Source organism: Lissotriton helveticus, chromosome 1_1 (genome assembly GCF_964261635.1).
Source record: "Lissotriton helveticus chromosome 1_1, aLisHel1.1, whole genome shotgun sequence".
NCBI classification, from domain to species: Eukaryota; Metazoa; Chordata; class Amphibia; order Caudata; family Salamandridae; genus Lissotriton; species Lissotriton helveticus.
The window spans coordinates 71,744,448-72,032,805 of NC_136057.1; the positions used below are offsets into that span (position 1 = coordinate 71,744,448).

Here is a 288,358-nt window from a genome sequence, read left to right on the forward strand (position 1 = left end):
TACATGAATGACCCAGCCATCAGACTTGCGTGTGCGGCAAGGGTCCCAGCGCCTCAGACTGGAGAATACATGAATGACCCAGCCCTCAGACTTGCGTGTGCGGCAAGGGTCACAGCACCTCAGACTGGAGAATACATGAATGACCCAGCCCTCAGACTTGCGTGTGAGGCAAGGGTCACAGCGCCTCAGACTGGAGAACACATGAATGACCCAAGCCCTCACACTTGCGTGTGCGGCATGGGCCCCAGTGCCTCAGACTGGAGAACCCTTGAATGGCACAAGCACTCAGACTTGGGTGTGCGGCAAGGGCCTCAGCGCCTCAGACTGGAGAACACATAAATGACCCAGCCCTCAGACTTGCGTGTGCGGCAAGGGTCCCAGTGCCTCAGACTGGAGAATACATGAATGACCCAGCCCTCAGACTTGCGTGTGCGGCAAGGGTCCCAGCGCCTCAGACTGGAGAATACATGAATGACCCAGCCCTCAGACTTGCATGTGCGGCAAGGGTCCCAGCGCCTCAGACTGGAGAATACATGAATGACACAGCCCTCAGACTTGCGTGTGCGGCAAGGGTCCCAGCGCCTCAAACTGGAGAATACATGAATGACACATCCCTCAGACTTGCGTGTGCGGCAAGGGTCCCAGCGCCTCAGACTGGAGAATACATGAATGACACAGCCCTCAGACTTGCGTGTGCGGCAAGGGTCACAGCGCCTCAGACTGGAGAATGCATGAATGACCCAGCCCTCAGACTTGCGTGTGCGGCAAGGGTCACAGCGCCTCAGACGGGAGAATACATGAATGACCCTGCCCTCGGACTTGCGTGTGCGGCAAGGTTCACAGCACCTCAGACTGGAGAATACATGAATGACCCAGCCCTCAGACGTGTGTGTGTGGCAAGTGTCACAGCGCCTCAGACTGCAGAATACATGAATGACCCAGCCCTCAGACTTGCGTGTGTGGCAAGGGTCACAGCGCCTCAGACTGGAGAATACATGAATGACCCAGCCCTCAGACTTGCGTGTGCGGCAAGGGTCACAGCGCCTCAGACTGGAGAATACATGATTGACCCAGCCCTCAGACTTGCGTGTGCGGCAAGGGTCACAGCGCCTCAGACTGGAGAATACATGAATGACCCAAGCCCTCAGACTTGCGTGTGCGGGAAAGGGTCACAGCGGCTCAGACTGGAGAACACATGAATGACCCAAGCCCTCAGACCTGCGTGTGTGGCAAGGGTCACAGCGCCTCAGATGGAGAACACATGAATGACCCAAGCCCTCAGACTTGCGTGTGCGGCAAGGGCCCCAGCGCCTCAGAATGGAGAACACATGAAGGACCCAGACCTCAGACTTGCGTGTGTGGCAAGGGTCCCAGCGCCTCAGACTGGAGAATCCATGAATGACCCAGCCCTCAGACTTGCGTGTGCGGCAAGGGACCAGCGCCTCAGACTGGAGAATACATGAATGACCCAGCCCTCAGACTTGCGTGTGCAGCAAGGGTCCCAGCGCCTCAGACTGGAGAATACATGAATGACCCAGCCCTCAGACTTGTGTGTGCGGCAAGGGTCACAGCGCCTCAGACGGGAGAATACATGAATGACCCAGCCCTCAGACTTGCGTTTGCGGCAAGGGTCACAGCACCTCAGACTGGAGAATACATGAATGACCCAGCCCTCAGACTTGCGTGTGCGGCAAGGGTCACAGCGCCTCAGACTGGAGAATACATGAATGACCCAGCCCTCAGACTTGCGTGTGCGGCAAGGGTCACAGCCCCTCAGACTGGAGAATACATGAATGACCCAAGCCCTCAGACTTGCGTATGCGGCAAGGGTCACAGCGCCTCAGACTGGAGAATACGTGAATGACCCAAGCCCTCAGACTTGCTTGTGCGGCAAGGGTCACAGCGCCTCAGACAGGAGAAGACATGAATGACCCAGCCCTCAGACTTGCGAGTGCGGCAAGGGTCCCAGCGCCTCAGACTGGAGAATACATGAATGACCCAAGCCCTCAGACCTGCGTGTGCGGCAATGGTCAAAGCGCCTCAGACTGGAGAACACGTGAATGACCCAGCCCTCAGACTTGCTTGTGCAGCAAGGGTCCCAGCGCCTCAGACTGGAGAATAAATGAATGACCCAAGCCCTCAGACTTGCATGTGCGGCAAGGGCCCCAGCGCCTCAGACTGGAGAACACATGAATGACCCAGCCCTCAGACTTGCGTGTGCGGCAAGGGCCCCAGCGCCTCAGACTGGAGAACACATGAATGACCCAGCCTCAGACTTGCGTGTGCAGCAAGGGTCCCAGCGCCTCAGACTGGAGAATACATGAATGACCCAGCCCTCAGACTTGCGTGTGCGGCAAGGGTCCCAGCGCCTCAGACTGGAGAATACAGGAATGACCCAGCCCTTAGACTTGCATGTGCGACAAGGGTCCCAGCGCCTCACACTGGAGAATACATGAATGACCCAGCCCTCAGACTTGACTGTGCGTCAAGGGTCCCAGTGCCTCAGACTGGAGAATACATGAATGACCCAGCCCTCAGACTTGCGTGTGCAGCAAGGGCCCCAGCGCCTCAGACTGGGAAACACATGAATGACCCAGCCCTCAGACTTGCGTGTGTTGCAAGGGTCCCAGCGCCTCAGACTGCAGAATACATGAATGACCCAGACCTCAGACTTGCGTGTGCGGCAAGGGTGCCAGCGCCTCAGACTGGAGAATACATGAATGACCCAGCCCTCAGACTTGCGTGTGCGGCAAGGTTTCCAGCGCCTCAGACTGGAGAATACATGAATGACCCAGCCCTCAGACTTGCGTGTGCGGTAGGGGTCCCAGCGCCTCAGACTGGAGAATACATGAATGACCCAGCCCTCAGACCTGCGTGTGCGGCAAGGGTCCCAGCGCCTCAGACTGGAGAATACATGAATGACCCAGCCCTCAGACTTGCGTGTGCAGCAAGGGCCCCAGCGCCTCAGACTGGAGAACACATGAATGACCCAGCCCTCAGACTTGCGTGTGTGGCAAGGGTCCCAGCGCCTCAGACTGGAGAATACATGAATGACCCAGACCTCAGACTTGCGTGTGCGGCAAGGGTCCCAGCGCCTCAGACCGGAGAATACATGAATGACCCAGCCCTCAGACTTGCGTGTGCGGCAAGGGTTCCAGCGCCTCAGACTGGAGAATACATGAATGACCCAGCCCTCAGACTTGCGTGTGCGTTAGGGGTCCCAGCGCCTCAGACTGGAGAATACATGAATGACCCAGCCCTCAGACCTGCGTGTGCGGCAAGGGTCACAGCGCATCAGACTGGAGAATACATGAATGACCCTGCCCTCAGACTTGCGTGTGCGGCAAGGATCACAGCGCCTCAGACTGGAGAATACATGAATGACGCAGCCCTCAGACTTGCGTGTGTGGCAAGGGTCACAGCACCTCAGACTGGAGAATACATGAATGACCCAGCCCTCAGACTTGCGTGTGCGGCAAGGGTCACAGCGCCTCAGACTGGAGAATACATGATTGACCCAGCCCTCAGACTTGCGTGTGCGGCAAGGGTCACAGCGCCTCAGACTGGAGAATACATGAATGACCCAAGCCCTCAGACTTGCGTGTGCGGGAAAGGGTCACAGCGGCTCAGACTGGAGAACACATGAATGACCCAAGCCCTCAGACCTGCGTGTGTGGCAAGGGTCACAGCGCCTCAGACTGGAGAACACATGAATGACCCAAGCCCTCAGACTTGCGTGTGCGGCAAGGGCCCCAGCGCCTCAGAATGGAGAACACATGAAGGACCCAGCCCTCAGACTTGCGTGTGTGGCAAGGGTCCCAGCGCCTCAGACTGGAGAATCCATGAATGACCCAGCCCTCAGACTTGCGTGTGCGGCAAGGGTCCAGCGCCTCAGACTGGAGAATACATGAATGACCCAGCCCTCAGACTTGCGTGTGCAGCAAGGGTCCCAGCGCCTCAGACTGGAGAATACATGAATGACCCAGCTCTCAGACTTGTGTGTGCGGCAAGGGTCACAGCGCCTCAGACGGGAGAATACATGAATGACCCAGCCCTCAGACTTGCGTTTGCGGCAAGGGTCACAGCGCCTCAGACTGGAGAATACATGAATGACCCAGCCCTCAGACTTGCGTGTGCGGCAAGGGTCACAGCGCCTCAGACTGGAGAATACATGAATGACCCAGCCCTCAGACTTGCGTGTGCGGCAAGGGTCACAGCGCCTCAGACTGGAGAATACGTGAATGACCCAAGCCCTCAGACTTGCGTGTGCGGCAAGGGTCACAGCGCCTCAGACAGGAGAAGACATGAATGACCCAGCCCTCAGACTTGCGAGTGCGGCAAGGGTCCCAGCGCCTCAGACTGGAGAATACATGAATGACCCAAGCCCTCAGACCTGCGTGTGTGGCAATGGTCACAGCGCCTCAGACTGGAGAACACATGAATGACCCAGCCCTCAGACTTGCTTGTGCAGCAAGGGTCCCAGCGCCTCAGACTGGAGAATAAATGAATGACGCAAGCCCTCAGACTTGCATGTGCGGCAAGGGCCCCAGCGCCTCAGACTGGAGAACACATGAATGACCCAGCCCTCAGACTTGCGTGTGCGGCAAGGGCCCCAGCGCCTCAGACTGGAGAACACATGAATGACCCAGCCCTCAGACTTGCGTGTGCGGCAAGGGCCCCAGCGCCTCAGACTGGAGAACACATGAATGACCCAGCCCTCAGACTTGCGTGTGCAGCAAGGGTCCCAGCGCCTCAGACTGGAGAATACATGAATGACCCAGCCCTCAGACTTGCGTGTGCGGCAAGGGTCCCAGCGCCTCAGACTGGAGAATACAGGAATGACCTAGCCCTCAGACTTGCATGTGCGACAAGGGTCCCAGCGCCTCACACTGGAGAATACATGAATGACCCAGCCCTCAGACTTGACTGTGCGTCAAGGGTCCCAGTGCCTCAGACTGGAGAATACATGAATGACCCAGCCCTCAGACTTGCGTGTGCGGCAAGGGTCACAGCGCCTCAGACTGGAGAATACATGAATGACCCAAGCCCTCAGACTTGCGTGTGCAGCAAGGGCCCCAGCGCCTCAGACTGGGAAACACATGAATGACCCAGCCCTCAGACTTGCGTGTGTGGCAAGGGTCCCAGCGCCTCAGACTGCAGAATACATGAATGACCCAGACCTCAGACTTGCGTGTGCGGCAAGGGTGCCAGCGCCTCAGACTGGAGAATACATGAATGACCCAGCCCTCAGACTTGCGTGTGCGGCAAGGGTTCCAGCGCCTCAGACTGGAGAATACATGAATGACCCAGCCCTCAGACTTGCGTGTGCGGTAGGGGTCCCAGCGCCTCAGACTGGAGAATACATGAATGACCCAGCCCTCAGACCTGCGTGTGCGGCAAGGGTCCCAGCGCCTCAGACTGGAGAATACATGAATGACCCAGCCCTCAGACTTGCGTGTGCAGCAAGGGCCCCAGCGCCTCAGACTGGAGAACACATGAATGACCCAGCCCTCAGACTTGCGTGTGTGGCAAGGGTCCCAGCGCCTCAGACTGGAGAATACATGAATGACCCAGACCTCAGACTTGCGTGTGCGGCAAGGGTCCCAGCGCCTCAGACCGGAGAATACATGAATGACCCAGCCCTCAGACTTGTGTGTGCGGCAAGGGTTCCATCGCCTCAGACTGGAGAATACATGAATGACCCAGCCCTCAGACTTGCGTGTGCGTTAGGGGTCCCAGCGCCTCAGACTGGAGAATACATGAATGACCCAGCCCTCAGACCTGCGTGTGCGGCAAGGGTCACAGCGCCTCAGACTGGAGAATACATGAATGACCCAGCCCTCAGACTTGAGTGTGCGGCAAGGGTCACAGTGCCTCAGACTGGAGAATACATGAATGACCCAGCCCTCAGACTTGCGTGTGCGGCAAGGGTCACAGCCCCTCAGACTGGAGAATACATGAATGACCCAAGCCCTCAGACTTGCGTATGCGGCAAGGGTCACAGCGCCTCAGGCTGGAGAATACGTGAATGACCCAAGCCCTCAGACTTGCGTGTGCGGCAAGGGTCACAGCGCCTCAGACGGGAGAAGACATGAATGACCCAGCCCCCAGACTTGCGAGTGTGGCAAGGGTCCAGCGCCTCAGACTGGAGAATACATGAATGACCCAGCCCTCAGACTTGCGTGTGCGGTAGGGGTCCCAGCGCCTCAGACTGGAGAATACATGAATGACCCAGCCCTCAGACCTGCGTGTGCGGCAAGGGTCCCAGCGCCTCAGACTGGAGAATACATGAATGACCCAGCCCTCAGACTTGCATGTGCAGCAAGGGCCCCAGCGCCTCAGACTGGAGAACACATGAATGACCCAGCCCTCAGACTTGCGTGTGTGGCAAGGGTCCCAGCGCCTCAGACTGGAGAATACATGAATGACCCAGACCTCAGACTTGCGTGTGCGGCAAGGGTCCCAGCGCCTCAGACCGGAGAATACATGAATGACCCAGCCCTCAGACTTGCGTGTGCGGCAAGGGTTCCAGCGCCTCAGACTGGAGAATACATGAATAACCCAGCCCTCAGACTTGCGTGTGCGTTAGGGGTCCCAGCGCCTCAGACTGGAGAATACATGAATGACCCAGCCCTCAGACCTGCGTGTGCGGCAAGGGTCACAGCGCATCAGACTGGAGAATACATGAATGACCCTGCCCTCAGACTTGCGTGTGCGGCAAGGGTCACAGCGCCTCAGACTGGAGAATACATGAATGACGCAGCCCTCAGACTTGCGTGTGTGGCAAGGGTCACAGCGCCTCAGACTGGAGAATACATGAATGACCCAGCCCTCAGACTTGCGTGTGCGGCAAGGGTCACAGCGCCTCAGACTGGAGAATACATGATTGACCCAGCCCTCAGACTTGCGTGTGCGGCAAGGGTCACAGCGCCTCAGACTGGAGAATACATGAATGACCCAAGCCCTCAGACTTGCGTGTGCGGGAAAGGGTCACAGCGGCTCAGACTGGAGAACACATGAATGACCCAAGCCCTCAGACTTGCGTGTGTGGCAAGGGTCACAGCGCCTCAGACTGGAGAACACATGAATGACCCAAGCCCTCAGACTTGCGTGTGCGGCAAGGGCCCCAGCGCCTCAGAATGGAGAACACATGAAGGACCCAGCCCTCAGACTTGCGTGTGTGGCAAGGGTCCCAGCGCCTCAGACTGGAGAACACATGAATGACCCAGCCCTCAGACTTGCGTGTGTGGCAAGGGTCCCAGCGCCTCAGACTGAAGAATACATGAATGACCCAGACCTCAGACTTGCGTGTGCGGCAAGGGTCCCAGCGCCTCAGACCGGAGAATACATGAATGACCCAGCCCTCAGACTTGTGTGTGCGGCAAGGGTTCCATCGCCTCAGACTGGAGAATACATGAATGACCCAGCCCTCAGACTTGCGTGTGCGTTAGGGGTCCCAGCGCCTCAGACTGGAGAATACATGAATGACCCAGCCCTCAGACCTGCGTGTGCGGCAAGGGTCACAGCGCCTCAGACTGGAGAATACATGAATGACCCAGCCCTCAGACTTGAGTGTGCGGCAAGGGTCACAGTGCCTCAGACTGGAGAATACATGAATGACCCAGCCCTCAGACTTGCGTGTGCGGCAAGGGTCACAGCCCCTCAGACTGGAGAATACATGAATGACCCAAGCCCTCAGACTTGCGTATGCGGCAAGGGTCACAGCGCCTCAGGCTGGAGAATACGTGAATGACCCAAGCCCTCAGACTTGCGTGTGCGGCAAGGGTCACAGCGCCTCAGACGGGAGAAGACATGAATGACCCAGCCCCCAGACTTGCGAGTGTGGCAAGGGTCCAGCGCCTCAGACTGGAGAATACATGAATGACCCAGCCCTCAGACTTGCGTGTGCGGTAGGGGTCCCAGCGCCTCAGACTGGAGAATACATGAATGACCCAGCCCTCAGACCTGCGTGTGCGGCAAGGGTCCCAGCGCCTCAGACTGGAGAATACATGAATGACCCAGCCCTCAGACTTGCGTGTGCAGCAAGGGCCCCAGCGCCTCAGACTGGAGAACACATGAATGACCCAGCCCTCAGACTTGCGTGTGTGGCAAGGGTCCCAGCGCCTCAGACTGGAGAATACATGAATGACCCAGACCTCAGACTTGCGTGTGCGGCAAGGGTCCCAGCGCCTCAGACCGGAGAATACATGAATGACCCAGGCCTCAGACTTGCGTGTGCGGCAAGGGTTCCAGCGCCTCAGACTGGAGAATACATGAATGACCCAGCCCTCAGACTTGCGTGTGCGTTAGGGGTCCCAGCGCCTCAGACTGGAGAATACATGAATGACCCAGCCCTCAGACCTGCGTGTGCGGCAAGGGTCACAGCGCATCAGACTGGAGAATACATGAATGACCCTGCCCTCAGACTTGCGTGTGCGGCAAGGGTCACAGCGCCTCAGACTGGAGAATACATGAATGACGCAGCCCTCAGACTTGCGTGTGTGGCAAGGGTCACAGCGCCTCAGACTGGAGAATACATGAATGACCCAGCCCTCAGACTTGCGTGTGCGGCAAGGGTCACAGCGCCTCAGACTGGAGAATACATGATTGACCCAGCCCTCAGACTTGCGTGTGCGGCAAGGGTCACAGCGCCTCAGACTGGAGAATACATGAATGACCCAAGCCCTCAGACTTGCGTGTGCGGGAAAGGGTCACAGCGGCTCAGACTGGAGAACACATGAATGACCCAAGCCCTCAGACCTGCGTGTGTGGCAAGGGTCACAGCGCCCCAGACTGGAGAACACATGAATGACCCAAGCCCTCAGACTTGCGTGTGCGGCAAGGGCCCCAGCGCCTCAGAATGGAGAACACATGAAGGACCCAGCCCTCAGACTTGCGTGTGTGGCAAGGGTCCCAGCGCCTCAGACTGGAGAATCCATGAATGACCCAGCCCTCAGACTTGCGTGTGCGGCAAGGGTCACAGCGCCTCAGACAGGAGAAGACATGAATGACCCAGCCCTCAGACTTGCGAGTGCGGCAAGGGTCCCAGCGCCTCAGACTGGAGAATACATGAATGACCCAAGCCCTCAGACCTGCGTGTGTGGCAATGGTCACAGCGCCTCAGACTGGAGAACACATGAATGACCCAGCCCTCAGACTTGCATGTGCGGCAAGGGCCCCAGCGCCTCAGACTGGAGAACACATGAATGACCCAGCCCTCAGACTTGCGTGTGCGGCAAGGGCCCCAGCGCCTCAGACTGGAGAACACATGAATGACCCAGCCCTCAGACTTGCGTGTGCAGCAAGGGTCCCAGCGCCTCAGACTGGAGAATACATGAATGACCCAGCCCTCAGACTTGCGTGTGCGGCAAGGGTTCCAGCGCCTCAGACTGGAGAATACATGAATGACCCAGCCCTCAGACTTGCGTGTGCGGCAAGGGTCCCAGCGCCTCAGACTGGAGAATACAGGAATGACCTAGCCCTCAGACTTGCATGTGCGACAAGGGTCCCAGCGCCTCACACTGGAGAATACATGAATGACCCAGCCCTCAGACTTGACTGTGCGTCAAGGGTCCCAGTGCCTCAGACTGGAGAATACATGAATGACCCAGCCCTCAGACTTGCGTGTGCGGCAAGGGTCACAGCGCCTCAGACTGGAGAATACATGAATGACCCAAGCCCTCAGACTTGCGTGTGCAGCAAGGGCCCCAGCGCCTCAGACTGGGAAACACATGAATGACCCAGCCCTCAGACTTGCGTGTGTGGCAAGGGTCCCAGCGCCTCAGACTGCAGAATACATGAATGACCCAGACCTCAGACTTGCGTGTGCGGCAAGGGTGCCAGCGCCTCAGACTGGAGAATACATGAATGACCCAGCCCTCAGACTTGCGTGTGCGGCAAGGGTTCCAGCGCCTCAGACTGGAGAATACATGAATGACCCAGCCCTCAGACTTGCGTGTGCGGTAGGGGTCCCAGCGCCTCAGACTGGAGAATACATGAATGACCCAGCCCTCAGACCTGCGTGTGCGGCAAGGGTCCCAGCGCCTCAGACTGGAGAATACATGAATGACCCAGCCCTCAGACTTGCGTGTGCAGCAAGGGCCCCAGCGCCTCAGACTGGAGAACACATGAATGACCCAGCCCTCAGACTTGCGTGTGTGGCAAGGGTCCCAGCGCCTCAGACTGGAGAATACATGAATGACCCAGACCTCAGACTTGCGTGTGCGGCAAGGGTCCCAGCGCCTCAGACCGGAGAATACATGAATGACCCAGCCCTCAGACTTGTGTGTGCGGCAAGGGTTCCATCGCCTCAGACTGGAGAATACATGAATGACCCAGCCCTCAGACTTGCGTGTGCGTTAGGGGTCCCAGCGCCTCAGACTGGAGAATACATAAATGACCCAGCCCTCAGACCTGCGTGTGCGGCAAGGGTCACAGCGCCTCAGACTGGAGAATACATGAATGACCCAGCCCTCAGACTTGAGTGTGCGGCAAGGGTCACAGTGCCTCAGACTGGAGAATACATGAATGACCCAGCCCTCAGACTTGCGTGTGCGGCAAGGGTCACAGCCCCTCAGACTGGAGAATACATGAATGACCCAAGCCCTCAGACTTGCGTATGCGGCAAGGGTCACAGCGCCTCAGGCTGGAGAATACGTGAATGACCCAAGCCCTCAGACTTGCGTGTGCGGCAAGGGTCACAGCGCCTCAGACGGGAGAAGACATGAATGACCCAGCCCCCAGACTTGCGAGTGTGGCAAGGGTCCAGCGCCTCAGACTAGAGAATACATGAATGACCCAGCCCTCAGACTTGCGTGTGCGGTAGGGGTCCCAGCGCCTCAGACTGGAGAATACATGAATGACCCAGCCCTCAGACCTGCGTGTGCGGCAAGGGTCCCAGCGCCTCAGACTGGAGAATACATGAATGACCCAGCCCTCAGACTTGCGTGTGCAGCAATGGCCCCAGCGCCTCAGACTGGAGAACACATGAATGACCCAGCCCTCAGACTTGCGTGTGTGGCAAGGGTCCCAGCGCCTCAGACTGGAGAATACATGAATGACCCAGACCTCAGACTTGCGTGTGCGGCAAGGGTCCCAGCGCCTCAGACCGGAGAATACATGAATGACCCAGCCCTCAGACTTGCGTGTGCGGCAAGGGTTCCAGCGCCTCAGACTGGAGAATACATGAATGACCCAGCCCTCAGACTTGCGTGTGCGTTAGGGGTCCCAGCGCCTCAGACTGGAGAATACATAAATGACCCAGCCCTCAGACCTGCGTGTGCGGCAAGGGTCACAGCGCATCAGACTGGAGAATACATGAATGACCCTGCCCTCAGACTTGCGTGTGCGGCAAGGGTCACAGCGCCTCAGACTGGAGAATACATGAATGACGCAGCCCTCAGACTTGCGTTTGTGGCAAGGGTCACAGCGCCTCAGACTGGAGAATACATGAATGACCCAGCCCTCAGACTTGCGTGTGCGGCAAGGGTCACAGCGCCTCAGACTGGAGAATACATGATTGACCCAGCCCTCAGACTTGCGTGTGCGGCAAGGGTCACAGCGCCTCAGACTGGAGAATACATGAATGACCCAAGCCCTCAGACTTGCGTGTGCGGGAAAGGGTCACAGCGGCTCAGACTGGAGAACACATGAATGACCCAAGCCCTCAGACCTGCGTGTGTGGCAAGGGTCACAGCGCCTCAGACTGGAGAACACATGAATGACCCAAGCCCTCAGACTTGCGTGTGCGGCAAGGGCCCCAGCGCCTCAGAATGGAGATCACATGAAGGACCCAGCCCTCAGACTTGCGTGTGTGGCAAGGGTCCCAGCGCCTCAGACTGGAGAATCCATGAATGACCCAGCCCTCAGACTTGCGTGTGCGGCAAGGGTCCAGCGCCTCAGACTGGAGAATACATGAATGACCCAGCCCTCAGACTTGCGTGTGCAGCAAGGTTCCCAGCGCCTCAGACTGGAGAATACATGAATGACCCAGCTCTCAGACTTGTGTGTGCAGCAAGGGTCACAGCGCCTCAGACGGGAGAATACATGAATGACCCAGCCCTCAGACTTGCGTTTGCGGCAAGGGTCACAGCGCCTCAGACTGGAGAATACATGAATGACCCAGCCCTCAGACTTGCGTGTGCGGCAAGGGTCACAGCGCCTCAGACTGGAGAATACATGAATGACCCAGCCCTCAGACTTGCGTGTGCGGCAAGGGTCACAGCGCCTCAGACTGGAGAATACGTGAATGACCCAAGCCCTCGGACTTGCGTGTGCAGCAAGGGTCACAGCGCCTCAGACAGGAGAAGACATGAATGACCCAGCCCTCAGACTTGCGAGTGCGGCAAGGGTCCCAGCGCCTCAGACTGGAGAATACATGAATGACCCAAGCCCTCAGACCTGCGTGTGTGGCAATGGTCACAGCGCCTCAGACTGGAGAACACATGAATGACCCAGCCCTCAGACTTGCTTGTGCAGCAAGGGTCCCAGCGCCTCAGACTGGAGAATAAATGAATGACGCAAGCCCTCAGACTTGCATGTGCGGCAAGGGCCCCAGCGCCTCAGACTGGAGAACACATGAATGACCCAGCCCTCAGACTTGCGTGTGCGGCAAGGGCCCCAGCGCCTCAGACTGGAGAACACATGAATGACCCAGCCCTCAGACTTGCGTGTGCAGCAAGGGTCCCAGCGCCTCAGACTGGAGAATACATGAATGACCCAGCCCTCAGACTTGCGTGTGCGGCAAGGGTCCCAGCGCCTCAGACTGGAGAATACAGGAATGACCTAGCCCTCAGACTTGCATGTGCGACAAGGGTCCCAGCGCCTCACACTGGAGAATACATGAATGACCCAGCCCTCAGACTTGACTGTGCGTCAAGGGTCCCAGTGCCTCAGACTGGAGAATACATGAATGACCCAGCCCTCAGACTTGCGTGTGCGGCAAGGGTCACAGCGCCTCAGACTGGAGAATACATGAATGACCCAAGCCCTCAGACTTGCGTGTGCAGCAAGGGCCCCAGCGCCTCAGACTGGGAAACACATGAATGACCCAGCCCTCAGACTTGCGTGTGTGGCAAGGGTCCCAGCGCCTCAGACTGCAGAATACATGAATGACCCAGACCTCAGACTTGCGTGTGCGGCAAGGGTGCCAGCGCCTCAGACTGGAGAATACATGAATGACCCAGCCCTCAGACTTGCGTGTGCGGCAAGGGTTCCAGCGCCTCAGACTGGAGAATACATGAATGACCCAGCCCTCAGACTTGCGTGTGCGGTAGGGGTCCCAGCGCCTCAGACTGGAGAATACATGAATGACCCAGCCCTCAGACCTGCGTGTGCGGCAAGGGTCCCAGCGCCTCAGACTGGAGAATACATGAATGACCCAGCCCTCAGACTTGCGTGTGCAGCAAGGGCCCCAGCGCCTCAGACTGGAGAACACATGAATGACCCAGCCCTCAGACTTGCGTGTGTGGCAAGGGTCCCAGCGCCTCAGACTGGAGAATACATGAATGACCCAGACCTCAGACTTGCGTGTGCGGCAAGGGTCCCAGCGCCTCAGACCGGAGAATACATGAATGACCCAGCCCTCAGACTTGTGTGTGCGGCAAGGGTTCCATCGCCTCAGACTGGAGAATACATGAATGACCCAGCCCTCAGACTTGCGTGTGCGTTAGGGGTCCCAGCGCCTCAGACTGGAGAATACATGAATGACCCAGCCCTCAGACCTGCGTGTGCGGCAAGGGTCACAGCGCCTCAGACTGGAGAATACATGAATGACCCAGCCCTCAGACTTGAGTGTGCGGCAAGGGTCACAGTGCCTCAGACTGGAGAATACATGAATGACCCAGCCCTCAGACTTGCGTGTGCGGCAAGGGTCACAGCCCCTCAGACTGGAGAATACATGAATGACCCAAGCCCTCAGACTTGCGTATGCGGCAAGGGTCACAGCGCCTCAGGCTGGAGAATACGTGAATGACCCAAGCCCTCAGACTTGCGTGTGCGGCAAGGGTCACAGCGCCTCAGACGGGAGAAGACATGAATGACCCAGCCCCCAGACTTGCGAGTGTGGCAAGGGTCCAGCGCCTCAGACTGGAGAATACATGAATGACCCAGCCCTCAGACTTGCGTGTGCGGTAGGGGTCCCAGCGCCTCAGACTGGAGAATACATGAATGACCCAGCCCTCAGACCTGCGTGTGCGGCAAGGGTCCCAGCGCCTCAGACTGGAGAATACATGAATGACCCAGCCCTCAGACTTGCGTGTGCAGCAAGGGCCCCAGCGCCTCAGACTGGAGAACACATGAATGACCCAGCCCTCAGACTTGCGTGTGTGGCAAGGGTCCCAGCGCCTCAGACTGGAGAATACATGAATGACCCAGACCTCAGACTTGCGTGTGCGGCAAGGGTCCCAGCGCCTCAGACCGGAGAATACATGAATGACCCAGCCCTCAGACTTGCGTGTGCGGCAAGGGTTCCAGCGCCTCAGACTGGAGAATACATGAATAACCCAGCCCTCAGACTTGCGTGTGCGTTAGGGGTCCCAGCGCCTCAGACTGGAGAATACATGAATGACCCAGCCCTCAGACCTGCGTGTGCGGCAAGGGTCACAGCGCATCAGACTGGAGAATACATGAATGACCCTGCCCTCAGACTTGCGTGTGCGGCAAGGGTCACAGCGCCTCAGACTGGAGAATACATGAATGACGCAGCCCTCAGACTTGCGTGTGTGGCAAGGGTCACAGCGCCTCAGACTGGAGAATACATGAATGACCCAGCCCTCAGACTTGCGTGTGCGGCAAGGGTCACAGCGCCTCAGACTGGAGAATACATGATTGACCCAGCCCTCAGACTTGCGTGTGCGGCAAGGGTCACAGCGCCTCAGACTGGAGAATACATGAATGACCCAAGCCCTCAGACTTGCGTGTGCGGGAAAGGGTCACAGCGGCTCAGACTGGAGAACACATGAATGACCCAAGCCCTCAGACTTGCGTGTGTGGCAAGGGTCACAGCGCCTCAGACTGGAGAACACATGAATGACCCAAGCCCTCAGACTTGCGTGTGCGGCAAGGGCCCCAGCGCCTCAGAATGGAGAACACATGAAGGACCCAGCCCTCAGACTTGCGTGTGTGGCAAGGGTCCCAGCGCCTCAGACTGGAGAACACATGAATGACCCAGCCCTCAGACTTGCGTGTGTGGCAAGGGTCCCAGCGCCTCAGACTGGAGAATACATGAATGACCCAGACCTCAGACTTGCGTGTGCGGCAAGGGTCCCAGCGCCTCAGACCGGAGAATACATGAATGACCCAGCCCTCAGACTTGTGTGTGCGGCAAGGGTTCCATCGCCTCAGACTGGAGAATACATGAATGACCCAGCCCTCAGACTTGCGTGTGCGTTAGGGGTCCCAGCGCCTCAGACTGGAGAATACATGAATGACCCAGCCCTCAGACCTGCGTGTGCGGCAAGGGTCACAGCGCCTCAGACTGGAGAATACATGAATGACCCAGCCCTCAGACTTGAGTGTGCGGCAAGGGTCACAGTGCCTCAGACTGGAGAATACATGAATGACCCAGCCCTCAGACTTGCGTGTGCGGCAAGGGTCACAGCCCCTCAGACTGGAGAATACATGAATGACCCAAGCCCTCAGACTTGCGTATGCGGCAAGGGTCACAGCGCCTCAGGCTGGAGAATACGTGAATGACCCAAGCCCTCAGACTTGCGTGTGCGGCAAGGGTCACAGCGCCTCAGACGGGAGAAGACATGAATGACCCAGCCCCCAGACTTGCGAGTGTGGCAAGGGTCCAGCGCCTCAGACTGGAGAATACATGAATGACCCAGCCCTCAGACTTGCGTGTGCGGTAGGGGTCCCAGCGCCTCAGACTGGAGAATACATGAATGACCCAGCCCTCAGACCTGCGTGTGCGGCAAGGGTCCCAGCGCCTCAGACTGGAGAATACATGAATGACCCAGCCCTCAGACTTGCGTGTGCAGCAAGGGCCCCAGCGCCTCAGACTGGAGAACACATGAATGACCCAGCCCTCAGACTTGCGTGTGTGGCAAGGGTCCCAGCGCCTCAGACTGGAGAATACATGAATGACCCAGACCTCAGACTTGCGTGTGCGGCAAGGGTCCCAGCGCCTCAGACCGGAGAATACATGAATGACCCAGGCCTCAGACTTGCGTGTGCGGCAAGGGTTCCAGCGCCTCAGACTGGAGAATACATGAATGACCCAGCCCTCAGACTTGCGTGTGCGTTAGGGGTCCCAGCGCCTCAGACTGGAGAATACATGAATGACCCAGCCCTCAGACCTGCGTGTGCGGCAAGGGTCACAGCGCATCAGACTGGAGAATACATGAATGACCCTGCCCTCAGACTTGCGTGTGCGGCAAGGGTCACAGCGCCTCAGACTGGAGAATACATGAATGACGCAGCCCTCAGACTTGCGTGTGTGGCAAGGGTCACAGCGCCTCAGACTGGAGAATACATGAATGACCCAGCCCTCAGACTTGCGTGTGCGGCAAGGGTCACAGCGCCTCAGACTGGAGAATACATGATTGACCCAGCCCTCAGACTTGCGTGTGCGGCAAGGGTCACAGCGCCTCAGACTGGAGAATACATGAATGACCCAAGCCCTCAGACTTGCGTGTGCGGGAAAGGGTCACAGCGGCTCAGACTGGAGAACACATGAATGACCCAAGCCCTCAGACCTGCGTGTGTGGCAAGGGTCACAGCGCCCCAGACTGGAGAACACATGAATGACCCAAGCCCTCAGACTTGCGTGTGCGGCAAGGGCCCCAGCGCCTCAGAATGGAGAACACATGAAGGACCCAGCCCTCAGACTTGCGTGTGTGGCAAGGGTCCCAGCGCCTCAGACTGGAGAATCCATGAATGACCCAGCCCTCAGACTTGCGTGTGCGGCAAGGGTCACAGCGCCTCAGACAGGAGAAGACATGAATGACCCAGCCCTCAGACTTGCGAGTGCGGCAAGGGTCCCAGCGCCTCAGACTGGAGAATACATGAATGACCCAAGCCCTCAGACCTGCGTGTGTGGCAATGGTCACAGCGCCTCAGACTGGAGAACACATGAATGACCCAGCCCTCAGACTTGCATGTGCGGCAAGGGCCCCAGCGCCTCAGACTGGAGAACACATGAATGACCCAGCCCTCAGACTTGCGTGTGCGGCAAGGGCCCCAGCGCCTCAGACTGGAGAACACATGAATGACCCAGCCCTCAGACTTGCGTGTGCAGCAAGGGTCCCAGCGCCTCAGACTGGAGAATACATGAATGACCCAGCCCTCAGACTTGCGTGTGCGGCAAGGGTTCCAGCGCCTCAGACTGGAGAATACATGAATGACCCAGCCCTCAGACTTGCGTGTGCGGCAAGGGTCCCAGCGCCTCAGACTGGAGAATACAGGAATGACCTAGCCCTCAGACTTGCATGTGCGACAAGGGTCCCAGCGCCTCACACTGGAGAATACATGAATGACCCAGCCCTCAGACTTGACTGTGCGTCAAGGGTCCCAGTGCCTCAGACTGGAGAATACATGAATGACCCAGCCCTCAGACTTGCGTGTGCGGCAAGGGTCACAGCGCCTCAGACTGGAGAATACATGAATGACCCAAGCCCTCAGACTTGCGTGTGCAGCAAGGGCCCCAGCGCCTCAGACTGGGAAACACATGAATGACCCAGCCCTCAGACTTGCGTGTGTGGCAAGGGTCCCAGCGCCTCAGACTGCAGAATACATGAATGACCCAGACCTCAGACTTGCGTGTGCGGCAAGGGTGCCAGCGCCTCAGACTGGAGAATACATGAATGACCCAGCCCTCAGACTTGCGTGTGCGGCAAGGGTTCCAGCGCCTCAGACTGGAGAATACATGAATGACCCAGCCCTCAGACTTGCGTGTGCGGTAGGGGTCCCAGCGCCTCAGACTGGAGAATACATGAATGACCCAGCCCTCAGACCTGCGTGTGCGGCAAGGGTCCCAGCGCCTCAGACTGGAGAATACATGAATGACCCAGCCCTCAGACTTGCGTGTGCAGCAAGGGCCCCAGCGCCTCAGACTGGAGAACACATGAATGACCCAGCCCTCAGACTTGCGTGTGTGGCAAGGGTCCCAGCGCCTCAGACTGGAGAATACATGAATGACCCAGACCTCAGACTTGCGTGTGCGGCAAGGGTCCCAGCGCCTCAGACCGGAGAATACATGAATGACCCAGCCCTCAGACTTGTGTGTGCGGCAAGGGTTCCATCGCCTCAGACTGGAGAATACATGAATGACCCAGCCCTCAGACTTGCGTGTGCGTTAGGGGTCCCAGCGCCTCAGACTGGAGAATACATAAATGACCCAGCCCTCAGACCTGCGTGTGCGGCAAGGGTCACAGCGCCTCAGACTGGAGAATACATGAATGACCCAGCCCTCAGACTTGAGTGTGCGGCAAGGGTCACAGTGCCTCAGACTGGAGAATACATGAATGACCCAGCCCTCAGACTTGCGTGTGCGGCAAGGGTCACAGCCCCTCAGACTGGAGAATACATGAATGACCCAAGCCCTCAGACTTGCGTATGCGGCAAGGGTCACAGCGCCTCAGGCTGGAGAATACGTGAATGACCCAAGCCCTCAGACTTGCGTGTGCGGCAAGGGTCACAGCGCCTCAGACGGGAGAAGACATGAATGACCCAGCCCCCAGACTTGCGAGTGTGGCAAGGGTCCAGCGCCTCAGACTAGAGAATACATGAATGACCCAGCCCTCAGACTTGCGTGTGCGGTAGGGGTCCCAGCGCCTCAGACTGGAGAATACATGAATGACCCAGCCCTCAGACCTGCGTGTGCGGCAAGGGTCCCAGCGCCTCAGACTGGAGAATACATGAATGACCCAGCCCTCAGACTTGCGTGTGCAGCAATGGCCCCAGCGCCTCAGACTGGAGAACACATGAATGACCCAGCCCTCAGACTTGCGTGTGTGGCAAGGGTCCCAGCGCCTCAGACTGGAGAATACATGAATGACCCAGACCTCAGACTTGCGTGTGCGGCAAGGGTCCCAGCGCCTCAGACCGGAGAATACATGAATGACCCAGCCCTCAGACTTGCGTGTGCGGCAAGGGTTCCAGCGCCTCAGACTGGAGAATACATGAATGACCCAGCCCTCAGACTTGCGTGTGCGTTAGGGGTCCCAGCGCCTCAGACTGGAGAATACATAAATGACCCAGCCCTCAGACCTGCGTGTGCGGCAAGGGTCACAGCGCATCAGACTGGAGAATACATGAATGACCCTGCCCTCAGACTTGCGTGTGCGGCAAGGGTCACAGCGCCTCAGACTGGAGAATACATGAATGACGCAGCCCTCAGACTTGCGTTTGTGGCAAGGGTCACAGCGCCTCAGACTGGAGAATACATGAATGACCCAGCCCTCAGACTTGCGTGTGCGGCAAGGGTCACAGCGCCTCAGACTGGAGAATACATGATTGACCCAGCCCTCAGACTTGCGTGTGCGGCAAGGGTCACAGCGCCTCAGACTGGAGAATACATGAATGACCCAAGCCCTCAGACTTGCGTGTGCGGGAAAGGGTCACAGCGGCTCAGACTGGAGAACACATGAATGACCCAAGCCCTCAGACCTGCGTGTGTGGCAAGGGTCACAGCGCCTCAGACTGGAGAACACATGAATGACCCAAGCCCTCAGACTTGCGTGTGCGGCAAGGGCCCCAGCGCCTCAGAATGGAGATCACATGAAGGACCCAGCCCTCAGACTTGCGTGTGTGGCAAGGGTCCCAGCGCCTCAGACTGGAGAATCCATGAATGACCCAGCCCTCAGACTTGCGTGTGCGGCAAGGGTCCAGCGCCTCAGACTGGAGAATACATGAATGACCCAGCCCTCAGACTTGCGTGTGCAGCAAGGTTCCCAGCGCCTCAGACTGGAGAATACATGAATGACCCAGCTCTCAGACTTGTGTGTGCAGCAAGGGTCACAGCGCCTCAGACGGGAGAATACATGAATGACCCAGCCCTCAGACTTGCGTTTGCGGCAAGGGTCACAGCGCCTCAGACTGGAGAATACATGAATGACCCAGCCCTCAGACTTGCGTGTGCGGCAAGGGTCACAGCGCCTCAGACTGGAGAATACATGAATGACCCAGCCCTCAGACTTGCGTGTGCGGCAAGGGTCACAGCGCCTCAGACTGGAGAATACGTGAATGACCCAAGCCCTCGGACTTGCGTGTGCGGCAAGGGTCACAGCGCCTCAGACAGGAGAAGACATGAATGACCCAGCCCTCAGACTTGCGAGTGCGGCAAGGGTCCCAGCGCCTCAGACTGGAGAATACATGAATGACCCAAGCCCTCAGACCTGCGTGTGTGGCAATGGTCACAGCGCCTCAGACTGGAGAACACATGAATGACCCAGCCCTCAGACTTGCTTGTGCAGCAAGGGTCCCAGCGCCTCAGACTGGAGAATAAATGAATGACGCAAGCCCTCAGACTTGCATGTGCGGCAAGGGCCCCAGCGCCTCAGACTGGAGAACACATGAATGACCCAGCCCTCAGACTTGCGTGTGCGGCAAGGGCCCCAGCGCCTCAGACTGGAGAACACATGAATGACCCAGCCCTCAGACTTGCGTGTGCAGCAAGGGTCCCAGCGCCTCAGACTGGAGAATACATGAATGACCCAGCCCTCAGACTTGCGTGTGCGGCAAGGGTCCCAGCGCCTCAGACTGGAGAATACAGGAATGACCTAGCCCTCAGACTTGCATGTGCGACAAGGGTCCCAGCGCCTCACACTGGAGAATACATGAATGACCCAGCCCTCAGACTTGACTGTGCGTCAAGGGTCCCAGTGCCTCAGACTGGAGAATACATGAATGACCCAGCCCTCAGACTTGCGTGTGCGGCAAGGGTCACAGCGCCTCAGACTGGAGAATACATGAATGACCCAAGCCCTCAGACTTGCGTGTGCAGCAAGGGCCCCAGCGCCTCAGACTGGGAAACACATGAATGACCCAGCCCTCAGACTTGCGTGTGTGGCAAGGGTCCCAGCGCCTCAGACTGCAGAATACATGAATGACCCAGACCTCAGACTTGCGTGTGCGGCAAGGGTGCCAGCGCCTCAGACTGGAGAATAAATGAATGACCCAGCCCTCAGACTTGCGTGTGCGGCAAGGGTTCCAGCGCCTCAGACTGGAGAATACATGAATGACCCAGCCCTCAGACTTGCGTGTGCGGTAGGGGTCCCAGCGCCTCAGACTGGAGAATACATGAATGACCCAGCCCTCAGACCTGCGTGTGCGGCAAGGGTCCCAGCGCCTCAGACTGGAGAATACATGAATGACCCAGCCCTCAGACTTGCGTGTGCAGCAAGGGCCCCAGCGCCTCAGACTGGAGAACACATGAATGACCCAGCCCTCAGACTTGCGTGTGTGGCAAGGGTCCCAGCGCCTCAGACTGGAGAATACATGAATGACCCAGACCTCAGACTTGCGTGTGCGGCAAGGGTCCCAGCGCCTCAGACCGGAGAATACATGAATGACCCAGCCCTCAGACTTGTGTGTGCGGCAAGGGTTCCATCGCCTCAGACTGGAGAATACATGAATGACCCAGCCCTCAGACTTGCGTGTGCGTTAGGGGTCCCAGCGCCTCAGACTGGAGAATACATGAATGACCCAGCCCTCAGACCTGCGTGTGCGGCAAGGGTCACAGCGCCTCAGACTGGAGAATACATGAATGACCCAGCCCTCAGACTTGAGTGTGCGGCAAGGGTCACAGTGCCTCAGACTGGAGAATACATGAATGACCCAGCCCTCAGACTTGCGTGTGCGGCAAGGGTCACAGCCCCTCAGACTGGAGAATACATGAATGACCCAAGCCCTCAGACTTGCGTATGCGGCAAGGGTCACAGCGCCTCAGGCTGGAGAATACGTGAATGACCCAAGCCCTCAGACTTGCGTGTGCGGCAAGGGTCACAGCGCCTCAGACGGGAGAAGACATGAATGACCCAGCCCCCAGACTTGTGAGTGTGGCAAGGGTCCAGCGCCTCAGACTGGAGAATACATGAATGACCCAAGCCCTCAGACCTGCATGTGCGGCAAGGGTCACAGCGTCTCAGACTGGAGAACACATGAATGACCCAGCCCTCAGACTTGCTTGTGCAGCAAGGGTCCCAGCGCCTCAGACTGGAGAATACATGAATGACCCAAGCCCTCAGACTTGCATGTGCGGGAAGGGCCCCAGCGCCTCAGACTGGAGAATACATGAATGACCCAGCCCTCAGACTTGCGTGTGCGTTAGGGGTCCCAGTGCCTCAGACTGGAGAATACATGAATGACCCAGCCCTCAGACCTGCGTGTGCGGCAAGGGTCACAGCGCCTCAGACTGGAGAATACATGAATGACCCAGCCCTCAGACTTGAGTGTGCGGCAAGGGTCACAGTGCCTCAGACTGGAGAATACATGAATGACCCAGCCCTCAGACTTGCGTGTGCGGCAAGGGTCACAGCCCCTCAGACTGGAGAATACATGAATGACCCAAGCCCTCAGACTTGCGTATGCGTCAAGGGTCACAGCGCCTCAGGCTGGAGAATACGTGAATGACCCAAGCCCTCAGACTTGCGTGTGCGGCAAGGGTCACAGCGCCTCAGACGGGAGAAGACATGAATGACCCAGCCCCCAGACTTGCGAGTGTGGCAAGGGTCCAGCGCCTCAGACTGGAGAATACATGAATGACCCAAGCCCTCAGACCTGCATGTGCGGCAAGGGTCACAGCGTCTCAGACTGGAGAACACATGAATGACCCAGCCCTCAGACTTGCTTGTGCAGCAAGGGTCCCAGCGCCTTAGACTGGAGAATACATGAATGACCCAAGCCCTCAGACTTGCATGTGCGGGAAGGGCCCCAGCGCCTCAGACTGGAGAACACATGAATGACCCAGCCCTCAGACTTGCGTGTGCGGCAAGGGCCCCAGCGCCTCAGACTGGAGAACACATGAATGACCCAGGCCTCAGACTTGCGTGTGCAGCAAGGGTCCCAGCGCCTCAGACTGGAGAATACATGAATGACCCAGCCCTCAGACTTGCGTGTGCGGCAAGGGTCCCAGCGCCTCAGACTGGAGAATACATGAATGACCCAAGCCCTCAGACTTGCGTGTGCAGCAAGGGCCCCAGCGCCTCAGACTGGAGAACAAATGAATGACCCAGCCCTCAGACTTGCGTGTGTGGCAAGGGTCCCAGCGCCTCAGACTGGAGAATACATGAATGACCCAGACCTCAGACTTGCGTGTGTGGCAAGGGTGCCAGCGCCTCACACTGGAGAATACATGAATGACCCAGCCCTCAGACTTGCGTGTGCGGCAAGGGTTCCAGCACCTCAGACTGGAGAATACATGAATGACCCAGCCCTCAGACTTGCGTGTGCGGTAGGGGTCTCAGCGCCTCAGACTGGAGAATACATGAATGACCCAGCCCTCAGACTTGCGAGTGTGGCAAGGGTCCAGCGCCTCAGACTGGAGAATACATGAATGACCCAAGCCCTCAGACCTGCGTGTGCGGCAAGGGTCACAGCGTCTCAGACTGGAGAACACATGAATGACCCAGCCCTCAGACTTGCTTGTGCAGCAAGGGTCCCAGCGCCTCAGACTGGAGAATACATGAATGACCCAAGCCCTCAGACTTGCATGTGCGGGAAGGGCCCCAGCGCCTCAGACTGGAGAACACATGAATGACCCAGCCCTCAGACTTGCGTGTGCGGCAAGGGTTCCAGCACCTCAGACTGGAGAATACATGAATGACCCAGCCCTCAGACTTGCGTGTGCGTTAGGGGTCCCAGCACCTCAGACTGGAGAGTACATTAATGACCCAGCCCTCAGACCTGCGTGTGCGGCAAGGGTCCCAGCGCCTCAGACTGGAGAATACATGAATGACCCAGCCCTCAGACTTGCGTGTGCGGCAAGGGTCACAGCGCCTCAGATGGGAGAATACATGAATGACCCAGCCCTCAGACTTGCGTTTGCGGCAAGGGTCACAGCGCCTCAGACTGGGGAATACATGAATGACCCAGCCCTCAGACTTGCGTGTGCGGCAAGGGTCACAGTGCCTCAGACTGGAGAATACATGAATGACCCAGCCCTCAGACTTGCGTGTGCGGCAAGGGTCACAGCCCCTCAGACTGGAGAATACATGAATGACCCAAGCCCTCAGACTTGCGTATGCGGCAAGGGTCACAGCGCCTCAGGCTGGAGAATACGTGAATGACCCAAGCCCTCAGACTTGCGAGTGCGGCAAGGGTCACAGCGCCTCAGACGGGAGAAGACATGAATGACCCAGCCCCCAGACTTGCGAGTGTGGCAAGGGTCCAGCGCCTCAGACTGGAGAATACATGAATGACCCAAGCCCTCAGACCTGCGTGTGCGGCAAGGGTCACAGCGTCTCAGACTGGAGAACACATGAATGACCCAGCCCTCAGACTTGCTTGTGCAGCAAGGGTCCCAGCGCCTCAGACTGGAGAATACATGAATGACCCAAGCCCTCAGACTTGCATGTGCGGGAAGGGCCCCAGCGCCTCAGACTGGAGAACACATGAATGACCCAGCCCTCAGACGTGCGTGTTTGGCAAGGGCCCCAGCGCCTCAGACTGGAGAACACATGAATGACCCAGCCCTCAGACTTGCGTGTGCAGCAAGGGTCCCAGCGCCTCAGACTGGAGAATACATGAATGACCCAGCCCTCAGACTTGCGTGTGCGGCAAGGGTCCCAGCGCCTCAGACTGGAGAATACATGAATGACCCAAGCCCTCAGACTTGCGTGTGCAGCAAGGGCCCCAGCGCCTCAGACTGGAGAACAAATGAATGACCCAGCCCTCAGACTTGCGTGTGTGGCAAGGGTCCTAGCGCCTCAGACTGGAGAATACATGAATGACCCAGACCTCAGACTTGCGTGTGCGGCAAGGGTGCCAGCGCCTCAGACTGGAGAATACATGAATGACCCAGCCCTCAGACTTGCGTGTGCGGCAAGGGTTCCAGCCCCTCAGACTGGAGAATACATGAATGACCCAGCCCTCAGACTTGCGTGTGCGGTAGGGGTCCCAGCGCCTCAGACTGGAGAATACATGAATGACCCAGCCCTCAGACCTGCGTGTGCGGCAAGGGTCCCAGCGCCTCAGACTGGAGAATACATGAATGACCCATCCCTCAGACTTGCGTGTGCAGCAAGGGCCCCAGCGCCTCAGACTGGAGAACACATGAATGACCCAAGCCCTCAGACTTGCATGTGCGGGAAGGGCCCCAGCGCCTCAGACTGGAGAACACATGAATGACCCAGCCCTCAGACGTGCGTGTTTGGCAAGGGCCCCAGCGCCTCAGACTGGAGAACACATGAATGACCCAGCCCTCAGACTTGCGTGTGCAGCAAGGGTCCCAGCGCCTCAGACTGGAGAATACATGAATGACCCAGCCCTCAGACTTGCGTGTGCGGCAAGGGTCCCAGCGCCTCAGACTGGAGAATACATGAATGACCCAAGCCCTCAGACTTGCGTGTGCAGCAAGGGCCCCAGCGCCTCAGACTGGAGAACAAATGAATGACCCAGCCCTCAGACTTGCGTGTGTGGCAAGGGTCCTAGCGCCTCAGACTGGAGAATACATGAATGACCCAGACCTCAGACTTGCGTGTGCGGCAAGGGTGCCAGCGCCTCAGACTGGAGAATACATGAATGACCCAGCCCTCAGACTTGCGTGTGCGGCAAGGGTTCCAGCCCCTCAGACTGGAGAATACATGAATGACCCAGCCCTCAGACTTGCGTGTGCGGTAGGGGTCCCAGCGCCTCAGACTGGAGAATACATGAATGACCCAGCCCTCAGACCTGCGTGTGCGGCAAGGGTCCCAGCGCCTCAGACTGGAGAATACATGAACGACCCAGCCCTCAGACTTGCGTGTGCAGCAAGGGCCCCAGCGCCTCAGACTGGAGAACACATGAATGACCCAGCCCTCAGACTTGCGTGTGTGGCAAGGGTCCCAGCGCCTCAGACTGGAGAATACATGAATGACCCAGAGCTCAGACTTGCGTGTGCGGCAAGGGTCCCAGCGCCTCAGACTGGAGAATGCATGAATGACCCAGCCCTCAGACTTGCGTGTGCTGCAAGGGTCCCAGCGCCTCAGACTGGAGAATACATGAATGACCCAGCCCTCAGACCTGCATGTGCGGGGAAAGGTCCCAGCGCCTCAGACTGGAGAATACATGAATGACCCAGCCCTCAGACTTGCGTGTGCGGCAAGGGTCCCAGCACCTCAGACTGGAGAATACATGAATGACCCAGCCCTCAGACTTGCGTGTGCGGCAAGGGTCACAGCGCCTTAGACGGGAGAATACATGAATGACCCAGCCCTCAGACTTGCGTGTGCGGCAAGGGTCTCAGCGCCTCGGGCAGGAGAACACATGAATGACCCAAGCCCTCAGACTTGCGTGTGCGGCAAGGGTCACAGTGCCTCAGACTGGAGAACACATGAATGAACCAAGCCCTCAGACTTGCGTGTGCGGCAAGGGTCATAGCGCCTCAGAATGGAGAATACATGAATGACCCAAGCCCTCAGACTTGCGTGTGCGGCAAGGGTCACAGTGCCTCAGACTGGAGAACACATGAATGACCCAGCCCTCATACTTGCGTGTGCGGCAAGGGTCTCAGCGCCTCGGGCTGGAGAACACATGAATGACCCAAGCCCTCAGACGTGCGTGTGCGGCAAGGGTCACAGCCCCTCAGACTGGAGAATACATGAATGACCCAAGCCCTCAGACTTGCGTGTGCGGCAAGGGTCACAGCGCCTCAGAATGGAGAATACATGAATGACCCAAGCCCTCAGACTTGCGTGTGCGGCAAGGGTCACAGCGCCTCAGACGGGAGAATACATGAATGACTCAGCCCTCAGACTTGCGTGTGCGGCAAGGTTCACAGCGCCTCAGACTGGAGAATACATGAATGACCCAAGCCCTCAGACCTGCGTGTGCGGCAAGGGTCACAGCGCCTCAGACTGGAGAACACATGAATGACCCGAGCCCTCAGACTTGCGTGTGCAGCAAGGGCCCCAGCGCCTCAGAATGGAGAATACATGAATGACCCGAGCCCTCAGACTTGCGTGTGCAGCAAGGGCCCCAGCGCCTCAGACTGGAGAACACATGAATTACCCAGCCCTCAGACTTGCGTGTGTGGCAAGGGTACCAGCGCCTCAGACTGGAGAATACATGAATGACCCAGACCTCAGACTTGCGTGTGCGGCAAGGGTCCCAGCGCCTCAGACTGGAGAATACATGAATGACCCAGCCCTCAGACTTGCGTGTGCGGCAAGGGTCCCAGCGCCTCAGACTGGAGAATACATGGATGACCCAGCCCTCAGACCTGCATGTGCGGCAAGGGTCCCAGCGCCTCAGACTGGAGAATACATGAATGACCCAGCCCTCAGACTTGCATGTGCGGTAAGGGTCCCAGCGCCTCAGACTGGAGAATACATGAATGACCCAGCCCTCAGACTTGCGTGTGCGGCAAGGGTCACAGCGACTCAGATGGGAGAATACATGAATGACCCAGCCCTCTGACTTGCGTGTGCGGCAAGGGTCACAGCGCCTCACACTGGAGCATCCATGAATGACCCAGCCCTCAGACTTGCGTGTGCGGCAAGGGTCACAGCGCCTCAGACTGGAGAATACATGAACGACCCAGCCCTCAGACTTGCGTGTGCGGCAAGGGTCACAGCGCCTCAGACTGGAGAATACATGAACGACCCAGCCCTCAGACTTGCGTGTGCGTTAGGGGTCACTGCCCCCCAGACTGGAGAATACATGAATGACCCAAGCCCTCAGACTTGCGTGTGCGGCAAGGGTCACAGCGCCGCAGACTGGAGAATACATGAATGACCCAAGCCCTCAGACTTGCGTGTGCGGCAATGGTCACAGCGCCTCAGACTGGAGAACACATGAATGACCCAAGCCCTCAGACTTGCATGTGCGGCAAGGGTCCCAGCGCCTCAGACTGGAGAATACATGAATGACCCAGCCCTCAGACTTGCGTGTGCGGCAAGGGTCCCAGCGCCTCAGACTGGAGAATACAGGAATTACCCAGCCCTCAGACTTGCGTGTGCGACAAGGGTCCCAGCGCCTCAGACTGGAGAATACACGAATGACCCAGCCCTCAGGCTTGCGTGTGCGGCAAGGGTCCCAGCGCCTCAGACTGGAGAATACATGTGTTAGAATTGGGGGTCTCTGGTTGGCGCAGTGCAGCACTGGTGACAAGCAGGGACCCTCTCCTCTAAGTCAGGGCAAAGTATTACTCCCAGAAATAACCCCTGCTCACCCTCTAGGTAGTGTGGCGCAAGCAGTCTAGGCTAAACTCTGGAGTACATAGGGTTAAACATTTGCAGTATCACACACAATAACCATCAACCCACCACACAATGACGCCAGACTGTATTTATGTAAAAATATATCTATTTTATATAGATTCAAAGCAGGCTTGTAAATATGGTCTTTGTACAGTTCAAATTGGTTCCAGTTACTTGTTCAGGTTGTACATATACTCTTCACGTAGTGCCTTGTAAATACAGTCTTTCAGATTGCAAGAAGCGGTTCCAGTTACTCTCTAAATATGTCACAGGTTCCAAAAGCAATGGTAGTTCTTATTCAGCTTTAAAAATAGTTCTTAATTCTTGGACCAATGTTACTGGGTGAAAAATGACCTTTCCCAGCTTACTTTAGGCTTACAATGGTCCAGGCCCCGTGCGCTGCGTGTGGACCCCTTTTGCTCCCTTAGGTACGCTTCACAGAGCTTTAGATCGTCTCGTTCGGTTAATGCAGCACGGCCCCGCTAAACCTTACGCATCTCGCGTGAGAAGCGTACGGCGCTGAAGAAGGGGATGCGAGGCGTACTGGGCACTGGAGCTGTGCGAGGCGTACCGAAGCTGGGAGACGTCTCGCAGGTACGGCCACACAGCGGAGGGGCCTCAGGGGGCTCGAGGGAGTGCGTGCCTCACGGACTTCGGGTCCTGAGCGCCACGCACTTTACACACAGTCACAGTACCTTTTTGGGGGTGATGCGAAGGGCCCAGCAGCGGGGGTCAGGTCTGGTCACGTCGCGGTGCTCCTTGGGGGCAAGGCGGGCTACGGCTCGTCAGGCGTAGGCGCAGGGCTCTCAAAGGACGGTGCGTTGTGGGGCAAACAGACGTACCCGCGGCGTACGCTTCGACCCTGGAGGGGGAGCGTCTGCAGGCGGGGCTGATGGGGGTACGATGCAGAACAAGACGTACCAGCCAGGCGCGGCCCCGCAGCACTTCACTTCACAGCTGCGGGGAGCGGGTCTCAGCGCACGGGTCACGGAGGGCACAACTTGCAGGCAGAGTCCGTCTTTGCTGGGCAGCCTGCAACACGGGGATCAGCAGGCGGCGATGCTGGGACCGGACAGGTCCTCCTTCACGGTGTGAGCTACGGCTCAGAACGGGGGCAGTCACGGTGCTCGGACCAGTGAGGGGCTGGTCTTCACTTTGCAGCTGGCACACGATCAGGCCACAGTCACGGTGCTCATGGGACCCAGATGCTCAAATTGGTAGAGAGCACGGCGTAGAAGCACGACGCTCTCAGCACTCCTTCACTCTGCGCTGCAGGGACAGACAGCCCACGCCAGCAGCAGCTTCCTTCAGGGGGAGGGTAGCGCCCACTGTTCCTGGGGCGCAGTTCAGGGGGCAAGTTCCACGGCAAGCCCTTGGAGATCTTTGTAGGAGTTTGGCACAAGTTGAAAATAAAGTAAAAGTCTCTTTCAGTCTTTCCTTTCTCTCCTTCTGCAGCAAGGCACCCAACACAGGCCAGAGACAGCACTCCTCCTTGTAGTCTTTCCAGGTCCTTCTTTTCGGGCAGAGTTTCTTCTGTAGCGCAAACAGGATCTAATTTACAAGGAGCAGGGCTCCTACTTTTATACACCATTTCCTTTGTCTTTCCAGGCCAGGGGGGCCTCTGCATAATTCCTTTCAGTCTCTGAGCACTGCTTGGGTGTACTCTGGCTGTTGCTTTCAGTGTGAGGGCAGGCACATCAGATGCTCCCCAGGGGGGCGGAGCCAGCATTGTGGGGACAGGGGCTGCCAGGAGTACCTTGTTGACAGTGCTTTGCCCTTCCTGGGCCAGGTGCAGGCTGAGTCATCAGTCGCCCCCCAGGGGGCGGAGCCAGTATTGTGGAGGCAGAGCACAGCCTGATTAAAAGTCCAGGGCCACTCCTACCTCCCACTAAGGTGTAATCCTTGCATTCACCACCTGTCATCCCCCAGCCCTGTCACTCACACATCCCAGACAGCCAAATACACATACTAGCAGAGGCAGACTGAAATGGTTAGGCAAGCAAATGCTAACTTTCTAAAAGTAGCATTTGCAAACACAGGATATTAAAATAAACTTTACTAAAAGAAGTATTTTATTATTCTGAGTTCAGGCATACTAAACATTATTTTCTACCATGTTCCCTGAGCCTGCTGGGATTATAGAGTGTAATAATTCCAGCAGCCCAACTGGCCTAAAGGGAACAGGTAGCCTTACAATAGTGAAAAACGAATTTGGCAGTAATTCACTATTAGGACATGCCACACACACCAGAGCATGTCCTACCTTACACTTACAATGCACCCTGCCCTTGGGGGGCCTACCATAGGGGTGACTAATATGAAGTTAAGGGAAGGTTTAGGGGCTGGCAAGTGTGTGCACCTGCCCAGCCAGCATGACAGTACCAAACTGCACGCAGGCTCTGACATGGCAGACCTTAGACACATTTTAAGGCTGCTTCTGTGGGTGGCGCAACCAGCGCTGCAGGCCCACTAGCAGTATTGGCATTCACAAGCCCTGGCACTCCTGGTGCACTTTACTGGGGACTGACAGTAAATCCAATGAACCAATCAGGTATATCAATCACATATACATTTTGCACAGGGAGAGCATATGCACTTTAGCACTGGTCAGCAGTGGTAAAGTGCCCAGAGTCATTAAACCAACAAAAACAGGTCAGAAAGTGTATTGGAGGAAGGCAAAAAGTTTAGGGATTACCCTGCCAAGAGGGCCAGGTCCAACACAACCCCCTTCCAGCCAAAACGCAGGGTAGACCAATCACCACTGTGATGGGCTTCCCTGCTTAGGGCGATAGAACATGGACCTGGCCCGCAACAGCAGGGGCACATTCCAGTTCTACGCCAATCTGATCCTATTTCAAATCCTCTGCCCATACTCTCAGGGTCCACCCAGCTAATCCATGGGGCACCCTTCTCTTCCTCTGTGGACACCACCTGTGCAGCCTCTAACCTTAACTTGCTCACAGGTGTGTCCCAACAGACAGACATCAAGTCATAGCGGCCACTGAGAGTAGTCAGAGATGAGACCCAGGCCTCATGCCTCTCAGGGCTCTCAAACCTCTGTGGCATTAGAGAGTGGGGGGCAGTAGCCCCAGGTGCTTGGCACCCTTTGTCCACTCCCCCTCCTGTCAGGTCAGGTATGTCATCGTGGCGCTGACCCAGCAGCCCCAGGTCTGTACCTGGTGGCTGTACCAAAGACTGGGGTGGCCTCTCCCACACCCGGTCCTCCTCCTTGGGGCTCTGTACCCTCCCACCTGGAGTGGTACCCCCTTCCAGAATTGTCAGGGCACCTGGGGCAGGTGACCTGCACAATTCGCCCACCAGTTCAGGGGTGCTATCCTGCAACTGGGGCACCAGGTCAGGGGGGACACCCTGCACCTGGCCCTTAAACCTAGGGTCTAAACCCTCAAGCCACACCGGGGTCAGAGGCGAGGACTCCCTCCCTCTGCACCCCCTTCCAGAGTACTGCCCACTCCCAACTTGAGTGGTACCCCTAGAAGTGTCATGGGTCAGGACACTGATTACAGTGGTCCCACCCTCCAGGTCAGATAACACCTGAACATGGCTCTCCAATAAGCATGGGCGTAAAATCCGTTACGCTCGCGGATTTTTCGTATTTTCGGAGAATCCGCAATCCGCTAACTCTCGCGGATGCGGCGAGAATACGCAAATCCGCGCGAAGCGGATTTTTGGTTTGTGTTCGCGCTGCTCGCGGTCCGCGGCGCGGGCAGGAACAATCTCGCACTAGCGAAAGTACAAAAATTAGTAAAGGAAGTGGCCCAGTCTCCAACTTCCTGTTCCTGTCCAGCAAGCTCCTCCCATAGGGGTGGGGTGAAGGAAGTGCCCCAGTCTCCAACTTCCTGTTCCTGTCCAGCAAGCTCCTCCATTTCCTGGCCACTTTGATTTCGATCTTGACTGGGAAGGATTACTTTTTGTGGTTGCTGCTGGATATTTGGATTTGAGGCCTTTTGGATTACTTTTGGATTCGAAATTTGATTTCACAAAGAACACAAAGAAGTAAGTTGATGTTGTTTGTTTGTGGTGATTTTTGTGTGTGTTGCTTTTTTTTCGACTTTTTTGGGGGGAAAATCTGCAAGTTCGCGAGCTGAGGATGTTTTTGCTTGTGTTCGCACTGCTCGTGTCCCGCGCAGCAACAATCTCGCACTCGCGAAATTGTAAAAATTGCAATTCTGCTGCACATGAATTGAAAACCACCAGGCTTATTTATGGGTGCATGCATGATACAACTGTTTTGTTGATTTTTTTTTAACATGATTCTAGCCAGGGCATGGATGGCATTGGATTGTGCTGATTTTTGTGTGTTTTAGGACTTTTTGGGGTGGTGTTGGGGGCTTGCTATGTGGGTGGGGGCCATTTTATTGTCTGGTCCCGTGTGGGTGGGGGTCTAGGGGCCATTTGTAAGCCAGTTTGTGTGCTTTGTGCCATAGGCCTGCACCCACTGTGCTCTGATGTCATCCATTATGCCCAGGGGGGTCCAGAATCGGTCTGTTTGCGGATTTTGCGTTTTTTTGCCACGTTCGCGCCGTGAAGCAACAATCTCACACTCGCGAAATTGTAAAATTTTTAATTTTGCACCGGAAAACCACCAGCAGGCAGCATAAGCCTTCTGAAAATTGATGGATGGCATTGGATTGTGGTGATTTGATTTGTGTTGTGTGTTTTCACTTTTTGGAGTAGGGGTTGGGTGCTGGCTATGTTGGTGGTGGCCATTTTGAGGCATGGTCCTGGCCATGTGGATGGGGGGGTCAAGCGGCCATTTTGAAGGCAGGCAGTGAGCTTTGAGACATAGGCCTGCACCCATTGTGCCTTGCTTTCACCCATTGTGCCCAGGCGGAGTCAGGGGTACATGAAAGTACAACCCTCTGTGTGTGTGCTCTCTTGGATCAATGTTAAATTCCTGTTTCCCAAAAATTTAGCAAATCCTAATTTTGAAATTTCCATATTGTGTGGTGTGCACGTGTGTATTCATAAATGCCTACTTGCAAACTGTTTATTCAAGCGCTACATATGCAACATTTATATTTACTGATGTTCCTCTGTCTTCGTTTGCTTTTAGGTGCACAAAACTCTGCATCATCGTTGAGCATCAGTGCCAGGAAGAAGTGCTGCTGCGGCCTGTTGTTCCGACATCTGAAGAAGATGGCTCCAAAAAGAGGTGCCCGTAGGTCCTCTTGCAAGAAAGATGTCTCTACTAAGGAGAAGAAGAAGCAAGTGGCACCACTTACCAAGGAGACTGGTGGCTCGACCACTAAATTTTTTGGGGAAAAACAACAAAAAAAACAAAGGCCCACCATGAGTGCTGCACAGGTAGCCTGTTTAGTTGTTGAATCACCAACGACCAGTGATGTTGGATCATCGCAAGAAAGTAGCAGCACGCCATCAACACAGGTTTTAACTCATCTCACAAGTACTATTCAACAACCAAAGCCGCAACAACAACTGCATGGGCTACTAGTACAAGCAGAAGTACATGCGCAAGGAGCTGTCCAAGAAGGAGCTGTCCGAGAAGGAGCTGTCCGAGAAGGAGCTGTCCGAGAAGGAACTGTCCGAGAAGGAGCTGTCCGAGAAGGAGCTGTCCGAGAAGGAGCTGTCCGAGAAGGAGCTGTCCGAGAAGGAGAAGGCCGAGAAGGAGAAGGCCGAGAAGGAGAGGTCCATGGAGACTTGCAAGTAGAGGTCAGTGAAGATGCCCATGTAGCGGCGCATGGAGCGGTGCAAGTGCCCACAATGGTTGTTCTTCCAGAAGTAGGGGCACAGGAGGAAATTGACTTTGGAGCCGGGATATCATGTCAGGAAGACGAAGCCACTCCTCCTGATGATTCATTTTCTCCCAGCTCCCCAGCAAGGAAAAGATCAAGGAGGGTGTGTAGAAGTTCCTCTTCAAGTCCCGCTCCATCAGATGATGATCTGGATCTAGATTGGCAACCATCTCTGACGTCTGAGAGGGAGGCACACCATGAGCTGCGAAAGGTATCACATGTTAAAAGGAAGGGCCCCGGAAAGCTCATACTTATGGATCCGAACGTCGGACTTGATGAAGTGGTGCATTCTGATGTTGTTGAACAGGATGACAGCAATGACCTAGTCATCACACATGTCAGTCCAGCCACACCGGCCATGCAGCAGACAGACATTTATACCCTATCCCGACGTCATGCAGAGCGTGACCCTGGCGACGTGGCACTGGTAGCACCACCAACGCAGTCAAGTAGTACCACAAGTTCAACAAAACCTACAGCTCCCATATTTTCTACCCAGAGGGGGACTCCATCCAGCTCGACTCCCTCAAGTAAGGTTGCTGCAATAATTGCACAACCCAGTAGATGTCTGCAAGGCTCATCCACCACTGCTTCATCTGGCATTGGCAGCAGTATCACCTCGTGCGGCAAAACCAGAAGTTTCCAGTCCCCAGTTTGGAACTTTTTTAGTGTCCATGAAAAGTATGATAACATAGCCGTTTGTTGCATTTGTAAGACTAGCGTTAGCCGTGGTAAGACTGGTACCAACTATGGAACCGGAGGCCAGATAGGTCATCTTGAAAGAAAGCACGCTGTCGAATGGTTTCCGCACCTAGCAAACGTCAAGGGAAAGCGATCCCAAAGGGAAAGTGGCCAAAATATACCCATAGTAGGTGTTTCATCTGAAGATGATGGGGAGGTAGAAGAAGCGTCAGACATGTGTCCGGTTGCACCCAGTACCCCTGGCAGCACCACACCCTCCGTAACACATAGCAGGCACACTGAGAGTCTGGGAGACACACCAATGCGGAAAATGTCAACACTGATCAGAAGTGGGTCGAAGAAGGCATCAGCATCATCCCGTAAATTTGTCCAGCGCACCATTTCAGCCATGTTCTCCTCAGATGCGCAATTTCAACGCAACCACCCAACTGTACGCCTGTATAACACTAAGCTGGCAAAAATGCTAGCGGTGGACCTTCTCCCTTTTTCGTTTGTCGAAGGTGTGGGTTTCCTTGAACTCGTGGCAACATTGGCCCCTAAATGGAAGGTTCCTAGCCGGTACTATTTTGCCAGGGTTGCTGTTCCAGCACTACACAAAGAGGTGCTTGAGTTGGTGGGGGCAGCTTTGCAGAAGAGTGCTGTTCACACTGTACACTTGACAACAGACATGTGGACCAGTTGCCAAGCCCTTGATTACATGTGCATCACTGCACACTGGGTCTCTTTTTCGGGGGTTATAAAACAGATAAATGCAGGTGGTGACTTGGTCGAGATTTTTAAGGGTGCTCGTAAACATGCAACATTAGCCATGTTTGGCATGGAGAAAAGTCATACTGCAGTCAACATTTTGGCTGACTTTAACAAAAAGGTCTTGCAATGGCTGCGCCCAAGACATTGCAAGGTTGGTTATGTTTCTACAGATAATGGCAGTAATGTAGTTAAGGCCATGGCGGACGGTTTCTATTTCAGAGTGCCGTGTTTGGCGCACTGTATCAACCTTGTTGTGCAAAATTTTTTGAAAAAAGAACTTGCAGTCGACAAAACACTGACCATCTGCAGAAGAATATGCACACATTTCAACCATTCTTTTAAGGCCCGGAAGGAGCTGAGGCGCAAGCAAAATGAACGTAGAATGCCAGTGAAAGCACTTATCCAGGAGGTGGCAACACGTTGGAACTCAACCTTCTACATGCTTGAGCGTCTGCATGAGCTGTTTCCAGTAGTCAATGAGTATTTCTACAACATGGGTGGTGATACGACAGAAATGATGCTAGCGGTGGAGCAATGGCAGCTAGTTAAAAGCCTGACAGACATGCTTCGGCCTTTTGAGGTCTTCACGCGTGACGTCAGCAGGGAGGACTGTTCTTTGAGCAAAGCTATCCCACTGTTGCTGAAGCTCGAGCACCAAGTCAAGGTGGTGTCTTCACAATTAAAGGACGTTGGAAAGAACGAAGCACATGAGTTGGCGCAGAGATTATTACAACGCCTAGTTAGCAATGAACGGCTTGTAAATATCAAGAAACAACAGCACTACATTTGTGCTACTATTCTGGATCCACGTTACAAAAAGCCATTGTTTGGCAAAGTAATAATTCCTTTTGAAACATCGGATGTTACAGAGTACAAAGGTTGGCTAGCTCAGTCAGCCATTCGTTTTGAAATAGAGCGGAAGGAAACTGTAGGAGAAGACAGTACTACTAGTGAATCAGCAGGCCATCAGGCGTCCCAAAAAAGCACTTCTGCATCTGTGCCTGTGGCAGAAGTGAGTGACTTTCCCTCTGAGCCGTTAACCACACCAGCAACCGTATCATCTGCACCAGGCGCAGGCGATATGTCTGAAGCGAGTTGGCTAACTCAGCGAGGGTTTCCTGGTCCTAGAAAGGACACAGAAGTGCAAAGTACAGGAATCCGGGAGGACATTCTTTCAATGGTGCAGGCCTATCTGGATGACTCAAGAGAGGTCAATATTACTGAGGACCCATTGGCGTATTGGCATGGGAAAAGAAAAATATGGCGAGAGCTCACCAACCTGGCTATCAATTACTTGTCTTGCCCACTCGCAAGCGTGTCCTCAGAACGTGTTTTTAGTTCTGCTGGTGGCATTGTGACTTCCAAAAGGTCCCGCCTCTTGCCCGCTAATGTGGAGCGGCTCACCTTGATAAAGATGAACCAGCACTTCATACCACGAGATTACAGAGTACGAGAATGCACGCAGGAAGAAGAGGACACCGCCCTACCTGAGGAAAGTTCTCCTCAGTTACCAGAAGTAACCCCGACTGATGATTTAGCAGAGTATGAGGACGAGTTCTGCTTCCCTGACAGCGAGTTCTGAAAATGACTCAATCATTCATTAATTGTAATTAGTCCTCCTTATTCACTTTTATTCCTGTGTGTCTGTCTTTCTTTAGCAAGTGCTTCATCACATTCCCAACAAAACTGTAATCAACCAATAAAACAACAAGCCCATCAACAGAACTGTCTTGATTTTGATGCCGCAGCATTCCTCAGGTTCACAACAGTTAGTTGACAAGAACTCAATCCTGGTCGTCTATCCTGAGTCCTCCTCCTCCAGACTCACCCTATCCATTACCCATAATGCTGATGCCTGGATTCTGCACAATGAAGAAACTTACTTAACGTTGACGAGTCCCCCACTGTGAATTCCAGGTGGAGCCAGCCCTCAAACACAAATTACAGGTAAGATAAGCGTTTGGATGGGAGGTAGTATAATGGAGTATTCGGAGAGGCGAGAGAGTGACAGTGGTACTAGCAGTAAAGTCCTAGGGCTCTTGTCTTGAATTAACAAACTCTGTGACAGGCATTTACTTTGGAAAACATTTGGCCTATTGCACGTGAACGTGTAGGCGTTATTATTGCTCGCTTGCCTGTCTCAGGGGTGCTGTCTCTGGGGCTTCTAGGTTTTTGGGTTGTGTGAGCACCGCTGCCACATTTCTAATGTTGATTGCTTTTGCTTTGCAGAAAATCCACGCCGGGAAACTCCAGTTGTGGCCCTGCTGCAGAACGCTTTAGGACTCTGTGAATTCCAGGTGGAGCCAGCCCTCAAACACAAATTACAGGTAAGATAAGCGTTTGGATGGGAGGTAGTATAATGGAGTATTCGGAGAGGCGAGAGAGTGACAGTGGTACTAGCAGTAAAGTCCTAGGGCTCTTGTTTTGAATTAACAAACTCTGTGACAGGCATTTACTTTGGAAAACATTTGGCCTATTGCACGTGAACGTGTAGGCGTTATTATTGCTCGCTTGCCTGTCTCAGGGGTGCTGTCTCTGGGGCTTCTAGGTTTTTGGGTTGTGTGAGCAACGCTGCCACATTTCTAATGTTGATTGCTTTTGCTTTGCAGAAAATCCACGCCGGGAAACTCCAGTTGTGGCCCTGCTGCAGAACGCTTTAGGACTCTGTGAATTCCAGGTGGAGCCAGCCCTCAAACACAAATTACAGGTAAGATAAGCGTTTGGATGGGAGGTAGTATAATGGAGTATTCGGAGAGGCGAGAGAGTGACAGTGGTACTAGCAGTAAAGTCCTAGGGCTCTTGTCTTGAATTAACAAACTCTGTGACAGGCATTTACTTTGGAAAACATTTGGCCTATTGCACGTGAACGTGTAGGCGTTATTATTGCTCGCTTGCCTGTCTCAGGGGTGCTGTCTCAGGGGCTTCTAGGTTTTTGGGTTGTGTGAGCACCGCTGCCACATTTCTAATGTTGATTGCTTTTGCTTTGCAGAAAATCCACGCCGGGAAACTCCAGTTGTGGCCCTGCTGCAGAACGCTTTAGGACTCTGTGAATTCCAGGTGGAGCCAGCCCTCAAACACAAATTACAGGTAAGATAAGCGTTTGGATGGGAGGTAGTATAATGGAGTATTCGGAGAGGCGAGAGAGTGACAGTGGTACTAGCAGTAAAGTCCTAGGGCTCTTGAATTAACCAACTCTGTGACAGGCATTTACTTTGGAAAACATTTGGCCTATTGCACGTGAACCAACACGATGACAGTGTTCAGTTAAATGAAATTACTGCAAAACCACCACCCACCAAGCTCAAAAGTAGTAAAAAAACAGGTATGCTCAGATAAAGTTTGAAAAAGTATATTTATATCCCTAACAAAATAATCTCCCGCAAGACCCTCCCTAACCCCAACAAATAAATAGTCCTTCAAAAGTCCCCCAAAAACCCAACTCCCAATTCCCACCCCCCAAAAGTTTCTAAAAAAGGGGCAAGGGACACTCTAGGGATGCAAGCTGTTAAGTTTGGCCTCCAGGGCATCATGCCTTAGGGCCAGGGCATCATACTTCTCCTGGAGGATGGCTTGATCTAGGCGGAGGCCCTCCACCACATTCTGATATTTGTTCCATTTCTGGACCTCCGCCTCTAGGTCGGACACTCTGCGGAGTGCACGGCGCAAGCGACCCTTAACAGTACTGCGAGGTGCAGCTTTTGCTGCTCGGCGGTGGCGTCTTCCAGCACGGCTCCGGTTCGCTGGAGCACTGCGCTTACCGGCAGAACGTGGGGTAACGGAGGAGGATGTAGATGATGTTAGATTTGATGCACTGGAGTGCGTGTCGTCCCCCTCCAGTTCCACCAGCCGCCGATATTCGGCAACAGTTGCTTCCAGCCTCCGTTGCCGGGCCAGTACAGCCAGCATACCCCTCGTTGGTTTGGAGGTTTTAGTATTGCCAACTATATGAAGAAAGAAAGACATAATATGTAACCAATGCTCTTTAAGAATATGATTAACACAAAATAATTCAGCAGGAAGTTGTGTCACAGTACAACTAGCAACTAGCCAGCGCAGTACAAAACTATTCAAGCCAGTATCATGGGCGTCCGCAGGGAGGGGCAAGGGGGGGGCGCTTGAATCACCATTTCCCTTCCCACAACTCACTTGTATCCCTGGTTTGATGCTCTTTCATATGAAAGAGATCTGGCAGAAGCCCAGGCGATATGTCTGTTTCCCTCTCTCTCTCTCTCTCTCTCTCTGTCTCCCTCTTTATGTCTCCCTGTGTCTCCCTCTACCTCGCTGTCTCTCTCTCTCTCTGTCTCCCTCCCTCACCCTCCCTCTGGCTCCCTCCCTCTCTCTATCTCCTTCTGTCTTCCTCTCTCTCTGTCTCTGCCTCTATCTGTCTGTCGGTCCCAGCCTGCTGTAATTACCATATTGTAATTTGTCACTGGGCCACCACTGGATACACATCATATCCTATCTAAGAGTCAGATAGTACCATGATCCAGCTTACCTGTACTCGCCACCGCCACTGTCTCCTTCCTCACAGTCTGTACTTCTTGCTCTTGGTCCGACTCCTCTAGCGCCGCCTCCTCCCCAGATTGATCCTCGGACTCCGAGTCAATGATGACCACCACATCCGAGCTGGCCCCGCCACCAGATGTTCCACCTACAAAGTAGATTTAAGAATGTTAGATTACACCACTCCACTAGTATTTGGTCTATGAATGAAAAAATGTGACAACAACAGAAAAATTAATTGACTGTCTACTCTAGTCTAAAGTAAAAATGTCCCTCCTTCCAGGGAAAGCTGTTGTCTTGCTTCATTTTTTTGTCACAATTGTTGAATGCTTGCTTAATTTTAACACACACTATTTTTCTCTGAACAGACAGAAACTGGACTTCTAAGGACAAGATCAACATCAACTTCTAACCAGGTGAAAGCTCGGCTCGACCACAAGAAATGTGTTCCAATCCATTACTCATCAACTCAGCACCAAGCACTTTTCCATTTCCAACTAACTTTATTTTAATATATGTGTTTACTTAAACTTTTAATAAAGCTTTTAAACTTGAATAGACTCTGTGGTTTTTAGTCCTCCAGACTAGAGTGACTGAGCGAAAAGTTTTGCAATTTTTGCAAGGAGGAGTCCGTGCCGCTGACACTACCAGGTTTATTTATACAGTGTGCCAAACACGCCACTCTGAAATATTATTACTCTGGTCTTTGGTGTCCATAGTTCGGTTTGTGGAGAATTGTCCCTGCAACAGTAGGATTATTGATTTTGCTCCTATCTAAACACTATTTCGAAACAATTAAATTAGGAATGCTTGGACAAAAATAGGTCCTCTATATTTAAATGAAAACTTACTGGGGCCAGCAAAGGAGCACTCGCCGCCCTGGCCTGCATCCTCCTCCTTTGGAGCCACTGCATCCGATTTTTCGGTCCGCTTGCCCCTGGGCGGACCTGACGTATAACATGAAAGAATTAACAGAAAACATTGATGATTGCTGCTTGCCGATGTCCTTGTCAACCAAATCAAACATTTAGAAAGAACAAGAACCTACTATTTCATCCAAAAAGAGGGCTACAAAGGAAGGACTGCACCTGAGCCTCTACTCTAGGGGCAGATTTACAAGCCCCTTGCAGCTCTTTTGCTCCATTCTTGCGTCAATTTTGTGACGCAGCGCCATAACAAGAGAGGCGCCATGGTGTGGCGTATATTAACAACGTGACGCATATGGGAGATGCATCCCATTCTAAAGCCCTGCGCCATTAGGGAGCATTCCAGCGCAAGGGAGGGCGTTCCTGCGCAGGAACGCATGCTAAAAGTGGCTATGGGGAATATATAAAATTTCAATCAGTCATTTAGGACAATGATGCGTCACTGAAACCCTGCGCCTGCATGAAGCAGACTTACGGCTTGACGCAGTATTGCTGGAGCTGCGCCATCGTTGCAACGCAACTCCATCAATGAGCCGCCTTTACGGCACCGATGCGTAACGCTTCGATGACGTTTTGGGACCATGGTGTGCCGCATTGTAAATACGGCGCACCATGGGTGGTGCTGGCGTGCCGCACACTTTGCAGGGATGCGCAGGTAATTGCTAATCTGACACTTAGGGGCATACTTACGAGTTCTGAGCTGGACACCTCCAGATGTGCACCAGAACAAATGTGTAACGCAAAACTAACCTTGCGTCACGGCAGATGCGCCGCTATTACAATGCGGCAAACCCTGGCGCAAGGGTAGGCAGATGCGTGACGCATCTCGTGACGAAAGAGGGGCGCATCTCTAGAGTCGCGTCGCGGGCGCGATGCAACTATAGCAGTGCTCAGGGCTGCCCAATACTCAACATACCGCATCAGTCCTTACGCCTGCTTCAAGCAAGCAGGCATAAAGAATTGACATAGCAGCGTCGCGGAAGTGCCTGCGTTAAATCTTGTAGATTTCACGCAGGCACTTTTGTGAGGCACACATCTGCCTGACCGCCACCCCCCCGCCCTCCCTTGCGCGGGAACGCACCCATTGTGGCGCAGGCCCAGGCCTTCACGTGGCGCATCTCCTTAGATGGATCACGTTGTACATGACTCGCAGGGATGCGCCACGTTTACGTCGCTGTGTGTCAGGTAAGGCAGTGTAAACGTGGAACAAGGGGCTTGTAAATCTGCCCCTTTGTGTCTAGCATTACGCAGTTCTGTAAAATACACTCATACATTACTCAGCCCAATTAAATGAACACAAAATAGAAAACAAATAAGCAGTGGCACCGGCACAGAGAAGGAGAACAGTGCACCTGAAATGCACAGAAGATTTTGAAATATTAATTTACCTCTCTTATCAATGTAATCACCAGCAGCATTATTGCTCTTTGTAAAAAAATTAAAGCAAACATTTGCAATATAACACAGTCACACAGAGCAGGAGAAAAAACAGAGTAGTGAGTGATGAAAAAATTGCTACTACTACTCACCAAGCCCGGGGACCTCCACTCCCAGCACGTCTAGCAGGTCACGCTCTCGGTCCAGGATATCGGTCCAGCGGTGGGTGACTTGATTGTAGGGCCGCTGGACCCCCGTGATCTTAAAAAGGGCCCGGCACACCTGCTCCCACCGCTTCCGTCGCTCCTGGCTGTTGGTGTAACCAGCAGCGATCCTGCCGCCTGCCGCGATGGTCCTGGGGAGACGGCGCTGCACATAAAAAACAAGTGCGCCCACCTCCTCAGGGCTGAAGATCTCCCGGGGCACCACCATTTCCGCCCTCAAGCGACCACACGGGAGCCGGGCACGGGCTGCGGTGCCTGTCTTGGGCAGCTTGACAGCTGTCTTGACCATGTTCTGGGCAGGTGTTAGCAGTAAAGAAGAGACAAAATGAAAAAGAATAAGAGTAGGGAAGAAGGAAATAAAAGTTTTAAAAAGTAGTTGAAAAGTAAACAAAAGTAGCCTAAAACACAAAAATATAGATCTAGAAAAATAGAGGGATAGAAAATAAGTTAAATAGATCAAAAAAATATTAAAACAAGCAAAGGATGGCAGAGATATACAGAGGATAGAAACACCATACCCAGACACATAGGAATGAATGAAAAACAAGATGGCGGCCCGATCACGTGCGCGTAAGTAAGTTCGCACGCGATTTCTCTCGCGAACTCGTGCGAACTTGCATTCGCAAGGCGCGCATTGCGCGAGATTACACATAGCGGGCGGAAACGGAAATACGTCACGCAAACAAAATGGCGGCGCCCATACTCAACCTTGGGGTAACTCGCACGAGTTCGCGGCTTCCACGGGCGAGTTCGCACTACGCCGCGCCTCGCGAATAGGGCGAAATTACCGAAAAACGAGTTTTGCAAAAGGAAAACCAACGAGCAGGTGCAAAAGTTCGAGCTCATCATTTGTAACCATTTACCTGTAGTGCTTCCTGAAGGGGCCCTCCAGAATCCGGTTGCCTACTTGCAACTATTGTGTGACCCTGCTCTGACAGTCACAGAATAGTTACAAGTATGCCATTGCATCCTGTTAAAAAAAATTTACATTGCATTTGCAACAAAAAGGAAAGGGAGCAGACAAGCAGGTGCCAGCCTTCATTAATGTCAGTTGGGGCAGGGCAGGTGTTGTTGTTTGCAAAACTTAAAGCACTTAGCAGGTGTGCACTCACTGGTCAATCAGAGGGTGTTGTGATGACACCGAGGGTGGCATGGGTGTGCCAGCCAGAGGGTGGCATGGGTGAACCAGAGTGCCAGTGTTGACAGAGGATGGCAGTGCTTTGCTTTGCCCCAATAATGTACACTGGTGAACCAGAGGGTGCTGTGATGACACAGAGGGTGACATGGGTGAGCCAGAGGGTGGCATGGGTGACCAAAGAGAGTGCCAGTGGTGACAGAGGGTGGCAGTGATGAAGAAAGCCTTGCAAACAGGCTGGGCACGTAGAAACAACAAGTTCGCAAAACTGGCGACCCGACAAGTAAGTTCGCAATTTGAGAAATTGTACAAAACCCTCGCGAACTTGCAGAAACCCGTGCAAACACACACACCCCCAAAAAATCCGCGAATCCGCGTGAATTAGCGGATTTCGCGGATTTTCGCAATCCGCAAATACGCAAATCCGCAAATTCGCAGATTGCGAATCCGCAAAATCCGCCCATGCTTAGTGGAAGCCACACATTGAGGTCATAGCGTTAAAGCATTGGCAGATAGTAGGTATTGTTAGGAAAGAGTTTAAAACTTCCCTGACAAAGCCCTTATGTCCAGTATCTATAGCACCAAAGTACTGAGCTCAGTCCTATACGGGGCTGAGCTGTGGGGCCTAGATAACTTGCCCCAGCTATCAACAGCCGAGAATGCATTCCTGCTTGCAATCATTAATCTGCCTCAGAGTACACTCACCTCCGTCTAAGGAAGTACCTAGGCAGGAATTCCCTGGCGGATTTCGCCAGATTACGGTCAAAATTATTCTGGCGCAGAATATGGTGCACGCAGGAATTGGCAGTGTACGCAGAGGACCTAAGGGACATAGTCAACTTGGATCGCTTTCACAAAATTGGCTGGTTATGTGATTTAAGAAGCCTGCTCAACATAATGGGCCTATCACACCTGTGGGACTCACCTTCCACAAAATGTTTCTGACAAAAAGTAGCCTCAAAGAAATGTATTAGGACAAGGTTGCACAAGATGAGTTTAGGTGCTATGGCCCTACTTCTCTCTCTGGGTCTTTCCTCCAGATTAACCATTCCCAATACTTGAGCCATACTGGGATACTATTCAAAAACCTTTGGATCGAAAACTTTACTTCCAATTTAGATCAGGCAGTCTGCCCCTGAAGTTTTTTACATCCAAATGGTCTCCCAATGGAGACAACACATGTCTTGCTTGCGCCAAACATGCAGAGTCATACGCGTATGTGCTTTTTGCCTGTCCTGCCTATGCCGGACAGCATAAAGCTTGGCTGGCCCAGCTTTGTAAGAACATGGGTATAAGGTAGCCCTGTGAATCTTCTGCACTAATCCATCTCCCAGGTATGCAATTTTGGTGCCCAAATACCTCAAGTGGATGTGGCACAGACGTTCCAATTAAATCAAGGCTGGATAAGGTTTAGGATTTTATTTTATTTATTTATTTATTTATTACGTTTTGTATAGCGCTAGCCTGACCCGAGGGTATCGGAGCGCTTCTCAGCAATTGCATAGCAAAACATGCGCGAGAATAACATATTACAATAAAGCGAGCAAAAGGGAGCAGAACAAATAGCAAAACATTGAGACAGTCCGGGGGGGAGTCGTAGTAAAGAAGATGTTGAGTGGGTCCATTACAAGGACTTGTTATCCCACAGCCGGGAGAGGTAAAGTGTCATTTTCAGCCGTCCGATAGGTCCTATCTGATCGCTTGAGATCGATCGAGGAAAAGGATTTTGAGCTGACTTTTGAATTTAGCGAAGGAGGGAATAGTTCTGATGTGGGGGGGATAGAGTTCCATATTTTGGGCGCATTGGCGGCGAAGGATCTGGCCGCTTTTTTTTGTTTGAGGTTTTAGCGGGATAAGCAGTAAGGTATTGGAGCTTCTGAGGTTCCTGTTCTGACCTGCTTTTTTGAGTTTAGACGCCAGGTATTGGGGTTTGCCTGTGTAGAGGGCTTTGTGGGTGAGGTAGGCCGTTCTGAAGTTCGCCCGCATTTCTATGGGTAGCCACTTGAGTTCTTTGAGGGCAGGAGAGATGTGGTCAAATTTCTTTAATCCCGTTACCATTCTGGCAGCCGTATTGAGGGTTGTTTGTAGCAGAGCAAGGTGTGTTTTCGCAATTCCTGAGAGGACTGCATTTCCATAGTCCAGTCTTGACAGCACCAATGCTTGAGTGGCTTGTTTAAGGTCGTTGGGTGGAATGAAAGGTTTTATTTTGTTTAGTAGCTTCAGATTAAGTAAGGCGCTCATAGCCGAAATCTTAATGTGTTTGGTCATGTCCAGTTTTGAGTCAAGCGTGATGCCTAATGATTTGACAGAATCGGCCAGGGAGAGGTTCCCATTGAGCGCATGGATCTCCTTTAGCCACTCAACCACTTGAGGGTTCTCTTCTTTGTTCGAGATGAAGAGTAGTTTGGTTTTGTCTGGGTTCAGTTTTAAATGGTTGCTTGTTAGCCGTTACGCATCTCTTAGTGTTTCATTGAGTCTTTGTATGTCTTTGGCAGAGGAGATTGCCAGGTAGATTTGGGTGTAGTCAGCATATAGGTAAAAAGGGATGTTAGCTTTCCTGAATAAGGTGGCGAGGGGTTCCATGTAAATGTTAAAGAGTAGAGGGGAGAGCACTGATCCTTGCAGCACTCCCCTCAAGACTGGTTTCAGGTCGGATTCGAAGCATCTGATTTTGATTTTCTGGGAGCAGTTGAGAAGGAATGAGGAGAACCATTTAAGGAATACCTTGTTTAAACCAGCCCTTTCTTCGAGAGCTTTGAGGAGAAGTTTGTGGTAAACTGTATCGAATGCTGCCGATAGGTCTAGGAGAATAAGGAGGCAGCATTGGTCTGAGCCCAGTGATTTGTGAATATCATCAATTATGTTGAGGATTGCGGTTTCAGTGCTACATCCTTTCCTGAAACCCGACTGACGGGAGTCGAGGAGGTTGGTATTGTCCAGGTGTTGAGTTAATTGTTGGAGTACGCATCTTTCCAGGATTTTGGAAAGATGAGGAAGGGTGGAGATAGGTCTGAAGTTGTTTAGGTCATTTATGTCCAGGCCTGGGTTTTTTAGCAGTGGGGTGACTTGACCCACTTTCAGACAACCTGGAACGATTTCGGTTTTAGGGAGCTGTTTATAATCCTGCACCAGAGTGGAGCAAGGGAGAGTTTCAATTTTTTGGAGAGTAGAGCCGGGAGAGGGTCTAGGGTGTGACATGAAGGTTTGAAGGTGGAAATAAGTTTGACTATCTCTTCTTCTGGAATGGGTTGGAAGAGTGACCAGGATTTGGTGTTTGGAGTGGGAGCGCAACTGAGCACCCCAGCTGGGCTGCTAAGGTGAGGGGAGGAGCAGTTGATGTCTAGTGAGCGCTCGATCTTGGAGATCTTGCCATTGAAGAAGGTGGCGAAGTTGTCGCACCGTTCTTTGGAAGCTTGACCCAGGGACTTATCAGGTTTGGAGGTTTGTTGTCTGATGATCTTAAAGAGCTCCTTGGGTCTGTTTTTGCGCAATCCAGTGCAGAGGGGAAATATACAGATTTTTTGTTCTTGATATGACTGTTATATTTCTTCATGATATATCTGAGTTGATCGTGGTTGGAGGTAGTGGGCATGCTCCTCCAACGTCTTTCTGAGGCTCTTAGTTGTCTCCTTTCGTCGTTGATGTCAGTCGAACCAGGTTCGGGACGGGATGGCTCTTTTTTTATAAGTTTCAGGGGTGCTAGTTGGTCCAGCAGGGATACCTTATTTATGTTGTATAACGAGGTGAGGTCATTTGTGGAGAGATCCTTGCCGCTGGGTAGGATCAACTTTAGCCTTTCTTCCATGATGTTCAGGGGGGTCTGGGAGAGGTTTCTGGACCATTTGGGGGGATCTTGAACAGGAGGCAGGGATAGAGCTTTTTTGTTGATGTGGAATAAGATCAGGTGGTAACCTCCCACCACTGTGAAGGTATGTGACTGCTCAAAGCAGCTATTGGAGGGTATACCATGATCGTCAAGGTGTTTTAGATTGCCTTTTGATTGTTGTTTTTGAATATTGTCTCTTAACTCGGTTTACACTATGTGTAACATAACGATGGTTTTGATTGCACTTTTGTATTAATGTCTTAACCAAATTTAACTTTTGTAATATAGTTTTTAGAATTCTTTTTATCTGTAATGCTTTTATCACTAGCGCAGTCTAATCAAACTTTTTTTAATTGATATTGACCCATCCTTACAATTTGCTGGTTGGATATGCCAATTTCAATCTTATTTGTGCAGGTGATGCATTGGTGGAGAGCTGAAACAAACATGTAAAAACTTTGGTAATAGCAATATTTAAAGGTCTAGGGTCCTTGCCGCAGAGTGCTTCACTGCAGTAGGGGAGACTGGGCAGCATTTTTGCATTTATGACTTTTAACAGTGGGCGATAACAAGACCCCACCAAGGAACTCTGCAATGTACGAAATGCCATTAGTAGGGAGTTAATTCTCTTTATCAACTCTGCTTTATGTAGACAAAATGAGCCCTTATCGTCGAACAAGAACCCAGGTATTTATAGGTTTTCACTTGTTCTAATTGTCAGTTTTGTAAAAAACTATTTATATTTATTGCATTTTAATGCCTTGTTATTACTTCCATTACTTTGTTTTAACTTAATTTACTACCATCCTGTTCCCCATAGAGTATTTTGATATTTTATTAGACGTTGTGATCTTATTTTTGATTGACTTAATAAAATAAAGTAATCTGCATATAACAGATTTGAAATTTGTTTATCTGGCAATTTAGCTGAATGAGTGATCTTGTTATCTAACACTTCTGTTAAATCAGATACAAATACATTAGATAGGGTGCAAGTACGCACCCTTGTTTTAAACCCTGATATGTTTCAATTTTTCTAAATAATTCTGTGCCTTTAACTAATCAAACCACAGTCCTGGTCTAATTATATAGTAATTGAATTGCGGGCCGATACCTTGTTTCTCTAATTTTCGACAGTCAAAAGCGGATTTAAAATCAACGAAACATAAGTATAGCGGTTCTTTCCGGAGTTTGTATTTTTCAATTAGGTTTGCAAGTATTAAAATTTTGGTTGTTGTACCTTGTCCTTGCATGAACCCCGGTTGATTTGGTGGAATTCTCTGCATTTTGGTTGACCATTCTGTTAATTCTGACAGGAGGATTCCTGCAAAGAGTTTGGCATCCGTATCTTGCAACATTATTAATCAATAGTTTGTTGGTTGTTCCCAATCTTCGCTTTTATAGATAGGTGATTCCGGAATGATCGACGTTTGCAAAGCTTGGTTAAAAACACTTGTTGGGTAATCAGCCCCAGATAGGCACATTTTCTTTATAGAGTGCAGCTGAGATCCCATTGGGACCAGGGGCTCCATCAAATTTCTGTTAACACATAAGCTTACATACTTGGTCTTCAGTTGTATACAATTCATTTTCCTTATTATCTGTCACTCGTATTGTATTATCTGGACCTGGGTTGAACTCCTTATCTGGATTGCAATTCAAATGAAGTTGTAAAAACTTAATCCAACCAGATTCAGTTAATATATAGGATTTTGTTGTCCTACTAATTCTATTCAAGTTGTTAATCAATTTCCAAAATGCTCTTCTATTGTTCTTTTTGCTATTATATAGGACTTTTGCTCAAAGGGCCTCATTTACTTATGATTTATTTTCCCAAATTAGTTTTCTCACATCTGTACTACATTGTATTTAATTATCCACCATAATCTTGATTGTCTGGCCACTTCTTTACCATTCTTGATATTCTATTATGCTCACTTTTTAGTAGACAGACTTCAAAGGAAAGTTTCACGAGTACCTGCGACTTGTTATCTTGTTGCTTTCTTTTTGAGTGTAGTTTGTCATTAACTTTTTGTAAAAAGGGTCCACTTTTCAATTGCACTGAGAGTGACATCTTCAAAACAATGTTCAACCATCTCTTCTAGTTTATTGTAGTTATGTCACCTTGAAGCATCACATAATTTTCATGTCGTACACAGTTTAGTTTTAGCTCAATTATATGTTGACTACGGTCACTCCCATTTGCTTCTGCAATCCGGAAAGATGACATCTTCTAAAATAGATTGAGGGATACTACTGAATAATCGATCCCTGATTTATTACCAAATGAATGGTAAGGCCACGCAGGGTATGAATCTTGTGGAAATCGTCCATTTGGAATCCTTAGACCCAATAATTACAGATATTTTAATAAGTTCTTTCCAATTACCCCTTTTGGTCCCTTAGAGTCTTGAATTGGTGGACGGTTAGGGATCGCCCATGGATAATCCTGTTGTTGTATTAATTCATCTCGAACATATGACCACAGCAAATTCATTTTGTAGTCACCTGAAATAATAATCTCAGGTTGCCTAACTTTATTCAATTGCTGTAATATAGCCATTAAATTACTAGCCAATGTTTTCCTTAAATTAGGATCAGGGTGAATATATATGTTTATTAATAAAAGCAATGTTGTCCTGTTTTTAACTTGACTATTAGACAGTTACAAATATTGAGAACTACTAATTCACTTTCAACTTTTAATTCTATGAAATAAAGGTTGCCATACCCCACAGGCCGTACCATATTTATTTACTTTCTTAGCAGGTTTGTAATAGACCATAAAGCCTTCTAATTTAAAAGGATAGGAGGCGCAGGTCTCCTGGAGAAGAATAATTTTAAAATTGCACGATGGTGTAGTCAGATGCTAATTTTGAGACTTTGATTATGTACCTTTTATATTCCAATAGCATATATCTATCCTTGCTCTTCAATTAGATACCTCTTCCTGGACACCGTTAGATTGATTTTGTCAATCTTTGTTTGCTCCATGTAGGTCTGCTGTCAGACACTCAATTGTAGTTCCTCCACTACTTCTATTTTATTTTCCGTAGTGAATAAAGAACCTTGGCCAATAGTTCTACCAATAGGATTTTTCAGTATTGAATGTATCTGCTTGTTGTCTGACTCTTTACATTGACCCTCTAAGTTTTTGGGGGAAATAAATAGGCTTGGATAGGAGGGTTGAAGTGACCTTGTGATTTTTATTCCCCAGCTCAAAAAGACTTCATATTCATGTAGGATTAGGTCTACTAAGCCGGTAGAATTCCAGGATACCAATGTCAGTTATTGGTTATCGACTTAATTGGGTAAAAATTCAATTGCTTCTATATCTTCACTTCTAATTCCTTCAAATGAGGGAATTACCTCACAATGTTTAAGGATATTACCCCAGTTCAAGTTATCATGCTTGCCCCGGACTGGTATTTTGATTTTAAATTTAATTGTATCTCTCCTTTATGTGTCTCGTTTTTACTTTCGAGTGCTTGATTTGTACCAATTTTATTTTGCAGATTAGAAAAATTAGTCAATACCAGGTCTTGGGATTTTCCGGTTTGGTTTTCTAACTTTTGGTCCCAAGCCCTTAGTATGGTTGGTTGTTGACTCTTAATTAAACTTTCCAACGTCTAATGATTCTTGCTTCCATCAATAACCTGCTTCTGCGGTACCTCGATTTTCCACTTATTTTCCGGTGCACACAAATTATCTTGATCAGTCATAGTACCCTTAATATTAGCTTTATTCTTTCCTTTTTGCAATAATACCAGTTTTGCCATCATTTTACTTCCATCAACTTCTAGCTTGACAATTTGGTATTGGTCTTCAAGTTTTTATATTTTAGGTCGGTCTGTTAGATCATTAATGGCGTTACTTACGTCTACGATGTTATCTTCAGGCATTTTTTTATTGAACAAAGGGAAAAGTGGTTTCTTACTTCTGTAACTTTATCAGGCTGGTTCTGAGTTGCTTTAATATCTTCGTTTAAATTCTGTAATCAATTTTCTATTACTGCTTTTAGAGGAGATAAAGAAATTAACCTTATTCCTCGCTCTCCGTTGTTTTTTCCTCTGTCTTTTTGACATTTGGGGTCCTGGGGATGTTACGAGAGAAGCTGATTTCTCTTCTTCTACCTCCTCCTTCTTTTTGTCCATTAAAACCATGTTATTTTGAAGGATTAAATTGTTGCTTGTAGTTATTTTTTTTGTGCTACATCCTCAATCGAATAATTTTTATTTCCATTAATTTGTAAATGTCCTCTTAAATCCTTGATTATTGTATTTAATATTTCTGGAATTTCAGCCAATGTATTAATCAACTGTGCACAATTACAATCTGGATATGGTACTACTGGTGGTGCCTGAGCCCATATTACTAGATTCTTTAATGTGGCTAGCTTCTGGTGAATTCCCGCTACTAAAGATGCCATGACATCGAGAAGTTGTATTTTCACGTCCATTTTTTTCGATTGGTACTTTAGTGCCTCTAATGTCAGTTGTACATTTTTTAAAAGAAGGTCCCAGATTGCCCTGGGGTCCCAATTTCTAGAGGCTACTTGTCTGCTTTCCATAGGGTGCTGTTTATTATTCTTACAAAAGGGGCTTGGTTGTTCTTCCTCTTTTCTGTTTAACTGTGCATGTTGCGACCTGCTGTTATGATTATTATTTTGGTAGGGTGTTCTTCAACACTGCAGATTGTCTGATTTCAAAATATAATCGGGCCAATTATCTTGATTTCCATTACCCAGCTTATGACTCTCCAGTCTCCTTTTTTGTTTCATATCGTTCAAAATTATATTAGTATTTATTTGAAGAGATTGTGATAAGTTATTGGTTCCAATAGTTTCATGCGGACCAACTCCTATAATGGGGCTACATTGATATACCTGGTTTGTTTGAGTTAAGGGCATAGGTTCCACGCAAGAGTTTACATTTTTAATTTTTACTGATGCTTCAATTGGAAGTGGTGCTCCCGATGACAATAACTGTTGAGCAACTCCAGACAATAATTCAGATGAACTTAAGTCCCAGGCTGCAAATGTGAGGTTAAGGGGACAGTTAACCGTTCCAAATCAGTTGAATGGCCGATTCTTCCTTTATTTTAGGTATTTGATCCCCTCATATGGGTCAGGCACACCTAATCCTTGATTTGATCTTGTTATTCTTGCCTCACTCAGCAGTTTCATTGGAGTTTGTAGTTTACATGAATCTGGTTGTATAGTTAACATGGCTCCCATTGGGTCCTTCGTGAATTCAAACTTATTTGGAGTATTCTTTGGTTTCCCAAATATACTTATCATTGGGGATATTAACAACTGATTTTTCCCGGATAGTTTTACTTCCATTTTATTTAGAGATGTTGAGGGTTGGTGTTTTTTTTCCCCTCTTAAAGGGGGAAAAGGTGGCCTCTCCTTGCCTGATCACATAGTTCCTCTAACCTCTTACAGGATACAAAACTCCTTTAAAATACCTTAGGTCTGGGCACATTTTGGAAGGGGGCCTGCACCTCAAAGGGCTCAATGGGCTCTTAATTTCCCTTCAGTAATCCAGATCAATCCACAAGAGCCCCTCAGGAAGTCTACAGCAAATCCACACTGTTGTGTTATACTGACCGAACGAGACGGGTTCACCAGATGAGATCACAGGCTGCACCCGAACCTAGTCGGGCCACCTCCGCGGTCCACGCGTGCTCTCGCTCAGAAGCCATCAGCTAGTGGTGGCCGCTCTCTTCCTTCATCCTCACAAATCAGCTCCAAGTGCCAGACCCAGGCTCTAGACCAAAATCCAACCAAGCACAGGTGAGGGCAGTCAAAGAAATGGGAAGCTGCGTGCGTCGGCGGTAGATAGAAGCAGATTTACTCAAGAAAATTAAACAACTAAAATGAATTCCTCACCATATTCGCTCGCTCGAGTTGCTCACTTGAGTGGCTCCTGCAAGCAAGTCCGCCTCTTTCTCCTCATCATGTGGCCCCAGATCCCGAAGCCAGCAGGCTCTAGCTAGCAAGGGTGCAACGCAGAGCGCGGAACCCGCATCGTCAATCAATGAACGGCAGCAGCGGCTGCAGAGAGCACAAATGATGGGATTGGCTATTCTGAGAACTCCTAGAAATATCTCCTGCGGAGCCTCAACACACTGCCGAACTACACTCTACGCTGCTTGCCGCTGCCTGCTGCTCCTCCTACCGCTATCCTCACCGCTTCGCTGCCTCTCTATCTTTCTGGGTCGTAGCCATGCTCCCGATGCTCTTTGCCGAGGCAGAGAACCACTGACTCGTTAAATGGAACTGGAACGAAGTGCAAGCAGTACAAGCTTTCCTCCCTCGTCCAATGTTATATAATCAAATATTGAAAAGGGTTCACAATATTCAGTTTTGCTTCTTCATTCGAACATACTTTATTCATTTTTATATATTAATTTTAATAATATTTAATTTTGTAAAAACTATTGCAGACCTCCTGAGTAGGCCTCGCAGACCCCTTGGGGTCCTCGGACCTCAGTCTAAGAACCACTGCATCAGAGAACTAATTAGGGAGGGACAATACATATAAAAGAGAGTCAAACCACTATCCAAAAAATTAAAGATAGATGACTAAGTGTATTTAATGAAATTAGGTCTTTCCATCATTTACAATGAGAACACCGGGATTATCTTGCAAGACTGGAGACTACCATTGTGCTATTTTAAAGCCGCTTATTCACAGAAAAAGAAAGAACAAGTGGTATGCAAAGGAAAGTTTTTGAAAGTGGAAGCTGAAACCAATTAGCAGCTCTCGGAATGTTTCGTTGTTGCAAACGTTTAGGAAGCCACTGAACCCCTAGAGGAATGATCCCATGAAACAGGTTCTATCAATTCTAGATTGTTTCATGTGTCGTGTAGTACCTAGGAATCCCAAGGACCTGCGCGTTTTGGATGACCTAAACTGAGGGCTTGGTGTCCCAACCGCTTTTGAACACCTCCACAGGATATGTCAGCCAATAGACGAGCTAGCTCTACAGTGCCACTACCACCCCCCAACAGTGGTGCATAGTAGTCTCTGGCAACAACTGAACATGACAACCCTGATTTCTCGGGGATCGTGGTAAGCAGTGCAATGTTTCGCAAAGACACTCTTGCTTGCTTTCTCTCAGAAAATACACAGGATGGCGATTACAACTTTTCAATAAGAATCTATTGGTCCAGTGTCAGCCTTGTTTCAAACATATGTGCTGCAACAATCAGGAGACAGAAGCATACGAAAGAGATTGCTAGTACCAATATAGTAAATCGTAGCTACATTTCTACCACAGTGCTAATGAGGTGAACATAAGCACTTCAGATAAAAATATTAGCACTTGCATATTCCTAAAATGTGCACCTTAAGTTGTTTGCCTAAGTGTACCTAGCCTAGTCTGGATGTATAGGTGTTTATGTATATGAGATTCTATAAATCTATCTATAGCCAAGAAACCTCTAGGGATGAATCCGCCCCATCACCTGATGCGAATGAAGGACCCTGTCTCTGCCTCGAGGATGACACCTCGCAAGGGCAGATAATAGATATGATCCCAGGTGGCTCTGCAGTCGGCAATAAACAGATAGGATCTCGGGTATGTCACCTAGTTGGTTCCCCTCCAGACCGCCGGGGACCCAACTAGGTGAACTACCGTGAGGAGAACTCCCACCAAAATTAGGAATACGAGAACCCTCATCCCCCCAAGACCATGGGGCACAATTTTGCTACCTTATAAATACTACGTGACAATGCTTGATCGTATGTATTAACGCATGCCTATTAGTTGTAGCGCACTTTCATTTTTCATTTCCTTTGATTACCTGAATATAGGTCCTTTAGGAGTGGCATACACAGGGCTGGTCCCTGTGTAGTCCTGACGAAGAGCTCTGGGGAATGCTCGAAACATGTTGACGTATACTAGGGATTCCTAACCCATAATAGCTAGGTTTTTCAAATATCTTACCCCGTTTTTAGACATACCAACTAGGAGCAAGAATAAAATATTTCGCCCACTAGCTAGGTATTTTTAACTTACCTCTGTCCACTTCACTGCACTTTTGCACCACACATAGTCTTCACTAAAGTGCTCCTACGTAATTCTGCAAGTCGCAGCACGCCTCAGTTCGTAGAGGACTGAGATGGCCCCTATGATGAGGCATGTCACCAAGGGGGAAACCCTGGTGAGTGATGGGAGTCAAGAAAGAAAGTTTTCTTTCCTGCTGATTTTCTGACTCACATTGAGTGAGAATCTCTTCCACCTATGGCTAGGTTCTTCACCCGGTATCTCGGGTTTTCAGGTTTACCATTGCATTAGGAGGGTGGACCTAGCCTATACCTCTACCTCCCCCTTATTTTTCTGATTCAAAGAGAAGAAAAGCCGCCATGGGTGTACAACTGTCAGTAGACTGCAGTGTTAGGAGAGTTGAAGATGAGAGAGCCTTAATTGAGAGAGACTGCAACAAAAGAAAAAGTGCCAGGAAAGTAGCAGTGAAACAGAGGAAACAGGAGCCGAGATAGCTGTAACTATGGGACACAGTTGTGCAAAAAAGAAAACACTGCTCAGAGTTGGTGACCAGGAAAGACAGCAGTTGACAGAAAAATAACTGGATTGAAACAGTATTTATTGAGACAGACTGCTGTACAGACGAATAAAAGTATCTTCCCAGTTTAGCAGTTTAAAAATTTCCCCACAACAGTTGTAATGCCTTTGTGAATACAATTCATGCACTGCTTCAAAGATTGCTTAAATTAATTCGAAGAGAGCAGGCTAGGCAGAGAGCCTCTGTTCCTCTTTGTGGTCATAGCACCTTACTACACTTTGCACTTAAATATTTACAACAGTAAAACGTAAGTCAATCAACTGGACTGCCCGCTCGTTTTATCAACACTGGTGTTCCTTATCTTTTTTTTAATCTAAATTGTACTGTAAAGAAATAGGTGCTTTGAATTACTAATGTGGCTCCTCGGAGTAGTGTTGCAGATTTGGCTATGATTTGTTTTGGTGTAAAGCAATTTAGGACTCCTCCTTCTAGGACCTCCTTTCTGGCAGCCCTCTGAATTTTCCAAGCTGAAGCTAGCCCATCCTCTTCTCATTTTTTGACTTTTGATATAATTGGAATTCTCTCCCCTTACATCATGACTTATGCACATCGTCACTTTAGTACAGTGCAGAATCCCATTCCTAGACCAACTTAGCTCTGCAACCCAGACGGCCTAAAATATAATGTGGTGCTGTCTGCATCAAGCATGGTATCCTCCGTTAAGTGGGAGAAGCAAAGAAATGAGCAGGAAGAAGGAATGGGCAGAATGCAGATTCAAAGCATATCAGTTTGTATGTCAATGTTGGGAGAAAATGTGTACCAGATAGGGAATCATACATGCATTTGTGAAATAAACATTCATCCAATGGTTTTTTGGCGCTGTATTACAAATGCTTACTAGCCAACTCAGTGGTACACATACTCTGGTGCTTTATTTTCCTTAGGGGTCTTATTTTTAATAACAGCTTAGATTTACTTCTGCTCCCATTCAGCAATCCTGGTATTGCTAACTGTCTTTTGAGTATTCGGTTTATGTGCTTGGTGTTTACGAAGTGCTGGTAGTAACTACTGCTGCATGCCTGCCGGATAGGAAATGTAAAAATTAAGAGCAATTTGGAGAAATCACATATGTGTGTGAAAGAACAGGAGAGCATATTTCAAAGGTGCACACAAAGAAGAATGTAATATCTTAAATTTTTTGACAAAGTTGGTTCATTCAATTTACTTAACAATGTAATTAGGGAAATGTCCCTCCTAAAGGTGGAGAACAGCATGTCTGAGATGAAGATTATTTTATGGCAGTCATTTTGAACCGCGTTTATTTTTTTCCAGCTTGGTATTTCTCTACCTCCCTGATTAAATTACGTTGAACATCTCACTATTATAAGCCGGGGCTTTTGCAGTAGCAACATCTTTTAAATACAAGCATGTAAACACAACAGCTTGTGGTTTTAATCTAAAAATGGTGGTACCCGCACAAACATGTTCCTTATTTTCACACAGGCAGAGTGTGTAAATCTGGTGTCTGCTATCGAAGTTTCAAAAACAGTTTGTTACTATTTTTTCTTCTGAGAATGGTGATAATGGGGCTGGCGAGTTGCACCTGTTCAAGGCTTGTTCAAATCGAGAGTCAGGAAGAAAAATATCACCCTTAGTCTACATTCATTAGCAAGCCATCAAGAGCGCTTCTCCTGTCAGCCAACACCACCTCCCTAGAGTAAGCCTTAGACTGCTCTGCAACGCTACCCTCTGAGAGTCAAAAGCTACATTGGGGTGTTTGGTTCTCAGTGAAGGACAAATGTAGACCCATTATTTGTGCAGGCCTCACAACTAATACCTTGTTTTACAAGAAGGAGTTAAACAAAAAAGTCTGTTGGGCACCCATGGGAAACAGGGCAGCCACGCAGCAAACTTTAGGTGCTTTTAGAGGAGCTCCTATTGCTCCTCTGAGGACACAGGGATAGCCATGTTTGTGGAAATCGCTAAATATGGTGAACGGTAGACCAACGTGGTACTGGAAGTTGTTACGCCTGCTCCTCTGACAGACCGTGGACCACCTCTCAAACTATACAGGTAAAGGACAGTCTTCAAATGTAACTCAAAATAGAAAAATCACAAAAGACGGGCTGGATTCAGGGTGTGGTGGATAGGGCACGCTATAACTCTATAAAAAATGCAACAAAGCATTATAACAACCAAACCAGCAGTCCATCCACCAGCCCTGTATAGAGGTGGATGGATTTTCAGCCTTTTATCGGAAATCTCATTGAGTATTTTGATGGAAAACCTCTTCCGAAGGAGAAAGGGATTTCGAGTAAAACCCATCAGACATTAGATAAAGCAGCGCTATATAAGAACCTTAAAAAAAAAGTACATTTTGTATTTGACAAATTCATGTTTAAATCCCTTGTATGGCAGACTGCTTTCAAGTACTCAACATTCTGTGGTATTTTTATGGATTATTAACAAGAGAAGTGCCAGGATACAGACATATTTTCAGCACCTCTCACTCTGAGAGAAGGCACACTGGCGAGAATAGTCCCCTCTAATGCCACCTGCGGCAGACTCCTGCTGAAACCAGTCATGCTATTGAGATCATTTGACCCCTCTATTGCCAAATAAACTAGGCTCCTTGCTGACATCACAAATTTGCTTTATAGTTTAGGAAATAACTCACATTTAAGATCTCCTATACAATCAGCAGTCAAATACCATGAATTCAAATAAATGTGTTGTTTTATTACATATCAAAAAACATACATTTCTTATCAATAAGTAAAATCTAGTCATCATTGTGTACATTTCATAACAGCATGATTGTTCTTGCTGTATCATAATTTAGTTCAGGTTAATGTTAAAGTAAATCCTGGTACACACCTCTGTAGTGTGGTTTTTAAAGGCTCTTGGATGTCCATCCGAGGGTGGTGTTTGGATGTTTGGTTATGTATCATTAACACAGATGTATAAAGTATTGGGTTTCATATTTATTATGCCACTAATGGCCGTACAAACCACTTGTTCCTAAATTTAATTTGTTCAGTTTAGAACTTGTTGCTGTTAACGTGAAAGTAAAGTGAGTTTGACCCTGGAGCAAACCCCTGTAGTGTGTTATGTATAGGATGGGTGTGCTGAAGAGCAGTCCCTTTGCTTTTCCTCACTGGCTGGGTGGTGGTGGTGATGATGGTCGGCAGTAGGAAGAACTTCCCGAACTCAGCACTTTGTTAAAATGAACTCAGTGGAAAGCATTAGTTTCTACTATCTTTGGCTACTGAAGATGTCAGATGATTCAGAATCCTACGATCTATCTTATTTGTGGTCCGAGGACGTCCCAACTGCATTACAAAGTTTCACTGTTTGCTCACGAGGCAGCACACACTTTTTATGTCCATTCATTCACTGTCAGTTTATAAAACGAGGGTATATTTTTGCTTGTTATGTTATGTTAAGGGGTTTTATAAAGCGCTCATTGCCCCAACAACAGGCATAACAGCGCTAAAATGTCACTGCCATAAGCAAGCCAAGAACACCCAGGAAGCAATTATGCAGGGAAGAGGTGAGTTTTGATATTTTACGGAAAAGAGAATGTTTTTGAATGTTTCTAATATGTGCAGGGAGGGAGTTCCAAAGCTTACGGAACACAACACATTAAGGAGGGTCTCAGGGACAATTTAAAGACCTGCAAGGTGTGTTTCCCCTAATTGACAATCATATACCACACAACACCTTGGTTCTAGGAACAAAGGTGGAAAATGAACAGAAAAGAGACCAGCTAGGAAGAAAATATGTCAACAGGTTGAGATGACAACCACCTCATCGGGAGAGGAGAGAACTTCGTTGCCAAAACCCATCATTCACAAGTAGTGAATTATCATCATTTGGGTGTGGCCTCCTCTCATTCGGGTACTCAGTCTAGGAAATTGACTGAGAAGCCCTCAGTTGTTTTCCAAACCAGAGGAGGGCCCCAAGAGGACAGTTACCAGAGGTCACTCCACAGATGGATATCTCTGCCCACCACCAAGATCTTCGATTTGTTGCCATTGAGCTGAAGACAATTGGCCGTCATCCAATCTGCAATAGCTGCCCAGAGTTGTCAGATAATGCCACCACCAGCTGTGTGTCATCCGCGTAAAATACCACAGCTAATCCTCTGCTCCTGGCCACTGCTGCCAGAGTTTGTATATAGATGTTAAAAAGGGTCAGTATCTTTTGTGTTCCTTTACTTATGCATCCAGATTTCTGTTCCAGTGCCAAGGATCAAGAAATGTAAAGCAGCGAGTCGATATTTCTGGATTCCAAGACCTGAATTATTTACTGCTAAAGGATCAATCTTTACCTTTATCTTTACCGCCAAACTACAGAAGAAACTACAACGAATCCAAAACGCCTCAGCCAGGCTCATATTAGACATCCCACGCAACGAACACATCTCTGGTCACCTTAAAGACCTCCACTGGCTACCCGTCAATAAGAGGATCAATTTCCGACTGCTTACCCACGCACACAAATCACTCTACGACATCGGACCAGATTGCCTCAACTCTCGACTGTCCTTCTACACCCCCTCCCGCCAACTTCGATCTTCCAGCCAAGCATTCGCCACTGTCCCTCGCATCAACAAAACCACCATGGGAGGCAGATCCTTCTCATACCTGGCTGCCAAAACATGGAACTCACTCCCCGCTTACCTTCGCCTCACCCAGAATCACCTAGCGTTCAGAAAACAACTTAAAACGTGGATATTTGACAAATAACCCCCCTCCCCTCCCCAAGCGCCTTGAAACCCTCTGGGTATGTAGTGCGCTATATAAATTTTATGACTTGACTTGACTTGACTACCTAATCGTCAAGCTTTCAGAAACCTATTAAGAACTACACTTTTCAACTGCTTTCTCTCTGATCAATAATTTTGCCATCATGCACAGATTTTTTACAATTCCGCGAAGGGTTTTCAGTGTTCAGACTGGGATGCCGCACAACATGTAGTGGTAAAGTAGTCACGATGGGGTAAAGTTGTTTGGTGCTGCTTGTTCAGAGAAAACCCTATAACTCTGAAACCAAAGGGTGAGAAGGCTAACCCTTATGATAAATAAAATGTCCAATCAAGCGCACACAACAGTTTCAATGATATGGGTAATCAAGTTAAAGTTTTCCAAGGATAAGATCACACACGAGTGTTCATTTTCATTCCTGTTTTAATTAGTGTGTGGATGTTTCTCCTGTTCAGAGGAGATCCATATAGAAAGAAACCAGTCAGCGCGTCAGGGCTTCGGATGTAAATGTTGTGCATTGCAAGCATTATCTCTCACAGTTACAGGTCACAATTTCCTACTTTTACTTCTTCTGCCTTAGAACGTTGTTCTTTAGCAGCTGTCATTGAACCGGTTCTTGCACAAAAGGACCAACCACCAAAATCAGCTAGAAATATTCTCCAGTCTGCGCTTGTTAAACTTATTCAAGTGTGTTGAGTTTATAGGTTTTATCACTAATCCCTGTAGTTTGCTGAAAATCCTTCCCTCAACTACTTCCAAATCCACTGCAATGGTATGGTTTCTCCCATGTATGTGTTTGCTGATGTCTTCGTAGAATTGATAATCGACTAAAGCTCTTCGTGCTTTCAGTGCACTTGAATGGCTTTTCCCCTAAGTGTGTTCGCTGATGATTTCTTAATGTTGAAGGGTCACCAAAACTACTTCCACATTCACTGCAGTGGTAGGGTCTTTCAAGTGTGTGTATGCTGAAGTATTTGAAGAGCGATAATCGTCTAAAGCTATTCACACATTTAGTGCACTTGAATGGCTTTTCCCCAAATTGTGTTTGCTGATGATTTTTTATTGTTGAAGAGTCACTAAAACTACTTCCACGTTCAATGCAATTATATGGGTTTTCCCCAATATGTGTTTGCTGATGTCTTTGTAGATTTTCTAATCGACTAAATCCCTTCATGCATTCACTGCACTTAAATGGCTTTTAAACTGTGTGTGTTCGCTGATGACATTGTAGCTGTGATAACCGACTAAAGCACTTTGCACATTCACTGCACTTGAATGGCTTTTCCCCAGTGTGTGTTCGCTGATGTGCTTGGAGATGTGATAACTGACTGAAGCTCTTCAGACATTCACTGCACTTGAATGGCTTTTCCCCAGTGTGTGTTCGCTGATGTGCTTGGAGATGTGATAACTGACTGAAGCTCTTCAGACATTCACTGCACTTGAACGGTTTTTCCCCTGTGTGTGTTCGCTGATGAATCCTGAGATGTGAGGAATCAGTAAAGCTACTTCCACATTCACTGCACTTGTATGGTTTTTCCCCTGTGTGTGTTCGCTGGTGGCACCGGAGGATTGATAACTGACTGAATCTCTTCAGACATTCATTGCAATTATATGGTTTTTCCCCAGTGTGTGTCCGATTATGTTTTTGTAGGTCTGATGACCGTCTGAAGCTCTTCACACATTCACTGCACTTGAACGGTTTTTCCCCTGTGTGTGTTCGCTGATGAATCCTGAGAGCTGAGGGATGACTAAAACTACTTCCACATTCATTGCAATGGTACGGTTTTTCCCCAGTGTGTGTTTGCATATGTCTTTGGAGTTGTGATAACCAACAGAAGCTCTTCACACATTCACTGCACTGGTATGGTTTTTCCACTTTGTGTGTCCGCTGATGAGTCCTGAGAGTTGAGGGATGACTAAAACTACTTCCACATTCATTGCAATGGTATGGTTTTTCCCCTGTGTGTGTTCGCTGATGTGTTTGTAGGTTTGATAACTGACTGAAGCTCTTCATACATTCAATGCACTGGAATGGCTTTTCTCCTGTGTGTGTTCGCTGATGAATCCTGAGATATGAGGAATCATGAAAACTACTTCCACATTCATTGCAATGGTATGGTTTTTCTCCTGTGTGTGTTCGCTGATGTCTTTGGAATTGTGATAACCCACTGAAGCTCTTCACACATTCATTGCACTGGAATGGTTTTTCCCCAGTGTGTGTTCGCTGATGTGTTTGGAGTTGTGATAACAGACTGAAGCTCTTCACACATTCATTGCAATGGTATGGTTTTTCCCCTGTGTGTGTTCGCTGATGTGTTTGTAGGTTTGATAACTGACTGAAGCTCGTCATACATTCACTGCACTGGAATGGCTTTTCTCCTGTGTGTGTTCGCTGATGAATCCTGAGATTTGAGGAATCACTAAAACTACTTCCACATTCACTGCAATGGTATGGTTTTTCTCCTGTGTGTGTTCGCTGATGTCTTTGGAGTTGTGATAAATGACTGAAGCTCTTCACACATTCACTGCAATGGTATGGTTTTTCCCCAGTGTGTGTTCGCTGATGTCTTTGGAGTTGTGATAAATGACTGAAGCTCTTCACACATTCATTGCAATGGTATGGTTTTTCCCCCATGTGTGTCCGCTGATGATCTTTTAGGAGCGCTAACTGACTAAAGTTCTTCACACATTCATTGCAATTGCACGTTGCTTCTCCTGTGTGTGTTTGCTGATGGCTCTTTAGTAGTGATGACAAACTAAAGCTCTTGCTGCTTGTGTATGATTTTTCTTTCTTGGTTAGTGTCTCTGAGTCGGGTTTATATTTGTCTGCATCCCATGACTGGGTTTCCTGAGGAGCTAACATGGTTGATAAAGCACTTGTTTTATTCTCACATTCCCTGCAAGTGTGTGGTATTTTGGATGCTTGATTTCAGATTTCACAATGAAATACAAGACTCACCAACTACATATATTATAATTGTGGCTTTACATTACATAATGGTTTTGCATGTTTACGAGTGAAGGTTATTCTTCCTTCTGGTCGATACAAATTGGAACAGTCTGTTGTAGATCAGAGACCCTCTCTTTCCTTTACCCTTCAGTTGTCTGGCTCCACTCCATTGTACTTTTCTCTTGTTCCTGTGGTTTGGCCCGAAAGAGTTTACAATACACCTAGCGTGCTGAATGGTGGTCTGCCATCATTAAAGGAAACAGAGCAATGCTGTATCTACCTCACACCGATTGAATGATCAAAGCTGGTGGTGGAGGCCTGTTTATACAGGAGGTGGTTTGTCAGTGTTGTTGCCTTAATTTTCTAGAGGTCATTTCTAAGTCCTGTTGCGTGGAGGTTTACAGCTCAGACTCTTAGATCCACCGAATTGCTCTTGACTGATTCTTCCAGGATCTATCAGTTTATGTTCAGGTTCTTCAGTCTCTGACTGTGAAGATCGTTTCCTGAATATTGGAGCTCATTTTTTCTAACTGCTTTTGTTTAGATTACTGTCGTTATTCACGATCATTTGGGCATTCAAGGCTGGTTTCCTATTGGATGTAAAGAGATTTAAAATCACTAAATGGAAATGGAAGAGAATGTGAATAAACAATATTTAACTAGTTGTAAAAGACATCTCTTCTTTACCATTTTTCAAAGTTACCAAGAGATATTTCACCATACACAGATATTTAACTAAATCTTCTATTGAACATGCCACTCTTACCTAATTCAGAAAAGGAGGTGATTTTCCGGTGTTCACATAGTAACTTAGTACAGAAAGAGCACTCACGGAGTGCCCTCTTGCTGGAGGTACCGCTTTAGGAAGACGCACGTGGCCAAGATTTCATTTAAACAAGAAGGGATTGTGGAAAAAGAGATGGATCAGGATGTGCTGCTGTCACTTCAGTTTCAGAAAGTGTATAAGAACAGTAACCCTTTCAAGACTAAATGACAAAGAAAAAGTATATAATAAAGGTAACGCTTCAGGAAGTATATAACAAATGTAGCTCCATTTACACTCTTCTTGACAATACTTTCCAGGTCAAACTGGAGCAGCTGAAGTTCCAACTCCTGTCTTTACTTTTATCTTTGCCGCATTCCTAGGGATTGTTCAACCATGTGTTGGAAGATTGCAGCATTTATTATAGAGATTCCATCACAGGCAGCAATATACCTGCGATATCTCTGCTGCCAATACATGTCTGCTTTTTGTCTTTTTCTACCTTACCATGGTTTCTGACAATGTTTTGCGTTTGGTGCCATCATGCTTCTCTGTCGGTGGATGGAGCATTGGCAGAGTGGGACAAGATGTCCGTTGCTTGAGGGTGAGTGCAGCATTTGCACCCCTGCACATTTCGTACATTCAGCTTTACCTTATCCCTGTTTATCATCTTCCATACTCCCTTATGTCTGTGTACTCGCTCATCAGGGCTCATTGACAGGAGAGTGACTCAATGCACACAGCAGACATCAGGTAATGGTCTGATAGACAAACGCCATGGTTGGCAGCACAAGGATCACAAGCGTAATTAGAGAAGCTCGCCCGGGGCATACAAACGGAGGACGTGCACAGGTAGATGCTTATGTGGTACAAACAGAGGAGGCAAACATGTAGGTACACGCTCCTTTATTTGGGTCTGTTTCAGGCCTTGACTGGGCTGGGTATTGGTCTGCACTGTCTCTTATTTCCGCTGCTGATAAAGGCACTTACTGCAAGGGTGTTACCACTTTGACCCTTTAAAAGAGGGGAGCAGAGCCTTAGAATGCACAACACCTGGAGACCTCCTGCCTTGAGGGGAAGGTGTGGGTGTAGGTGTCAGACAATATCAGCAAGGGACATAAACGAATCCTAAGAAACACAGCAGCAGAAAGGCGAAATCATCAGCCCAGATGGAGAAGAGCCGGGTCTTTCACTGTTTCCGGATCAGTAAGTGGTATTGAATCTTTCTAAGGTTAGGAGGCATAGAATTCCATTGGGTCAGAGCTAAGACATGGAAGGAGCAACCTCTCATTCTGGCTCTGCTATGATGAGGGATGTGGGCCAGGTTTAGATTAGCGAAGCGTAGTGTAGTGTTCTGGAGGGCATGTAAAATTGCAACTAGGCAGCTAGGCTGGGTACCCCTTGGATCTCTGTTTTTTTGGAGTTAAGTTTTAAACAGTTGTCATGCATCCATGTGGCCACCACTGTGTTAGACTTGGCGTATTTTGGCATGTTTCCCCTGAGTTTTTGATTTCTGCCCTCCCGGTTTTGATTTTGTTTTTGCTGGTATAACTTTTCTGCACGCTTTTCACACTGCTGATCAGTGCTAAAGCGCTGGTGGTCCTGTGGTAAATTGTGTTATGATTGGATGTGTGACTTACTTGTGAGACCCCAGTAACGAGCACTGCGGGTGCCGGGGCTTGTGAGTCCACCGCTACTCGTAGGCCTGCAGCACGGATTGTGCCACCCTCGTACGTAGCCCAAGAAAGGTATAAGTGAAGGAAGTTTGGTAGGCCTAAACTCAGCTTCTAAAGACGCAGCCTTTAGCGAGGGTGCCCTTTTCATTCTGAGTTCATAAAGGCCACTTTCAGAAAGTGGGTATTATTTTACTCAGTCATCCGGCTTGCCTCTGCTGGAATGTGGATTGCCTGCCTGATTTTTGGACGACAGATGGCTAGGGAGCAGGCTGGCTCCCGATAGTCTAGGTAGGTCAGGAAAGGGCTGAATAGACTTTAAGGGAGGAGATTTCCTTGCACCTCAAAGGGCCTGGTCTGCCTCTGACAAAGCCGCCTTCATCTCCTGCCAGTAATTCACGCCAGAGAAGGCCCAACTGGTTTTGGCCGGACACAAACACCTTCTGCCTGGAAGATCAAAGAATTCTTTTGTACAAATGCTGGGTCCCAGAGCCCTGAACTTTAGAACTCAACCGGATCAAGAAGACTGCACAGAAGGAGAGCCAGAGAAACTGCTGAAAGGACCGACTGTTTTGCTGCGGGCTTTGCTGGGCTGACCTGCAGTGGCTTCTGACTTGGGCAATGCAGAGCGATGGCGACATCGGCATTAGACAAATAAATCGCACTTACAGAAAAAAGACTTTTGTTGCGGTCAGGGGCAGGGCAGTCATCTAATCTAGTTGTTTCTCCAACTAAAGGGTTTGTAACGAAACTATATGGGGTTTCTCTTCCAGAATTGCTGGCAGTCTCTGCACCAACCCCTGAACATTCACAGCCAGCCTCTACATTTAGCTGGAAACCAACTGACGCTACCTCCGTAAATGGTAAATGAAAATGAGGCCATGCGACCCTGCCCTCCAAATGTCCTGCCAAGAAGATCAGAAAGGTCGCTACACCAGGAAAAATGGACCTACTCTTAAATGGGAGAAAATTAACCCTATTTCCTTCCTCCCAAAGGTTGCAAAGGAGGTGTTACCTGACATTGAATCCTGCTTAGACACCAACACAGATAGTCATCAAGTAGTAATAGCATTTAGTAAAATGTTAACATCTATAAATTCTAATCTTTAACATCCAGCTACAAGAAACACTCCATCGACGATAAGGGGGTTTGAGATAAATTGCTCAAAGGCCTCCAAAGAACTTCACACTGCTCTTAAAACAAGTCCCAGATTTGATAAGGAAGCTATGAGCTGACTATAAGACAGGTAGAGCGGTGAGAAAAAAGGATTTACAGGATTAAGCATGGGTAAATTTGTGTGAGGCTTCGAGGAGTAAAGATATCAAGGCATTTTGGAGGGTGCTAAATGCCCTTTTCGGCAGGATCAGCGCAGACCTTCTCTTGATATTCATATAGATCAATCGACCTGGGTGTCTCAGTTCCAGAGCATTTTTAATTTAGAGATGGATAGCGCTACTTAAAAACCTTAGGACTTGATGACTGCCCATCTGGGGATGAAATTCTCATTAGAGGAAATTGAGCTTGCACTCTCTCAATCGCCTGCCCTAAAGGCAGCAGGGTCAGATGGGGTTCCTCTGGATATTTTCATGTACATAAAAATTTATGGGCTCCACTCTTGACCCAAGTTCTAAATACTGTTTCCGAAGTGGGACCCCTGGTATCTTGGAAACAATCCATGATCATCCCCATATATAAGAAGGGGAATCCCTTGAATCCGGCAAATTACCGCCCTGCTGGATAGCGCTGCCAAACTAATGGGGAGATTGCTCCTAAATAGACTGGAGGAATGAGCATTTGTTATTTAATGTTTTAGCTGAGACACAATACAGGTTTAGAAAGAGGAGGGGTTCGATCAACTACGGACAAAATTCACCCTTACTTGCAGCAAAATATGTTTGTGCAAAAAAGGGCCAGTTTTATATGGCTTTTGTGGATTTGTCCGTGGCCTTGGAGTCGATGGGCGTGGACAACTCCATCATTCTTTTTACTAGGGAGACGTATAGAGAGGCAGGGGCAGTAGTCAGGTTTGGTAAAGAGGGGGAATGTTCGGAAATATTTAAAATTGAAAAGGGGGTGCGCCAGGGGTGTGTCCTTGCCCTCTTTCTGTTTTCCTTGTACACCAATAACTGTAATGAAGTTTCGACCGTGCAGTGCAGAGATGTTCCATCAGCAGGTGGCTTATCGCGGCCTGCTCTCTTCTGTGCAGATGAAGCAGTTTTGATGGCCACGACACCACTGACCCTACAGGGCTTGATTGGCTTTTGTTCAATTTTCAAGGCTGAACTTTTAAACCTTTTTTATGATAGCGGGACTGGGAAGGAAAAAGTATTTCTTTGGAACGGGTAGAGTCCTTTATTAGGTCGAGCCTGAGCCAGCGTGTAGGCGCTGCTCTGCGGAGATCTGTGGTAGTTCTGTACGGTTCGGAGAGAAGCTTCGCTCACTGCCCGCCCTTATTTTTGATTGACTTGTGTCTTTGTCCTTCGTAAAGACTGGCGTCTGATTCATTATGAGGCTTATTAGTCCATACTCAGTATGGGTATGTAGCCATTTGTATCCTCCCATGGCTACTAGCACCTTTACTTGTTTTTAAAAAAAACATTTACAGACCTTTTATTGATGTCAAAAGTTGTTGGTCCAGCATGATGCCTACATCCCTTGGCGGGCCGGCAGTGCGATGTAGTATTCTGCAAAGCATTATAGGCGGGGAGGATGTACACAGCAAGCCACCTACAACCACTTTGGGCTGGCCACGTTAGGTGGGACGGGTTCAATTAAGAGCGTTAAACATCATAAACATTTTCTTTTTCTCTAGAACATGAAAAAAACCAACATTGCCACTTTATGCACATTTGAGAGGAGAAGGTGCCCATTTAGGCTGATTCCTGCTGAACATACAAAAAACCAACATTGCCACTTTATGCACATTTGAGAGGAGAAGGTGCCCATTTAGGCTGATTCCTGCTGAACATACAATCTAGTACGTGATGTTATCCTGCGCCCTGGAGCCAAATTGGCCGCTATACTCTGGCCTAAGCGAGATACCACATGTATTGATTCACATCTCTACCTTTCATCGCCGGTACAAGGCTCAGTAGCCGTGTCTATGGTGGTGCTGTGCTCCAGGAGGTAGGTCGGAAGGGGAGCCCATATATCGCGTGTGCAGGAGGAAGATGGTAGGAGTTCGGAGTAGACGTGTAATTGCTCTTGACAATAGATACGATCGTGGAGCCAATCTTTGAACTTGGAGGCTCTATCCCTTCCCTACCTGCAGGCAATCCGTCGGTTGGCCAGGCAGAGCACCAGGGAAGTATAGCGCCACATCTTAGCGGCGCGCGGCTCAGTGCACCCTAGTAGTGTGGTTAGGGGGTCATCATGAGTATGTAAACCAGTCATTTGGTCCAGTGCCAGCAAGACCTCCGTCCAATAACTTTGTATGGGCGGGCAATCCCAGGCAAGGTGTCTCAAGTCCACTCCTGCGCAGCCGCATCACATTGATCGTTATCTCGAAGGTGCAGACGGTGCAAGCGCGCCGGTGTGTAATAAAGGCAGTGAATTTATTTGTAGTGAATGATGCGCAATCTGCTGCTGGCGGAGATAGTTCCAGTTTGGTGGCAGCAGAAGGACCATTGTTCTTCAGTGAGGGGTGACCCCAATTCCTCCTCCCAGTGACCCGTGGCTGGGGGTAGGCCGAAGTCACGGTTGCTTTGGATGGTGCGGTATGGGAGTGACACCACGTGTGTGGGGTAGTTTGTTGCAAAAGGGCATGAAGGGAAGATATAATGGGAGGTTCCTGTGGAAAACATGGGGTTAGGGATCTCACATCCTGTCGCAGTCTGACATAGAATAATCGCTCAAGTGGGGTGGGGGGGGTGAAGTGCTCAAAAATTATTTGCTGGTGCGAAACCTGCCATTGACGTAGTTTCCTCCAGGTCTTGATGGATAGTTTACTGAGGAGTCGGCAGCAACCTCCTTCCTTTGTGACCGGGAGGTTGTGTCTGTCATGGAGGGGGAGCAGGGGGTAGAGTAAAGTGCAATGTAGCCGTCTAGCTAGGTTTTGCCAAGCGCTGGTGGTGCATTGTACAGTGATGGAGGCTGAGCGTCACGGGATGGTGGGAGTGCTCAGTTAGGTGGAGCACGGTGTTGGGGCCATGTAACCGTCTTCTATCACCAGGAGGGGCATGTAGAGGGAGGCTTAATCCAGTAGGACGCGAAATGCGCCTGCGCGCAGCTAAAGTATAACTCCAGATCTGGTACCTCAAAGCCTCCGGTGCTGAAGGGTCGCTTGACGGTGTCCCAGCGGAGTCTGGCTTGCTTCCCACCCCAAAAAAGGCAACAGACTCTCCCAGCCATAGTCGGGGGTAACGCTATCCAACTGGTGATTTTCTCAGTTAGTATATCAAGCGCCTGTCCGTAGTTGGGCTTCATCAGGTCACTCCGGATTTAGGAGATAACAATGCAGAGATAGGTGAGGGTGTTGTCAAACCATGTGAGGGGAAAATCAGGCATGAAGCGCATGGTGGTGTCAGTGAAAAGGTAAATCTGGGATTTCCCCCAAATTAATGTTAACCCCAAAAATGTGCCCAAAGAGAATCAGTAGGCGGAGAATGGGATTGATACTTTCGCCTGGATTGCGGAGGTATAGGGTGAGGTCATCGGCGTATAAGATTAGTATTTGTCTCTCTGGATAGATGAGAGCATGGTCACAATAGTGCTGTTGGATTTTGGCAGCCAGGGCGAAAAGTAGGGTCGAGAGGGATTTTGAAGGGAGAGGATCGAACGCCGTTGACCATGACGCTAGCCCGTAGGCCAGTATATAGCAGGCTAATCCAGGCTACAAAAGGAGCTGGGAACCCCATACATTGTAGGACAAAGGCTAGATAATCCCATTCTAGGGAATCAAATGCCTTAGTGGCGTCAAGGAAGATGGCTGCGGCATTCATGCCAGAGTCGATATCTTGGAGAATTGAGGTTCCGTGACGATTTTACTCGTGTTTGTAACATTGTCGTAAATACATAATTTTGGTATCAATGAACCGCAAATGATCCATTTACTATATCCTGGTGTTTTCGCTATGCTACGAGCAAGAGCACTCCTGTTACCAACACATTTGTGTTCTACCCGTGGCATCCATCTTAGAACACGGAAGCCATTTTGTATTCCTTGCCCTCACATAGTCAATGGACACGCAATGACCTCTTTTTCATTAAGGGACACGTAGGCTTTAACCGGCGATTCACCTTGCTAGTGACACGTGCACCTTAGGCCAGCAACGCTGTAGCAGCATGACTCGGCAAGAACTTCATCCTGGACTCCTCCCTCTCCATGACCAGACAAGTCAACGCCGTCTCCTCGTCATGCTTCAACATCCTGCGCATGCTACGTAAGATCTTCCGGTGGATCCCCACCGAGACGAGGAAGACGGTCACCCAAGCCCTCGTCACCAGCCGACTGGACTACGGCAACGCCCTCTACGCCGGAACCACTGCCAAACTCCAGAAGAGACTCCAGCGGATCCAGAACGCCTCGGCGAGACTCATCCTCGACATCCCCCGACGCAGCCACATCTCCGGACACCTGAGAGATCTGCACTGGCTCCCGGTCAACAAGAGAATCACCTTCCGGCTCCTCACCCACGCGCACAAAGCCCTACACGACCAAGGCCCGAGCTACCTCAACAACCGGATCAACTTCTACACTCCCAAGCGCCTCCTCAGATCAACCAACCACGCCCTCGCCGCCGTCCCCCGCATCCGAAGAGCGACAACAGGAGGAAGATCCTTCTCCTACCTGGCCGCCAAGACCTGGAACTCACTTCCGACCAATCTGCGCCTGACCCAAGACCACCTCTCCTTCAGGAAGAAGCTCAAGACCTGGCTGTTCGAGCAGTAGCGGCACCCCCCCCCTCCCAGCGCCTTGAGACCCTACGGGTGAGTAGCGCGCTCTACAAATGACCTGATTGATTGATTGATTGATTGAACTGCCTCCCCAGCCTGAGGCCAGTCCTGCTATACTGGTTCTTGTGTTCGTTGGCCTGATCATGATTAGGCGGCCGAAGCTGGTAACCGTGCCCATTTACGACCCACAAACATTTCTTATCCTGTCTTTCTATCTTCTACACCTGGCTCTGCTCCTTTCCTTCTGGGCCTTTATTAGGGGGAGGTAACGAAATTTACGATGAGGCGGTCCGGGTCTTGAATGAAGAATTGACATGGGATTATGATGGACTAGTGGGAACCCCTCATTTGTAATGTTTTGACATCAGATACTGTTGACGATCCCTGTGCAACGCCAAATATTTATTGTTTAAGACACGAATGTTTAGAACTGTGGTAACATGTAAAGAATTTGCCTGAAGCCCAATATTTAGTATATAAGGAGCAACCCTCTTTGTACAAATCGAACAGGCTCCTAGACACTGCCCATGTGTAGTTTCTGTGACTTCTGTGTCCCTGCAGTAATAAACCTTTGGTCTTTGACGCCACCATCGAGAAGCCCGTGTTTCTGTTTGTTTGTGCACCGAGACAGGTGGAACTCCGGGGTCTTCGGGTGTTATCCCTGACACCTCTGGACGGAACCAAAAAGTCCAGAACTCCAATTGGCGCCCAACGTGGGGCGACGTCATTCGGTACCGGTCCAAAAGCCTGAAGAGTTCGAGGAGCTTCGTGTGAAGATTTCAGAGGGAGGCGCCCCACTTCATCGATCCCGGCATATCGCAAAAGTGGCCCCGACGTTCTCTTCCACGAGGGTTCCCGTTCAGACGGCTGCAGTGGTCCGTTGCCTTGACCGTCGCCCTGTCTTGGACCCGAGGTGCAGTCCTCAGTACGGCGAAACGTGACGGGTTTCTCCTTGGTGACGTCTTCAGTGCCTCAGTTAAGTATTCAGTGGTTGCTAGATTTTGTAAGGGTTGCTCCTATTTGGATAAACCTTTTAGTTCTCAGTTCAGTTCAGTTCTGTAAGGTTATCACTGGTTATTCTGGTTACGATAATCATTCTGTTCAGTTCAGGTATCGATACATTTGTCAGTTCTGGTAGGCCTAAGTTCTTGGTTCGAGTGTGCATCTTTTCTGTTTGTGTCTTGTTTGTTTTGTGTTCCGGATTATAAAATGGTAAGTCGGAAAAATTGTATGTTGTCTTGTTTTAGTTGCAACAGTGATTCCCGGTTGGAGGACTCGTGTTTGGTTCCTCCGATTGGAACTCCCCTTTATGATCTTTATTGCAAATTTGGTGTGGGCCCTATCTCTTATAACGAGATATGGATCCGCTACACAGAGAAAGATGGTGTCCTTAGTTGGCCACTACATGGTAGTTTTGAACCTGAAATTCTCGATAATCTAGAAAGAAGGTTGTTTAAGAAGAAAGCCCGGCCGGCAATGTTTGATTCTTTCCGTTATTGGCGAAAAGAATCTAAACAGAGAGAAATTAAAAAGTTGAAGAAAGAACAGAAGGAGCAAGAGTTGACTTTAGAACAGTCTGCTAGACAGCTGCAACTCAACGAGTCTGAGAAAGCGATGGAGGTGGCCGATAGAGAGCGTAATTTAGCGATAGACAAGTGCTATCCTGCTTTGCCATCGAGTACGGCTAAGATAGTAGAGGACCCTGAAAAGAATCCCCTGTTGTCTTACTTGTTACGATCACCCCCACCGTATGCACAGGGTGCTACGGCTCCACCTATACCGAATGTTCAATTACCGGTTGCTGGACAACCTGGTGTCCCTGTTCCCGCTCCCCTAAATCAAGTTCCTGTACCTCCTGTGGTCAATATTAATGTTCCTTCGACAACCCCTCTTCTAGGGTTGCCGGCTTCTTTACCTATGCCTGTGTCGCTCACACCTGCTACTTCACAAGCTATTTTTCCTGCTACTCCTACTGTTCCTGATCTATCTGTTCCAACTGCTACTCTATTCACTGCCTCTGTTAATATTATGACTCCGCTTTCCGTTCGTCGAAGAATCACTGATTCTGTCTCCAATATTCTATCTCCCTTCTATAAAACTCTGATTAAGACTCCTACCTCTGACTCTGTGCAGAGACGTAGTCAGCTTCCCAGTACTGAAGAAAAAGGAATATTAGATTCCACTGCTCTTAGATGGGTTTCGAAAGTTGGAAGATATAATGTACAAAATGTATTAGATACATTTATGCAATGGAACGAACCGACACAACGATATGTGTTCGATGAAATGTGTTTCCTTCTACGTGAGGAATTGGAAGAGGATGACCCTGAATCAAATCTAGGAGAATTAATTAATGTTCAGAAAGAGTTTGCTGCAGGTATGATAGTTGGACAAAATATAAAAGAAGCGATGGAACTGATTTTAAGTTATAGGAATGACTCATCCCTTCGTTCACCGAGGGAATTAGAGAAACGTAGTACGAAACGAAATCGTCAATATCCAATGAGAGAGGTTCCACCAATTTGGCGTGAAGCTGTGCAAGCTAATGCAAACCTTGGTATTGCAGCCGCTCCGGCCCAATTCCAGAGAGTCTGGATACATATTCCATGGAAGCGAGCTGAAGTATTAGCAGTGAAACAGGCCTTGCCAGATCCGCGTAAAAATCCTGCAGGGTACTACAAAGAGTTGGCTCAAACAGTTGACGCTTGTGTATTGAATCTTGCTGATATAGATCTGCTATTTGGTAATGTAGTACCGCAACCAATTTGGGCTAAAATTCGTAAAGAGAATCATCCAGTTGCCCTAGGTGGTGACTGGGCAGCTATAATTGCAGCGGATGGTCAACAAATAGGTGGTTCCAAACCCGAACCTTTAATTGCTAATTTGCCTGGTAGAATAATCGATTTAATGAAAACCTTGATGCCAGCATTACGCGTTAACTGGGACAAATTGTCCGCGTGCAAACAAAAGAAAGACGAAAGCGTCTCCGACTTTTTCACAAGATTCGAAGAGACTTTCGTGGATCATAGTGGTCAGGATATGAGCACAGAAGGAGGCCAGAGATTATTTGTTGATAAATTTGTGCACAATCTGTTGCCAGAACTTAGTGGTAAATTAAAGAATTCTGAAAGTGCGTGGGCTGTCTCTACGACTGCGCAAATACTTGCGACTGCTCAGTACTATGAAAATAGGGATAAAGAAGAGAAGGAAAAATCAGATAAAAAGACGAAAGATTTAAAAACTAAAGTACTTTTACAGCAAGCTTATCCGCCTCGCATGAATCAAACTAATATGCAGCAAGGGTCATATTAAAGAACGGATTATAATTTTCAAAGGCCACAATACCAATGGAATCAATGTGCTTATTGCAAAAAGGAAGGTCATTACAAAAGTGAATGTCCAGTTCGAACGCAAAATAATGCTGCGGCAGCTCAGAGAGGTCGTGGTAGTTCTATGCAAAACTCTAGAGGTCGAGGACGAGGTGCTATGCTTCCGCAGACGAGTGATCGCCCCTCTAATTATTTCGATCAGCGAAATGGACAATCTGCTCAACAGAATAGGTCTCCACAGTATCATGTCGAAGACTATTATGAAGCTAGTGAGGAAGTTCAGCAAAGTGAGTACTAGGACAGCCATGGACAAAGAGAGGGAGTAGTATCAGTTCCAGTAGATCAGAGTGGGCCTTATGTCGCAGTAGCAACATCAGGTATAGTCGAACCGTTTCTGTTGGATACTGGTGCAGCAAAAAGTTCTATCATACATGCGAAACTCCCTGGCGCACCTTTGTCTGGCTCAACAAACGTTTCAGTAGGTTTTTCGGGCGCCCCTGTTCACAACCCTGTTTCTGGTCCTTTGTCTATTTCTGTTGGACCCCGTCAATTGAAAGCACCCCTGATTTTGACGACAGGTTGTAACGAAAATCTGCTTGGTTTAGACTTGTTAAAACGCCTGTACGCGACATTGTACTGTTCTCCAGCAGGAGTACAGCTTACGTTGGGTAAAAGAATAATCTCTCCGATGTACTTGTCGATGGATGCGCTCCCACCAGAGCTGCGTTCACTCCCTGATACTCTTTGGGCGACTGGTCCTAATGATGTAGGTCTATTGGAAATTCCACCCTATGTAGTAACTTTGAAAGCAAATGTCAAACTTCCACGAATTCCACAATACAGAATCTCTAATGAAGGCGAGCGTGCGCTCCTACTGATAGTACAAGACCTGATCAAGAAAAATGTTGTAGAAGAGACTAGAGGAAATGTCTGTAATAGTCCTGTACTGCCTATTTTGAAACGAACTGACCCTACAAAGCCTCCAGTATATAGGTTCGTAATTGATCTCAGAGAGGTTAATAAAATTGTGATCCCACAGTTTCCTGTGGTTCCAGACATTACTGCATTGTTAACGCTGATTCCTGCTACAGCAGCTTGGTTTTCGGTTGTCGACTTGAAAAATGCCTTTTTCAGCATTCCGATAGCCGAGGAAAGCAGAGATATCTTCGGTTTCTCTCTAGGAGGACGAAGTTTTAGATTTAAACGCGCTCCACAAGGTTATTGTGAAAGCCCATCAATTTACAGTCAAGCATTAAAAAGCCAGTTAGATTCATTCGTACTTCCTAGTGGTTCTGCTTTAGTACAATATGTCGATGATCTTCTAGTGGCTGCCGATGACAAGGAAACTTGCAAAACAGCTACGATTTCTTTATTGCATCACTTGTCAGATTTGAATCACAAGGTGTCACCTTCGAAAATGCAATACTGCTGCCAAGAAGTGACCTACCTAGGTCATCTCTTGTCAAAGGAGGGAAGGAAGTTGACCCCAGAGAGAATAAAAGCAATTACACAGATGAACGTTCCTAGCACGCAGAGAGAAGTACGTGCCTTTTTGGGTATTACCTCATATTGTAGGCAATGGATCCCAAATTTTTCTCTTCTAGCAAAACCATTGGTAGCCTTGACTGGGAAAGGTGTTCCGAGTCCGGTACCATGGTCTGCTGAATGTCAGCAGAGTTTTTCTGAGTTACGAAATGCACTGTGTTCAGCACCTGTATTGGGTACACCCGACTACAGTAAGCCATTCACGCTCTACGTCCACGAGAGAGAAGGTTGTGCATTGAGTGTTTTGACGCAGAAATTTGGTGATAAACAACGTCCTTGTGCGTATTTTTCATCAACATTAGATCCAGTAGCTAGAGCATTGCCTAGTTGCTTGAGAGCTACAGCCGCAGCTGCAGCTTCCATTCGACAATCTGCTGGTTTAGTAATGAACAACATGCTAGTAGTCATGGTTCCTCATGCTGTGGATACACTCATGAACCGAACCAAGACGCAACACCTTACCAGTGCTAGATTATCAGGTTATGAACTGACACTGTTAGCTAGTCATATTCAGATCAAAAGATGCAATGTATTGAATCCAGCAACATTGTTGCCGACTAGCGAAGAGTCGAGTGATTCCGAACCACACGACTGTTGTTTCAGAACTGAGGAAGAAACAAAAGGACGAATCGACCTAAAAGACACTCCGTTGTCAGAACCAGATGGCACGTTGTATGTTGACGGGTCTTGCTTCAAATTGGAGAATGGTGATGTGACTGCTGCTTATGCAGTAACAACTTTGAGTACGATTGTGGAGACTGCAAGAGTGAGTCAGAATTCTGCCCAGGCTGCAGAATTGATCGCGCTAACAAGAGCGTGCGTTTTAGCTAAGGGAAAGAGAGTGAATGTGTTCACAGATAGTCAGTACGCGTTCGGCGTGGCCCATAGTTTTGGCCGTTTGTGGAAAGAAAGAGGTTTCATTACGTCCCATGGGACTAAGATTCAACATGGTCAGCTAGTTAATGACTTGTTGGAATCTCTAACCTTGCCGACTGAAGTTGCGATTGTGAAATGCAGTGCTCATAAAGCAATCACGGATGATGTGGGTCGTGGGAATGCTTTTGCTGATGAGATCGCAAAACAGACAGCTAGAAATATGATGAGTAGAATGTATGTTGCAACGTCTGCAAGATGGATTTCTGAGTCTGGAATGTGTGAGAACACAGTGGAAAGCGTGAAGGAAATTCAGAAAGAGGCGACTGAGGAGGAAAAACTTGCATGGAGAGAGGGCACGGGTAAATTGGACTCGAGTGGGTGTTGGATTGACTTGTCGGAACAACAGCGTTGGATGTTGCCTGATGCGTATGTGCTTGCAGTAGTAACGATGGCACATGGAACAGCGCACATTGGCTCCGGTCTGGAAGAATAACGGGATTAGTAAGTGTGCAGAGAGAGTGGTGAGAAATTGTATGGTATGCTTGATGCATAATCCTGGCAAGGGAATCCCCACACCTGCAGGTCACTTCGCTCCTCCTTCCTGCCCCTTTGAGGTGATCCAGCTAGACTTCATTCACATGGATCGTTGCAATAATCTGAAATATGTCCTAGTGGTAGTTTGTGCTTTCTCCAGATGGATCGAAGCATACCCACTGAAGGACAATACTGCCTTATCCACTGCCAAAATTCTTCTTAAAGAATACTTCCCCAGATACGGAATGCCACGGATTGTATGGTCAGACAACGGAAGTGAGTTCGTAGGGAAAGTTATGCAGAGTGTGTGTGCCGGCCTAGGGATTAGACAGAAATTTCATAGTGCGAATCATCCCCAGTCCGCGGGTTTAGTCGAGGGTTACAATGGCACCCTTAAACTGAAACTCGCTAAGATACAAGCATCCACGGGTTTGTCCTGGCCAGACGCATTGCCTCTGGCTTTGCTATCAACAAGAGCAACTGTACATTCTAGAGTAGGGCTTAGTCCTTACGAAATAGTTTTTGGCCGTCCTGCAAATGTTTGGGGGGTACCTAGACCGAAAGAATTTAAGCAGCTGGAATACCCAATGTTAATTGATTACCTTTTCGACTTGACTGCTAAATTGAGTCTTATTCACCAACAGGTTTTCGATGCATTGCCAAAGCCACCGGAGAGTCCAGGCCATCAGCTGAAACCGGGTGATCAGGTGGTCATCAGAAACTTTGCAAGAACAAAAAACCTTCAGCCCAGATTTATTGGCCCATTCCAAGTCCTGCTAGCAACGAGAACTGCTATTCGTGTGGCCGGAAGGAGAAATTGGATCCATACGACTCATGCTAAACGTGTGCCTCTGCCACTTCCTTACGACAACTGGGTAAAGAAAGGAACCGGTGCCTCTGAAACGGAACAAATCCCCAGGTTCATACCTTTCAGCGATGCAGAACTGATCACGGATTCACCAAATTCTGACTCTCCTCCTGAAACTGCTCTTTTGAACCCTGAACATTTGTCATCTGTACCAAAAGAACATTTGTCATCTGCAAACGTGAACATTGCAACGTCAGCTGAAAATACATTGTTTCCAGATCAGACAGCTCCTGCAAAACTGAGATACAACTTACGTTCTCGCAATATGGACAAATAAAGCAGGAAACTGCCTATTTTCAGATTTGAATTTGCTATACATTGCCTCCAGCCAGGAAGTTTGCTAATACTTTGTATTGTTTCTTTTTGTTTTAAAATTGCCTTGCCGTCTGGGTAGCCGTAGGGTCGTGGCTGTGTGCCTAGTTGAATCTGCGGGGGTCCGACACAAGGTCGATCTTTCTGTTAGTTCTGGGAACTCCCAGGGCTGATAGAGGCATTTTCATCTACGTACACATCATCAGTGGTCGCGAACGGTCGTAGAAGATGGAGCTTCCTGAGCTACAACGAGAAAATGTAATTTATGTTCGCAGAAATAGACTGTACAGAATACTACACAGCAAATGCTTTCTAATGCAATGTGCAGTTACATTTTTTGTTTTGATAACGTTGGTGGGTGGAATCGTCTTTGGTGTACATTTGATTTATATGCCAGTAACTACAGTACCTTCCCTTGATCCTACTACTTCTACGGTTTCTTCTATGCATTCTTTTCACTCATTTCCTGAACACGAACAAGCTCGACGCTCAGAATTTATTAACAATACATTTGTACAGCTCTTGCATCAACACCAACTGATAGTTAATACTACAGACTGCTGGGTGTGTGGCTTGATACCTCACACTATGGATAAAGGCATTCCCTATCTAGTCTTGCCTTTCAGCTATAATGGATCATTTCAGGCTTTTCAGACCATTTTTTCATATGCCCTTGAGACCTATCCTCCGCGTCCACCACGGTCCACTAAATACAACTCAGCCAACAAAGCTTTAGTCCAGGGAATTATTGATATGATTAAAGACGTCAATAATACTCCATCTTATCCTAGAGATGAATTACTGGTGTATTTGAGTTGGAACTCTACAGAGTATCGCCTTAGTTTGGGAGAAAGCAAGCGTAAAAGCTCCACTTCAGTTTGGGTCGTGCCTCACCGAGGTCAGGTCTGTTTGCAAGGAAATGGGAGAAATCCGAGAGCTCAGCTAGGGAGGAGTGAGTGCGTTGAGACTTACGTATTTCCGTCTAACTCCTCCCCTGCCTTTCTGACTGCTAGGGGTACCTACTTCATTTGTCAGGACAGAGCATATACATGGCTGCCTGCTGACTTTTCAGGTTCATGTTATATTGCTCGATTGTTACCCCCGACATACACTGCTTCTTCAGATTATCACAAAACCAGAGTAGCAAGAGGTGTCTTCAGCAAGGAAGATACCGCTGGTCAAGAAGCTGGAGACTTCTTCAAGGGTTTTCTTCCGTTTTGGGGGCCTATGGCCAATAGTAGAAACCTTCGTCAACTAACACGGGTAGTTGAATCTACTATTACAGAAACTGCTGGTGCCCTGAGTAACTTAACAGCTGAGCTTCAGGCGGATCGTCTCATGACGTTGCAGAACCGTATGGTTCTAGACGTAATACTTGCAGATCGAGGTGGGGTATGCAGAATGATCCAATCGAGCTGCTGTGTCTTTATTCCAAATAATGCTCCAACAGTCTATGAAGCAATCTCTAAGCTTCATAAGATCTCCGACTCTATACACGTAGATAAGGGAAACTGGTCCTTCATGGAGTGGTTTTGGACTCTGGTATCAGCGTGGGGATGGAAGGTTCTGATGGTTATTGGTGTCATCCTAGTATTTCTGTTCTCGTGCTGTCTTATTATCCAATGTGGTCCCGCTCTGTGTAGCCTCTGTGCTGCAACCTGTTTCAGAAAACCACCTGCATTAGGAGAAAAGGCACGAGACAGGATGATGATACAACAACATGTCACTAACCTAATGAGCATAGAATTAGACTCTGACTCTGATATAGACTGAGTAATTGCCTATGTAAGGGCAAAAGGAGGGTCTGAGGTTCCGTGACGATTTTACTCGTGTTTGTAACATTGTCGTAAATACATAATTTTGGTATCAATGAACCGCAAATGATCCATTTACTATATCCTGGTGTTTTCGCTATGCTACGAGCAAGAGCACTCCTGTTACCAACACATTTGTGTTCTACCCGTGGCATCCATCTTAGAACACGGAAGCCATTTTGTATTCCTTGCCCTCACATAGTCAATGGACACGCAATGACCTCTTTTTCATTAAGGGACACGTAGGCTTTAACCGGCGATTCACCTTGCTAGTGACACGTGCACCTTAGGCCAGCAACGCTGTAGCAGCATGACTCGGCAAGAACTGCCTCCCCAGCCTGAGGCCAGTCCTGCTATACTGGTTCTTGTGTTCGTTGGCCTGATCATGATTAGGCGGCCGAAGCTGGTAACCGTGCCCATTTACGACCCACAAACATTTCTTATCCTGTCTTTCTATCTTCTACACCTGGCTCTGCTCCTTTCCTTCTGGGCCTTTATTAGGGGGAGGTAACGAAATTTACGATGAGGCGGTCCGGGTCTTGAATGAAGAATTGACATGGGATTATGATGGACTAGTGGGAACCCCTCATTTGTAATGTTTTGACATCAGATACTGTTGACGATCCCTGTGCAACGCCAAATATTTATTGTTTAAGACACGAATGTTTAGAACTGTGGTAACATGTAAAGAATTTGCCTGAAGCCCAATATTTAGTATATAAGGAGCAACCCTCTTTGTACAAATCGAACAGGCTCCTAGACACTGCCCATGTGTAGTTTCTGTGACTTCTGTGTCCCTGCAGTAATAAACCTTTGGTCTTTGACGCCACCATCGAGAAGCCCGTGTTTCTGTTTGTTTGTGCACCGAGACAGGTGGAACTCCGGGGTCTTCGGGTGTTATCCCTGACACCTCTGGACGGAACCAAAAAGTCCAGAACTCCAGAATAGCAAACAGGGTGCGCAGGTTATGAGACGTGTCTCTGCTTGGTACAAACCCAGATTGGTCAGGGAGGACCAGGACCGTCTTGAGGGGGTTGATGCGATTGGAGATCAATTCGCTAAGATCTTAGAGTCAACGTTGATGAGGGAGAGGGATCTGTAGGAGTCGCACTGCGAGGTCGGCTTGCGCGGTTTTGGCAGGGAGACTATGAGCGCTTCTCGCATTGTATGAGGCAGTATGCCCGTTTCTCGTGCTTTTTCGAACACATGTCGCAGCACAGGGATGAGTAAATGGCGACACGTTTTATAGAACTCGGCCGGGAGGCCATCCGGACCCTGGGCTTTGCCAGATTGTAGATGCATTATAGCAGATATGATCTCCTTGTCCTCGTGGTGCGTAAGGAGGAATTCTCTTTGGTTATCTCCCAGCCAGGCTATTGTGGTGTCCTCGAAAAAAGGGGTGAAGTCTATGGGCTGTGATCTGTATGTCGCGTATAGAGCTTTATAAAACCGTCTGAAAGTGTCTACTATCCCTTTACTTGGTTGTTACATGGAGCGTGCTCTATTTTCTGTAATGAGTTTGTCCTACTGCAGACATAACAACGTGCCCTCCTGGGACAATGGCGATGCCGATTTTCCAAGCGCCGCACTATAATTTTATTTGAAGCTTCAAAGCAGCATCTGCTCCCCCTCCAGCCCCTCCCATGTCTTCATCAACGGAAAAAGTCTCTTCCAGCTGTAGTGATCAGCCGCTGAGCTTGGCTTCGACCCGCCCGCCTCCCCTACAACAGCTGACCAGCAGCCCATGTGGCTGCCAGGAACACGATGCATGCGAGTACTGAGTTTGTTAAATTTAAAATATCAACCTACTTACTTGCATAGACTCGCAAATGGTACACTTATGCCGTCTACACTGCGTGTACACGTTAGTTCTCCGAAATGCATCCTACTGCTGAAAGTGTTACTATGGAACAGAGGATTAGGACATAAGATTTTTTCTTTACTAAAACGCTTCTAAGTTGGACAAAAAAGCCTAATTAGAAAGCTACCGTTTTCAATAAAGGACAAGAGCTCTCCTGCGACCAACCTTGTTAATCTCTCCCCACCTCTGAAGCTATTTTGGCCAATCAGCATGGATATTGTTGTCCTGCAACAAGCAATCGTGATGCTCGTTCCACATGTGCAGGTCATGCTGGGAACGCGAAGGTAATGGCTGCCTCCTACTGCTACAACACATAACTGCAACATCTCTGGACCACGGGGCTCGCGAAATCTGGAGAAACGGTCGCTCTGCAATCTGGCATCCCTCTCTCCCGTGCTGGTCCAAAAAGCAGTCACCATGATCGATAGCTGCAAAACAGCAACAGAAGCACCAGCAGCAGGACTTCCAGGACATCTTACCTACTGAGGATTTTGAAGCAGTCATTAAAGACAAGTAATGCCTTGATCTGAACAGCCAGAAAAGTCTGATGGAGGGTCAGTGAGTCCGTGGATGGACGGGGGCGCGAGAGCAAGCCATGCAGACATGACTTTAGCCTGGGCTGAAAATCCTCTGGATTAGACGGTGTCTGTCTGGCCCTACTGCACATTCCTGCCCGCAGTGCACATACCCCATACCAGCCCAGACCTATGCAGATCAACCAGCCACACCCGGGTCGATGTCAGAAGCCGGGGGGTAGAGGTGCATAAATGTTTTCTGTAGAACCACACAAAAAACATGCCATTCTCAAAACATTTAAAAATATAGTTGCTTTTCTGAACACAAACACACACACACACACACGATCAATACACAAACCCCATGGCTGTCCAAAACAACTTTTGCTTTGCGAGGTAAAATCGATCCAGACTATCAATCAATCAGCAAATTTGTAGAGCGCGCTACTCACCCGCTAGGATCTCAAGGCGCTTGGAGGGGGGGGGATATCGCTACTGCTCGAACAGCCAGGTCTTGAGTTGCTTTCTGAAGGAGAGATGGTCCTGGGTCGTCCGAAGGTGGGTGGGGAGGGAGTTCCATGTCTTGGCCACCAGGTAGGAGAAGGATCTTCCTCCGGTGGTGGATTTGCGGATTCGTGGGACGGAGTGGGTGTGTAGAATGTGAGGCGGCTGTTGAGGTATTTCGGGCCCATGTCGTGAGGAGCCTTGTGTGCGTGGGTGAGGAGTCTGAACGTAATCCTCTTGGTGACGGGGAGCCAGTGCAGGTCTTTCAGATGGACAGAGATGTGGCTGTGGCGAGGGATGTCCAGGATGAGTCGTGCAGAAGCGTTCTGTATGCGCTGGAGGCTTTTCTGGAGTTTGGCTGTGGTTCCGGCGTAGAGGGTGTTCCCGTAGTCCAGACGGCTGGTGACAAGGGTCTTCCTAGTTTCGGTGGGGATCCATCAGAAGATCTTTCGGAGCATGCGCAGGGTGTTTAAGTAGGAAGACGAGACAGCGTTGACTTGCTTGGTCATCGTGAGGGAGGAGTCCAGGATGAAGCCCAGGTTACGTGCATGGTCCGTTGGTTTGGGTGCGGAGCCCAGTGCAGGGGGCCCCCAGGAGTCGTCCCAGGTGGAAGGGGATGGTCCGAGGATGAGGCCTTCCGTCTTGTCTGAGTTCAGTTTCAGACGGCTGATCTTCATCCATTCCGCGTCGTCTTTCATTCCTTCCTGGAGGCTGGCTTTGGCGGTGGCAGGGTCGTTGGTGAGGGAGAGGATCAGCTGGGTGTCGTCGGCGTAGGAGATGATGTTAAGGTTGTGTTGGCGTGCGATGGCAGCGAGAGAGCTCATGTAGACGTTAAAGAGGGAGGGGCTGAGTGAGGATCCTTGCGGGACGCCGCAGGTGACTTCGGTGGCCGCGGATAGGAACGGGGGGGAGGCGGACTCTCTGGGTTCTTCCAGCGAGGAACGAGATGATCCACTCCAGGGCCGCTCCTTGGATTCCGGTGTTGCTGAGGCGCTGGATCAGGGTGCGGTGGCATACGGTGTCGAAGGCTGCTGAGAGGTCTAGGAGGATGAGGGCAGCAGTTTCCCCGTTGTCGAGCAGGGATCTGATGTTGTCGGTAGCTGCGATCAGAGCGGTCTCGGTGCTGTGGTTTGCTCGGAAACCGGATTGTGATGGGTCGAGGGATCCGTTGGTCTCGAGGAAGGTGGAGAGTTGCCTGTTGACTGTCTTCTCGATGACTTTGGCTGGGAAGTGGAGGAGCGAGATGGGGAGAAAGTTCTTGAGGTCCGTGGGGTCCGCGGTGGGTTTCTTCAGGAGGGCGCTCAGCTTGGCATGTTTCCAACTCTCCGGGAAGGTGGCGGATGCGAAGGAGCTGTTGATGATGTTCCGGAGCTGGGGGGCGATGATGGAGTCGGCTTTGTTGAAGATGTGGTGTGGGTAGGGGTCGGATTGAAATGAATGAAATGACTCTAGTCACCATCTGTTGTTAATGAAGTAGGCACCATATGACCACCCATGCAATATAAATTAGGTGGTCGCTTTATTTTTTTAGAAACTTGTTGTGTTTTACTTTTAATGCTAAGGTGCCATCATTTGTCTTTCAGTTTCCACCACGTCTTATTAAATGGCTCCTTCATCTGAAGTGATTATTGTTTTGTGATTCTATACTAGCAGCTGTGCTTAAAAGTCTGTCCTAACCAAGCTCAGTCTAATGTACATGAGTCAATAAATCAGTATTATATTCTGCTTTCTCCCGGTGAATATTTTTTTGATAATTTGTAATACCGGTTACTTGGTTTGTGCAGGAAGTGTTATGCTGTATCCCGGTGCCGCCTTGCAGCACTCTAGTTTCTGTCGGCTCTCTGCTGATGAAGAGCTTGTAAACCCACAAAAAACTGTGAGGCCTGGTTAAGCATTAAATGGGCTATTCGGTGAATTATGTTACACTGAATATCCACACCCCAACTGATTACATCGAACAAAGGAACATTCTGGAAGGTCTATTGATAAAGATGCAGAATTGGGCAAAGTGAACCTTTTTTTTATCTCTACAATGGATGGCCTCTTTAAATACATTTAGAGTGAAGGCTCAAAGCTGAGTTCGAGACTCAGGGATGTACAACATCTTGTGATTCCGGGCAAATCACTTAATCTCCCCATGCATAACAAAAAAAAAATGTGTCCGTCTGTAAGCAACTGTTGCTCCTGTAAAGGGCTCTGATACCTTCAGTTCTAGTTTAAGCTATATTAAGCTCCCCAAAAAAAGTCATCAGGCATATTTTTGAGAACCTGCAACTACCTGTTCTAGAAATTGGATATTTTAGGTGGGCTACAGACTTGCAAAAACAAATTTCTTCTTGAAATATTAGCATTTAAAAAGCAAACACTCTTAATCGTTTTCAATCTTGGCGGTGTGTTATATAAAACTGCAAATAGTATAATTACAAGTTTGTACACCCCACTCTGGGCTCTATGTCTGTTTTGAATGTGGCTTCTCACCAATAAGCCACACCCAACCCCTGTACTCCCACCTGGGAGGCAAATATACCACTGCACCTTTGAATAATATACACTTTTGAGTGTTTCTTACCACCCCTGGCACAGCAAGACCTCAACACAAAACAGACAGCACCTTTTGAAATGGGGTTTTATTTAACAAAATGCAAAGACTATCACTTTTAGAATAAGGTTTGGGGTTTATTACATAATACTCTCTAAACAAAGGCTATCTCAGATACCAAATGCATTAGATTCAAATATATGTAGCAAACTTGTAATCTAAAGGCATGAATCAATAACTGAGCAAACTATAATACTGAGTAATAAACAAGCAATAACTGATATAAGATAAGATACACTGGACGTCCTGCAAGAGATCAGAAAGATATATACACAGAGGAGAGGATCACTCTGGAAGTGCACCTCCCACACCACAAAGAAACAACTCAAACGATCACAGCCACTGGCTCACATCACAATGGCAATACCCACAAAACTCAATACATCACCTGATGCATACACTGCCCACTTCTGGCCGGGGGGATTCTTCACACAGCTGGGGATCAGAGCTCAGCAATCAGAGTTCAATCCGAGATAGACATGTCTGTCCTCACTCGGAATCCACCAAACTTCCAACCACGGAAGCCGCGGGAGAGAGAGGGAACGAGGACTACACAACTTCATGTAAGTACGGCATAGCCGTTTGAGGAGGGACCTGACCACAATTATGATTGCCTTTCACCTGAAAATGACTATATTAAAAGACTCTCTCTCCCCCCAAATAAGAGCTAAGACTCTGCGTTTTTCTCCTTTTCCTTTTTTCCAAACCAACAGATGAGAGTTTCATTTACCTCTCGACCCAAAGGCTCATGGGGCATTGACTCCTTACGTTTCTAGTATGTACTTGATTTCCAAATAAACTCACATCAATATTTTTTTCAGCTAGCAACAGCCTACTCTAAATTCACTATATAGAGTGTGTGTTTTCTGTTTTATGTGTTTGTTCTTTTATGTATTGTCTCTCCCTTTACCCTAACAGGTCACAGCACCTATGTTTAACTGTAGGATATTCTATCAACCAAAGTCACTATATGTCACCTTTTCCTTCCTTAGGTGACCGGTCCCTGCGCATTGGGAGGCGCACGTAAAGTAACTGTGCTCTTTTTTACAGGCTTATTTTCAGAAATACTGACAGAGCTAAAACAAAACATATATTTGTACCACATAGGTATTGTATTTCTAACCACTTGTATAGATTTTTCACATATTGATAGCAACATAGTGAGTGACAGAGGGATCTTACTCCGTCCTAACGAAGAAGCTTCCACAGCTTCGAGACATGTTGACATCCCCAGGAGAACCAGCACATTAATAGCATTGGCTCTCCGATACACTGCTTTTAACGGTAAATGTAAATGTAAATGTCAAGGTATTTGTAGAGCGCACTGTCACCAAGCGATTTCCTGGCGCTATTACTCATACCGCTGAGGAACCCATCCTGGCTTTCCCTGTGAAGTGTCCACTCCTGGGCACCCCCAGGGTGAAGCCAGGCATCCTAGCGCTGTTGGGGGCGGTGTGGAGGTTAAGCAAGCTATTGCCCAGAGTTGCAGCGTGGTGCCCATGATTAGAATAGGCACCGAGGCGAGAATTGTCAGGTCCGAGGAAATTGAGCCCAAGACCCGCCGAGGCGGGAATTGAACCCTGGTCCCATGTCAGAGCTCTGCATCAGGGTCTGCCGCTCTAACCATTGAGCCACACTCCTCCACAGTACCAGTCTATGGCCAATAAAGTTATATTGAATCCATAAGGCCAGGTATTTTTTAACATCACTTTGCCATTCACCTCTGACCCTACTTCACTCACTAAAAATGGATGTATGACGTTACAACGCATACTTTTACAACGACTACCATTACAACGCATTTTTTACAACGCAAAAACTTTTACAACGCATACAATTACAACGCAGGAATTTACAACGCAAGTACCTTTACAACGCATACCATTACAACGTAAATATTGGTAAATATATAATTTTTTTTAAAATATAAATTAATTTAAATTATTAAAATATAATTAAATGTAATGTAATTTTATTTAATTAATTTAATTTAAAAATAATTTTAATTTATTTTTACAAATTAACCCTGTACCCCAAAAACTGAAAACTGACCCTGAACCCTAAAAATACCCCTTTACCCAAAAACTGAAAACTGACCCTGAACCCTAAAAATACCCCTTTACCCAAAAACTGAAAACTGACCCTGAACCCTAAAAATACCACTTTACCCCAAAAACTGAAAACTGACCCTGAACCCTAAAAATACCCCTTTACCCAAAAACTGAAAACTGACCCTGAACCCTAAAAATACCCCTTTACCCAAAAACTGAAAACTGACCCTGAACCCTAAAAATACCCCTTTACCCAAAAACTGAAAACTGACCCTGAACCCTAAAAATACCCCTTTACCCAAAAACTGAAAACTGACCCTGAACCCTAAAAATACCCCTTTACCCCAAAACCCAAAACTGACCCTGAACCCTAAAAATACCCCATACCCAAAAACACAAACATATAATATTTTAAAAATAATTATATACTTACCAATACTTACGTTGTAATGGTATGCGTTGTAAAAGTACTAGCGTTGTAAAATCCTGCGTTGTAATGGTATGCGTTGTAAAAGTTTTTGCGTTGTAAAAATTTCGTTGTAATGGTAGTTCGTTGTAAAAGTTGCGTTGTAAAGGTTGTTTCCCACTAAAAATACACCTCACATAGCACTTACAAACTTAAAGTGCTCCAGCTTAGTCGCCAGTCCCAGCACGCCCCGTCCCGCAGCGGGGCGGGAAGACCCCGATAATGAAGCAGGACACCAAGGGCCCTTTTGGTTTGTGAGGGGTATTTTAACAAATACTGTGTACGCCTTACATCTCTAGACATACAGTAAACCTCTTAGAGATTACTCCAGTTTAGCAAGGGTTTTGAATCAACAAGGCACAATATTTACATCCGACAATATTACGACCCCAGTTTTGTGGCACCATACCCACTCTGGAAGGATAAAGGAATTCACAAATAGGGTTCTATGTTAATTTAATTTTTTGAGAGGTTGTTAGACTTCATGCACCTTGCATTGCTGCTGGATTTTGTTTTCTGTTTCCTCAAAATGTCCATTCTATTTTAAGAATAACAGTCTGTATCAAAATGCTTAGCAAACACCCATGGCTTGCCTTGTGGGTGGAATATGCTGATTTAATTTCCTGTTGATGTGTAAGTGGATGCTACCCAATGACCCTGCATTGAATGACTGTATACGTTTGGAGTTTGAATCTGCTTTTTGCTTTATAAAATTGTTGAAAACAAGTAAGCAATTCAAAAACAACAGTTATGTGTGGATGAAGACAATGAAAAATGAGTAAAGTGCTTAGCAAGTGTCAGTGTATCTACTTTTGCTCTTTGCCGGCGATATGCCGACATATAACTTTCAAAGTGATTGGTTTGGATGTAAACTGAGTACTGGGCCTGGACATGCACTGAGCCCATATATAAGTATAGACTACTAATCTCCTGCATTTGGTTCAACTTTAGGATACAAATGTGCTATTGACCTCAAATAATGTGGAGTCGGCAGTGCCTTTCCCGGTAAATCCAAGAGCTGTTCCATTAATGTAACAATATACTTTTTCTGTTTCTTAACCTTGAAAAAATGCCTCACCCACCATACTGAGTATTGGAAGCTGACAAAAGCACATCTGTGTTACATATCATCTGTATTAAAGCCACCTGGCCGATTGTTTTCAAAAGCCTGTTTTATTAACAACACCACCACCAATAATACCACCACAACCACCAGTACCAATACCACCACCTCAGCTTCTCTCGCTATCTAGTAATAGCAGGGGCACTGTACGAGGCCGGAGCTGCAGCCGAGACCATCCCTCCCTCCCTCCATGCCTGCCATAAAACACAGCCCCCCCTTCACCAGGAGGTGAAGCCAGGGCCCTACAACAGCAGGAGTGTTTTATATTAGGACAAAGATAGCAATGACATTACGCAATATCACACTGCACACTCAAAATCCCGGAGAGTGCAGGAAATAGCCCCCGCTCTTCCTCCTGAGCCATGGAAATGTAATCACAGAGCAAAAGGTGTTGGAGTGCCTTGTTATTGTTTATAGCTTGGATTATATGCAACTCTCACTTCACACTTCGTGTCTGTGTAATTTACAATACTTACACATCTTTTTCCCTGCACTATTTATCACTACTTTGAAGACGTCGCAGGCCGGTCTCATCCTCCAATTTTTAAAATCTAACAAGCGGTCGAAAAGGCCCTTTATTGCAATGCAATAGGTCTTGCATTTGCTAGAGCTTTAGCTATTTGCATTGTAAATGACAATGCCTTTTATTTAAGGTTTTAAAACCCAAAACATAAATAAAAGGCATTGTCATTTTACAGTGCCAATAGCTCAGACTCGTGTGAATGCAAAACCTTTTGCATTGCAAATGCTTGTGTTTCTAGCCCTCTTCTTCAATTCTCAACTTAACTGGTCTGCTATGGTGGAAAACAGAATTAATTTGTGCGCCAAGAAGCATAGCTGCTCTGTGGAAATGTGCCTCTAAACTGGGTACAAAATTAAATTAGAGAAATGATAGAAGTTTAATTGGCAAAATCCATAGCCCCTTACGGAGCAGAAATATGGGGCACAGCTGAATTGGGTGCTCTGCAGAAAGTGGAGGATAAGTTCATTAAAAAGCTGCTTTCAGTTACTCTTGCTTGCTCGAATCTGATTGCCCACAAAGAACTCAAACTCCCTTTTATTACTGACTCGATTAAACTGGCCCCGCTCCTCTTATGGTTGCGTATTTGGAAAAGGGACACGGTTATGTTGAATCACAAGCGGTAATAAAAGATATAATCAACCTTGACCGAGCCATTAATTCCTTGGCTAGCATATGTCAAGAAGTTTTTCACAAATTTGGGCCTCGCTTTTCTGTACACATCACCCTCTAAATGCTTATATTTCTCCAAAACTCATTTAAGAGAAGCTTTTGTTAATAATTGTGAGTTAGAAAGATGGCAATATAATAAAAGTAAAGTCACGGTTATATTCTACCAGACACTGCGTAGGGTGCCCACACGACATGATTTATATCTCTCCTTTGTCTCTAACAACATTCATCGATATCTTTTAACAAGGATGAGATTTGAATTTTAAGAACATTAACTAAATCATCTATTGCTATGTCCTTGTGATGGCTTGTCTACTCAAACAATGTCTCATATTGTATTCTTCTGTTGTTTTTATAAAAATGTAAAGAAAAAAATTCATTCTCCCTAAGTTAACAAAACTGAGTCTATTTTCTTACTCTTCAGCCCTTACAAACCCCTTTCATCTGTTTTATGACTGCAAATGTGTTATACTCAGCAATTCGGACTAGGAAAAGTTCATTAGAGAGGGGGGTTGTTTTATTTGATCATTTTCATTAGCCTATTGTCAATGCCCAATTACTGATAATGAATTGTTGTATGGTTTTAAACATGTTAACTAGAATTTGACACAGGATTAGGAAGTGTTTACATACGCGTGGCATCATTTTAAATTGCTTCTCATAATAAAGTGTTCTTATTACTTTTATACATCCATAATGAATTGTTGTTCGATTTAGTGGCAAGGATTCTCGTAATAATTTGTTCTTATTACTTTTATACATCCATAATGAATTGTTGTTAGATTTAGTGGCAAGGATTCTTGTAAATATTTGTATTTTAAAAATAATTAATTAACTATTGATTCTAAATGCTTTTTGATCAATTTGTATTGTGATATTTCTTTGTACTTTGATGCGCTCAACAAATGCAAATAAAGTTATTTGATTGATTGATTAATTGAGTACAATATAGGGCACTCTATTAGAGATTCCCAGTATTATTTAGAGGTGCCTGGTTTTCTATCAAGCAGATAGCTTGAAAATGTAAAAGTTTCGCTAAAATGCAGTTTAAATGGCATTCTTTCACAGTCCTAAATATGGCCAGGGGACAGAATGCACTTAATATAGGTACTGTGAATTATTGTGATACCAACCCCTCTGCCACAGGGTCTATTGCGTCTTTGAATGAGATATCCTAGAGGGAGAGGCCAAACAGGTTCAACATATGTAGATTGAGTGAGACATGTTTCGATGAGGAATAAGAAGCTGAGCTTGTGATCCAGGACACGGTCGTGGATATCAGAATAGTGGCGGGTCGGTGACTGCAGATCATCAGGTGGGAACACCACTTAATCTGGCTTAATCGCAAAGGAAAACTGTTTTATCTGCCTCATTGTGATGTAGCACAGGTATGTCTTGGACTTAATACCTCAATGGAAGGGGGAGTATGCGCCAAGATAGCTGCAGATCATCAGGTGGGAACTGCTGAACATGATGAACACCACTGAAACTGGCCTAAACGCAAAGAAGAAATGTGTACCATCTGCCTCATTGTGATGTAGCACCGGTATGTATTGGACTTAATACCACTATGGAAGGGGGCGTATGCGCTAAGGTAGGTACAGTGTGCTGTAACTTCATCCCCATGAAAGACCTGGACAATGACACACTGTCAATCACCTTCCAAATACTGTACAACCTACAGCAGATCATGATTAACGAAGGAGGTGAGCCAAACATAGAATGCTTTACAGGTTTGTTTACCTGGGTACCAAAGTGGATCGCAGGCCTATGAAAGGCCTCGTTACCAGTGGTTGCAATCTTGCTCTTGCTGTGCAGCACCCTGCAACCAATACGGGCCTGCGTGAAGAAGGCTAACCTGGAAATAGGGGGAAAAAAACGGATTAGGACACACAATGTCAAGGGAAACACTCACACCACAAGCCAGAAACAGGTACCGTCCATGCTCAAGACACGGACACAAACAGCTAGGGTAGTAAATAACTGAATTTGTGGGAGGGAATGTCCGATTCGGATTAATTTATAGAAAGGGCCCGCTCTTAGGAGTCCAGCCCACCAGAGAACAACTGTTGCCTGCACTACCTAAATCACCATAAAACACTTGTTACGGTCCCATAGTGACCCTTTATTAGAACAACATAACACGGTTGTCCTCTGTTCATCTCTAGCACTTACCGTGATGGAAACACCAGACATGGAACAAGCTTCAAACACACCAGGAAGATTGCAACAGAAAAATCACAGGTGGTCCCAGGATCTAATACCTAAAGAAACAAGTCAGATACACACACTCAACACAAATAAATGCATATCTGAGAGCATGCACTCCGGCCAAGGACGATGCCAGAGCAGCCAGTCAGTTACACTCATCAGATAAAGCCCAAACAATGCATAGCAGTAAGCGTTACCCTAGATAACAAACACAACACACCTGGACCACCTCAAAATGTGACATCCTGTTGGTATTTATGGTCCCTTCTTTAAGAGTGGAATAAAGTATCTACAAACAATATTTATGACCCACTGTACCAGAATTTCCTGCCCAAAGGGGGACAAGCTTCACTTTATTGCACCGGGTGTGCAGAATAAAGCATGACATGTACCTAATGCAAAGTGAATTCCAGCACAAAGCTGTAGGAGATGTGGCTGCAATTCCAGGCCATTATTGTTTAATTAATTTAAACTGTTCCTGACTGCCAAGCCTCGCTGTTCTACTTTTTGATAACCCGAACCTGCTTCAACACAGCAATGGTTACAACATTCCATATTATCTGCAGTTAAGGAACATCTAATATTTCCTTTCTGATGACAAGGATTTACAAGATTTCTTCTTGGGTCCTAGGTCATGTAGATTCATATACGCCACTTACAATGAACTGCAGAAAACTTCTCAGCAGGACCCTGCTGAACACTTAAGACAAATTAACAGGATTAATTTGAAAATGCATTGGCTGTTGTGGACAATGGCATGACTGCATTGTCAAATCACATATATTCTTTGAAAAATATTGTATCATATGCATTCTATGTTACACTCAATGACAAATGTCTCAAAAAGATGGATGCTAACCATTCTACACAGGCTGGCGCTGTGATACATGACTGTCATGTATGGGAGTTTAGGCTATTCCAAGGTATCTGGCCAATAATGCTTTCAATAGGATAGGTAGTGTTAGGTAGGAGTAGAATAATATAATCAGATAACCACACCGTAATGTCATAATGGTTGAACCTGTTGCACAGATTGCGCTGGTAAAGCAGAACTGTGTGTTAGGATGACAGGACGTCAGAGTGTAGGGTCTGAGGGCCATATGTAGGTAGCCCAATTGCGCTCGCAAGTGCTGAAATTCGCAGAATTTCAGCATTTGCTATCGTAATTAGGGCAGTGTGCTATGTAGCACACAAAAACCCACATGCAAAATAAGTAATCGCAAAATTAGCTATTCCTTATTTTGCTATTGTATTTAAGGAATCGCAAATTGCGATTCCTTAAATGCAATATAGGAAGCACACAATTTGTGTGAATATTGGCTTAAGGAAACGCAAAATACCACCAACTTCAGGTTGGTGGTATTTTGCAATTTTTTTAAAAAATGCCCTTTTCGGCATTTTCAAAAGTGACATGTGGGTCACATACATGCCCTTAGGGCATGTATGTGGGCCACATGGGCACATATGTTAATTTCAGGGGTGCAAAAGGGTGTCCTATTGACACACTTAGAACCCTGAAATTGCATTCTCAATTTGCGATTCTCTAATTGAGAATCGCAAATTGAGAATGTCTTCCAATTTATTCCTATGGGCCTTCTAGCCCATAGGAATGAATGAGTAGTCAAGTCAATATTCTTTATTTCGTTGCAATTGCATCATAAAAGATATACAAAATACATAATAAACATGACCACATTATTATCGACAGATGTACAAAAAATATACACAGTCAAGAAAAGTGCTGGTGCATAACCAAATAATTACCGTAACCCTACACAGATAAATACTCCATCGGCTCAGTCCCTGGCCCAAGACATTCTACGATTTACAGTGAATTGGATGTCGTCCAATTTGCTGAAAATCAATCCAGATAAGACGGAAGTGCTTGTAGTTTCCACCTCTACTTCCCCTGGAATGATTTGTTTTGGCCACAAGAGTTAGGGCCTACCCCAAAGCCTTGCCCCAGTGTTAAGAGCCTCGGCATGAAAATCGACCAGGAACTCTCGATGGTCAACCAAGTATCCACCGTAGTTGGCTCCTGTACCAACCTGATCAGACAACTACGTAAACTCGCCCCCTTGCTCTCGAGAAATATGCTGCAAACCATCGTATCAGCCACCATAGTGTCTAGAATAGACTATGGCAACGCGCTGTACCTCGGCCTCCCAAAGAGTTCCATCAATCGTCTTCAGGTTATCCTGAATGATGCAGCACGCTTGATCTTTGGATTGCCGAGGAGGTCTCATGCCTCCCCTCTGCTCTATAGGCTACACTGGCTGCCTATAGCGCAGAGAGTCGAATTCAAGAGTATGTGTATCTGTCACAAAGCAGTCCACGGACAGGCGCCAGCCTATGTAAAAGAAAGGCTCAAGCTATACGAACCAAAGCGCGCCCTGCGATCGTCCGGATCTTTTCTGTTATCCTGCCCACGCTTCAAGTTAACAACTAAAGGAGGCAGATCTTTTTCAGTTCAGGCCCCTACCACCTGGAATAAGTTACCAGAGGCGCTTCGCAGAGAACCTAACCTCCTCCACTTCAGGAAGTCCCTGAAAACCTTACTCTTCAGGGACGCTTTTCCATCTCAATAATCGGCTATTTAGATCAGACACCCACGTACTTTCATTCCATCTTTGTTGCTGTACTTGGTCAGTAGCGCTTTGAGACCTGTCGGTGATTTGGCGCGATACAAAACACAGTTACAATTACAATTACAATAAATCGTAAGTTGGGGCTTGAAACACACTTCAATAAATATGGTTAAAAAGATTGTTAAAATATTTACAATATTTAAAAAAAGCATTAAATTGAATTATAACAGCCAGTTAACAATTCTCGCTAGATACGCTTAAAATGGCAGAGACAATTTTTGTCTAATGAATTTTACAGCCAAGAGAAATCTACTGATGCCAAACACAATTACTTGACTAGTGTCCGTAATTAATATTCTACCAGCTTCCTTATACGAAGTTGATCCGATATTACGGCACAATGGCACTATCCATTTCCTTCTTGTTTCTATATAGCATGAACAAAAAAATAGAATGTGAAAAATGTCTTCTCTTACATTATTTGTGCATAAAGTGCATTTATCGTTGCTAATTTTCCCCCATTTTGTCTCGGTTTCCCGAGTTCTTAGTATGCCATACCTATATTTTAGATACAAGGTTTTCGCCAATGGTGGCCGAATCTCATCAAGAAACATTTCAAACTGGGCCACATTTTTTACCATTAAAAATTTTCCGTTATGGGGCCATGCGCTCCAACGTATACTGCGGCATGGCTCACAAGGGCCCAAAAAGAAAGTTTGACTATTTTCTTTGAGGACACGGTCAAAGATTCTGGCTGGCTCCAAAAATGGGATAGACCCAATTTTGTTAACCATGTTTTGACATGTTTAAACCAAGAAATCTTATTACCAGTATCTAATTTCAGAAATTCAACCAGTCCATTTTTATATTCAATTAACTCAGGGGTAATCCACAACCTGATCCATAACAATAACGGTCTTAATATTGCATGTAGATCAGTGCGTCGTATGTTCATATCGAGGAGTAGGGGTAGTAATGGAGTGTTGTTAGGAACCTTTAGTAATCCCCTTATGAACTTGTTCTCCAAGATTTCAAAAGTCTTTCTACACACTGGTCCCCAGAGTTCTGCCCCGTACAAAACTGCTGACTGGACCTTGCATCTAAAGAGCTCTAATGCTGGGGTAACTGCCTTATTTGCACATTTATTATGTCTTTTCAGTATCGGAAGACAATTTTGTTTGAACACAATTTTAGATTTTTCTAATTGGGGTCTCCAATTTAATGATGAATCTAATAGTACCCCCAAATAAGTAAAACTTTGTTCATAATCAAGCTTTTCTCCATTCAGCGTTAGTTTTAAAAAAAAACTTTTGTGAGGATTAAGAGCCATATATTTAGTATTTTTTATATTAATTTCTAACCCTTTTGTGATACAATACTGCTGGAAACTATCTAATAGGATCTGTAGGCCCCGTGGTGTTTGTGAAATGAGAATCGTGTCATCCGCAAAGAGGAGGGACGGAACTCGTTCCCCCCCAGGCGAGGTGAGTCATTGTCACAATTCTCCATATAAACTGCAATATCGTTAACAAAAAGGGAAAAGAGTGTAGGCGCCAGCACGCACCCTTGGCGCACTCCTCTCTTGATAGGGATTGGATCTGTGAGTTCACCATTTGGGCCCCATCTTACCCTAGCATAGTTATTCTGGTGTAACCCAATCACTAGTTTCAATAGGTCACCTGGGAACCCCTGCTTTTTCAGTGATTTCCACAGTAAATCACGAGGAATAAGGTCAAATGCTGCTCGTAAATCTACAAAGGTAACATATAAATTACCTCTGCGGATGATGACATATTTCCGATACAGGCAGCATAGCCTTAATATCTGATCGATGGTCCCTGTCTTTTCCCTGAACCCTGCCTGATACTTAGATAAAACCATGTTTTCCTCCAGCCACGTATTTACGCGGTTTAAAATGTGCCTGGCATACATTTTCTGTGTTATATCTAAAAGACTAATGGGGCGATAGTTCGCTGGCTCATCTCTATCCCCCTTTTTAAAAATAGTGATAATTTCTGCCCCATCCCATGTATCAGGGATATGGTCACCAGCTGCGACGACATTAAACAAATGATTTAAGTAAGGTGCCCAGATATCAGTATTATGCTTATAAAGATCACCAGGGATCTTATCCAGACCAGGGGCCTTCCCTTGCTTAACAGAAGCAATTGCTGTTTCAGTCTCTTGTATATCAAAGATAACCAATGGGTATTCCTCATTCTCTACCAGGGTTTGTATTTGATTTGGGTTTTCTGGGAGCTTTTCCTCTATAATTTGGGCTGCATATAATGATGTAAAGTGATCAACCCATATGGCTTCGTTTAAGAAAACCTCCCTCGAACCTTTATCTGGTTTGTTCCCATTGGCTACTAACTCCCAGAACTGCCTGTGATCTTTTGTTTTTGCAGCTAATAACATACTGGACCATAAATCCTCATCCCAGGATGCTTTGGCTGCAGCTATTATCTTATTGTAGCTTTTCCTTTTTGCTTTGAGTTCTACAGAGCCTTTACTTTTTACTGCATTAATCAGGTCGGTTTTGGCAGCTCGGCATTCCCTGTTAAACCAGGGTTTGCCTACAGGTTTTGCATTCACCAACCCGCTCCCTTTCCTAGGTTTTTTAGTGATAAGGTCTAACAGTTTTTTACAAAAGGATTTATGCAGTCCAATGAATTCACCAGGAGTACATTCATCCACATTATAAGATTCGAATATATTCACAAATGTGGAATAAATGTTAGCCAACAGATCTTCTCTTTCAAGAATGTATGCCCATTTGACGGCCCTTCGATTATTGCTTAATACGACATTGTCGCAAATTAACGGGGCTACTGGGCTAAGTATACCCTCAGTAACACCTTGTTCATTCAGCATACTAGACAAAAAACTCATTTCCAACGGAAAGTGATCGCTCTCAAAGCGTTCTCTAACCTTTAAGTCATTTGTACATGGCCACAAATTAAAAGAAACAGAAACATAATCTATCTTGCTCCTACAATTCCCCCTACTAAAGGTAAATGCTTTCGGGGAGTCTGATGGCATGCGCCCATTGCAAGCCCTTAGACCATGGCCTGTGACCAGCCTTGTGATCTGGAGGGCTAATGTGGTCCCAGGAACAGTTCCATTATTCAGTACTGGTATCCCATTAGCAACATCCTCATCCTCGTACAATTTAGCCATCCCCACAATTGGCTCAAAATTGCAATTCAGATCACCACATAAAATGATACTTCCATCTTGATCTAGAGTGTCCATAAACATTTCCAATTTCTCAATACATGGTGATTCCCTATTGGCGGGACATGGTCTATTGTACACATCTATCAGGCTTATCACCCTCTTATCTCTTGTTGTTAGTTTCAGACCAAGTATATCTAAGGAATCGGTATTTAACATTTTTACCCCCACATCAATGGTTGTACTGGTCCATATTACCAACCCTCCTGAGGCTCGCCCTCTTACTGAAGGGACGGCCGCCACTTGGTAGGTTCTATATCCTATTCTATGGACCTGGTCCGTGGCCCAGGTTTCCTGTAGCACACAGATATCAAATGTGTTCATATAGATGTTCCAATCAGGGTCACACATTTTTATACCAACCCCAGCGATATTCCATGAAACTAATGTTATCAATGGGGGTCCCTCTTTTAAACAATGGGTACTAGATTTAATAATGGGGAGTAGATTTTCATCAACGATAGTACAGATATTCACGTACCTATCCACTAATAACTCGCTATTTTCACTATCTCCTTTCTTCAAATCACATGGCCCCATGGTTTCTTCGTGCCCATTCCCTACCAAGTTATTGCTATTGCAAACTTTTCCGCAGCCAATATCCTGGTGATTAAGTGGTATATTGACCCCCCCAATGAATGAGTAGATATTCCTTATTTGCGAATCTCAATTTGAGATTAGCAAATAAGGAATAAGTGGGATTTGCAAAAAGATTTGCTAATCCTACCTACATTTTGTTTTTCAATTCTCTAATTGCGATTCCCTAAATATCGCAATTTGAGAATCGCAAAACGAAAATTACCTACATATGCCCCTGAGTTTCTCTACAATGTCAGTCCCTGTTGGCCAAATCCTGCTAGCTCACAGTACCTCACATGAACTCCTAATCTTTCCAGAGTAACATGTGATTTTGGCAACTTCAAACATGACCCTCTATCCCCAAGGGCACTGTGGAAATGGATCCTCCTCTTTTGTTATTCACTTACTCACTCATGCATGCCCATAGTAAACATAAGAAAGACACAAAGAAAGTTTACAATACATTTATTAAAACTATCGAAGTCTATTATGAAACAAATGTACTGCAATAATTAGGTAGATGCAACTAAACAAAGTATTTTGAATTTCTAACAGACTGCATAGGACAAACATCCCAACCATTGCAAATTATATATCTGTCTAGTTCTACCCTTATTTTGTGAGCATAGGGATATATTTGCGGTCTCTGGGATTGGTCTAAGCCCCCATACATGGTGTATGTAGTAAGGTGGGATCACTGAAATAATATCGAGGGACAGAATATCGACCATCAAAAATATCGTTGACAAAATATCGACAGTCAAAATATCGAGTTTCTATCTACAAACAGGTAAGTACAAAAATATCGAGTTAAAAATATCGTTTACAAAAATATAGTTGTAAAAAATATTGTATTTACTAAAAACAGTGTTAAATTAAATTAATATTAATAATTAATTACTAAAATATACTTAAAATTACTTAAATTAACTTATAATAATTAAATAATTAATGAAAGTTAATTAAAAAAAAATTATTTTATATTTATTAAAACATATATATATAGTAACAAAATATAATAAAATAATACCCAAAAACTGAAAACTGACCCTGAACCCTAAAAATACCCCTTTACCCAAAAACCCAAAACTGACCCTGAACCCTAAAAATACCCATTTACCCAAAAACTGAAAACTGACCCTAAACCCTAAAAATACCCCTTTACCCAAAAACTGAAAACTGACCCTGAACCCTAAAAATACCCCTTTACCCAAAAACTGAAAACTGACCCTGAACCCTAAAAATACCCCTTTACCCAAAAACTGAAAACTAACCCTGAACCCTAAAAATACCCCTTTACCCAAAAACTTAAAACTGACCCTGAACCCTAAAAATACCCCTTTACCCAAAAACTGAAAACTGACCCTGAACCCTAAAAATACCCCTTTACCCAAAAACTGAAAACTGAACCTGAACCCTAAAAATACCCCTTTACCCAAAAACTGAAAACTGACCCTGAACCCTAAAAATATCCCTTTACCCAAAAACCCAAAACTGACCCTGAACCCTAAAAATAAAAACGAATTTTTTTACTATCTATATTATATACTTACATATTTTCACTTTCTATATTATTTACAGTCGATATTACTTCACTTACCTTAAAAACGATATTTTGGCTGTCGATATTCTGTCCTGTCGATATTTTGTCCAAACGATATTTTTGACTCGATATTCTGTCCAAACGATATTTTGGAGTCGATATTATGTCTGTGCACCAGTAAGGTGGTCTGCATGTGGAGTGTAAACTTAGTTTTACGCAGAGTTGCATGTCAGGCACTGCTGTCATTCCGGAACAGTCCTCTCTGTCGGAATTCTCCTCTCTTCATCCAAGGGGATGGAACATTATTTATAGGATAAAACTATTGTACTGGAGATGCCAACATGTTATGGATAAATATTAAGCGCTGTTGATAAACTAGCAAAGAATACAGTTTACCAAGGTATGTATTCTAGACGGCCTTGTACAAAATGTGTAGATAAAATCCCACGAAGAGTTCCTGAATAACAAACATAGGAACTCGTTGACTGGAGGCCAGTCAACCAGCCCATGGAGAGTGCTTGGGGACCTGGGCCATGACAGTTGGCAATTAGCTGCAGGCCAGCAAGCTCCAAGCAAAATCCACCAAGTGATAGTCCCCTTCCTAGAGCACAACAAGCCCCAGGCCACGACAAGTCTGCAGATAAATCAGTTGCAGCCCCCGCTCCAATAGTATTCTTGTTAATGTCCCCGCTTCGAACCAGCGTATTATGTTTCCTAACCCCTAAGCGTCTTTAACTCCTAAAAGGCAGAGCCCCAGTGGTTATACCCACAATGACCTATGAAGATGAGATCAGCTCAAAAGGCCACCTTTGAAATGCACGGGTCCTCTCTAAATGTTGTCATGTCTGACATCCTACCCTGGGAGGCTTGATCAGTATCTTCAGTGAGGCCACAACCCTGCCACTTGGAATGCAGGTACCAATCCCACCCCCTCTTAACCAACACAGGAAGGCCCCTCAGACTGAGAGGTCTACAGTATACCTTGAGCCCCTAGTTTAGACCTGTCTTATCAGAAAATGCACAGATGTAGCCATCCCCCAGCAGCCAGCTGTGAATTGGAGATAGGTGGATAGGAATACAGAGCCATGAGTACAGACATTCACACTTTCCCAAAGTGGTATTTCCACCGTCATAATGTCAAATTCACTCTCACCACCGGAGCAGGTTCGCCATTACGAACTCATCGATATAAAACACTATACTGACTCTCTTCTGCATGCAGGAAATCCAGCTCACTAGCCTTCCACAGATCCCTCAGGCCAATCCAATACGAGGAGCAGGCCCTACCGTACCAAACACACTACTCAGTGCCATTCACTACCAGTGTATGTAGAGCACACACACACATATGCCCTACCTCTTCCCGACACCGCATCCTGTCCCCAGGGAGTACTCAGATATAGCAAAAGACTTGCAGAACCTTGGTAAGTGTCTTCTTAATTGCCGAGCCTAGTAACAGTAACCTGCACACACAGGCCCCATCATGGCAAATCTGTGGCACATTTAAACAACTACCTCTGTGGGTGGCACAACAAATTCTGCTGCCCCAAGCAGGAGGAGCCCTAATGTAAATGTAAATGTGGGTGTACTTGTAAAGCGCACTGCGACTCCATGGAGTATCCTGGCGCTGAAGACCGCTGGGGAACCCGTCCTGGTTTTCCCTGTGAGATGGTCCCTTTCTGGGTATCTCCAAGGCGAAACCAGGCATCCCCGGCGTCTGTGGGGGGCCGTTGTAGAGATGAGGCAAGCTTAATGCCCAGAGATGCCGAGTGTGTTCCCTGGTTAGAGTAGGCACTGAGGCGAGAATTATCAAGTCCGTTTTGACCCGGGTCCACGACCCTGCCGCGTCGGGAATTGAACCCTGGTCTTGGGATGTTCTCTGCTTACAGGTCTGCCGCCTCTAACCAGTTAGCCACATCACTCCACCAGGTATATGTCTTACCTCTAGACAAGGTACTTACAGCTAACTCAATTTAGCCAATCATGTATACACTAATCACCAGTATGTATATGACAAGCACATCACTTTGGCACTGAATGGCAGTGTAAAAAGCAATCAAAGTCCTTAGGCCAGTACATAGATCAGCGGAAAACCAGGAGGGACAAAAGCAAAAAAAAGATAAAGCACCCTAGAAAGAGCCATCTCCAAAAGAATTTATTAGGATTTGTATGTTTGATACAAAGGTAACACAGATCCACATTTGTAAAGCGCACAATCACCCGTAAGGGTCTCTAGGCGCTGGGGGCCGTCGGGAAGATTAAGCAAGCTATTGCCCAGAGTCACATGGTGCTGGGCTAATCTGCTGCCGGCACCGGGGATCAAACCGTGATCCTCAGATTCCGGAGTCAGTCACCCTAGCCACGGTGCCACACCTCTTCCTCTGGGCAGTATATGCATAAACACATTTATAAAGGAGGACGGTTGAAACCTGGGACCTCTTAACTATAACTCTTGAAGACTCACATTCACGTAGCACTTAAATCACATTTTTAGCTCCCAACATATAATTCAACTTTTGGCAATCTATAAATAATGTTCATTACATCTCTTTTCCTGGCCATCTTTTAGTTCCCTTCCGTACAAATTTCTTTCTTTCACATTTTGGCTGATATCTATTAATGACTTATCTCCACCCTTCGTGTGTTTTCTCTCTGTATCACTCTTATTTCTCTTCTCTGGCCTCTTCACGCTTTTTCTGCTCGCTCATCTTGTTCTCCCCTTCCTAGTGAAGTGACAATTAGAGCAGAATGACTTCAAGAGTCTTGGAATACTTCATGTAGGCTTCATATCATAGCACAATCCTCATCAACACACCGTTGATGAGAGAGTGCAGCAATCCCTTGTAGCATTGTCATACAAGTAGCCCTGGTTGCTTGTGCAGTCACACATTTGAAAGTCATGCTGAAGTCACACTCAAAGCTGCCCAATTCTTCCAAAATATTGGGAAGAACTAGAACTTCACACATGACTTTGCTCAGACGTCTGCCGTGTGCCGAGTAGCACCTGACTATTCTGCACAGAGCTGACCCTCTTACAGCAAGTGATCCTAAAGATTTCTGTACAGAGAGGAGAGGCCAAGAAGAATGACTGACAGTCCCGCCACCATCTGCTAAGACAGACACCCTGCAAAAAGACTCACTGTAGACGCGCCTCATAGACACACACAGCCTGCAAAGACAACTCCACCCTGTTCAGATGCACACACATCCAACCTGCAGAGGTACATTAAAAACACAGACGTGTATCTTCCACTGCTTGAAATGACTCCTACCTGGCAGACCCAAGGTCAATGCACACACACACACAATCCCTGCAGCAGACACAACCTCTGCAGCAGATAATGCTATAAGCCAACCTATGCCACTGGAAACTATTGCAATGGCTGAGGTTTTACCTAGACTGAGATATGAAAACAGGGGCAAAGGGGCACAGGGCAGCAGGGGAGCCTTGACGTTCAGCTGCCGGGGGGACATGCTTTTGACACAGGGGTACAAGTGGGCAAGTCAACAAACTAACAGCGAGAGCCGAGCAAAGAGTGTTCACAGATTTCTCAAGGAGCGCTAAGATGCAGTGCAATGTGAACATATTTTTCACAGTGCAGTAAGATGCAGTGCAGCGTGCACAGATTCCTCATAGTGCAGTAAAGTGCAGTGTGCAGAGATCTGTCACAGTGCATTAAGATGCAGTGCAGCGTGCACAGATTCCTCAATACAGTAAGATGCATTGTAGTGAAAGAAACCTTATAGTGCTGTAAAGTGGAGGGTGCACAGATCTGTCACGGTGCATTAAGATGCAGTGTAGCGTGCACAGATTCCTCACAGTGCTGTAAGATACAGTACTGCTTCCACAGATTTGTCATAGTGCAGTGAAATGATGTGCAGTGTACACAGATTTCTCACAATGCATTAAGATGCAGTGTAGCGTGCACAGATTCCTCATAGTGCAGTAAGATGCTGTGCACCGATTCCTCACAGTGCTGTAAGATGCAGTGCAGTGCACAGATCCTCTCTTTAAAACAAATGATGACCACAAACACCCCCAGGGCCGGACGGAAAGGCCTCTAGAGGTCCCTGGATAGAAGAGCCCGGCTACTGAAGGAGATTTCCTCCAGGATTATTCAGTCTATTTCTACAAACACAGCACAAGTTGCTGACAATCTCCTACCTGAGCAGAAACCTGTGCAGACATTTCCAGGCTCTCTCCTCCTCCTATGGCTGGGGTGGGGCTGGGGCAGCTTTGGGGTCTGGGAGAGGTGGTGGAGGGGGCTGTGTGGGTCTGAAGATGAAGATAACTGCCAGTCCTGCCAAGTGTCACACATCTCGCAGTAAACTAATGCATTTTAAGTTAGGTTACCGCATTGCCGCATGTAAAACAATTGTCACGCAAGTCAGCTTACTTAAAAGCGGAGTGTATCATCAGTTTTCATGGTTCGTAGAGTCCGATATTTCGAATGGTTAAACTTTAAGGAAACACAAAGTAGGCAGCGCACAGCTGCCAATGCGAGTTCTGCTGTGCTTTGTTGTTACCAGGCTGGTTTACCCTGATTGGATGGTGTTTTGTTTGTGTTACGTAACTTACGTAGGTAGACTGACCTGACTAAATCGCCCGGTACATGCGTGCAGCGGTATGGCCTGCCCTCACAGGGAAGCTATGTTTACTACTCAGCAGTCTGTCACCGTGCAACATTAGTGCTGCTAAAAGAATAAAGTTAATCTAAATCAGTCAATGTCTGCCTCGTTTTGAAAGACAGGGACCGAAAGGATTCAGTCGGATCAAACAGGAAGTTTTCAGTTTAAAATCTCAGCTGCAGCCAGTGCGGGCCACCAGGAATTGCAGCCCCCGGAATCAAATTAGAGGACAGGGGAGTCCTCCTCAACACATGCTATCTTCCCATAATGGGGGTGCGGCAGAAGCAGGAGTTTTCTCTGGAGGCTGTGTCTGGTCACAGTAAGAGGAGGTGTAGACAGCGTGCTACACCATGCACTCACTCTTCAAATGTGGCAAGTATTTGCTACAATTGCGCCGCTGGGGACGTCACATCCTGCTGCCAAGAACCGCGAAGTTTTGAGGAAGGCACGCCTCCGCTCTGGCTGGTTTGCGGGAGGCTCTGCAGTAACATTAGGCAAGAAAGAAACCTGTTGGCAAGAGATTCTCTCGAATTAACCAGGGAAACGTCATAAGCTAGCCTCTGACAGTATCAACTGGAAAAGTTGATATCTGTTCAGACAGTGGACTTTCACTTTCCGGAGAGATCAGAGAGCATGTACCCGGTGGACTGTCTTGACTGCGTGGATGAGAAGATGTACTCTGCAGCAGGAAGAGAGGCCCCGCTGCAGGGTGATGCGTGAGAAGCTTGTCAGTTCTAAAACTGACGGCAAAGCATAAATACAGTAAGTCTGTTTAAAATGACAGAAACTGTTTCTATCTGCTAAAGAGTACATGCAGTTCTCTTAAGTTATTAACTCGTCCAAGTAAGTTAACTGTGTAGGTGGCGTTGTGCCGGACCCGGGGCCTCTCACTATACTGGTGTGGCATTTCAAAATACTACAGCCAGCTGTGTGTGTCTCACAGCCTCTCCGGATGCCTGCCCAGCAATCATTGCTGTAACACATGTGCGGACTGCGGCGGCTGGAGTCCGTGAGCCAGCTTACTCTGATTCATTTATGGTATATGCCCGAGGCAGCTCAGCTTTGTGTTAGGGCCATCACATGCGGTTTAGGGTCATATGGTTCTGCAGTCTAAACGCTAATCCTTTCTCGTTTTGGTAATAATTCTTAGAAGAGCCATGTGACCTATTTTTTAGATGTCTGCTTTTTATTGTTTTGTAGTGTTGGCATCTGAGGCTGATGTTAGAAGTTACTTGAAAAGTCTTACTTTCCAGATTACAGCATTTGCTTATGAATAAGGTGGCCCTTGCAGTGACAGCTTTACAGACTCCGTTCACGCCAGTCCAACAGATAAACCTTTTCCCATCACATTCATTTTTTGCATGATCCTGTCTTGGACAACAGACACCACATGGAAAAAGTGATTTGTTTTATTCTCCTTGTTTTTACATGCTCCTTATCTTTTATTTTTGCCTAATTATCTTAATTTTCGCCTTTTTCCTTATTAGTCAATACATTATTCTATCCAAAATTCACAAGTTTATTATACAACCAGCATTGTACAAGGGCAGCAATTAAATAGCAATAGAATAAAACACATACTTATGAAATATGTAAGTATGGGAATGGTCTTCAAAGCTTTGTCATATGAAGTGATGCCCACCCTCTTCATAGCTGCCAAGGTTTCAGATTGCTATGTGTGACATTTTTTAGTTGTAATTGTGAGTCAGTCATCTCAGGCATTTGCAGCAGTTTTAAGATCTTCTTAAAGTTTCTCGATGCTCAAGTGAGTCTAATTTCAAATATTTATACGTTTCCCTCGTCTTCATTGCTTGATTTTCTGCTTGCAAGACAGTGTTACTCCTAGTAGTAGAAATGTCACTCATAATTACACTGAAATTATGAAAATGTCACACATAGCAATTTGAAACCTTGGTGTAGGAAGGTGGCTACCTGACTATGGTTACCCCAGATTTTTTTACCTGTGTTTAGCTGGTTTTTTGACTTAGTTGACCTGGTTCCCTGCTAATCAGGGCCCCAGGCCATCTGCTCTCTCTGTAAAATGGATTCCATGTACCCTAGGTACATACCACAATTGGAAATGGACTCCTTGTCAGCCCCTGTATAATGCACTATAGGTGCCCAGGGCATAGGGGCCACCAAGGCCTACCAGGGGCTGCAGCATATCTTTTGCCACCCCTGGCTGGTTCTTAAATTGACACAACTGGCTGATCACTCAGCTGGGGTAAGGTGGTGTAATCACCCCTTACTTAGATATAGTATACCTATATCTAAACCTATATCTGGACACATATTAACCTGTGAGCCACTCCTAGGGAAGGCCTCATCAATCCTGGAGGCAGAGTGCGTGGTTTAATGTGAGATGGAGCTCTAGCATGAGCTGAGCCTGTCTGCAGCTGTCGGGAACAACTCCCTAAGCTGTTTCGGGATAATGCCATACCATATACTCTTAAGTGCCTTATAATCCTCGCGGTTATATAGCAACTCTGGTTTGGCTTTATCAAAACATGTTGTGTAAGGTGTCATACGATTTGGAATACTATCCCCTCGCCAGTTCTGGCGACGGGGATAGCATTCCACCCCTCTAGAGGGGTAAGACATGTTACTTTACTTAAATGCGGTTAATTTCTAAAAGGACCTTAGATCCACAAAATGGATGCCTCTGCCACAAACAAGAGTCTGACCCCCTGCAGCTGACCGAAACTCAGCCAAATGGGGCCTGGACAAAGGGTTTCCTGTCGCAGGGGGGTGTTACCACCCTCCAGACAGGAGATAGTGGATTGTAGGAGGGAGGTTTGAAAGAAACCAGACACTGCTTGGGGCGCACAAGGCTGCCCCTTGCATAATCCGGCCAAACCGGTTCTGGGGCACTCCAGCCCTCGTGCCAGGGCGGCCTGGATCAAAGGAAAGGGGTGTATCCACCCCCTTCCTGGGTCCCACCCATAGGAGGGGACCTAGCAGGTAATCCAGCCCCCCAGATTCGAATAAGAGTGGGAGCAGTGCCAAGACACTTCAGATTATCCTGACGAAACATAAGAAACGAAACTCCGGACCCTTCGACATCCTACTCGACGTAGAAGCCCGAAGAATCTCCCTTGTGGTCAAGGAGTGACCACCCTGTGCAAACAGGCACCATCCAGCCATCGACGTCTGCTTTGTCGCAGTTCCCGCCGGAACTCGAGCGACAGAGATCAACGAGATCAAGCTTGCCTGCCTTCCAACAGCCCGATCCACAGTCCCTGCAGAGCTGAGACCCGTGGAGGCGACCGGAAGCGTGGGGCACGCCATCTTGGAAAGACCACGAGACGCTGACCGTGCAGCCCATGAGTAACCCTCGAAGCTGTACACCGGGGTTTGAGAAGCCCCAACCCTGAGCCACACTTGCACCGAAGTTCCGCCCTCCACACTCGACGAGTGCTGCGTTGTGCCCTTCTGCTTCTTTTGGCTCAACGCGTTGGCCCGGTCACTTGCCAGCCGGCCAGTGGCCCCTGAACCGATGAACTTTGAAATTCGACCTGCAAATCTCGTTGCTCCAGATCTGCACCAGCTCCCCTGAAAAGGAGCCCCCACTCTGACCCTCCTGGTTTGAGTGAGAAGCAATCTCCCGGTTCCGCGTGGATTGCTCTTGCCAAGTGTTGTGTGCTCCAAACTCGAAGCCGACTGCGCCGACAGTGAGAGCCCTCGTGGGACAGATCGTGACCCGCTCCTGGACATCGCAGATGCCCCAGAGCCCACGTGACAGCGGAGAGAAGCTCCTCGACGACCACCTGATTGCGCCCGACATTGCCTGGTTCCGTCCTGGTTCCACCCTGGTCACTGCTGAGTGACCCAGACTCTGTCCCCTCTGCTTTCAGGTACTTTTCGACTTGAGTCCACCCTTGGACTCCACCGGACACTTCTCTTTCACCCCGCCTGCAGCCCTTTCAGCTTCAAGCACCAAGAGCCTGCGTGACGAAACCCGACTCAACTTCGACCCTGTGCACCCGCTTCCTGTGGGTGAGGTAACTTTGCTCCGCCGGTGTTCCCACACTGGTACACATCTCTAGGGTCTGTGTCTTAAGTTTTGTTCCTCTAGGTTCAGCGGAAGTGTCCTTAAACTTTAACTTTACAACTTTTACGCACCATTGGTTAACATTGGTGCATGCGTGCGCTTTCCGCACTGCACCCGAATCCCGTGGGCCTCTCCCGACTTCAGCACTGCTTGTCCCGACTGCTCCCAGCGATTCCCTAGGCCCTAGGCCTAACCACTGTTCGATTGGTATCTCTTATACCACTTGTTTAGTATATGGTTTGAGTGGCCCCCCGCCCTCATCCATAATTGTGCAACTTTGTATGTTTAAACTGTGCTTTTGATTTAACGCTTGTGCCCCTTTATTCATAAAGAATACTGGGGATTGTTTTTAGTAATAAATACATATATTTTTATAATATATACTTGTGTGGTGTCCTTTCATTTGATATTACAGGATTGTATGTGGTAAAACAGCTCGCTTAACACAACCTCTTAAGTTAAGCCTTTAGGCTGCTTAGTCCATGCTACCCCTAGGATAGCTTGTCTAATAAGGTTGACTTACAACCAGGCACCATAAGGGATTGTTTGGTCTGATAACAGGTGGTTCCAGAATTGGAAACATCACCTATCAGGCCAACTTCTCACATTGGTGAGCAGCGGTGCGGATTTGAGCTTGCTTTTGTTTTACTATTACAATCTTTTATCAAATTGAAAGATCACATCAAGTACCTCTAGGTACATATAAATCAAAAGCTTAGCATATTTAAGTTCTACTGAACTTAGTAGTTGTAGATTAAAGGGATTAGCACACCCTGACTACAACTCACTAGCAAGGTACAGTAGGGAAACACTTAGTGTAGGTAGGTGCATCACTTACACCACACTAGAGTCATGTCTGACACAGGAAAAGCCTCAGGGTCTGCTCCTGTGACAGTTGACCTTACCAAGGCAACTTCCAGCTATGACAAATTAACCCGAAAAGACTTGATTGCCTTGTGCATCTCAAGAGGGTTAAAAAGGGGCAGAAGTCCCACCTGTCCTATCCTGATAGCCATTCTAGAACAGGATGACTTAGAGAAGGCGAATGAAGTTCCCTTAGAGTCAGGAGATGGAGTGAACCCCCCTGTAACTGATACCACTCCAGAGGAGGAAGAAGAAGAGGAGGAAGAGGAGGAGGACTCAGATGTAGAGGACCCAGAAAAACAGGATCGGAGGGGTAGCCAGGTTATAGTTGCCAGGCTTAGCCAGGCCAACTTAAACCTACTTGGGAATGGAGAGGGCCAGCACCTCCCCAGACCCTATAACATTCTCCCAGGCAACAGAAGGGTGAGATCTCCAGCAGGGGACTCTCATATTTCTAGTGCCTCAAGAGAATCTCAGAGAGGGATGACCCCTTCTCAGAAAAAAGAGCATGAGGCAAGAATGAGGGCTGTCAAACTCCAAATAGAGAGGGAGGAGGTAGCCTTGGCTCAAGCTAGACTTGCCTTGGCAAGAGAGCAGAAATTGTGTGGCTTAGATGCCACTGGTGGCAGCAATATTCCTAAAGAGAAACCCAGGTCCTATGATAGTAGAAACCTGACAAAGATTGTGCCCCCCTACAAGGAAGGGGATGACATCCACAAATGGATAACTGCTCTTGAGAGAGCCTGCATGGTACAGCAGGTTCCTGAGGAACAGTGGGCCGCAATCTTATGGTACTCCTTTTCAGAGAAAGGGAGAGATAAGCTCCTCACTGTTAGACATGAGGATGCAAACAATTACAAAGTCCTGAAGAGTGTTCTGATAGATGGGTTTGGCTTAACCACTGAACAGTACAGGTTGAAGTTCAGAGACACCCAGAAGACACAGACACAGGACTGGACTGATTTTGTAGATTGTGCTACTAAGGCTCTGGAGTGTTGGCTACATGGCAGCAAAGTACATGACTTTACAGGATTGTATAATTTGATTATGAGGGAGCAGATCCTAAGTAATTGTCAGAACCAGCTCTTACACCAGCACCTGGTGGACTCAGATTTGACCTCTCCCCAAGAATTGGGAAAGAGGGCAGATAAATGGGTCAGAACCAGGATTGGGCCTAAGAATCAGGACAGTAACCAGAAGAAGGAGTCTACCAAGCCTCAAGATAAGGGTGGGGATAAAAGTAAAGAAAAGACTTCCCCAGGGCCCCAAAACTCCAAGAATGGGGGTGGGTCCCAAGACACTTCTTCAACAGAGAAAAAGCCCTATTGCCATGTCTGTAAGCAGGTTGGGCATTACAAAACAGACAACTGTTGTCCCAAGAATGGCAATAAAGAGAATATACCTCCAAAGCCAGCTCCAACACCTCCTGTTACTGTCAGCAGTAATCCCCCAGGAAGTGGGAGCACACCCAGGAATCTGGGTGGGTTTACTTTTGGAGCCCAGGAGGACCCTGGCCTATCCAGGTCCCCATCCCCAAATAATCTTGTTTATGAGACTGGCATGGGGTTTGCCAACTTCTCTGATTGCCCAAATACTTTGAGCAAATATAGACAAGAACCCATCATCAATGGTTTGAAAGTTGAAGCTTTTAGAGACACAGGGGCTAGCATCACCATGGTGGCTGATGGTATAGTCCCCTCTAAGCAACTTTTACCTGGTGCCACATACCAGGTAACAAACATTGATGGCATCCAAACAAATCATCCCATGGCAGTAGTAAGTCTCAGCTGGGGAGGTGTCACTGGCCCAAAGAGAGTGGCAGTGTCATCAAACTTGCCTGTGGACTGTCTACTGGGTAATGATTTAGAAATCTCAGCCTGGGCTGAGGTTGAACAGGAAACCCATTCTAGAATGGTGAATTCCAATGGAAAGGTTAGTGGGGCTGTACTAGCTACAGCCCCAATTCAAGATGTCCTTCCTGAAAAGGTTGGTAGGGCTGAGCAACTCTCTGCCCCATCTGTAGAAAAAGCTCTTCCTGAACAGAATAGCAAAGCTGTTATGATAACAGCAGAAACCCAAACTGAGTTCCCTCCTGAAAAGGATGGTGGGGCTGTGATGGCCACAGCCCAAACTCAAACTGATATGTGTGTTGTGAAACCTGAAATGATGGATAACTCCACACAAACTGAGAGCATGGAGAAGGAAGAGAAATCTCCCCCTCGCCAGACTTTAGGACAGGATCAGCCTCCTCAGGGAACTGATCTTACCCCTGATGAAGGAACTGCCCCAGAGGTGGTTGGGCCTAGCCTGACAGAGCCTCTGATGTCAGTGGACCCTTCTCAGGTGGGACCCAGTCTGGAGCAGGTAACCTGCCCCTCTCCACCTTGCCTTAGTCAGCCCAGGGCTGCAGAGGACAAGAAGGACAGTGAGACCCAGAGGGCCCCCTGTCAAATAAAGCACCCCCATCAACAGATTAGGGGCACCAAAACTAGTAGCCCTAGTGAGGTGAAAACTTTAAAAACTCCTGAGGGAGCCCCCTTAAAAACAGTTAGGGACCTCCCACAGATGGATTCTGTTGGGCACAGCCAAACCTGGGACCCAAAGGGCCCAAACCTGAACTGTCCCTCCAGCAAGCCAAACAGAAGGACCCAGCCTCCAGCTTTAGGTAGCCAGAGGTTGACCCTGGGAGCACTGTGCAACCCAGTTAAAGAAAGAAAGGCACCCATGGTGGAAGATAATTTGAGGAAGCTGAGCCCTAAATTAGTGGAGCCTCACTAATATACTCCATATCCAAACCAGCCTTTAACTTTGCATAAACACACCCAAGGTAGTGATTCCCTATGGTGGAGACCCTCTAATAACCCAAGGGTGAGGGACTGCTTAGTGGACCATGAGACAGGGGGTACCCATGCTAGTGCAGGTACTTCCTTATATGGCCACTCAGGCAATATAGGCTTACCTGGCCAAGGATAGCCTTATCTCCTTTCGTTTGGGGGGGGGGGGTTGTGTAGGAAGGTGGCTACCTGACTATGGTTACCCCAGATTTTTCTGCCTGTGTTTAGCTGGTTTTTTGACTTAGTTGACCTGGTTCCCTGCTAATCAGGGCCCCAGGCCATCTGCTCTCTCTGTAAAATGGATTCCATGTACCCTAGGTACATACCACAATTGGAAATGGACTCCTTGTCAGCCCCTGTATAATGCACTATAGGTGCCCAGGGCATAGGGGCCACCAAGGCCTACCAGGGGCTGCAGCATATCTTTTGCCACCCCTGGCTGGTTCTTAAATTGACACAACTGGCTGATCACTCAGCTGGGGTAAGGTGGTGTAATCACCCCTTACTTAGATATAGTATACCTATATCTAAACCTATATCTGGACACATATTAACCTGTGAGCCACTCCTAGGGAAGGCCTCATCAATCCTGGAGGCAGAGTGCGTGGTTTAATGTGAGATGGAGCTCTAGCATGAGCTGAGCCTGTCTGCAGCTGTCGGGAACAACTCCCTAAGCTGTTTCGGGATAATGCCATACCATATACTCTTAAGTGCCTTATAATCCTCGCGGTTATATAGCAACTCTGGTTTGGCTTTATCAAAACATGTTGTGTAAGGTGTCATACGATTTGGAATACTATCCCCTCGCCAGTTCTGGCGACGGGGATAGCATTCCACCCCTCTAGAGGGGTAAGACATGTTACTTTACTTAAATGCGGTTAATTTCTAAAAGGACCTTAAATCCACAAAATGGATGCCTCTGCCACAGACAAGAGTCTGACCCCCTGCAGCTGACCGAAACTCAGCCAAATGGGGCCTGGACAAAGGGTTTCCTGTCGCAGGGGGATGTTACCACCCTCCAGACAGGAGATAGTGGATTGTAGCAGGGAGGTTTGAAAGAAACCAGACACTGCTTGGGGCGCACAAGGCTGCCCCTTGCATAATCCGGCCAAACCGGTTCTGGGGCACTCCAGCCCTCGTGCCAGGGCGGCCTGGATCAAAGGAAAGGGGTGTATCCACCCCCTTCCTGGGTCCCACCCATAGGAGGGGACCTAGCAGGTAATCCAGCCCCTCAGATTCGAATAAGAGTGGGAGCAGTGCCAAGACACTTCAGATTATCCTGACGAAACATTAGAAACGAAACTCTGGACCCTTCGACATCCTACTCGACGTAGAAGCCCGAAGAATCTCCCTTGTGGTCAAGGAGTGACCACCCTGTGCAAACAGGCACCATCCAGCCATCGACATCTGCTTTGTCGCAGTTCCCGCCGGAACTCGAGCGACAGAGATCGACGAGATCAAGCTTGCCTGCCTTCCAACAGCCCGATCCACAGTCCCTGCAGAGCTGAGACCCGTGGAGGCGACCGGAAGCGTGGGGCACGCCATCTTGGAAAGACCACGAGACGCTGACCGTGCAGCCCACGAGTGACCCTCGAAGCTGTACACCGGGGTTTGAGAAGCCTTAACCCTGAGCCACACTTGCACCGAAGTTCAGCCCTCCACACTCGACGAGTGCTGCGTGGGGCCCTTCTGCTTCTTTTGGCTCAACGCGTTGGCCCGGTCACTTGCCAGCCGGTTAGTGGCCCCTGAACCGACGAACTTTGAAATTCGACCTGCAAATCTGGTTGCTCCAGATCTGCACCAGCTCCCCTGAAAAGGAGCCCCACTCTGACCCTCCTTGTTCGAGTGAGAAGCAATCTCCCGGTTCCGCGTGGATTGCTCTTGCCAAGTGTTGTTTGCTCCAAACTTGAAGCCGACTGCGCCGACGGTGAGAGCCCTCGTGGGACAGATCGTGACCCGCTCCTGGACGTCGCAGATGCCCCAGAGCCCACGTGACAGCGGAGAGAAGCTCCTCGACGACCACCTGGTTGCGCCCGACATTGCCTGGTTCCGTCCTGGTTCCACCCTGGTCACTGCTGAGTGACCCAGACTCTGTCCCCTCTGCTTTCAGGTACTTTTCAACTTGAGTCCACCCTTGGACTCCACCGGACACTTCTCTTTCACCCCGCCTGCAGCCTTTTCAGCTTCAAGCACCAAGAGCCTGCGTGACGAAACCCGACTCAACTTCGACCCTGTGCACCCGCTTCCTGTGGGTGAGGTAACTTTGCTCTGCCGGTGTTCCCACACTGGTACACATTTCTAGGGTCCGCACTGCACCCGAATCCCGTGGGCCTCTCCCGACTTCAGCACTGCTTGTCCCGACTGCTCCCAGCGATTCCCTAGGCCCTAGGCCTAACCACTGTTCGATTGGTATCTCTTATACCACTTGTTTAGTATATGGTTTGAGTGGCCCCCCGCCCTCATCCATAAATGTGCAACTTTGTATGTTTAAACTGTGCTTTTGATTTAACGCTTGTGCCCCTTTATTCATAAAGAATACTGGGGGATTGTTTTTAGTAATAAATACATATATTATTATAATATATACTTGTGTGGTGTCCTTTCATTTGATATTACAGGATTGTATGTGGTAAAACAGCTCGCTTAACACGACCTCTTAAGTTAAGCCTTTAGGCTGCTTAGTCCATGCTACCCCTAGGATAGCTTGTCTAATAAGGTTGACTTACAACCAGACACCATAAGGGATTGCTTGGTCTGATAACAGGTGGTTCCATTATTGGAAACATCACCTATCAGGCCAACTTCTCACACTTGGCAGCTGTGAACTGCACAGACAGGCTGGGGGGTCCTTGCTCCTCTTCTGCAGGCTGGACACAGAGTGAGAGGCCGGAAGTTATATCAGCATCCGCTGCTGTCTCTGCCACGCTGACCCGGAAAAAGAACCCCTTCTCCCTTTCATACAATGTGCTTAATGCTGTGGCTCCCAAACTGTGCGCCGCGTCGCCCCGGTGCGCCGTAATATGGGGCCAGGGGCGCCGCGCACACTAGGGTGACCAACTGTCCGTAAATTCCACGGGCCTTTTATATGTAATTTTGGTCATCACAGGGAGCAGCGCTGCTCCCCTGTGTGAGGCCTCACCCCTGCTCCTGGAGGCGCCTCGCACTCCTCCAGGAGCACGAGAGCAGCCCCTCCCGCCAATTGTCATTCAGTATGCTGCTGATTGCCACTTACTGAATGTCAATGGGGCAGTCTGGGGGTGTGACACCATGTGGCGGCCTCCTCCTGCCTCAGAGTACAGAAGGGCATTCTGTACGATAAAAAGTAAAACGCCCATGCTGCAACGACTTCATTCAAAGAAGCCTGTAAAATAAGTTTAAAAGAACAGGTTATCGTTCTCTCACTGTCCTGTCATTTTAGAACTGAAGTATTTTCAATATTGTATTCAGCAAAGCCATGGTTGCTCCTTTTCTTTTTAAGGAACTAGCAACCATTGACAAAGCCAATAGTCCTGGCTTGTTGAGGTGTAATGATACTTGCTGTATTATATATCTGGATGCAATGACAGAGACAACATAATACCAGTGAGGCGGAACACTATGCTAAGCACAGATTTTTAGTCTAGGTGTTTTAAGCTGCGCTCTTAATTACGTCAAACACCCCATTTGAAGAGACCCCCCAGTTCTTTTACACCGCTTAAAGCCCTGGAAACAACACCATGTTACAGTAACCTCACATCCTGGCACTGTGCATCATGCATTACTTCTACGTTTTCAGTCTGCCTATGTGCAGGGGCATAGTGAACTCTCCACCAGCCCACCCCTTGCTGTAGTTCATTCTTGATGGGACTCTTCTGCCTGCAACTCTGCAAACAAAGGCTCAGCTCATAATGTGAAAAGGTGGGTGAGTAAATAAGTGAAGGAATCTCTGAATGGCTGGATGGATTACTGAAAGGATGAATGCATGAATGAAAGGGGGAATGGATAGATAATGAAAGAAAGGATGGATGGATGAGTGAATGAATGGAAGTATGGATGAGAGAAAAGGTAAATAGATGGATGCATGGGTGGAAGGGTAGATGTATGGGTGGAAGGGTAGATGGATGGGTAAAAGTGTGGATGGGTGTGTGAAAGGATGGATGGATGAGTGAAAGGGCAGCTGATGGGCGAGTGAATTGGTGGATGGATGTGTGAAAGGATGGAAGGGTGGATGAATGAAAGGGTAGATGATGGGCCAGTGAATGGGTGGATGGATGAATTGATAAGTGAAATGGTGAATGGATGGATGAGTGAAAGGGTGGATGTAAGGATTGATGAGTTAGTGAAAGGGGGTAGATGGACAAAAGGATGGAAAGATGAGTGAAGTGAAAGGGTGGATGGATGAGTGAACGGATGGCTGGATGAGTGAACGGATGGTTGGATGAGTGAAAGAATGAATGAGTAATAGGATCAATGGATGGATTCATGAATGGATGAGTAAATGGGTGGGTAGATGGATGGATAAGTGAAAGGGGGATGGAGAGAGAAAGGGAGGATGAATGACTGAAAGGGTGAATGGGTGGAAGGATAAATGACTGGGTGAATGGATGAGTAAGTGAATGGGTGGATGGATGAGTAAGTGAATGGATGGCTGGGTGGAAGAGTGGATTCATGGATGATTGTACAGATGGATGGGGTGAAAGGGTGGGTAGATGAATAATGGATGGATGAGTGAAAGGGTGGATGGAGGGATGGATGAGTGAAATGATGGACTGAAGGATATATGGTGGATAGGTGTGCAAATGGTTGAATATAGATGGGCACACAGATGGAAGGACAGAACTTTTTAGTGTAAAAAATAAGCTGGGGATACTGATTACGACAGACCAAACTCAATGTTCCATTTTCTCAGAGCGGGTGTCAGTACCAAAAGGTACTGAAAGCAGCAGCAGGCATAAATAAGGGTTTGGGACCAGGCACTCTGTTGGGGAAAAAACGATGGATTGGGATGCAGCCAAAGTGATTGCCAGTGGATGAGATTAATAATTCAAGCATTCCAACCAATATAATACCTTCATTGCGTCCCAAATACTTTAAGGAAGATAACAGGAGGTACACACCACCCACCCACCCACCGGTAAAAAAATGGTGGGGAGCCACAGCCAACTGACGATTAGGTCAGGGGAGCCACAGGTCCAAAAAGTTTGGGAACCACTGGCTTAATGGATTTCAACAGCAGGCGCGGAGCGCCCTCTGGTGGCCAATGACAGAACCGCCGGCGCCGGATGTTGTGTCAAGGACGAGGGTTATTTAAAGGTCACAGACATGTATGCCCTGCACTCAGTTTGTCTCAACCTTGGTTCAAAAAGAACCGTGCATATTTCAGACTCCACAAAATGTGCCTGTATCAATCAATCAGTGCTGCCACAGGCCCCAGAGAGCATTGATTTCTGATCAGAACTAGAACGAGTCCAGATCAGAATGTCTGCAGGAAGAAAGGGGAAACATGCTGAATTATTAGTGTCTCAGATGCCTTAATTATGCTGCAAATACAACAAGCATTTGCAATGCAATAGGTCTCGCATTATGAAAGTTTGAGCTATTGGTCTTGTAAATGAATTTTTTTTTATTTATGTGTTGATTTTGAAAATAGCTAAATTAATAGCTTTGTCATTTTCAGTGCCAATAGTTATAACTTTCGCACATGTGACGACTATAGCATTTGTAATGCAACATGTTTTGTATTTACGTGACTTAGATGTATTGATATTACAAATAGCAACGGCTTTTAATTTTTTAAAATAATTAATACTTAAATAAAAAAGTGTGGAACTGACTTTTTTAAATACAGATTTTCTCAAACAAAAAAAAAAAGCCTTTAATACTGTGGTACTGCCTCTTGGGAATTCCAGTTTTTTTTCAAACTTATTTTTATTGCAACGCTTCACAAGTAGCCCTGGACTTGGTCATCATAAACATTTTTCATTCGCCCCATAAGAGCTATATAATAATTTACATCTCAGCGGTCTATGTAAGCAATCACGCTCTTCGCTTTGTGGTGCATAGTTACAATGTGGTGATCTGATAAAGTTCACGCCTAGGAGAAATACATGCAGGGAATTCCAGTTTTTAAGATGTATTTATTCATCTGTTAACACAATGTGTTTCCAATTTTAGGCTGCTTTTATGGTCACTGACCGAAATCAAGTATTGAAAGAAAAAAAAGAAAGAGTGGGCACAACAGGAGCTAACGGACAAATGTTACACCCGTAGTTTCTTGGGTTCAACTAGGGGAGTAAGGTAAAATGGTGCCCATCATATCTCAAAGATATTACTTTGCCTGGTGCTAGCAATAGTGTGAAATTTGAAAATCACACCGCATAGCAAGAGTGAAGGTATTGTATAGTTGCATATATATGGAGATTCATACACGTGACGTGGAGCCACGGCCGGCCTTAAGCATAGACGAGCCGGTCCCCTGGGGAGAGGGGGGGGGGCGCGCATTCTGAGGGGCGCATGGAGCTGTGTGCATTAAGCCCGTGTCGCCTTGCTCCAGCGTGGCTAAGTCCTTGTGTGCTCGTTTCTGTCCAATTTCCCCGGGCGTGTTTTTATTTTTTCATAACTACCGTGGGCAGTGTTTATCACTTCCCCATTACCCCCTCCCTTCACCGCCTCACCCCTGCTGACACCAATAAAACAATCATCGCGGTGAGGCAGCTAGGCAATCGGTGATTTAGGGGTGCTGGGGGAGGCCTGGAGACGTTTGTGTTCAACTGCTCAGCCAGGGACAGACCAGCGAACCTATCGCCTTTGTTTATACAGTACTCCCGATGCCCCTCGGGATATGTTCGCACTAAAACAAGACTGCAAAACATGTCTGTAGAGCTCATTTCTTCTCTTATGGCAAAATCGTACTTTAAAGCCAAGGTTATGAATCATACCTTGCAGGTGCAGCATAAAGGCAACTGACAGCAGAGTATGTGTGTCACTTTATGAAATACAGAAATAAACATGCATCGCTGGGGTGGGGTCTTCACCTCTGATGCCAGCTTGCTCTATTCGGTCACGACACCGCTTTTGTACTTGTGGGATTCCAACTGATATCGACTACATTTTAGGAGTTGTAGTCACCGCTTTCACTAAACCAACATAATTAATACCTCAGGGGCTGCCGGATCTCGCGAGAGCGGGTGCCGCGGGACGGGAGCAGCAGGCTCGGAGCGTCCTGCACAGGCCTCTGCAGCAGGGGACATGGAGCAGCAGCAGGAACCGGAGACCGAGGCCGCGCCCGCGGGGAGCCCGGTGGCAGTGATCTCGGAGGTGGCAGAGAGCCCACGCTCTCCCAGGGCCGGGCTGACGCGAATCTGTGACTTGCTGAAGAAAAAAAAACAGAAGTCAGGCACTTTTGCCTGAGACGGGGGCGGGGCCTGCAATCCGGCAGGAAGTCCCGCCCGCCGCCACAGCCGCCGCCGCCGAGGAAGAAGTGGAGCCGGCCGACTGATGGCCTCTCCGCATCCCGGGGCTCTCAGGTGCTGGAGGGAGCCCCGGAAGTGAAGTCCTGCCCCCTGGTACCAGCGCTGCCGTAGATGACACACTGAACACGCCGAAAGAGCCCGGTAAGTGGTGGGGTGGGGGTCGCGCGTGTGTTCGAGTGTGTCTGTGCGTGTGTCTGTGTGTGTGTGCGTGTGTCTGTGTGTGTGCGCGTGGGCTTGAGTGTGTGTTTGCGTGTGTGTATGCAGTGTGTGTGTGCCTGTGTATGCCTGTGTATGTGCGCATGCGTGAGTGTAGATTGTTTGCGCAAGGGAATGTGGACAGGAGAGGGGCACGGCGCCGTGTGCGCTCACGAGGTGAAAACTGAGCTACTCTGCGCTCGTGCACCCTTTCCTGTCCACATTCCCAGGAACGGGTAGCAATAGATGTCGAAGCAGACTCTGCTATCAATGCTTACGCATTGAAGCAGGTCGTGCTTCGACCTAAAAAGAACTCATTCAGAGAGTGACAAAACAGGTTAAATATGATCTTGTATAGATCAAATGGGAAGAGAAGTACAGAGACAAGAAGCAATTCATAAAATATTTAGAGACCTCGATGCAACTTTATATTTCAAGTGCTGGTAACCTGAATGCGAAAAGCATAAAACCTTTCTTAGATGATTTATTCTTTCCCAAGTGCTGTAGTGTATATCACGGAAGGCCTCACAGCCCCCATCTCACAGCAGAAACTACTCCAGGCTGATTGTTCCCATCTTACCTGGGAGGGGGAGTCCTCCTTGACTCTGCCAAAAATAGACCTAAAAAACTATTCGAGCTCGTCAAGTCTCCGAGCTGCTCTCCCCCTTCTTCCGAGGTGGAGGATCCTACTAAGAGAGCAGCGGATTTCGCTATTTTCTTCGATGAAAAAGTGAAATCACTTGTGGATCAGGTCGCGCATCCTACACCTCCAGAGGAGCGCAAATCCTTAGCCATCTGGCAGAGCTTTGATCCCCTATCTGAAGATGCCCTTCTCAAGTGCATACGAGAAACAAAGCCCTCCAACCATTCTCTTGACCCTATCCCCAGTGCCATTGCCTTGGACTTCTATACCCATTCCCTTTCCTATTGGGCCACTCTGATCAACCTCTCCCTCTGACAAGGCTCCCTGCCTGTCCCCTTCAAAACTGGGCAGGTCACCCCTCTGCTTAAAAAGCCTACTGCTGATGCGAAGGACCTCAACAACTTCCGCCCCATCACTAACATTCCCTTCCTTGCGAAGGTCACAGAAAGATGTGTAGCAAAACAACTCTCTCGTCATATCAAGGACAATGATCTTCTTGACAAGTGTCAGTCTGGCTTCATGCAAAACTGCAGCACTGAAACAGCCCTACTGCAAGTGGTTGATGACGCGCTGAGGATACTCGATGCGGGGGGGTCCTGTCTTCTAATTCTCCTGGACCTTTCTGCAGCCTTTGACACTGTCAATCACAACACCCTCCTCAATATCCTTCAACAGAGAATGGGCATGGAGGGCACTGTGCTTAAATGGTTTGCATCCTTCCTCTCTGACAGATCCCAAATGATCAAAATTGCGAACAGTCTTTCTTCTCCTGTGGCGGTAGGTCAGGGTGTTCCTCAAGGCTCTATACTTGCACCCACATTGTTCAATCTCTACTTAGAACCACTGGGAAACCTCCTAAGCAAATCCGGGATTCACTACCATCTCTATGCAGACGACACTCAACTCTACCTCAAGGTTGCCTCCACCCATGATCTCTCCTTCCTAAGCTCTACTCTGGACTCCATCCAAAACTGGATGTCAACTCATCAACTGATTCTGAATCCTTCCAAAACTGAATTCCTCCTCTTCTCCTCCTCACTCTCCCCCCCCCCCCCGGTTCAATCATGGATGGATCAGCTGAATCTACTCAACACTAAACCCATCATTGTCGACGGCGCAAAATCCCTTGGAGTTATTCTAGACCAAAAACTCAATCTAACCCCCCACATCAAATCTATTGCAAAATCTGCTCGTTACCAACTGCGCCTTCTTTGGGGAATCAGACGCTTCTTCCCGGAACAGGACCTTATAACCCTGGTGCAATCGCTGGTCCTCTCCAGATTAGACTACTGCAATTCTCTTCTTACTGGCCTCCCCAAACCTCACCTGTCCCCACTAAAGTCTGTTTTCCATTCAGCAGCTCGCTTCATTTATGGGGCCAAAAGAAGCGATCATATCACACCGATGTTATCCACCCTTCGCTGGCTCCCCTTCGAGGCTAGAGCTATCTACAAGACCGCTTGTATCACCCACAAAGCCTTGCACTCCTCCTCTCCTCGCTACCTGGCGAATAAACTGAAACTCTCTGGAGGCTTGAGACCATCACGCAATGCGGAGAATCTTCTACTTGAACCTCCCACGTTCAAGAAGGAGAGAACAATGGCCCAATCCTTTTCAGGCAACGCAGTGAGAATCTGGAACTCCTTTCCGCCTCAGCTCCGGACCACCACCTCCTCCCAGGCCTTCAAAAGGGACCTCAAAGTTCTCCTCCTCCAGAGACACCTCCAAAAGTGATTCACGTCCTCTTGGTATTTGGAGGACGACTCCCCACTACTGATATTTTCCATGCCCATGGAAGTGCCTTCCCAGGGTATTCCTGGGGTTGGAGTGTCTGCCTCTTTGGAGTATTTTCCATGTACCTGTGTTCGGTGCTCTTGTGTAACTTGCACACACCACTTTGCCCTTGTAACACACGGTTTGCTACCTCGCACATGTTTTTATCTTTGATACTTGCTCAAGTGCCACCTTGCCTACATAACGCTTGTTCGTGTGCCTGAGTGTCTAGCACCTTTTGCAGTATTACACCTCAAATGATACTTTGTTCTCTCTTGTAACTGCACACTTGTCACTTTTTTCTTCCTGTGCACTTTTTACTACCTCATGTATTTACAATTCTCACTACCTCATGTATTCTGTGTGCTCACAATTGTTACTATTACCTTTACTACCTCATGTATTTTTGGTTGCTCACAATTTTTACTACCTCATGTACTCAGTTTGCTCACAATTGTCATTATTACCTTTACTACCTCATGTATTTTTGGTTGCTCACAATTTTTAATACCTCATGTATATTGTTTGATCACAAATGTCACTTTTACTTTATGTAACGTAACGTACGCTTTTGTAATGTTTCTCATTATGTTCCATTTCTGTTCCTTTTGTGAAGCGCTCTGACACCTTCGGGTAAAGTCCGCGCTATATAAAAATGCATAAATAAATAAATAAATAAATATGAGGGTCTGAAGATAACCGCACAGACAGACAGGGCGTCCTTCCTCCTCTGCAGCAGGCTGGACACAGAGGGAGAGCCCAGAAATGATGTCACCGTCTGCTGCTTGTACTGTCTCTGCCACCTCTGACCTGGAACAGGAAACCCTCCTCCCTCTCATACAATGTGCTCAGTGGATTCATCTCAGCAGGCGAGGAGCGCCCTCTGCTGGACACTTAACCACTTGGCTGCTAAGGCACCTGATGAGCTTCCATTGACTTTCCATTGAAATCAATGGAAAGTCCATGACGAGTTACCCTTGTCATTAGCGCTGAAGTGGTTAAAGAACCATCCCATCCAGTCTCGAGTGAGAAATACACAAACAAACATTTTGTGGCAGGAAATGCCTGGGTTTAGATGTCACAGGAATTAATGTATTTAACATACACACACAGTCCTGGTACAGGGTCTCGCCCTTGGTTGTTTCATATGACCATCTTCAAAACACTGAAGCAGAGAACTAAAGAGTATTTACAGAACTTGTCAAGTGGAAGTGACAGTTTTATATTTCATTCAATATATGAGAATACTGCTAGTGGTGCAATTAAACTGGGCAGCTTATTAATTTTTTCATTTTCTTTTTAAAACACTTTATTTATCCGATTTTTCAAATACACATCATGGTACATAGCAAAGTAAATAGAGAAAAATACCATGCAATTTCATACACCAGACGAAATACAGTTTGGCATAAGTCATATGTCAAAGCGAAAATTAAAAGAACAGATTTATTCTAATCTTTCTGTGTTTTTGGGTTATTCCTTATCATAGCTGCCAAGGTTTCAGATTCCTATGAGTGACATTTCAATGACTATGAGTGACACTTTCTGGCCAGCATAATTAGGCGAAGAAGAAGAGAAAAAGATATAAATATCTGAAATTACACCCATCTGAGCAAAAAACGTTAAGTGCTGCATAGCACCAGAAATGGAAGGGCACTAACCTAGTCAGAGGCACAACACTACTGTTAAATGCTGCAACTCGTTAAAATATCTAAAACACTCCTAAAACCATTTATAAGCATTTTTTTACGGAGTTTTATATAGCGCGAACTTGACCCGGTATCGGGTATCAGAGCGCTTTACATAGCACCAGTTGCGTTACATGAGGACACATTCATCATTTTGTTAGGCACAGGGAGATTAAGTGATTTGCCCAGAATCACAGGATTTTCATTGTCATTTCCGAGACTCGAACCCGGTTCCCCATATTCGAGGTTGACCGCCCTAGCTGTTAGGTCTACTATGGTTTCACCATTAAATTTCGCCATGCATGCAATGGTGTCAAGCTATTTCTGTGATATCGACTGATGGAGCTAAATCTGTTTGTATATTTCTGTATTAAACATGCAGCGCAAGTGGTGTAATTCATAAGGATATATGCGGACTGCTGTGATTTCTGTCTCGAATCAGAAGGAACGCTGGACGTGAGAGGAGCTCTCTGAACTGGTGGATGTCAACAGCTTCAAAGTACTAGTGTTGCAAGGAGACAGCAACAATTCCAAGGGCCGGGCAGGTGGGAAATTGAACTAGGGACATGTTGCCACAGCCTCAGATACCTGTTGGAGGACGGGCTGGTGTTCAACGGGAAAACAAAGACGGGAGTTCCAAACAACGTGACACCCGCAGAAAAGCAATTCGTCATTCCAGCTTTAACCAGCCTTAGTACAACCACTGGGCCCTAGGCTTTTTGCTGGTAATCAATCTAGGCAAAGGAGGAACATCACTGGCCAGGCGGCTCTCTCTGTCCCACGCGGGACCTTGGTCCAGTCTTTTACGATGTGAGTAGCCCGACACAGATTTCCTATGACTCACCCGTCATCATTATAGTCAGGTAACAGAGTCTAGGTCACAGCCTGGCAGGCTGCTGTATTTCAAAACACACTCACTAGCAAAATATAAATCATTAATTATAGCTGAGATTCTGACTGCCACATGAGCCGGCGAGCCACGTGCCCATGACCTCAGTTTAGTGCCATGAGTATGGCCATCCCTGACATGTACCAAGCATCAGGCGTTAGACTAATGCATTTCAGTGTGGTGGTCCTCATCACTGCACTGAAATACGAAGTAACGCATTTTAGCCCCTCCTCAGCTGCTGTAATGGATGTATGTCAGAACAACGCGATCTTTTAGATCGCGCTACATGACAAAGCTGTCATTACAACGCAAGTCGTTACAACGACTTGCGTTGTAGGGCGTGGATTGTGGAATATTATAATTTTATATTCCAACACCAGTCCACGTAACAGTAGGGAAGGTGTTGGAATATAAAATTGCAGTATTCCTTATACAACAGCGCCATCCAGCGCAAGTCGTAGTAATGACTTGCGTTGTAATGGCATCGTTGTAAAGGTATCGCGGTGTTTTCACCGCGTTGTAAACGATGTTCCCCACTATAATGCACCATGACTGAGGGGCAATATGTGTTGCGCGCTGTTCCCGTTAGGTTTCAGGGGCGTGCTCATGATCTGCTCCTCGCATCTCTCTACTTTTTTACAATGTATTGGGACTGGACACACCCTGGGCCGATACCACACGGCATCACTGAGGAGTCACTACCCAATAGGTGGGGGGTGAGTCACAGGGTCAGTCCTGAAGTGTGGCCGGCCCGCGCTAACCGCAGCGGTGCAAGTGAGTGGCATTTCAGGAAGTGTTCACTGACACTTGTCAGTGTGTTGGGCAAAATAATGTTAGGAAAGGTCCTCTTCGCTGCTCGCACCACGTCATTGTAGATGAGGATCGATTCCCGGACCCAGAGTTGGCCAAGCCTGACTTGCCATTTTGGTGAAGCTGGTCAGAACCTCCAAATGCTCCCCAGCCCGACAATATGGATTCCGTGAGTTACCATGTCACACACAGGCTGAGCTCACCAGCACGGTCAAAAGAGCTGATGCCAGTCCGAGTCAGCAGCCTGCCCCCCTGCCAGAGTGAGTACTGTCACCGCAACACACACAAAGGAGTAGGAAAGTGGATAATAAAAGTTGGCACGAGCTCAGTGAGAAAAACCTGCACTCGCACACAAAATCGTGACATGCTTCATCATTGGGCTTGCTTACTAAAAACCTTGTGTTCCATGATACCCCCTTACCCCATGAGCATCTATATGTGAATAAAACTAAATAAAATATGAGAAATACAAACAACTGAACATGCTGTGTGGCTCTGGAAAAAACTTGATGAACAAAAACATAGGAGAGACACAAGTTAATGCGAACCTTAGGAGTAAGAACACAGAAGTACGATTAGATGTCAGAAATCCAATACAAAGTTTACTGCACACTACCTAGAGGAACACCACACAGTAAATGATCTATCCTGTATGGTGCTGGACTAAACCAGAATCAGACCACCTACAGGAGATAAAAAGAGATTACTCCTGATGAGTGAACAGAAGTGGGTGTACAGACTAAAAAGCCACGTGTTGGGATTGAATGATGATATTTTATGGAACGCCCTGAATATATGAAGTTGACCACTATATAGACTCCAGTTTTGATTAGTGGTCCCCCTTGCCCCATGAGCATCTATCGGTGAAAAAAAAAAAAAAAAATATGAGAAGTCGGCAATAGAAAAAACTTGATGAAGGAAAACGTAAAAGAGATAAGAGTTAATGCGAACCTTATGTATAAGAAGGTTCCCTACATTTTAGATTCTCTATATATTGTATCGGTTTAAACATGTATAGGAATTATCCCCTTGTCAGTACGACTAGTAAGCATAATTACACATCAGGTACTGTTTTTATAATTTATAACACTACGATGGGTGACCCCCAGCAAGAAACAACATTCCACCAGAAGGGAATCTGTATATTACATTTACGCTTCCAGCCAATCATAATTCATCGGCCACAAGCTGGGGGCATATATGTTTATACCGCCATGCAACCTTGAGGAATGGACAAGCATTCAATAAAGTTATTTTTCTAATAACCTGTAAAAAAATCACACCATAGATCTGAAGTTCGGAATAATGACGCTGTAAATGTCGAGATCATGTGACTCCTACCTTCCCCAAGTTGCCGGAACTTCTCCCGTCTTAGGGTAGGAGGAGGAAAACAACTTGCCACCTACACGGCAAGCGTTGGAGAATGCCCCGGAAGTGCACCCACCATGACGAAGTAAGGAGCTAGGGGTGGGGTTCCATGGGACGGGACCACTCTACAAGATGTGGACAAAGATTACGGTACTGGGTGTGCAGTTACACCGACAAAGTAAATACATGATTGCTTACTTTAATTATGACTATGTGTGGTGATATATACATGTATATAATGAACTGGAGCATTTTCACTGTTATCTAGGCATTCTTTTAGCGGTCATAACCCTTAAGACACTATGAGTTGCTTCAGAATTGATTGATTTTCCACATTTATACTGGGTGGGCAGTTACACCGACAAAGTGATTGCTTACTTTAATTTTGACTCTGTGTGGTGGTATACGCATTTATATTGTGAACTGGAGCAGTTCTACTATAATCTAGGTATTTGGTTAGCGTCATCACACTTGCGACTGTGTGAAATGGCAACATGAGTTGCTTCCAGATTTATTGATTTTCCCAAGTTATGTATAATACCATTATGTATATGTTTTATCTCCTTATAGAGTTTGACTACAGAGGGTTCCTCTAAACCCCTCGCTAATTCTAGCGATTCACTTGATGAAACTCAGTGAGTGAGATTTTCTTGCGCAGCATTAGTGGGCGCATTTGATTGAAACTGATTTAGGTGATGGTAAAAGCGTTTTCCTGAGTGTTATGTGGTGTGGACACTGTTCCACGATAAATGTTTAGTCCAATTTGGACGCAATGCTTGAAATATTATACCAATAGGGTACTGTGAGCTTTGAGGTGGTGCGTGGATGTGGTGCAAAGAGGGAAGAAGCCTCCAGGGGTTTGGATTTTCTACTCCCTGATACTTTGTGGAGGATCAAAAGGCAATCTAGTAATAATTCTCTCCCCTCCGTGTGCATTTCCCACAGATTATGAAGTGTGCGTGAAATAGGAACCCCATGTTGGAAGGAATGCATTCAATAGATACCTAAGCCAGGATCAGAGGGGACTACATTTTGGGATTCGGAGGGTCCTGATGAATGCTGGAGTGACCCGACACTGTGGTCACAATTTAAACTGCAGAAACATGTTGACACCTTGGCAGTAAGGAGGGGTGAAAATCTTCTCCTGTCACCATCATCCTTCACGTTTTAAAAACTAGTCAGATGACCCAGGAATAAAGTTTTGAATGGGTACACATCCAAGCTAGTTTTAACTTTCATTAGCTGCACTTTTCTTCGATGATCACACATTTTCAATGTTTTATTTTTTATCTCCTTTAGAGTTTTACATAGCGCGAACTCGACCCAACGAATCGGGTATCAGAGCACTTTACATAAGCACCAGTTTTGTTACAGATGAAAACATTCATTTTTTATGTTTGTTAGGCATGGGGAGATTAAGTGATTTGCCCAGAATCACATGATGTTGAGTGTCAGTTGTCGAGACTCTAAGCCGGTTCCCCAGGTCCAAGATCGACCGCTCTACCCTTAAGTTTACATCCGCCCCTCCCCTTTGCTACACCCCAGGTGTTGGTCTGCGCATGGGTGTTAGTAAGCAAGCCCAATGATGAAGTACGTCACAATTTTGTGAGTGAGGGTAGTCTTTTCTCACTGAGCATGTGCCACCTTTTATTATCCACTTTTCCACTCCTTTGTGTGTGTTGCAGTCATAAATTGGGGAGGTCAGAGTAGAGATGTCACCTCTCACCCCTTCAGGTTGTGTTAAAGTGAGTGCTGTCACCATCAGTGTGTGTACAGTGGCACATGACCATGAATCATGCAGGGGTGGTGTTGGGTGCACCACAGGCCCGGGAGTCCACAACGAGTTGTTGCAGGCTGGCCATGCAGGGGGTCTGTCTGTTGCAGCAGCGCCAGTGTTCCGTTGTAGAAGTTAGTAGCTGAGAGCGAGCCAGCATTCTTCTGTCTTCATGTAAACCTGTGCCATATCTGTTATTTGCTTTAAAAAGACTATCCATACATAGCTACCAAGGTTTCAGGTTGCTATGTGTGACATTTTCATATTTTCAGTGTAATTATGAGTGACATGTCAATGACTATGAGTGACACTGTCTCCGTCACAACTGACCAGAGTCACCCGACGCCACCGGCGCGGCCAAAGACACTTCTGATGCAGATAGATAAAAAACTAGCATTTGCACGTGGCATTTCTTGAGATCAGTTGTGGGTAGCCCTGTAGCTTTTCCCATCTCTCCTCAGTGAATTGTTTGCTCTAGGTTTCCTCCCATGTTCTACATTTGAATCACCTGGTATAATTCGGTCACAGCCTTACATCCAGTGACAAACCTACAGGTGGGCTTTAAGTAGGGTATTTGTGACACATAAAATAAAGGCATTTTTTGCTGAAAATATCATGAGTATCCCACCAGAATCAGGTCTGACGATATGTATGTTTCTGTTCATTGGTCAGCGCATTCTGCTATGTTGTCTGTTAATTTCGACCTTCTCTGAAGCATGCTACAGTACTTGTGCGTCCTTCCTTTTTTTTTTTTTTTATAAATTTTTTTATTGCATCTCATGGGACAAGTACATAATTATTTAATCAGAGAAAACATAATAAATTCACTAATTCCATCCAAGGAGAAAGCAAAGCAATCATAATCAATTTCTCCGCAAAGTAAAACGTATCTCCAAGAAAAGGGTATAACAATGGCAAAAGGCATAGAGAGAGGGGAAAAAAAAAAAGAAAGAAAAAGGGAAGTATCATAACATTATCAATCCCCAAATCCTTTCCACTTTCAGCTTAGCCTGAATACCCCGTGTTGTAGCTAAAGCAGATTCCATATGATAAATTTCCTTAGCTAGGCTCCACCATTCCATAACTGTCGGCGGGTTGTGTTGTATCCAAGCCCTTGCTATTACTAATCTCGCGCATGCAAGTACGATATTAAGTAAGTAAATGTTAGTTTTATCACCCCCGGAATAGCCGACAAGCACGTCTACAGGTGTCAAATCAATAGAGCAAGCTAATTTCGTAGATATAACTTCCGTCACATCATTCCAATATTCACCTAATTGTGGGCAGGAAAAAAACATGTGAGTTATGTCAGCAGCACTCGTATTGCACTTTGGACATTTTGTGCGCTCGTTAAAATTATTATTGTTTGCCCATCTAAGAATCCTATCTGGTGTGTAATATAATTGACATATAGTTTTGAATAATTGTAGTTTTAAATTGGAAGAGTGTATAGATCGATGGAGGCTGTTTAGTGAAGAGGTAATTAGGTTAGGAGCCACAGGAATTCCCAGTTTCCTAGTATATTTTTCAGCAAGTTTTACAGAGTCATCATTTCTATGGCTAATAAAGATTTTATAGCCTAAACTAATCCATGCTTTATCATTTTCTTTATATATACAGTCCCATAAATCTGAATCCTGAATTTTCAAAAGTCCTAGTTTCCGTACCAGATAGTCTCTTATTTGAAAGTATTTAAAACGGGCTTCCTCCGATATGTTATAACAAGCTTTCAGCTGTTCAAAAGAACAAAATCCATTGTGATCAAACAGATCTCCCAAGCTTTTAATACCCACTTCTAACCACCTAAGGGCCCATTGATCATGGAATATTTCAGGTAGGCCCGGGTTAAACCACAATGGGGTTTTATGATGAAAGTTAGAGGTCTTGCATTTAACCAAAATGGAGCGCCAAATGTTAACCAGATCTCGTGTCTTAAATTTAACGCGTTTAAAGTAATCGGGGTCATTGATTTTGTAGAGGAACATATTTACATCCTCCCCTAACACAAATTTGTGGAAATACATACTTTTATCTGGAATTATTAGGCTTTGAAAATGGGTCAAGAAAGCGGCAAAATAATAAGCTTTTATATCCGGTAGGCCTAGTCCTCCTTGGATAAATGGAAGTTTAAGGAGTGAAACAACGCGGCGGGCTTTCTTGTATCCCCAGATGAAACTGCTAATAATTCCGTCCAATCTATTGAAGTAAGAATTATTTATACGTAAAGGAATTGAGCGAAAAAGATATAGATACTTAGGTAGTATTTTCATTTTAACTAAATTAATTCGGCCTATAATACTTAATGGTAGTTTATGCCATTTCTTGAATAATATACCTGTTTCCTTCAATAGAGGCTCGTAGTTTAACGCCAATATTAGATTAACATCTGATGAAATCTTTACCCCCAGGTATGTAGCCAGATCACATACCCCTTGTAATGGATTTGATGGTCTATAATTCATAACAATTTGAGTCTTAGTACTATTTAATCTATATCCAGATACTGAGCCAAAATCCCCCGCTTCTATTATAATACCTTTTAACGCTTCTTCGACATCATTGGAGTATACCGCTATATCGTCCGCGTATACAGTTAATTTGAGTGAATCTGCTCCATTAAAAAAAGGGGAAATCTGATCCCTACCTTGTAGTGCGATCAGAAATAGTTCCATTATAAGGGCAAATAGTAAAGGGGATAAAGGACACCCTTGTCTTGTCCCCCGTCCAATCGGAAAAGTAGAAGAGCATTTGCCCATATAAGAAACTTTACCAGCTGGTTTATCGTACAGTGCCTGAATCCAGTTCAAGAATTGACCCTTTATACCAAAAGCAAGTAATGTGGCCCATAGAAAGTCCCACCCCACTCGGTCAAATGCCTTTTCTGCATCTAATAATATCATACCGAGTGGGGTTGACTTAATCTGCGCCACATTGAAAGCCATGATAGCCATATTAATATGAGCCGTTGTGTCCCTTTTAGGGATAAAACCATTTTGTTGAGATGATACCATTTGTGTCATTAATGGTGCTAACCTAGTAGACAGTATTTTGGCGAATATTTTAGCGTCGCTATTTATGAGGGATATAGGTCTATAGGACCCTCTTTCAACAGCTGGTTTGCCTTTTTTCAGGAAAATAATAATTTGTGTTAAGTTCCATGACCTAGGTGCTTGCTCCCCTTTCCCAATAGCCTGAATCACTATAGACAGAAGTGGTATTAATTCCTCCGCACATGTTTTAAATACCTCTATAGGAATCGAGTCTTCCCCTGTGGCTTTCCCTGATGCCAGGGAGTAAATAGCTGTTCTAATTTCTGTTGATGTAATGTCCCCAGCTAATTGAACACACTGCTCCGGGTCAATAGGTAAGACTTTATTTAAGTTTAGATAGTTCTTAATTTTGTCATTATCCACCTCATTCTCCGGGGTATATAGCTCCTGATAGTATTGTGCAAATTGGTTTAAAATAGCCTTTGTGTCTTGAAAAATTTGATTATTGGCCCCCTTAATTTCTTTAACGGCCGTCTGCGCTCGATTCTCGGCCACTCTATATGCTAATATTTTCCCTATCTGTTCCCCACCTTCATATTGGCTTAGTTGGTATTTCTTGATTTTAATTATGCTTTTTTCCCTAAAAATCTTTTTTAAAGCTGCTTTTTAGATCAACTAGTTTAAGACGTAATGCCTTCTCGTCATCTCCTTTTATAAGCGCTTCAGACAATAAATTTTCCATATTAAGTATATCCGTTGTCATTTTCTCATCTTGATTCCTACGTTCCTTATTTTGTTACCATATATACTGCTGGGAAAACCCACGGATGCTAGCTTTACATGTATCCCAAACTATCCTTGGTGCTGCAGAGTGGATATTGAATTCTACAAACTCCTTTATATGTTCTTTTAATTGGCCTAAAAAGGTAGTATCTGTGAACAAATATCTAGGGAAAGAGAACACAGCTTGTCTTTCCGTTGTTATCTCAAATGTCAGCATAATAGGGTTATGATCGGAAGTGACTCTAGGGCAGATTGCCATAGTGCCATTTTCAAGGATAGAATCGGAGACCCAAACCATATCTATGCGTGAGCATAGCTTGTGTGCGGCAGAGTAGTAAGTGTAGCCTGCTACATTAGGGTATAGATATCTCCAAGCATCCTTAATTAGATGAGTTGCTGCTAGATCTAAAATTGCGGCCCTAGTCTTCCGCATCCTTTGAAAAGATCCCCTTCTGGTTGTATCTATGTTATAGTCCATAATGCAGTTAAAGTCTCCCAGCATAATGAGTTCCCCTTCCCACCCAAATAGTTCCAAATTAATTTGATCAATAATCCGGGGTTCGTCCACATTAGAAGCATAAACGCCACAGATAGTGTATTTAAAGCCTTCAATAACTACTTGTGCCAATGCCCATCTCCCAGCTTTATCAGTCAGTGACTTATTTACCTCTACTCTAAGTTGTTTATGTCTTAGAATTGCTACGCCCCGGATAGAAGCGTTAAAGTTCGTAGATACTAGGACTACATAGCCAAGCTGTTCAAGTAGTTTCCTATCTTTATATGCTATGTGAGTCTCAGTTAGTACTATAATTTGAGGGTTATACATTTTGAGCTCTTCAAACACAAGGTTCCGTTTAATTTAACTATTTAAACCAGATACGTTCCACGTTAAACATTTTAATTGAAGCATTTAAAATAAAAGATTTTACTATCCTTGATTACGAAGTATTCTAGTGTTTTCCCTTTACTACCCCCTTCACTTATCTCCCCTGAATTTATAATATACCAAGTGTACCCAAAAATATCATCATCTTTGCTTATCTTCCAAACCAATACTTTTATCAGTTTACTTGCCCTCCAGATGCTTTTTTCCCCCTGAGCGATAACCCCCCACCACCCCTTACTAACCCCACCCCCTCCCCTTCTGTTTCTTCCAGCAGGCCCCCCCTTCCTCCTTGCTGCCGTTGAAATGGCAGCATGCGCAGAGTCGTAGCGCAGAGGATCTGGTACTATGACCGAGCTAAGTAACCTATGCTATCCCGCAGTCATTAAGGAGAAAAAGAGAAAAAAAAGAGAGAAGAAAAAAAAGGCATAGGCAATATTGAATCAATAAGCAATCAGTAAGGAATATTAAATCAACGTAAGCTGCAAATTAAGTAAGAAGACAAATAGATGAATAGATGAATTCAAAAAGTTCAGTGATTTAATAATTCATCGCGATATAACCAAAACTTCAATGGCAGTGGACTATACAGTTTCTGCTGCAGTATCAATATCAATGTTTAGGTCCATGTCCACTTTTCTCCACTTTCCAATTGTCTACAATGTGCTCCACCTCTTTTGCTTCAGAAAAAATAATATGTTCGACCATTCTTTAGAACCTTTAGTTTAGCCGGTTCTTGCAGAAATACCTGACAGCCCAATTCTTTTATCGGCTCGATAAATTGTCGTAACTGCCAGCGCCGATCCATAGTCAGCTTACTTAGATCAGATCTAACAAAAAAAGTAATTGAGTCCATGGTCACTGGAGTATTTGGTCTTGCCTTTAGTGAAATCGTTGTCGTAGTAAAAAGTTACCGATATAGATCAAAATAGGACGTGGGTATTGATTATTTTTGTTCCTTTGAACCAATGGGAGTCGGTGGGCCCGTTGTATTTGCGAGTCCCAGTCCCAGTCTGAGAGTTCAGGAAACGCCTTCGGAAATAAATGCACTATGTAAGCTCTAGCGTCAGCTCCTTCCGCTCCCTCTCCTATGCCAAAAACGCGGAGGTTCTGCCTCCTCTGTCTGTTTTCTAAGTCTTCAAGTTTGATCTGCATACGAGAGAGTTGAGTCTCATGTCTATTCAAGACTGTTTCAGAATGAGCTCCTTTTTCCTCCGTTGATACAACCCTCTGTTGTAGTTCTTCCATATCCTGAGACATAGTCCCAAGTTTGCCAGACATCTCGAGAAGTGAGGACTGAGTCTTGCTGCTATCTTCTCGCATCTGTTGATAGTGATGTTGTGCTTCTTGTTTTTGCTCATTAAGCAACTGCAAAATCATCTGAAAAGATGAAGAGACTTCCCCCGGCAAAGCCCAATCCGCTAGTTGTAACACTTTGAGTGAGAGTGTTATCGGTATGATCAGGCCTTAAATGGTTTGACATATTGCCCTTTAGTGGTTCAACCACTAGGGATGAGCATGAAGAAGAGGATGAAAAAGCAGGTAGTGCATCTTGCACAGGGGTAGTCAGAGATGGTGTTAATGTTGTTGTTAATAGGGGGGTCGCCCCTGTTACCTCTGAGCCCCCCATATGTGTGTCAGAGGTCAAAGAAGGACCTCCTATCATTCCTGTCGTTTCTTTAGGTGCATCCGATCCAGTAACAGCATCCTCCAATGTATCCACTGCCGCTGTCCCTACCGAGATTATCCCCCTTGGTGTAGTGCCTGTTTCATTCGGGCTGTTCCCAGACAGTCTCAAGGCCATTGTTTTAACACCACCTTTTGCCTGTACCCTTATAGGATTGTTTTCGGCAATCATTTTCACTGTTGTTAGATTAGGTTTGCTTGTCATTTTCTTAAGTTTATTTTTCACTTTTCCTTTTCTTTTCCCTTTCCTTATACCGCTGGCGTTTCCTTTGGCTGAGTGCGATGGCGTGGAGTTACCTTGATCTGGACAATCACTATAATTCTCATCCGTGTCTGACCCATCTAATTGCTCAGCCGGTTTAATCTGAATATCTTGCTTTGCTATGTTGCCTCCAATCCATTTCCTTGTAGTTGGTCAGCCGCTACTATCGATTTTTCCCCTTCAGTTGTGCGTCCTTCCACTGTTTGGGTTGTAGGATCTACTTTTCCCTGCTCCCTTGATGTCTGCTTACAAACACTTTTAGCCTCACAGGCATACTCTATGTGAATGTATGTCGTTACCGGAGGCTTTTTTTTCTCTTTTTAATACTTCACTCAATATTTTTTTAATTATATTTACGTATTTATTTTAAACTTGCCTTGTAACTATGCACTTAGCAGAGGCACATCCAAACCGCATACTTAAAATACTTTGCTCAACATTCTTTGCTTATTTCTTCATTTCAATTGCACGTACCCTTTAAACTCTCCCTGTGAATGTCATTGACAGATGCACATCCTGAACACATACTTTTCTTTCAACCATTTAAAACCAATTTCCATATTATATATTTTTGCCGCCTGGAATTGCAACAGATTTGTACTTTTAAATATCTCTATTTGCACAGCTAACTAGACTTATATTGCTACATCTTACCCCAACACCTGTACTACTAACCTGCCGTAATTTTGATATTGGATACTATAATATTCACTGCCCACTGCTAATCTCGTCCCATAATGCTTTGCAGGACCTTTGGTTGGGATTGTTTTTTTGCCAATAACTGTGCTTGGGGTGGTCCTAAAATGATGGGACCACCACTGAAGTTCAACAAAATGTGCTTTTTGTTTATGCTCTTTGTGTTCAAGGCATCGGCTTGGTCCTCCACCTAGGTTAGGGGGGACCCCAAAATCATCAGCTCTCTCATTGCCTAATGTTTTCATTGTAAAAGTTCATTTTTGTGAATTGGTTCAATGCTGTTAAGCATGTAAAATTGCTTTTTCAAAGCATCTGAGTATATTGCTGATTTAGATACTACGCTACGTGATTAAGCACAGTTTTTGTACTGTACTACGTGCAATTTGCAAAGTGCAAATTAGTACAAACTTTGCATGCTCTGTTAGCGTAGCGTAGTTTTAAGCCCAGGGTTAATATATATTCTTACTTTTACTAGTTCTTCACCAAGTGCTAATTCTAACAGTGGCCCACGTGGCCCTGTCCTGTGTAAATAATCCCTTGTAAATATTGCCCGGTACCAGATGGCACATTGTACATGATGTGTTTACTACTCTACGGTGTTTTGAGAATACAAAGGCTATTTGTGATATAACCTTGTTTGGTGTTCCTTTTGTGGGAAGCCTGGGATGTTGTTGCTGGTGGGTGCGTGCGCAAATGCTTAACTTACAACCCCTCCGGGATCAACCTTATTGCTCGTGTCACGTTACCAAGGGGGTGAGCAGGGGTTATCTTTGGAGAGTAAACTCCCTTGCCCTAACTAGAGTGGTGGTTTTTGTCTGGCTTTAGCGCAAGCCTCAGCCAGCCAGAAATTCCATTTCTAAGACTGATACATAACCACACATACGACCACACCTACATTCAACCAAACACACACACAACCACCCACACCCACAACCACACACACCCACACACAAACACACACACACACCCACAACCACACACAACCACAAACACACCCACACACACAACCACAACCAGACATACCGTATCCCCCGGCTCGAGGATTGAGAGCTATGCGCAGGGTACGCTTTGTACTGGTCCCAGTACCGTGAGTGTCCCGCATCCCTATTCCTCACAACCGAGACTCTTTACGATCCCTAGATCGCCTTGTAAATACGTACTCGTTACCTCATATCTACTGTTTGATAAAGAACCTTGTATACTGAACTCTACGGTGTGGTGTCCGTTTAGAAGTGTGGTGGAAGCTCAGTGTGTACGATCCTAGATACGAAGTCCTCCCCTGCGAGGGCCTCCCGCCATTGCTCTGCAGCGTTCCTAGGAGAGGTGGGTCACAAGGTGGTCGGGAGAGCATATCCTGTCCCCCTGGGATCGCCCCTTCTAACATAACCACACATACAAACACACACACAAAACCATACACAAAACCATACACAGAACCACACAATCACGCACATACAAGCACACCCACACACACAACTATATACACAACCACACCCACACACATAACCACACACACAATCACACACACAACCACACACACAACCACACACACAACCACATTCACACACAACCACACACACACACAACCATACACAAAATCACACACACAACCACACACAAACACACAACCACACACAAACACACAACCACAATCACACACAGCCACACACCACACACACAACCACACACACAACACACACAACCACACACAACCACACACACAACCACAACCACACATACAACCACACACACAACGACACACAATCACACACACATACAAAACAACAATGACAGACACAACCACAACCACATGCACAACCACACATACAACTACACACACAACCACACACACAAGCACACACAACCACATACACAATCACCCACACACAACCACACACAACCACACACAACCAAACACACAACCACACCCATAACCACTCATACAACTGCACCCACACACAACCAAACACACACACAACCACCCACAACCACACCCACCCACACACAAACACACACCCACACACAACCACACACACATAACCACACACCACGCACACAACCACGCACACACAACCACACACCACACACACAACCACACACACAACACACACACAACCACACACACAACCACACACACAACCACAACCACACATACAACCACACACAATCACACACAAAAACACAATGACAGACACAACCACAACCACATGCACATCCACACATACAACCACACACACAACCACACACACACAACAACACACACAAACACACACACAACCTCACACACACACACAACCACATTCAACCACCCAACCACACACCCAACCACAACCACACACACAAACACACAACCATAACCACACACAACCATACCCAACCATACCCACAAACACACACAACCACCCACACAACCACACACACGCACACAACCACACACAACCTCACAACCACAACCACAAACAAAACCACACACAACCACAAAACAATCACACACACACACACATAAAACACAACAACCACACACACAACCACACACAACAATAACCACACACATACAACCACAAACAACCACACACACACACCAACACACCCAAGCACACACACAGAACCACAAGCACACACACAAGCACACACACACAACCACACGCACAAAACCGCACACACAACCACAAACACAACACACACAACCACACCCACACACACAACTACACACACAACCAAACACACAACCACAACTACAACTACACACACAACCACGCATACAACCACACACACAGAACGACACACACACACACACAACAACCCACAACCACACACACCTACAAACACCCACCATACACACACACACAACCACAACCACAACCAAACACACAACCACAACCATACACACAACCACAACCACAATACAATCACACATACAACCACACACACAACTACACATACAACCACAAACACAAAACCACACACAGAACCATACACAGAACCGCTCAACCACACACACACAACCAAACACACACACAATTATACACACAACCTCACCCACACACATACCCACACCCACAACCACACCCACACTCACACACACAACCACACACACAACCACAAACAACCACAACCACACACACAACCACACACACAACCACACACACACCCACCCACACAATCACACACACAACCACACACAAATACACAACCACACACAACCACACACACAAGCACACACACAACCACAATCACACACCCACACACAACCACACACACACACAACCACAAACAACCACACACACAACCACACATGCAACCACACACCCTACAACACACACACAACCACACAAACAACCACAACCACATACACAACCACACACACATACACAACCACACACACAGAACCACACACACAACCACACATACAACCACACACATACAACCACACACACACACAACCACACACAACTAAACACACAACCACACTGTTGGACTTGGCCCTGTGGCGGGTGCCACCCCGCTGCACATTTTTGAGGGATGGAGGGAGCCTACCCCTCGTTGTGCCCCGAGATGCCGCCGCAGCGGGAAAACAGGAAGTAAGGCCCGCGCCGCCTGACTGTGGGCAGGCCCTGTGGTGCTGCACTTCCGGGGGGCCGGGAGGGAAGCCGTGGAGGCGAGGAAAATGGCCGATGGCAGCGCGGGGTTTGCAAATCTGCAGGGAAGGCCCGCGCCACCAATCAAATGCAGCCGCCGCCAGCGAGGAGTACACACAACCACACAAACAACCACAACCACATACACAACCACACACACATACACAACCACACACACAGAACCACACACACAACCACACACACAAACACACACACAACCTCACACACACACACAACCACATTCAACCACCCAACCACACACACAACCACAACCACACACACAAACACACAACCATAACCACACACAACCATACCCAACCATACCCACAAACACACACAACCACCCACACAACCACACACACGCACACAACCACACCCAACCTCACAACCACAACCACAAACAAAACCACACACAACCACAAAACAATCACACACACACACACATAAAACACAACAACCACACACACAACCACACACAACAATAACCACACACATACAACCACAAACAACCACACACACACACCAACACACCCAACCACACACACAGAACCACAAGCACACACACAAGCACACAACCACACGCACAAAACCGCACACACAACCACAAACACAACACACACAACCACACCCACACACACAACTACACACACAACCAAACACACAACCACAACTACAACTACACACACAACCACGCATACAACCACACACACAGAACGACACACACACACACAACAACCCACAACCACACACACCTACAAACACCCACCATACACACACACACAACCACAACCACAACCAAACACACAACCACAACCATACACACAACCACAACCACAATACAATCACACATACAACCACACACACAACTACACATACAACCACAAACACAAAACCACACACAGAACCATACACAGAACCGCTCAACCACACACACACAACCAAACACACACACAATTATACACACAACCTCACCCACACACATACCCACACCCACAACCACACCCACACTCACACACACAACCACACACACAACCACAAACAACCACAACCACACACACAACCACACACACAACCACACACACACCCACCCACACAATCACACACACAACCACACACAAATACACAACCACACACAACCACACACACAAGCACACACACAACCACAATCACACACCCACACACAACCACACACACACACAACCACAAACAACCACACACACAACCACACATGCAACCACACACCCTACAACACACACACAACCACACAAACAACCACAACCACATACACAACCACACACACATACACAACCACACACACAGAACCACACACACAACCACACATACAACCACACACATACAACCACACACACACACAACCACACACAACTAAACACACAACCACACTGTTGGACTTGGCCCTGTGGCGGGTGCCACCCCGCTGCACATTTTTGAGGGATGGAGGGAGCCTACCCCTCGTTGTGCCCCGAGATGCCGCCGCAGCGGGAAAACAGGAAGTAAGGCCCGCGCCGCCTGACTGTGGGCAGGCCCTGTGGTGCTGCACTTCCGGGGGGCCGGGAGGGAAGCCGTGGAGGCGAGGAAAATGGCCGATGGCAGCGCGGGGTTTGCAAATCTGCAGGGAAGGCCCGCGCCACCAATCAAATGCAGCCGCCGCCAGCGAGGAGTCCAGGAGGGGAAGAGAGCCCCGCCCGCTGCCTCCATGAAGCCTGCCGAGGCTCCCGTGATCCAGGGAGAGCACCAGAAGACCGCGAAGAAGAGACCGCGTCCCCCACCACCTCCAAAGAGCAGCTGGTGAGTAGAGCTGCCTGGAGGGGTGAGGGAGGATGCCAGAGGGAGGCACCTGGTCAGAGCCGCATAGTTCTGGTGGAGGTAGGAGCGGACCCGCCATTGCGGGCCGCTCCAATGATGGTCAGCCTTGTTGCCAGGGCCCCCTGGCTGTGTCCTAAGTTCATATATATGAAGCCTGGGCGTAGTTTGCGTAGCATCACTGCACTTAGCTTCACAAAGTATACTTTGAACTTCGCGTAGTACACATAGTCTGAGTAGCATAGCTGATGACACTGTGTACTTGTCTGCACTGTGAAAAAATTGCAAAATACGATATAATAAAATAAGTATCTCCATCTTTATATGCTAAAGTGCATATAGTACTTTCACAATGGTGAAACTAAAAAATTTGTAAGCAGTGGGAGATGTGATGATTTTGGGATCCTCCCTAACCTAGGGAGAGTACCAAACAGATGCCTTGAAAACAAAAAAGCACATCTTATTGAACGATTTAGTGGTGGTCCCATCCCCTTAGGACCAACCCAAACACAGTTATTGGCAAAAAAACATTCCCAACCAAAGGCCCTGCAAAGCATTATGGGATGAGACTAGAAGTGGGCAGTGAATATTATATAGTATACAATATCAAAAGAATTCTACAAAGAGCTGCAGTTCAACTGGTGGTTACTAGATGTCCCTCACGAGTCAAATGCAAATGCTTGATGAAAGGGTTTCAATGGTTTTGCATTTGACTCGTGAGGGATATCTAGTAACAACTTGTGGAACTGCAGCTTGATGTAAGAACATTTCAATGCTTTGCATTTGACTCGTGAGGGACATCTAGTAACAACTAGGTGAACTGTAGCTCTTTGTAGAATTATTTTGATATTGGATACTATAATATTCACTGCCCACTGCTAATCTCGTCCCATAATGCTTTGCAGGGCATTTGGTTGGGATTGTTTTTTTGCCAATAACTGTGCTTGGGGTGGTCCTAAAATGATGGGACCGCCACTGAAGTTCAACAAAAAGTGCTTTTTGTTTATGCTCTTTGTGTTCAAGACATCTGCTTGGTCCTCCCCCTAGGTTAGGGGGGACCCCAAAATCATCAGCTCTCTCATTGCCTAATGTTTTCATTGTAAAAGTTCATGTTTGTGAATTGGTTATATGCAGTTAAGCATGTAAAATTGCTTTTTCAAAGCATCTGAGTATATTGCTGATTTAGATACTACGCTACGTGATTAAGCACAGTTTTGGTACTGTACTACGTGCAATTTGCAAAGTGTGAATTAGTACAAACTTTGCATGCTCCATTAGCGTAGCCTAGTTTTAAGCCCAGGGTTAATATATATTCTTACTTTTACTAGTTCTTCACCAAGTGCTAATTCTGACAGTGGCCCACGTGGCCCTGTCCTGTGTAAATAATCCTTTGTAAATATTGCCCGGTACCAGATGGCACAGTGTACATGATGTGTTTACTACTCTACGGTGTTTTGAGAATACAAAGGCTATTTGTGATATAACCTTGTGTGGTGTTCCTTTTGTGGGACGCCTGGGATGTTGTTGCTGGTGGGTGCGTGCGCAAATGCTTAACTTACAACCCCTCCGGGATCAGCCTTATTGCTCGTGTCACGTTACCAAGGGGGTGAGCAGGGGTTATCTTTGGAGTGTAACTCCCTTGCCCTAACTAGAGTGGTGGTTTTTGTCTGGCTTTAGCACAAGCCTCAGCCAACCAGAAATCCCATTTCTAAGACTGACACATAACCACACATACAACCACACCCACACACAACCAGACACACACACAACCACCCACACCCACAACCACAGACACCCACCCACACACACGCACACACACACCCACAACCACAACCACACACAACCACAAACACAACCACACAACCACACACACAACCACAACCACACATACAACCACACATACAACCACACTCACAGCCACACACAACCACACACACAACCATACAATCACACACACACAACCACACACACAACCACACACAACCACACACACACAACCACAAAAACACAACCAAACACACAGCCACACAATCAACCACACCCACTTAAAACCACACACACAACCACCCACACACATAACCACACACACAACCACAAGCACACACAACCACACACACAACCACTCACACACACAACCACACACAATCACACACAACCACACCCACACACACAATCACACACACACAACCACTCACAAACACAACCACACACACAACCACACACACAACCACAAATACAATCACGCATATAACCAAACACACAACCACAACCACACACACAACCGCACACACAACTACACAAGCAATCACCCACACACAACACACACAAACACACACACAAGCACACACACAAAAACACAGACAGCCACACACAACCATACACACAACCACACAACCGCACACGACCACACATAACCACACACACAAACACACACACAACCACACATACCCACACAACCACAACCACACACACAACCACACACACAACCACACATACAACCACACACACAACCACACACACACACCATACAAACACACACACAACCACACACACAACCACACACACAACCACAACCACACACACAACCATGCATACAACCACACACACAACCACATACACACACAACCACACACACAACCACACACACAATCACACACACAATCACACACACAACCACACACAATCACACACAACCACACACACAACCTCACAAACAACCACAATCACACAAACAGCCACACACACAACCACCCACACACACAACCACACACACACTATCATACACACACACACACACAACCACACACAAAACTGCAACCACACATACAATGACACATACAACCACACACAGAACCATACACACACACAACCACTGTTAGAAATGGGATCTCTTGCTGGCCAGGGCTTGCGCCAAAGTCAGTCAGAGACCACCACTCTAAGTCAGGGCAAGGGAGTCACACACCAAGATAACCCCTGCTCACCCCATTGGTAACGTGACACGAGCAGTAAGGCTAATCTCGGAGGCTTTGGAAGTTAAGCGTTTGCGCGCGCACCCAGCAACAACACTCAAGGCTCACCACAAAGGAAACTCCATACAAGTTATATATAAAAATAGCTTTTGTATTGTAGCAAACACATTAGATAAAAACACGCACTTTACAATGTACTGTTGGACACGGCCTCGTGGCGTGGTCCGACCCCGTCCGCATGGAGGGCCCAGGACAACATCGGCCCACCATTTACCTACTATCGACCCCCCTGACACGCACATTCACGAACCATCGGCGCGAGCAGCCTCCCCGGCCACCTACAGCTCTCCCCCTCCCTGGTACCCCGGCAGGACCTGCTCGCCAACGCTGCCAGCCTGGCACCCTGACCCAGCCACCCTTTCTGGCCCGACTCCATCTTGGGACCCTCACGCCCCGAACACGTGGCCGCAGCCATCCCGGGCCCGGCCCCAGCGAAGCCCAGACATTGAGGCACCAGGATCCTCCCGGGTGGTAAAGTGGCCACTCGACCAGACCCCGGAGGAGGAGAGTCTCGAGGGGCCTTCCATCGCCCCCGGACGCCTGGTATCGATCGCTCTCCCGGCTCCCTGGGCGCTGGCTCCGCCCCCCTGCTGGGTGTCTGGACACCTTCATCCCGGCCCCTCTGACCCCCAGGCGCGAGGGTCCGGACATCAAAGCCCTCCAGTCCTATATCTGGGCCAGCCCCGGATCAAGACAGCAGTTGTATCTGGAGTGGAAGCCCTGCTGACCTCGTCGCGGCCGATCCTGATCCGAACTCTTGCACCTGGAATCCTCGAGGCCCTGCTGACGCTGTCGCGGCCTGACCAAGCTGACTACCTTCGAGGCCCTGCTGACGCTGTCGCGGCCTGACCACGCTGAACCACCTTCGAGGCCCTGCTGACGCTGTCGCGGCCTGACCGAGCTGAACTACCTTCGAGGCCCTGCTGACGCTGTCGCGGCCTGACCGAGATGAACTACCTTCGAGGCCCTGCTGACGCTGTCGCAGCCGGAACCCCTGAACTATTCACGCACCAGTGGGTGCCAAGACTGTCCCGCTACCCCCTTTCCCCGAGACCACGACTTTACGGATCCCTCTATCCTTGCCGCTACCCTGCCAAGAACTTGCTTTGATTACTTATATAAAGATTCTTGTGAATATCCTTCCTGTGTGGTGTCTATCTGTAAGTAGTGTGATTGCTCTGCTGTTACGATTGTAGGAGAGGAGCCTCGCCAAGGAGGCCTCCCTACGGCGCTCGGCCTATTCCAAAGAGAGAGGTGGACTCGGGGCGGACAGTTAGACACCTTCTGTCTCCCCTGGGGTCGCCTTTCCAACATTGGTGGCAAGCGACGGGATCCGAGCCCACGCAAATCGTACAGCGAGTAACACGTCACTACTGACAGAGACCCACAGCCACGATGACTACTAAGGAAGCCGGAACGACCGCAGAATTCCAGAAAGACCTGTTAGAGGAGTATACCCATAAAGAACTTAAACAATTTTGCAAAGACTTGGGTATCGCTACCACTGGACTAAGTACAAAGGACGATTTCAAAGAAGCGCTGCAAACCTGGGTGGAGACCAGAGAGACCCCACCCCAAACGAACGATGACATTGTCCGAGAAGTACCCGTGAGTACCGTCATAGCCCCCATAGAGGAAAGAACCGCCAACAGGGACCCGGGCCTCTCCCACGAAGATGCCCGGGAGCGAGAGAGGAGTCGGCTCCATGAACTAGAGCTCGCCCGACTCCGGCTGGACGGAGAACTCCAATTAGTAGGAAAAAAAATGGCCCTTGAACAACTGCGATTAGAGGGAGATCTGGAAGAGAGGCGGCGGCAAAGAGAATTGGAAGAAAAAAAACTCGCATACGAACACGAGCGTGGCCTCAAAGAACTCGAAATCAAGGCCAACCTCGAAGGAACTGGCGCCACGGTAGCCCGGAACCCCTCACCTCCTGCCGACCCAAAGGTCCACATCCCGAAGGATATCGTCAAGGAGTACTACAAAAATGACGATATCCAGCAATGGTTCAAGGCGTACGAAGTTGCCATGACCGCGCACCGCATTCCGCGATCAGACTGGGGTGCCGGCTTATGGGGGAGATTCGTCAGCGAAGGAAGAGACACCCTGCTGGAGCTGGCCGACGACGTAATGTCCTCCTATGACCACATGAAGGACGCCCTGCTTGTCCGGTATGGCCTCACCCCCGAGATGTACCGGCAGAGATTCAGAGACTGCAAGAAAATCCCCGGTACCACGTGGGTCGAGTACGTGAACTTTTATAGCAGGGCGCTGGAAGGATGGATAAAGGGCAGCAAAGTGTCCACCTACGAGCAGCTGTTCGACCTCATCGTTTGGGAGCACCTCTCCAACAACTGCTTTGTCGAGCTCCGACAGCATCTACTCGACAGCAAGCTAACCGAGCCCCGGAAACTCGCCGTCGAGGCAGATCGATGGGTGAGCACCCGGGTCCCCCGAACACCGATAGGAGAAACCGGTCAGGGCGGCCGGGGGCACCCCCGCCAGCGGGGAGGCGGAGGAGGGCAGAACCAGAGCCGAAGCTTCCCGCCGACCTCGGGCCGGGGCCCCCCTCAGGGGTCCCCCCCGAATAACACTTCGCCGTCCCTGAAGAGGGACCCCCCAGCACGGCCGGGGCCCCACCCGAACATTACTTGTCACAGATGCCAGCGGACCGGTCACTATGCCAGTGACCCCCTCTGCCCCATGAACCAGCGGCCCGGCACCATGGGGCCTCCGACCCGCCAGTTCGCTGCTGCAGCTCTGGGAGAAGAGAGAGAAGAAGGCGAAGAGGTCTACGAGGAAGATCAAATCGAGTATGAACCGGCCGCCATGGCCCTAGCCTGCCTGGGCAATAGAGACCTGGTACCCCAGGCCCCGCTACCGAGCAACACTCGAAAATACCGTCAGTGGGTCCGCATCAATGGACGACGGACCGAAGCCCTCCGGGACACGGGAGCCAGTGTGACGGCCGTCCGCTGCCACTTGGTGACCCCCGAACAGATCATCCCGAACGTACGCTGCCCCGTGAGGGCCGCCGACAACTCAGAAACTCTATGCCAGATGGCCCGAATTCCCTTTGAATGGGGGGGAGTGTCGGGCACCCTCAAGGTGACCGTCCGGGACGACGCCCCCGTGGACTGCCTCCTTGGGAACGACCTCGAGAGCTCTCCCTGGGCCCAAGTCGAGCGGAGAGAGCACCTAGGAATGATGGGATTACCAGAGTGGGTCTGTGCGACGACCCGATCTATGGCGGCCCGAGCCCCGGCAGCGACCGAGGCCGCCCCGACCGAGGAGCCGGAGTGGCCCGAGCCACCACCCTCTGCCATCCCCGAAGAATGCGACTCCGAGACCAGGCCCTCGGAGCCCGGAAACCACCACGAGCTCAGCGACATCCCCGAACTAGCCCAATGGCGCCAAGAGGGTGGTCCCACCCGAGAACAGTTTCGGCAGGAACAGAAGACCTGCCCTTCCCTCGAGGGGACCCGCCAACAAGCCGCTGCCCAAGCTACCGGGGACACCTCAGGGTCCCACTGGGTCTACTGGGACCACGACCTCCTATATAGTGAACAGAAAATTGCCGAGCTGGGGGCCAGCCGAGTGCTAGTGGTTCCCCTGCGATTCAGAGACTTCCTTTTGAACCTGGCGCACGATGTGCCCCTCGCAGGGCACCTGGGGCAGGACAAAACTTACAGCCGCCTGGTGACCCATTTCTACTGGCCCAAAATGCGCACGGATGTACATAACCACTGCCGCACCTGCCCGACATGCCAAGCCAGCGGAAAGAGCGGAGGGAAGGTGAAGGCCCCGCTCCAACCCTTTCCAGTCGTAACCACCCCCTTCGAGCGAGTGGGGATAGACATTGTGGGGCCCCTGGACCCTCAAACCTCGCAAGGGCATCGCTTCATACTTGTCCTGGTGGACCACGCCACCCGCTATCCTGAGGCCATCCCCCTCAGAACCATCACCGCTCCCGTGGTGGGGCGAGCCTTGATGGGGATCTTCTCCCGAGTAGGATTCCCCCGGGAGGTCGTGAGCGATCGGGGCACGAACTTTATATCTAAATATATGCGGTCCCTGTGGCAACAGTGCGGGGTCACATACAAGTTCACCACCCCGTATCATCCCCAAGGGAATGGACTTGTGGAGCGGTTCAACCGGACACTCAAGGGAATGATACAGGGCCTAGAGGAGCCACTACGACGCAGATGGGATGTCCTGCTGCCCTGCCTCCTGTTTGCCTATCGGGAGGTACCACAGAAATCCCTGGGGTTCAGCCCCTTTGAACTCTTGTACGGACACCCTGTCCGAGGTCCGCTCAGCCTGGTCAAAGAGGGCTGGGAAACTACCGTCCAAGGCGCACCCCCGGATGTCTACCGATACCTCCTGACCCTCCGAAACCAGACTCGGAAGTTCCGGGCCCTTGCAGAAGCCAAACTGGAGGCCAGTCAGGAGGACATGAAACGCTGGTACGACCAGCACTCCTCCTCCATCGAGTTCGAGCCGGGCCAGCGGGTCTGGGTCATGTCCCCGGTCGAACCCTGTGCCCTCCAGGACAAATGGTCGGGGCCCTTCAAGGTGATCGAGCGCAAGAGCCCCGTCACTTACCTCGTGGATATGGAATCTCCCCGGAACCCCCTCCGGGTTCTGCACGCCAACCGGCTCAAACCTAATTTTGCCCGCACAGAACTGAGCCTGCTACTCGCTACCGACGAGGGGACCGAAGACGACTCCGAGCCCTTGCCCGACCTCCTAAAGTGCACTGAGAAGGACGGCTCCGTCGAAGGGATCTCTCTCTCCCCCGACCTGACCCCCGCACAGCGCCGAGACTGTCAAGAACTGTTGGGACAATTCACAGATCTGTTCTCCCTCACCCCCGGGGTTACCCAATGGTGTGTCCACGATGTCGACACCGGGGACAGTCAGCCAGTACGACACCGGGCCTACCGGGTCCCCGACCGAGTTCGGGCCTGCATCCAGACGGAAGTCACCAAGATGCTGGCCCTGGGGGTAGTCGAACCCTCCGACAGTCCCTGGGCCAGCCCAGTGGTCCTGGTCCCCAAGGCCGCCGCACCTGGCACCCCGCCAGAACTCCGGTTTTCCGTCGACTACCGGGGGCTGAATGCTGTGACGAGAACCGACGCGCATCCCATCCCCCGGGCCGATGAACTGATCGACCGCCTGGGGGCCGCCAAGTACCTCAGTACCTTCGACCTCACCGCCGGGTATTGGCAGATCGGCCTCACCCCTGGCGCCCAGGAGCGCTCCGCCTTCTCCACCCCCGACGGCCACTTCCAGTTCAAGGTGATGCCCTTCGGCATGAAGAACGCCCCGGCCACCTTCCAGAGACTAGTAAACAAAGTACTGGCGGGGCTGGAAGAGTTCAGTGCCACCTACCTAGACGACATTGCGGTCTACAGCCTCCACTGGGCTGAGCACCTGAAACACCTCTGGGAAGTCCTGACAGCCCTCCGCCGGGCCGGGCTAACTGTGAAGGCCAGCAAGTGCCAGATAGGCCAAGGGTCCGTGACCTATCTGGGACACCAAGTGGGGAGCGGCCAAGTGGCTCCCCTCCAACCCAAGATCGACGCCATCCTAGCCTGGGAACCCCCGGTCAACCAAACCGCCGTCCGAGCCTTCCTGGGGCTCACGGGGTACTATCGGCGTTTTATCAAGAACTATGGGAGCATTGTGGGCCCCCTCACGGAACTGACCTCGAAGAACCGGCCCCAAAAGGTGCAGTGGACACCCGCGTGTCAGGTGGCCTTCGAGACCTTGAAAGCAGCCATGTGTACCGCCCCTGTGCTCCAGGCCCCCGGCTACAGCCGAGAGTTTGTGGTCCAGACCGATGCCTCGGAACACGTCGTCGGGGCGGTCCTATCGCAAATGGACTCCGCGGGAACTGACCATCCTGTGGCCGTCATCAGCCGGCGGCTGCTGGCCCGAGAGCAGCGATGGAGCACCATCGAGAGAGAAGCCTTCGCTGTCGTGTGGGCCCTCAAGAAACTCAGGCCCTACCTCTTCGGCACCCACTTCCGGGTGCAGACTGACCACCGGCCCCTAAGGTGGCTGATGCACATGCGTGGCGAAAATCCCAAACTGCTGCGATGGTCCATCTCCCTCCAAGGCATGGATTTCACTGTGGAGCATCGCCCTGGCAGTGACCACGCCAACGCTGACGGCCTGTCCCGGTTTTTCCGCCTCGACGAAGAGAGCCCCCAGGATGATGGGTGACTCTCCCCGCCTTCAGCTGGAGGGGACGTGTGTTGGACACGGCCTCGTGGCGTGGTCCGACCCCGTCCGCATGGAGGGCCCGGGACGACATCGGCCCACCATTTACCTACTATCGACCCCCCTGACACGCACATTCACGAACCATCGGCGCGAGCAGCCTCCCCGGCCACCTACAGCTCTCCCCCTCCCTGGTACCCCGGCAGGACCTGCTCGCCAACGCTGCCAGCATGGCACCCTGACCCGGCCACCCTTTCCGGCCCGACTCCATCTTGGGACCCTCACGCCCCGAACACGTGGCCGCAGCCATCCCGGGCCCGGCCCCAGCGAAGCCCAGACAATGAGGCACCAGGATCCTCCCGGGTGGTAAAGTGGCCACTCGACCAGACCCCGGAGGAGGAGAGTCTCGAGGGGCCTTCCACCGCCCCCGGACGCCTGGTATCGATCGCTCTCCCGGCTCCCTGGGCGCTGGCTCCGCCCCCCTGCTGGGTGTCTGGACACCTTCATCCCGGCCCCTCTGACCCCCAGGCGCGAGGGTCCGGACATCAAAGCCCTCCAGTCCTATATCTGGGCCAGCCCCGGATCAAGACAGCAGTTGTATCTGGAGTGGAAGCCCTGCTGACCTCGTCGCGGCCGATCCTGATCCGAACTCTTGCACCTGGAATCCTCGAGGCCCTGCTGACGCTGTCGCGGCCTGACCAAGCTGAACTATCTTCGAGGCCCTGCTGACGCTGTCGCGGCCTGACCAAGCTGACTACCTTCGAGGCCCTGCTGACGCTGTCGCGGCCTGACCACGCTGAACCACCTTCGAGGCCCTGCTGACGCTGTCGCGGCCTGACCGAGCTGAACTACCTTCGAGGCCCTGCTGACGCTGTCGCGGCCTGACCGAGCTGAACTACCTTCGAGGCCCTGCTGACGCTGTCGCAGCCGGAACCCCTGAACTATTCACGCACCAGTGGGTGCCAAGACTGTCCCGCTACCCCCTTTCCCCGAGACCACGACTTTACGGATCCCTCTATCCTTGCCGCTACCCTGCCAAGAACTTGCTTTGATTACTTATATAAAGATTCTTGTGAATATCCTTCCTGTGTGGTGTCTATCTGTAAGTAATGTGATTGCTCTGCTGTTACGATTGTAGGAGAGGAGCCTCGCCAAGGAGGCCTCCCTACGGCGCTCGGCCTATTCCAAAGAGAGAGGTGGACTCGGGGCGGACAGTCAGACACCTTCTGTCTCCCCTGGGGTTACCAAAAGGCACGGGTAGAATTTACAGGGGGATTATGTACAGCACAGGGCCACATGGACCACTGTCAGGAATAGGCACTTTTAGAACTAGGAAACTTGTTAGAATTAGCACTTAGAACATAGCACCAAAATAGAAAATGTAGCACACACCAGTAATCACTGGTAACAGGTAAGTACCACCTACGCAACCCTAACCACCTTAGGAAAATATCACGCAGGGAACCAGGACCTCACTAGCAACACCTGTACTAGAAAGGACATCCACCTAAGTATCACCAGACATTTAGGGGTATAGGCATGAAAACATTACACATGATGCATCACAACACATTCATAGGTGTAGGGGAAATCATTAAGGGTGGGCGTAAAATCCGTTTCGCGGGCGAATTGGCGGATTTTCCACAATTTCGCGATCTGCGAATCTCGCGAAATCGCAGTAAAATCCGCGAATCAGCGGGGACGAATTTCCTGCCAAGCAAGGGTTACAGCAGCAGGTGCAAAAGTTGAACCTAATTTTTTTGTAACCTTTTACAAAAGGGTTACAAAGAAATTAACTTTAACTTGGGCACCTGCTGCTAAGTGCTTCCTGGCGCCTCTTTGACTACTTGCAACTATTCTCTGACCCTGCTCTGACCCTTGAAGCAAGGTCAGAGAATAGTTACAAGTAGGCAACAAGGCACCTGTCCCAGGAATTAAACCTCATCAGGAAGCATTTACAGATATAAAAAAAACAGGAAGAAGGGAGAGGATGGCAAATACACCCATTTTGAGTTGTCAGGAGGGGTTAAACTAAAAGAGACCTTTACAGCACAATTTTCATATGCATTTTGCTAAAAATAAAAAGCTGTATGTTCTGTAGGGGCAACTCAGGAATCTGGCCCTTCAGAGATCCGGCCTCTCTTTCTTTCTCTCGTTCTCTCTCTCCCTCTCTTTCTCTTTCTCTCTATCTATCTCTCTCTTCCTTTCCTTTCTTGCTCTATTTATCTCTTTCTCTCTCTCTCTTTCAAGTTCTTCCTCTTTCTCTGCTTATCTCTTTCTTTCTCCGTTGTTCTCTCTCTCTTTCTCTCTATCTCCCTCTCTTTCTTTCTCTCTCTCACATCCTCTCTTTCTCGCTCTCTCTTTCTCTCTCTTTCTTTCTCTCTCACTCTCCCTCTTTCTCTCTCTCTTTCCCTTTCTCTCTCTCATCCTCTCTCTCTCTCTCTCTCTCTCTCTCCCTCCCTCTCTCTCTCTGTGTCTTTCTCTCTTTCTCTCTCTCTTTCCATGTCTCTCTCTCTCTTTCTCTCTCTCTTTTACTTTCTTGCTCTTTCTCTGTCTCTTTCTCTCTTTCTCTCTCCCTCTCCTCTTCTCTCTCCCTCTCTTTCTCTCCCTTTCTCTCTCTCACATCCTCTCTTTCTCACTCTCTCTGTCTCTCTCTTTCTTTCTCTCTCACTCTTCTTCTTTCTCTCTCTCTTTCTCTTTCTCTCTCTCATCCTCTCTCTCTCTCCCTCTCTGTGTGTCTTTCTCTTTCCCTCTCTCTTTCCATGTCTCTCTCTCTCTTTCACTTTCTTGCTCTTTCGCTGTCTCTCTCTTTCTTTCTCTCTCATTCTCTCTCTCCCTGTTTCTTTCTTTCTTTCTTTCTTTCTTTCTTTCTTTCTTTCTTTCTTTCTTTCTTTCTTTCTTTCTTTCTTTCTTTCTTTCTTTCTCTTTCTTTCTTTCTTTCTCTCCCCTCTCTCTCTTTCTCTCTCTCTTTCTCTCCCTCTCTTTCCCACTCTCCATTTCACTTTCACTTTCTTGCTCTTTCTCTGTCTGTCTGTCTCTCTTTCTTTCTTTCTCTCTCTCTTTTCTTTCTTTTTCCTTTCTTTCTTTTGTTCTTTCTTTCTTTCTTTCACTCTCTCTCTCGCTCCCTCTCTCTCGCTATCTCTCTTTCTTTCTCTTTTTTGAAACATTGCAAAGATCTCGTAGATGACAAAGTACAAACAAGCATTTGCAATGCAATAGGTCTCGCATATTTTGTATTTACGTGACTTAGCTGTATTGATATTACAAATTACAATGGCTTTTAATTTTTAAATAATTAATACTTAAATAAAAGTGATTTTAATTTATAATGGCAATAGCTTAAACTTTTGTAAATAACTTTTGTGAAGATTATGTTCAGTGTATTTTATTGTGACAAAAATCCAAGAACAGAAGTGAAATATTAACATCTTTTTGTGACATTTGTAATAAAGTTTGAAACATTGAGAGAACATATTTGAACCAGTTGTTGTTGAATGGTTGCGCAGATTGATGCTGGGTGGTGCTGAGTGGTGCTGTGGTGGTGCTGAGTGGTGCTGTGGTGATGCTGAGTGGTGCTGTGGTGGTGCTGAGTGATACTGGGATGGTGCTGAGTCGTGCTGTGGTGGCGTTGAGTGATGCTGTGGTGGCGCTGAGTAATGCTGTGGTGGTGCTGAGCGGTGCTGTGGTGGTGCAGAGTGATGCTGTGGTGACACTGAGTGGTGCTGTGGTGGTTCTGATTGGTGCTGTGGTGGTGCTGAGTGATGCTGTGGTAGTGCTGAGAGATGCTGTGGTGGTGCTGAGTGGTGCTGTAGTGGTGCTGAGTGATAATGTGGTGGCGCTGAGTGATGCTGTGATGGCGCTGAGTGGTGCTGTGGTGGTGCTGAGTGGTACTGTGGCGGTGCTGAGTGATGCTGTGGTGGTGCTGAGTGATGCTGTGGTGGTGCTGAGTGATGCTGTGGTGGTGCTGAGTGGTGCTGTGGTGGTGCTGAGTGATGCTGTGGTAGTTCTGAGTGATGCTGTGGTGGTGCTGAGTGGTGCTGTGGTGGTGCTGAGTGTTAATGTGGTGGTGCTGAGTGATAATGTGGTGGAGCTGAGTGATGCTGGGATAGCGCTGAGTGATGATGTGGTGATGCAGAGGGCAGAAAGGCACACAAAGCAGTCTAACAAAGGGCAGAAGGGCAGAAAAACAAGGGAAAAACGAGTCTAACAGAGGGCAGAAGGGCACAAAAAAACAGTCTAACAGAGGACAGAAGGGCAGAAAAACAAGGGAAAAACGAGTCTAACAGAGGGCAGAAGGGCACAAAGAACTAGTCTAACGGGGCAGAAAGGCACAAAAACGAGTCTAACAGAGGGCAGAAGGGCACAAAAAACTAGTCTAACAGAGGGCAGAAGGGTACAAAAACAAGGGTATAACAGAGGGCAGAAGGGCACAAACAAACAAGTCTAACAGGGGGCAGAATGAATCCCGCCCTGCATGTTTGTGCACGAAGATGCCACCTTTTTGTGCAATACCTCTACTCAACTGGAGTACTTTCTACTGTCTAATCAGTAAGTGCTCCCTCATTGGCTAAATGTATAGGGGCAGATTTACGATAACTGGCGCATCCCCAGGGATGCGCCAGTTATTGTGCGCCGCAGCTCCGCCACCCATGGTGCGCCACATTTACAATGTGGCGCACCATGTGGCAAAAACGGCACAGATGCGTCACGCATCTGTGCCGTAAAAGCAGCGCATTGCTGGAGCTGCGTCGCGCTTGCGACGCAGCTCCAGCAATGCTCTGGGGGTGCCCTAGCTCCCCAATGCTGCATCAAGCCTTGCACCTGCTTCAAGCAGGCGAAGGGTTTTGACGCAGCATTGGCCTAAAAGTGACTGAGTGAAATCCTGTAGATTTCACTCAGCCACTTTTAGGAGGCTGAGTCGGAATGCCTCCTGATGGCGCAGGGCTTTACAACGTGACGCATCTCACAGAGAGATCCGTCACCTTGTTAATACCCAGCACCATGGCGCATCTTTTGTGCTGCCGCTGCGTCACAAAAGGTCTCGGTAGAGGGTGGCAGTGGTGAACCAGAGGGTGGCAGTGATGAACCAGAGGGTGACAGTGATGAACCAGAGGGTGGCAGGGGTAAACCAGAGGGTGACAATGCTGAACCAGAGGGTGGCAGTGCTGAACCAGAGGGTGGCAGGGGTGAACCAGAGGGTGGTAGGGGTGAATCAGAGGGTGACAGTGCTGAACCAGAGGGTGGCAGTGCTGAACCAGAGGGTAGCAGGGGTGAACCAGAGGGTGGCAGTGGGGAACCAGAGGGTGGCATGGGTGAACCAGAGGGTGGCAGTGGTGAACCAGAGAATGGCAGTGGTGAACCAGAGGGTGGCAGTGCTGAACCAGAGGGTGACAGTGGTGAGCCAGAGGGTGGCAGTGCTGAACCAGAGGGTGACAGTGGTTAACCAGAGGGTGGCAGTGGTGAACCAGAGGTGCTGTGATGAACCAGAGGGTGGCAGTCGTGAACCAGAGGGTGGCAGTGCTGAACCAGAGGGTGACAGTGCTGAACCAGAGGGTGGCAGTGGTGAACCAGAGGGTTCTGTGATGAACCAGAGGGTGGCTGTGGTGAACCAGAGAATCGCAGGGGTGAATCAGAGGGTGGCAGTAGTGAACCAGAGGGTGGCAGTGCTGAACCAGAGGGTGACAGTGGTTAACCAGAGGGTGGCAGTGGTGAACCAGAGGTGCTGTGATGAACCAGAGGGTGGCAGCGGTGAACCAGAGGGTGACAGTGCTGATCCAGAGGGTGGCAGGGGTGAACCAGAGAGTGGCAGTGCTGAACCAGAGGGTGGCAGTGGTGAACCAGAGGGTGGCAGGGGTGAACCAGAGGGTGGCAGGGGTGAATCAGAGGGTGGCAGTGGTGAACCAGAGGGTGGCAGTGCTGAACCAGAGGGTGGCAGTGGTGAACCAGAGGGTGGCAGGGGTGAACTAGAGGGTGGCAGGGGTGAACCAGAGGGTGGCAGTGGTAAATCAGAGGGTGGCAGTGCTGAACCAGAGGGCGACAGTGGTTAACCAGAGGGTGGCAGTGGTGAACCAGAGGTGCTGTGATGAACCAGAGGGTGGCAGTCGTGAACCAGAGGGTGGCAGTGGTGAACCAGAGGGTGACAGTGCTGAACCAGAGGGTGCTGTGATGAACCAGAGGGTGGCAGTGGTGAACCAGAGGGTGGCAGTGGTGAACCTTAGGGTGACAGTGGTAAACCAGAGGGTGGCAGTGGTGAACCAGAGGTGCTGTGATGAACCAGAGGGTGGCAGTCGTGAACCAGAGGGTGGCAGTGGTGAACCAGAGGGTGACAGTGTTGAACCAGAGGGTGGCAGGGCTGAACCAGAGAGTGGCAGTGCTGAACCAGAGGGTGGCAGTGGTGAACCAGAGGGTGGCAGTGGTGAACCAGAGGGTGGCAGGGGTGAACCAGAGGGTGGCAGTGGTGAACCAGAGGGTGCTGTGCCCATACACGACTGCATGGGTAACTTCGCCATGCAAGCGGCCCGCGAATATGCAAAAAGTCCCGCGAACACGACAAAAACCCCGCGAACACGCAAAAAAACCCGCGAACACGCAAAAATCAGCAAATTCGCACAAATTCGCGGATTGCGAATTCATTTTCGCGCAAATTTGCGCAAACAGAATTCGCAAATTTCGCCCATATCTAGAAATCATATGATGCATAAATATACATTCAGAGGTGCAGGAAGAACAATTGCTCAGAAATCACATAAGCCACAACCTGTGACTGTCTCCAGGCCAACTGACCTCTCTGGGGCTAGGACGCCCTGTGTCCCAAATGTCAGGGGGCCTAAACGGAGCAGCTGCCCACTAAGTGCTGGGCAGCTGTAGCAGGGAGCCTGGCACCAGCGTGTCTCCTGGCTCTTCTCTTGTGGCTCCAAAAACAAAGGTGTGCCTGCTGTGGGGGGAGCGGCCCTCTGCCAGCCAGGGCTGCTCTACCACCCTGAATGCCCCCAAGCCAACGTTGGAGCCTCGCAGGCTCTGGAACCAAAATGCCAACAGGAATGTAGGAGCTGCTCGTGGGCTCTAAAGAAATAATGCGGGCTGGGAACCTCGTGGGCTCTGCAGAACTGTGTGCCCAGTGTGGGGGGAGCGACCCGCTGCCATCCGGGGCCGCTCTACCACCCTCAATGCCCCTTGAGCCTCTCGGGCTCTTATAAACAAATGTGGTGCCCTGGAGCCTCTCAGGGCTCATAAAACAAATATGCCCAGGGTGGAGGGAGCAGCCAGCTGCGAGCCGGGGTCGCTTTACCCTCCTCAATGCCCCTGTATCGGTGGAGTCCCTCTCGGGGGACTCGGAAGAAAGAATGCCCCCAGAGCCCTTCAGGCTCTAAGACAAATGCGGAGCGCCCCAAAAACAAAGATAACACTGCGGGGGCGGGCACCGGCAATGTTCCCCGACGCCTCCCCCTCTTCCCAAAGAAGCACAACGGGCCCCCACTCACCGAGGACCTGTGGCGGGGGGTCCCTGTCTAGAGGCTGTTGCCAGGTGGATGCAATCTTCCTGTCTTAAACTCAATGGGGAGAAAACAGACATTATGCTGTTGGGCAACCCTCCGCCTTCTGCCCTAGCATCCATCTGGCCCTCATGTCTTGGCCCGCCCCCCCTCCCAAACCCCAGATAAAGAGCCTTGGAAACTGGCTGGACAAAGCGCTTGATTTTTCGGTCCAGGACACCAAAACGGCCTCTCCATGTATTGGGCTGTTGAAAATGTCTCGCAAAGTGCTCCCTTTGCTCCCATTCCAGGCCAGGAGGATCATGGTCCAGGCCCTGATACTCTCTCGCCTGGATCATGGGAATGCCCTATACATGGGAGCCCCGGTGGCAGTGACCCGTAGGCTGCAAGGCATCCAAAACTGTGCTGCCCGAATACTATATAACAAACCACGCTGGCAGTCAGCCAAGAAAGCGCTGAAAGAACTTCACTGGCTCCCAGTAGCGGCCAGAGTACAGTTTAAGGCCATCTGCATTGTGCACAAATCTTTCCATCGCACTGGCCCGGCAATCCTGCACCCCATAGCTACGCCTTATGTACCCTCCAGAGCCTTGCGCTCTAGTTCCTTACAGCTTGTAACAACCACTAAAATCAACAAAGCTCGTTGGGGCGGTCGCTCCTTCTCCCATACTGCGACTAGGCTCTGGAATTCTCTTCCCCTCTCCCTTCGAGAGATTAATAACCATACTTCCTTTAGAAAGGCTTTAAAAACGCACCCGGAGTTCGCTACAAGTAATCAGTCATAAGCGATGCGAGGCCTCCGGGTAGTCACGCGCTATATAAGTGCAATTTTTCATTTCATTTCATTTCATGTAGAGCGCCGCAGGCAGTGACCCATTCACACCTGCTCCTCAACCTCAGACAAGACAAAAGACGCATTCACCTGCAGGACTACAGGAGGGGGAGGCGTGCCAAGGAGGATGGAGCACAGATGAAGTTCATTCTTTTGCAGGGATGGACAGCTAGAGAGTGCCTTAATTCTAGGCCTGGATGGTAAATTTCATTCCGCTCGCAGATACTGCGATAATTTGACATTTTCGCATTCCGCGGAGAGCACGAAAATTTCAAAACTTTCGCAATCTGCGGTGAAACGGAAGTTTTTTCTTGCTCGCGCTTTAAAAATGCGTTCTTGCGCGCACGTACAGGTCCCTGCGTTCGCCGACAAGTTTTCCTATGTTGGATTGTTGGTAGCCAGTCGCTATCCTGCGTGAGTTTGCGAAACACATCAATCGAGACCCCGAACAGGAAATAAGCATCGAGAGCGGGTGGGAGAAGTAAAAACAAGATCGCGGCCGCATGGGCAAGTTGGAGAGACATTGTTCAACGCAATCACGCAGAAAATATCGCGAACAAGCGGGGAAAAAAATGTCCGCGTCTACGTGATATTTCCGCGTGTTTGCGGAGATTTTTGACATTTTCGCGATAGTTTGCGAAAGTGAATTTCGCAAATTCCGCCCACCCCTACTTAATTCTCAGAACTGGGAGAAGTGGCATTTGAGCACGCTAAAAAGCTCACTTCGAAATCCATTGCAAAAATTGAAAGTAACCCATTTTTAGGAAAATGAACACAAGTCTACACCTAGAAAAATCCACACTGACGCATTTAACATCTGTAACTATTTTTGAAAAATAATACAATCTATACTCCTTTATTAAAGAGAGTATGTTCCTGAAAAATATATACTGCTTTTGCTTTAGTCGTGATTTTTCCATGACTTGAATTGTATCTGTAAAATGATAAACGTTTTCCATGACCTACTGTAGGACTGGTTTATGGATGCAGGTTTATAGCAAGTCTTGGCTTTTTAATTTGGAAGATTAGCCCTTAGAAGCTGGAATCTCAAACATTTTGGTTTTACTCTATATATTTTGTAGCTTGTAGTTTAGCTTTTCTGATTTTCGACAACAAGCCTCAGAATGCAAAATATATAATATAATACAAGGCCGGCGCCTGCTAATAGATAACTTGATTGCTCAAAATCCATATGCTTCTCAGTCCAGAATACCAAAAAGTTGCTATATTTGGTTAAATTAACCCCATTTTAGCTAGGAATGAGCATGGATTGCCATATCACACCACTAAACAATCAATCAATCAATAAATGCTGAGTCGGATTTTACAAATAAATCCATAAAGTAATAAAATCACAAAAAATATAGGTGTGGATTTACAAGAAAGTGGGCATCACACCATGGCGCAAGGATTGATAGAAGCATCAAAAATTGTGATGCATTTGTTGGGGCAAAAGTCATGATTGCTGGAGTTGTGTCACAAGCACGATGCAACTCCAGCAATGCATTTTGAGGCCTATTCCCACTAGCAGGCATATGGTTTTGACGCAGTGGCGTCCTAGAAGTGACACAGTGAAATCTTGTAGATTTCACTGTGTCACTTTTACAAGGCTTTCCTGCGTGGGAACGCCCACCCTGCATACATTATACCTGACGCAGGTATGATGTGACACAGGGCTTTACAATGTGACACATCTCCCTAGATCCATCACGTTTTAAATTGGCCGCATTTTTTAAGCCGCTGCTGCGTCACAAAAGTGAGGTAACGGCAGTGCAAAAGTGTCGCAAGGGGCTTGTAAATCTGTCACAATGTATTTTTGTTATATTAAACTCCCAAATTATCCCATTCAACGAAAGAGTAGGATGGGGGCACTGTTCCCTATGTCTGAAACTAATGTCCATTAGAGGCAAAAGCCAGTATCTATGACAAAAAACACATTTCACTCGCAGGCCATTGGAGAAACGAAACAAAACAAATCAGTTACAAAAAATTATATTTTACTGTTTGACTTGTGGCTCCTACATATTTTCTTTTATTGAAAGTGTCATTAGGCTTTGATGGCATTTAACCACTCATACATTAAAGGAGATTACATTACTTTCTTAATCCAGCAGTCCCTTGCTGATTTGAGATCGTTGTCCTATCCAAATTGTTGTACTTCCCTCTTACATCTCATATTGTGTACTTGTGGAAATTACTCTAGCCACATGAATTTCTAACAAAAACTCCTCCCTAATTGCAAGCTTACCTCTCCATGTAACTGTTGTAGCAAGCACAAAATTAACTTTCCCAACTTTGCCCTGTTCGGCAAAACCCAGGACTTACGTGTTAACCCCAGTCCAATCCTGATAAGTGAGGCCCCAGGTCCCAGAAAATCCGGATCTGGGTGCAAATGCTGCTGGAGACGGCACATCCTCAGGATTGCATTTGGAAAGAAAGAGAACAGAGCTAAGCGGGATGGGCTCATGAGTTTGGTGGCAAACTCTTAAGTCGAAAAAGTTAAATCACCATATTTCATAAAAAAAGACCCCCGTTTCCAATGAGAACAAGAACAGAAGATACTTGGGTTTCTTGCAGCAAACACTTGCTGAGGGGGAATTACTGGATTTCTTTAGATACAGGTCATTCAAACGAGAAATGCAATTTGAGCTGAAGAATCGTGCCTCTGGAAGCAAATGCGAGGTTGAGTTACCTAAGCTAAGAATGTGCCCATCAATCCTACGCTCACTACAATACCAAGCAAAAAGGGCTGTGTCCCACCTTACGAATATACATTCAAATAATGGGAAAACACCTAATAACCCCCACAACACAAAAAGAAAGAGGGTGGGGGAGAAGATGGGAGCCGGCCCGAGCCACGTGCCGGGACAGGCTCCAGATCATTCAGAATTTGAACACCTGGGGCCTCACTTATGAAAAGTGACGCATCGCTGCGTGAAAACAGAGATGCGTCACTTTTCATTGCGCCCTCCTTGCGACACCAATGATGCGTCATATTTACATTATGACGAATCATTGCGCAAGGAGTTACAGATACGTCAGTATTTCTGACGTATCTGTATGGCGCAAAAGTGACGAATTGCTGGAGTGTGTCACAAAAGTGACGCAACTCCAGCAATGCGTTCTTTCGCATGGGGCAAGCCCCATGTTAAAGGGCCTGCGTCAGTCTTACACCTTCTGTGAAGCAGGCGCAAGATTTTAACGCATTGGCGTCCTAGAAGTGACGCAGTGAAATCACATAGATTTCACTGCGTCACTTCTACGACACTTTCTTGCGTCAATACGCCCCCCTTGCATACATTCTACCTGGCGCAGGTATAATGTGGCGCAGGGGTTTACAAAGTGACGCATCTACCTAGATGCGTCACTTTGTAAATATGGCGCAACAAGGCACATTTTTTACGCTACTGGTGCGTAACCAAAAAATACGCCCTGGCGGCGGAAAAGTGACGCACAGCCTCATAAATGAGCCCCCTAGTAACCAACACTACACGCCACGACATACACAACACACAAACCTTGTCTTAGCCCTTGCTTTCAGATGTGGCCCCTCCCGCTAGGACACCAGGGAGACAAAAGGGTAAAGCAGGTGCACATATTGGTATTTTGAGGCACCACGCACCCCTATATTTTCTGATGAGACACTGAACGTATTGGGAACAGAATCTACGTGTCCCAAAAACAATATGGTAAATTAATAAAAAAGGGAACCTGGTAGGGAGAATGGGGTAGATATTGAGCCTGCCAAAACGTAAACCAGCATCCCAGAGATTGTGGAAACACAGCCCTTGCCCCTTTATAATACACAATGCATCCTGGTGCTGGTGGTCCTTGGATGGTGACATCAGTGTGTTTGGATGCTGGGAAGAGACAGGCTTCCCCTAATTGCTTGCCCACCCTCCAAATATATAGGCCCCCTATGGCTCAATAAACAGTGCCAAAAAGCACCCTGGAGTTGTTTTGCTCTTTTTGCTGAGTTTCTTTTCTGGAAGAGCTCACAAGTTTGGGTTGACTGTAACTACCTTGGCTCAGGAAAACATTCAGTATTTTACGTAAATTGTGCACTCTGTGGACTTTCCACAATGCATATTGCTGTGTGGACTGGATAGTGTTGTCTCTATCAGCACCGTTCAGGGTAACATGGGTGTATAAAACGTGCATTTGGGTGCGGTGGGTGTAAAAATGTTATGTTTGCGTTTATGCATGGCCTGCGCACATACACACCACACCCTTGTGGTCTTCTTCAGAAATTGGTTTAATTCTGGCATAAGTTGGTAGCCAGTAATGGAGCAGTCTTGTCGAAGTTACAATGCCCAAATGAGTAGCCACTGGGCTGACAGGGGCTACGTGCATTACAGGCTGTTTGAGAGAACCGGCTCCGATCATCAAATCCCTGTGTCTGCTTTGAGGGACTGGAACCCCTATGCAAGCAAGAGCTCTCTAGACAGGAGACTGCTGATCCAACAGGACACCAGAGCCAATCCCTTCAGCAGAAATCCACAAGTCTCCAAGACCAGAGCTACTCTTGACAGAGCGAAGGTGCACACCAGGAGTACAGCTGGGGAAAGGGGAATGATGTGCCCTAGCAGTCAGTGTTGATCTGAAGAGAAACAGGAGTCATCAAAGGTGAAAGGTGGAACATTTAAAGTTGAGCCGCGTAGCACAGATTCAACATCTTATTGTACTCCATTTAGGGCGGAACAAACAGCCAGGAATTAAAACAAGCACAAGCAATGAGGGGGCACGGGCAGGAGAGCAAGCACAAGCAACGAGGGGGCACGGGCAGGAGAGCAAGCACAAGCAACGAGGGGGCACGGACAGGAGAACAAGCACAAGCAATGAGGGGGCAGGGGCAGGAGAGGAAGCACAACGAACGAGGGGGCAGGGGCAGGAGGGCAAGCACAACGGATGAGGGGGCAGGAGAGCAAGCACAACGAACGAGGGGGCAGGAGAGCAAGCACAGCGAGGGGGGAAGGGGAGCAAGCAAAGCGAGGGGAGGCCGGAAAGCAAGCACAACGAGGGGGCAGATGCACAACGAGGAGACAGAGGCAAGAACACGGGCACAATCAGGGAAGAGAGGCAAGAAAAGCAAGCACTCACCGGAGGACTCGGCAGTTTCTCGACTTCTTCCGGCAGCGGTCGGGCAGAAATGGTGTCAGAAAAGCGCCGCCATTTTTGCATTCGAGGGCGTGGTTTTTGCTGTTGAGTGACGGATGATGTCACTGAGTTAAAAACTGCAAAAAACACGCCCCGAATCCGAAAAAGACGGGACTTGAACGGAGTGACACCCCTCTCCTCCAATGGCTGGCCTTCGATTAGGAAGCCAGCCAATGGAGAAGAGGGGCCGGTTCAAGCCCCCATACTTGTAAACATAAAATCTCGGCTGCGCGACACTGCTGCGCAGTGTACGCTAGGCCGAGACCTAAAAATGTCCAATTATCTCCCAAGTGGTGCAGCTGCAACTGATCTGATCAGAAGACACAGCTTCTAAAAATCATCATTGAATTAACAGTCTATGAAGTTTCGATAGAAGCTGCATGGGTGCAATCCAGTCAAAGATGTAGTTTCCATAAACAACCATGGAACTGATTATTCAGTTGTCTATTGGCCATCAAGAAGGGGTGTCAGGAATACCGCTGGAAGACTTGACTTCCAAACCATCAGAGAGTTTTGATTTTATGGAGTCCACCTCGGTCGCAGAGATACACTCACAGAAATACACACCTTCCAAAACTACCAGAATCATGTGCAATGAACCCCCAAGTGTTGCAGGTGCCACTGACGTAGCTTCCAAAAATCATGACAGAATTAGGAGTCTGTGAAGTCCCCATAGAAGCATCATGGGTGCAATTCACTGGAATATGTAGGTTCCATAAATAACCAGTGAATAAAGAGTCTATAAAGCCACCTAGTAGCCGCATAGGGGAAACCTACCAGAAAAGGCAGCTTTCAATACCACCAATTTACGAAGAGGGGGCAGGCCCTACGCTGGTTTCAACGCAATCTTTATTGTAGAAAAGAATATAGTGTTCTTCCCAGATACTGAAAAGAATGTACTTCCTTCAGTTTAGCAACCACAAGGTAAAATTTCTGTTGGACTTTGGCCCTTAGGGCAGGTTCACCCCTAGACTTTTTGCTTGAAATGGTGACCTGGAGATGGTGATTTTTGGATTCTGCGCACTTTCACTGTGTCCCAGTGGAAAGTGCGTGCGCACTCTGAGTGCATGTGCTGAGCTAGGCCTGCCCGCCCATAGGAATGCATGGGGAATGTATGTGTCCCTGGTAGTTCCTGATGCGTGGGGTGTACAGGCTTGAGTCTGGTATGTGTGAACTCGTGTGAGTGAATGCTGCGCAACGGTGTATGCAGCATGTATGTGTCTAGTAGCAAAGCGCCATTTCTAGACATGGCTGTACGTGTGCTGTGAGGGTGCTGGCGTGTGATTGGCTGGAGCTGGCTGGCATGCCAGGCTCCAGGAAGTCTGGATGGGTCTGCCCGGTGGTGAGTGGGAGATTAGCATGAGTGATGTGTGGGAGGAGTGTACCTGTGTCCTGGATGGGCTGGGTTTTCCCCACACAATGCTGGCTCCGCCCCCCTGTGGTGTGTCTAATGACCCAAGCCCTGCCAGTGAATAGAGAGGGTGGTTGAGGTAAACAGAGTACTCAAGAACCAGCTGCGACTGGTTCCGCCCCCACTCTGCACCCGACCCCTTCAAAAAGACAAAGGTACTGTTTCCCGTCCCGCGGTGCGAGCCGCTGTCCCACCTCGCTCGCACCGCCATCTGCTTCAGCCGACTCCCCGGAGCCGCGCAGTGAGCACTCCCCGGGCCCCCGCTCTCTCCCCTGACAGCCGTGCAGCGCGCTCGTCAGGCTGACAGTGACTCCCCGGCCGCCGATCCCGCTAGAGGCGTGAGATTGGGCAGACCGGGTCCGATCGTTGGCACGGAGAGGCCCTGGCTGATTGAAATTCTTGCTGGAGGAACGTACCAGGACTAGGGAAGAGTCCGCAACCCTTTTTAAGCACCAGAACAATTCTTTTAACGCTGATACAAAGACCTGTGGCATAATCAGAGAGTAACTGGAACCATTTTCTTAAACTACGCAAAGACTGTGTTTACAAGCCTGATCTAAAGATATATATAAAGAAGATATTTTTACAGAAATACAGTCTAGTGTCATTGTGTGGTGGGTTGATGGTCATTGTGTGTGATGTTGCAAATGTTTAACCCTATGTACTCCAGAGTTTAGCCTAGACTGCTTGCGCCACACTACCTAAAGGGCGAGTAGGGGTTATTTCTGGGAGTAATCCTTTGCCCTGACTTAGAGGAGAGGGTCCCTGCTTGTCGCAAGTACAAACCTGCGCCAACCAGAGACCCCCAATTCTAACATTGGTGGCAGCGGTGGGATCCCATTCCCAACATTGGCGGCAAGCGGCGGGATAAGGATTTGTGTTTGCCTTGTACCTTAGTAGCGGCTGGCTGCACCACAAAGCTCTGCATTTTTAGATGACCACATTTTAAGGGGATTGTTTTTTTGGAAGTTTCATATTTTCTTCTCCTGAAGGTATCATTGTGCAATTGTGTCCAGTGCATTTGTTCCCCTGCCCCGCGCCCAGAGTCTGGTACCTGTGTCACTTGTGGTCAGGTTGAGAAGTCAGGGGTGGTAGAAACTGCCTTACTAGTCCGAGGGGGGGGTTGTGTGTGGATGAATGGTGTGTGGCACTAGGCAAATGAGTGTGAGTTCTCTGGGGTAGAGAGCTTGCTGATACCTTGTGAATTGTGTACTCCTGTGTTAGCTCAGACCCCTAGGTTCCCTGTGTGATCTCTTCTTTTAGAACGTCCGCCAGAATGGAGCCTGCTTTTGATTTCTGTGTTCTGTTTAGATACAGTATGGGAGAGTTGGTAAGGTTCTGTGAAGAGAGAGACATAGGGGTGGATGAGTTAGACACTCAGTCCGAACTTAGGAGCAGCCTGATCCTATGGCAAAAGTGTCAGTGGGACCTTGAGCGCAGTGAGGAAAGGGCCCGGGCTTCACACCAGGAGGGTGGTGGGTCTGTGGGGAGCCCTGAAGATTCAGAAGAGGAGGAAGAAAATGATAGCACAGGGACGCCAGCAGATAGTGAGGACCCCATAGATAGGGAGTCCCTTGCTGGGTCCAGCATAGGAGGCAGCGCCTCATCCCTTTCCCTGTCCCCAGAGGAGCTGGAAGATAGGAGGAGAGAAAGGGAGCACCAGCTGGCTTTAGAGAGGCTCAGGTTGGAGCATGCCCAGGCTATGGCACAGCTGGGCATTAGAAAGCAACAGCTAGAGACCGAGAGGGTCTTAGCGCAGGAAAGGATAGAGGAGGCTGAGAGGGCCTCCACCAGAGGCGAAGTAGCTCTGGAGGGTAGACTATCCCCTGCGCGCAGTGTTGAGTTTCTGGATCCCCCAGGGAGGGTTGGGTCCAGTGGTGGCAGCTATTTAGATTCCAGTGTAGGAAATCCCAGTCCCAGTTCCCCCAGTCTGGTACCTGTTTCCCAAGAGGAGGAGTATAGGTTGAAATTCAGGGGCAGTAGGAAGCTGCCTCACCAGTCGTGGGAGAAGTTTGAGGATGAATGTTGTGGAGCACTGTGGGCTTGGGTAGAGGTTCACACTGACTCTGATTTTGAAGTCTTGTTTGATCTTATTGTCAAAGAGCAGGTGCTCAGTGGTTGTTCGCCAGAGTTGCGCCAACACCTGTTGCAAGTTGGATTTACTGATACAGAGTTACTGGCAAGGGAAGCCGACCGCTGGGAAAGGGCCAGAGGTTCTCTAGAGTCATTGGTGAGTGACTCCAAAAGTAGTGGTTCAGGGATCTTCCAGCCCAGCGTGGTGGAGGAGGCTCAGTGTAGCCCAGCTAGGTCCCAGGATAGCGAGGAGGGTGTAGGGGCTCACTGCCTGGCTCAGTGGAGCAGGAGTGAGGGGGAGACCAAGGTTCCCCAGACGCCCGAAGCCCTGCCTCAGGACTTGGATGGTTTCTTGAGGGAACACCAGGTTGGGGACCTAGGCTGTCCTGTTAGTCCACTTGAGGAGGATCTCCTAGTGAGTAGAGGACCTGGAGTGTCTGTAACCAGAGCTCCTGTGGTTCTAGAGTCTGGCAGTACCGCTCCGGTAGGGAGGGTACAGGAGTCCAGAGTGAGGAGTGATTGGGGGAGTTCCCCAGTGGAAGGACCAGTGGGTCAGGGACTACCCAGTTGGGCTAGGTTCCCGTGTAGTGACCATGGTGACACCACTTCTGGTCTGGGGGATCGTCACGCACTGTCAGGTGGACAGAGGGCGGGAGATCTGCGCCAGACAGACAGTCACGCAACAGATGTGACATTTGTTAGCCTCAGGGGGATTGCGAGTGAATCCCCAGAAGTCCTGGAGTGCCAGGCAATTGTTCCACCGAAGGTTCTAGACCAGAGGTTGGGAGGCCAGGTTCAGGATCAGCCTGACCTGAAGGGTAGGACGACTGTAACCAGTGTCCTGACCGGTTCTTCTTCCAGAGGAACTTCTCCAGGTGGGAGAGGGCAGACCTCTGGAAGGGGGTGCAGAGGGTGGGAGAGCCCACCTCTGACCCCGGTGCAACCTGAATGGATAAGTCCTGGGTTGGAATGGCGTTCTAGGGGTACCCCTCGCAGAGGGAGGAGGAACCCTAGGAGAAGAGGTAGGGGGAGGAGAGCCTTCCCCGAGACTCCTGGTCCGCCTGAGGTTGTAGGCCCTCGGCTGGAGTACCAGTGGCAGTCTAGTCCTGTCTTGCAGACAGGAAGAGTGGAAAATGGCTCCTATGTGCCAGGGGTTACTACCCCCCGCTCTGCGAATTGGCATGGACCCGTGGCACCTGGGTGGCCCAGGGCCTGGTCCTGGCCGCGGACAACTTGGGAGTACCAGTGGGGTAGCCCAGTTGGTCCAGACAGTGTGTTGAGAAGGAATCCCATGGGTTCACTGTGGCATAGAACAGGAGGGTGTCCCTGCAGTTGCGGGCCCGCGTCCGTGTTCTATCGCCCCAAGCAGGGAAGTCCATCACGGTGGTGATTGGTCTCCCCTGCGTTTTGGCTGGAAGGGGGTTATGTTGGACTTTGGCCCTTAGGGCAGGTTCACCCCTAGACTTTTTGCTTGAAATGGTGACCTGGAGATGGTGATTTTTGGATTCTGCGCACTTTCACTGTGTCCCAGTGGAAAGTGCGTGCGCACTCTGAGTGCATGTGCTGAGCTAGGCCTGCCCGCCCATAGGAATGCATGGGGAATGTATGTGTCCCTGGTAGTTCCTGATGCGTGGGGTGTACAGGCTTGAGTCTGGTATGTGTGAACTCGTGTGAGTGAATGCTGCGCAACGGTGTATGCAGCATGTATGTGTCTAGTAGCGAAGCGCCATTTCTAGACATGGCTGTACGTGTGCTGTGAGGGTGCTGGCGTGTGATTGGCTGGAGCTGGCTGGCATGCCAGGCTCCAGGAAGTCTGGATGGGTCTGCCCGGTGGTGAGTGGGAGATTAGCATGAGTGATGTGTGGGAGGAGTGTACCTGTGTCCTGGATGGGCTGGGTTTTCCCCACACAATGCTGGCTCCGCCCCCCTGTGGTGTGTCTAATGACCCAAGCCCTGCCAGTGAATAGAGAGGGTGGTTGAGGTAAACAGAGTACTCAAGAACCAGCTGCGACTGGTTCCGCCCCCACTCTGCACCCGACCCCTTCAAAAAGACAAAGGTACTGTTTCCCGTCCCGCGGTGCGAGCCGCTGTCCCACCTCGCTCGCACCGCCATCTGCTTCAGCCGACTCCCCGGAGCCGCGCAGTGAGCACTCCCCGGGCCCCCGCTCTCTCCCCTGACAGCCGTGCAGCGCGCTCGTCAGGCTGACAGTGACTCCCCGGCCGCCGATCCCGCTAGAGGCGTGAGATTGGGCAGACCGGGTCCGATCGTTGGCACGGAGAGGCCCTGGCTGATTGAAATTCTTGCTGGAGGAACGTACCAGGACTAGGGAAGAGTCCGCAACCCTTTTTAAGCACCAGAACAATTCTTTTAACGCTGATACAAAGACCTGTGGCATAATCAGAGAGTAACTGGAACCATTTTCTTAAACTACGCAAAGACTGTGTTTACAAGCCTGATCTAAAGATATATATAAAGAAGATATTTTTACAGAAATACAGTCTAGTGTCATTGTGTGGTGGGTTGATGGTCATTGTGTGTGATGTTGCAAATGTTTAACCCTATGTACTCCAGAGTTTAGCCTAGACTGCTTGCGCCACACTACCTAAAGGGCGAGTAGGGGTTATTTCTGGGAGTAATCCTTTGCCCTGACTTAGAGGAGAGGGTCCCTGCTTGTCGCAAGTACAAACCTGCGCCAACCAGAGACCCCCAATTCTAACAATTTCTAATACCCCTTTGTCTTCTAGAGATCATGATTCCTTGATGTTCATTTTTAAGACATTTATTGCGCAGTACTTCTTCACAGCATATAGCAGGACTTGAAGCCCTTTGGGTTTCTAAGAATCAGAATGCTTGAGTCTGCGTTATAAAGAGATGGTTTCTGTAGCCCATATCGCTCCGGCTTAATTCGGCAGCTAGACTGTGCATTGGCAGAAAGAGGGAGTCAAAGTCTACCTTAGAGAACTTCAAACTTTTTTTTATATTTCGTAGATTCTCAAATGTTCTTAGTTCTTTCAGACACTCTTTGATGAAAACCTATGAAGCTCAGAAATCTCATAATCAGTTCTGTCTATACCATTTATGAAAGAGAGGTTCTCTCCAGGAACTCTGGGTGTTGATACAATGGCCAGCCATGATTTTGAAGTTGTGGCGTTACTTTAGTGTTAACCATTGTGATTACTCTAGCTGTAACTACACCAAATAATGGAAGTGTTACAATTTTTACGTCAAGTCTGCCAGACAGCTTAGCTGTCTGTTTGCAAACGACCTATTGTGGACTTACCAAGAGCTTACCTGGGCTTATAATCAGCCTATGGCTTACCATTGGATGGTTCGACTGTCACTCTTATTTACTTGCTTCTTATTCAATGGCTTTCCATGTTACAGCTTTTCAATACTGTGCGTGCCTCTCCCCTGGAGCATAACCTCTTTACTGTCTCTCCAACTTATACCACTGGTTGACTGTTGTTGTTGCTGTTAATATTATTTATTGTTCTTAGCATTTGGCAAATCAAATATATTAAAATACATACAACATTGATGATTACACTTTACTCCAGTCTACTCCACTCTCTGACACTTTACTACAGTCTCTGACACTTTACACTACACTACTCCATTCAACAGCACTTTTCTCCACTCTGCAATACTTTACTCCACTCTGACACTTTACTCCACTCTACTCTACTCTGCTCCACTATCCAACACGTTCCTCCACTCTGGTTTGCTCTACAAAACTTTATTCTGCTCTGCTCCACTCTACAACACTTTGCTCCACTCTACTCCACTCTATCACACTTTGCTCCACTCTACTCCACTCTATCACACTTTGCTCCACTCTACTGCACTTTACTCCACTCTGGCACTTTACTTCACTCTACAACACTTTACTCTACTCTACTCTACAACACTTCACTCAACTCTATGTCCCTTTACTCCACTCTACTCCACACTATAACACTTTATTTCACTCTACAACACTTTAACCCACTCTACTCCACTCTGCTCCACTCTAGGACACTTTGCTCCACTCTAAGACACCTGTCTACACTCTATGGCATTTTACTCTACGCTGTTCTACTCTCCAAAACTTACTCTACTCCACTCCACTCTACAACAATTCACTACACTCTATGGAACTTTACGCCACTCAACTCTACTGTGCTCCACTCTACAACATACAACACTTCACTCCACTCTACAACACATTACTCAACTCTATGACACTTTACTCCACTCTATGTCACTTTACTCCCCTCTACAGCACTTAACTCTACTCTGCTCCATTCTATGATGTTACTCCACTCTGCTTCACTCTATGACACTTCACTCCACTGTACTCCACTCTATGAAACTTTACTCCACTCTCTGGCACTTTAGTCCACTCTATTCCACTCTACAACACTTTACTCCACTTTACTTTACTCTGTTCTACTCTACAACACTTTAGTCTACTCTACATTGTGCTACTCTACGCTACGACACTTTACCTTTTTATTAATTTTTCAATGTGCAGACAGAGTATACATTTCATAATGTCTTTGATAGCCATGGCACATTCGTCTAGTCATATTACCATTGAAACAGAAGTACATCAGAGTCCATTGTTGCTCTGGTAGGTATCTCGTGTTTGATCATGTATGGGTGCCTAGTGAGACTGGGTCTCCTCCCAGCTTGTTAGTTACTGAGGTTTATTCAGTGTAACTGACTACTTTAAAGATTGGCTGTAAAGCATTCACCTTTTTGGACCCAACTGGGGTAAGTATCTCTGGACTGGAAAGTAGGAGGGCTGTCAATGAGGACAATGGTTGCTGCTGGTCTATTGGCACTGGGAATCACTTTCACACCAGGACGTATAAGACAGTGGGGTGGGGTGGGACCCTTTTGGGGAGTTCCTGTGCTGCTCGGGGTGTTAAGGTGTCAGACTCCATTTGTGCGACTACTGAGGAATTCGCGGGGGTATTGTGTCTGTTTGAAGCTGTGGAAGAGCATCGACCACTTCATAGATAAGGGATGTCTCCCCACACCTCGTGCCTCCTCGAGCCTGATTGCGTCCTCTTCAGCTGTTCTCCATTTTTTGACTGCTCCCCTCCAGGCCGTTATTGGGGGCTGCGGGAAGAGCACCAGTGAAGTCTAATGTGCTTAGCAAGGAGTAGGGTCAATATCGCAAAAAGATTCTCCGTCTTCCTCTGTTTTTTCAGTTTAAAAATCACCAGGGCACTGGCTTCCCACAAGGCGAGGCCTCTCAGACCCGTGACCATCAATATTGCGGCATGCACCTCTGCCCAATATGGTGGCAGGGTGGGGCAGGACCAAAGCATGTGAACGAAGGGAGCCTCTGGTGTGTGGCAGTGCAGGAATTCAAAGTGTGTCGCAGGGAATGAGCGTTTGAGCCGTTCTGGGGTGAGGTACGTGCGGTGTAGTATGTTGAATTGGATGTTTTTAAAGCGTTGACTACATTACACTTTTTTAGGATGTTCTAGGGCTGTTAACCATTCCTTATCATGTAATGCCTGGCCAAATTCCTCCTCCCACTTGAGCCGTAATCTCATTAATGGTGCACATGTGAGAGCTATGATTGATTTATAGATCCAAGTGATAAGGTGTCTCCCTGTTCCCATATTAAAAATACCGAGTGTAGTGTCGGGTGTGTTTTGGGTTCTCCCCCACATCAGATCCCATGTCCTTCTACAGTCCGCTTTAAGTTGTCTATGGAGCAGGAATTGTCCTGCCGGAAGCCAGCTTCCCTCTGCTAGACCTTCAAATGACGTCAATTGGCTGTTGTATTTTGTATTTGTATTTGAGCTTGTAAAGCGCACTGCTACCCGTCCGTAGGTTTCCTGGCGCTGTATAACTCTGGGGAACCCGTCCTGGCTTTCCCTGTGGGATGGTCCCTGCTGGGAGTCCCCCAAGGTGGAGCCAGGCATCCCCGGAATTGATGGGGCCATTGTGGTGATTAGGCAAGCTAATGCCCAGAGTTGCCGAGTGGAACCCCTGATTAGAGTGAGCACCGAAGCGAGAATTATCGAGTACGCTGACCCAAGTCCACGACCCTGCCGCGTCGGGAATTGAACCCTGGTCCCGGGCCGACTTCTGCTACCGTGTCTGCCGCCTCTAACCAGTGAGCCACACTACTCCTGTTGGTGACCAGGGTATCCACCTCTGTGAGTTAATGTTCTGTCCAAGTTTGTAAATCCCTAGATGTGTAGTAGCTATGACCCCTAGGTAGACCCGCTAATGGCAGTAAGTACATTGGCGTTGTTCGAGAAAGACGGTTGATCTGCACTATACAGGATCTGGCTTCCTTCACCAAGACAGAGTGGGGGGGATTTGGTCTAGTCCCCAGGAGGAGCATTTGTGTGATTTCTGGGACTGATAGTGTCTCCGCTGATGTTTCAGTTTCCTCCATATGACGCCCTGCTGTCCAACGCGAGGTCCACTGCAGTTGTGCTGCAAGGAAGTAGGCCTCACAGGATGGGGCTCCCAGCCCACCCTGGTCTCGTGGGAGCTGTAATGTCGTCAGAGCAACTCTGCGACGACCACCGCCCCAAACCAGGGTCAGCAATAAGGAATTTAGCTCCTGAAAAAAGACCCATGGAGGGATCAATGGGACATTCACAAAAAAGTAGAGAAGACGGGGGCTACGATAATTTTTGATAAAGCCACCATCCCTATTGGGGCCAATGGAAGCATTTGCCAGAAGGCGACCAGAGTCTTGATCCCCCGCAGAGCCTAAAAGTGTTTGCCCTCAATGAGATCCCGCTGAGTATGGTACAGCCTGATTCCCAGATATCTAGGAGCAGTCCCATTCCAGGCTAACCTAATTTCACCGGCCGTTATCTTCCATTGGGGGTGTCCCGATGAAGGGGATAAATGGTAGATTTGGCCGAATTCACACTCAAGCCCACGGCTCTCTCAAAGTCTTCAAGTGTGGCCCACAAAGGTGTGAGGTCCACTGTGATGTCTCTCACATATTTTGGAGGTCATCCACGTAAAGAGACACACTGTGAATTCGTCCCTCGAGTGGTATACCCCAAAGCTCACCCCCTTCCCTAAGTTTGATCGCCAGCGGTTCGATTGCAAGGGCAAACAGCAACGTAGAGAGTGGGCATCCTTGACTCGTCCCACGGTCAGTGGAATAGGTGGAGAGATATGTTCTATTTCAAGTAGCCTCATAGCTGCTACCAACTGTGCCTGCCACGGAGAGCGCCTCTCTTCAAAAATTGTTTTGATTTGAGCTTTAAGTGAGGATGCTGGGGCACACAGAGTACTAATATAGTATTTTAATATGTCCCCTGAGCAAGTGATATCTGGGCAGATGAGTCCCAGCTCCAGCCTTACTCTGGCTCTCCTGACCTGTCGTGGGAGAGCTAGAACCTTCGTGTAGGCAGAGATTTGGAGGTTCATGAGGAGCTTATTGAAGGCGCGGGGAATGACTAAATGACCATAGATAAGAGAGGGAACAAGTTTTGCTCTTAGAACTTTCCTTACCACCCAAAAAACAATACCCACCCTAAACCTTACAAAATCCCTTGCCAATCAGAAACCATACCCACCCAAGAAATAAAAATTCCCTTGCCTCCCTAAACCTTAACAAATCCCTTGCCACCCAAAACCCCATACCCACCCTAAGCCCTAAACATTCCCTTAACACCCAAAAAAACTATACTCACGATAAACCCTAAATATTCCTTGCGACCCGAACCACCAATAATAGCTTACCACCCAAATACCAAGACCTACTCTAATCTTAAAAAATCCATTGCCTCCCAAAAACTAATACCCATCCTAACCCCATAAAAATTCACAGGCCACCCTAAAAACCATACCCACCCTAAACCTGAAAAAGTACCTTACCACCCAACAACACACATACACTCCAATCCCTGAAAATTCCATAATCATCCAAAAACCCATAACCCCCCAAAACCATAAATTTACATTGCCCCGCAAAAATCCACACCCACTCTATCCAAATAACACGTTTTTCAGGTGTGCAAATGAAGCAGTGCCTGAATCATGAGGAAGGTCCAGGTTATCTACCTTACTTGCATCATCTTCATCCATTTCCAACAAGAAAGTGCACTTGAATTGAGTTTGAATCAGATCAAAAAGAGTCATGCTTTTTCTGCATAGATTGCTTAGTCATAATCGTTGCTTTTACCAGGAAACACATCTCTTTTAGAAAAGACTGAGGACCAGATTCACGAAAGTGTCACCCAACACAGTGCAGCAGCCAAAAATGCTGCGCTGCGCTGCGTGACAGGGAGAAAGCAGGAGAGTGCCATTTCTACAGATATATGGCACTCTCCTTCCCTCTTTATAATGCAGGAGAAAAATATTGCTGCTGAGCGCCACTCACACACCTTGCTCCATAGTGCAATGGTTTGTGCGTGAGTCTAGCATACATTTTATACTGGAAGGTTCCCTTTCATTACAAAATACTATGCTTAGACTAACTTTGAAACTTTTCCTACTCCTTATTTGTTTGCTGTACTCTGCAACACACATGCAAAGTAAATGAAAACATTCCTCCTTTTAACGCCTGCTTTAAAGTGGTGTTCATTTTTGATGCAAAACCCTGTCTGCTACTGATAGTAGATAGGGTTTCGTGGGTTCATGCGTGTGAATGCCTCTGTGGCAACTATGTAATGCTCTGTTGATGCAGTGCTTCATGCTGCTTGGAGTTACATTTAGGCAGCTATCAAGTGCAAAACAAGTTTTACGCTAGAAAATAAATAACAAAGTATAATCCTTTGTTGGGAAAGCCTCAGATTTATTTTGCTGCTGAACATGGCTTCACAACCAGCATCACTGGTGCCAAAATTGGTGCTGACGGACAGTACTGGTACCAACTTCAAAGTCAAAGGAACCACTGACACCAAATAAATAAATGCCCAAGTAGACTTCAATGGTCCATTGCTCTTGGACTCCACTACTAGATACAAAGCTACTAGGTGTTACGGAAAATATCCGGTGTCTGTTGGATAAAGGAGAGACAGTGGCTCTTGTATTACTAGACCTAAGCGCCGCTTTTGACTCTGTATCCCACACAGTTTTAATTTCCACACTGCGATCGTTAGGTATCTGTGGTCCAGCATTGGAGTGGCTCACGTCCTTCCTGGGGGGAAGGATGTTTCAGGTCTTCTCCCAAACAGCTTGCTCGGACATCCATGGTTTTGAACATGGCGTACCCCAAGGATCGATCCTAAGTCCCCTATTATTTAGCTTGTATATGAGCCCATTGGCCAGGATTGTAGAAGAAACAGGATTAGTAATGTATTCATATGCAGATGACTATCAACTTGTTTTCTCTCGGACATCTGAGACTAGGAATGATGAGTCTATCCTTAAAAGCGGCCTAAAGATAATAGCAGGCTGGATGCAGGACAATTTTCTCCAACTTAATGGGGACAAAACGGAAGTTATCATCTTAGGGAACAAAAACCTGTGGGGCCCCCACCACTGGCCAACAGAGATGGGTAGGCTTCCGGTCCCAGTTCCGCAAGCACGTAATCTAGAGGTCATCATTGATGATACACTTAAGATGCATAAACAGGTGGAAAAAACTGCAGGAACATGCGTCACCATCTTCAAATGGTTAAAAAAGATATGCTGGATGCTACCGGAGCAAACCAGGAAAACGGTGGTGAATGCCCTGATCACCTCACGTATATACTATGTGAATGTTTTGTATTTAGGCTCAAACAAAGCAACAATTCGCAAGCTCCAGATAGTTCAAAATTCAGCGGCCAGGTTAATATGTAGCATCCCAAGATATACCTCAACCACTCAATATCTCTGTGATCTTCATTGGTTGAAGGTGGAAAACCGGATTAAATTTAAGGCCCTCTGCTTTATGCATAAAATTAACTCTGCCAAAACCCCGAAATATCTGCTGTCACTGGTCTTTCCTCACCATCCAACTCGCTCATTGCGTTCCTCGACACAAAGGAAATTTACCATTCCTAAATTCAAGCTATCCCGTATGGGAGGCAAATCTTTTCGCTATCTAGGACCCATGTTGTGGAATTCAATGCCCATTGCAGTTCGTAGGGAAGACAACTATGGCAGATTTTGCAAAAGCCTAAAAACCTGGCTATTTAACATCTAGACCTCTTTACCATCAGACTCTTGATAATCTTTACAAATTTCGCGCCGGGAAACCCTTTGTGGGTAGCTGTCGCGCGTGAGAAATGCAACAATAATAATAATAATAATAAAGCTCCATCAACTGGGGAACAATAAGGACCTTTACCAAAGATCTCCAGCAAGGCCTGCTCAGAAGACATGCTGACAGCTGGGAAAGATAACTTGACATGGGCTCTAACACTGGCACCAGCTCAGAAGAGGAAGAATGCTCCTTGTGAGGCCTCTTCCAGTTCACACCATAATGCTGAAAAGATCTACAGTGCTCCAGCATGCTTCTTATGTCTCTGACAAGCTGTTTTAGTCGCGGTGTGAGAGCATGTTTTAGGTCTTCCTCTAGAGTGAGATCTATATTTCCTCTTCATGGAGTCCACTACCACAAGCACCCCTTGGGTATCCCAGGCCGGCATTGGTCATCAACATTTAAAATGCTTCAGAGGTGAGAAACCTGAAAAGACTCAAAAGTCTTTTGTAATCAACTAAGGAAAATCCAGATTTTCATTTTCCTCCTGAATCCCAGGTGCTCTTATCCTTGCCAGCAGAGAGTCGGAATTTGCATCTTGCACGGCGAAAGCGATGGCAGACAATTTTTTTTTTAAGTGGTACAACATTTTTTGGAGCAAATTTACATTTTTGTGCTCTGAGACTATCGCTTGAGCGTTACGTGTAGATATGCTTCAACATTTCCATTTGTGGCCTTATGAGCAAAGCATGCGCGCTAGCGGGTTTTCCCGCTGCGCGCTGCGATTTTGAAAATCGCGTGTTACGTGACAAAGCCAGCTCGTCATGCGCATAGCGTAGGTAACGCCCATGACGAGCTGGCTTTGTCATGCGCGTCGAAGGGGTTAAAATAGATTGTCATGATTGGAAGCAAGGAAAGGGCTTTTAAAGAAGGGGAGATGTGGTCTCCTAGATTTATGTGTGGGAGTTTCCTTTCTATTTCCCTTTGAATTCTCGTTGGGAGTCCTGTAACTTAAAGTGTGTTTGCTGAATCCATTTGTGACATAGTGAGGGAGCTGGTGAAATGAATACCCATCATTCAAAAAAGTCCCCACTGAAGTGGAAGTACTGATATCCGTGCCTGCATTTCAAGCACAGATTCCCATTTGTGAAACAAACCAATTGAGGGCACTTCAGGGAATAGCGGATTTTACAAATTGCAATAAGAAGCAATTAACCCTACTCATTATTAAGGTTTATAAGTTGGACAGAGTTCTGCATCCCCTGACCAAGACAAGGAGCAGACTGCACTTTTAAGAGTGACATATCAAGACCAGGAATGAAAGAATGGATACTGGGATGAGGAGCCTCTATGCTCAAGGTACATGGCTGCACTATAAATTCACATATCAAAAAACCAGTATCCTAGCTACTTACATTTAAAAAGGAATGAAAAGCAATGCTTGCAATTTGACAAAACTGAATTGTAAAAATATGTTTCTTAAATTATGGTGAACATTTTTAAAAAAGTAGAAATATTTTACAGAGTGACCATATTGCCACGATAGAAGTTACAGAACTGCTCTGGACTTCAAGGTAGATCTACTAAATTTAAATTTCTTCATAAATCATGTGAAAAGGAGCAGTCCAGGGTCCTCCATATTCCAAAGACCTTGGCGTACAGCTTTTGGGGGACATGACCCCAAGAAACACCAGAAAGCAAGGTTTAGGGGAAAATAGGGAGTTAATCCTCCTTGAATTTTTACACAGTATTTTCTTAGATGACGCACAACATTACTGCAAGAAATACATTAGTCATTGGTGGGACTTGAAACTGGACTTCAGAAACTGGTGCCATTTCTATCATTAGCCACAGAAGCAGAAACTCACAAAGGTAATGCACTTGATTTACTTTCCTACAAGGCTTTGTAAGGGAGTGTTGGTGCCAAAAATGGATCCATGGCTCATGTTCCCTGCTGCATTCTCTACGCCTTTGCCTGTGCCTTATTCCCTTTTGGCTGGGCATGTGCAGCATTATGCAACGAAAATGGGGAATGCTGTCCAAGCCCCTGTAAAGGACTAGAGGCTTTGAAAGTCTTTCAAGTTTCCTTTGTGAAGGACTTAGGAAAGGTCTCCTGCCAGAAGCCATGGTGCTGTCCTGCACATTTAACATACATGTGAAAGGTGTCAAGGGCCTCCTTAACACTGTCCCAAAAGGAGGCCAAATCCACAATGGCAGAAAATACCTCCTTGGCAGGTGTAGCTAAGCAGGCAGCAAACCTGCCCTGAAACCGGGCACAGAAACAGTCCAACAAGATCTTCCAAAAACAAGGACTCCAATGGTATCCAGCACGCAGGAAAAGTGGAACAAAAAACAGGGGCAAAAATAAAAACAAAGGAAAAATAAATGTGACAAAAAATATGGTATCAAATGTATTGGGACATATCAATGTCTTGTCAATCCTTCCTTATATGGACGATCTATATAGGATTTGACATCAGAGAAAAATAATGAACCCCATATTGGCTTGGGATCGTCGGGCAATAATCTGTGAAAAAGACACTATCTTGTAAAGAGCCATACATAAGGCTAGCCTCTCTCTTCAGGAGCATGGCATTGTTTCGGCATGAAAAGAAGTAATCCACATCTGACAGCCCCTTTTCCTTGCAGTCTTCCATGCTCCAGCTCCTGCCTTCATTGTTGGTATTCTTCCTAGGCCACGGAGCACCACTCCAGGTGACCATGACTGCGGACATGGCAATGCCGTGTGGGTGGCGACGATGCACACCTGTGTCCTGGGCACAGAGGCCAGAGAAATACAGCCTGACCAAACAGCTAGCATAGAAACCAGGGACGCGCTGCTTTCCTCCAAAGGGAAATCACCTTCAGTAAGTTTGTTGCACAATGTAACACCCCCTAGGAAAAGAAGAACTCCTTCTTTCCACCACATGTAGCAGTCCTAGTGCACTGAAGCCCAGCAGTAGCAGTGTTTGGACAGGTGACTAGCCAGATTGGACAGACGTTCACGTGCTGAGTCAGGTGTATGCACTGTTACTGTAGGAGGCATTGAAGCCTGCGTGTGCAGGACACTGAAAACATGGCCTCTTGGGGCTTCACAGGGCTGGGGAGGGCTCCTGGATAACCAGGCACACCTCTGAGTCTTATTGAGTCAGGTGTATGCACTGTACCTGTAGGAGGCATTGGACACTGAAACATGGCCTCTTGGAGCTTCACAGGGCTGGGGAGGGCTCCTGAATAACCAGGCACACCTCTGAGTCTTATTGAGTCAGGCTCCTGATAGGCTGCTGATATGGAATATATTTCAGGTGCCCATCATGGCTTCACCATCACTGCACTCTCCTCAGCTGGGATGCATTACATTTGATGACGCAACATCAACACTTCGCATTGCTGCTGCTATACTTCTGCCAGTATTGACAGTTCTTAGCTACCTGGCGGCCAAGACATGGAACTCCCTCCCCATCCACCTTCGACTGACCCAAGACCATCTCTCTTTCAGGATACAACTCAAGACCTGGCTGTTCGAGCAGTAGCGGACCCCTTCCCCCAAGCGCCTTGAGACCCACCCGGGTGAGTAGCGCGCTATACAAATGCTATGATTGATTGACTGATTGATTAGCAGCAAACAAGTAATGATGCAGGACAAACTTTTGTCACCAGGTGTGAACAGATATTCCTGCTTATAAAGGAGTATACAAAATATGATAAACTAGCAGATTTTCATTCATAAAAAACCTCACAATACTTATGTTAGAGCATAATTGTAAAGGTAATTTGATTAATTTAAGGTTCAACAAACACTTGTGCATATATATGAGTTGTTAAGCTGTAATGACAATGTGCTTGGGTCAACCTTTGTAGATACTCTGTGCATTTCATTAAACTCTCGTAATTGATTCTGCTTTAATGTAAAACCATTGATATAGAAATATTGAAACTGATTTCATTGAAGATTTAGGAATACCGAAGGGAATATTGCAATATATATTCTAGGCGCAGTGTTGGTATTTTAGCATTATTGGTTCAGGAGGATGAAACAGCCAACTCTGCACTGGAATTCAATCATTTGGCAGCAAGTCAGTTACAATGTCATATGTTGTACAAACACTTTCCACTAAGGCTGAGCCTCCCGTAAGTTTATTGGATAATACTGACATGTCTTAGCAGTGGCGCTGCTGTTCTTTTCGTGAACCCCACCAGTAGTTCTAGCCAGAGCTGCAGGACCTTCAATGGCACATCTCAAACATGTCTACTGATTTTGCAATTCACATTACCAAGTCGTTATTGCTGAAATGAAATGTATTTAATGGGAAAACCTCCAAAACCCCTTCCCTGCAGTGTTTTTAAACTTTTCGTGGCCTGTACCAACACTTCTTTGCTTTTGATCAAGTAGATACTTATTCGCCATGAATAGGAATCATTTTAAGTTATGTTACATGGTATTTGAAAAGTAAATGAATCTCTTATTCATGTCTTTCTGATTTCGTGGCTCCCATCGGTCCTTTTCATCTTCATTTCAAAGCGTGATCTCCCCTGGTTTTCGTGTGTCTGTGTCTTGCTTTTCATGTCTCTCTAAAGTAGTGTATGCCTTTGTCTGTGACTTCCCCTACCTATCTGATCTGGATGTATGACATTACAACGCATGCTTTTACATCGCATGGTTTTACAACGCGGTTTTTACAACGCATACCATTACAACGCATAGTGCTTTTAGGCGCTGGATAGTGAATTGTTTAATTTACTATTCCAACTCCAATCCCCGTGGATAGTAGGGAAGGTGTTGGATAGTACATTATACCTATTCCCTATCCTAGAGCGCCCCCCAGCGCAATGCGTTGTAATGGTTTGCGTTGTAAAAGTTGCATTGTAAAGGCACTGCGTGGTAAAAGTCGTGTTGTAAAGGATGTTTACCATCTGATCTAGGTTTTCTCTTGCAATGTATCCCTCTCTTCCTGTCTCCCTGTGTTGGTGTATGTCTGTGTCTTCCCCACATTTACCCATTTTTAGTCTTTCTAAGTCAACCTTCTCCTGTCTCGTGTCTGTGATTTCCTCTGCCTATGGTGCTTATGCTCCTATTTTCTGTGTATGAATGCTACCCATTGGCAAAATCAAGTTTTATTACCAGATATTTCTTACTGTTCAATGAAGTGCACACATCTAATGTCCGGGAACTGTGGAACGATGTGCAGAGAACACTGGTATTGTGTTAGAAGCTTCTCAAACTAAAATAGGTGCAAGACCAGTAGTGACTGGATCAGAAAAACCAACATGTGTCAGGACATTGGAGAACAGCAGCACAGTTAAGAGGGGAGATAAAGAGGTCTGCTCTGACTGCAAAATGTTGTATCTTTGTGCAGAAGTGACACTTCAAATCCAGGGGTCCAGGTGCAGACGTCAGCAGCACTTTACTGACATGTAGCATAGCAGTTGAATACATCGTTTTGTTGTGTAAAATACGAATGATTCTATGCGTCTGGATGCACAGACTTCTTGAAACACCCGGTCTAGGTTTATCACATTCATAATTGATTTTTTAGACCCTTAAACATTTTCCATTTTCATCTGGGTTCAGTATTATGACTCGAGGTTGGCAGCATCACAAATTGTGGAGAAAGACGGTCTCGATTGAGAAATGTAGGGGCATATTATCAAGCCTGTGCAATAAAATTATCGCCGCTTTATCGGCCAAAAACGGCCGATAAAGCGGCGATAATGGGCTTGATAATATGCTCTATGGAATTCCAATCGAAGCCCATGTTAGATGTGAAGACATCTAACATGGGCTTCGATTGGAATTCCTTAAAGCATATTATCAAGCCCATTATCGACGCTTTATCGGCCGATAAAGCGGCGATAATTTTATCGCACAGGCTTGATAATATGCCCCGTAATTTGTTATCAAGCAAAGAAATAGTCTTCACGAGGTGCTTTAAATAGAGCACCTGTCTCTGAATTACACTGACTGTTTTCGCATAGTAGAAGAAAGTTAAAGAAATACTTTGCTACTGCAGTTGATGGAAAGCCTGCTTTGCGCACTAACTGCTCCTACTGACAACTTCATTTGGAGGATGCCATCTTCAGCCTGAGGCATCAGCTCTCTTCGATCTCCTCTCCACACAGCTACATTCTCGTAAATTGGTTAGTAAAATTCTTTAAAAACAGCTGGAAAAAACATTCTTGTAGCTGGCTCTTCTGCCTCCCATTAACCCCAGCATGGATTATAAAGCCCCTTTGCCAAATACATCAAACCTTGGTGAGCATCGCCAATGTACAAACTTGCACCACACTAGAAGCCTGAGAGCGAGCCGCCTCCTGCACCGCCAAGGAATGGGACTCGCTCTTCAGGCCACAACCACAACTTACATGCGTGTGGTCCCACATAACAGGCATTGCTACATGCAGAAATGAGCAAGACATTGCTACAGGTTTACCTACTTTGAGTACTGTCAAACTACACTGTACTTACGAAATCTGAAAGATTGACATACAATTGTGGCAGTACTCTTAAGACCATACTAGGAATTTAGGGGCATATTACCAACGATTAGCGATATTTATCGCTAACTAGGCTTAGCAACACATTTTTTATCGCTAAGCATCGCCGGAAATTATCGCTGAGATAACGTGCTATTAGCAACGTTTATCTCCAAAGCGATACATTTTCCGGCGATAGCCATGTTATCCACCTCCCATTGGATAACATGGCTAAGAACTGGTCAGAGCAGGCGTTAGTTTTTGGCGATAGCGGGAATATTTCCCTCGCTTCGCCTGTGTTGGTAATAGGGGATAGCGACATTAGCGACTGCTTTCAGTCGCTAACAGGTTGGGTACGCCCACTTTGCATGTCATTAGCGATAAATATCGCTGACATGCAAAGCGGGACCCAAACCGCTCGCTATCGCCTACAAGCTGTAGCTAACTGCCACTAAAGTGGCGATAATTGCCTATCACCCTGCTTGGTAATATGCCCCTAAGTGATTCAAGAGTTTGCTAAATAGGTGTTAGTAAAATCTGTCTTTTGTCTATTTCAAATGGCTGACGCAGCATACTTTGGACTGTTAAGGAGATAACTTTAATTAGTACCTTTTCTAACCCTCTCAAAGATCAATGGAAAAAAGTGCTTGGACGGGTCGATCTCAAGTCCCAAACTTCTAAAATCCTTTCTATCGCGGCATTATCCTTTCAAGTGTTTTCTTGTCAAGATGGCTCAGAGTGCAACACTCGCCGCTGACATCGACGTGTGTGGCCAGCAGGGCAGGTGATTCCATATCAATAGGGCAAACTCAGCCTTCCATCCGTCCAAAGGTAAATAACAGAGGACACTTTTCACAGCAGAATAGAAAATGCAGCACACAGAAGCTGAGACACCATAGGATTTAGGATTAAAGACACCATAGGACTGAGGATTAAAGAGACCATAGGACTGAGGATTAAAGACACCATAGGACTGAGTATTACCGACACCATAGGACTGAGTATTAACGACACCATAGGACTGAGGATTAAAGAGAAGTGCTTATTATTCTATTTCCAGCAAACACCCCAGTATCCGTGAATGGGCGGTCTTGGGAAATCACCAACATATCAAAGGCATTCTTGCACAATAGTCACTCTCAGCACATCCTGTGTCATTCTACACTGTTATGTGTCAAGGAGACATTTCAGTACATGAATATGAATGGGGGCAGTTAGTAAGATCCTGGACTATAAACGGGGGCAGTTAAGATCCGGGAAAATAAACGGGGGCAGCTAGTAAGATCCTGGACTATAAACGGGGGCAGTTAGTAAGATCCTGGACTATAAACGGGGGCAGTTAACATCCTGGACTATAAACGGGGGCAGTTAGTAAGATACTGGACTATAAACGGGGGCAGTTAGTAAGATCCTGGACGATAAACGGGGTCAGTTAAGATCCTGGACTATAACCGGGGGCAGTTAGTAAGATCCTGGACTATAAACGGGGTCAGTTAAGATCCTGGACTATAAACGGGGGCAGTTAGTAAGATTCTGGACTATAAACGGGGTCAGTTAAGATCCTGGACTATAAACCAGGGCAATTAGTAAGATCCTGGACTATAAACGGGGGCAGTTAGTAAGATCCTGGACTATGAATGGGGGTAGTTAGTAAGAACTAGGTCCATAAACGGGGGCAGTTAGTAAGATCCTGGACTATAAACGGGGGCAGTTAGTAAGATCCTGGACTATAAACGGGGGCAGTTAATAAGATCTTGAACTATAAACGGGTGCAGTTAGTTAGATCCTGGACTATGAAAGGGGGTAGTTAGTAAGAACCAGGTCTATAAACGGGGGCTGTTAAGATCCTGGACTATAACCGGGGGCAGTTAGTAAGATCCTGGACTATAAACGGGGTCAGTTAAGATCCTGGACTATAAAGCAGGGCAATTAGTAAGATCCTGGACTATAAACGGGGGCAGTTAGTAAGATCCTGGACTATGAATGGGGGTAGTTAGTAAGAACCAGGTCCATAAACGGGGGCAGTTAGTAAGATCCTGGACTATAAACGGGGGCAGTTAGTAAGATCCTGGACTATAAACGGGGGCAGTTAATAAGATCTTGAACTATAAACTGGTGCAGTTAGTTAGATCCTGGACTATGAAAAGGGGTAGTTAGTAAGAACCAGGTCTATAAACGGGGGCTGTTAGTAAGATCCTGGACTATAAACAGGGGCAGTTAATAAGGTCCTGGTCTATAAAGGGGGGCAGTTAGTAAGATCCTGGTCTATAAGCAGGGGCAGTTAATAAGATCCTGGTCTATAAGCGGGGCAGTTAATAAGATCCTGGTCTATAACGGGGGCAGTTAATAAGATCGTGGTCTATAAGCGGGGGCAGTTAATAAGATCCTGGTGTATAAGCGGGGGCAGGTAATAAGATCCTGGCTTATAAGGGGGGCAGTTAGTAAGATCCTGGACTATAAACAGGGGCAGTTAAGATCCTGATCTATAAAGGGGGGCAGTTAGTAAGATCCTGGTCTATAAGCAGGGGCAGTTAATAAGATCCTGGTCTATAAGCGGGGCAGTTAATAAGATCCTGGTCTATAACGGGGGCAGTTAATAAGATCGTGGTCTATAAGCGGGGGCAGTTAATAAGATCCTGGTGTATAAGCGGGGGCAGGTAATAAGATCCTGGCTTATAAGCGGGGGCAGTTAGTAAGATCCTGGTCTATAAAGGGGGGCAGTTAGTAAGATCCTGGACTATAAACGGGGGCAGTTAAGATCCTGGTCTATAAATGGGGGCAGTTAGGAAGATTCTGGACTATAAACGGGGGCACTTAGTAGGATCCTGGTCTATAAAGGGGGGCAGTTAGTAAGATCCTGGACTATAAACGGGGGCAGTTAAGATCCTGGACTATAAACGGGGGCAGTTAGTAAGATCCTGGATGTTGGACCTGGCCCTTTTGGCAGGTTCACATCGAAACTTTTTGCTTTTTCCTAGCCTGTTTCTGGAACCTGGTGTTGGTGATTTTAGGCCTTTGCGCACTTGTTAACTGTGGTACAGTGTAAAGTGCGTGTGCTCTCTGTGTATGTGTGGTGAGTGACCTGCCCTCCCATAGGAATGAATGGGGAATATGTATGCCCATGGTAGTTCCTGATGTGTGGGGAGTGCAGGGTCAAGTTTGGTATGTACGAACTTGTGAGATTGAATGCTGCGTAATGATGTATGCGGCATGAATGTGTCTAGTGTGGAAGTGCCACTTCTAGACATGTTGGTGCATGTGTAGTGAGTCTGCTGGCACGTGATTGGCTGGAGCCTGGCTCCAGGAGTGCCTGGGCCTGCTTGTCGATTGACTGTCTGGTTTGAGGGTGGCAGGGGTTGGGGAGCCCCAGGAGGTTGTCTGAGTCAGCCCGTGGATGAAAGGCTGCATCTGCTGCCAGGGAAGTGGGAGGAGATAGCACCTAGGAGTGAATAGGGCTGTGCCTGCCTGCCACAATGCTGGCTCCACCTCCTGCTGGGCGACTGTCGCCTCTGCCCCTCACGCTGAAAGAAGTTCCCTATAACCAGTTCTAGCTGGTTCTCACACTGCCTGCACCCTGCTAGACAAAGGATTTCTCTGTATAAAAAGGGGCTGTGTCCCCTTCCAAAATGTTCTTGATTCTGACTTGAATCTATCAGGGACGGGCGCTGCCTAGCCCCTGGATGCCTGGAGGACTTCTGGGGGACCCCTCTGCCTTGCCTGGGCTGATAGGGGGACTTTGCTTTGCCCTGAATACCTGATGGACCTATCTTGGACTCTGGAGACCTTTTGCTGGGTCCCCTTTGCTTCCCTTTGCTGCTGGACCTTGCTGGTAGCACTGGGGGAGCGCTTTATTTATTACAGGAGACCTTCTTTTGCCTGCTGGCGCTTGGGAGCACTTGGTTTGGCTTTCATAGCGCTTGGGAGCGCTTTTTGCTTTATTGGAGCATTTCCCCGCCCCGCATTTTGCGTGAGGAATTGCAGGTGCAACCCTGCTCTATGCCCCATATCGCTATTTTTTTATGCACGGGTGCCCACCCCGTTTACGGGTGCCTTTGCGAGTGTCCACCTCGCTGCTACGGTTATTTTTATAACCGAGGGTGCCCACCCCTCGTTATGCCCCCCTGTATCACCGCCGCAGCCCGGGTTCCTGTGTAAAACATTGCCGCGGCCCGCCTGACTGTGGGCGGCGCCAGCGGGACGGAAGCAGGAGGCAGGAAGATGGTGGCGGTAGCAGGGCTTCCATGTGAGGAGAGAGCCCTGCCGGTGCAGTGAAGCCCCGGGGCCCAGGAGTGGGCGCAGGGGAAGAGGCAGCGTAACGTCATCCCAGCGAGGCTCCTGTGAGGGAAGAGGAGCCCCGCCTGCTGCCCCGGTGAAGCTCCGCGTGTGCTGGTGTCTAGGACGAGGAGAAGATCTGCAGTCCGGTGAGTGGGGAAGGCAGTGCCCCTACCCTTTGCCAGAGCAGCCCCGAATTGCAGGGGACTGCTCCGACGCTGTACAAGGCCCGGTGCGGTATAGGAGAGGGGCGCGTCGGGGCACATTGCCGGTGCCCGCCCCCCTTCCCCTCCCCAGTAGTGCACGCCCCCCCAGTCGCGGGGGCATTTCTTTCCTTAGAGCCACGGGAGGCTCCAGGAGGGGCCATTTGTAAACAGAGCCCACGAGGCTCTGGAGGACCGCATTTGTGTCTCGAGTCCACGAGGGACTCCAACGACGGGGCCATAATTGTTTAAGGAGCCAGGGTGCTCCAAGGCCCACAGTGATTTTAGAGTCCCCATGAGGGACTTGGGGGCATTATGTTGTTGAGGAGCCAGAGTGCTCCAGAGGGCCCTGGGGATATATAGTTTCAGAGCCTGTGTGGCTCCAACGTTTGGTGCATGTGATATGCCCAGAGCCTGTGTGGCTCCAGCATTTGGCCACAGTGTTTGGTGTCAGAGCCTGTGTGGCTCCAGCAGTGGGTGCAGTTTGCGCCTATGGGTCAGTCAGGACCCTGTCGCAGTTTTGATTCACAGCTGCCCAGCAATTAGTGGGCAGCTGCACCGTTTAGATCTTATTGGTGTTTCCAAGTGCCCAGCAAGTAGTGGGCACCTGCAACGTTTAGGTTTTGCGCCGGTGGCGCACCCCTGACTGACGCTGCATGGCAGCGTGCCCTGACATTCTGGACACAGGGCTCTTTAGTCCCTTTATGAGATGGGGCTGCTATGTGACTTTATTTAGGCGCAATGTGATTATCTATGTGATGGTATTTGCCTAATGTGAGTTTTGCGCAATGTGATGTCGTGCTAGGAAATGTAATGCATTTAATATGATTACGCACCTTGATCTTACACCTCTGAATGTTTTGAGGCATCATGTGTTTTTGCGCTATTGAGTTATGTCCTGGCACCTCTGAATGTTTTTATGCATCATGTGTCTTCCTTGATTTTACACCTCTGAATGTGTTGGTTTATGCATCATGTGTTTTTCATTCCCTGCACCTCTGAATGTGTTTTTGATGCATCATGTGCCATGTTCTACACCGCTGAATGTAGGTTTTATGCATCATGTGTTTTTCCTTCCCTACACCTCTGAATGTTTTTATGCATTATGTGTAATGTGTTCTTGCTGATACCCCTAAAAATGTATTTTATTCTTAGGTGGTTGTTCTTTCCAGTACAGGTGGTCCTAGTGAGGTCCTGGTCCCTTGCGTGACATTCTCCTAAGGTGGTTAGGGTTGCGTAGGTGGTACTTACCTGTTACCAGTAGTTACTGATTGTGATTTATATTTGCTAATTTGTGCTACTGTGATTTTATATCCTTTTATTCTAATTTCTAACAGTATTTCTATTTCTAAAAGTGTTGATTCTGACAGTGGCCCATGTGGCCCTGTCCTGTAAATAATCCCTTATGAATATTGCCCGTGCCCGTTGGCACAATGTACATGTGTGATTTCTATCTGATGTGTTTTGACAATACAGAAGTTATTTTCATATAACCTTGTGTGGAGTTCCTTTTGTGGTGTGCCTAGGATGTTGTTGCTGTTGTGTGCTGGCGCAAATGCTTTACACATTGCCTCCGAGTTTAGCCTCACTGCTCGTGCCAAGCTACCAAGGGGGTGAGCAGGGGTTATCATGGCGTGTGACTCCTTTGCCCTGACTAGAATGGTGGTTTCTGCCTGGCTTTGGCGTCAGCCTTAGCCTACCAGAAATAGCCAGTTCTAACACTGGACTATGAACGGGGGCAGTTAAGATCCTGGACTATAAACGGGGGCAGTTAGTAAGATTCTGGACTATAAACGGTGGCAGTTAAGATCCTGGACTATAAACGGGGGCAGTTAGTAAGATCCTGGACTATGAACGGGGGTAGTTAGTAAGAACCACCCCCAACACTCAACCGACGCTCGCCACGACTGAACCACCGCCCCCCACCACCACCCTCCGCGCCTGGACCCCGATCAGCACCGAAGACACCATCCGCATGATGAACTCCATCCACTCCGGATCTCCGACCGACCCCTGCCCTCACCACGTCTTCAACAAGGCCGACGCTGTCATCGCACCCCACCTGCGGGACATCATCAACACCTCCTTCGACACCGATACCTTCCCGGAGAGCTTGAAGCACGCCGAACTCAGCGCTCTACTAAAGAAGCCATCAGCCGACCCCACCGACCTCAAGAACTACCGCCCCATCTCGCTGCTCCCGTTTCCTACAAAAGTCATCGAGAAGACCGTCAACAAGTAGCTGGCCGCCTTCCTCGAGACGAACGGATCCCTCGACCTTTCGCAGTCTGGCTTCCGGGCCAACCACAGCACCGAGACCGCCCTGATCGCAGCCACCGATGACATCCGAGCCCTGCTCGACCACGGAGAAACAGCGGCCCTCATCCTCCTAGACCTCTCCGCGGCCTTCGACACTGTCTGCCACCGTACCCTAGTGCGGCGTCTCAGCAACGTCGGAATCCAGGAGAAGGCACTGGAATGGATCATCTCGTTCCTCGCCGGAAGGACACAGAGAGTCCGCCTCCCCCCGTTCAGATCAGAAGCCACCGAAGTCATCTGCGGCGTTCCTCAAGGCTCCTCGCTCAGCCCAACCCTCTTCAAGGTCTACATGAGCCCCCTCGCAGCCATTGCACGCCAACACAACCTCAACATCATCTCCTACGCCGACGACACCCAGCTGATCCTCTCCCTCACCAACGACCCCGCCACCGCCAGAGCCAACCTACACGAAGGGATGACAGACGTAGCCAAGTGGATGATGAACAACCGCCTGAAACTGAATTCGGACAAGACGGAAGTCCTCATCCTGGGATCTTCACCCTCCGCCTGGGACGACTCCTGGTGGCCCCCCGCCCTGGGCAGCGCACCCAAACCAACAGACCACGCACGCAACTTGGGCTTCATCCTGGACTCCTCCCTCTCCATGACCAGACAAGTCAACGCCGTCTCCTCGTCGTGCTTCAACATCCTGCGCATGCTACGTAAGATCTTCCGGTGGATCCCCACCGAGACCAGGAAGACGGTCACCCAGGCCCTCGTCACCAGTCGTCTGGACTATGGCAACTCCCTCTACGCCGGAACCACCGCCAAACTCCAGAAGAGACTCCAGCGGATTCAGAACGCCTCAGCACGACTCATCCTGGACATCCCCCGACGCAGCCACATCTCCGGACCCCTGAGAGATCTGCACTGGCTCCCGGTCAACAAGAGAATCACCTTCCGTCTCCTCACCCACGCACACAAAGCCCTACACAACCAAGGCCCAGGATACCTCAACAGCCGCCTCAACTTCTACGCTCCCACACGCCAGCTACGATCGACCGGCCACGCCCTCGCCTCCGTCCCCCGCATCCGAAGAGCCACCACAGGAGGAAGGTCCTTCTCCTACCTGGCCGCCAAGAATTGAAACTCCCTCCCGACCCACCTCTGCCTGACCCAGGACCACCTTGCCTTCAGGAAGCAGCTCAAGACCTGGCTGTTCGAGCAGTAGCGGACCCCGCCTCCCCTAGCGCCTTGAGACCCTCCGGGTGAGTAGTGCGCTATATAAATGCTTTGATTGATTGATTGATTGAACCAGGTCTATAAACGGGGGCAGTTAGTAAGATCGTGGACTATAAACGGGGCAGTTAGTAAGATCCTGGACTATAAACGGGGCAGTTAGTAAGATCCTGGACTATAAACGGGGGCAGTTAGTAAGATCCTGGACTATGAATGGGGGCAGTTAGTAAGAACCAGGTCCATAAACAGGGGCAGTTAATAAGGTCCTGGTCTATAAAGGGGGGCAGTTAGTAAGATCCTGGACTATAAAGGAGGCAGTTAGTAAGATCCTGGACTATAAAGGGGGGTAGTTAGTAAGAACCAGGTCTATAAACGGGGGCAGTTAGTAAGATCCTGGACTATAAACAGGGGCAGTTAATAAGTTCCTGGTCTATAAAGGGGGGCAGTTAATAAGATCCTGGTCAATAAGCGGGGCAGTTAATAAGATCCTGGTCTATAACGGGGCAGTTAATAAGATCGTGGTCTATAAGCGGGGGCAGTTAATAAGATCCTTGTCTATAAAGGTGGGCAGTTAGTAAGATCCTGGACTATAAACGGTGGCAGTTAAGATCCGGGACTATGAACGGGGGCAGTTAATAAGATCCTGGACTATGAGCAGGGGCAGTCTTTAAACATTCTGGGGGTGTCTTGCAGTATAATTTGTGGCATTTAGTTAAAAAAGACCAGACTGAAGCGAGTTTCAAAGTGCCCCGGAGAGTGATCCGAAGGGCCAGAGAGGCTGAAGCCGCTTCACAAGTCCCTCAAAGGGGCCCCATTAGAAACCCAGGAGCCTCACCTGGTCCGCAGGGGGGGCATTCCTAGGGGGTCGCCCTCACTGCTGCATCCGAGGGAAGCAGCCGACACACACCCTCCTCCGGCCGCGCTCCTGGCATCAATCACTGACCTCACTGAGAGCAAGAATGAGGCAGACCCCTCAGTCACTCATTAACCCAAGCAAACAAGGGGCCAAAGTACTAGAAAGAGTCGAGGCTGGGGGGGGAGGGGGGGTGGCGGAGGACACTGCGTCAGAGCCAAAGCTTTGAAATAAAGAGACAGAGAGTTCACCTTGCTGCGCCCCTGAGGTGTGCACGTATGTAACGCACGATTCACAATCAAAGGACACACGTCACAGAGACATATGTGCGTAAAAGGCTCTGTCTGTATGAGAAGGACCTTCACTCTTTAAATATATTAAACGTGCAGCCTGTGCGCGTGCACCCGTCGGTCACATTATTCGACTTTGCAGTGATGCGTGGGTAAAACCAGGGCTTTAAGTGGGCCGGGTCTCACCGGTGCTGAGCCCCTGCAGTGTTTTTTGAGGAGGCCTCGAAACGGGTCTGTATCGGGCTCTGTTTTGTGACAGCAGTGACCGCAGGGGCATGACGGGCGCTGCTCACACTGCTCACTGGTGGAGCAGTGACCTCATGACGTCACTGCTCACTAGTGGAAAAGTTACCGTATGACGTCATCGTTCTGGATTTCCCCTGTTTTTTAATACTCGGGAGCATTAACATCGTCGTGGTGTCACCAGGGCTTTAAGCGGAGTTTTTTCAATATTATATATATCAAGCCATAGTTGATGCTTATTTATCTTCTGCAACTAACAATCACTGACAAAGCAAATAGTCCTGCCTTGTTGTAGTTATGATGTTCCGTGTTGTGTCATATCTTCATGCAACGACAGAAATAGCAAAATACAGGTCCGGTGGCACACGTGCTGATTACAGAGTTTTGGGGCACGTTTTTAAGCCACGCCCCTTTGAGAGACCCCCCAGTTCTTTCACCCCCCTTAAAGGCCCACTTCATTTGCCTCCTAATATAACATGCAATTCCAGGACAAAGATGAAAATGTACGAGTCCGCCCTTTTTATGAGGATGGATCACTCCAAGGGTCAGGGGTCACAGGCTGTGCACTCAAAGGGTCAGGTGTCAGTGGCTGTGCACTCCAAGGGTCAGGGGTCACAGGCTGTGCACTCCATGGGTCAGGGGTCACAGGCTGTGCACTCCGAGGGTCAGGGGTCACAGGCTGTGCACTCAAAGGGTCAGGGGTCACAGGCTGTGCACTCCAAGGGTCAGGGGTCACAGGCTGTGCACTCCATAGGTCAGGGGTCACATGCTGTGCACTCCAAGGGTCAGGGGTCACAGGTTGTGCACTCAAAGGTTCAGGGGTCACAGGCTGTGCACTCCAAGGGTCAGGGGTCACAGGCTGCGCCCCTCACCTCGGATCGCCTTCATTTCATGCTGCTGGACAAGGCCTTACCGATGCAGTGTGGTCTTTGGGGCCGATGGAGGCTCGATGCCAGATCTGATGGGGCCAGGACACTGCAAGCACACGAGCGCCCTGTGCAGGACATGACGTATACACAACTTTTGCAATTAGCCAAAATGACGCAAACGTGGCCTCAGGGACCAGCAGCAACAGAAGCTTAAAGCTGTGATCCTGTCATTCTGCACAGCCGCACCGGCCCGCCGCTCCAGCCGCCACCGATGGCGTTTGACACAGAGCTGTCTATCCCAGCTCCAGCAGTAAAGCACGGCTCCTGCCACCATCAAAGCAGGAACTCTTGTTAGGAGACCTTTGATCCTGGGCCTGGCATCAGACCCCCCCTGCCCCTGGGCATCACATCCTCCAGACGGGTCTCATTTGGTTTATTCTCACTTCCTTCCCCGCTGCTCCCTCCCTGTCCGGACTTCTCACAGGTGTTGCAATGTTCTGACTGTGAGTCAGAGGCGCCCACGAGGCGCATGCGCCCTTCTGAGCCATCGCGGGGGGCAGTCAGGTCTGCCAGGAAAGGCTCTGGGTTTCACTCCAGATACGAGGCGCTACACACTGACAGGTGTCACTCAAAGTGTTGGAATGACAGAACTGTCCTGATTCAGCCCAGGGCCCTGATCCGCTTCAATTAATGATCCATCTCCAAAAGAGTGACCTCTGACCCCGGGAGTGCCCTCTCCTGGAGGGGGCAGATCTCTGCTGTGTCCTGTGCGGGTGACACTGCACCCCACTGCACCCCACTAATGTCTGCCCCTCTGGGGGTGTCACACTGTGTGTATCTCTTCTTGTGAATAACTGATAATAAATGTTTAATCCGAGGCGCCTCGACTCCCCTCCCCCCTCCCCCCGGCCTCGTTCACGCTTTATAAACCCCCTAAAATGAATACAGAATAAAACACCCCCTGAGGGGACTGCTGCTGCCTCTACCTGGGGACCCTGTAGAAGGTTAGGAGGGGCCCCTCAGCTTTCCACACAGGGGGGGCCCCTCTGCTTCTGTATGAGGGAGGGGCCCCTCTGCTTCCCTCACGGGAGGGGCCCATCTGATTCTGTATGAGGGAGGGACCCCTCTGCTTCTGTATGAGGGAGGGGCCCCTCTGCTTCTGTATGAGGGAGGGGCCCCTCTGCTTCTGTATGAGGGAGGGGCCTCTCTGCTTCCCTCGCCAGAGGGGCCCCTCTGATTCTGTATGAGGGAGGGACCCCTCTGCTTCTGTATGAGGGAGGGGCCCCTCTGCTTCTGTATGAGGGAGGGGCCCCTCTGCTTCCCTCGCGGGAGGGGCCCCTCTGATTCTGTATGAGGGAGGGGCCCTCTGCTACTCTATGTGGGAGGGGCCCCTCTGCTTCTGTATGAGGGAGGGACCCCTCTGCTTCTGTATGAGGGAGGGACCCCTCTGCTTCTGTATGAGGGAGGGGCCCCTCTGCTTCCCTCGCGGGAGGGGCCCCTCTGATTCTGTATGAGGGAGGGGCCCTCTGCTACTCTATGTGGGAGGGGCCCCTCTGCTTCTGTATGAGGGATGGGCCCCTCTGCTTCCTTTTGTAGGAGGGGTCCCTCTGGAGGAAGAGAGAAAGAGATCAGAAAGGCAGGAGATGGATGGATGAGGGATGGAAAGAGAGAGGGGTGAGGGGGAGGTAGAGAGAAAGCGATCAGAGTGGGGAAGAGATGGGGAGTGAGAGAGGTGGATGGATCAATGGATGGTGGATGGATGGATCAATGGGTGGATGGTGGATAGATGGATCAATGGATGGATGGGTGGACAGATGGATGGTGGATGGATGGATCAATGGATGGTGGATGGATGGATGGTGGATGGATGGATCAATGGATGGATGGGTGGATAGATGAATGGTGGATGGATGGATGGTGGACGGATGGATGGGGGATGGATGGTGGATGGATGGTGGATGGATGGATGGATGGTGGATGGACGGTGGATGGATGGATGGGGGATGGATGGATCAATGGCTGGATGGTGGATGGATGGTTGATCGATGGTGGATGGATGGGGGATGGATGGATGGGGGATGGATGGTGGGTGAATGGATCAATGGATGGATGGTGGATGGATGGATGGGGTTGGATGGTGGATGCATTGATGGGGGATGGATGGTGGATGGATGGATCAATGGATGGATGGTGGATGGATGGTTGATGGATGGTGGATGGATGGATGGGGGATGGATGGTGGGTGGATAGATGGATGGTGGATGGATGGATCAATGAATGGATGGGTAGATGGATGGTGGATGGATGGTGGATGGATGGATGGGGGATGGATGGGGGATGCATGGTGGATGGATGGATGATGGATGGGGGATGGATGGTGGATGGATGGAATGATCAATGGATGGTGGATGGATGGATGGATGGATGGGGGATGGATGGTGGATGGATGGATGGGGGATGGATGGTGGGTGGATGGATGGGTGGATGAATGGTGAATGGATGGATGGTGGATGGATGGTTGATGGATGGTGGATGGATGGATGGTGGATGGATGGATCAATGGATGGTGGATGGATGGATGGATGGATGGGGGATGGATGGGGGATGGATGGATGGTGGGTGGATGGATGGTGGGTGGATGGATGGGTGGATGAATGGTGAATGGATGGATGGTGGATGGATGGTTGATGGATGGTGGATGGATGAATGGGGGATGGATGGTGGATAGATGGATGGGGGATGGATGGTGGATGGATGGATACATGAATGGATGGTGGATGGATGGATGGTGGATGGATGGATGGATGGATGGAAAGGGAGAAGGAGAGAGAATGGAATTATACATGAAGCTTAGCAGGCGAGACAACAGCGTGGTTTAGGACCTCGCAGTCTGGGAGGGGCCTCTGTAATACACTCCTTGACCCCGAGGCCGCTGTTGCCTCTTCTTGATTGGGCTCTCAGAAACCGTGGACTGGATGATTGGCTCTTGATGAGTGTCCCCCACAATATTCCCGCTATGTTACATGTTTAATAGACTAACAACTGCTGTAGGTTTGTATGATATAAAACTGAAAAATAAAGGTTTCAAAACGTTTACCGCATCTGAGAGGTAGAACGTTGGGTGCTGCACACGCGGAGAAGTGTCTTCCCAGTAAGTGTACAGAACCGGCATGCAGAGGCGTTTTTGTCTACGGCATCTGACCCCAGAAACCAGCCCTCTTGAGGCAATATCATGGTGGCCGCAATCCTGCAGAGGCTTTCGCGTGCGAGGCCTACGACTTTCTGCCGGAGCGACCCGGAAGCAACTATTCTGATTCCTGTCAAGAGCATGCCTTGCTTGGTGTCGCATTTCTCTTCCTGCGTGTTTTTGAAAGCCAGCGCGTCTCCTCTGTGGACTCCTTCGGGGTGTTCACTCTTGGGGTCCAATCTCCAAAGGTAAAGTTAGACCAAAAGTCCAACTTAGACCAAAACTCCAACTTTACAATTTCCGTCATTAACAAAGGGACTTACGAGTAGTATCTTTATGTCCATAGGGGTTCCACACTCGGGGTTGCACCTCTGCACTCAGGATGGAAGGTCGGCACTTGGGGCGGGAAGTTGCTCTCCTCCCCCCTGGACCCAATGGCCCATCCAGCTGCTCATCTGCATTCCCAACCCACACCTCATTCTCAGGGGCATTCCTTGCTTTGACCCAGGTCCTCAGCGCCTTTTGGAACTCATCCTTCTTGGTGAGACCGGTCATATCAACTTTAAATGTTCTGCAGAAGTGCTTTAGCTGTCTCACATTTTAGCATTCTAGTTTCTCCTCTTCCCAATCAAAATCAACATATGCTATGGATGCTGCTTTATCCAAAAATCCACAATACTGTACTTCAAAAATGGTAGAAATAGCTTAGTTCTCTTTAGATGTAAAATGCAACACTTTGAGTTCAATGTACCTTTGGATGAGTAACGCTATACAACGAAAGTGTTGCAAGGATGGTGATGCATTGGTTCCTTACACGCAAGAACAGCGATGCGTCAGGTCCCTACTGCTGAGTAGGGGATGCGTTGGTTCTTCTCCGTGTGGGGAGGTGATGCGTCGGTTTCTTACTGCGCTTCCGTGGCAATGCGACCAGCAGCGCCGTGAAGTGATGAAGATCCGGTGCAATGAAACAAAAATGGTGTCTTCTCCATGATGCGACACAATGTGTGCATGCCCAACAGCTGTGCGACGACCCAATGATTCTTCTGAGCCACGACAGGCCCTGCGACACGCTTCTCTGGTGATGTGACGGCGTCTGATGCGACAGTGACCCTATTCTCCGGTGATGCAAGACGCTTCGGCGATGAGATACGAAAGTGGTAGCGGCGACACCCTTCTTCAGTGATGCAACAACAGCGGCTGTGGCGGCGACACGAATCTCCAATGATGCGATGGCGTCTGCTGCGACGGCAACTCTCTTCTCCGGCGACGTGAGGCGCTTCTGCGAAGCAACAGATACATCGGCGACACCCTTCTTCAGTGATGCGACAACAGTGGCTGCGGCGGCGACATGCTTCCTGTAGGGACAGGGACCACCTCAACAGCTTTGGATTCTCACCCCTCATCTGCATTAACCATCTGAGGGGCCTGTGGTCTGTCTGAACCCGGAAGTGAGTCCCAAACAGGTGTTGTCTCCACTTCTTCAGTGGCCAGACAACAGCAAATGCCTCATGCTCAATCGCATGCCACCTCTGTTCCCGTGGAAGTAACCTTCTACTGATGAAGGCTACGGATTGATCTAGGCCCTCCTGATTGATCTGTGACAAAACAGCCCCCACACCATGCTCTGAAGCGTCTGTCTGAACAATAAACTACTTTGAGAAGTTGGGTGCCAGGAGCATGGGCACCGTGCACATGGCAGTTTTCAGGGCCTCAAAAGCTTTCTGACACGTGTCAGTCCAAATCACTTTGTTGGGTTGCTTCCTGGAAGTCCAACAGGTCCAACGATGCTGCCATAACCCCTGACAAACCTCCTGTAATACCCGGTGAGTCCTAAAAAGGGTCTCACCTCCGTCTGAGTCTTGGGGGACTCTCTAGCTAGGATGGTCTCAATCTTGGGCTGTAGGGGTGCCACCTGGCCGCTCCCAACTTGGTGTCCGAAGTACACCACGGAACCCGGCCCGATCTGGCACTTACTCGCCTTGATCGTGAGGCCTGCCCTCCGCAGCGCCATCAACACTTCCCAGAGGTGGCTCAGATGTTCTGCCCAACTGGTGCTGAACATTGGTATGTCATCCAGGTAGGCGGCACTGAATTCTACCAGTCCAGCCAAAACTTGTTTGACCAACCTCTGAAAGGTGGCAGGGGCATTCTTCATCCCAAAGGGCATAACCCGGAACTGGTAGTGCCCGTCTGCTGTGGAGCATGCTGAACTCTCTCTTGCCCCATCAGTCAAGGCGATCTGCCAGTACCCAGACGTTAGATCAAACATGCTGAGGTACCGGGCAGCCCCATACCAATCGATGAGCTCATCAGCTCTGGGGATGGGGTGTGCGTCAGTCCTCGTGACTGAATTGAGCCCTCTGTAGTCCACACAGAACCGGAGTTCGGGTGTGGCACCCGGCGCTGCAGCCTTCGGGACCAAGATCACTGGGCTGGCCCAAGGACTGTTAGAGGACTCAATCCCCCCCTAACACAAGCATCTTGGAGACCTCCTCCTTGATGCAAGCTCTCACCCTGTCAGTCACTCTGTAAGTTTTGTGCGTGACAGGAGGACTGTCCCCAGTGTCCACATCATGGAGGCACCAATCAGTGACACTGGTAATCAGGGAGAACAGATCAGAAACCTGTCCCAGCAACTGGTGACAGTCATTCTGTTGCTCAGGGGTCAGGGTGGAAGAGAGGTTCAGACCAGCCACTGACCCATCTGGCTCTGTCGCCGACAGGAGGTCAGATAGAGGCTCAGTCTCCATCTCCATTCCAGCATATGTATCTAAGAGCATGCCCACTTCGGACCTCTCCAAGTGGGGCTTCAGGCAGTTGACATGCAGGACCCGCAAGGGGTTCCTGGGAGACGGCAAGTCCAACAAGTAGGTAACAGGACTTTTGCGCTCCACCACCTCAAATGGTCAGGTCCACTTATCCTGGAGCGCACAAGGCTCCACTGGGGTAATGACCCACACTTTCTAACCAGGCTGAAGCACTACCAGACTGGCGTTCTGGTCACACCACCGCTTCATCTCCTCCTGGCTGGCTTCCAGATTCGCCTCAGCGAGTTGCCTGAAATGCCTAGTCTGTTTCCAGAAGGCCATCATGTAGCTATATAAATCCTTGGGAGGTTTCCTGGGAGATTGCTCCCAGACTTTCTTGACCAGACTCAGAGGTCATCTCACTGGCTGAACCCTAGAGATTTCTGTGGCACTTCACGGTATGCAAAGAGCAGGCATGGTAAGTGGACGTCCCACTTACACCTCATAGGTTCCTCAAGACCCATAAAGATGCCTTTTAGCAAAGGATCAGGTTGAATCTCTCAACTAACCCATTGCCTTGGGGGTGCTAAGGAGTGGTGAACTTATAAGTTACCCCACAATCCTGCCACAGGGACTTCATATACTTGGAAATGAAGTTTGTCTCGCGGTCAGACACCACCTCTCTAGGGAACGCCCCACAGGAGAAAATTCCCATCAGTGCCCATCCCATCATGGGGGCCGTCACTGTCCTGAGAGGGACAGCTTCCGGGTACCGGTTGGCATGGTCCACCAAGACCAGGATGAACCTGTTGCCCGTGGCTGTCTTGGGGTCCAGTGGCCCCACAATGTCAATACTAAGTATGGGCGAATTTTGCATATTTGCGGTCCGCAAATTCGCGCTAAATTGCAAAAAAATCCGCGAGTTCGCAAAAAAAATCGCGAACTCGCGGATTTGCACAAATAGACTTTTTCTCACTGTCTACTGGCTAATCAGTAAATGCTACCTCGTTGGGTAAATGTATAGTGCTTTTCCTACACTACAGCTGCTTAAAATGCCAGAAGAGTTTTTCTCCAGTGACCATATGTGTGTTAATATGCCATTGCGCCGAAGGGCGCAGGGGTCCCTTGAGTGAGCTGTCCATCATAGTGGCTAAATGGTGGGAAGATGGTGCACACCACTAGTGTGTGGGCGGGGCCAAATGGGCAGGGCTTCTATGCGAGTTCACATGCCTCTTGTGTGTATAAAAGGTCAGAGACCGATCAGAGCAGCAGATGAGGAGAAAGAAGCTCCTGGTCACAGGAACTGCAAGGGGATTGCGCTCGTGAAAGTGAAGGATGCAAAGGCCTCTATCCAGCATCACTGCTAAATTTTGATGGTAGATATGGGGAGAAAGCACACCTGCCCAGCCTCGACAAAGCTCACGATTGTTTTTGGGCTGATGAATGCGTTACTGAACTTGAGCTTCAACTCGGGCACCTGCTTTATTTATATCTGTAAGTGCTTCCTGTTGAGGTTTAATTTTTGTGACAGGAGCATCGTGCCAGAACCCTGCCCTTCATATTTATCCAAGAAGACACCACCGTTTTGTGCAATACCTCTACTAAACTGAAGTACTTTCTACTGGCTAATCAGTAAGTGCTTCCTCGTTGGGTAAATGAATAGTGCTTTTCCACACTACAGCTGCGTAAAGTTCCAGAAGAGTTGTCTCCAGTGACCATGTGTATGTTACTATGCCATCGCGCCGAAGGGTTCAGGGGTCCCTTGAGTGAGCTGTCCATCATAGTGGGTAAATGGCAGGAAGACGGTGCACACCGCTAGTGTGTGGGCGGGGCCAAACGGGCAGGGCTTCTATGCGAGTTCACATGCCTCTTGTGTGTATAAAAGTTCAGAGACCGATCAGAGCAGCAGATGAGGAGAAAGAAGCTCCTGGTCACAGGAACTGCAAGGGGATTGCGCTCGTGAAAGTGAAGGATGCAAAGGACTCTATCCAGCATCACTGCTAATTTTTGACAGTTGATATGGGGAGAAAGCACACCTGCCCAGCCTCGAAAAAGCTCACAATTGTTTTTGGGCTGATGAATGCGTTACTGAACTTGAGCTTCAACTCGGGCACCTGCTTTATTTATATCTGTAAGTGCTTCCTGTTGAGGTTTAATTTTTGTGACAGGAGCCTCGTGCCAGAATGAACCCTGCCCTTCATATTTATCCAAGAAGACACCACCGGTTTGTGCGATACCTCTACTCAACTGCCCAAAATCCGCCCGCGAGTGGATTTGCGAATTTTACGGCAATTTCGCAAGATTCGCAAAATTGCAGAAAATCTGTAAAGTCCGTGAGCCGAATGGATTTTGCACCCACGCTTAGTCAATACCCACCCGTTGAAAGGGGGTGCTGACCACAGGGAATGGCTGGAGAGGAGCCTTGTGCTTCCTCCCACTCTTTCCACTTGCCTGGCAAGTCTGACAGGTCCTGAAATGAGCGTCTGAACTCTTGCACATTTGGGGCCAATAAAAGTGGGTGACAAGCCTCTCAAAGGTCTTGTCCTGCCCCAAATGTCCTGCTAAAGGCACATCATGAGCTAGCCCCAGTAGGAAGGCTCTGATGCGCTGGGGTACCACCTGCACATGGGCTGACCCAGGCTCAGCAACCTTAGGCATAGTATATAGAAGATCATTCTCCCAGTAGATCCAATGTGATCCAGATTGATCACCTGCTGTCTGGTCTGCAGCCGGCTGCTGCAAGCCCTCAAGAGAAGGGCACTTCTTCTGTTCCACGCAGAACTCTTCCCTGGAGGGACTTCCTTCTTGCTACCAATGGGTCAGCTCAGGCAGGTCCCCCAGGAGGGACCTCCTTCTTGCCACCAATGGGTCAGCTCAGGCAGGTCCCCAAGTTCAGCTACCTGTTCCTCTGTGGGCTCCAGGGCATCCCCCTCAGGGTCTGCCTCCTCCTGGACGGCAGGGAATTGGGGGGGCCGGTTTACCGGCCCCCTTGCCTCTTCTCTTTAAGGCAAGCACCTGGGACCCCCTCTCAGACTCCAGGTTCTCTTGAACACCCTTACTGGCTGCCATGGACCGTGTGGTCACACACGCCCAGTCAGGCAAACCCAACATCTCCATATGAGCACTTCGCTCCACCTTTGCCCAAAGGGAGCTCTCCAAATCATTCCCTAACAAACAGGCATGTCTGGCATCACAGCTACTTGAAGAGCACCAGAGACTCAAAGGGAACCTGAGCCACCTTGCAATGGATCTCTGTGTTGTCAGCAGCTACAACTGGGTACAATGCATTGGGGATTCGGGACTACCTGCTCTTGAGACACCAGGTGACACTTGACAGCTGTCACACTGGCTCCTGTGTCTCGAAGAGCCTCCACACTATGGCCATTGATGGTCATCCACTGCCAGTACTTTTTAGTGTTATCAGTCAGCTGGGTCCTGGGGACCATCATACAGTGTCCTAAAGAGACAAGTGACATCTCTGCGGGACCCCACCCACTTTGGGCACCAATCTCCTCCCCCAGGGCTACACTCACTGTAGGAAGGTGGATATCTGACTATATGACTACCCCAACTTTTTGCCTAGTGTTTTGCTAGTTTTCGACTTAGTTGGCCTGGGATGCTGCTATTCAGGACCCCAGGCTATCTGCTCTCCCTATAAAATGGACTCTATGTACTTTAGGTACATACCTGATTGGGTATTGGGTCACCTCTGTGAGCCCCTGTATAGTGTACCATAGGTACCCAGGGCATAGGTGCATCCAAGGCCTACCAGGGGCTATAGCATGTATTATGCCACCGCTGGCTGGCCATCCAAACTGACACCACAGGCTGATCACTCAGCTTGGCTAAGGTGGTGTAATCACCCTTACTTAGATATAGTATACCTATATTTACCCATTTATATAGACACATAAGCACCCATAAGTCACTCCTATGGTAGGCCTCGACAATCCTGGAGGCAGAGTGCTTGGTTTTATGTGAGAGGGTGCTCTGGCATGAGCTGAGCCCCTCTACAGCTGCCTCAGTAAGACAAGGGCTGTAGAGGTCAGGGAGGCCAGTGGACCCCAAAGGGCCCCCTGTCCAGATGAACCCACCATCAGCAGATTAGGGGCACTCAGTTTAGCAGCCCTAGCCAGGTGACAATTCCTCAAACCTCTGAGGGAACTCCCTCACCCTTGTGTAGGAACCTCCCCCAGATGGACTCTGTTGGACACAGGCAAACCTGGAACCCAGTGGTCCCAAACCTGACCTGTCCCTCCAGTAGTCCAACCAAAGGGGCTCAACCTTCCAGCTGTAGGTAGCCAGAGGTTGACCCTGAGAGCACAGTGCAACTCAGTCATGGAAAGAAATGGTGGATAGTGATTAGAGGAAGCTGAGCCCTACATTAGTGGAGCCTCACTTCAGTACTCCATCCCAGCACCAGTCTTTTACTTTGCCAAAACACACCACAGGTAGAGATTCCCTATGGTGGAGACCCTCTGATACCCTTAGGGTGAGGGATTGCTTAGTGGACCATGAGACGGGGGTAACCATGCTAGTGCAGGTACTTCCTTATATGGCCACTTAGGCAATATGGGCTTACCTGGACAACGATAGCCTTATCTCCTATCGTTTGGGGGGGTGCTGTATAGGAAGGTGGATATCTGACTATATGGTTACCCCAACTTTTTGCCTAGTTTTTTGCTGGTTTTCGACTTAGTTGGCCTGGGATCCTTCTATTCAGTGCCCCAGGCTATCTGCTCTCCGTATATAATGGACTCCATGTACTTTAGGTACATAACTGATTGGGTATTGGGTCACCTCTGTGAGCCCATGTATAGTGTACCATAGGTACCCAGGGCATAGGTGCATCCAAGGCCTACCAGGGGCTGCAGCATGCATTATGCCACCCCTGGCTGGCCATCCAAACTGACACCACAGGCTGATCACTCAGCTTGGGTAAGGTGGTCTAATCACCCCTTACTTATATATAGTATACCTATATCTACCCATATATATAGACACATAAGCACCTATAAGTCACTCCTATGGTAGGCCTCGACAATCCTGGAGGCAGAGTGCTTGGTTTTATGTGAGAGGGTGCTCTGGCATGAGCTGAGCCCCTCTGCAGCTTTCGGAACCATGTCCTTATAGCTGTTCTATGATATAGCCATACCATATACTCTAAAGTGCATTATAACCCTCGCGGTTAATGCTAACTTTGGTTTGGCTTTATCAAAACGTGTCGTGTAAGGTGTCAAACACTTTGGAATACTACCCCCCACCAGTCCTGGTGGCGGGGGGAGCATTCCACCCTTCTAGAGGGAGAAGACATGTTGGTTACTGCTTTACCCGGTTAGAGTTAAACAGAGCCTCAGCATCACAAAATGGATGCTGCTGCCAGAGACACAAGTCTGACCTGCTGCTGCTGGACGAAACTCCGGCAGGGGAGGCCTGGACAATAGGTTTCCTGCCTTGGGAGGTGCTAGCACCTCCCAAGATAGGCTTTTAGTGTATTGGGGCAGGGAGGTCTGCAAAACGAGATACTGCCAGGGGCACACAAGGTGCTCCATGCATAGCCCAGTCCAAACCAGTTGCCTGGGCACTTCAGCCCCGCTCTGGCACAAAACTGGACAAAGGGAAAGGGGTGTAACCACCCCCTTCTCAGATCCACCCATAGGAGGGACCTAGCAGGTAATCCAGCCCCTAAGTTTGGTAGAAAGATAGGAGCTGTGTCTAGAGACATTAGATTATCCTGGAATGAAACTCTGAAATGAAACTCTTGGACCTTCGACATTCTATACCGACTAGAAGACTGGTGACATCTCCCTTGTGGTCATGGAGTGACCACCCTGTTCAAAAAGGCATCACTAGTAACTTGCCGGTTTGCTTTGTCGATGCTCCAGACGGAACCCGAAGACTCAGCTACTCAGGACTGGACTTCCAGACTTCATGGAATACCAACCCACATCCACAGGAAAGCTGAGACCTGTGGCAGACACGAGAGACTTGGGACTAGTCTCCCTGGACATCCTGCATTTTGCTAACTGCATTGACTCCTGAGGTAACTCGCAGTTGTGCTTTGGGGTATGAGAAGCCCCAGACCCGAGCCCAATTTACACTCAAGCTCAGCCCCCCTCACTCCACGAGTGTTGCATGGGGCCCGCTCTTGCATTTCAGCTTGACACGTCTTCCTGGTTGCTAGCCTTTTGGCTAGTAAACCCCCTGAAGGCGAACCTTTGAAACTATCTTACTTTCCTGGTTACTCCAGGCTTGCTCCAGCTTCCCTGCAAAGAAGAAGCTCCCCAGACCTTGCTGGTCTGACTTGAAGCCAATGTTCACTTCCTGCGTGGGTTGCAGTTACCAAGGCTTGTTGGGTCCAATCCGGACACCAACACCGCAGTCAACTAGATCCTTTGTGGGACAGCTCGAATCCAGATCCTGGTCATCATCAACGTCTCCTGGTCCTCATGGCTGTAGAGACAAGCTTCTCCTCTTCACCTGTTTGCATCGCGACATCGGCTGGTTCCTTCCTGGTTCTTTACTGGTCACTTGCTAGTGACCCAGACTCTGTCCCCTCTGCTTTCAGGTTCTTCAGTTCTTCAATCCCCCCTTGGATCCACCCAGACACTCATTCTTTGGCCGCCTGCAGCACTTCTTTTGCAGGTCTCCATTGAAAGCATCGATGAAACCCGACATGAAAAGACACCTATGCACCCGGCTTCCCTGGGTGAGGTAACTCGAGTACTCCGGTGCTCCTGTGGGCATTGACTCTTCAAGTGTCCTAGTTAAAAGGGGTTTTACCATAGTCCACCTGGAAGTGTCCTTAATCAGTTACTTTGTGACTTCTTCGTTCTCCATTATAAGTCAACGGGAACTCGCGCCTGTGTTTAGACACTGCAGGCGCCGTCCGTGGGTCTCCTCCTTCCTAACCTTTGGTTGTGTAGTGTAGCCCCAGTGATTCCCTAGGCCCTAGGCCTTTTCACTATTCCTGAAGTTGTTCTTATACCACTTACTTAGTATATGGTTTGTGAGGCCCTAGGGCAAAACTGTATTTGTGCAACTTATCGTATGCTAATTGAGTAACTTGTGATGTACTTCGATCTCTGACCTTATAGAGAGTTCAGAGGGGTTGTGTTAGTAATAAATACATATATATTTTATATATACCTTGTGTAAAGTAAAGTCCACATTTGTAAAGCGCACAATCACCTGTAAGGTCTCTAGGCGCTGGGGGCCGTCGGGAAGATTAAGCGAGCTATTGCCCAGAGTCACATGGTGCTGGGCTAACCTGCCGCCGGAGCCGGGGATCGAACCCTGGTCCCCAGATTCCAGCGTCAGTCGCCCTGGCCGCGGCACCACACCTCTTCCTCTGGTGGTGTCCTTTCATTAGGTATTCAAGGGATTATAATTGGTAAAACAGCTGGCTTCACATGCTCTCTGAAGTTTTAGCCTAAGACTGCTGGTCCACGCTACCACTAGGATAGCTTGTCTATAAGTTTGATTTTACAACCACCATCAATAAGGGTCGTTTAGACTGGTGCAAGGTGCCCACTAGAAGGCTAACTTCTCACATTGGTGTGCAGCGGATGGGATTAGAGCTTGCTGTTGTTTTACCATATAATCTTGAAATATCATTTGAAACATCACATTAAGGTACATGTAGGTACATATAAATCAAGTTCTTATAATACTTCGAGTTCTACTGAACTTAGCAGTTGTAGAGGAAAGGGCTTAGCACACCCTGACTACAACTCTAGAGAGGTTCTAGTAGATAACATTTAGTGTAGGTAGGTGCACACACCACATCTCACTAGAAAATGCCCTTGGGTGCAGGTCTCAGTGGGCCCCTGCCAGAAGACACCCAGAGGGTGCCCTCTAAGTATGACTCACTTGTGTTGGGGTGACTTTCTGACCACTTGGACTCCCTATTGATGCTGTTCCTGCCGTGAGGGAGAGGAAACTTACCTGCTGCTTCTGATCCCGGATCCCAGCTCCCGCCCCACGCCTAACGCGGACCACCACCTGCCAAACCACCATGCCCAGAAGGCAGTGTGGCGTGGTCTCGCGAGAACTCCAGCGGGCCAGGCTTACATTGTTTCGTGGGCTACCGTGGCGCGGGACGCTCTCACTTGTGTTGGGGCGACTTTCTGACCACTTGGACTCCCTATTGATGCTGTTCCTGCCGTGAGGGAGAGGAAACTTACCTGCTGCTTCTGATCCTGGATCCCGGCTCCCGCCCCACGCCTGACGCGGACCACCGCCTGCCAAACCACCAACCCTTAGAAGGCAGGGTGGCGTGGTCTCGCGAGTAATCCAGCGGGCCGGTCTTAAATTGTTTCGTGGGCTACCGCGGCGCGGGAGCATTCTGATGACTCAGTAGGGTCTGATGCCTCTGCTCTAAGGAGGATGACTCCCCTTGAGAGGAGAGAGCATAAAGCTAGGAAGAAGGAAGTACATCTTAGGATCAAGAGGCAAGAGATTACCCTTGTAAAAGAGACTTTGGCTCTTGCTGGAGAGCAAAAGTTGAGTGGATTAGACTTCACTGGTGGCAGCAACATACCTAGAGATAGGGAAAGGTCACATGACCATCGAAACCTGAGCAAGATTGTCCCTCCCTACAAGAGTGGGGATGACATACACAAGTGGATAAGTGCTTTGGAGAGGGCTTGCAAAGTGCAGCAGGTACCCAGAGTCAGTGGGCAGCAATCTTATGGCTCTCCTTTTCAGATAATGGGAGAGACAAACTCCTCATAGTTAGTGATGGGGATGCTAACAACTACACTGTCCTGAAGAATGCTCTGATAGATGGGTTTGGCTTAACCACTGCAGTATAGGTTGCTGTTCAGAGACACCCAGAAGGCACAGACTCAGGACTGGACTGATTTTGTAGATTGTACTACTAAAGCTCTGGAGGGCTGGTTACTGGGCAGTAAAGTACAAGACTTTACAGGATTGTATTGTCATATAGATATGCTTTGCCTTCACACTATGTTAAGTTAGCATGAGCTTATTAGGAGTTTAAACGCCATTTTACCTTTCTGCTGCTTCTGCACACGGCACATATTGTTATTATAGCTTTGAGCCTAGTAGAATGTTTTGCTTCACACGAGAATAATATGTTTTGCTATTGTATCAGCTTTGCTTGGTAAACTATGTCTGTACAGTGAGTGGCGAGGCCTTCAAGGTTATTTCAACACAGTGGTTGTTGTGAGGTCTGATCTTTGCACATTCTAGACATAACATATATGCAGCTGTGGCCAACTCTGGCTTTAGGCGCCTTTAATATTGCACTGCACTGAGCATGCACACACACTTGATGATGCTTCGTATGCAGAGAGCTGGTGGAAGATGATGTGATCCCTTTCCACTAGGATCAGAGGTATGGGGCCGCCCTGATAAAACCCAAAGAGACCTTCTTTAGATATAAAATAATATACTAGCAAGGGAAGGTAAGACTTAGGTGTCATTTAGCCTTCTTCACTCTAGCATTTTAACATGCTTTCTCCCTTTGTATTTTATGGACTAGTAACTATGTAGATTACGTTGTTTCTTATAATATGTTTGCTTATATTAGCTAAGATACTGCGCTTCGGAACGCTGCATTAGAAATAAACATTTCAAACGTGAACGTGTCTTCATTTACTCCTCGTTCTGGATTGATATGTTGGTATAATGAAAGAGTGTTCATGTGTTCCACATTACCTGAGGAGTTCTAAGTCCATGTTCTGGGTTGTCTAAACAGTGGGAGTTTGTAAGAACCAATGAGACACTGATTGCTAGTCTGGTAGAGGATTTTGGGTACTAAGGTGAGTTTTGGTACACCCTAATTCACTGAGGTTCCAAGTATCTATGCACAGTTCTGTGTGAGAGCAGGATCCCTGCGACAGTATAATTTGATTATGAGCGAGCAGATCCTTAATAATTGTCAAAACCAGCTTCTACATCAATTCCTGGTGGACTCTGATCTGACCTCTCCACAAGAATTGGGAAAGAAGGCAGACAAATGGGTCAGAACCAGGGTGAGGACTAAAAATCAGGGTGGTGACCAGAAGAAAAAGTCTACCAAACCTCAAGAGAAAGGTGGGGATAAATCTGAGGACAAATCCACTAGAGGGCCCCAAAAATCCTCTGAGGGGGGTGGATCCCAAACTCCTTCCTCTAATGTCAAGAAACCTTATTGTCATATATGTAGACAACTTGGTCATTGGAAAATTGACAGCAGTTGCCCAAAAGCCAGCAATAAGGAAAATATTCCTCCAATTAATACTCCAACACCTCCTGTTACTACTAGTAGTAATCCCCCAGGTGGTGGGAGTGCCCCCAAACATTTGGCAGGATTTACTTGGGGAACTCAGATGGACTCTGGCCTAACCAGGTCCCCTAATACAGCAACTCTTGTCTGTGATGGTAGTGTGGGGTTTGCCAACTTCACTGCTTGTCCCAATGCCTTGTGCAAGTACAGACAGGAGCCCCACATCAATAGTCAGAAAGCTGACGCCTATAGGGACACAGGGGCTAGCATCACTATGGTGACTGAGAGAATAGTCCCCTCAGAACAGCTTTTACCTGGGTTCACATATCAGGTGACTAATATTGATGGAGTGCAGAAAGATCATGCCAGGGCAGTAGTAAACCTCAGCTGGGGAGGTGTCACTGGCCCAAACAGAGTGGCAGTGTCTACAAACTTGCCTGTAGATTGTTTACTGGGCAATGATCTTGAGATCTCAGCCTGGGCTGAGATAGAAAGAGAAACCCATTCCAAAATGGTAGGCCTTCCTGAAAAGGTTGGTAGGGCTGTGATGGTCACAGCCCAAACTCAAACAGATTTTTGTGTTGTGAAGCCTGAAACTATGGATAAGTCCACACAGACATAGAGCAGTGTGGAAGAAGGAAAATCTCCCTCCCACTAGACATTAGGTGAGGGTAAGTCTCCTCAGGGAACTGACCATACCCCTTGTGAAGAAACTGCCCCATAGGTAGCCAGGCCTGGCCTGACAGAGCCCCTGATGTCAGTGGACCCTTCCAAGGTGGGACCCAGTCTGGAGCAGGTAACCTGCCCCTCTCTACCCTGCCTCGGTCAGACAAGGGCTGTAGAGGTCAGGGAGGCCAGTGGACCCCAAAGGGCCCCCTGTCCAGATGAACCCCCCATCAGCAGATTAGGGGCACTCAGTTTAGCAGCCCTAGCCAGGTGACAATTCCTCAAACCTCTGAGGGAACTCCCTCACCCTTGTGTAGGAACCTCCCCCAGATGGACTCTGTTGGACACAGGCAAACCTGGAACCCAGTGGTCCCAAACCTGACCTGTCCCTCCAGTAGTCCAACCAAAGGGGCTCAACCTCCAGCTGTAGGTAGCCAGAGGTTGACCCTGAGAGCACAGTGCAACTCAGTCATGGAAAGAAATGGTGGATAGTGATTAGAGGAAGCTGAGCCCTACATTAGTGGAGCCTCACTTCAGTACTCCATCCCAGCACCAGTCTTTTACTTTGCCAAAACACACCACAGGTAGAGATTCCCTATGGTGGAGACCCTCTGATACCCTTAGGGTGAGGGATTGCTTAGTGGACCATGAGACGGGGGTAACCATGCTAGTGCAGGTACTTCCTTATATGGCCACTTAGGCAATATGGGCTTACCTGGACAACGATAGCCTTATCTCCTATCGTTTGGGGGGGTGCTGTATAGGAAGGTGGATATCTGACTATATGGTTACCCCAAATTTTTCCTAGTGTTTTGCTGGTTTTCAACTTAGTTGGCCTGGGATCCTGCGATTCAGGGTCCCAGGCTATCTGCTCTCCCTATAAAATGGACTCCATGTACTTTAGGTACATACCTGATTGGGTATTGGGTCACCTCTGTGAGCCCCTGTATAGTGTACCATAGGTACCCAGGGCATAGGTGCATCCAAGGCCTACCAGGGGCTGCAGCATGCATTATGCCACCCCTGGCTGGCCATCCAAACTGACACCACAGGCTGATCACTCAGCTTGGGTAAGGTGGTGTAATCACATCTTACTTAGATATAGTATACCTATATCTACCCATATATATAGACACATAAGCACCTATAAGTCACTCCTATGGTAGGCCTCGACAATCCTGGAGGCAGAGTGCTTGGTTTTATGTGAGAGGGTGCTCTGGCATGAGCAGAGCCCCTCTGCAGCTTTCGGAACCATGTCCTTATAGCTGTTCTATGATATAACCATACCATATACTCTTAAGTGCATTATAAGCCTTGCGGTTATTGTTAATTTTGGTTTGGCCTTATCAAAACATGTTGTGTAAGGTGTCAAACACTTTGGAATACTACCACCCTCCCCCCCGACAATTCTGGTGGCGGGGGTAGCATTCCACCCTTCTCGAGGGAGAAGAGATGTTGGTTACTGCTTTACCCGGTTAGAGTTAAACAGAGCCTCAGCATCACAAAATGGATGCTGCTGCCACAGACACGAGTCTGACCTCCTGCTGCTGGACGAAACTCCGGCAGGGGAGGCCTGGACAATAGGTTTCCTGCCTTGGGCGGTGCTAGCACCTCCCAAGACAGGCTTTTAGTGTATTGGGGCAGAGAGGGCTGCAAAACGAGATACTGCCAGGGGCACACAAGGTGCTCCATGCATAGCCCAGTCCAAACCAGTTGCCTGGGCACTCCAGCCCCGCTCTGGCACAAAAGTGGACAAAGGGAAAGGGGTGTAACCACCCCCTTCCCAGGTCCACCCATAGGAGGGACCTAGAAGGTAATCCAGTCCCTAAGTTTGATAGAAAGATAGGAGCTGTGTCTAGAGACATTAGATTATCCTGGAACGAAACTCTGAAATGAAACTCTTGGACCTTCGACATTCTATACCGACTAGAAGACTGAAGACATCTCCCTTGTGGTCATGGAGTGACCACCCTGTTCAAACAGGCATCACCAGTAATTTGCCGGTTTGCTTTGTCGATGCTCCAGACGGAACCCAAAGACTCAGCTACTCAGGACTGGACTTCCCGACTTCTTGGACTCCGATCCACATCCACTGCAAAGCTGAGACCCGTGGCGGACATGAGAGACGTGGGACCAGACTCACCGGACAGCCTGCATTTTGCTAACTGCATCGATTCCTGAGGTAACTCGCAGTTGTGTATTGGCGTATGAGAAGCCCCAGACGCGAGCACCATTTGCATTACTCCACGAGTGCCGCGTGGGGCCCGCTCTTGCATTTCAGCTTGGCACGTCTTCCCATTTGCTAGCCCATTGGCTAGTGAGCCCCCTGAAGGCGAACCTTTGAAATCATCTTGCTTTTCTGGTTGCTCCAGGCTTGCTCTAGCTTCCCTGCAAAGGAGAAGCTCCCCAGACCTTGCTGGTCTGACTAGAAGCCAATCTTCACTTCCTGCATGGGTTGCGGTTACCAAGGCTTGTTTGGTCCAATCTGGACACCAACACTGCAGTCAACTAGATTTTTTATGGGACAGCTCAAACCCAGCTCCTGGTTGTCGTCGACGCCTCCTGGTCCTCGTGGCTGTAGAGACAAGCATCACCTCTTCACCTGTTTGCATCGCGAAATCGCCTGATTCCTTCCTGGTTCCTTCCTGGTCACTGGCTAGTGACCCAGACTTGAACCCTCTGCTTTCAGGTTCTTCAGTTCTTCGATCCACCCTTGGATCCACCCGTACACTCTTCCTTCGGCCTGCCTGCAGCACTTCTTTTGCAGGGCTCCATTGAAAGCATTGACGAACCCCGACACAAAAAGACACCTATGCACCCGGCTTCCCTGGGTGAGGTAACTCGAGTACTCCAGTGCTCCCGTGGGTATTGACTCTTCAAGTGTCCTAGTTAAAAGGGGTTTTCCCGTAGTCCACCCGGAAGTGTCCTTAATCAGTAACTTTGTGACTTCTTCGTTCTCCATTATAAGTCAATGGGAACCCGCGCCTGTGTTTAGACACTGCAGGTGCCGTCCGTGGGTCTCCTCCTTCCTAACCTTTGGTTGTGTAGTGTAGCCCCAGCGATTCCCCAGGCCTATTCACCATTCCTGAAGTGGTTCTTATACCACTTACTTAGAATATGGTTTGTGAGGCCCCTAGGGCAAAACTGTATTTGTGCAACTTATCGTATGCTAATTGAGTAACTTGTGATGTACTTCGATCTCTGACCTCATAAAGAGTGCCGAGGGGTTGTGTTAGTAATAAATACATATATATTTGATATATACCTTGTGTGGTGTCCTTTCATTTGGTATTCAAGGAATTATAATTGGTAAAACAGCTGGCTTCACATGCTCTCTGAAGTTTTAGCCTATAACTGTTGGTCCACGCTACCACTAGGATAGCTTGTCTATAAGGTTGACTTTACAACCACCATCAATAAGGGTCGTTTAGACTGGTGCAAGGGGTCCACTAGAATAGTGGACATCATATGCCAGGCTAACGTCTCACACTGTTGTGCAGCAGATGGGATAAGAGTTTGCTGTTGTTTTACCATATAATTAGGCTTTCCTGTTTTCAGTTTCTATTTTTGGTAAATTCTGGTGGGATTTATTCAGTGTTTTCAATAACTTAAAAACCAGTTGTTATCAGAAACAGTGTTTTTCCGGTGTTTATGGAACGTTTTGCTTTTATTATTGCTTGCCTATTGCACTGAAAGAACATGGCATATAGACAGTGTACTTATAGTGTATATGAGGTCCAAATAGATTTTTGCAAATTAATCTTATTGTAGTACATCAGCAGATTAGGGGCACTCAGTTTAGCAGCCCTAGCCAGGTGACAATTCCTCAAACCTCTGAGGGAACTCCCTCACCCTTGTGTAGGAACCTCCCCCAGATGGACTCTGTTGGACACAGGCAAACCTGGAACCCAGTGGTCCCAAACCTGACCTGTCCCTCCAGTAGTCCAACCAAAGGGGCTCAACCTTCCAGCTGTAGGTAGCCAGAGGTTGACCCTGAGAGCACAGTGCAACTCAGTCATGGAAAGAAATGGTGGATAGTGATTAGAGGAAGCTGAGCCCTACATTAGTGGAGCCTCACTTCAGTACTCCATCCCAGCACCAGTCTTTTACTTTGCCAAAACACACCACAGGTAGAGATTCCCTATGGTGGAGACCCTCTGATACCCTTAGGGTGAGGGATTGCTTAGTGGACCATGAGACGGGGGTAACCATGCTAGTGCAGGTACTTCCTTATATGGCCACTTAGGCAATATGGGCTTACCTGGACAACGATAGCCTTATCTCCTATCGTTTGGGGGGGTGCTGTATAGGAAGGTGGATATCTGACTATATGGTTACCCCAACTTTTTGCCTAGTGTTTTGCTGGTTTTCGACTTAGTTGGCCTGGGATCCTGCTATTCAGGGTCCCAGGCTATCTGCTCTCCCTATAAAATGGACTCCATGTACTTTAGGTACATACCTGATTGGGTATTGGGAGCTCAAACCCAGCTCCTGGTTGTCGTCGACGCCTCCTGGTCCTCGTGGCTGTAGAGACAAGCTTCACCTCTTCACCTGTTTGCATCGCGACATCGCCTGATTCCTTCCTGGTTCCTTCCTGGTCACTGGCTAGTGACCCAGACTCTGAACCCTCTGCTTTCAGGTTCTTCAGTTCTTCGATCCACCCTTGGATCCACCCGTACACTCTTCCTTCGGCCTGCCTGCAGCACTTCTTTTGCAGGGCTCCATTGAAAGCATTGACGAACCCCGACACAAAAAGACACCTATGCACCCGGCTTCCCTGGGTGAGGTAACTCGAGTACTCCAGTGCTCCCGTGGGTATTGACTCTTCAAGTGTCCTAGTTAAAAGGGGTTTTCCCGTAGTCCACCCGGAAGTGTCCTTAATCAGTAACTTTGTGACTTCTTCGTTCTCCATTATAAGTCAATGGGAACCCGCGCCTGTGTTTAGACAGTGCAGGTGCCGTCCGTGGGTCTCCTCCTTCCTAACCTTTGGTTGTGTAGTGTAGCCCCAGCGATTCCCCAGGCCTATTCACCATTCCTGAAGTGGTTCTTATACCACTTACTTAGAATATGGTTTGTGAGGCCCCTAGGACCATACAATACTTCTTCAGTGAGTCTTTGGGTCATGTGCGCTCGCTCTTTCCTTCCCATGTAAACTTCTGTGAAAAGGCCCTCTCAGCATTCATAGCCCCTTGTGCTGAGAACCATCAGCTAAGGGACACAGTTGGGATGACTCTTTCTTTGATGCCACATAAAGCACAACATGATAAATATTTGCATTTTAGTTCCTGTGCATAAGAAAACAGTGCACCGATTCCCCAGGCCTATTCACCATTCCTGAAGTGGTTCTTATACCACTTACTTAGAATATGGTTTGTGAGGCCCCTAGGGCAAAACTGTATTTGTGCAACTTATCGTATGCTAATTGAGTAACTTGTGATGTACTTCGATCTCTGACCTCATAAAGAGTGCCGAGGGGTTGTGTTAGTAATAAATACATATATATTTGATATATACCTTGTGTGGTGTCCTTTCATTTGGTATTCAAGGGATTATAATTGGTAAAACAGCTGGCTTCACATGCTCTCTGAAGTTTTAGCCTAAGACTGTTGGTCCAAGCTACCACTAGGATAGCTTGTCTATAAGGTTGACTTTACAACCACCATCAATAAGGGTCGTTTAGACTGGTGCAAGGTGCCCAGTAGAATAGTGGACATCATATGCCAGGCTAACTTCTCACACTCACCATCTGCCGGGGGAAAGCAGCAGTGTGTGCTGTCTTTCCATACTGTGTGCACTGGGGATCAACAGATTTATGGCCTACTTCACCACACTTGAAGCACCTCAGGGGTCCCCAGTGAACAGGCCTACCTGTCGGGCCCCTAGTTTCTTCTCAGGGGGGACTGGGAACCCTTCCCTTGGTTCCCTTGGGGATTAGTTTGGGGGCCTTTCTGGAACTCCCTCTGTTTACCCTTGTCCTCCCCACTCTTCTGCTGGGGACCCTGCCCACTCTTGGTGGAGTCTCCAACGTGACCTAGCGGTCTTCCTCCTTAGCAAGCTTCCTAGGGTTAGTCTGCCTGCTATCAATAAGGTGCTGGAGTAGCACTGGAAAAAATTTACTTGATAAGTGCTCCCATGTAATTAAATCAAAGAGCCCTTCAAAATCATTTACTTTGCTACCCTTCACCCAACCATCCAATGCTCTGCAAAAGAAAGTTACATATTCTACCCATGTGCTTGACTACATCTTCTTGCAATTTCTAAACATCTGTCTATACAATTCAGGAGTCAACCCATGCCTGGATATCAAAGCTTCTTACATTTGGCTATAAGAATTATGGACTTCAGAGGGCAAGTCTAACAATGTATCCCGCCCCTCACTAAGGAACCGTCCCCACAACCCTACTCCCCAATCCTTCCCAGGTACCCAGTGGGAGGACATGGCTACCTCATAGGCCTTGATCCACTGCCCAATATCATCATTCTTATAAAACCCTCTAACCACATCCTTAGTTATGTACACCCTTGCTTCAACGGGCATTGATGGTGTGCTTCCACCAGAGGGAGTAATCTCTACGCTCCTAGCTTTTAACTCCAACTCCCTCAAATTCCTTTCATGATCCAACTGCATCCTTTGTTCCTCTAGGGCCAATTTCCTACTCTCCAAATCAAACTGCCCACCCAATTTGAGCTTGGCCAGCTCCAATTTGTGCATCCTACTTTCCTCCCTGTCCTCCAGCTCCTCTGGGGACAGGCCCGTGACAGAAACACTGCTACCTACTGGGGAAGTTGCTCTCCTCCCCCTAGACTCAATGGCACATCCAGCTGCTCATCTGCATTCTCAGCCCCCTCCTCATTCTCAGGGGTATTCCTTGCTTCGACCCAGGCCCTCAGCGCCTTTTGAAACTCATCATTCTTGGTGAGACCAGTCATGGCAACTTAAAATTTCCTGCAGAAGTGCTTTAGCTGTTTCATATTGTAGCATTCCAGTTTCTCCTCTTCTCAATCAAAATCAATAAATGCTATGGATGCTGCTTTATCGATGGTGGTTAAACTTAGTAAAAATAGAACATCCCAGGAAAACAATCTACCAAAAGTATGTGGTTGCGTTTGGTCTGCACTCACTAGTAGTGTTCACCAATCACTGCATATGAGTCACTAAGGCAAGTCCAAATCCTCACAGCTGACCACCAATGTTAGATTTGGGGGTCTCTAGTTGGCAGAGGTAGGTATCTTTGACCAAATAGGGACCATTGCGTCTAGTCATGGAAAGGGGGTAAACTCCTAAAAGAACCCCTGCTCACCCCCTTGGTAGCTTGGCACGAGCAGGCAGGCTTATCTCAGAGGGAGTGTGTAAAGCAGTTGTGAACACATACAGTAACCCAGTGACAATACTACAGCTGGACACCACACAAGTTGTGGTATAAAAAAAAGTATTTTTATATAGACTTAACACAAGACCACAAATGACAAAAATCCACAATATTGTATTTCAAAAATGGTAGAAATAGCTTAGTTCTCTTTAGATGTAAAATGCGACACTTTGAGTTTAATGTACCTTTGGATGCGTAACGCTAGACAATGATAATGTTGCAGGAAAGGTGATGCATTGGTATTACACACAAGAATTGTGATGCATCGGCCCCTACTAGGGCATGCTTCGGTTCTTCTCTGCAAGGGGAGGTGATGCATCGGTTTCTTACTGTGCTTCCGTGGCGATGCGACCAGCAGGGCCATGATGCGATGAAGATGTGGTGCAATGAAAAAAAAATGGCGTCTTCTTCTTGATGCGACACGATGCGTGCATGCCTGATGACCGACTCAGTGATTATTCTGAGCCGCGACAGGACCTGCGACACGCTTCTCCGGTGATGCAATGGCATCTGATGCGACGGCGACCCTCTTCTCTGGTGATGCAAGACACTTCGATGATGCGACAGCAGCAGCGGCGACACCCTTCTTAAGTGATGAGACGACAGCAGCTGCTTCTTCTTCATGAGCCGTGCTTCCAGCTCCTTAGGACACACAGTCCCTTGGAAGGCCCAACACAATAGAAGGCACTTAAAAATAACTCTTGGGGAGCTGGTTGGTGAAGTCTGTTGTCCCTGAGACTTCAGCAGGAGGCAAGCTCTATCTTAAGCTCTTTAAGATCCTTTACAAGTTGATTTGAAAATAGCACCAAGTCCTTTCTCCTTTCTTTGGCAGTCAGGCAACCACTGCAGGCCAATATCCCAAACAGCACCCAGCATAGGGATAGTCTCCTCCTCAGTTTCTCTGGTTCCTCTCCTCAGCAAAGGTTCATCTTGTTTTCCAAAAGTGATCTAAAGTTCTGAGGTTTGGGTCCCCTCTTTTATACTTATTTTCCCTTTGTTCTCTGAAGGCAGAGAGGCCTTTGCCTAGTCCAAACCAGTTCTGGTCAGTCCTAGAGCACTTTGTTGAGAAGACTCCTTCTTTCCTTTCACAGTGTAGGCCAGGGACATCAGACGTACCACAGGAGGTGGAGACAGCATTATGGAGGGAAGGCACAGCCCTATCCAGGTCCCAGGTGCAACCCCACCCACCCATCGGCATGCAGATCTCTCTATTCAGCCCTGTGCTGACTCACCCTGACTCCTGGAATCCCCCAGCACCTGTCACTCAAACTCCAGACAAGGAATGCACAACCTAACAGAGGCAGGCTTGGATAGTTAGGCAAGAAAATACCTACTTTCTAAAAGTGGTATTTTTAAACACAGAATGTTACAACCAACTTCACTAAAAGATGTATTTTATCATTTGGAGTTTCAGGCATACTAAACTCGAGTGTCTCCTAGTTCCCTGAGTCAGTTAGGATTATTAGATGTAATAATCAAACTGCCCATCCTGGCCTATAGGGAACAAATAGCCTTGCAATAGTGAAAAATGAAAACGGCTGTAATTCACTATTAGGACATGCCACACACATCAGGGCATGTCCTCCCTTTTACCTACAATGCACCCTGCCCTTGGGCATACCACAGGGGTGACTAATATGCAGAAAAGGGAAGGTTTAGGGACTGGCAGGTGGGTGCACTTGCCCAGTCAGCATGGTAGTACCAGACTGCACACAGACTCTGCAATGGCAGACCTGAGACACACTTTACAAGCTGCTCTAGTGGGTGGCACAATCAGGGCTGCAAGCCCCCCAGCAGCAATTGATTTACAAGCCCTGGGCCCACTCAGTGCACAGTAGTAGGGTCTGACAAGCAAACCAAACCAACCAATCATGGAATCACTAATCCATACATCAATTTACCAGAGGGAACACTTGCACTGCGGCACTGAATAGCACAGAGCCTAAAGCATCTATACCCAGTAGTAATACATGAGGCAACAGCAAAAAATGGAAGGGAGACCCAAGCCATCCGTGCCAGATCTAACAATCCACAATCACAGGATGTTGAGCGTCGTTGCAGAGACTCGAACCCAGTTCCCAGCTTCAAGGTCGACCTCTCTAGTCGTAAGGCTACATCATCTCCCAGTTTTCCCTTTTGGAAGTTACCATTAGAAAATGTAATGAGGTAATCTCAATGTTATCCTATGGGAGATATAGGCCTTGCAGTAGTGAAAAAAGAATGTAAGAGTTCTTCACTGCAACTCATGTAAAACTTAAAACTGCATGTCCTGCTTTTTAAAAACATTGTTGCCTGACATCTGGGCCTGGCAAGAGGTTTTTCTTATCAACACCAAGTTCCAGGTTGATTGGAGTTACATTGCAAATAAATGCAGCTAAAAGGCTTAGCGAAGAATTACTCAAGGAGATTTTAGAACTTGAAGAAACCATCAAAATAGACACAACCATCACTGATACTAAGGAGCAATTGCTGGGGACTTGCAGACTTTAAAAACTATAAGGTCAACCAAAAGTTAAAAGGCCTAAAACATAACCTGGAAAGGTATACCCACAAGTAGGCATTTCCCTCAGTGGAGGATAAATATTACCAATCAGGTAACGAACAAGTCAAGTACCTCAAATAAACTACCAGAGTTGGGCGTCAACAGGCAAAGAGAACTCCTCAGAATTGGACATTTGATAATACCTCGAGCGAGGAAGAAGTCACAGGTGCAAAGTCCTCTAATTACAGGAAAGCGAGATCAAACCCCAAGCAAAATCGAACGAATATCTAGGATCCTTGCTGAGTTCTTTTTTGGGACAAAACCAGAGGAGCAAAAGAGGGGGAGGACAGAGAGGCAGAGGGCGGGCTCGCCAGAATCAAGTATAAGTCATGGCCAATCTACTCACCACGAATAACCCGCAGTCGGGGCAGGACCACCCTTGACTAATATAGTGGTCAATTTATCAGAATCCGTCTTGCCACCCAGAAAGGTACGAGTCCTAAATAAGGGTTTGGGATTTGTCCCAACACCCCGACATGACTCCTTCAAATGCAGAATGGAATTTCATGAGGTAATGAGAAAGATCAAGATTATGTCAATAAATCAAAAATGGACTAGCTAAATAATCAAAAGAAAATAAATTATTTTAATTTATCAAGGACTCAAGTATGCTTCGTCAATGGTTTTTTTGGCACCTGGTAGGTGTGCTCAGAAAGCCCTCACCCACCAACCTAGTTGGTGGCATGCTTCATCATCGGGCCCACCCAGTGACACCTAGCGTGTCCCGGGTGTGCTTCGACGCCTGAAGACAGCGGAGCAGGTATGTCGCTGTGTGTGCGGTGAAGACTGTTATGGATCGTGATTTTAAAACGGCTTGGCGGGGATCCCAGTGCCCGAGGGCAAATACACTTTATTAGCTGGGTCACCGTCAGCGGTTAAAAAATAAGGCTTATTGGATGTTAGAGGCGAGTTACGACCTCCCACATCCTGGGGTGTGTCAACATGTTTCAGCCAGTGCCTTATTACTATGCTGGCTTTCTTCAGGACGGATAAAAAAGGTGTGTGCAATTAAGATTAGTGAGTGTATATCCAGACTATGTGTATACACGCCCTAAAGTGTTTTTCTATGTGTGAGTGGGGAATTCCCATCTCAAGAAAACACGCTATTTTGTAAAAAATGCTACTTCATGGTTTGAGAAGTGGCATAGGTTGACCTGAGTTCTTGGTCAGAGCCTGCCGTGGACCTGTACTGCCTCCTTCGCTGCACCGGTACAAAATAGCGTGTTTTCTTGAGATGGGAATTCCCCACTCACACATAGAAAAACACTTTAGGGCGTGTATACACATAGTCTGGATATACACTCACTAATCTTAATTGCACACACCTTTTTTATCCGTCCTGAAGAAAGCCAGCATAGTAATAAGGCACTGGCTGAAACATGTTGACACACCCCAGGATGTGGGAGGTCGTAACTCGCCTCTAACATCCAATAAGCCTTATTTTTTAACCGCTGACGGTGACCCAGCTAATAAAGTGTATTTGCCCTCGGGCACTGGGATCCCCGCCAAGCCGTTTTAAAATCACGATCCATAACAGTCTTCACCGCACACACAGCGACATACCTGCTCCGCTGTCTTCAGGCGTCGAAGCACACCCGGGACACGCTAGGTGTCACTGGGTGGGCCCGATGATGAAGCATGCCACCAACTAGGTTGGTGGGTGAGGGCTTTCTGAGCACACCTACCAGGTGCCAAAAAAACCATTGACGAAGCATACTTGAGTCCTTGATAAATTAAAATAATTTATTTTCTTTTGATTATTTAGCTAGTCCATTTTTGATTTATTGACATATAATTCGGGGGATAAGGACTAGCTTTCTGGTCCTCTCTCTCCCTCTTGATACACGCAAAGATCAAGATTAAACATCATTTTTTTGCTAATCAGAAAGTTGACCCACCTATGTTGTTTTCAACGAATTTACATCGACCCTTCCAGTTTTGTCCGCCGAGTTCGTCAGTAGGACGAGAGGTTTGGTTTTTGAGCAGCGGGTGTTGGATGATATCACTACATTGGAACAGTCAGAGGACAATACAATTTTAATAACATGAGCCGTGATGACTGGCAGGCAATTAAAAGTTTGCAGGATAATGAGGTTATAACGATAAAAGGTGCAGATAAAGGAGGCGCAGTTGTCGTTATGAATACTAGTGATTATGAGACTGAGGTCTTGAGACTCCTGGTAGTGCCTGAGAACTATCAACCGCTCCACCGAGATCCAGTTAGTGAGCTTCAACAGCTGATTAAAACATTGGTTGGGCAGGCAAAATAAAGGAAATGGTACACTGTTGGAGCGTTATCTGGAATGAAAACACAGCAACTCGATTGGATCAATTTACATACCCCACCTCGGTCCGTAAGTATGACGTCTAATGCGACCCTATTCTAAAGGTCATAAGACGATCCGACTGGAGCTCAGCAGTCAAGTTACTAAGGGCACCGGCAGTTTCAACTACGGTGGATTCAACTACCCTTGTCAATTGCCTTATTTTCCTGCTGTTAGCCATGGGTCCCCAGAACGGCAGAAAACCCTTTACGAAGTCCCCAAATTCTTGTCCTGCAGTGTCTTCTTCACTCAAGACACCTCTAACTATCCTTGTCTTGTGGTAATCTGCCGCTGCTGTGTAGGTGGGAGGCAACAGGAACGAAACAAAACATGTGCCCGAAAAGTCAGGGGGCAACCATGTATAGGCTCTATCATGGCAGATGAAATAGGTACCCTTAGCTGCTAAAAACGAAGGGGAAGTCTGAGATGCAAAAAACATACATTTTAGTGCAGATACTCTTCCCTAACTGAGCTCTGGGATTCTTGCCAGTACCTTGCAGACACAGGTGACCCTGATGGGGTACAATCCAAATCGGGGAAGATCTTTTAGCTTGCTGTTTCTCACTCAGAGTAGCTCCATATCCGGTTACGTTCCATCCTATGTATACTAGTGTCTCATCTCTCGGGATAGTCTCATAGGAAATATCTTCCTTAATCATGGCTACTATACCCTTAACTAGAGCACTATTCTTAGGAATGTCTGTTACAGAATGTAGGGGGTAGACTTCATGTGCATATATGAACATTGTTCTGTATGCCCACACAGAACCATTGTGCTGAATGGCAGGACCAGATAAGGGATACCTTTATCCGTTGTGTGAGGCATAAGACCACACACCCAACAGTTAGTCGTGTTCATTACTAGTTGGTGTTGGTGCAAAAGCTGAACGAAGGAGTTATTAATAAACTCTAATCTCTAAGCTGATTCGTGCTCAGGAAGGGGCTGAAAAGAATGAGAGGAAACAGTAAAGAGAGGAGGTATAGGGGATGTGGTGGGTGCAAATGTTACTCGAAAAGAGAATAAAACATATCCTATAAAAAATATCATTACACTGAATAACATGAAAATGCACAATATCAAAAAGCTTTTCTTTGTCATCATTTTACATATTCTGCTTTTAAAGTTCGTTTCCTTGGCAGGTCTCTCCATCTCGAAAAACTCCATCCTCTATACAATGCTGCTTGCGATGGTAGGTTGTTTCTGCTAAGGAATGCTTCTGTCAGTCTAGGGCAACTCCCTTAGACCAACCAGAACTGTCGACCTAACGTCTTCAGCTGCACCCCAAAGACTTTGGACAATCGCGATCCTAGCAGCGGAACCCGGATGGTGGTTCGAAAAACAAAAATAAAAAAGTTTCTCAGATGAGAGAGCTGCACATTCAAAAATAGTTCTTAGAAAAGACAATCTTTATTAGTTCATAGTTCTCGGCCTCAGATTATATCTTCATTTTCCCGGTATTGTATGATCTCGGAAAAGGAGTTCAGGTTCTGTAGTGTCCAATCGAACGGACGGTGATACAGCTGGTTGCAAAATATTGTCACTCAATTGTTCAGTAAGTGTTCCTTTTACACGTGCATCACTGAAAGGCAGAAAACGAGGCACGGTTTCAGTCTCTGAGTCGGCGACACCCTCCTGGACCCACTGGTCGTACGGCAAAGGCAAAGGCACCCTCTTACAATGTACACCGTGGATCCAGTGTTTCTATACTTCCACTCGAACAGCTGATCTTGTTGAAAGAAGGACAAGGTGCGGTCCGGTCCACCTGGGCAGATCGTTCTTTGTTCGCTGGAAGTTCTTTACTAGAACCCAGGATCCAGGGTCGATGGGATGACCTGGAGTTTCAGAGACCGGAGGCAGGGTGTCATGGACCTGTTGGTGTAAAACACGCAATTTAGCCGTCAATTCGTACAAATATTCAAGCAAAACAGGGTGTTCGATTTCACTGAACTTTGTGGGCCTTGGCACTCCCCATATGTTGGCCGGGCGGCCAAAAACTATCTCGTAAGGACTAAGTCCCACTCGCGAATGCGCAGTCATTCTGGTGGATAGGAGTGCTAAGGACAAAGCGTCAGGCCATTTAAGACCAGTGCTCGCTTGAATCTTGGCCAGTTTAAGTTTTAACGTGCCATTGTAGCATTCTACTAGTCCAGCTGATTGGGGGTGATTTGCAGCGTGGAACTTCTGCTGAATGCCTAGCCCTTCACATACTTTCTTCATCACACGTCCCACAAATTCACTTCCATTGTCACTCCAGACCATTCTCGGCATTCCAAATCTAGGGAAGAACTCTTTCACAAGGGCTTTAGCTGTGGATAAGGCAGTGTTGTCCTTTAGGGGGTATGCTTCTACCCATCTTGAAAAGGCACAAACAACAACGAGTACGTATTTCAAATTGTTGCACCTTTCCATGTGGATAAAATCTAGCTGCAAAACCTCGAACGGATACGTAGGAGGTGCAAAATGACCAGCTGGAGTTGGGGTTCCTCTACCAGGATTGTATTTCAGACATACCATGCAATTCTTGACCACATTCTCTGCACACTTAGGAATTCCAGCATTTTGCCATACTGGAGCCAACAACTTGCAAATCCCTTTTACACTGATGTGAGCCATTCCATGTGCCATTGTAACCACTGCAAGCACATACGCATCGGGTAACAACCATCTCTGATGCTCTGACAATTCAATCCAACAACCATTTGCATCCATTCTACCCGTACTTTCTCTCCACATACTCAATTCTTTCTCTGTAGCTTCAGCTTGAATAGACTTCACACTCTCTATCGTGTCTTCGCACATTCCAACATCACAAACCCATCTTGCAGGGCCTGCAACATACATTCGGCTCATCACATTCCTTGCTGTTTCTTTTGCGACTTCGTCAGCAAATGCATTTCCACGACCAACATCATCAGTCACTTTCTTGTGTGCGCTACATTTCACAATCGCAACTTGCAGGGGCAAGGTCAGTGATTCAAGAAGCTCATTCACCAACTGACCCTGCTGAATCTTAGCTCCATGCGAAGTCAGGAACCCACGTTCTTTCCACAATCGTCCAAAACTGTGAGCCACTGCAAACGCATACTGGCTGTCGGTGTAGATGGTCACTTTCATTCCTTTCGACAACACACATGCTCTCGTAAGTGCAATCAACTCTGCTGCTTGAGCTGAATTATGTGGGATACGTGCAGCTTCAACAATCGTATGCAAAGTCATGACAGCATATGCTGCAGTCGTATCACCATTCGGAAGCTTGAAGCATGAGCCATCCACCCATAAGGTACCATCACACTTTGCAAGAGGAGTATCATTTAAATCTACTCTCCCTTTCGTTTCTTCCTCTGTTCTGAGAAAACAATCATGCTGTTCTGAAGCATCTAAGTCCTCTACAATCGGCAACAACGTAGCTGGGTTAAGTGTGTTACATCTTTTTATATGCACATGACTCGCTAACAATGTCAACTCATACCTGACAATCGAGCACTAGTTAAGTGCTGTGTCTTGGTTCTGTTTAACAACGTGTCCACTGCATGTGGAACCATCACAACTAACGTGTTATTCATCACTAGACCAGCAGACTGTCGAATAGAAACAGCTGCTGCCGCTGTTGCTCTTAAACAACTCGGCAATGCTTTAGCTACCGGATCCAAAGTTGACGAAAAATATGCACATGGACGCTGCTTGTCTCCAAACAACTGTGTCAACACAGACAATGCACAACCCTCTTTCTCATGGACATATAATGTAAAGGGCTTACTGTAGTTGGGGGTACCCAACACAGGAGCCGAACATAATGCATCACGCAATTCAGAAAAACTTTTCTGACACTCTTCAGACCATGGAACGGGATTCGGTGTATCTTTACACGTTAATGCCACCAAAGGCTTGGCCAATAACGAAAAATTCGGTATCCATTGTCTGCAATATGATGTAATACCCAAGAAAGCACGCACTTCTCTTTGTGTTCTTGGCACACTCAATTTCGCTATTGCCTGGATTCTTTCTGGGGTCAGTTTCCTTCCCTCCTTCGATAAGAGATGACCTAGGTAGGTCACTTCTTGTCGACAATATTGTAATTTGGAAAGTGACACTTTGTGATGCAAATCACACAGATGACGCAACAATGACAACGTGGCTTCTTTACAGATTTCCTCAGTATCTGCAGCAACAAGCAAATCATCAACATACTGAATGAGGGTAGCGCCATCAGGTAAAACGATCGTATCAAGCTGTGCTTTTAAAGCTTGACTATATATTGATGGACTTTCATAGTAGCCCTGGGGAGCGTGTTTAAAGTGGAAGCTTCGACCTCCTAAACTGAAGCCAAAAATATCCCTACTCTCCTCAGCAATCGGGATGCTGAAGAAAGCATTCTTCAAGTCAATCACCGAAAACCAAGTCGCAGAAGCTGGAATCATAGTCAATAGGGCAGTAATGTCAGGAACAACTAGAAACTGTGGTACAACTATTTTATTCACCTCTCTAAGATCAATCACAAATCTGTAAACAGGTGGCTGGGAAGGGTCGGTTCGCTTCAAAACAGGCAGAACAGGACTATTGCAAACGTTGCCTCTTGTCTCTTCAATCACATCTTTTTCAATCAGATCGTAAACGATCACTAGCAACGCTTTTTCACCTTCACTAGAAATTTTGTATTGGGGAATTCGTGGCATTTTAACATTTGTTTTCAATGTCACAACATATGGCGGTATTTCCAAAAGACCCACATCATTAGGACCAGTAGCCCAAAGAATATCAGGAAGAAACGACAATTCTGTCGGGAGTTTGTCCTTCGACAAATACATTGAGGAAACCACTTTCTTACCTAGTGTAAGTTGTACTCCTGAAGGAGAACAGTACAAAGTCGCATACAATCTTTTTAACAGATCTAATCCCAACAAGTTTTCACCACAACCTGTTGTCAGAATAAGGGGTGCTTCGAATTCACAAGGACCAACAGAAAGAGACATAGGACTAGAAATCGGGTTCCTAACCGGGGCGCCAGAAAAACCTACAGAAACATTCATTTCGCCAGACAAAGGTGCGCCAGGGAGTTTTGAGTGCATAATAGAACTCTTTGTAGCACCAGTATCCAACAGAAAAGGTTCTGACACACCTGATGTAATCACCTCGACGTATGGTCCACTCTGATCTACTGGAACTGAAACAACTCCCTCTCTTTGTCTGTGGCTGTCCTAGCAATCATTACCTTCCATATGCTCATCTTCTGCATAGTAATCATCAGCATAGTACTGAGCTGTCCTACCAGACGTGTTATTCTGCTGATCAAAACTATTCATAGAATTTTGAGGTGGAAGGGGACGTGTGTTCTGAGGGACGTTTCCACGTCCTCTACCTCTAGGCGCTTGCTGAACACCTCGACCTCGTGCACCAGAAACACCATTTCCACGCTGTAACAGAATAGGGCAACTATACTTAAAATGACCCTCTTCCTTACAATATGAACACTGGTTGGGACCTACAGGGACACGTGGCTGAGTATACTCGACTCTTTGCCTTTGAAACTGTTGAGGTTGCTGATAATTATTCTGATAGTTACTCTGACCACCACCATTCTGACCACCACGTGGCGGATACGCTTGCTGTAACAGAACCTTCGTTTTCAACTCTTTAGTTTTCTTCTCTGCTCTATCTTTCTCATCTTTATCTCTATTTTCGTAGTACTGGGCAGTAGCTAATATCTGTGCTGAAGAGGAAACTGCCCAAGAACTTTCTGAATCCTTTAACTTCTTACACAACTCTGGAAGCAGATTATGCACAAATTTATCGATGAACAACCGTTGACCACCTTCTGTACTCATATCTTGACCACTGTGGTCGACAAACGTTTCTTCAAACCTGGTGAAGAAATCAGACACCGTTTCATCTTTCTTCTGCTTACACGCAGACAACTTATCCCAATTTACACGCATCGCAGGCATTATAGTTTTAATGTAGTCAATGATCTTACCAGGAAGTTCAGCTACTAAAGGCTCAGGTTTAGCACCACCAACTTGTCGGCCATCTGCAGCAGTAATATTAGCCCATGAGTCACCTAACTCCTGATCATGATCTGTATGACGAATCTTTCCCCATAAAGGCTGTGGAACAACATTCCCAAACAACATGTCTATATCCGCTAAATTCATCATACATGACCCAGCAGTCTGTGACAACTCCTTGTAATACCCTGCAGGATTTTTACGGGGATCAGGCAATGTCTGCTTAAGGGCCAAAACTTCAGCTCGCTTCCATGGAACATGTACCCAAACACACTGAAAGTGTGGCAGAATAATCGGATTAGCATTCGCGTCACCATCTCTCCAAACTGGGGGAACTTCTCTCATGGGATATTGTCTTCCCTTCTTTTTAACAGAGGAATCAGACTCAAACAACGTTTTAGAAACACCTTCAGTCCTAAGCGACAACAACGTCGCAACCGCTTTCTCAACATCTGAACCCACAATTGCGCCTTTCCCAAACTCGAACCGTATACGGCACAACTCAGACCGATTGGGCTCCATATCATTTTCCTCTAAATCCTCAGAAAGGAAAGTACACATTTTCTCAAAAACGTATCTCTGCTTCGATGCTTCCCACTGATGGAAGACATCCATAATAGATCCTAGACTATATTTTGTCGGGTCCGTCACCCATCTATGTGCCAAATAATTCAACGTTTCTTTCTCCCTAGAATCAGGCAGTTGGCTACGCAACTGTTTACGCTCAGAAGTAGGGGTCGCACTTGTCGCCCCAAAGAAAGGATACAGAAGACTAGTGACAGTACTAGCCACTCTCTGACGAACAGAAGGAGAAGTCGATGAAAAAACAAGTGGAAAAGCAGGCAAGGCAGACGCAGAGGCAGTGTCAGGAGGAGTACCAGGAGTGGTAGTTGTTATAGTAGTCAAAGTTGTAGGAAGTAAAGGAAGAGCAGATGTAAAAGCTGGTGGCCCTTGAGGAGGCTGCATCGGAGGAACAGGAACCAGCTGAAGAGCAGCTGGTTGTTGTGGAGGAGCAGGAGGCAATGCAACCACAGGTTGCGCAGCTAAAGGTTGCGGAGGTGCTGTAGCATTCTGCGCATAAGGGGGTGGCAAACGTAACAAATGGGACATTAGGGGGTCTTTCTCAAGCTCTTTTGCTGCATCTTGCTGAAGAGGCGGCAAAACTGGATAGCATTTATCAATAACCATTTTACGTTGCCTGTGCAACTGCTCACTCATCTGTTCTTCTTCATTATCTTTAAATTGCATGGCAGCTTGCGTTATCGAAATACCCCTTTCTCTCTTATTTTTCTTTGCTAATTTAATTTCCTTCTGTTTGACTTCCTTACGCCATAGGCGGAAAGAGTCAAACATCGCCGGCCGGGCTTTCTTCTTAAAAAGTTTAACTTCAAGGTTATCTAAGATTTCCGTGTCAAAGCTACCATATTGGGGCCATTTTAAAACACCATCTTTTCTGGTGTATTTGATCCACACTTCATTATATGTGATGGGGCCTACGCCATGTTTCACATAAAGATCATAAGTTGGAGTTCCAATCGGAGGAACCGGACACGAGTCCTCCAATCGGGAATCCCTATTACTACAACCAAGACAAAACAAATTTCCAAGTCTGCTAAGACCAGGCATCTTCGCTCTCTAGTCTAGCTTCAAACTTCAAAGAATTATCGATTACGATATTCTCGTGAATACACGAGTCCTTCGGCTTTGGTACTTGCAAGTTCCAAATCAAAGATCCCGAAGGGATACCCAAAAACTAAGAACCAACTAAGGACTGGGAGACGCTCCACTTATACTTAACTGAGATATCGATGACGTCACCAGAAGACTCGTCTATCGTTTCGCTCTACCAAACATCAAGGGTCCAAAGCAGGGCGATAGCCAGGGCAGCAGTCCTTCGTAGCCGTCGGGAAGCGGGGAACCTCGCAGCAAAGACTTTCGGACCACGTCGACATGCAGGGGTCGATGAAGTGGCGGCCTTCCTCCAGAATTTTCACACGAAGCTCCTCACGAACCTCATGCTTGGACCGGTACCGTTGGTATCGCCCAACAATGGGCGCCAACTGAGGTACTGGGTGTTTTAGAACCGGTACCGAACCGGTAACCCAGTGGTGTCAGGGTACACCCAAAGACCTCAGGTACTTTCCTGCTTAGACCACAGAAACTTAGAGTCTTCTAGGTGAAGTCAAAGATCGAATTTATTGGCTGCAACCAAGTAACAGGCGTCCTAGAAGTACAACAGTGTGTATATTCTCAGGAGACTGCTCAATCTTACAAAGTCAGGCTTCTCTCTTTATACGAAATATTGTGCTTTAGGCAAACATTCTTCACATTTTAGTATACCATTCACATGTTTTCACTACAAAGGAAAAGCAGAGTCATGATGACAAGCCCACATTACAGTTCGTCCAGCCCATAACAAATTACCCGGCAAGGCCCAATATTTTCATCAGATATCGGTGGACCCCCAATAAAAATGGGCACCTCCTCCTTGTAAAGCAAGTCGTAGAGAAAGAAACAGGGACAGATGTGGGCAAGATTAGGCAGGGTGTGTGTGTGATGAAAAGGTTTATGGTAGGCTGTGCCTTGATGCTATCTCGCTCGGCCACTGGGAAAGGAACTGGCCGTACAGGTTCGGCCTGGGGCAATGGTTCCAGCTTGCCCAGGTCACAGAGAAGTCGATTAAGGTGTACGTGTCCTTGGGAATCGAATTTGGCTTTAATCATCTGCCTATGTGAGGGCAACTCACAAAATGGCTGCCGTACACAAAATGGAACCCAAGGGTTCAGAACGAAAATGACGATTTCGAGGTGAAATCGTTACTCGAAAGTTACAAAAATGCTCGTACATAGTGTACTTGTCATTCTCGGTCTTTTGATACCAAAATCGTCACGTTTCGACGAAGTTTTATTCACGAGACCAGAATTTTCGGAACCACAAAATATACTCTTAAGTGCATTATAACCCTCACGGTTAATGCTAACTTTTCTGCTTTGCTTGGTTTGGCTTTATCAAAACATGTCGTGTAATGAGTCAAACACTTTGGAATACTACCCCCCCTGCCAATTTTGGTGGCGGGGGTAGCATTACACCCTTCTAGAGGAAGAAGACATGTTGGTTTCTGCTTTACCCGGTTAAAGTTAAACAGAGCCTCAGCATCCCAAAATGGATGCTGCTGCCACAGACACGAGTTTGACCTCCTTCTACTGGACTAAACTCCGGCAGGGGAGTCCTGAACAATAGGTTTCCTGCCTTGGGAGGTGCTAGCACCTCCCCAGACAGGCATTTAGTGTATTAGTGTAGTGTATTAGTGTATTGGGGCAGGGGGGGCAGCAAAATGAGACACTGCCTGGGGCACACAAGATGCTCCATGCATAGCCTGGTTCAAACAGTTGCTGGGGCACTCAAGCCCCTCTCTGGCGCGAAACAGGACAAAAGGAAAGGGGTGTAACCACCCCCTTCCCAGGTCTACCCATAGGATGGACCTAGCAGGTAATCCAGCCCCTAAAATCAGTATAAAGATGGGAGCTGTGTCCCCAGGTCTTTAGATTATCCTGGAAAGAAACTCTGATACAACCTCTTGGACCTTCGATGTTCTATTTAGACTAGAAGACTGAAGTCATCTCCCTTGTGGTCAAGGAGTGACCACCCCATGCAAACAGGCACCATCAGTAACTTGCCAGTCTGCTTTGTCGACGCTCCCGATGGAACCCGAAGACTCAGCGACACAGGAGCTGGACTTCCAGACTTTTCTGACTCCGACCCACATCCACAGCAAAGTTGAGACCCGTGGCGGACACGAGAGAAGTGGGACCGGACTCCCTGGATATCCTGCATTTTTCTAACAGCTCAACCACCGAGGTACCCTTGCAGTTGTGCATTGGGGTACGAGAAGCCCCAGACCCAAACACCATTTGCACTGAAGCTCAGCCCCCCCACACTCCACGAGTGCCGCGTGGGGCCTGCTCTTGCATTTCAGCTCAACACATCTTCCCGGTTGCTTGCCCGTTGGCTAGTGAGCCCCCTGAAGACAAACCTTTGAAACCAACTTGTTTTCCTTGTTGTTCCAGGCTTTCTCCAGGTTCCCGGCAAAGGAAAAGCTCTCAGACCTTGCTGGTCTGACCTGAAGCCCATCTTCACTTCCTGGGTGGATTGCGGTTGCCAAGGCTTGTTTGGTCCAGTCTGGATACCGAAACTGTAGTCAACTAGATCGTTCGTGGGACAGCTCGAATGCAGCTCATGGTTGTCATTGATGCTTCCTGGTCCTCGTGGCTGCAGAGACAAGCTTAACCTCTTCACCTAAGATCATCGCAACATCGCCTGGTTCCTTCCTGGTTCCTTTCTGGTCACTGGCTAGTGACCCAGACTCTGTCCCCTCTGCTTCCAGGTTCTTCAGTTCCTCCATCCACCCTTGGATCCACCCGGACACTCTTCCTCTGGCCGCCTGCAACACTTCTTTGCAGATCTCCATTGAACGCATCGACGAAACCCGACACCAAAAGGCAACTATGCACCCGGCTTCCCTGGGTGAGGTAACACGAGTACTCCAGTGCTCCCGTGCGTCTTGACTCTTGAAGTGTCCTAGTCTAAAGGGGTTTTGTCGTAGTCCATCCGGGAGTGCCCTAAAACAGTAACTTTGTAACTTCTTCGTTCTCCATAATAAGTCAATGGGAACCCGCGCCTGCATTTAGATACTGCACGCGCCTCCCGTGGGTCTCCTACTTACTAACCTTTGGTTGTTTAGTGTAGCCCCAGCGATTCCCTAGGCCCTAGGCCTATTCACTATTCCTGTAGTGGTCCTTATACCACTTACTTAGTATATGGTTTGTGAGGCCCCTAGGGCAAAACTGTATTTGTGCAACTTATCGTATGCTAATTGAGTAACTTGTGATGTACTTCGATCTCTGACCTCATAAAGAGTGCAGAGGGGTTGTGTTAGAAATAAATACATATACATTTTGATATATACCTTGTGTGGTGTCCTTTCATTTGGTATTCAAGGGATTACAATTGGTAAAACAGCTTGCTTCACATGCTCTCTGAAGTCTTAGCCTATGACTGCTGGTCCATGCTATCACTAGGATAGCTTGTCTATAAGGTTGACTTTACAACCACCATCAATAAGGGTCGTTTAGACTGGTGCAAGGGGCCCACTAGTATAGTGGACATCATATGCCAGGCTAACGTCTCACACTGGTGTGCAGTAGATGGGATAAGAGCTTGCTGTTGTTTTACCATATAATCTTAAGATATCATTTGAAAGATCACAATAAGGTACCTGTAGGTACATATGAATCAAGTTCTTATAATACTTTAAGCTCTACTGAACTTAGCAGTTGTAGAGGAAAGGGCTTAGCACACCCTGACTACAATTCCTATAGAGTTTCTAGTAGGAAACCATATAGTGTAGGTAGGTGCATACACCACACCTCACTAGAAAATGTCCTTGGAAGCAGGCCCTAGTGGTCCTCTTCAAGAAGACACCCAGAGGGTGCCCTCTCAGTATGACTCATTTACTTTTAATGAACTTAGAAGCCTGTGTGCAGTCAGAAAATTAAGACAAGGACAGAGTCCAACCTTTAACCACCTGGTGGATATCTTAGTGGCTCATGACATAGAAAATGCTTCAGACACAAATAACCATGGTAGTAGAGAGGGGGGCCATCCATCCACAGAGGAGAATGTTGGAGATGATCCAGCACTATCTGATGCGGAGGTGGATGCTGACCAGGATGAGGTTAATGAACCTATCGTGGGCAACACAGGACTATCTGGAAGTGGAGAGGGACTTGGTGGCCCCCCTACTCACCTTCCAAGTAGGCCTAACCATAGGCACAGAAGGCCCAGGTCACTGTCCAGTGGCTCTGAGCATTCTGATGACTCAGAATGGTCTGATGTCTCTGCTCTAAGGAGGATGACTCCCCTTGAGAGGAGAGAGCATAAATCTAGGATGAAGGAAGTAAATCTTAGGATCAAGAGGCAAGAAATTGCTCTTGCAAAAGAGACCCTGGTTCTTGCAAGAGAGCAAAAGTTAAGTGGGTTAGAACCCACTGGTGGCAGCAATATACCTAGAGATAAGGCTTGCAAAGTACAGCAGGTACCCCAAAGTCAGTGGGCAGAATTATTGTGGCTCTCCTTTGCAGACAAAGGTAGAGATAAGCTCCTGACAGTAAGTGAACAGGATGCTGACAACGACTATGTCCTGAAGTGTGCTCTGATAGATGGGTTTGGCTTACCCACTGAACAGTACAGGTTGCTGTTCAGACCTACCCAGAAGACACAGACTCAGGACTGGACTGACTTTGTAGATTGTGCTACTAAGGCTCTGGAAAGCTGGTCCCTGGGCAGTAAAGTTAATGACTATACAGGATTGTATAATTTGATCACGAGAGAACAAATAGTTAACAACTGTCAGAACCAGTTATTGCATTAGCACCTGGTTGACTCTGATCTGACCTCTCCCCAAGAATTGGGAAAGAAGGCAGACAAATGGGTCAGAACCAGGGTGAAGCAGAAGGTAGAGAACCAAGGTGGTGATCAGAAGAAGCAAGACCAAAAGGGTGGGGGGAAAGCAAAAGACCAGAAGTCTTCGCCAGGTCCCCAAAAAGCTTCTAATGGTGGGGGTCCCCAAAAGTCTAAAAAGAAAGAAGGTCCAAAGAAACCCTGGTGCAACTTTTGTAACGTTAATACTCACTGGACCAGTGATTGCGATCTTCGACACTGGCACCAGGCAGGTCGCTCCCCCCATCCGCCACGCAGCCCCCTGTGGGTTGATCCGCTGTTGCTGTTTTTCCTCCTGTCTGCTCGCTCCCTCTTTCTTTTGTACCCCTGCGCGTGGCATCCAGTGCCACCTTGTTGTATTTGCTTTCTCTGCCCCTGTGGAGCAGTGTGGCTCAGGGGTTAGAGGCAGCATACCCGGAAGCTGAGATCGGTCCTGGACCAGGGTTCAATTCCCGCCTCGGCGGGTCTTGGGCTAAAAAAAATTCCACGGACTCGATAATTCTCGCCCCGGTGCCTCCTCGACTCACGGGTTCACACTCTGCGACTCTGGGCAATAGCTTGCTTAATCTCCACAACGGCCCCTCGCGGCGGGATGCCTGACTTTCACCTTGTGGATACCCTGCTATCTCACAGCTGAATACCAGGAAAGGTTCCCTAAGCAAGCGCCGGGAAACCCACTGCGGGTAGCTGTGCGCTATATAAGCTCAACTACATTTACATTTACATTTGCCTTCTGTACCCCTGCGCTCTGTTGTTCCCCCTCCCGCCGTCTTTTCCCGTCATTTCCCCGTTTTTTGCCCGCCGCTGAGCCCCCGCGGCCACGCCCCCTTCACTCCCATTGGCCACCCGCTCCCACCTCCCAGCTGCTCCTCCCTCCCTCTGCCCTCATATAGATGCCGCGAAGCGGTGGTAGAGAGCGATCTTTGACCCTGGCACCAGGCAGTTCGCTCCCCCCATCAGCCACGCAGCCCCCTGTGGGTTGATCCGCTGTTGCCGTTTTTCCTCCTGTCTGCTCGCTCCCTCTTTCTTTGTACCCCTGCGCTTGGCATCCAGTGCCACCTTGTTGTATTTGCTTTCTCTGCCCCTGCTTTTGCCTTCTGTACCCCTGCGCTCTGTTGTCCCCCCTCCCGCCGTCTTTTCCCGCCGTTTCCCCGGTTCTTCGCCCACCGCTGAGCCCCCGCGGCCCCGCCCCCTTCTCTCCCATTGGCCACCCCGCTCCCACCTCCCAGCTGCTCCTCCCTCCCTCTGCCCTCATATAGAGGCCGCGAAGCGGTGGTAGAGAGCGACCTTTGACCCTGGCACCAGGCAGGCCGCTCCCCCATCCGCCACGCAGCCCCCTGTGGGTTGATCGCTGTTGCCATTTTTCCTCCTGTCTGCTCGCTCCCTCTTTCTTTGTACCCCTGCGCTTGGCATCCAGTGCCACCTTGTTGTATTTGCTTTCTCTGCCCCTGCTTTTGCCTTTTGTACCCCTGCACTCTGTTGTCCCCCTCCCGCCATCTTTTCCCGCCGTTTCCCCAGTTCTTCGCCCGCCACTGAGCCCCGCGGCCCCGCCCCCTTCACTCCCATTGGCCACCCCGCTCCCACCTCCCAGCTGCTCCTCTCTCCCTCTACCCTCATATGGAGACCGTGAAGCGGGCGCGCAGCGGGTGCACAGCGGGCGTGTCACTGGCGCGCCAAAGGCGCGCCAAAGACAAGCCCGTCTGTGCCCATCCGTGCCGGGACCGCGCCCAGCGCCAGGACCCCTGGCCCTCGACGATGCCAACTCACCCGACTGACTTACAACGACACCACCCTCCACGCACACAACACTGGCCGGAACCCCGCCTGCTACCAAGCCATCCTGAAACGCACCCATGGACCCTTCACCTGCCAAGCCTGCAAATTCACCTGCCACCGAACCTGCACCGCACCAGCCAAGCCAAGCACCAGCAACAATCACCTCAATGTTGAAAATTAGTACGTTTTGGTGAACATTATCTGCGCCATCTTGCCTCTTCCCCTGATGCCACACTTTTGTCGTGCGCACCCGCCATTTTAAGACGCCCCGATCAGAACGAACCCTTTTGCATGCCGCTGGCCCCTGACATAGCCCTTCGCCTTCACTAAGCCTGCACGCTGACCACCCCCCCCTGCTTGCACCTGCCTTGAATCATAAACCCCTCTTCGGCGCTGCTCTGCCCCAGGCCCTCATCCTGTTCCCAGCGCGACACCTCCCTTCTTCCCTTTCATGATCCCCGGCCCTTAGATGCAAACCCCCTTTTCCCCGTGTGCCCGTTTGTCTTCCCCGTTCCCAGGCCGACACCCAGCTCTGCCGATACTATCCCTTGCCCCTCCCCGTACAATAGAAAGCTTCCCTCCTCAAAGGACCCCCGAGTTGATCAAAGCCCCCCCACCCCATGAGATCCGATCGAACCCCGCATTCCATGAATTGGCGGAATATCCAGCTGCGCGATAGTCATCACCTGCTGTGACCAGGGTGGGGATTTCTACTGTAGATATGTGTGGGAACGGGCCCGAAGGGGGATTCCGGGAATGTCTTTTCGTACATCAAAGCTTTATCATATGTATGTAAACTGTAATAAAAACCACAAACACTGTATATAAGGGGCCATGCCCCAAAACGTAAGTTAGAGCACCTCAGAACGATACCTTCTGTCCGTTTTGCTGTGTTCTCCTCCGGAGAGAATAAAAACCTTGTTTCCTGCTTTCCAGTCTCCAGCGCCTGCCTCTTCATTGATTAAATAACTAGAGGGTCACAGAGGCAATACCGCCGGGCAAATATCGATTGTCCCCGACCCGACTCAGGTTTCAACAATTGGCGTCCCAAGCGTGGGGCCCATCAGCGACTCGTGGATCCAGTGGGAGAGGTCCCGACGACAGAGTGAACGACTGCAACGATCGGGAGAGCTCTTGCCCAATAGACCCTCGTCTGGCAGCCGATCATCCGAACTTCACTAGTTCCGAACAGACCTCTCTCGAGTGATCTACGGTCCTGACTGGGGACCATTAGGAGTGCCGTGAGAATTACGAGAAAAAGAGGACGATCGGGCGCTGGATTCGGAAGACAAGAAACTGTCCACATGGTCCGGGTAAGGTCGTGTAATCACGACAAGGTGCGAAATGATTGCTTGATTGTTTGATTGCTTGATTATTTATAAAATACTAGTATTACTCTTTGTTTGACCTAATTGGAGATTCACTGTCTGCACACGGAGAAACAGTAGGCTCCTTCTCTTTTGCAAACGGTGAAGGATAGGTAACGTAACCGTCGCGCCTATCTTTCTCCCCCACTGACTCTATTATTTCTCAACGGTTTTTGGGAGACTCCCCACTCCCTCACTGATTAACTGGGTTCTTTAACCCCGAACTACTGTTCACAGATTGTCTTCTGGAGATTCTCTGTCTGCAAACCGGAAACAACAGCTTCCTCTTTGCGGTTAGTGAAAGGGTAGAGGACGCAGACTTTTGCGCCCTACTTACTCTCCCCATTGTCCTTTTTCTATCCTATTTATTTATTTATTAATTGCTTGATTGTTCCGCGTTCTTGGTTACTCTTTTTTATTTTTGTTCATGAGGTATTCACTGCCTGCAAACAACGTAGAATAGGAATATTCTGTCTAGTCTTTGCACCTAGTGATAAGATAGGCACTGCTGACTTATTAGTCCCTCGTTACGAGCCGTCATGTCTGTCTTCTCCCCATTGATTGATAATTGGTTCAGCCCGGACCGTGTATTAGAGGTGGACCATATAGCTCCACTAGAAGGCACCCCTAATAAGGACATGTTCATAAACTATGGATTAGTTACCATAGCCTATAATAAATTGTGGCACAGGTATACCAAAGAAAGTCAAGACAAACAGTGGCCACTGGCAGGATCCTTTGACCTTGATAAAATAGAAACGTTAGAAATAGCCCTTCGAAATAATAAGACAACGCCTATTATGCTCGACAGTCTCGGTATGTGGCGCAGAGAGGCTATGCAACGACAGAGAAAAGACGAGGACAAACCAAGTAGAGAAATATACCGACAGGACAACCCCAGGACACCGCTACCCACAACTTATCCCCCGACACTATGCAAAAGACGACCAGACTTAGGGCCAGACCAATGCGCTTTTTGTAGATATGTCGGACACTGGAAAGCCCAATGCCCGACTCTACTGAGCGTGAGTAAAGGCAAAGGGCCGACAGGAACGACAGACCGGCAGTACGAGAAAAAGCGCGAGACAAAGAAGAACCCGACTTACATAGGCAGACCAGATAGAACCACCACGTTTGATTATGCCCGATGGCACAGATTTCGCCAGGACAATTTCAGCGGCATGCTCAAGTTCTCCTAGGTCGGGCAACGTCAAGACGGGAACCCAGCCTCGCTTTAAAATTCACAGACGGAAAGAGATAATCATGACCAATAACTGTTTTATATTCGTCTTGGGTCTTTGTATGTCGTACTTGTACTGTCCCCCGTCTGAGTTTGTGTGTATGTAATGTACGAATCTGCGTCATCCCTCTACACGTGTTTCCGTGTTACTCGACCTCTGTTAGCAGAAACTTAGCATAAAAGCAACCTGGAAAGAAAGAAATGGCAAAACAAAATCCGTAGACCATTGATGAACTTGAACTTTTAATTTAGCACAACAAACAGGGAATAATAACGGTAAAACTGTAGAAAATGAAAGTCAAACAGAACATTCGCCCCCCCCCCCATTCTGGAACCTTCCAAGGTAGGGCAGGGTTACGGCTACGCCCAACCAGCGACAACCCATATAAGGCGGGCCCCGCTGCCAACTCTTGGTCAGGAAATCTTAACGTATGGGGGAGCCGGAGGAGAGGCAGGAGCCAGCAGCCTGGGCAGTTGTAGGTAGTCCCGCCACATGTCTCCTCAGCCAGCCGCAACGGGCCTGGATAGACTTAAGTAGTCCCGCCACATGTCCAGAGAAGAACGAGGCACCTCTTTCTTTTCCCTTCCGTAACAGCCGCAGCAGCTCTGGACGGCGGGATGTCCTGCACGTACCTCCACAACAATTTGTCCAAGTTGGGCTGGGAGGGAGAGACGACGCGGACGAGCCTCTCCCACCTCCACCGATAGGAGGTCTCCCAGCCCCCGGCCCGACGCCGAACACCCCCAGTCAGGCGATGGTGCCAATACTTCCACAGCACTGAACACACCATGGTGGCACCCCAGTACTTGCGCAGCACCGAACGTGCAATGGTGGCCATATTTTCGGAACACCGAACCTGCAATGACTGCACTGATACTCGTGCCGCGCCGAATGCGCGCCACAGGTGGCCATACTCCCACAGCACTGAGCACAAGACTTGGGGAACACCGGATGTGGAGAGACCTTCATGCGGGGCGATGAAAAAGAACAGCATGGAGTGCACCGGGAGAAGGAGACGGCGCGAACGAGTCTCCCTCGCCCCCCCAGGTGGGGGCATCACAGCTGCACCCCAGCTGAATGTCCCGCTTTCACACAACAGGGACCTCTTCCTTTCACTCCGAAGGATCTCTCCCACTCTTGCAAACTCGACGAGAGTGGCCCCTGTAGGGCCTCAAAATGGCGTCTGGGTCCGCTGGAAGGCGGGCCCCGGCCACTAGAGTAACTTTGACCAACAATATAACTCAAACATTTGCCCGCTGGGGCACGAGCCCCCACCTCCGACAGCATCTCCGCAGCCTTGAAGATCCTACAAAGGTCCCCGGCGGAACCTTCGGCCTCTGCAGGTTTCCGGTGAGGGACGGCTGCCTTGATCGCCAACGAAATAAACGTGACATTGCCACTCCCTCTGTTAGCATGAATTCTAGAACTGCCGAAAAGGACTCTGGTCCAACTGCCAGTAATGGGAACATTTCCCCCTGATGCTGCCTCCGGACTGAGCCGGCCCCGCCCAAGATGGCGCTGGTATCCATCGGAACTTACGAACACCTCGTGGTGTTCCTTCGCACTAATATAAACTTGATGTTCTGAGACTTTATATGATCCTTTGTACACTTGGCTAGAAAAGACAAGGAGAGCTCACTCGACGAACAGTATGAAAGGATCGCGTTACAAATGCTGATTACAAATGTACAATGTATTATATTTTTTATGGCTGATGTATAACCTCATCTACGACGCACACATACATATAGGAAATCTGATTGCAACTATTATGATTATGCTTCTAAATTATGAAAATAAATGCCCCCCCCCGAACCCCCAGCCAATTAATAGACGTTTTAGTTTCTTACAAATGAATGAATAAAACTTTCCGATGTTTTTATTGCTGCAAACGACACCCCCCACTGTACGCACTTTAGCCATTGCCACGACCGGCCAAATACGACCGCACCCTCATAATCCACGTGCTGAAATGATTTTGCAAAATAAAGTTTTTTTGAAACTATGGACGGGTATTGCATGCTTTATTTTAAAAATGTGGGATCGGTGGGAAAGTTCTTTTCTGTGCACCCTACTCTGCTCTCTCTTTAAGGTTAAAAGAAGATGGTCGCCCAGCCCTGGAGGACGGGTCGGATCGACAACACGACACCCCGCCTTCAAAAGTACGCGACTGACCCATGAACTCTCGCGTAGAGGAAGGCCTTGACTTCCAAGGATGGGTAAAACGAACGGTGTAAATGAGGGAATGTAAAAGGAGGGTAAAATGAAATGGTGTAAATGTTATAAAGTACAACGTTCCAAGGTATCAGGGAACGGAGCTGACCCAAGAACCGAAGAACCTTAGAACGCCACAGCGTTGAAAGAGGTTTAAGGATCCCGATAGTGAGATACATCCTTTTGACTAGATACCTCGTATTAGGCACCTCTGGTTTCCTTTTTACGTTTTCCCCACACACGACCTATAAGGGCACACTGCCCCCCCTCCCCTCCCGACCCCAGAAACCATACCCCCGGGGCCCTGCCCCGAGGAGGAAAGACGAGTAAGAGGTAAGTAAAGGACTTATGAATCCCTGTATCTGAATATGCGCGAATGCTGTCTCCCCCACCCCCTTTTTTCCTTCCCTCTGCAGGTTACATCAGAGATTACAGCCGAGGTGTGGCGAAGATCCGAAGCCTTGCCATGTCTAAAACACGAAGCAGACTAGCACCGCAAGGTGGTGCCTAAGCACGCCTGCAAACTACTCACGTATCGAACAAACCCGAAAAATTAGCACAACCTGATAAAAAGTGATCACCCTTAAACCAGACCGGACGAATGAACCCATGTCACATATGATGCGAAACTATGAGAGAATGTGTGTGTGTGACTGAGGCGTTGACCCAACTGGTCGAAGGACCGAGAATGCGAGAAAGTGCGACAAAATGGTACCTCCTTTCTTCTTTCCTTTTTCTCAAGGCGCGTCCCCTCTACCCTGTCTAATGCTCAAACTGCATGATTACAAGATTCTAACGCAGACCCATGAATGCCCTTTACTGTGTAATGCACTAAATAGCCTTTCTTGAATACACTGCCACCCTCTCTGTTGCACGTGTACTATTTAGCCTGCCGTTGCGCTCTCTCTCTCTCTCTCTCTCTCTCTCTCTCTCTCTCTCTCTCTCTCTCTCTCTCTCTCTCTCTCTCTCCCTCTATTTTTGCACTCCCACTCTTCCGAGTGATTAGCCCCGAAATTGGCAGACTGCCACCCCTAGCACACCACCTAATTGGCTTCAAATACCGTCAGTATTTGCACAAAAAAAAACTTGTCTTTAATACAATCACCCTGAGACCGCGTCATTACCTCTCCTTTTCCGCTAGAAGTCAATGAACCGAGGTTGGGCCGTAAGGGAAAGGACAGGTAAGACGACAGAGGTTCCCTAATCTGGCCCGTAATAAGGGAACTACATGTCAACGGCTCCTATGGTATAAGAAAGGACCTCAGAATACGCGACCCTCCCCACCCCGACTTGTCGCAATACCCAAACAGGAAAAATGATCACCCCTGTTACATCCCCTGTATCAGCCGCCCCAAAACGGGAGTTATGAAACTACCCCTCATTTCCGGTTGTGAGAGATGGGTCGATTTACGCCCTTACCACAAGTTTCTATGTCCCTAGTTGTCTCCCACAAAAACCCCTGTCTTTTCTGATTAAGTACTCAGGCCGTAGGAAGTTACGTAGGATCCAGAATGATGTTTTACAAGGTTAACTGACTAGTCCAAGGTGAATCATCGAAATAAACCCCGTAGTAGTTGAAAAGCAGGATGCATCGATAGAAAAGAAATGTTTAGCCATGTTCGTCTCTCAGCAAAATGCCTGTGTAGTACCATGTTGACAACTCACAGTACCCTTTGTAAATGTAAAACTCTAGAGAACGGCATATCTTTGCCAGGTTCGTCTCACGAAGGTGGGTCACCATCAGATGAACTGTCGTGACTGTAATAAATAATTGTGAAGGAAAGTCATAGTAGATCCAACAGGCCCGTCACCGGTCATTCATATGCCAGTTGTGAACACTAAATAACGGGCATTTTCATTCTTTGCCTGGAGCTGGGAGAGAAATAGACTTTTTGATTATCTTCATCTGCAAATTCTCTAAAGACTGTCTTTTCAAACTTGTTTAAGGGTACTGCTGTTGGAGGAGAGAAGGACCGGATGTGGGAGCACGAGGCCTGACTGCAGACTAAGGAACACCTGCGACATTAGCCAAGGCGAGACCACGACAGAAAAGAGCTGCAGGACGAGGCACTGTTTTCGACAACATGAGAAGAAAGGGCCGACCTGATGCCCCTGCTCGATGTCCAGTGTTTGCCGACAAGTCCCCGCTCTCTGAATTCGGTCACACGCCCGCCTATCTGAAGTCTCTCGTTCCCCTAGTCTGTTCCTAATTTGGCCTTGCTCCATCCCCCTTTTTCTCCGACCTACCCTATGGACTGTTTTGTACGCTCTTCTTCCATCTGAACTTTCTGACAATCACCTCAAAGGACACAGGGCGAAAGGGACCTTTCCGACCAGAAACGCGAGGAAAGGGTCGTGCCCTGCAACGCAAAACTTAGAATAGAGCTGGACCCGTAGCTCCATCGCCGGTGCTCCACAGCGCCAACGAAAGACCACAAAGAATAATGAGAACTCGTTAACTTCGAACATTTGACATCCTCAATCACCGTTTCTGCTATACCTCATTTCTCTCCCAGCCGCCATTGTATTGATCCTGCTCCAATCCAAATCTGAGATATGTAATAACTTGCCAGTTCACGTTATGAAATGTACTTGCTGCTCTCGCTACAGAACCGTTTTTTTTTGCATTACATTCCTATGACTTTCCTGCTGAACAAGTTTATCAAAGTTTATCCAATAGGTCCACCTCCTAAAAACTAGAAATCTCAAAATGTATTGTTTACAACTCTTTCATCTAGGGTCCCTACCGTTTTCTTTCTCATGCCCACCGCAATAGAACCAAGTAGGAAATGAACCAGCAAGATGTCTTGAATATGTTAAAGGGAGGACTGTTGAAAATTAGTACGTTTTGGTGAACATTATCTGCGCCATCTTGCCTCTTCCCCTGATGCCACACTTTTGTCGTGCGCACCCGCCATTTTAAGACGCCCCGATCAGAACGAACCCTTTTGCATGCCGCTGGCCCCTGACATAGCCCTTCGCCTTCACTAAGCCTGCACGCTGACCACCCCCCCCTGCTTGCACCTGCCTTGAATCATAAACCCCTCTTCGGCGCTGCTCTGCCCCAGGCCCTCATCCTGTTCCCAGCGCGACACCTCCCTTCTTCCCTTTCATGATCCCCGGCCCTTAGATGCAAACCCCCTTTTCCCCGTGTGCCCGTTTGTCTTCCCCGTTCCCAGGCCGACACCCAGCTCTGCCGATACTATCCCTTGCCCCTCCCCGTACAATAGAAAGCTTCCCTCCTCAAAGGACCCCCGAGTTGATCAAAGCCCCCCCACCCCATGAGATCCGATCGAACCCCGCATTCCATGAATTGGCGGAATATCCAGCTGCGCGATAGTCATCACCTGCTGTGACCAGGGTGGGGATTTCTACTGTAGATATGTGTGGGAACGGGCCCGAAGGGGGATTCCGGGAATGTCTTTTCGTACATCAAAGCTTTATCATATGTATGTAAACTGTAATAAAAACCACAAACACTGTATATAAGGGGCCATGCCCCAAAACGTAAGTTAGAGCACCTCAGAACGATACCTTCTGTCCGTTTTGCTGTGTTCTCCTCCGGAGAGAATAAAAACCTTGTTTCCTGCTTTCCAGTCTCCAGCGCCTGCCTCTTCATTGATTAAATAACTAGAGGGTCACAGAGGCAATACCGCCGGGCAAATATCGATTGTCCCCGACCCGACTCAGGTTTCAACATCAAGTGCATACTGCTCAACACCCGCTCCGTCCACAGGCACGCCGTCGAACTCTGGAACCTCCACGACACAACATCAGTGGACGTCACCTTCCTGACGTAAACCTGGATGCACGCCTCCTCAGCCCCCGACATTGCCATAGCCATCCCGGAGGGCTACAAGATCACCCGGAGGGACCGCATCAACCAAACCGGAGGAGGCATCGCCATCGTCCACAGAAACACCATCTGCATCACGACCAACTGCAAAGACACCCTCACTGCCGCCGAGCACCTTCACTTCCAGATTCACACCGACCCCAAGACCACTCTCAGAGGCACACAATTCAGTGAAGCCATCGCTGACTTCATCAGTCCACACGCCCTCACCGCCTCAGACTACATCCTCCTAGGGGACCTCAACTTCCACCTGGAGAACAACAATGACAGCAACACCGCCACCCTACTGGACAACCTCGCCAACCTTGGACTCAAGTAACTGGTGAACACCCCCACTCACTACGCCGGCCACACGCTTGACCCCGTCTTCTCATCCAGCAAGCACATCTCCTTCAGCCACTACACCGGACTACATTGGACAGATCACAGCTGCGTCCACTTCAACTTCAGGAAACCCACAACCCACCACCCCCCGCAACAGGTTCCCCGCAGAAGCTGGAGCAAGATCACCACCGACCAGCTCACCACCGCCCTCAGCCAGAACCCTCCTGCCAACACGACGGACCCCAACGAAGCAGCCCGCAACCTCACACAGTGGCTTAGCAACTGCGCCGACGACCTTGCACTACTGAAGAACCCCCCAGCAAACCCGGCAGCAAGAAAGCCGCGTGGTTCACCAACGACCTCAACCACTCCAAGAAAAACTGCCGCACCCTCAAGAAAGCCTGGCGCCACGGCCTGTCATCAGAAAACATGACAGCCCTCAAGAACGCCACCCGCAAACACCACCAGCTGATCCGCACCAAAAGGACAACATTCAGAGAACGACTGGACAACAACACCCACAGCAGCAAGGAACTCTTCAGTATCGTGAAAGAGTTCTCCAACCCCAGCACTTGCAACAACGACATCACACCCTCGCAAGACCTCTGCGAATCACTCGCCTCATTTTTTCACCGCAAGATCGCCGACATACACAACAGCTTCGGTGCACAGACCACGCACCCAACCACCGAAACAACGCCCACAACCACCCTCCACACCTGGACCCTGGTCAGCACTGAAGACACCACCCCCATGATGAACACCATCCACTCCAGCTCCCCAACCGACCCCTGTCCACACCACATCTTTAACAAAGCCGACTACATCATCGCACCCCTACTCCGGGACATCATTAACAGCTCCTTCGCATCCACCACCTTGAAAAAACCCACCGCAGACCCCACAGACCTCAAAAACTTCCGACCCATCTCGCTCCTCCCTTTTCCTGCCAAAGTCATTGAGAAGACCGTCAACAAACAACTCTCCGCCTTCCTCGAGATAAACGGATCCCTCGACCCCTCGCAGTCCAGTTTCCGAGCCAACCACAGCACCGAGACCGCACTCATCGCAGCTACCGACAACATCAGATCCCTGCTCGACAACGGGGAAACAGCCGCCCTCATCCTCCTGGACCTCTCAGCAGCCTTCGACACTGTATGCCACCGCACCCTGATACAGCGCCTCAGCAACACCAGCATCCAAGGATCGGCCTTGGAGTGGATCATCTCGTTCCTCACCGGAAGAACCCAGAGAGTCCGCCTCCCCCCGTTCCGATCCGCGGCCACCGAAGTCATCTGCGGCGTCCCACAAGGATCCTCTCTCAGCCCCACCCTCTTCAATGTCTACATGAGCCCCCTCGCAGCCATAGCACGCCAGCCTAAACATCATTTCCTACGCTGACGACACCCAGCTGATCCTCTCCCTCACCAACGACCCCGCCACCACCAGACCAGCCTCCAGGAAGGAATGTTAGACGTCGCGGAATGGATGAAGCTCAGCCGTCTGAAACTGAACTCGGACAAGACGGAAGTCCTCATCCTGGGACCATCCCCCTCGGCCTGGGACGACTCCTGGTGGCCCCCTGCCCTGGGCACCACCCCCAAACCAACGGACCATGCTCGCAACCTGGGTTTCATCCTGGACTCCTCCCTCACGATGACCAAGCAAGTCAACACCGTCTTGTCATCCTGTTTCAACACCCTACGCATGCTCCGAAAGATCTTCCGGTGGATCCCCACAGTCACCCAGGCCCTCATCACCAGCCGATTGGACTACGGGAACACCCTCTACGCTGGCACCACTGCCAAACTCCAGAAAAGACTCCAACGGATACAGAATGCTTCTGCACGACTCATCCTGGACATCCCCCGTCACAGCCACATCTCTGCCCATCTGACAGACCTGCACTGGCTCCCCGTCAGCAAGAGGATCACGTTCAGACTACTCACCCACGCACACAAGGCTCTCCACGACATGGGCCCCAGATACCTCAACAGCCTCCTGACATTCCACACACCCACCCGCCAGCTCCGTTCCGCCAGCCTCGCCCTCGCCACCGTCCCACGTATTCGCAGAACAACCGCCGGAGGAAGATCCTTCTCCTACCTGGCGGCCTAGACATGAAACTCCCTCCCCACCCACCTACGGCTGACCCAGGACCACCTCTCCTTCAGGAAACAACTCAAGACCTGGCTGTTCGATCAGTAGTGACCGCCCCCCCCCCTCCCAGCGCCTTGATACCCTCGCGGGTGAGTAGTGCGCTTTACAAATTTGTATGATTTGATTTGATTTGATTGCACCAAAAAGGAGGCAGCTCCAACCACCACAGCCCCTAAGGCAACTGTTCCCCTTAGTGCAGCTAATAGTGGTGGTTCACAACCCAAGGCTTTAGTAGGGTTAACTCTGGGAACTGAGATGGATTCTGGCCTAGTCAGAATACCAACTCAAGCTGTTCTTGTCTGTGATGTGGAGATGATTATGTCCTCTACTGTGAGTCTCAATAATTTGGGCAAGTAGAGACAGACTCCTTTAATTAACAACAAAGTGGCTCAGGCCTACAGGGACACATGTGCTAGTATCACAATGGTGACGCCCAGCTTTGTGGACCCTGGACAGATAATACTAGGTGACAATTACCTAGTGACCAATGCGAGCAATGCCACTACCACCCATAGTATGGCAATTGTTCATTTCTCCTGGGGAGGGGTAACTGGCCTCCAAAGAGTTGTTGTTAGTTCAGACCTCCCTGTAGAACGTTTGCTTGGCAATGACCTAGAAACTTCAGTCTGGTCTGAAGTGGAGTATAGGACTCATGCAGAGATGTTCGGTATAACAGCACATGTCCTTGCTGTGACCAGGTCACAGGTCAAAAATTGCAACACTGAACAGGCCCTGGATCCTGAAAGTATGGACCAGTTGCCTACCAGGAGGAGAAGCAGTAGGGTTAAGGCAGTGCCTTCCCACCTGTCTCAGAATGGGGATCAGCCTTCTAAGGAAGCTGATTGTGAGACCCAAGAAGGAACTGTCCCAGAAGAGCTTGAGCCTGATCAGGTTGAGTTTCTCTGGACAGGGGTGTCTTCAAGGGCAGATCTGAGCCAGGTGCAGTTGGACTGCCCTTCTCTTGAACCCCTCAGACAGCAAGCTGCTGCTGAGGATGCTGGGAATGCTAATGGAACCCATAGAGTGTATTGGGATGAAGGGCTCCTGTATTCAGAGGCTAGAGACCCCAAACCTGGTGCTTCGAGGAGGTTGGTCATACCTTTGGCAATCAGGGGCTTCCTTCCTACATTAGCCCATGTTATTCCCCTTGCAGGACATCTTGGCCAGAACAAGACTTGGGACAGACTTGTACCTCACTTTCACTGGCCCTACATGTAAGTATGGGTGGAAAATCCGCACCGCTCACGAAATGTGCGAATTTTCGGCAATTTCGCGATCCGCAAATCTTGCAAAATTGCTGAAAATTCGCAAATTTTGCGAGCGGAGCGGATTTTTTCTTTTGGCCCCAGGAAGCACAGTTAAGGCAGGTGCTCGAGTTGAAGCTAACTTTGTAACCATTTTACAATGGCACAGGCAAGCAGCCAGAGTGCTTGCTGGCGCCATTCTAAAATGGTTACAAATTAGCTTCAACTCGGGCACCTGCCTTAACTCTGTAAGTGCTTCCTGTGGGCCAAAACTTATACCTCAACAGGAAGCACTTACAGATATAAATAAAGCAGCTGCCCGAATAAAAGCTCAAATTCAGTAACGTTTTAATCAGCCCAAAACATTAGTGAGCACGGTCGAGGCTGGGCAAGTGTTCTTTAACCCCATATCTGCCGTCGAAAATTATCTGTAATACCCGAGGGAGGTCTTTGCATCCCTGAGTTTCTCGAGCACAATCCCCGTTCCTGTGACCAGGAGGCTGCTTTCTCCTCACCTGCTGCCCTGCTCGCTCTCGGACCCTTTATACATGAGGCATGTTAACGCACATAGAAGCCCCGCACCACACACTGGCGGTATCAAACGTCTTCCCGCCCTTTCCCAACTATGATGGACAGCTCACTCAAGGGACCTCGGCGCCTTCTGGCGCTGTGGCAAAGTTACAGGCACACATGGTCAGTGGAGACAAATCTTCTGGCCCTACGCAGTTGCAGTGTAGGAAAAGCACTATCATTTACCCAATGAGGTAGCACTTACTGGATTACCCAGTAGTACTCCAGTTGAGTAGAGGTGTTGCACAAAACGGTGGCATCTTCGTGGATAACTATGCAGGGCAGGATTCATTCTGGCACGAGGCTCCTGTCACAAAAATTAAACCTCAACAGGAAGCACTTACAGATATAAAAAAAAGCAGGTGCCCGAGTTAAGGCTCAAATTCAGTAATGTTTTAATCAGCCCAAAAGCATTAGTGAGCACGGTTGAGGCTGGGCAAGTGTGCTTCAACCCCATATCTGCCGTTGAAAATCAGCTGTAATACCCGAGGAAGGTCTTTGCATCCCTGAGTTTCTCGAGTGCAATCCCTGTTCCTGTGACCAGGAGGCTGCTTTCTCCTCACCTGCTGCCCTGCTCGCTCTCTGACCCTTTATACACAAGAGGCATGTGAACACGCATAGAAGCCCCGCACCACACACTAGCGGTACCAAACGTCTTCCCGCCCATTCCCAACTATGATGGACAGCTCACTCAAGGGACCTCGGCACCTTTTGGCGCTGTGGCAAAGTTACAGGCACACATAGTCGGTGGAGACAAATCTTCTGGCCCTACGCAGCTGCAGTGTTGGAAAAGCACTATTATTTACCCAACGAGGTAGCACTTACTGGATTAGCCAGTAGTACTCCAGTTGAGTAGAGGTATTGCACAAAACGGTGGCATCTTCGTGGATAACTATGCAGGGCAGGATTCATTCTGGCACGAGGCACCTGTCACAAAAATTAAACCTCAACAGGAAGCACTTACAGATATAAATAAAGCAGGTGCACGAATTGAGGCTCAAAAGCATTAGTGAGCACGGTCGAGGCTTGGCAAGTGTGCTTTAACCCCATATCTGCCGTCGAAAATTAGCTGTAATACTCGAGGGAGGTCTTTTAATCCATGAGTTTCTCGAGCGCAATCCCTGTGTAGTTCCTGTGACCAGGAGACTGCTTTCTCCTCATCTGCTGCCCTGCTCGCTCTCTGACCCTTTATACACAAGAGGCATGTTGACACGCATAGAAGCCCCGCCCATTTGGCCCCGCCCCACACACTAGCAGTATCAAACATCTTCCCGCCCTTTCCCAACTATGATGGACAGCTCACTCAAGGGACCTCGGCGCCTTTTTGCGCGGTGGCAAAGTTACAGTCACATATGGTCCGTGGAGACAAATCTTCTGGCCCTTTATGCAGCTGCAGTGTTGGAAAAGCACTATACATTTACCCAACGAGGTAGCACTTACTGATTAGCCAGTAGAAAGTACTCCAGTTGAGTATAGGTATTGCACAAAACTGTGGCATCTTTGTGGATAACTATGCAGGGCAGGATTCCTTCTGGCACGAGGCTCCTGTCACAAAATTAAACCTTGTTCCAGGACACCCCCCATGCCGCGCGGCTCGCCAGCTGCAGCGCGTCTCCGCCCAGCACCACAGGCTCGTCCCTGGCCTCAGTGCCCCGCTGCTGCTCGTTCTCTTTCTGCCCCGCTGTTGCCCTCATTGTGTGCATCTCCCATCTGCACTTCGTGATTCTGTATCTGTCTTTTTTGTGCCATTTTAATTCTGTAACTGTCTTTTTGTGCCTTCTTGACTCTGCAATTGTCTTTTTGCCTCGTGAATACACCTAGCCCTGGTGTGCCCCCCTCCCCGCTCCTCGCTTCCCGCCGCTGCCCCCTCGTGGCCCCGCCCCCTTTTTTCTGTTACACCATTGGCCGCCCCGCTCCCGCCTCCAAGCTGCTCCTCCCTCCCACTTGGCCTCATATAGAACACGCGCGGCGCAGGTGAGTTTGACCTGTTCCAGGACACCCCCCACGCCGTGTGGCTCGCCAGCTGCAGCGCGTCTCCGCCCAGGGCCACAGGCTCGTCCCTGGCCTCAGTGCCCCCGCTGCTGCTCGTTCTCTTTCTACCCCGCTGTTGCCCTCATTGTGTGCATCTCCCATCTGCACTTTGTGATTCTGTATCTGTCTTTTTTTGTGCCATTTTAATTCTGTAACTGTCTTTTTGTGCCTTCTTGACTCTGCAATTGTCTTTTTTGCCTCGTGAATAACGCTACCCCTGGTGTGCCCCCTCCCCGCTCTTCGCTTCCCGCCGCTGCCCCCTCGCGGCCCCGCCCCCTTTTTTTCTGTTACCCCATTGGCCGCCCCGCTCCCGCCTCCCAGCTGCTCCTCCCTCCCACTTGGCCTCATATGGAGCACACGTGTACGCGCAGCGGGCGCGCCGATTGTGCACCGAAGGTGCGCCAAAGGCAAGCCCGTCTGCGCCCGTCCGCGCCTGGCCCGCGCCCAGCGCCAGGACCCCTGGCCTCGACGATGCCAGCCCACACGACGGACCTACGACGCCATCACCCTCCAGGCACTAAAACCAGACCGGAAACCCAACCTGCTACGGAGCCACCCCGAAACGCACCCACGGACCCTTCAGCTGCCAAGCCTGAAAGTTCACCTGCCTCCGGACCTGCACCGCGCCCAAAAGGCCAGGCACCAGCAACAACCATCTCAAGTGCATCCTCCTCAACACCCGCTCCGTCCACAGACACGCCGTCGAACTCTGGAACCTGCTCGACACAACATCACCAGATGTCGCCTTCCTCACGGAAACCTGGATGAACGCCTCCTCAGCGCCTGACATCGCCGTAGCCATCCCGGACGGATACAAGATCACCCGGAGGGATCGCGTCAACCAGACCGGAGGAGGCATCGCCATCGTCCACAGGAACACCATTCGCATCACGACCAACTCCGACGACACCTTCACCGCCGCTGAGCACCTCCACTTCCAGATACACACCGACCCCAAGACCACCCTCAGAGGCACCCTCATCTACAGACCCCCGGGACCACGCACCCAATTCAGCGAAGACATCGCGGACTTCATCAGCCCACACGCCCTCCCCTCCGCTGACTACATCCTCCTAGGGGACCTCAACTTCCACCTAGAGAAAAACAACGACACCAACACCACCGCCCTGCTGGACAACCTCGCCAACCTCGGACTCAAGCAACTACTGAACACCCCCACCCAGTACGCCGGCCTCACGCTTGACCCCATCTTCTCCTCCAGCAAGCACATCTCCTTCAGCCACTCCACCGGACTTCACTGGACGGATCACAGCTGCGTCCACTTCAGCTTCAAAAGAACCACGACTCACCACCACTCACAACAGGTTCCTCGCAGGAGCTGGAGCAAGATCACCTCCGACCAGCTCACCACCTCCCTCAGCCTGAACCCTACTGACAGCGCAACAGACCCCAACGAAGCAGCCTGCATCTTCACACAGTGGCTCACCAACTGTGCCGACGACCTCGTACCACTGAAGAACCCTCCCAGCAGACCCGGCAGCAAGAAAGCCTCCTGGTTCACCGACGAACTCAAAACATCCAAAAAAAACTGCCGCACCCTCATGAAAGCCTGGCGCCTCGACCAGACCACGGAAAACATGACTACCCTCAAGAACGCCACCCGCAAACACCATCAGCTGATCCGCGCCACCAAAAGGACAACATTCAAAGAATGACTGGACAACAACACCCACAACAGCAAGGAACTCTTCAGCATCGTCAAAGAGTTCTCCAACCCCAACGCCGGAAACAACGACATCACACCCTCGCAAGACCTCTGCGACTCACTCGCCACCTTCTTCCACTGCAAGATCGCCGACATGCACAACAGCTTCGGCGCACAGACCACGCACCCAACCACCGAACCAAATCCCCCCACCACCACCCTCTGCAACTGGACCCCGGTCAGCACCGAAGACACCACCCGCACGATGAACACCATCCACTCCGGATCACCAACCGACCCCTGCCCCATCCATGTCTTCAACAAAGCCGACTCCATCATCGCACCCTAACTCCGGGACATCATCAACACCTCCTTCAACACCGCCACCTTCCCGTAGAGCTGGAAGCATGCCGAGCTCAGCGCCCTCCTGAAGAAACCAACAGCGGACCCCACCGACCTCAAGAACTTCCGCCCCATCTCGCTCCTCCCTTTTCCTGCCAAAGTCATCAAGAAGATCGTCAACAGACAGCTCGCCGCCTTCCTCGAGACAAACGGATCCCTCGACCCTTCGCAGTCTGGCTTCCGAACCAACCACAGCACCGAGACCGCCCTCATCGCAGCCACCGACAACATCAGATCCCCGCTCGACAACGGGGAAACAGCGGCCCTCATCCTTCTGGACCGATCTGCGGCATTCAACACTGTCCGCCACCGCACCCTAGCACAGTGCCTCAGCAACATCGGAATCCAAGGGAAGGCTCTCGAGTGGATCATCTCGTTCCTCGCCGGAAGAACCCAGAGAGTCTGCCTCCCCCCGTTCAGATCCGAGGCCACCGAAGTCATCTGCAGTGTACCACAAGGATCCTCACTCAGCCCCACCCTCTTCAACGTCTACATGAGCCCCCTCGCAGCCATCGGACGCCAACACAACCTCAACATCATCTCCTACGCCGACGACACCCAGCTGATCCTCTCCCTCACCAACGACCCCGCCACCGCCAGAGCCAGCCTTCACGAAGGGATGAAAGACTTCGCCGAGTGGATGAACAGCCGCCTGAAACTGAACTCAGACAAGACGGAAGTCCTCCTCCTGGGATCATCGCCCGCCGCCTGGGACGACTCTTGGTGGCCTCCTGCCCTGGGCACCACCCCCAAGCCAACGGACCACGCACGAAACCTGGGCTTCATCCTGGACTCCTCCCTCTCGATGACCAGACAAGTCAACGCCGTATCATCATCGTGCTTCAACACCCTGCGCATGCTCCGTAAGATCTTCCGATGGGTCCCCACCGAAACCAGGAAGACAGGCACTCTTCACCAGCCGACTGGACTATGGAAACACCCTCTATGGGGGAACCAGTGCCAAACTACAGAAAAGACTCCAGCACATACAGAACGCCTCCGCATGACTCATCCTGGACATCCCTCGCCACAACCGCATCTCGACCCACCTGAGAGACCTGCACTGGCTCCCCGTCAACAAGAGGATCACTTTCAGACTCCTCACCCACGCACACAAGGCTCTCCACGACATGGGCCCAAAGTACCTCAACAGCCGCCTCACTTTCTACACACCCACCCGCCAGCTACGATCGGCCAGCCTCGCCCTCGCCGCCATACCACGCATTCGCAGAGCCACCGCTGGAGGAAGTTCCTTCTCCTACCTGGCGGCCAATACATGGAACTCCCTCCCCATCCACCTACGGCTGACCCAGAACCACCTCTCCTTCAGGAAGCAACTCAAGACCTGGCTTTTCGAGCAGTAACGGACCCCTCCCCCCAGCGCCTTGAGACCCTTCGGGGTGAGTAGCGCGCTCTACAAATCACTGATTGATTGATTGATTGACCTCAAGGGAAGCACTTACAGATATAAATAAAGCAGGTGCCCGAGTTGAATCTCAAATTCAGTAACGTTTAAATCAGCCCAAAACATTAGTGAGCACGGTTGAGGCTGGGCAAGTGTGCTTTAACCCCATATCTGCCGTCGGAAATCAGCTGTCATACTCGAGGGAGGTCTCTGAATCCATGAATTTCTCTAGCGCAATCCCTGTGTAGTTCCTGTGACCAGGAGGCTGCTTTCTCCTCACCTGCTGCCCTGCTCGCTCTCTGACCCTTTATACACAAGAGGCATGTTGACATGCATAGAAGCCCCGCTGTTTGGCCCCGCACCACACACTAGTGGTATGAAACATCTTCCCGCCCTTTCCCAACTATGATGGACAGCTCACTCAAGGGACCTCGGCACGTTTTGGCGCGGTGGCAACGTTACAGGCACACATGGTCAGTGGAGACAAATCATCTGGCCCTTTACGCAGCTGCAGTGTAGGAAAAGCACTTTACATTTACCCAACGAGGCAGCACTTACTGATTAGCCAGTAGAAAGTACTCTGAAGTCTTAGCCTATGACTGCTAGTCCATGCTACCCCTAGGATAGTTTGTCTATAAGGTTGAGTTTACAACCACCATCATTAAGGGTCGTTTAGACTGGTGCAAGGTGCCCACTAGAATAGTGGACATCATATGCCAGGCTAACTTCTCACAGATGGCAGGCAGCAGCAGGCCTATTAACAGGGCACAAGTCCTATAAAAAGAAGTGAGTGAACTGCCAATATGCTAATGACCTTGTGACGTCACGTGCTTAACGTGTCCTGGTGTCTGAAATTTACACCGGGACACATTCAGCATATTTCTGTGGGGCCCAGCTTCTTGGCATGGGGGACGGTGTCCACCCTGTGAAAAGAGTGGGGGGATGCCATGTACCTGCATGTACCCCTGACTTGAGCCCGGCCTAATAATAAAGGCAGTGCCGCCCACCCAGAACTGAAAGTAGCCAAACCCAGGCTGCTTGCTAATAAACATACTGACTTGGTATGACGTGTGAGTGACCTGAGTCGGAGGCCTCAAGCGCGGGGCACCGTGCTCAAGTACAATGCCACGGCCAGGAGGAGGCTGAAAGGGTACGGCCTTTAAATTAACCCCTGTCGTTGACTCATACAAAAATAATGTTTTTTCATTGCGTTTCATCATCTCTGCGTGTGCATTGCAAAGTGGCGGTATCCCAAGTCAAAAAGTAAGATCATCCTGGACTCATTCTAGACTCATCCGATGACTTCAGCCAGGCTATTCTTGTAATTATCTGGGGAAGTCATCCCAAGCCATCCTGATTACTTCAATTAAAAATGTGTGATGATCCTTTACAACTCAAAGAATACTAATTGAAAACTTGAGGATGAATGTGAATTACTCCAGGATGATGCCCTGATGACTTCAATTGAAAATGCGTGATGATCTTGTACCACTCAAGGAATACTAAATGACAACTTCAGGATGAGTGTGAATTACTCCAGGATGATGCCCTGATGACTTCAATTGAAAATGCGTGATGATCTTGTACCACTCAAGGAATACTAAATGACAACTTCAGGATGAGTGTGAATTACTCCAGGATGCTTTCAGGACAACACCATGGTTACTGTGTATAACTACTGGATGATTTGCTAACATCTTCAGAATTAGTATGCATTACTATAGTATGATTTTATGACAACTTCATACCCAGTGTGGATTACACCGGATTTTTAAATAAATGTATGACCTTTCCCCATACTCATTGTGACAGGTCTTCATTTCAGCTAAACGACATCACTAAGTTTTGATATGGTGACCTGTGGCAATACATCGAACAAAGAATTGGTTGAACTAAATGGGTCTGAAATGACTTGCCACTGTGTGCTTTTATTTAGCCAAAGCATGTACATGACCTCAAAGAGAGATAGAATACTGTACAGGATACCATTAAAAGTAAGGAAAGAGATTTCAAAAAGTCAATAAAAGAAGCAACTATGTTGTGTGTTGCCAGATTCCGAGTATTTTGTCCTCTTTTGCAATTGCAGATCATTATGGCAAGAGCCCTTCTCGTAGTTTGGTTGTTGAGAGGTAGCCAGCTTGCACGAAGGTTTCATAACATTCTGAAAAGATAACAAAAGACTGTATTAGTACACATTCTACAATTAAGTTATTTTAGATTTTCTTTTAGATTAGCTGCCTTCATAAATCACTGGATTCCCCTCCACCATAAAGGGTGCCTTATGAGAGGTGTTAACCCTGCTTTGCTGATGCTGCTGCTTCACATTTGAACTTAGGCCAATGATCAGATGGAAGGTGAAGAAAGAAAATATCCCTTTCTCAACTGTAAGAGTGAAGGCAAAGTCAAAGTCAAAAAATTTATATAGCGCGCTACATACCCAGAGGGTCTCAAGGCGCTTGAGGAAGGGTGGGGAATTACTTGTCGAATATCCAAGTTTTAAGTTGCTTTCTGAATGATAGGTGGTTCTGAGTGAGGCGAAGGTGAATGGGGAGTGAGTTCCAGGTTTTAGCTGCCAGGTAGGAGAAGGATCTGCCTCCCATGGTGGTTTTGTTGATGCGGGGTACGGCAGCAAGGGCTTGGTTGGAGGAGCGCAGCTGGCGGGAGGGGGTGTGGAAGGAGAGTCGTGTGTTGAGGCATTCGGGTCCGAGTTCGTAAAGTGCTTTGTGTGAGTGGGTTAAGAGGCGGAATGTTATTCTCTTATTGACGGGGAGCCAGTGGAGGTTTTTCAGGTGACTAGAAATGTGGTCTTTACGCGGGATGTCTAGTATGAGTCTGGCTGAAGCGTTCTGGATGCGTTGGAGTTTTTTCTGAAGTATTGCGGTGGTTCTGGCGTATAGGGTGTTACCGTAGTCCAGGCGGCTCGTGACCAGTGCGTGAGTGACCGTTTTTCTAGTTTCGGTGGGGATCCAGCTAAATGTTTTTTTGAGCATGCAAAGAATGTTGAAGCACGATGATGAGACGGCGTTGACTTGTCTGTTCATCGAGAGCGAGGAGTCCAGGATGATGCCCAGGTTCCGTGCGTGGTCCGTCGGGGTGGGTGCTTTTCCAAGGACCTCTGGCCACCAAGAGTCATCCCAGGCGGAAGGGGAGGTGCCTAAGATGAGGACTTCTGTTTTGTCTGAGTTCAGTTTCAGACGGCTGTGTCTCATCCATTCGGCTACTTCTTTCATTCCTTCATGTAGGTTGGTTTTGGCCGTGTTCGGGTCGTTGGTGAGTGAGAGGATCAGTTGAGTGTCATCAGCGTAGGAGATGATGTTGAGGTTGTGTTGGCGTGCGATGGTTGCGAGGGGGCTCATGTATACGTTGAAGAGAGTGGGGCTGAGTGAAGATCCTTGTGGCACGCCGCAAATGACTTCAGTGGCTTCTGACTTGAATGGTGGAAGGCGGACTCTCTGAGTTCTTCCGGTAAGGAACGAGCTGAACCAATCCAATGCTTTTCCTTGGATTCCAATGTTTTTGAGGCGTTGTAGGAGGGTGTTATGACAGACTGTGTCGAAGGCTGCGGAGAGGTCAAGGAGGATGAGGGCGACTGTGTCTCCATTGTCTAGTAGGGTTCGAATGTCGTCTGTTGCTGCGATGAGTGCGGTCTCAGTGCTGTGTTTTGCTCGGAAGCCGGACTGTGAGGAGTCGAGGGATTTGTTGGTTTCGAGGAAGGTGGCGAGCTGGCTGTTGACGGCTTTCTCGATGACTTTGGCCGGGAATGGTAGGAGCGAGATGGGGCGGTAGTTTTTGAGTTCGTTGGGGTCAGCTGTGGGTTTTTTCAGAAGGGCGCTGAGTTCGGCGTGTTTCCAGCTTTCCGGGAAGGTGGCAGAGTTGAGGGAGCAGTTGATGATGTCTCGGAGGTGTGGTGCTATGATGCAGTCAGCTTTGTTGAAGATATGGTGAGGGCAAGGGTCTGTGGGGGATCCTGAGTGGATGGAGTTCATCAGGTGGATGGTGTCCTCAGTGGAGATTGGGTTCCAATCAGTTAGGATGTTCAGGGGGGGTGAGGGTACGGCAGAAGGTTGGGTGGCTTGGTCTTCGTGTTGGTTGTCGAAGCTGTTGTGGATGTCTGCGATTTTGTTGTGGAAGAACGAGGCAAGGGAGTCGCAGAAGGTTTGAGAGGGAGTGATGTTGTTGGAGTTGGCTGAGGGGTTGGTAAATTCTTTGACGATGTTGAATAGTTCCTTGCTGTTGTGGGCGTTGTTGTCTAGACGGTCTTTAAGTGCAGCTTTCTTGGCAGTCCGGATCAGTTGGTGGTGTTTGCGAGTGGCGTTTTTGAGGGCGTCCTTGGTGCTGGTGTTTGGGTCTTTTTTCCAGGCCTTCACCAGGGAGCGACAGAGTTTCTTCGATGTCTTAAGATCATCGTTGAACCAGGGGGCGTTTTTGCTGCCTAGTTTGGTTTGACGTTTTTTCAAGGGTGCTAGGTTGTCGGCGCTATTCGTTAGCCATTGAGTGAGGTTAGCGGCTGCTTGGTTGGCGTTCGAAGAGTGGGCCGGGGGGTTTTGAAGAAGCGATGAGGAGATTTGGTCGATGGTGATTTTGTTCCAGTTTCTTCGCAAAGTGGGTTGAAGAATGTAGTGGGCTGTGGTCTTTTTGTAGGCAAAGTGAACACAGCTGTGATCCGTCCAATGGAGAACTGTGGTGTGACTGAAGGAGATATGTTTGCTGGAGGTGAAGATGGGGTCGAGTGTGTGGCCTGCGTAGTGAGTGGGGGTGTTAACAAGTTGTTTGAGTCCGAGGTTGGCCAGATTGTCCAGAAGGGTGGTGGCGTTGCTGTCGTTGCTCTTTTCTAGGTGAAAATTGAGGTCTCCTAGTAGTATGTAGTCCTCGGAGGGGAGGGCGTGTGGGGTGATAAAGTCAGTGATGTCTTCACTGAATTGTGCACGGGGTCCTGGTGGCCTGTAGAGGAGGGTGCCTCCGAGTGTGGTCTTGGGGTCGGTGTGGATCTGGAAGTGAAGGTGTTCGGCGCTGGCGAGGTTGACGTCTGAGCTGGTTGAGATGCGGATGGAGTTCTTGTGGACGATAGCGATGCCTCCTCCTGTTTTTTGATTGGTGCGGTCTTTTCGGATGATCTTGTAGCCTTCCGGGATGGCAATGGTGATGTCTGGGGCTGAGGAGGCGTTCATCCATGTTTCTGTTAGGAAGGCGACGTCCGGAGAGAAGGTGTCTAGTAGATTCCAAAGGTCGATGGCGTGTCTGTGGACCGAGCGAGTGTTGAGAAGGATGCATTGTAGGTGGTTGGTGTCAGATCTCTGTTTGGTGTTGGTAGATGGGGAGTTGGTCTTGGTGCCGTCATACTTGCAAGAGTTGCATGTGAAGGGTCCATCGGTATGTCCAGGTGCGGCCTGGACGCAATTGGGAAGACGGCCGGCGTTTAGTGCTAAGAGGGTGGAGGCGGCGTATGTGATGCGGGTGGGCTGGGCATTGCGGGGACCAGGGGGTCTGGCGCTGGGCGCGGTCCAGGCGCGGACGGGCGTAGACAGGCTTACCTTTGGCGCACCTTCGGCGTGGACGCAGCGCGTGGACGCTGCGCGTTGGGACATCTGTCAGTAAATGGAGAGTGGAGGGGGAGGAGCGTGGGAGGGGCAGCAGGGAGGCGGGAGCGGGGCGGGGAGGAAGGGCTCTGGGAGACAACAACAAACAAAATGGAGGCGGTGAAAAGTCGAGTGAGGCTGGGGCCACTGAGATAATAATCACAGCGCCTTAAATAGGCAGCGTTATTGTGCAGAGAATAGAGCGCAGTGCTGTTTTCGTCGCGCTCTTACAGTGGCACAAACTATGCAGCAATACAATATACCAGAGGCGCTATGAGCGCAGTGATGTCTAATAAATGCACAATTTAAAAGCACAGTTTAAAAGCGCAGACAGTCTGTAGTGTGTAACGATACCACCAGGAGCCAGGAGCCAGGGATCGTGGGAGCGACCGTGTCTGACGAAGTCAGGATGGTCACAGCTCTGCCTTCTATGGGGTTTGCAGTAAGGGTCAGTGGGTGGGAGGGGCAGCAGGGAGGCGGGAGCGGGGCGGGGAGGAAGGGCTCTGGGAGACAACAACAAACAAAATGGAGGCGGTGAAAAGTCGAGTGAGGCTGGGGCCACTGAGATAATAATCACAGCGCTTTAAATAAGCAGCGTTATTGTGCAGAGAATAGAGCGCAGTGCCGTTTTCGTCGCGCTCTTACAGTGGCACAAACTATGCAGCAATACAATTCCAGAAACGCTGTCGCGCTCTTACAATGGCATAAACTATGCAGGGGCAAATTAGATTCAGAACATCAGTCCGACAGTTTCAATATTATTGTAAAAAGCTCCTTCTTATCCTCAAGAGACGGGGGAATTTTAGGTTTTAATCTCTGCCACACATTGACCGCATAGTTTGACAGTATTGTGTCTTTAATCACTGCCCCTTTAACATTCAGGATAAATTACAGATGTACAAAGATTAAAAGCAGCAAGAGTGTTTTCCCAGTTACCAGAATCTGTAGCCACTAGATGTAGCCTGTGCAAACAGGAAGTAAACAACCTTGCATTCAAATTATGTTGCCTTCAAGAAGGATATTGGCAGGAGGTCCACTGAACTATGCTTGCAGCATGCCCGTCCGTAAAAAAAGTAAAAAATTCCCTTGTGACCAGTACATGAATGCAAACAAGCAAGTGTTTGGACCAGGGATGCAGATGAAAGTACGAAGTAAGGCTGAAAGTACTGTGTGCTCTCAGTGCGGTCATGAAGATTTCTGGTTTAAGGCCTGCTTGCGTATTTGGAGAGAACTGACTGAACGAGTAAAAAGGCAATACAAAACAGCAAAAAAGGAACACTGCAGCAATAATGTGAGCTGCTAGGGGACCACTTAGGCCTAAAGGTTTTATCAGTCAAAACAAATGTTTAATGTTAGTTACTGTTTTTATGCAAAGACTTTGCAGCTTTAACCTGAATGTTCGTTACTAGACGGATAATAATGTTATTTGGAATATCTTACCAATTAAATCAGCAATTTCCAGTTGATCCTTGACCAATGCTCTCCTCAGCTCACAATAATTTCATAATGAATAGGGTCCAACAGAACCTCCACCTTCTGCTGCATTTCATCTTGCATAGAACAACAGAAAGCATTAATGTATATGCCATCATATATATATGCTTTGAAAAGTAAAGGTTTTTGTTTCTGGCTGGCTAATTGACATTTATAAGCACCGTGTGTAACAGTGATCAAAAACCGATGCATTAGAGCCAGAAATTCGCATTGGTCATGTTAAAAATTTACTCCAGAACCAATTTTTTTTGCACACAACATACAATGTTTGTCAAAGCACACAGCGCTGCCTGCAAATGTTAACACCTTGCCTGCTGGGGTTAATCCTCTGCTGTGCTGGACCATAATAATAATGGGTGTGGTCATGACGAGCTCAGCTCGTCATGAGCACCGAAGGGGTTAAATAGCCTAACCTACTGATTTCCACACATACTTCAGCTGGCCTAAAATTCAGTAGGTGTTTTTATTATTATTTTTATTTTAAGGCACAGCACTTGGTGAACGGAAACTTATTTCTGAGATATGCAGGTGAGGAGTACAAAGTGCTGCAGGCGAGGAGTACAAAGTGCAGGAGAATTAGGGGGCATATTCCCAAGGGCCCTTATCGCCGCTTTAGCGGGACTTTTTCCCGCTAAAGCGGCGATAATTTGATCGCCCTATTACCAAGCTGTCGCTAACACCAGTTAGCGACAGCTAATAGGCGATAGCGAGCATCTTCGGGCCCGCTTTGCATGTCAGCGATATTTATCGCTAATGACATGCGAAGTGGGCATGCCAAGATGTTAGCAACTGTAAACAGTCGCTAACATCGCTATCTCCTATTACCTACAAAGGCGTAGTTTTGGAAATATTTGCGCTAAGCACGAATATCTCCAAAAGCTACGCCTGCCCAGAGCAGTTCTTAGCCATGTTATCCAATGGGAGGTGGATAACATGTCTAAGAGCATTGTCACGATAATGTGTGAATATTGCTGTATTTCCAGCGATATTCACGCATTTCGAATGAATTTTATCGTTTCTGAGATAAACCTTGATGATAGCAAGGTATCTCAGCGATAAAAATCGTCATAGCGCGGCAATAAACTTATTCCCGCTAACCCTGCTTAGAGATAAATATCGCTATTTCTAGGTAATATGCCCCTAGGTGTTTTAGGTTATATGGTCATAAAGTTGCTGCTACTCACTTGAATTTAAAAGTGGAGTTTCACTTACCTTTTGAGAAATCATTCTTAGCTTGAGATTTTCTTACGTTTGTTTGTATTAGTTCAAGCTCCTCATTCCGTCCCGCAGCAGGGTAATCTGATGAATAGCTGTAATTGCCATTAATAATTGACAAGGAGTTATAAATGATTTACTAATGTAAAAAAGTATTTTGTAAATAGGCACATAACATTGTGAATTCAACTTCTTAAGCATAAACAGAGAATGTGTGGTTGATTTTCATTAATTCTCAAATTAAATGATTGCCCATTGTGTTGCATGTTAGGAAATAAATTAAACAGACCCACACACAACAGATGAGATCACACACTTGAGCAAATCAAATAGTAAAGGAAACCCTAAGTTTCGCTCAACTACACCCACACCTTATTATGGCATATTGACTGGTAAATATCATATGTTGGACCCAGCCTCGTGGCGTGGGTCGCCACTGTTCCCCCGCACCCTGTGAGCGTAGCCCTGCACCCTGAAGTTCCTTGCGCAGCACCCCGTTAGTGTAGCCTGCACCCCGAGCCCTGGTCGTCCTGCTACCTGTACACCCAGACCCCGTAAACCACGACCAGGCCCGCATGTCCCGTCCCGCTCCCGGCTCCGAGCGCCTAACCTTGCATGCCCCACAAGGCCCGGCAGCCATTTTCCCTTCCCGAGATCCCTGACTCCCTGGGCCTAGCGTGACCCCGGCCCCAGCGAAACCCAGACTCCTAAGGCGCGACAGTCCCGGCTGGGGGGTAAAGGGCTCCCCAAGTGTGATAAGCCAGGCAGTTTCAATGGCACCTCCGGCCTCCCCTGAGAGACTGGTATCTGTCACACCTTTGGCCGTCCCCTGTGGGCCAGTTTCGATCGCACCTCTGGCCTCCCCGAGTGCTGGCTCCAGACCTGCTGAGCGTCTGGGAATTCCCGGACTCATCTTTTCAAAGGATCAAAGAGCCAACCGCCGGACCTCGCCAACGACCAGCCACCAAGGCATGAGACCTCCGCCTGCGAGGGTCCGGACATCAAAGGGCCAATGGACTATATCAGGGCCCGCTCGACAACTAGCGGCAGTTGTATCTTGGACCTAAAGCCCTGCTGATCTGATCGCGGCTGACCCTAAGAAGAACTCATCTTGAATCGCTGAGCCCTGCTGACGCTGTCGCAGCTCCTTCTTCACAACAAGGAACTGAACCACCTGAGCCCTGCTGACGCTGTCGCGGCTCGAGCTTGAACTCGCAACCATCGGAGCCCTGCTGACGCTGTCGCGGCTCCTCAAGAACATCTCCACCTGAGCCCTGCTGACGCTGTCGCGGCTCCTCACGAACTTCTCCGGATCGAGCCCTGCTGACCTCGTCGCGGCTCGAGGAGTACTCTGGTCCGGCTGGACCATCGAGACCACCATCACGACCGAGCCGCCTTGATGTGAGTGGAGCAGCCAGTACCGCCATCACCTTCCGTATCCCCCGGCTCGAGGATTGAGAGCTGTGCGCAGGGTACGCCTCGTACTGGCCCAAAGGCTAAAGACTGTCCCGCTTCCCTCTTCCCGAATCCTCAAAGACTTTGTGATCCCTCGATCATTTGTACATAAGAGTCCTTCTTTCCTTTACTGCTTATAAAGAACTTGTTACTGCAACCCACGGTGTGGTGTCCGTTCGTAAGTGTGGTGTGAGCTCAGTGTGTACGATCCTAGACTCGAAGTCCTCCCCGGTGGGGACCTCACGTTAATACTCGGCAAAATCTGTGGGAGAGGTGGGTCCTGGGGTGGTCGGGTGAGCACAACCTGGCCCTCTGAGATCGCCCCTTCTAACATTGGTGGCAGCGACGCGATAAGAACCCACGTCTAGGGATCGTACAGTACTGACACACTACCCGAACGAAGAACAACCATGAGTCTCAAGACCACCTTCCAGATGGAGCTTCTGGAAGACTATTCGCACCGAGAGCTGAAGCTATTCTGCAAAGATCGCCATATCCCGACAACGGGATTAAGCACCAAAGAAGACTTTCAGAAAGCCCTGACAGCCTGGGTGGAGGCCGGAGCACAACCTCCCCCGCCGACAGAAAACGGTGGAGATGGAGGGCCACTGACCGAAACCCACGCTCCAGAGCATGAGAGAGCAGAGTCCCCGACGCGGAGTCACAGCACGGAGAGAGGTCTGTCTCAAGAAGAGATGACCGACCGAGAACGCAACCGAAACCACGAGCTAGAACTAGCGCGTCTGAAGATAGACGGAGAACTCAAGCTGGCCGAGAAGAAGCTAGCCATCGAGCAGTTGCGGCTGCAAGGAGAACTGGAGGAGAAGAAACTCCAGAGAAAACACGAAGGGAAAAGACTCCAGCTGGAGCACGAACGCGGCTTGAAGGAGATCGAACTGAAGGCCCGGAGCGACGACAACCGAACATCTGGGGCCCGAGAGGCCGTTCCCCCGGTGGAACCCAAAGTTCACATCCCCAAGAATGTGGTCAAAGAATATTATAAAAACGATGATATACAACAGTTGTTCAAGGCCTACGAAGTCGCCATGGCCTCCCACCGAGTTCCGCGGACGGATTGGGAAGCGGGCTGTGGGGTCGATTCCTGAGCAAAGGGAGAGACACCCTGCTCGACCTACCGTCCACTGAACAAACCTCCTACAGCCACATGAAAGAAGCCCTCCTCACAAGGTACGGGCTCACCCAGGAAATGTACCGGCAAAGATTTCGAGACTGCAAAAAGATTCCCGGCACCACACGGGTAGAATATGTAAATTTCTACAGCCGGGCCCTGGAGGGGTGGATCAAGGGCAGCAAAGTATCCACCTTCGAGGGGCTCATCGACCTCATTGCTTACGAACATTTGTCCCTGAATAGCTTTGTAGAACTCTGACAGCACCTCCTAGACAGCAAGTTGGCTGATCCCCGGAAACTGGCCATCGAGGCAGATCGGTGGGTGAGCACTAGGGTCCCCCGGGGGCCCGGGGGAGATGCTGGTCGAAACGAACAGGGGTCTTCCCGCCAGAGGCGAGGGGGGAGTCAGAATAGACAGAGGGGGTCCCAGGTAGGATCCCCGCGCAGTCCCCCCAGAAACCAGCCCGGCACCTCGCCTCCCACAGCGCGCGCAGGGTTCCCTCCAGCAAAGCCAGGGCCCCGAGTCAGCCAAGCCTGCTTCCATTGCCAGCAACCAGGGCATTATGCCAATGACCCCTGATGCCCTTTGTTCAAGAAACTCACCGCTGAGGGTCCCCCAGTGCGCCACATAGCCTTTGTAGCCCTAGAAGAGGAGGGGGAGGAGGATTTAGCGGGGGGTGACCCCGCCGCAATGATGTTAGTCTCCCTGGGTGATAGGGAGATGGTCCCAGGAGCCCCCCTGCCAGACAACACGGAGAAGTACAGACAACAGGTGATCGTCAATGGCCACCGCATAGGGGCGCTCCGAGACACCGGGGCCAGTATCACCGCAGTCAAAAAGCACCTGGTCACCGAAGCCCAGATTGTTCCCCACATCTCCTGCAGGGTGATCACAGCTGACAACTCCGTCGGCACCTGCCGGATAGCTCAAGTCCCGTTCGAGTGGGGGGGTGTCTCCGGGGAGTTACGAGTGCCGGTCCGCACCGACATGCCCGTAGACTGCCTGCTCGGCAACGACCTGGAGAGCTCCCCGTGGAAGCAAGTCGAGCGACGGACCCACCTGGAGATGGTGGGCCTGCCTGAATGGGCCTGTGTGAGCACTCGTTCCATGACCGCCCGAGTGGCCACCCCCGAGGGGGTAATCCCTGAGAACACCCTGCCAGTCCCCGAGGACCCCGAGGTCCCGGGAGCCTCTGAAAGCCCCGAGCTGTCCCCCGAGGAGAGCCTCATCCCCGACGCAGGTCCCCTCGGGCCTGATGTCAAACCGACTCCAAGCCTGGACGACCTTCCCGAGCTGGCCCAGTGGCGCCAGGAAGGAGGACCGTCCCGGGAAGAATTTTGCATCGAACAGACCTCCTATCCATCCTTGGTTGGGCCGCGGCAGCAGGCCGCCGCCCAGGCCGCCGGAGACCAGTCCGGCTCCCATTTTGTCTATTGGGAAAACGGCCTTTTGTACAGTGAACAGAAGTCCGCCGAGGTAGGGTCAGCCCGGGTGCTGGTGGTACCCCTACGCTTCCGGGGCTTCCTCCTGAACCTGGCCCATGATGTGTCCCTGGCAGGACATCTGGGACAAGACAAAACGTATCACCGCCTAGTCACCCACTTTTACTGGCCCGGCATGCGCTCCGATGTGGAGGCCCACTGCAAGTCCTGCCCCACGTGTCAGTCCAGTGGGAAGAGCGGAGGAAGGCGCAAGGCCCCCCTCCAACCCTTCCCCGTGGTCAGTACCCCCTTTGAATGGGTGGGAATAGATATCGTGGGGCCTCTCGACCCCCGGATCTCCTTGGGCCACAGATTTATCCTCGTTTTGGTGGACCATGCCACCCGCTACCCCGAAGCCATTCCCCTGCGAACGGTAACGGCCCCCGTAGTGGGGCGGGCCCTCATGGGGATCTTCTCCCGGGTGGGATTCCCCCGAGAAGTAGTGAGCGACCGAGGGACAAACTTCATTTCGAAGTACATGCAATCCCTCTGGCAGCAATGCGGAGTGACGTACAAGTTCACCACCCCATATCACCCCTAAGGCAACGGTCTGGTCGATCGGTTCAACCGGACCCTCAAAGGAATGATCATGGGACTCGAAGAGCCCCTGAGGCGCAAGTGGGACGTCCTCCTTCCCTGTCTCCTCTTCGCGTACCGCGAAGTCCCCCAGAAATCCTTGGGGTTTAGCCCCTTCGAGCTGCTCTACGGGCACCCCGTCCGGGGGCCCCTCAGTCTGGTCAAAGAAGGTTGGGAAGCGGCAGCCCCAGAGCCCCCGCCAGATGTGTTTCGATACTTCCTGGCCCTCAGGAACCAGACGCGAAAGTTCCGAGAACTGGCCGAGGCAAACCTCGAGGCCAGCCAAGAAGAAATGAAACGGTGGTATTACCAGAATGCCACTCTGGTCGAATTTCAGCCCGGACAGCAGGTCTGGGTGATGGCCCCCGTGGAGCCCTGTGCCCTGCAAGACAAGTGGACAGGGCCCTTTAGGTGGTAGAGCGCAAGAGTCAGGTGACCTACCTCATCGATGTGCAGTCCCCCAGGAACCCCTAGAGGGTCCTCCACGTGAACCGCCTCAAACCCCACTTCGCCCGGTCCGAGTTGAGCTTGCTCCTCGCCACGGACGATGGAGAGGAAGAAGAAATGGAGCCTCTCCCCGATCTCCTGTGCACTAAAGAAAGAGATGGCTCCGTAGAGGGTGTGAGTCTCTCCTCTTCCCTCTCTCCCGAGCAGCGCGAGGACTGTCGCCAGTTACTGGGACAATTCTCGGACCTCTTCTCCCTCATCCCCGGTGTCACCAGCTGGTGCGTCCACGACGTGGACACCGGGGACAGCCCTCCGGTACGGCACAGAGCCTACCGCGTCCCTGACCGAGTCCAGGCCTGTATCAAGGCCGAGGTCTCCAAGATGCTAGCCCTAGGAGTGGTCGAAGCCTCTGACAGCCCATGGGCTAGCCCCGTGGTCCTGGTTCCGAAGGCGGCCGCCCCCGGCGCTGTTCCCGAGCTGAGGTTCTGCATTGACTACCGCGGGCTCAACGCCGTCACCAGGACCGACGCGCATCCCATTCCCCGAGCCGACGAGCTCATTGATCGCCTAGGGGCTGCTCGCTTTCTCAGTACCTTCGACCTGACCAGCGGATACTGGCAGATCGCCCTCACCGGGTGGGCCAGAGAGAGATCCACATTTTCCACCCCGGATGGTCACTACCATTTCCGGGTGATGCCCTTCTGGATGAAAAACGCCCCCGCCACCTTCCAGAGGCTGGTTAACCAGGTACTGGCTGGGTTAGAAGAGTTCAGCGCTGCGTATCTGGACGATATCGCAGTGTTCAGTTCCTGCAGGCCCCCGACTACTCCCGAGAGTTTGTAGTCCAGACGGACGCGTCCGAGCATGGCATCGGAGCAGTTCTGTCCCAGATGAACGAGAGCGGCCTAGACCAACCAGTGGCATTCATTAGCCGGAGGCTACTCCCTCGAGAACAAAGGTGGAGCACCATCGAGCGGGAGGCCTTCGCGGTGGTTTGGGCCCTGAAGAAACTGAGGCCCTACCTGTTCGGTACTCACTTCCGGGTCCAGACCGACCACCGACCCCTCCGGTGAATAATGCAGATGCGGGGGGAGAACCCCAAACTGTTGCGCTGGTCCATCTCCCTCCAGGGGATGGATTTCACTGTTGAGCACCGGCCTGGTGTTGACCACGCCAACGCAGACGGCCTGTCCCGATTCTTCCGCCTCAGCGAAGAGAACGCCCAAGAGGATGGGTAGTTCTCCCCGCCTTCAGCTGGGGGGGACGCGTGTTGGACCCAGCCTCGTGGCGTGGGTCACCACTGTTCCCCCACACCCTTTGAGCGTAGCCCTGCATCCTGAAGTTCCTTGCGCAGCACCCCGTTAGTGCAGCCTGCACCCCGCGCCCTGGTCGTCCTGCTACCTGTACACCCAGACCCCGTAAACCACGACCAGGCCTGCATGTCCCGTCCCGCTCCCGGCTCCGAGCGCCTAACCTTGCATGCCCCACAAGGCACGGCAGCCATTTTCCCTTCCTGAGATCCCTGACTCCCTGGGCCTAGCGTGACCCCGGCCCTAGCGAAACCCAGACTCCAAAGGCGCGCCAGTCCCGGCTGGGGGGTAAAGGGCTCCCTGAGTGTGATAAGCCAGGCAGTTTCGATGGCACCTCCGGCCTCCCCTGAGAGACTGGTATCTGTCACACCTTTGGCCCTCCCCTGTGGGCCAGTTTCGATCGCACCTCTGGCCACCCTGAGTGCTGGCTCCAGACCTGCTGGGCGTCTGGGAATTCCCAGACTCATCTTTTCAAAGGATCAAAGAGCCAACCGCCGGACCTCGCCAATGACCAGCCCCCAAGGCATGAGACCTCCGCCTGCGAGGGTCCGGACATCAAAGGGCCAATGGACTATATCAGGGGCCGCTCGACAACTAGCGGGCAGTTGTATCTTGGACCTGAAGCCTGCTGATCTGATCGCGGCTGACCCTAAGAAGAACTCATCTTGAATCGCTGAGCCCTGCTGACGCTGTCGCAGCTCCTTCTTCACAACAAGGAACTGAACCACCTGAGCCCTGCTGACGCTGTCGCGGCTCGAGCTTGAACTCGCAACCATCGGAGCCCTGCTGACGCTGTCGCGGCTCCTCAAGAACATCTCCATCTGAGCCCTGCTGACGCTGTCGCGGCTCCACACGAACTTCTCCGAATCGATCCCTGCTGACCTCGTCACGGCTCGAGGAGTACTCTGGTCCGGCTGGACCATCGAGACCACCATCACGACTGAGCCGCCTCGACGTGAGTGATATTATCAAAAATAACGGGCCAGCAAGGGATTTTATTTGAAGTACATAGTGTCAGCGTTGTAGGACTCAACTAAAATAGAGTACCAAACTACCAATGGTTAGTGGCTGAAAATAGTTAAATCAAAATACAAGATCAACAATGTTACCACAATGCGTCTGAGACAAAGAAGGAGAACATTTGGTTACTCCAAACTAAAATCACAAAGCAAGCCTAAACTGTTGGTTAATAATGATGCACTGATTCCAAATCAATGTACAGAAATCAAGTGGAAGCTGATGAATAGTAGGTAGAAATAGGCTTAGTGGTCGACGTTTCTGTCTATCAGGAATTGGATTCATAAGACCATCATCAGGACAACAACTTAATGCATTGTAGTTGATGACCCTGGGAAGAGATGTATGAGACTAACCTCCACAGTTTGGTAACCAACAGTTTAGGCTTGCTTTGTGATTTTAGTTTGGAGTAACCAAATGTTCTCCTTCTTTGTCTCAAACACATTTTTTGTGTACCCTGTTTTTATTGTTTGAACTCAATTTTTACAAAGAGAATAATAATCCTTTGAAATAACTTACCTGGTTTCTGTAATTTTTTACTTATTGTTTGATATCATCATGTTAGTGTGGTAACATTGTTGATCTTGTATTTTGATTTAACTGAATATTTTCCATAGGGTCGTAGCATTCCCAAATAGAAACAGCTGGGAAGAGACTTTAATTCCCTGCCCCTGTGACGAATTATCTGAGCAGTCAACGATACACACTGTACTGTTCTGTAAATACTATTCCGCCCATCGAAGACTTTGGCTATCCCCACTGTTGAGAACCTTAGGCCTCCGAAAATGCTGGCCGCTATGTTGTGGTTACAATTTTTAACCTCAGAATATGCTTGCAAAGTCGTCAGTACTTTCTTAAAATGTATTTTTAAATCAAGGATGAATTTCCAGAACAACAATCTTTAAATTGTTTTAAACTAATCATTACCGTTATACATCTTAAATAAGTTGAAAATGTTTTAGTATTGTTAAACTCTATGCAAATACACTGTATAAATGCTTTTATGGTAACTCATGAAAAATGAATGCCGAATAAAGATTTTACTACTACTACAGTCACCAGTGTAGTTATGTTAGGCCAGAGTATCCATAGGAAAGGCAGTTTTTTCCTTTATTGAATAGCCAGTGTGTCGTTTAAAAAAAAAAATTATCGCTTTGGCTTCATCATGGAAAGTTATACAGAAATTACACAAAAATTTGCAAAATGGTAGAACTTTACAGAGAAAATCTGCTTTTCATTATTTGGTGTAAATCTGTACTGCACTTTTTGAGAAAGTAACCTACAAACGGAGATCAGGATGACATGTGTCTGATGTCTTTGTGGTGTAATACGTTCACTGTAGGGGCCTGTACTTGACCTCATAATAGCAATTTTGAATGGTGGTGGAGGAACATTATTTTTATTGGGTCACGGGTACTATGGTACCCAGCGTTGCAGCCACAGTGGTACCAATAAAGCAAAAAAAATAAAATGCAAGACCCTACGACTAATCGCCACTTTGCAGACATTAGGCCTTGGTACAGGGTCAACCCACTGATACACATGACTGTTCGGCTGTGCACAGCATGGAGGTGGGTGCTTGTGAGGTGGTTGGCAGCTACAGGGTGTTGCTTGCAGTGTGGGTGTGGCCATAGGCCAGGCCAACCCCTATGGCACAAAGCCAAAGGCAATGTGCAATGTGCAGCAGGCAGTTGGCTACCCGCTCAGAGTTGGGCACCCAACCTCACACTGCCAAAAGCCATGTGCAGTGGGATTCTGGGGGGCCACAGGGTTTCGATACAAGTCCTGGCCAGAATTTATCAAACTACAAAGGGTTGTCTAAAGGGCCTGGCAGAAGGTGTCTTATCAGTGGCAAATGCATACCTGTCAGTCTCTTAACTTAAAATTGCAGGTCAAGTGAAATCTTTGCCAGTGTTGGTAATCACTGTGCAAACTATTCCAATCATAAGCTAAGAATTACCACCTTATTTTCAGGAATGTCATTATGCTATGTGTGGGCACCATTATGCAACAAATGGGCACAAAATGTCAAGAATGACCACTATTCAGTCAGAACCAGCATTATGCCAAAGACAGGCACCGTCATTTCATGGAAGCCAACAATATGACAGGAATTCCTACCATTATACCCAAACCAGCATTTTACCAGAGGTAGGTAACATATCATGCATGCTCACACATGGCCAAGAATTAGCCTTTGTGTGTCTGGGCAAATATTTTCCAAAGGGTGGGCATCATGCAATGGACGCCTAGTTGCCAAGGGATACCATTATGTGAGGGTCACTATGTCATCAGTGTGGGAAATGGGAGCAACACTACTCCTGCACTCACCGACCCTCATTTTTTTTCTAGCTTACCTTTTATTGCAGTCACGATGCCAAATGGTAGTCCAGGCTGCCTTGGTTCTCCCTCACATCGGCAGCTGCAGTTCCCCGATTAGTACACCTGGGAGAAATGGACGTGAGTCCTTTGGGTAGACGGAAGCAGGGGACAACTGGGAGTGAATGAACAGCCTGGGGGAGGGTTTGAAACAGGAGAGCATGCAAGAAGCGAGCATGAGCAGGTGAACATGGGTAACTGGACAATGCAGAGGTGAGAGACCTTGTTATGTGAAAACTGTTGGTATAAATGAAAGCATGAATGACTCCACTCCTGCGTAAACATTTACCAATCTTCCTGATAGGAGCATAAGGAAGAATGAAGTAAATGAGAATGCTAGCAGCTGAGGGTAGTATGAATCGGCATACACAAATCTTTTATTGATTCATCTATTTAAAATCAAAAATATTTGGTGTCAGAACTTTCTATGTTGAAGCCTCTACTTCAGTGGCTGCTTTCAATAGAAAGGAGAGGGGCAGTGGGGAGGTTGTATTAAAAAAAAAAAGAAGACAAATTGCTGGGGTCCAGCTTCTTCCACAAGCGCAGTCCAGCTTTGAGACTTCCCACCCAATCCGAAAGCTGCTCTAATGCTATTACCCAGCATGACAGCAGTGCTGGGATTGGCCAGAGCGGGCTGATTTAACGCTCACTCAGGCACAGGGAGTCTGTGGCCTTTCTCCTCCCGGATATTCAACACAGCCTGGTTGTAGAAATGTAAGTGCAAATGTTTGTTTGGCCTCCCTAAGATTGCCTGCCAAACCAACATGCAAACTAACTGCTCCCACCGCTCCTCCCCCCTGCTACTGTCCCTCAAGAATTGCCCGGTCCTAGACTGGGCCACTTAGCAGACTATGCCTAGCTGAAGAAAAATAAAAGGATAATACGTAGTTGTGTTATCATTTTATTGTTCATCTGCTGGCTGTTAGCAGTGGGACAACACTCCTCCGCTATACTCTCTCTACCTTCCCAACCCCACCACCTTCAAGCCTTACCAGGAGAAAAGAACCACTTCATGCGAGCACAGCAGCTGCTCCCGTAACGGTCGCAGCAGCGAAGGATCACTGTCTCTCCGTCTCAGCCCCAGCGCAGGCCCTTCCGCTGCAGCTCCCCGAAGAAGGTGTATAAAAGGTGAATGGCTTTTGTTTGTCACATGTTAGATACAACTCAAAATGGAGATGCTCTCCGATTACTTAGACCTGATGCAAGTGGTCCTATTGTGTCTTATTTTTTCATGGAGAAAATAAGAAAAAATGTGATCACTTAAAATAAATATACACTGAAATCCAAGGGTTTTTTGTACTTTTATACTGTTTTGATAATGATTTTAACTGTAGTTTTAAATGGATTGCATCTATCAATGTACATGTTTAATGGGGTAAATTCTCGGAAATAACAAAATTATGACATGAAGTGAAAAAGAGTTTTAATGATAATTTGGGTGTTACAGTACTGGTGGATTGAGAGCCACATTCCCTCAGATACTACACCTATTCGTTCCGTCTATCAACTGAAAAGTGTTGGGGCTAAACTGCATTTCTCTGGTAGCCTGTACATGATGTTGGCAGACTCTGATGTATTTCCTTGAATTGTTGCTATTTGGGATTGTTTGGACTAAACCGAGGAGAACCACTGAAGCCTGGATGCCAAATTGACAATCAAGTTGAGAAAGAAGGTGATTGTGATCAATCGTGTCAAGCAATGCATGAGATCTACTAGTACCAGCAGGGGCGGCCTTAGGCATGTGCAAGCTGTGCACCTGCACAGGGCCGCCAAACCCCAGGGATGTATGTTGTTACAACGCATGCTTTTACTACAAATGCCTTTACAACGCAGGTTTTTCAACGCAAGTCGTTACAATGACTTGCATTGGGGGGTGCTGGATAGTGAATAGTTTAATTTACTATTCCAACTCCAGTCCCCGTGGATAGTAGGGAAGGTAATGGATAGAAAATTAAACTATTAGCTATCCTAGAGCGCCCCCCAGCGCAATTCGTTGGAATGACTTGCGTTGAAAAACCTGCGTTGTAAAGGCACTGCGTGGTAAAAGTTGCATTGTAAAGGATGTTTCCCAACCCCAGGGGCCGCCAAGCCAATATATATCCTTGATATAATAATCCTCTGAGGATGGATACATATTTGCGTGGCGGCCCCTGGCAGGGATTTGGCAGCCTCCAGCTCTGTTCCACTTCCAAACACCCTGCCCCCCCCTCTTCACTGGCCTCCGCGCTCTGCCCCGCCCGGACCCCCTCTTCCGGGGCCCCTACCTACACCCCCTGCCCAGGGCTGCCATGAGCCTAGAGCCGCCCATGGTACTAGGAAGCAGGAGCCGCTCCATCCAGCGTCCAGTAGTAATCATCTAGTATTGTTAATAAGGCACTTTCAGTGCAATCGCCCGTAATGAAGCCAGACTGGTGGAGAAGTTTTCAGTGTTGGTGAAAACAGTTAGTTGTGAGAAGATACACTTTTCCATTGCATTACCCTACTTTGGGAAACTGGAAGGTAAGTGGTAAAAACCTCCAAGTTGGTACTAGGATTTCTAGCAGAGGTTTATTTAATAGGAGTTAAACCCTGGAATTCCCTGCTACATGACATTTGTGTACAGATGGATCTTCTTGCATTCAAAATTAAGTAAAAGCAATTATTTTCGAAATGCAGGCTCCAAGCAGAAGGAGTAATTTGCATAATTTTCCTCATTATGGTTCTTTATTAGCTCCACGAAGCTTTTGGGTAGTCAAGCACTATATAAATACATTCAGTTAGCGCTGTTTATACCATCAATGAATTCTGCTACAGAGTTGGGGACTAAAATTATAGTTATCAGTTTTCTAGCAGAACAGTGTCTACATTAGTGCACCAAAACCAGTGGCAACATCTGTGTCCTGCTTACGGGGTCATTGATTATGCAAGACCTTTACCAATAATCATACGGCTCAAACTTCCTAGTGATTTGCTATATTCGAATGTAAGTATTAAAAATGTTTAGATGATCGTTAAGGATATGCACAACTTGGTGTTCATGTCTGTGTGAGGGTATGTGTACTTGGTTGTACGGATGTGTGTGTGTGTGCGTGTGTGTGGGTGTGTGTGTGTGTGTGTGCATGTGCGTGTGTGTGTGCGTGTTGGACAGGCCCCATGAAGGGCCGCTCTCCCCCGGCCCAACCAGGCCCGAACCAGCCACGCAAGTACCACACACCACCATTGCACGTCCACCGTCCCCGCAGGGACCCCTACACTCGAACCTGTTGACCGCGTAGGCCGACCCACTACCGGCCTGCGCGCCCATCCTGGGCGCCATCTTGGACACTCCACCACGAGGCCGCCTGGCCCCCGATCGACCTCAACCCTGGGCCTGGCCAGGCCTCAGACATTCCGGCACCAACATCCACCCAGGAGGTGAGCGGGCTACTTGGTCAGTCAATGGGAGCAAGAGGTGTCGATGGCTCTCCCCCGCCAAGTGCCACTCGCCCATCGCCTCTCCGGGCGCTGGCTCCACCCCCCTGCTGGGTGTCTGAACCCCCTCATCCCGGACCTCCCGACCTCCAAGTGCGAGGGTCCGGACATCAAAGCACACCAGCCCTATAACTGGGGCAGCTCCAGAGCAGGACGGGAGTTGTATCTTGGAGTCGAGAGACGCAAAGAAGAACTCATCCTTGACGGACTACTGGCGCTGCCGTAGCTCTGTCTTGTGCACCCTCGTCTTGCCTGCTGGCGCTGCCGCGGCTTTGGGAACCACCCTATCCTTCACAATCGTCGGGACCTGCTGGCGTGGCCGCGGACCGTTTGTAACCACCACCTCCATCGGGACCTGCTGGCTCTGCCGCGGACCGTCGTCTTCCTTCATCCATCTCGGGACCTGCTGGCTCCGCCGCGGCCCGTTCATCTACACCACCAAGCTCGAGGATTGAGAGCTATTTCCATCCTTTTGGTAACAAGACTGTCCCGCTACCCTTTTCCCAAACAGAGACCAGAATAGAGGGGACCCCTGAGTCCAGACCTCCTTGTACCATTCTACCGTACTTGAAGAATTGCCTATAAAATATCGTTGAACTTTATCATTGTGTGGTGTCCGTCTGTGGGGGGGAAGTTACTTGTCTGTACGATTCACTGGAGACGGCTCTCCCCGGAGACCTCTCCCCTTATCCTCGGCCGACCCTCCCGGTCCGTCTAACATTGGTGGCCAGCGACGGGATCCGAATCACCGCATAAACCGTACAGAGAGTAGCTCACCCCACGGCGAATCACGATGTCAACTAAAGACAGCGGATCAACGGAGAAATTCCAGATGGAGAAATTGGACGAGTACAGCCATCGTGAACTTAAACAGTTCTGTATCGAATTAGGTATCGCTACCACCGGACTAAATACCAAAGATGACTTTAAGCAGGCCCTGGAATCTTGGGCAGAAACCGGGGCTGCCGGAACCCCCGATCAAGACATCGCAGCAAAAACCCCCATGGCCCCTGAAGAACGAAGAACGGGTCTCTCGCCAGACGAGATCCAGGAACGAGAAAGAACCCGACTACACGAGCTGGAAATGGCCCGGCTCAAAATGGACGTTGAACTAAAGTTGGCCGAACAGAAAATCAACTTAGAGCACCTGCGTCTCCGAGAAGAAAGAGAGGAGAAACAGAGACAAAGGGAGCTCGAGGAAAAGAAACTGGCATATGAACATGAGCGGAAATTAGCTGAAATCGACCTACGCAAACAGAATAAAGAAACAGGGGTGCCCGAGCAACCCCACACTCCAGGGGCAACAGAGAAGAAGGTACACATCCCCAAGGATGTCGTTCGAGAATACTTCCGAGAGGACGACATCCAGCAATGGTTTAAGGCCTATGAAATCGCTATGACTGCACACCGGATCGATAGAAGCGATTGGGGGGCCGGTCTGTGGGGGAGATTCCTCAATGAGGGCCGCGACGCCCTGCTGCAACTCCCGGACCAGCAGATGACCTCCTATGACCATATGAAAGCTGCACTCCTCACCCGCTATGGCCTCACACCCGAGATGTACCGTCAGAGGTTCCGAGACTGCACCCGCATCCCAGGTACAACTTGGGTGGACTATGTCAATTACTTTAGCCGAGCCTTCGAGGGCTGGATCAAAGGAAGCAAGGTCACAACCTACGAACAACTGTTCAATCTTATGGTATGGGAGCATCTGTCGAACAATTGCTTCATTGAACTTCGCCAGCACCTCCTCGACAGCAAGTTAACGGATCCCCGGCAGCTCGCAGCCGAAGCAGACCGGTGGGAGATCACCAGAGTGAGTCGAAATGGGTCCTGCGAACAGAACCGGAACAACAATGGTCAGCACCGTCCCCGAGGAGGTGGAGGCCAAGGACGCGGAAGAAGCAACGCTCCGGTCACCCCCACTACCAGCACCACCCCCCCGGCCAACCGGGGCAGCACCCCAGCGCGACCGGGACATCGAGCCAATGTTACCTGCCATCGATGTCAACGAGTCGGACACTATGCAAACGACCCAAACTGCCCCCAGTACCAGAGCCCAAGACCCCGCCAAGTAGCCGCTGCTGCTCTGGGGGAGGAACAGATCTCAGAGGAACAAGAAGAATATGAACAGGAACACCAAGAATGGGAGCCAGCCGCCATGGCTCTCGCCTGCCTAGGGGGGAGAGACATGGTCCCGCGGGTCCCCCTACCCGCTAATACCCAGAAGTACAGCCAATGGGTGGGCATCAATGGACGCCGGGCTGAAGCCCTTCGTGACACTGGGGCCAGTGTAACAGCCGTCCGCTGTCACCTGGTGACCCCCGAACAATACTTACCAAACATTCTCTGCCCTGTACGTTCAGCCGATAACTCAGAAAGTCTGTGTCGGATGGCCTGCGTCCCCTTCGAATGGGGAGGGGTCTCCGGCATGTTGAAGGTGACGGTCCGAGATGATGCCCCCGTAGACTGCCTCCTGGGTAATGACCTGGAAAGCTCTCCATGGGCAGCAGTCGAACGGAAAGAGCACCTGGGGATGCTGGGCGTCCCGGACTGGGCGTGCGTCACCACCCGGTCCATGACCGCCCGTGCCAACACCCGCCCAGAGGAACTCGAATGGCCGGCGCCACCGCCTCCGGTCGCCCCCGCCGAAACCACCGACCGTGACGTCCCCCCCGAACCAGCTCAACCTCCAGACCTCGCTAACCTCGACCAGTGGCCTCAAGAGGGGGGGCCCACGCCAGAACAATTTCGCCAAGAACAAAAGACCTGTCCCTCCCTCGAGGGACTCCGCCAGCAAGCGCTAGCCCAAAGCGCAGGGGATACCTCCGGAACCCACTGGGTCTACTGGGACAATGATCTGCTGTACAGTGAGCAAAGAATCGCGGAGCTGGGGGCCAGCCGAGTCCTAGTGGTACCCCTCCGTTTTAGAGACTTTCTGCTAAACCTGGCCCACGATGTCCCCCTGGCAGGACACTTGGGTCAAGACAAAACCTATAGCCGCCTGGTGACCCACTTCTTCTGGCCCAAAATGAGGGACAATGTACACCAGCATTGCCGATCTTGCCCCACGTGCCAAGCCAGTGGGAAGAGCGGCCGCAAACTGAAAGCCCCCCTGCAACCTTTTCCCGTGGTCACCACCCCGTTCGAGAGGGTCGGAATCGATATCGTAGGGCCCCTGGACCCGCGCACAAAACAAGGCCATCGATTCATCCTGGTGCTAGTGGACCACGCCACCCGCTACCCGGAGGCTGTTCCCCTGCGGACTGTGACAGCCCCGGTAGTCGGCCGGGCTCTGATGGGGATCTTCTCCCGGGTGGGCTTCCCCCGGGAGGTCGTCAGTGACAGAGGCACGAACTTTATTTCGAAATATATGAAATCTCTCTGGCAACAGTGCGGGGTTACCTACCGGTTCACGACCCCCTATCACCCTCAAGGAAACGGACTCGTTGAGCGGTTCAACCGCACGCTCAAAGGGATGATCGGGGGGTTGGAGGAGCCCCTCCGTCGCCAGTGGGATGTGCTGCTGCCGTGCCTCCTCTTCGCATATCGAGAGGTTCCCCAGAAGTCCCTGGGCTTCAGCCCATTTGAACTACTATATGGACACCCCGTGCGCGGGCCGCTCAGCCTAGTTAAGGAAGGCTGGGAGATGCCCCCTCTAAAGAACCCACCAGATGTTTTCCGCTACCTCCTAACACTCCGCAACCAGACCCGGCGATTCCGAGAACTAGCAAAAGCCAACCTAGAGGCCAGTCAGGAGGACATGAAAAGGTGGTATGACCGGAATGCCTCCTCCATCGAATTTGAACCTGGGCAACAGGTATGGGTGATGTCCCCCACCGAACCCTGCGCCCTACAAGACAAGTGGACAGGGCCCTTCAAAGTGGTCGAGCGCAAGGGTCCGGCTACCTATCTCATCGACTTGGAATCTTCCCGGAACCCCCTCCGGGTCCTCCACGCTAACAGACTGAAACCGCACTTTGTACGGACAGAGCTCAGCCTCCTGATGGCCACAGACAATGGGGCTGAAGAGGACTCCGAGCCCCTCCCGGACCTCCTACGAACGCGGGAGAAAGACGGTTCCGTAGATGGGGTCCGACTCTCAGAGGCCCTCACCCGAGAGCAACACCAGGAGTGCCAAGTTCTCCTGTCACAATTCGCCAGCCTGTTCTCCCTCACCCCAGGTGTCACTTCCTGGTGTACGCACGATGTGGACACGGGGGACAGCCCCCCTATCCGCCACCGGGCCTACCGCGTGCCAGATCGGGTACGGGCCTGCATCCAGGAGGAAGTAGCCAAAATGCTCACGCTCGGGGTCATCGAGCCCTCAGACAGCCCCTGGGCCAGCCCTGTAGTACTGGTCCCCAAAGCAGCTGCCCCCGGCACCACACCAGAACTCCGGTTCTGCGTCGACTACCGGGGCTTGAATGCGGTCACCAGGACAGACGCACATCCCATCCCCCGGGCAGATGAACTAATCGACCGCATGGGAGCTGCCCGCTACCTCAGTATCTTCGACCTGACGGCGGGCTACTGGCAAATCGGCCTCACACCCCGGGCACAAGAACGTTCTGCCTTTTCCACTCCCGATGGCCATTACCATTTCACAGTCATGCCCTTCGGCATGAAGAATGCCCCAGCAACGTTCCAACGGCTCGTCAATCAGGTCCTGGCGGGGCTCGAAGGATTCAGCGCCGCCTACTTAGACGACATCGCTGTATACAGCAACCAGTGGTCCGAGCACCTCCACCACCTCCGAGCAGTGCTGCACGCCCTTCAGCAAGCTGGCCTCACGATCAAGGCCAGCAAATGTCAAATTGGGCAAGGGTCTGTAACCTACCTCGGGCACCAGGTGGGAAGCGGCCTGGTGGCCCCTCTGCAGCTAAAAATTGCCGCCATCCAGTCCTGGCAGCCCCCCACTACCCAGACCGAGGTACGAGCCTTCCTGGGCCTCACGGGCTATTACCGAAGGTTCGTGAAAGACTATGGTACTATCGTGAGGCCCCTCACAGAGCTCACGTCAAAAAATCAGCCCCAGAAAGTCAACTGGACCCCAGAGTGTCAAGCTGCATTTGAACAATTGAAAGCCGCCATGTGCTCCGCCCCTGTGCTCCAGGCCCCCGACTACAGCCGGGAGTTCATCGTCCAGACGGATGCCTCCGACCATGGCATTGGGGCAGTCCTGTCTCAAGTGAACACCGAAGGCCATGACCAGCCGGTGGCCTTCATCAGCCGGCGACTCCTACCACGGGAACAACGCTGGAGCACCATAGAGAGGGAGGCCTTCGCGGTGGTATGGGCCCTCAAGAAGCTCCGGCCCTACCTTTTTGGCACACCCTTTCGGGTACAGACCGACCACCGACCCCTGCAGTGGCTGATGCAGATGCGGGGGGAAAACCCGAAGTTACTACGCTGGTCCATCTCCCTACAAGGGATGGACTTCACAGTTGAACATCGGCCTGGGCCCGATCACGCCAACGCAGATGGCCTGTCCCGGTTCTTCCGCCTCGACGAGAAGAGTCCCCAAGAGAATGGGTAACTCTCCCCGCCTTCAGCTGGGGGGGACGCATGTTGGACAGGCCCCATGAAGGGCCGCTCTCCCCCGGCCCAACCAGGCCCGAACCAGCCACGCAAGTACCACACACCACCATTGCACGTCCACCGTCCCCGCAGGGACCCCTACACTCGAACCTGTTGACCGCGTAGGCCGACCCACTACCGGCCTGCGCGCCCATCCTGGGCGCCATCTTGGACACTCCACCACGAGGCCGCCTGGCCCCCGATCGACCTCAACCCTGGGCCTGGCCAGGCCTCAGACATTCCGGCACCAACATCCACCCAGGAGGTGAGCGGGCTACTTGGTCAGTCAATGGGAGCAAGAGGTGTCGATGGCTCTCCCCCGCCAAGTGCCACTCGCCCATCGCCTCTCCGGGCGCTGGCTCCACCCCCCTGCTGGGTGTCTGAACCCCCTCATCCCGGACCTCCCGACCTCCAAGTGCGAGGGTCCGGACATCAAAGCACACCAGCCCTATAACTGGGGCAGCTCCAGAGCAGGACGGGAGTTGTATCTTGGAGTCGAGAGACGCAAAGAAGAACTCATCCTTGACGGACTACTGGCGCTGCCGTAGCTCTGTCTTGTGCACCCTCGTCTTGCCTGCTGGCGCTGCCGCGGCTTTGGGAACCACCCTATCCTTCACAATCGTCGGGACCTGCTGGCGTGGCCGCGGACCGTTTGTAACCACCACCTCCATCGGGACCTGCTGGCTCTGCCGCGGACCGTCGTCTTCCTTCATCCATCTCGGGACCTGCTGGCTCCGCCGCGGCCCGTTCATCTACACCACCAAGCTCGAGGATTGAGAGCTATTTCCATCCTTTTGGTAACAAGACTGTCCCGCTACCCTTTTCCCAAACAGAGACCAGAATAGAGGGGACCCCTGAGTCCAGACCTCCTTGTACCATTCTACCGTACTTGAAGAATTGCCTATAAAATATCGTTGAACTTTATCATTGTGTGGTGTCCGTCTGTGGGGGGGAAGTTACTTGTCTGTACGATTCACTGGAGACGGCTCTCCCCGGAGACCTCTCCCCTTATCCTCGGCCGACCCTCCCGGTCCGTCTAACAGTGCGCATGTGTGTGTGCATGCGTGTGTGTGGGCGCGCGTATGTGCGTGCGTGTGTGTGTGTATGCGCGTGTGTGTGTGTGTGCGCGTGTTCATGTGCGTGTGTGTGTGCGTGTGTGTGTGTGTGTGATGGTTTGCTGTTCTCATCCCATGTTTAATGCTGGCCCTGAAATAACATAGACAATTTCTGGCATATCATGGGAGTCATGAAACGCACACAGTGTGATGGGAGAAGTGCTCACACTTTGTGTAACCCCTGGCAATTGATCAAAGTAGCATTCCAACCCATCCATCTTGTGCCCACCATGCCACCGCAGATTAGACCCAGCTAAAACACACATCAGCAGGAGCAGAGAAAAGTGATAATCCACAGGTGACTTTGTTGTATAACTAAAATGTGACCTTGAAGTCTGGTGTTTAATATAACTAAGTCACAAACAAAAAATAAGAAACTGCTACACTCAGTAGTGGCGCAAGCAAATGAGGTGGATAAATAAATCTCACAGCTTCAGAAAATGCCAGGTGGCTGAAAAAACTAACTGAGAAGACCTACATCCCCAACTGAAATACTGCTGTGGCAGAAGTGCTCTTTCAAACCTCCTTTGGGAAGGCCATGTTGCTAGTTCTATAATCCAGGGTTTATCAGCACTTCTGACATTTAGTGACAAAAGGTTCAGTGCTATCATGATTTAAGAATACAAAGGAGTTCTATCCAGCTTCAGCGGTGGACAAGTTGGAGGGCAAGTCAGCTACTGATACCGTTTTCCACATATCATTTGCAAAACATCTGGAGGAAATCTTGGTTTTAAGCGCAGTTGAAAAAAATCAAACCTGCATTGAAGAAATTGTTATCAGCTTAGAGTTTTATCAAAATGCTATAAATTGGTATGTTTCAAAATCCTGGTTAAGAGACAGTTCTGACAATATATAAAAAATGGCACAAAAAGCATCAAAACAAAAACAACTTCGATATCAGTGACGAGCACAGGATGGGGACAGTGAAAAGCACTGCAGGAAAGTCATTTGTACAAGTCCTGGAACATACAGCAATTAACTTGATCTGGGCATTAGAGAGCGCGCCGTGCACTATGGCTAACTTGATGTGGGCATTAGAGAGCGCGCCGCGCATTATGGCTAACTTCATGTGGGCATTAAAGAGCGCGCCGCGCACTATGGCTAACTTGATGTGGGCATTAGAGAGCGCGCCGCGCACTATGGCTAACTTGATGTGGGCATTAAAGAGCGCGCCGCGCACTATGGCTAACTTCATGTGGGCATTAAAGAGCGCGCCGCGCACTATGGCTAACTTGATGTGGGCATTAGAGAGCGCGCCGCGCACTATGGCTAACTTGATGTGGGCATTAAAGAGCGCGCCGCGCACTATGGCTAACTTGATGTGGACATTAGAGAGCGCGCCGCGCACTATGGCTAACTTGATGTGGGCATTAGAGAGCTTGCCGCGCACTATGGCTAACTTGATGTGGGCATTAAAGAGCGCGCCGCGCACTATGGCTAACTTGATGTGGGCATTAGAGAGCGCGCCGCGCACTATGGCTAACTTGATGTGGGCATTAAAGAGCGCGCCGCGCACTATGGCTAACTTGATGTGGACATTAGAGAGCGCGCCGCGCACTATGGCTAACTTGATGTGGGCATTAGAGAGCTTGCCGCGCACTATGGCTAACTTGATGTGGGCATTAGAGAGCGCGCCGTGCACTATGGCTAA

The 288,358-nt window shown here is 49.0% G+C and overlaps 1 pseudogene across 1 annotated transcript; it reads right to left on the reverse strand.

Annotated features, from left to right (window-relative positions):
* Window positions 1-58,808: 58,808 nt before the first annotated feature.
* On the reverse strand, window positions 58,809-195,335 carry LOC144829073 (uncharacterized; annotated as a pseudogene). Its single transcript, XR_013610593.1, has 4 exons — window positions 195,234-195,335; window positions 93,474-93,588; window positions 60,927-64,399; window positions 58,809-60,423 (listed from the first exon to the last, which is right to left on the reverse strand). The product of XR_013610593.1 is annotated as an uncharacterized LOC144829073 (transcript).
* Window positions 195,336-288,358: the final 93,023 nt, after the last annotated feature.